Genomic DNA, 212,818 nt, shown 5'->3' with positions numbered 1-212,818 from the left:
TTGCCAGACAGTGGTGGAGATTAATACCAAACATAAAACTTCCCTGAGATACTATTAAATCAGTGTTGACCTCATTTTAATAATGTTATATTTCCATGGATTGCAAGCAAGTAAACAAGCTTAGAAAAATACCTTGCATAAATGGACTTTGAAAAAGAAAAGACTGCTAAAAAGTCAGAAAGGATACAGAGACTATTCTCTGAAGGGGAAAAAAAAAGGAATTTTTTGTAGAACAGCACTTCACCTAGTTAGAAACTTCTTGTATCACTAATGTGCCATTTCTTGTCTTGGACAGCTCTGCCATAAAATGCTGTTGGGAAAGCTTTTTAAAAACATTAGTGTCATACCTTGCTGGGATCCACTAGGAAAAATGTACTTCAAAAATCATGTGAGAAACCTGAAAGGACAGAGGAAAGTTTGTCTGGGGTTTAGTCCTCTTTTGGTTACACGTGTGCCAACAGCTGCTAAAACTGAGATATTCTGTGTTAATCTTTTGATGATTCTTCATGAGAAATACAGGAGGGAAGTGGATTGCCTCTTCAGATAAATTATATTTGAGATAATGTGAACTTCAAAACAATGAAGCTGAAGAGCTAGCAGTAATTCTTCAAGTATATACCTTATAAGTAAATACCTTGCTCCTTTGAGAAGAAGTAGTAATTAGTCTTGAGTCCCGTATTGTTGGTGGTGTGCCTAGAAATTGCTGGTGTGCCAAGGGGGAAGTAACCAACTTTTAATTTTCTGGATTATACTTTATCTCTTTAATGGAAAATCTGACCTTGCTTAGACAGCTACTTACACCCTAGAAAGCAGCCGGTGTGGCAATTACTCCTGACCACATGGCCAGCCCTGGACTGTGATTGTCTGCCCCAGCTTTAGCAAGGCTTTCAGCACTGTCTCTCACAGCATCCACATAGGAAAAATCAAGGAGAGTGGGTTAGATGAGTAGACAGTGAGGTGGATAGAGAACTGAATGACAGATCCCACTCTGATCAGTGGCACAGGGTCTCTCTGGAGGCCTGTCACTAGTGGAGTCCCCCAAGGTTCAACACTGGGCCGAGTATTGTTTAACCTGCTCATCAATTACTTGTATGAAGGGGTAGAGGCCTCCTCAGCAGGTTCACTGATGACACAAAGCTGGGAGGAGTGACTGATACCTCCAAGGGCTGTGCAGCCCTTCAGAAATGCCTCAACAGGTTGGAGAGATGGGCAGAGAAAAGCCATCTGAAATTCAACCCACTGTGGTCACTTCCAACCTTAAACTATGATTCCTGAGAGTGTTTTGGCTCAGTGAAAGTCCAGTGGGGAAATATTGTTGCAGGGCCTTCAGCAGTGCACCTGGATGCAGTGCTTGTCCCTGGAAACGTGCCTGCCATTGTTTCTGCTGCAGTCAGAGATCTGCCCAGTTGCCGCTGTGCTCTATACAGTGCTCTGATGTGAACAGTCTCTGCCTGGTGCACTTGTGATGTTTTGTTGTGGGCAGACTGTGTATCCACTTTAGGCTGCAAAAGAATTGCTCCATGCCCAAGAGCATAGATTATATCTGCATTTCTACCCCTGTGTGTCTGGCCTTTCGTGTATGCTATAGACCACTAGTTTTAAAACAGTGCTGCTGTTCATCAGACTCCTATTGGGACACAGAACTTTTGCTGCTCTTGTTGCAAAGCATGTAGTAGTTCAAAATCAGTGTCTTGCTCATAGCATGTTTTTTTACTTTGTTTTACAAATTCCAGTTCTTGAGTCTATCCTCACCTTACAGCATTCATCGTGAACCAATTGTTTTAAAAGCTTTACAAGTTGTGTGAGCCTTACGCAGTAGCTGGTCTTGTAGGTATATAAATAATGGCTCTTATTTCTTCAATGGATATCTAATGTTTAGGGGATTTAATTTCTTCTTGGCTGCAGCCTGTAAATATTCAGTCTAATATTCCATTCCCAGCACATTTAATAGTTGTCACACTTCAGCATCCTTTTTTTTTTACCTATTTTCGGGTGGGAGTGTCATGATGTTTGAGACAATGAGTCTCTTTGGATCTGGTTCAGTTGACACGGGGTCCCTTGGCAGGCAGCTGAGGTTCTGTCTTCCATTCATAATTGTACCTGGAGATGTGGCAAAGGTTCGAATGTCTGATTTGTATCTTCTGTCACAGTGGAAACTCTCCCTGACATCAAAGAAGCCACAGGTTTTTAAAGTAGGAGGACTTATTTGGCCAGGTTGAATGGCCTCAGTTTTTTATATTACACAGCTCAGTGGCTTTGGGTTTACACCAGCTTTGGAGAAGAGGTTGTGGTGCATTTTCCTTGCAGTTCTGCCTGGCCTTGGCCAGCTTCCATGTCATGAATCCTGTGCTTGGGCAGGCTGGGATGGTCTGGTTGGCAGGCACGGAGGGGACTTCTTCTAAACTCAGTCTACTGTCCTGGAAACTCCTTAAAATTATAGAGGTTCTTTAGAGCGATCCTTTTTGGGACAAAATAGAGACTTCCTGATTACTGTTCTCTTCCCTCTTGTATTTCAAATGAAATCTGGTACTTAATTCATTTTTCAAGCCTATGGCTTGTTCTGCCCTGCTGGTCAGCCATGACTGACATTCTGTACATCAGCCATATGTTCTCAGTGATACACGACTTGCTTTTTCTTGCTTTTATTGGAAACCACACTTGTTGTTTAGCCTCAAAATGAGGCTAATTAATCCGTGTACTTATGTACTCTAATCCCACTGTTTTTCCAGTGAATCTCCCAGTCTCCTGAGATTGAGTGTCAGCTGCAATCAGCTGCCCATTGTTTATTCATCCCTGCTGCAGGAACAGCAGGACACTTCTGCAGCCTGGCTGCTTGTGAACCAACTGTGTCTGCAAGCATTACTCACACTAGGAGCAACGTCCCCTTTCTATCACTGCTTCATAATATGGAGCACTCTTTTTTTTTTCTTGAGGTAGTTGTGGTACAGGCCCCAGAACTGTTGTTTCCCACAGCTCTTACAAAATTGCCTCTCAGCTGCATGTTTATCTTCCTATGAGGCATGATGTTTCCATAGAATATTTCCTGGCCCTTGATACATGCATCCTCTTTTACACTGGATCTCTTTTAGTTTTAGCCTGTGTACCTGTTCCATATCAGTGGTCCTTGCTGGGAAAAAGAGAAGGTACATCACAAATTGCATTTAAACAAGCCCAGGGACAGAAGTTAAATGCTGTAATAACAACAGTAATGGATTTAGCCATATGCTCATCCTTTTTCACCCTACTGGGATTCTGTCTACTGCTGAAGGAAGAGGGAGAGGGGCTAGGGAAATTCCAGCTGTCATTGAAACATACTTCTCTACCGGTATAGTTAATAGAAGTGTACTAGGTGATGTGCAGTACATTGAGCAGATTCATTTTCAAGAGTTCAGCTGAGGCCATCTATTGATTATATAGTAAATCCAACTTTCAAACTTCTAAATTGGAATCTGAGAACTCCTGATTGCATGAAACACAGCATTGATCCAGTGTAAACTCACCCTGAAGATTCAGATTTGTCCAAAAGCAGTAGTATAACAGCCTGCTGGTGTATTAGCATGCTGTCAGATCAAGCATTGTTTATTCTCACAAAACCAGCATAAAAACCTGGGCTGTGTACTCTGGTTAATCTGCCAAAACCACCATGGCCTCATTCAGATCAAAGCAGTACATCTGGGTGATCACACAGTAAGTTATCTCGAGCTCTTGGCAGAGCTCAGGCTCTAGGTGTTACTCTTCAGTCTGCCTGAGCCTTGACTAATGCCACAAAGGGAAGCTGGACATCCACAAAAATCTTTGAGGCTACATAAATTAACATCTTTGTTCTTCAGGCTTTGCCAGCCGACTGTTTGGCTCTAGTCTCTGTGGGAGAGTCTTGCTTGTTCCTTCCTGTTTCTGTAGCTTTAACTGTTTCCAGCACTTGAAGACCAATTCACTCCAAGAATGGCTCCTGTTGCTGAGCTTTCCCCAGGCATCACTCATGAGCATGTGATGTAACATGTGAGGAGCAGACCAAAGTTAAGATGAGATTCTTACATTATGTATAGGCGCTGTTTACAGTGAAGAGAATCTCAAGACAAGACACAGGAGGTAACATTGCTTAGGCAACCCCATTTCTCATCCTCACATCGCGTAGTTCCATTTTAACTCACTGTGTGCTGCTGAATCTGTTCCCCAAAAAAACCCCTCAAACTATATTTTCCCATGGTAAGAATCCCTTGACTATATCCTTTGAGGAAAAGAGATTCATTTTTTACTAGAGCCAAACCTCAGAGTAGCCCTTACTCTGAGCAAATTTTAACAAAAAAAAATTTTAACAAAAAAACCCCCAGCAGAACAAAACAAAACCCTACAATCTATTATGTGTTCAAAGTTTCATTTTTCACAATTTAGCAGTCATTATCAAATGTTAATGACAGGTGTAATTTGAGTGCCACTGCAGAATGAAAATATAAGCACTGTCCTTACTTTGGCTACTCCTCTGTTTTATGTGTTGGGAAGAGATATTTGAATCCACAGGATGTAGCCACCCTGTTTTGTCAATCTTACAAACCCCATAGTTTTGGCTATGCATTATAAAGTATTATCTCTTTGCACACCTGCTGCTAATTTTCTGGAGCAATCAAAGTGATTTTGACTCATTCCAAAGCTGAGAGAGCTTTTTGGTAATGTCTCATGCAGTTCAAATGCAGTGGGGCAGTGTCAAAAGGGTCTGCTGGGTGCGTACCACTGTTTGTAGGAGAAAGGGAGCAACTGAAGGTCAGTAATGGAAAGCCGCCTTAGATCCCGGCTACATATGGAGCTGAGATCTGTAACAGAGCCATGTCCTCCTTTTCCTCTAGGCACTCCAAGGAACAGAAGCCTGTTCAGTGGCTCTCAGGATACATGGCTCAGCGTTTAGAAAGGATGGCCTTTAAGTTTGAAAGCTGCCTTACAGTAAGAAAATAATTGTATCAGCAGTGGATGTGATTCATCTCATTTAGGGTGAACTTGTTTCACTTTCTTCCAGCTTTTATTTTGCCTTTTGTTCTGAAGCCATAATAGCTGTGCCCACCGTGAAGCACAGGATTTTTCTGTGTTGGATCTATCAGTACAAACTGTTATGAAGAACCAATCTGGGATACAAGTGCCTTGTCTCGCAGAAAGAACCCCTGTAAGATGGGCAAAACCTGTATCCCAAGCACAGTGAAGAGGCTGTTTAATTCTCCCCTGAGCTGCTTGCTGGTACCTCACCCATGCTGCATTCTGTGCTGCTGAGAGCACCCAGGTTTCTTCTGGCAACCTCTAAGCCAGAGCAATTTGTTCATTTTTTTCAAATTTTGTTTCAACCATCTAATTTCCACTTGTATGTATAAAGGAGTCACCTGGCTTGTTTACCAGGCCTGGCCAACAGTTAAGGCGGTGAATAAAAAATGTGTAGAAGTGATTCAACTAAAAAGACCAAAATAAGGAAGATTAGAATCTGGGAGATTCTTTAGTTTCCCTTCTCCACCCACCTGCTCTGTGCTTTTTAAGTCAGAGGGGATGTTCAGACAGTCCCCAAGTCTTGATATTCCCCAACATTCTGTCTTGAATGAGGCTGTCCCACACTTTCAATGATCATATCACTTATTAGCCTCCTGGATAGCTCCAGGGGACAATTTGGAGGACATGGATTATATCATATTAAAGTGCATCTGTACTATTAAGATGCCTGTTCCGGGCAACAGGCAAAATCAGAGAGCATAAAAAAATATTGCTCAGAAGTGCTCCACCTAAGCAACTTGTGTCACTAATGGGTTTGTGCAGCTGATCTTCTTATACTGCTGCTGCGGTTTTAAGAGTTCTAGGGTTTTTTTCTGTTAAAGGAATTTCCCCCCCATACTGTTACTAAGACAACAAATCGCTGGGGTATTTAAGGGAGACAAAGAGCTACCCACTGGAGGTGGGGTGGGCCTGGCTACTCCTTTGTTTTCACCTGGGTGTGGGGTCAGTCGCTCTCTGGGTTCGAGAGAGAGAAGCTGCTTGTTCTTTGCGGCCGTTTTCTCTTTCTGCGGAGAAAGACCCCAGGATCCCCGGGGGGCCCACCTTCCCTGCCCCGCTGGTGGCCAGGCTGTGGCCGCCCTGCCCCGTCGCTGCTTCGAGCCTTCGCTGCGTTGTAGCCATGCTCGCCCTGCCTGCCTAGACCTCCGGGGGGTTCCCCGCTTGGATACATCTCGTCTACCACCCAAGATTTGTGCTCATCCCTGCCGCTCCAGCCTGCCGTTCCAGCCTGCCGTTCCAGCCTGCTGTTCCCAAGGGTCCGGCTGGACACCGGGATCAGCTGCCCAGGGGTTTGTGAAGCTCCCAGACCACCAGTGCCGCGTGTTTCCCGAGCTCGCTCCGGAGCGCCCCCTGCAGCCGCGGGGGAACCATCGCACCTGCCCTGCTCACCGGGAGCCGCCAGCGCCCCTGCCGGCTGCGAGCGGAACTGCACCCGAGGGGAAAGGGCCCGACAGCCGAGAAGGCTGGCACTGGGTTTGTGATTGTTTGCTGTTACTGCCATAGTTATTGTTGTTTTGTTTGACTGGTTCTACACATAGAGATATATAGTAGTAAAGAACTGTTATTCCTATTTCCCACATCTTTCCCTAAAAGCCCCTTGATTTCAAAGTTATAATAACTCGGAGGGAAGAGGGTTGCATCTGCCATTCCAAGGGAGGCTACTGCCTTCCTTAGCAGACACCTGTCTTTCAAACCAAGACAACTGCTGTCTGCCTTTTGGTCTTTTGAAGAATTAAATAATACACAGGGGGACAGTGCAGAGGTGTGTTGTATCTTCCTACACTGAAACACTGCCCCAATGGTAGCTGTGTTTTAAAATGGAGCCCTCTCTCCAGCTTATCTTGTTAAAAAAAAAAAAAAAAAAGAAAGAAAAAGACAAACTCTAATTGTGAGAAAGAAATGCCAAGGAATCAAGGAATGTTAGTTGATGCAGTCTTTAAAGGAAACAGGTAAAAGTGGGATTAATTGTCACTGATGCTGAAATCTTCAGTCTGTGTCATGCAGCAGAGGGAATTCTGGCGGTTTTTCCAGGTGACTTGAAAAGATGACAAAAGGTGGTCTTGACCTCCTGAATTTTGTCCCATATATGGTGCCTTATTTTATGTGGAACACTTCAGCAGCACAGCTACAGACTCTGTTATAGTGGGACACAGAGGAGTAAATGTACCTGCTCAGCAGAGCCCAACACACAACGCTTGCCTGAGAACCAAGGGCTGCACCCAGGCACTGCCCCTCAACCTGCCCTGGAAACATAACTGGTTCAAAGTGCAAAGTGATTGCACTGACTGCAGCCCAGGTGTTCAGCCATGTCCTGCCAGGTGCCCAGTCTTTACGGGCATGAAGAGAAGAGTCCACTTTTCCCTAAGAAATTACATGAAATATCCTTTGATAAAGTCTTTTGAAAAATTACATGCAATATTTTGTTGGTTCTTTTGACAGCAAGAGAAAAGAGATCTTCAGAAAATCTAACTAAACATGAAAGGTAAAACTGAGTGGAAAAAGAGGATGGAGGAAAGGAGATTTTCCTAACAAAATCTTTTTCCAAATACTGTGTATTTGTGGTATTTGGGGCAGTTCCAGGAAGTAACATAATACTGTTTTGATTAGTATTTAGATCATTGAAACCAACAGATTTGTGTGAAATGGCAGCTACTGGGTAGATGTTGGTAAAGAGGGAAACTCCTTAGTGGTTTAATATAGATGCTACTGAATTCACTGCTATAGAAGTATGCTTGGAATCCATATTATCTAAGCATGTCACATCATAAGGTCCTTGTGCTTCCTCAGTATTTACACATATAGCCTTGCAATTTTTTTCCTTATCAGCTTTCTCATAGTTACTTTCTCTGTGGCTATTTTCTATTAAACCTTTATTTGTATTATTTACAGGCACCTCTGTGTTATTCCCAAGGATTTTTTCATGTTGACTTCTTTATTTGTAGTAGTTTATATTTTTCTTTCGTGGCTGGCTATAGGTTTTCCTGAAATGACATTCCAATTTTAACATTGTCATATAATGTCAGTGTTAAAATGTTCATAAACAAGAAAGACACGGTGATAATTTAAGCCTCAGAAAATGAAGAGGAGGCTGTTATAAAGGAAGAGGCTTCTCTGAGGTCAGGCAGGATTCAGCATAGAAAGACCTTTCTTCTGCCACCTTCAGTCACCTTGAGCAGCCTGTGATTTCTGAGGCGCTGCACTCTTTCAGATCACTTGGGCTCCTTGCCCAGTGAAAATCTGTCCAGTGAGGACAAGGGGAGATGAATCTAAGAGTTTCCTGCCTAGAAGCTTTCTGAAAAGATTAATTACTCTGTGGAGTCAAGTAATGAGAAATTACATTGCTTTTGTCAAAGGCCCTTGGGTCCCTGGATGGTCATTCCCATTTTCCAGGGTTAATCTCTACAGTAAATAGTTTTCTTTTTGTTGACTGTCAGTGGTGTGTCACTGTGCAGTGACCTGCATGTGCAAGTGCTCTGGACTAAGATCTTGTGGCCTCTGTCAGGTCTGTACAGGCTGTATCTTCTACTCCCCAGTGCTTCCTGTCATCAGCTCCTTTCAGTCTGAAAGGAAGGAGATTGAGCAATTTGTCACTGCTTGTTGAGAAGTGGCCTTTGCTTGTTGATGTCCAAGTCCTTTCTTTCTGGGCTTTCTTCTCTTGCTTTTGAACCTCTTTTTCATTTCTGCAGATGCCTTGCTCCATCCCTCTTCTCCTGTCCTTTTCTGCTATTTTCTGCTCTCTGCTTAACTCTTTCCTTCTTTACAGGTTATGGCTTTACATATTTGTGCATGCACACACACAGAGAACTTAAGTAAATAGAAAAATCTACTTCCAGTAGACAGCTAGAGACCTACTTTTTTCTTGATGATTTCACAATGTTGTGTGGTCTACTGTTGGTCTCTGACTAATTGTAGTGGTTTGGTCCAAAATACTCATTACTGTTTATCTGCTGTGAGATAAGAATTAGGAGAAATGCAAAGCAGGCACCAAACTTGAAAGAATATAAAGAAGTTTATTAACAAATCTAAAAGAGGGGAGGAAAAAAAAATTATACCACCTTCAGAACTCTCCTCCTCCCCCCACCTTCCTCCCTTCTCCCACTGACGATGTGAAAAAACAACCCTTAAGATGTTCAGTCTGTTTACCACTTCCATAATAACCTTGTTTAGTCCATTTAGAAAGAGAAGTCTCTTCTTGCTCATGCTATGAAAACATTATCACAACGAGACAGCCGCCCACTTCCAAATATTGTTCAGTCCATTTAGGAAGAGGAGTCTCTCTGCTCACAATGTGAGTCCCTTCCCCCGACTTGCAGCTTTTCCCGCAACTGCTTTCGAGGGTCCACTCTTGAAGTTTTTTGGGGTACAATTTTAAGGTTGAGCCGTTCAGAAACAAAAGCAGAGGCCCTTCTCCTTCCCTGGGAGCAAAGGGTCTTCATCATCTTCATCGTTAAGACTATCTCTGGGAGCATCTCTAGGGACTGAGGTTTTCTCCTTTCCTGTTTGGAGCAAAAGTCCTCATCTGGTTCATCTCTAGGGACTGAGGTTTTCTCCTTTCCCGTTTGGAGCAAAAGTCCTCATCTGGTTCATCTCTCCCTGTCCAAACTTCTCATGAAATTACAGCTGCGTCAGCATCTGCCTATCTCGGCGCAGGTGCTTTTACTTACGAGTTGAACACTCCACCCCCCATATCTTCATGAAATTACAACAGGATACTCTGATATATCATAGCTTCACAACAGAATTTCAGCTTTAAGCATCTCCTCTCTCTCTTCCCTCAGGTTTTCAGCTCTTCACAGCAGTAAAAGGGTTAATCTCACCTCGGCCTTGCAGCTTTGCAGCTGGAATGTTGAATTTTTCTTATCGCAGTGGAGAGGGCGGAGAGCCGAGCCGCTCCGGCTGCCCACAGCAAGGCAGTGGGGGGGGGGTTCCACGGCTGGAACAGGTCCATGGCTCCAGGATGGCCGTGGCCCGGCCCGGCCTGGCCCAAGCAGGGCCTGGCTGGGCCCACTGGCCCCCACACGGGGCCCGCAGCCACCTGTCCCAGCACCGGAAACGATGGAGAGCTTGGAGGGGGAGTTTGCCTATTCTTAAATGTGGATCACAGAGGTGTTCACAACTTTAAGTGGCTTAGAGAATTGTCCATATTCAAACTGGCCAGCTAATAGGTTCTATCAGTTCCCAGAGGAAACTGTAAGCACCCCTTAGCAAGGACATCCCTTCCGGGACTATGCTTGCTAACCTATGACACTAATTAAAATGATCATGACACCAAAGCAGCATGCACACACTCATCCTATTATTTTTTATTTAGTTGTGTGTATTTGTTATTTCCTTTCCTAAAGATATGAGAGCACCTTCCAAGGGACAGTTTCTTTGAAAACTGTTGATGGCAGGGGATGATGTATGAGTAGTGGTTTGCTGTGCAGCTGCACTGAGCCTCCCACAAATAACAGTGAGAATACTTAAATTAAAAATCTTGACTTTTATTAGGAAATTTGCCTTGGTCACATGAGAATTTTCACCTGGTGACAAATACAATATTTATATCTATATATGTCTACGGGCAACCTTTAATATGCATGCCAAATTGAAAACACTGCAAAGGGAGAAGCTGAAGCTACCCAGAAATTTAGTCCTCTGTACCCCACAAATTGATGTCTTTGTTCCTGCTGTCACACTCCACAGCGCGGCTGTCTTCCTTGGTGAAAAGATTGAGGACTGCAGTTTGGCTTTGGGAAGAAAACCAGGTGCACACACCTGTATTCTGTGTACAGCTATGCAACTGTTTATTTTCCACGTAGTTGCCCTGTGACAATTCTTCCTGAATAAAAAGGTGCATTGAAGACATTGTCACTGTGATGAACCCTGCAGTGCTGCAGCTGATGACAGAAGACAGTCGAAGGGAACCAAACCTTAGACATACCAGCTCAATCAAGTGGATTGTAATGCAGTACTATCATTTTTGGTCCCTGGTCCTTTTAAGTACTTTATTTTTTTTCCTCACAGAATGAGCCAAAGGATATCAAAGAGTGACTGCGTGCAGAAGGCACCACAGTTATCTGTTCCCGCCTCCCCCAGGCAGCTGGCCAGGAAGAATACCACTTTATCCCAGCTGAAGGGGAAAACCAGGGATGTTTTCAAAACTAAATACAGGTTCAGCAGTCTCTGGGACACAGGAGGAAGCTGGATTTCAGCCATGTATGTCCCAGGCTTTACATAAACTGAGATCTTGTGCACACACCTCTGAAAAGCTTAAACTGCTCATCTGGTAATGGAGTGTCTGAAGCTGTAGGAAATAAAGCCCTGCCCCCACCTCACAGATCTTGTAACCTTAGTACGTGATAAGAAAATGAGCAGATGTAAAACCAAAGGTAGCATCCAGCTGAGCTTGAGAGTTTGGGATAAGTGTGAAGGGGGTAACCACAACACAGGGGCAATGAGTCAGCTGTTAGGCTTATGGGAAGTCATGAGTAAGACTTAAGCAGAAATTTGAAGTGACTGTAGATTCTCTTTACAGGAAGCTTCTCATTTCCAAAAGGAATGCGATAAAGGAGGAAGAAGGCAGTAGTGCAGTACCGGAGAGCACCAGCAGCTAGAGAGTGACCTCTTATCTTCTTGGTCAGCTGCAAGCAAGCACTGAGCAGTGTGTGCTTTGATAGAAGAGGTTAATAGCATGGAACAGATTTGATCCAATAGAGGTAGATGAGGGATGTAGAGTATGAAAATGCTGAAGAGGTTCTAAGTCAGCAAGATATGTTTTTATGCAATGTGTTAAAATGTTTTCTAGGGAGAGAAAGTGGATGTGTTGAAACGAGGAAGACGAAGCTTCAGATGTAGAGAGATGAGACAATGAAAACCTGAACCAGAGTTTTACCAAAGGAAAAGGGGTGGATTTTAAGGCAGTTTGCAGGTAGAATGAACATGATTTGTGTTGAACAGGTTGCCTCTTCTCTTTCCAGCTGTGTGCATTAAAGAGAACACTGCTTTTGCCATTCACAGGTTACTCCTCTTACAAAATTACTGAAAATTTCCATGCCTGTCCTAATTTAGAAAGAGCTGCAATTAAGGAAATCCAATTATTTCAGTTCCCTTTGGTTTGGTTCCTCATATTGTTGAAATTAGTTCCTCTGCTAGAATCTGCAACTTCTGTTTTACTCGTTATTCCCGATGTAACCATTATGTCAGCATAAAAATCCTCCCAGCTTGCACAGCGCTTTTCTAGAGTTCTGAAATCCTGTGAGAAGATTTTTGTTCAGGAGACTAAAACTTTAAGACTATGCAAACAGTGTTTCTGAATTTTTATCTTCTTTTTTATGTCACTACTAAAAGCAAAAGCTCACACAACTCTAGGATGTTCTTTAATTAACCCTCATCTAACTCCCACTCATGTTCACAGAAATACTTTCTTTCATGTCAATGAACATGATCTGAGTAAAGCTAAAGCCTAGATAATACCAATATTACTTCAGGAATATTAAGGATTGTTGTAATATGACCAAAGATCAATACTCAGGAAGTTTCCTGGTGATGCAAAACTAGGGGAGTGGCTGATATACATGAAAGCTCTGCTGCTGTTCTGTGGGACCTTGATAAACTGGGGAGTTGCATGGAGAGAAACTTAATGAGGTTCAACAAAGGCAAATGCAAGGTCCTGCATGTGGGGAGGAATAACCTCAAGTCCCAGCATGTGGGGAGGAATAACCCCAAGTCCTAGCACAGTTTGGGGGCTGACCTACTGGAAAGCAGCTCTGCGGAAAAGCACCTGTGAATCTTGGTGGGTGACAAGCTGACCATGAGCCAGCATTGTCCTTCTTGTGGCCAGGAGGGCCAATGGTACCCTGGGGTGCATCAGGAAGAGTGTGGTCAGGGAGGCGATCCTGCCCCTCTACTCAGCCCTGGTGAGGCTCAGCCTGCAGTACTGTGTTTGTTTCTGGGCTCCTCAGGACAAGAAAGACAAGGAGCTACTGAAGAAGGTCCTTAGGAGGGGCACAAATATGATGAGGGGTCTGGAGCATCTCTCTTATGAGGAGAGACTGTGGGAGCTGAGCCTGGTTAGTCTGGAGAAGACTGAGAGGGGATCTCATTAATGCACATAAATATCTCAAAACTGGTGACAAGATGATGCCAGACTCTTTTCAGTAGTCCCCAGCAACAGGACAAGGAGCAAAGGCCATAAACTAAAACACAAGATGTTCCACCTCAATGTGAGGAAGAACTTCTTTACACTGAGGATGGCAGAGCACTGGAACAGGCTGCCCAGGAAGGTTTTGGAGTCTCCCTCTCTGGATACATTCCAACCTGGGTGTGTTCCTGTGTCACCTGCTGTGGGTGTCTTTGCCTTGGCAGGAGGGTTGGACTGGATGATCTCCAGAGGTCCCTTCCAAACCCAACAATTCTGTGATTCTGTGAATGCCTATTTCAATATACTGCACAGAGGTAATGTTTTCCTGTACAGCACACATTACTGAGGATCTCTCTTTAGCATAAACTGTAGATGTGTTAGATTCATGCTTTTGATATGTAACCAATGATGAAAGATATTAACCCCTCTGGATTGAAAGGACAGGAGTGGTGATAGCACATGCCATGCCAGAGGGAGATGATTAGCCAGAGGAATTGTAAGCACCTGGAACCATTTGTTTCTTCTGGAGGAGTCAGTGCTGAGAGGCATCAACACTAAAGTTGGCCTAGGGAAGAAAGGTAAGATGCCTTTGGCTTTTATTTGGTTTAGTTGTTTGTTTCCTTAACAAGATGAAAACAGAAGTCAACTTTAGGCCATGAATGAAAAGAAAAAAAAAAGAGTATTTTGTGTTATTTTTCACTCTCAGGCAGAAAGGAAATTGTCCAGGTTGTGCTGATATTTTTGTTGGCAGAAAGCATAGGTATGGAAACCCAGTGGCTACCAGACTAACCTGGGGAAGGGAAAAGATGGTACAAGACAGCCTTGCTGCTCTTATTGTTATAGGCTCTTGAGACTGAGGATCCAAATTATGATGTTATGATAGTATTAATTAAAATATTCAATATTTTCCATCAATCTGACACGTGGGGCTATGGAGGTGAAGGTGACATAGGAGGGCATGCCTTCAAGCCATGGGCTGAAGTTTCTTTTTTACTCTTCACCAACAATACAAGGGGGAAGGCGAGTAAAGCTGAGGCTGTGACTCTGCAGTCTCTGCACTGACACGAGCACAGGCTGCTGCCAAAGACATGGAGAGGCACATTTTGACAACAGGCTGCCCTTATATTTAGAGTCATGGAATTACAGAATACCCTGAGTTGGAGGGACCCACAATGATCATCAAAGTCCAGCTCCTGGCCCTTCACAGGACACTCCAAGAATCCCACTATGTGCCTGAGAGTGTTGTCCAAACACTCCTTGAACTCTCTGAGGCTGGTGCTGTGACCACTTCCCTGGGGAGCCTGTTTCAGTGCCCCGGCTAAAAAATCTTTTCCTGCTATCCTACCTAAACCTCCTCTGAGACAACTTCAGGCTATTCCCTCAGGTCCTGTAACTATTACCACAAAGAAGAGATCAGTGCCTGCCCCTTCTCTTCCCCTGTTGAGGAAATTGCAGCCTGCAATGAGGTCTCCCCACCTTAGTTAATTCTGTTAGTCCAGGCTTACTCATTGATAGGAAATGGGGTATTACTCTGGCTTGCATGTAAAAAGCAGCAAAAGCTACAAAGGTAATGTATGACTCCCTAAGTACATAGGTTAAATTTCTCTTCTAGGTTTAATTTTTCCCAAAGCACTAGGGTGTTTGAGACAATCTTATCTTACCCACTACACCCAATTTTTGCATAAATTTGATGATAAACATCAGCTATCATAACACCAGAGAGAGTGTTTTGGAGAACACCAAGTGCCTGGACGTGGTGGTGGTACCACATGCCTCCATCCCTGCTGTGCTCTGGCAGTAGGACCCAGTTGAGGGGCAAGTTCCAGCCTTTCTTCCTTTCTTAGTAGGAATGCTCCGTCTGCAGGAAATAGGGATAAAGAACTTCAGCTTTGTTCACTGCTGATGATTCCAAAGTGTCCTGTTACTGTGCTTACTCCAAAGGTCGCATCTTCATGAGCATGATGCCACCAGCTCAGACAGATGCACAGACTTCAGGAGAGGTACAGCAACTAATTATTCTCTAATTAGCATAGGAGAGGTACAAATCCAGAGAAACTATCTGAAATCATTCCAGATTGCTTTTATGTACTGCCTTGCATGAGTTTTTTATTCACTTGTAAGTAATTCAGTAAATTTAAATCAAACTGAGAAAGTATTTGTTCTTCTGATCCCTGCTTGCAGTTTTTTTCTTTCTTGAAACTCAGTCACTTTCAGAGAGTTTCAGACAACTGGTTTCCTTCTAATCTCTACACACCCCTCACCTGCCCTTTCACTTTTTGTGGTGATGTCCAGACCTCTTTGATGTTAGTCCTTTGCCCAGCTTCTTCAGGCAATGCCTGAAGTGATGTCTCCAGCTGATGTGCTTTTTTGGGAACAGCCTCTCAACATACAAAACATCCAGAGACTGCAAAGGACAGATGTAGGAGTGCACCCTATTGCTAACTATCCAGAACTTTTTCCATCTATAAAGGAGAATAAAATGGTTTTGACCCCCTTTAAATATTTTCTTTAGTGATGATGCCTGAAGGAGCACTGATAGCAGGCCACGTTCCATGGTACTGCCCACCTTGCTCATCTCTGCTGCCCCTTGTTCTCACCCTCTGTTGATTTGTGTTTTATAAAAGTTGTGAAGCAGAGATTAAATGTGTGCAGAACCCAACAGAGTACAGCTTTGATCTGTGACCAGCTCTTACTATCAAACTCCTCGGTAATAGCATGGAGTTCCTGGAGCACAGTTTTTTGTTCAATAGTGTCCACAGGGAGAATTAGCACACAATTTCTGCAGTGTCTGAAGAAAGATGATGCTCAGCTGGTGCACAGATAGCATTCCTCTCCCTGCCTACATACTTCCATGAAACATGCAGAAAGATAACATACAAGAGACCTTGTGTGTGAATTGCAGCTGGGCAGAGGTTCAGAATCGTGAAGGCAGGAACTGAGAAATACCAGAGCCATGACTTATGTTTTACTTCCAGATATTCTAAGCTAAAAATGGGCTGGCTGCTTTATTTCCACTTAAGGAAAAACAAAACTGCGATTATACCATTGCAAGTGGTGTGCAAAGTGTAAAACAGACCACAGAGCAAAAGTAAGGCTGTCTTACTAGGCTGTAGACAGTAATACATCATTCTGCTAACAGAGAGCAATGTAGAAAAGCAAACATTTGTACAAAGCCTGTTCTTTCCTAAGTGTGAATTCAAGACATTTTTACTTTGCTTCTTCATGTTAAGTCAGATCCATGTTTCTGGAATTACAGCGCTTCATATAAAATCTGAATGCATCTGTAGCCAAGACTGTGATGAGGATGCCCCAAACAACCATCCTCATAAAAACCTACTTCAGTCTATAATAAGTCACTCTCGTCCTCCCAAGCTTTCTTGGAAGAAAAATCTAGAGGAAGTAAAATGGGATCTTGCTGACTCCAGTTTTTCCCCAGCTTCTCAGAAATAGTTCCATTAGAAGGCAATCATTGAAGCAATTAAACCTACATTTAGAGGATGCTGAAGGATTTGTTTTTCTCCATGAGAATGTGCTTCAGGTTTCACATGCAGAAATGGGAGAAAAGGGTCACTCTGGCTCATAGTCTGCAAGGCTAATCGAGCAAATGCTGGGGAGATAGGCCAGTGTTTTGTGGTTTCTGGCTGCTTAACTGGCAATGGAATAATCAATCAAGTAAATAATAATAGAATCTTTTTATCTTTCTTAGACAGATTTGGGTTTGGTAGGGACTACCCAGGAAACATCTGAGCATAACCTTTCCTTGAATGCGTGGCAGCCATTGATGTACAGGTTCTGTGCTGTGGCTACGAGAAAATTCCCCATTTGTCATCACCCCCACAGCGCTTCTGTGGATAGAGCAGCTGCATCTCTTTCCCCTCTACAGCACTTGCACTGTGTGCAACAACAGCAGCCAGCAGCACTGTAACATAAATGTGTCCAAGATCATACTTCAATTTAATTACCTATAAAACCATATTCAATAAAAGAGGAGGAAGAAAATGCCATTACTTTCCTTAAATAGATCAAATTTCAGTAATAATCCTGAAAATTCCTTTACCTTTGATTTAACGAATGCAGGAAGGGCCTGGGTAGTCACCAAATCAGCTGTGCACTGGTAGGAGGAACTTGGTACCGCAGCAGAGATTCAGTGCTCTAATTAAAAAGTTTCAGGCTATTGGAATTTTCCGTTATAAGAACAGAATGTTTGTCTGCCTCACAATTATGATGCTATCTTGACTTGTCTCATATATCACAGCCATGTGGAAATTAATTCTGGGGGGAATTTAGAATGTGTTCTTTACAGCACTCTCTTTTAGGAAGGTTGGAAAAAATGTGCTGTCCATTTAAAGGTCCTAAAGTGTGCTTCCAGTGCTTTTATATTGCATTCTTATACCTGACCTTTTCTTTTTATTATTTTCACATCAGAAAGAAAAAAAAAAAAAAGAAAAGAAAAAGAAAAAAATCTGGGTTTCTTATCTTCTTAGTGGTGCAATTCTATAGGAGCTTTAAAAACTTTTCTTACGCTACAAATTCTTCCAATTTTCTGGGTGTAGAGCATTGTACCACTGCCTGTAATTTTTCTAACCAACCTACTCCAGGTTAGTTTCCATTTCAAAAGAACCTACTCCATCTGAAAGCACAGTTTCTTTTGCTCCTTTCTAAATACTTCATGGAGGTCATGCTTCTAAATTATGCAGGAAAGACTCCACAAAAAAAAAGAAAAGTAGACTCTATCAGGAATCAAAGCCATGGAAATGGTAGTGTCTGCTAAGTGGTATCTGGGCATGCTCCTATTTAGTAAAAAGGCAAGATGGTAACACAGTCCCAAGTATTCAGGAAGTCCTGTGGAGAGCAACAGCAGAACTGAAGAATACAGAACCACTTTGCTGATTGTGTTTTCAGCTGCAGTCATAGCACAAAACTCTCTTGCTGCATATCTTCTTTTTGGGTCTATTATAGATATATATAGTGTGTATGTATATAGAAATATGCAGGGTTTTGGGCTAGGCAGTAATTGGTACAGGGTGATTGGCAATAATGAACAGTGTGTATGTTGAAACAAACTCTGAAAACAAACACTCCTGAAGCAGACATTGCTTTTTGTAAAGCTTATTTCACAGTTCGCTTTACCTGAAATCACCTTTTTCATATTTGCTGTGTTGCTGTTACAGAATGAGGCTGTCCTCCCTGAATGGCAGCACTTGGCCATCGTCCTGTGCTCACAGGATGTGTGCACATCCAGTCCCACCCCACCTTGTATCAACCTAGAGGATGTGGAGTTACAGTTTAGTTCCTGGTGCAGGATTTCTGGCAAGGTTATGATTTGAGAATAAATCTAATACTTTCAGTCTGAAATAACTTTATCTGTATTTGTAAATTCTCAAAGGAAATAGTAAATATCATTTGAGGTGAAGATTTAATATTAATATCAATATTTCTCTGCATTTTTTTTCTTTTTTGTTAGATATATGCAATTTCTTTTTTATCCATTCTGAATTTTCTGTCTGGAAGAAAGAATTTCCACTTGCTGCCACTGAATTGTCATTGGGCTCATTACCTCCAATGAGATGAGCAGTGGCATGAAATAATTAAACTTACTTTCTGCTGGTAAGCAGGGAATATTTCCACCCTATTCCTTTTGATTTGACCTTTGGCTAAGTATATTTGTCTTTGCTACATGCATGATATTTCTTCCCCTGGATGCAGTGTGTTGCTTATCCTGGATGAGACAGTGATTTCTACAGCATTGTTTTCAAAATTATGTTTGCAAGAAAGAAAATGTGATCTTTTATACTGCTGAATGATGACAAATTTTTGTCTGCAGAAATCCTCATTAAGTGGCAATAAAATCTGATTTTTATGCCTATGAGAATTAATTTCCATAATGAAATTTTATTATTAATATTTTTAATGAAGTTGTGTTTCTCTGTTTATATAATGTAGTGTTTAATCACATAAGAATCTAAATCAGAGCTTTCTGGTGTAACCCACTACATAAGAATACCTCTTGGGAGATTTCACAAAAAATCAGGAGTTAATTCATAATGAAATTAAGATAAATAATGCTTTTATTATAAGTTTTTCCTTAGTTACTAATAAAAAACATCCAAGATCATAAAAAAGAAAAAAAAAATCTAACAATCTCCGAAAGTGAAAAATAAAAAAGCTGCCAGTCAAAGTGAAATGTGCCCTAGTTACAATGTGGCATGGGTTTGATTTACTGGAATCCAGACATTGTCTGTGGGTAAAAGGAATATTTCTAAAGGAATTTTCATTGCTTTTACTTTTAGGTCATTTGAGTGCTTGTGAATATGGGTACCCTATAGACCAAAATATGTGAAAAATGCTGCATGGGAACCAGCAGCACAGGGTTACTCTCACCATCCTCACCCATTGTCCATCTGGATTTGATCAGAAGGAAAAACAAGGGAAATGTTGTTCCTTGTCCTGCCAGAGGTAAATTTCTGGGAACCTCTTGTTCCTTCTCCCTGTTTGATTTTTGCAATTAGTTTTATATTAGTAAAAACAGTCTTAGCATAGTAACTCCCTAACCCCAGGCAAGAAAGTAATTTTCCTTTTCTTGATTTCTCACTCTCACCTCTCTCATTCTATTTAATTTTTCTTGGTTGTCAGTGGAAAAACCTGCCTGTCAGGGATAACAGAACATGTGGGCTCAAGGCCCTTTGTAGCAGAGAACAGAGCATTAAACAAGGGTCTCCCTCACTTTTTCTTTGCCTCTCTGTCCTGTTGATCTCACCAAGGACCATGCAGCTGACAATTTACAGGGTCTAGTCTTCTCACCTACTGGGAAATCACTGTCAGACCACGGTGATAAATGGGGTGTTTAATCTCGAGAGAGTTAATTTTTGCAGCTAGGCTTTGTTACCAATTTCTTTCCCTATTACTGAAGGTCAGAACTAATGTCCTCAAACTTCTTGGAAGTATCTAGAGAAAGGCTGTGCATGTCTCTTGCTTCAGTGTAGATGTGAGAATAGGCAAGAAAACAATCAAGGGTGGAGCTGTGAAAGCTCTAACTCAACAAATAGGATATCATCTGCTGACTTATTTAATCAGAGGCTGGGGCGCATTTTAGTAAAGCAAAGTTTTACTTTGCTTAAAAGAAACCTTAAGTTTCTGCTTTTGCTACCTTCACTCTCCTTGAGCAGTACATGATTTCTCAGAGATTGTGCTATTTCCGATAACTCAGGCTATTCGTAATTTCTGTAATAAATAGATTTTCATATTGAAAATACTGTACTGAAAACCAATTCACACTGGAAACCAATGCTTTCATATTGGTTTTCAGTTCAGAAAAAGGGACTATGCACTCTTTAAATTGGTCTGTGTCTTTTCTTAAGATGAGTGTGAGTGAACAAATAGGAAAACATCTTAGTAAGAAGTGGTTCAAACAGACAGCTCTGGTTCCATGTTGTATCAAATCTGTCTTGTAAAATGACGGCTGCTACAGCTGATAAAAATGTAAAAGTTATGGTACAGAAAAAAGGTCATAAGGTTACCTTATACCTGTATAATAGTTAAGTACTGGCCAAGAACAACTGTCTGCCACAGAGGGGTTTAAGTCCATGGCCAACATGATCATTTGTGCCTTTGTGCAGTCAAAGGAAATAACTCCATTTAATTTTCAGAGAAATAATGCGTAAACTTATGCTTGTTTTAAAATGAATTGTTTTATATTGAAATAAAACCAGCAAATCTCTGGATACAACATCATTTTCCCTCTTAGTACAAGATGAATGCAAAGAAGTGAATGGGACATGTGAGCTGCTAATGCATCACTTACTTTCCCACAGTGCCTTAAATGATAAGGATTTAGTCTTGCAAGACACTGTAAAGCTGGGTGAAAAGTTTCAGTGAAAAGGGGGAAAGAGAGGAATCTGTGACATAAATAATTCCTGTGTTTGGACAAATTCATAATGTGAGGATTCCTTTCAGGCACAATATGACCTAAAGTTACCACACAGGAAATTTAGATGAATCAGGGCCTCATGAGAATACAGTTAGAAACTCTTTTCCAAACCCAAGTAAGGAAAGGCAGAACTACTGGGGTAAGAGAATCCTGCTTGGAATAATACCTCAATAACTCTGCTTGTTGTTGAGCTGTGTATTTATTGGCAATTATTGTTGTTGTGCTGCTTCTCCCCATTCCCAACCTCCCCACACCAGATCTTCTTTGTACTTCCCATTTTTCCTTTAATTAGTTCTCTTCTTTGGTCCCAACATGTAGGAGAACTAAACAAGGCTTTCCAGCCTGCAAGTAAGATCAAAATCTGTAAAATGAAATGGAAGATGGAAACAAAATGCTGTTTGAACAATAAAAAAAGAAAAATAATTTTGATGAAGATCATGATACTGAGTCCTCAATTATTACAGCAGTCTGGCCACAAAACTATAAGAAGCTGGGGAGGGAGGGGGGAGGCGGAATCCACCCTAGCATCTTTCATTTTATTAAAACCCTGTCGTTTTTGAGTGCTGCCATAAATTTAACCACCAGATTTATAAATCCAGACTTTGTGCCCAAGTCTAATTGCAGATCAGGAGGTGATATGTGCACACAGATTTTCATAGATTCACTTCAGAACAACTTTGATGTATGAAGGACCTTTTGTCTCTTGTGTAGACCAAGCCACAATAATACAAAGAAACCAGCAGTAAAAGAAAGCATCTGCAGAACAACAGAGTATGAGTGAGCAAGGATTTTGTGTGCTACAGTTAAACTTTTTCAATTTAATTCACTTTCTTCAGTATGTCTGTGGTGGTGTTTAGTTGGTTTGATAGGAGGAGGTGTGTAGATATGAATAATTTGTGAAGCCCACTGGATCTGGGATGTGTTAGGAGCTCCTGAGCTCTTCTGCCTGGAGCCCAAGAAAAGCTATTTGTAATATAAGACAGGCAATGTTAGGAAAAATATACAGTAAAAATTAATGCAAGTTATCCTGTTGTGATTTTTTCTTCTTTTATTGAAAAAACTTTGAATTTAGAAAGAGAAAAGTTGTCCCCAGGACAGTTAAGATGATAAAGTCATTCCTTCACGTGTTTATGGTGCCTTCTGAGAGAAACATATCCTATTGGTGTCCTTTTTGTAACTTACTGAGTCTTCACAGCACATGGAAAGACTGAGCTGTAGGAAGTCAACTTAGCGCCCCCGATATGCAATAGTCTTTTAAGAGGAGTATGTGACTGCATTGGCAGGTTTCACAGAGGAAACGGAGAAGGGAAGGAGGGAAGGGGTTATATTTCTCCTTTTTCTCTTAGTGGGAACTTCATTGGACTGCTCAGATAATCTCTCTGTATTCCTCCCAGGTTATTTATCCTTGTTTCCACCACCAAACCTTTCTTTGCAATCCTGCTATGGATAGCTATTATTTACAAGAGGATTTTAAAGGTTCTTTTTGCTGTACTTAGGGTGGGGATTTTTAAATTAAAATCACTGCAAATTGAAGATCAGTGAGCCTTGCTTCAATATAAAGGAAGTTAGATAAAATGATAATGGAATTTACTTTTAAATAATGTAGGCCTGCACCAGAATGGGTTTTTTAAAGGAAAGTAAAATTAAAGGAAGCTCAAAAGGTCAGGAGTTAAAATCATAAGAGAAAATAATCATGCAAGGATCACAAAACACACAATTGACCTCTGACAGACATTTGGTATTCAAAAAGAAATGGATTACCTTAATTTACTAAACACTTAAAACGGATTTAAATCCTCACGCTTCAGAGCTAAGTCAAATTTCAAATGAATGTTATGAAGAAGAGCAACTTTCACTGCATAAAGCTATCATTTCTTCATTGTCCATAAGGTAATTTCTTGGGATTTTTCTCCAGGGCTAACTTCTGTCAGGCCCAGGTTGCTGAGGCTGCTTCTGGCTGGTGGGTCAAATTATATTTCTGCAGTGCAAGTGACCACAAGGTGAAGTAGATATGTGTAAAAGACAGTCCGAAAATCCCTCATCTACCTCACAATCATCGCCGAAGACAGAGACTGAACACAGCAGTCCTGGCCCTGCTGAGGTGGGATGTCTGCCAAGTGTTGCCTACGGGTGTGCCCACTGGGAACTGGTACGCATTCCTGAGGAAAATTAGTGCAGGTCGCAATGGACTGTGCCATTCTTGCTGCCCAGGCGGGAAGGACTGCACTGAAGCGGAAAGGAATGACCTGTCCTGTACACCTCTCTGGTACACCTGTCTTGTACGTCTGTCCTGTACCTGTTTCCCAAAGCAACGGACCCCATAACAATGGCTGTAGATTTCCCAACGTCTTGGCCAGTTGCCCCTCGCTTCTGAAAAGGACTATAAAGGGACTTTCTGAAATAACCAGCTGGAGATCTCCCCACGGAAAGAAGATGAATCTATGGGCGGAAGACCACGAGGACTTCGTCTCATCCGTTGGTAGCTATTGCCCCTCTTTTTCCCCCTCTCTACTTTGTTTGTCTCTCTCTCTCTCTCTTACTCTCTTCTATTGCATTACTGTGTTGTGGGAACTTAATAAAGGTGCACTGTTTTGATTAAAACTGAAATCTCTTGTGTCCGTTTACACTCTGAGATCGATAAACGAACCATCACGACCCCCGCTTGCATTAGCGGATCGTGACATTAAACTGGCGTCATGGACAGGATCTGACAGACAGAAGGGGTTGCAAAGTTGTGTGTAGTCTGTAATAGGGGAAGGACATTTCACTCCAGCCGCACCTAGCCCGACACCCCGAAAAGAGTGAGCGGTGTCTAGAAAGCAAGGGGGGTGACTCGAATTTCCCACAAACTGCACACGCCTAGGTGAAAAGCACCCCATACTCAGCTGAGGGCTCTGTCTTCAGATTTTTCGCAAAAGATCTCTTAGTGTAAAAGGGGGAACTGTGTTTTTTGGTGTGTGTGTGAATTTGGACTGCTTGGTGTAGTGAAGAGACAACCATAAGTAACTTAAGGAGTACCTCCCAAGCAGATTTGGTCTCTTCACCCACCCAGGGAAGCGAAGGGAGACACAGTGAAGCTGTGTGTGTTGCAGCATGTAATTAACTTTTACCTCCCTGTGGTGGTTTTGATCCCTTTATAAAATGACTGAAAACCCTAGTGCAAAAGTTAAAGCTGCGTTTTATGCTCTGCTAGCAAAACACAATGCCCGGCCCTCTCCGGGAGGGGAAGAATGGGCTCAAAATAACTGGTTTAATTTGGATAATGTAACTGATAGAGTATGTTCTTTACAACATGAGACTAGATTTAAATTTGGCTGAAATAAAACCATAATCTGCTCTGTTTTAGGGGCATGCCTTGCGGCGGCTATAGATCATCGCTTAAAGCGAGGTACTGAGGAGAAAGCAATCATAGATTCACTTCAAAACCTAGTGGAGATTTTACAGAAGCAATTAGATGAAGAGAAGAATAAAAATCATTTGCTAGAGACTGCTTTAAAAGAGGAATATTTTAAGAATTCACAGAATACTGACTCACCAAAAGAGACAGAGGAAAAGGAAACTCCTCACATTAACCAAGTATACCCCCAGAAAGAACTAATACTAGTAAAAAATTGTGGAGAAAACTGCTGCCCTCGTATAAGACCTCTGATTAAAACAGAATATAATTATATCAATGATGAAGATCTTGAACCGCATATCACCACTAAACAAATACCATACACTGCTGTGGAATTGGCTAGGTTAAAAAAGGAGTATGGGCAGCTCCCCCACGAATCTGAGACGGAATATGTTTTCTGAGTATCCCTCACTGGAGGAGACCAAATTCAATTAACTGAACAGGAGGCCAGTGGATACTGGGGACATGGAGTTTTCTTGACAACAGGAGACCAACATGGCACATGGTCCCTGACTCAGCACGCAGCTTTCTGGGCCGGGGGACTCAATCCTTTAGAAAGGGGAGACCCTTTAGCTATAGTTGGTACCCCCGATCAACTTCTAGAAAGCGTCCACAAAGCCGCCTGTCTGCAAATGATCCACGAAAGGAAATTAACTCCTGAATATGAATCCCCCATGCAATTACCTGTGAAACCTGAACTGATGACCCCTTTAATTCGAGGCCTTCCAGAATCACTCAAACCTACAGCAATTGTCCTTCAAAAAACCATAGCAGCTGTAGGTCCCGTAGAAAGGCTGGATAGATTCCTTGGAAACCCGAGTGACCGAACCGGATCTACCGATCCTGGGTTTACTCCATACTCAACCCCCTGTCAGCTGCCAGGTTCACAATCAAATTCACCTGCCGGTGATCGCAAAGTTTGGACACGGAGTGAGGTTGCAGAAGATTTGATTAATTACAGTAGAAAATATGGACCTATAAAAATCCCAGAGGAAAAATCAGACAAAACAAAAGGTGTCAGGTACATTAGGGCTCCTCATAGTGAAAAACCAGAGAATGTAAAACAGATCCCTAAGCGTCAGCATTGGTGGTTATTAGGCATCAAAAAGGGGGTCCCCAGAGATGTGATGGATGGCTTACCCCCTGATAAATTGAGTAAGGTAGTGTCTAACTGGCACTGCCGAAAACCCATTCTACCGAATCCGTCAATTCAACCCAGTGCACCCCTCCTCCCTCAGAATCTGGGCAGTGAGTCAAAGCAACCTCTCCCTCAAAGTCTGTGTAGTGAGCCAAAATGACCTCTCCCTCAAAACCAGGGAAACTAGACCCTCCGTCTCTTGTCAGTGGGCGAAGAGACGGAGCATGGGTATACCTGAGAATGCTCACTAAAAATAAAACAGGAGATATAATGATCACAGCTATTACAGGCCCTAAACGGGCACCTGTAACTTTTCTGATTGACACTGGAGCACAAATTTCTGCACTGACGAAGAAAGATGCCCAGAGGTGTGGAATTGTTCCAACAAGGAACCGATATTGTGTTTTAAATGCCTTGGGAACGCTCTCACTACAGGGACCAAATGATCCTAAGAATCCTGCACACTACCCTGGACAACCTGTTTTGGTAGACCTTCCTACTCTAAGAGAAGTACCACTAGTGCTAAAAAGCCCTCTGAATAAATATGCATGGGTAGCCTCTGATGCCCTAGGGAGAGAGCATCAGATACATACATGCTGCATAATTCCATCATTCTAATTTTTCTGCCTTTGGTGGCAGACTCTGTTGTGTTTGCTTTTCACAGAAGAACTCCGAGGGACATGAAGAATCCAGCATGGTCCCTCAAACAAGTTAAATTGCTGATGCAAAACAATGTCTCAGAAGTTCAGCCAGCTTGTTCACCTTTTCTGCAAACTTCCTTCGAGGGGTGGACAACCTGGCTGCGAAAGCGGAACCCTTCTAAGAACAAACGCAAAGAGACATAACCGGTGTTATGGGAACAGGATTGGGAATCTTCAATAGTATTGATTCAGAAGTACTAATGAATAAATTGGCGTCCACAACTACAGATTTGACTAAAATACAACAACCACTACAGTCATCCCTATTAGCCTTGGGAAGCCATCAGTGGTTGTTATCAAACATATTACCAAATTGGGAAAAGGTAAATGTGAATGACCACAAATTGATAATTGACGCACTCGATGCTACACAAAACAACGTTTCTTTGGCTCTCAGCTGCATCCAGGCTCAATTATGGATGCAGTCAGTTGCTGCCTCAATTATAAGAGAAGGCGAAGAAGGCACTTTTCCTACTGAAATTCGGAAAATAATCTGGGACAGTGCCGCTGATTTTGAAAGAGAATTCTAATCCTGGTGGAACTTAGTAAATTTTACCTACGATCCCCTCACAAACACAGCCACAGCCTTTGTACTAACCGTACGTAACGCTTCAGTGCATTTGATATTCCCTGTCATTGCATTAGGGCTGAACTATGATGGAGCTGTTCTCTATCCTTTTGAGCATAGAGAATGGGCCCGTCAAATTGGTGAGAAGTGGCAAACTGTTAATTTAGAAACTTGTATTGTCCAAGAACAACAAGGGTTCATCTGTGAAAGTAATGCAATTAGAGCTCAAGACATTTGTTTAGATACAGAACAAAATATCTGTCATTTTGAAATTCATCCTAACGAGATTTCTGAAACAGTGCTTGTCTATACAGGTAATGGATGTGCATGCTTAAGAACTGCTTGTGATAAAATACTTGTAGAAAATTTAGTAATAGATACTAAAAATCATTCAAATTTTTGTGTTTGTAACTTTACTAAAATCATAGGATGTGATTTTTCATATTTAGCCCAGTTACTTCTTATCACCTTTTACAGTCCAATTACACACTGATCCACCAATTATTGACTACCCCTGTAGGTACAAAAATGCTGTTAGTGAGGATCTTCTTGTTATTTTTCTAAGTCCGTGAGAGACTTTTCTCTCTCACAGAAGAGGTAGCAGGGAATGTAAACAACCAAGCCACCTGCAACCTTGAAAAGTCTTGTTTATGGTATAGTAGAAAATATTTTGATAATGGATGTTTTAGGATTTTGGCCAATCACCCCCAAGGGGTGGCTGGTCCTTTGTCCAATTAGACTATGAAGAAAAAACTCTATAAAAACTCTATAAAAGAGTTTGTAAAATAATTAAATAAATCAATCTTGCTGCACAATTCCTGCCTTCTGGATCTTCTCCTCCTCCCTATGGCTGCGGGACACGGTGATATACCGTAGGAACCAGGCCTGCGGTAATATACCCCCATTGGAATGGATCTTACTTTGGTAAAGCAATTGTTGCTTCACCAAGATTTAATTGAAATTTTGGAAAAGATCAAGAAAAATGGACAGAAAACCTTGGTAACTGTTCATCACAATGTGAAAGAAATACATCGTGTTGTAGAAAGGGTAAAGAAAGATGCTGAACACAGGCTGTACTGAACACAGGTGGTTCACAGGTGGTGAACACACCCACTCTTTATGGGTGGTCACCCACTGCTACAGGTGTCCTGAACAAATTGTGTCATCCCATCATTGTTCTCTTGATTTTGATCTTGATTGTTTTTGCTTTATCAGCAGTCTTATACATCATGAATTGGAGAATGATGAAACGGTTAACACAATTGACATCTATGATAGATGTCCACGTCCCATCCACTGTGGACATCCCCAAGGTTGTTGACACGAGATGAACTACACGAGTATTAAAATAAGATGTGATAAGAAATTAGAGGTATTTTGATTAAAAAATTACATGTGTATTCTGATTAAAAAATTATTTACTTCTTTCTTTTCTTTTCTTTTCTTTTCTTTTCTTTTCTTTTCTTTTCTTTTCTTTTCTTTTCTTTCTTTTCTTTTCTTTTCTTTTCCTTTCCTTTCTTTTCTTTTTCCCTTTCCTTTTCTTTCTTTTTCCTTTCCTTTTCTTTTCCTTCCTTTCCTTTCCTTTCCTTTCCTTTCCTTTCCTTTCCTTTCCTTTCCTTTCCTTTCCTTTCCTTTCCTTTCCTTTCCTTTCCTTTCCTTTCCTTTCCTTTCCTTCCTTTCCTTTCCTTTCCTTTCCTTTCCTTTCCTTTCCTTTCCTTTCCTTTCCTTTCCTTTCCTTTCCTTTCCTTTCCTTTCCTTTCCTTTCCTTTCCTCTTTCCTTCCTTTCCTTTCCTTTCCTTTCCTTTCCTCCTTCCTTTCCTTTCCTTTCCTTTCCTTTCCTTTCCTTCCTTTCCTTTCCTTTCCTTTCTTTCCTTTCCTTTCCTTTCCTTTCCTTTCCTTTCCTTTCCTTTCCTTTCCTTTCCTTTCCTTTCCTTTCCTTTCCTTTCCTTTCCTTTCCTTTCCTTCTTTCCTTTCCTTTCCTTTCCTTTCCTTTCCTTTCCTTTCCTTCCTTTCCTTTCCTTTCCTTTCCTTTCCTTTCCTTTCCTTTCCTTTCCTTTCCTTTCCTTTCCTTTTCTTTTCTTTTCTTTTCTTTTCTTTTCCTTCCTTTCTTATGTTCTCTACCCTTTTCCGGGATATGCTACCAACATTGACGAGTCCTGAAGACTTCACAATGACGCTACAAACCGTGCTGATGGAGCTCGCTTGACGACAATCGTGAGTCACGGGGTGGTGTAAAAGACGGTCTGAAATCCCTCATCTGCCTCACAATCATCGCCGAAGACAGAGACTGAACACAGCAGTCCTGGCCCTGCTGAGGTGGGATGTCTGCCGAGAGTTTCCTACGGGTGTGCCCACTGGGAACCAGTACGCATTCCTGAGGAAAATTAGTGCAGGTCACAGTGGACTGCGCTGTTCTTGCTGCCCAGGCGGGAAGGACTGCGTTGAAATGGAAAGGAACGACCTGTCCTGTACACCTCTCCGGTACACCTGTCTTGTACGTCTGTCCTGTACCTGTTTCCCAAAGCAACGGGCCCCATAACAATGGCTGTAGATTTCCCAACGTCTTGGCCAGTTGCCCCTCGCTTCTGAAAAGGACTATAAAGGGACCTTCTAAAATAACCAAGTCAGAGATCTCCCCACAGAAAGAAGACGAATCTATGGGCGGAAGACCACGAGGACTTCGTCTCATCCGTTGGTAGCTATTGCCCCTCTTTTTCCCCCTCTCTACTTTGTTTGTCTCTCTCTCTCTCTCTCTTACTCTCTTCTATTGCATTACTGTGTTGTGGGCACTTAATAAAGGTGCACCGTTTTGATTAAAACTGAAATCTCTTGTGTCCTTTTACACTCTGAGATCGATAAACGAACCATCACGACCCCCGCTTGCGTTAGTGGATCGTGACAATATGGTGTGATTTCCCCCTTCAAGAAATTGGTTACAGCACCAGCACGTCTTGTAGGAAATCTTTGGATCCCTGCTGTCCTCCTAAGATGCCCTAGTTCAGCTACTGGAAAGAAGACACATCCCAGGTGACTCATTAGCAAAGAGAGGAATTGGGAAGCACACACAGAAGAAAATAGGATCCCACAGGCCCTTTTATGATTTATTGTGCTTTGTGTAGGATTCTCATCAAAGGTAGTTTTTCTTTTAAGAGGAGTTTCTTGTTTCAATTCAGTCATCTTTGTGAGAATGCTAATAATCTTTCCATAGCAAGAAAATGGGTCTTTTAAGCTTTGGCCAATGATCCAATTTTTTTTCAGCTCCATTCCAATAAAGTCTTCTGAAGTCCCCTAAGTGCCCAAACAAGACAGACTGTAGTAAACTCTCTAACAACAAATTCTCATTTCAGTGGAGTCACAAGCAATACATTTTTATCCATATACAGGAGCAAAAGGCTCTGATGTGGTAATTTTCACCTCCTTTACTTCCTTTTCTTCTCCTTCCTTCACATTCCCCTCGACATATTTAAATCTAGAGACACATGGCTGTACATCTGCATTCATAACACAGAGCTGGAAGGCCCTGTGCTACACCCACCAGAGAAAACTGGAGTCTAGGGCTGGCTCGGGATATTCTGAGGCTGGTCTGTTTTATCAGGAACAGCAGCTGGCATGGGAGCTGGTCTGGAGAGGATCAGACAGGCTGCTCTCGGCAGGATGTTTTGCTAAATTGGGTTTGCTGTTACTGCTGGTTCTTTAATTGCCTAGCTGCTCTGTAAAAGGCACTCATAGCTATGATGGACCCCTTGTAGTCTGTCGAATAAGTGCAGGTTCTAACATGGCTCCTTTCACAGCTTTCCATTTTCCTGTCAACTCAGAATTGATATTTGGTAATACTTTCACACACTCTCTTCCAGGGGCTCATACCCATTTATTTTTTTCAAAAGATGCTGAGTTATATTAAAATTCTAATAGAACTTTGCTTCCCAGATACCTAAGTTGCTCTTGAAAAGCTTTTCAAGCTTTTTAACCAGTAATTTGTTACATTCCAAAAAAACAAAACAAAAAAACAAACAAGGGCAAAGTTTATATGTGCAATTTTTAACAACAAAAAAAAAGGTATTGAAAATTTTGATATTCATCCTGCTCAAAGAAGCAGGATTAAAACACAAATGGGCCTAATGTCTGTGTAAGCATTGGATTCAGAACAGGGAACTCTTTGTAATTCAATCACAGCTATGGTGCTGAAAATTTCATCACAAGTAAGAATGGGAATATTGAAAAATGTATTTTAGTTTTCTAATACCTCCTGTAATAGAGAAGCAGCCCTGGAGTGCACATTCAAGACTGCATAATCTGGGAATTAGCTAAAGAGACAATGGCAGTAAAGATTCTTTAATTCAAAAAGCTGAGTGCTCAAATGACACAAAACCCACTAAGAAAGTGCTACAAAAGATGATGCGAACAAACTGCCGGCCACATAATTACTCTCCCAGCAGGCTCATCAGACAATTCCCAGCATGCCCTCCTGCCTCTTCTGGGAATGTTTTGACTAAATCTAACAAAATAATGGCTGCAGTCACCTCCTTTTATAGTCACTTGGGATACAAACTGGCAGCAGTGTCAAGTCCTTGCAGGAACAGATAGTTCTCACCAGCAGTATTTGACTGTCAGATGCAAAACACTTGGCAACACACAAGCATGTTGAAAGCCATTAGAAAAAACATCCTTTTTTTTCCTAGACTGAGAAATCCTGAGGGAGAAAGCATGCTGAAATATGGACTTTGGATATGTTTCTTAAGAGAAGAGAGGAGTTTTTTCTATCAGTCTAGGTTATTTAAGGAAAAAGTAAAAATGCTTTTGGAAACTTCACAAGCAAACCATTCCGTTCACTCTTCCTTAGCATAGGCATTATCTGTTCCCTCATTAGGAATGTGCAACTTGAGCAAAACTAATTTCAGAAGCCATTTCATAGCACCATTTTCATAGCACATTCATTACATCTTTCACTCCTATTCATAAATATTTGTTTAAAGAATTTGCTTCCAAAAATAGAACTAGATCTCAAATGCATGTTATGAGCCTGCCCATCTTGGGAGGTTCTACTAATGTTGGATAGGCACCAAAATGCATTTATTCCTCTACAGATGGAGAGGAGCTGAGGCAGTACCTGGGGTGTAAGTCAAAATGGCCCTGTTGAAATTGGTTTCCTCTGGGACTAAAAACCCCCATGTGAGTATTGCTGTGTGTGCTAACATACTTTTGTGGGGGAGGAAAGTTATGAATTTCATTGTGTTTCTGATGGCTTCACAAACTCCTGTTCCTTAAGGTGAGAAATGGCCATTAGCCTCTCTCTCTCTCCTGTCTGTCTCACATGGGCCACAGTATCTCTTTACCCGTGCAGCAAGGCATGTAACTTGCGAGTTACGAAGAAGGACAAAATAAATCAGCCAGAATTAAAGCCCTGAGGTGTTCCTTCTTGTAGGAGCTTGGGTGGGTTGGACGGTCGGGACGGACGGAGACGAGAGATCTCTGAAGTCAGATCTTGGAACATGCGGTTTATTGCAAAGGGCGTGGGTACAGGGGCACTGCTTAGAGCTGCCAGCCGCAGCTCGGAGCAGGCCCAAGAGAGCAAGAGTGTAGAAGTAAGAGCAAGTAGGTAAGAGTGGAGTAAGAGTGAGCGAAGAGGAGGTAAGTAAGAGAGTAAGCGGGTAAGGGAGTAAATAGAGTGGATTGTGAAGTCCTGGTTAAAATACAATAAATGATCTTCTGTACTGAATATTCTAATTTCCACTAACCAATCTAATACAAGATACAAATCCTATAGCATTTACATACAGCCTATAAGAATTGTTATATTACCATAGAGTGTTACATCTTAACTCCTAAAAACTACTCTTTGGACCCCTTCTGCTGAGCTAGTAGGGTCTGCTCTGACCCTTGGACCTGCCTGCAAGCAGAGGGTATTGTTCAATCAAGAGGGGATTACCTTCAATCAGCCATACCATTGTTTTCCAGTTGTTCAGTAACTAAGACTTGGTATCTCAAAGGTGGCCTTCATTTCGATGTCACTTATAGTTTTCATATTCCCAAAATCTTTTGTCAGGCAATCATATTTATAAGGCTTTCCTGTTTCATCTTCCCCAACACTTCTGCTGCATCCTCGGAGGACAAGTAGGAAGTTTATGACTGCCCATTCAGCACTGGCAATGAGCTCATTCCTCTTCCAGCTCAGGCTTGGCCGCCCTGTTTTAGGTAGTCCTAGGAAGGGAGGGTGAGCTGCTTCTAGAAATTTTTGCTTGTGAAATGGTTATGAAGTTGAAAATGTTGTCTTTAAAACCTCTTTAGATCTCTGAATCCTCATAAAGCAGAGTATTAAAATTTTGTTCTGTATTTTTTTACTTGACTCTACATGGTTTACAAGCTTAGGAGAGCTAAAAGATCTTTTCTGCCTTTGGAGAAAGCTGTCTTCATTGGTGACAATTCAAAATGTTAGACTATTTCAAAACATGTTATTTTCATGTCTAAGTGGATAGATCCATTTCAGTGTGAGTGAGAAAGTCCGCTCTCATCTCTCATTGTGTTTATGGAAGTGCATATTCTCGGACCAGGCTCCTCTTTTTTGGGGGGGGTACATACACACAAACTTCACCATCTCAATTTACAGAATCAAAACTGTGTTGAAACAGTTTGTCATGGGTTTTACAGTCTTTAGGGTAATATGTTGGATAATCACAGAATCAAAAAATCACAGAATATTCTCAGTTGGAAGGAACCCACAAGGATCATAAAGTCCAACTCTTCATTGAATGGCCATACAGGGATTATAATGGATGATTTTCTCTGGATCTCATTGTAAATAAAGTTAAGATAATAATCCAGAATATTCTTCCTTTACAATACCTTTAAGAATTGCAAATAGAAATATGATCTCCACTGTTTGTGAAGCTAAACTTCATGTGAGATAGCTGGCAATATCCTGTATCTTCCAGAAAGATTATCTCCTTCAACCCTCAAGGGATCTGTTTCTCCTTTGTCTGGCCTGCTCCACCACTTTTTCCTGGTCACATTTGCTGTGTAAAGGCTCCTCCTGTTGCCTCTCATTCTGGATCTCACAGAGCCAGCCCTGAAAACAAATTAATTAACTTGAACATATGTCTGCAATGCTCCCCAGATCCCCTGCCTTCTGCCCACAGCAGCACAGGTCCTGCAGGACTTGCCTGGATGTCATGGTCAGAGCTACCACAACCGCACCACAGTCCCAGGCTTTTTGCTGTCCCTAAAAAAGGACATTTTACTATTCCCACTGAATTCAGTGGAGCTGAGATTTGGCAGCTGCTCCTTCTGCTCAGTCCCCAGAACCCTGTGTCTGTAGGTATGGGTTCATTCATCATGGATTCAGGCTGGACAATCTCTTCTGCCAAATGGCCGGGAGCACAGGTTACATCGGTGATAAAGGATGCGAGAGGACGAGTCCTCACCACCTTTCTCTTACTTGCAGGGACCCAGCCCCACTCCATCTCTGCTGCCTGCTGCTGAAGGCGGAGCCAATCCCTCCATCTTCCCAGTCTTGCAGTCATTCCCTCAGGTCCCGAAGGCACTGACCCACTGTTTTATCTGAAAACTTCTAGTTGAAGATGTGCTCTGAGAAAAAAGAGCATTCCTTTTCTTTGGGGTATATATTTCCCCCTGCACATCTCATCACAGCCTGATCTGTTTAAACATCAAAAGTACTTAAGTAAATATATACAACAACACTAAGTGATTAGAATAATCTAATGCAAATTTCAAAGACTCTGAGGAGATCTGAGAAATCAACACTGTCATAAGTTTCATTTCCACAGCATGAATGGAAATAATATTAGTAAAATACAGTTTGTACTTCAAATAAAAGAAGTGTTGAAATGCTAATAAGTGAGAGGATTGCTGGAAGGTGGGGAGGGGAACATGGCAGGTGCAGGGTAAGCTCTTTCTCCAGTTGTAGATGCATTTTATTTGTTCATAAATACCTTAAAAATGTAATAACCTCTCTGTGGGCAATGAGGCATTCTTTTCTATTAATTTTTGTCATATACTATTTTCATGCATCCTCATTCGTCTCCTGAGCCTGACTTCAACTTCACGGGCCAGCACTGCCCAGGGCAGGGCACTGGCCTCTCTTGGCAGCACCAGTGACAGCCACCACAAGGGCTGAACATAAGAGCCATGTAAAGACACCCCAGGGAAGGGAAGCCTTCTCAAAGGCAGCATCCAGCCTCAGCCACCCTCTTCCCAGAGGCAGGGATCCCTCTTGGACAAAAGGGAACCAAGCAGGAAAGCAAAACATGGTACACAGATGACTCAAGCAAGAAAATGCAGTGGAGGCATAGCCCCTACAAGTGCCACCAGTCTGATATCTGCGGTTCTTGTTCACAGTCTGAGCATCTGCTCTGTCCCCATCACATCCCGAAGTGGCACTGTGTCAGCCCCGCTGAAGGGTGGCGGAGGAGGGAGTCAAGGTGTGGGGGTATCGTGTCTCCCATCTGATGGGGTCATGAGAGAGTCTCATCTAAACATCCACTTCAGACTCAAACTCTGCCAAGGCTGCACAGCTTTGCCTGCTAGCAGGCACTTCATAAAAAGGTCCGGGTCTCCGGAGCTGCCAGAGCAGGAGCAGCCCCCTCCCTGTGAGAGGAAGTGGCCTATCTGGCCCCTGAGCCAGGGCTGAGTCTTCCACCTCCTTTCCCTCCACTTTATCCGTTGAGTCCCAGTGCAGCTCCACTGCCCAAAGTGCTCATTTCCTCCATCAGCATCACTTGCACTGAAAGTGCAGTGGACAGCTCCTCAGGGAGCTGATGGAGAGGTGGCCCATCAAGGTTAGGAATGTCTTTTTTTTCAGTTCTGAGGACAGGCATTTTCATGAGGAAAAAAAAGGAACATTTTTATATCAATAAGAGGTGAACAGTTCAGAAATAAAAGCCTTTCCTTCAGAAATGCAAATCATTTGGATTGCTGTAACATCTCCAGGGCTCTAATGATCTAAAGTACTGTCTTTTTTGCCGTCTGTAAAGCAGCCATAGCTTGACCTGTGAAGGACAATTTCATTTCAACTGACCTGGGGAAGCAATAAAAATGAAAAGACAAAATGAAAAGAAATATTTATTTGAACATTCATGGCACTATTTTTATTTGCATCATAGAGCTCATCGACCAGTTCTGTGTGATCTTTCCACTCCCTAGAAATTGCGATGTTCCACTATAGCAAATGCGCTGTTTAAGGTCAATCATAAAACAGCTACAAGTACAACTTAAGCTTTTGCTATTATGGGCAAAACAAGAGAAAAGGTACTTTGTACTCCACCTGGAATTCTACTCACTCTGTACACAGTGTTAATAAAATACAGATGCAACTTGGGCCAGTGGTAATCAAGAATCATTAACATCAGAAGCTGTTCAATGGCCTGTATGAGTAGTATTTTGTTGGTCTTAGCTCAGTGCCCATTAGACAGACATCTACATTACAGGCAAAGCCATCACGCCATTGGCAAGGACCACTGTGACACATATTCTCACTGAAGTCCCCTTTCGGAAGTAGGACTGACCACTTTTGGACACTGGTGGGCTCCCTGCGTCCCAGCACCACTCGTGCTCATAACCTCCGTTGTCCCTGAGGGCAGAATGTGCACATACAGGGCTTTTGGGTAAGTAATAAAATGCAAATGGGGCCAACTGAGAAAGCTGTGACTGATGTAAGAGCAGCAAGGAAAACCTATCAGGCTGTCTGTCTTACATGGAGGGAGGTGATACTTCTTCCCCTTCTGAGCATCCAGAACCTGTCCCACATGTGACTACAGCCAAAGGCATTGCTGCAACAAGAGACACTGTGCCTGCAAAACATCTCTCTGAGTGTACAACATCCAGCACAGACAACCAGGGCTTTGCTATCTAACAGATCTATCTGATCAATTAGAAGAAAAAATTGGTAAGCACGTCTCTCCTCTGCCCTGCAACATTTCTCTAACCTGTCTGTGTTTTTTCTCCTGTGAGATTGCTAAATTCAGAGCATAATCCTGAGGCAGCACCTCCCGTACCACCCTTTCTGGTTTGTCCTGCTCTCTCTAAACCAGCACTTCATTTGGCATGGGAGAAACATCATTTTCCATCCCTGTGTTGCAGGATCACCCTTTCTGAGGCACGCAGGGATGCACTGCCAGCAGGGCATGCTGTAGTCCAGCTTTCAAGCCTCAACTGGATCCATACGCTTCCAATGATCAGGGTGATTTTTCCCCTGGTTTCTGCGTGGCTATGACTTGTAGCTGTCTCATCCGTACAACTGTGGCCATATGCTCTTGGGTACCAGCAGGAGCAAGAAAAAATATATTACAATCTTCAGGGAACTCTGTCCATCATTATCCCAGTCGCCACCACAACAGGACAGGGCTGGGGAGCTTCCAGTTCTCCTATGGAGACTTTCTACTCTTCTGTGACATGATGTTTTGCACTCAGATTTGTCACACACCTCCCAGGTTGGAAATCATATTTTGAGCCATTAAATCCCCCAGTCCTGTCTCCAGTAATATGCTTCATAGAAAAATGTCTGGAAGGCCTTTTTTGCTGTGAAAATACAGTAATAAATTTGGGGTTTAAGGCTGTAAGGATCTAGAAATATGTATTCATTCATTGAGATGCTTTAAAAAGAGTACAAAGCTAAGCAAGTGATAATAAAGTAGGTCTGATTTATGCAGTAATACAGTAAAAGGGCTGTGCAGGAAAAAGGCAAACAATCATTTTATGTATGTTTATGCACATTAACTTTCTAAGTGATTATACAGTCTCTAACATCTAGATTTTCAGGGCGTTTTGTAATGCTTCAAAGGACTATAGCTGCAAATAGACAAGTATCAGTTTAATTTCTTTCATTTCAGTAACAGCAAATGCATATTTTTGCTTTCAGATGGTGCCTCTTCTGCCAGTAGTACTTACATTTTTGTTTGCTTTTCTCCTGATAAAATTCCACTGATGTCAACTACAGCAAACCTTCATGCTTGCTAAATGTGTGAACAAGAAGGGAATAAGGGCCACACTAAACAAACAAAAGTCAATCATCAAGGAATAAGTGGGGCTTTTAGCCTGCTCAAAGAAAAGGTAAGTGGAAGGAGCTTTATATGACTCTTCTTCCATGCTCAAAGGTGGATGGTGTTATTTAGATAAAAGCTTATTTTTTGCCTTCTTTTTCCCTTGTGTGCTCTCAGAGGAAATTATATTGAAAAGGCTAAAGCTATAGGAGGAAGTTTCACGAAGGATGTCTGGACTTCAGGCAGCTCTCCTGAAAGCTGTTTATTGCATAGGCGAAGTTACAGCATTTCAGGGAGTGGGTATGCAGAGCCAGCCCTACAGCTGCCAGCTCCAGCTGTAGGCATACCTGAAGCCACCTTCTGTTCAAGTTACAAAGCATTATATACTTTCCTTTGCAGAGTATCTTAACACATAACAACCAATAAGCACCATACACAATACCTTTACATTTGCCTATAGCCTAACATAGCTACTACCATCACCATATTATAGTCATTATTATCCAATCACAAGAGTAAGTAAGTTACAATTTAAGCTTCCAGTGGAAAATTCTTAGACCTTTCTTCTTCTTGCTACATCAACATTTCTTGTTTGCCTGCCATAGCTTTCTTTTTGGTAAAGACATGTTTTCTATTGACTTATGCTCTTTTTGAGACTTATTTACTTGGTGAAAAACATGTCTTTGTTTGTAATCACATACCTTTGTCCTGCTCCTAAAAATCTCCTTCCAACTCATCTCCAACCTTTGCCTTCTCAGTTACTCAGTGATCACTGTTTCAGCAAAACATCTTTTATTCTATATCAAAACTTGCTTTCATTTCTACCTCATCCCCAGCTTCTACATTCACAGACCTTTCTGCCAAACCTACATACCTTACCAAACTTTCATCCTCCCCAACATAAAGCCACTGACATTTTGGTGTTGTGAAAGAGTGAGAATGTAAGCTAGAAATTAATGGTAGTGTATCCCTAAGTATATGATCCATTAAGTTTTGTTGCATCCCTGAGAAATGAAGCATTGAGTATTTTCCTAAAATCAATATCCTACAGGGGTGAAAGCAAGATTAGTATCTTTCAATGCAACAGCCCAGTAAGTACCTAGGTATAAATACAAAATAACTCTGGTTTACTTAAAGGGACTGCCCTGAATAAGTACCAATGCAGCTGAGGACAACCCAGGGCCTCTAATCCCAGCCTGGATGTCTCCAAGCTAGTGTTTCCAATGCTCTGCACCTGCCAGGAGCAGCTCACTGGAGGGGAGGAATACGACCTCCCGTGCCTTGCCTGAAATGGATCTGAACAGATGTTTTCAGGGCTGGTCAGCTGCAGCAGGTTTTCTTTTCAATAGGATGAAATAAAGAAAATAACTCTCCAGGGGGCTTCTTTACACTGCATACCTGAACCTTAAATACAGAGAGAAGCCAGGCATTAAAAGAGTGCCAGCTTCAAAAAGTTGTTGGCACTGACAGACGTGGCTGATCAATGGTGTTTGTTGCTACAAGGAGAGCTTTAACTGAAGCTGCTTCCCCTTGGTCTGCTGCCTGGGACAGCAGCAGAGGTCTCTGAGGAGCTAAGGAAGGAAGGCAAAGGAGCCCGGAGGAAGTCCTTTGTGGCAGTGACTACAGACCAAGAGAAACCTCTCAGCCATATACATCTTTTATAGCCAAAAGCTTTGCAAACATTAAAAGCAGGCAGTAAAACATTAAAAGCAGCAGCTGAAAAGAAAGTCAACTCAATCCTCAAATACACTTTTCATGGTATTCTGTCTTCAGGTTCTGTGAGTGGCAGGTGAGGTGAAACACATTTGAAGTCAGGTGCTTCTCCATCCTTCCTTTTGCATTTGGTATACTGGGATCTAAAAAACAGCAGAATTACGAAGCTGCAGTTGCCCAGCATAAGGGCTCTCTCGGCGGTCAGACCCTTTCCCCTCGGGTGCAGTTCTGCTCGCAGCCAGCAGGGATCGCTGGTAGTTCCTGGTGAGCAGGGCAGGTGCGATGGTTCCCCCGCGGCTGCAGGGGGCGCTCCGGAGCGAGCTCGGGGAGCACGCGGCACTGGTGCCCTGGGATACCGGGGAGGGATGGAACAAAGGCTTCACAAACCCCAGACAGCTGGCCCGGGTGTCCGGCTGGAACTTCGGGAACAGCAGGCTGGAGCGGCAGGCTGGAGCGGCAGGGATGAGCACAAATCCCGGAGGACAGATGAGATGTATCCAAACAGAGAAACCCCCCCCGGAGGTCGGGCAGGCAGGGCGAGCACGGCTACAGCGCAGCGAAGGCTCGAAGCAGCAGCGGGGCAGGGCGGCCACAGCCCAGCCTCCAGCGGGGCAGGGAGGGCGGCCTTGAGATCCCGGCTCTGTTTCCAGCAGAAAGCAAAGTAGCCGAAGCAAGCAGACTCCTCTCTCTCTCTGACTCAGAGTGAACTGACCCCACACCCAGGTGAAACAAAGGAGTAGCCAGGCCCACCCCACCTTCAATGGGCAGCTCTTTTGTCTTCCTTAAGTACAGCCATTTGTCCCCTAGCAACATGTATATGGGAAAAAATTCCTTTAACAGGAAAAACACTAGGACTAAACTAAAACCCCAACACCAGTTGAAAGAACTAACAACAGTATTAATCTGGTTTCAGATCCATCCAACTGATGATAGGATAGCTCAGGTATTAAGCTGCCTTTGTGATTTCAATTACCTACCTTTTATATGCCTGGAAAGAAAAGTTATCAGCAAAAAACTAATAAAGCAGAGAGTTCTGTAAAAGTGGCAAATGAGTTATTGCAATTGCTTTAGGCAGTGTAACCTACTTCTGCATAGTCACAGGTTTACTTGTTGCCTAAATTTTATATGTGCAGACAGAAAAGGAAGACACGAAAGCAGTCCTGTTTCCCCTACAAACTCAGCTTTTCCTTCTCCTCACTGTTGTTCTGCCCCCAACCCCTGCCTCCCCAGCAGCCAAAAAATCAAATCAATTTCCTTTAAAGGCAAGGGATGAAATGGGACCATACTGTAAAGGGAAGGGAAAGGTAAGGTGAAGGAGGAGATCCCTGCTGGCCACGAGCAGAACTGCACCCGAGGGGAAAAGGGTCTGACCGCCGAGAAGGCTGGCACTGGGTTTGTGATTGTTTGCTGTTACTGCCATAGTTATTGTTGTTTTGTTTGACTGGTTATATATATATAGCAAAGAACTGTTATTCCTATTTCCCACATCTTTGCCTAAAGGCCCTTGATTTCAAAATTATAATAACTCGGAGGGGAAGGGGTTACATCTGCCACTTCAAGGGAGGCTTCTGCCTTCCTTAGCAGACACCTGTCTTTCAAAACCAAGACAACTGGTCAGTGACACAGTTTATTTATCATGTAACTGACTGTTCTCTGTGTAAAATGGACGAGTGACAGAAGGACCTTTTTTCCTGACAAGTTCTGTAATATTTAGAAGCACAAATTTAAGACCATCTGGTCAGAAGCTACTTTTCTACTGATAAAGGCACAATGGGATAAACCTGGAATCCAAATATTTGGAATAGTGGCATTAGTAAAAGCAGAGAATTTTACAAACTTTCTGGATCTCCAAAGAGTTATAGAACTCAGATTGAAAAACTAGTGCTTTTGTGGCTTACAGGCACAGATGAAGAAACAGCTTTTACCATTTCAGCCCTGATGGAATATTTCATGGTGGCTAGCAAAATGCAAGAGTGAAATTAAAGACTTCTCTTTCCATGGCAGAAATAAGAATGATGACCACAGATTTCTGGTGCAACTAGATCTCAGGATCAATCTGAAGTGACTGATAGCATGCAATTCCAACACCTCAGAATATATTGCAGTATACAGTAGACCCAGGAATTCCATCTCCTGGAACTTCATCTTCCACACCTTCAAAAGGTATTCAAGCCTTATATTGGTTTTCTCTTCCCTGCAGAGTGTGGCTGTAGCAGCAAACAGTTGATCCAGTGTGCCATAAATTTCCAATTAAGATGGCAACAGAGGTCTCAGGATATGTGAAAGCTGAGTTTGGAAAAACTGTTTCAAACTGGGCTCTTAAAATCAAAATAAGGTGTTTGATTTTTCATGTAGTAACAATTGGTCTACAGCCAGTTGAACGTGAGCCAGCTATGCCCAGGTGGCCAAGAAGGCCAATGGCATCCTGGCCTGGATCAGCAATAGTGTGGCCAGCAGGACTGGATTGTCCCTCTGTACTCAGCACTGATGAGGCCCCACCTCGAGTGCTGTGTCCAGTTCTGCGCCCCTCACGACAAGAAAGACATTGAGGTGCTGGAGCGTGTCCAGAGAAGGGCAATGGAGCTGGGAAGGGTCTGAGGGAGTACAAGTTCTGTGAGTGGCAGCTGAGGGAGCTGGGGATGTTCAGTCTGGAGCAATGGAGGCTCAGGGGGGCCCTTACCACTCCCTAAAACTCCCTGACAGGAGGTTGTGGCCAGATGGGGGTCAGTTTCTTCTTCCAGGCAACAAGCAACAGGACAAGAGGAAATAACTTCAGGCTGCACCAGGAAAGGTTCAAGTTGGACATCAGGAGGAATTTCTTAACAGAAAGAGTTGTTTAACATTGGACCGGGCTGCCCAGGGAGGTGGTGCAATCACCATCCCTGGACGTGTTCACAAAATGACTGGACACGTCACTCAGTGCCACGGTGCGGTTGACAAGGTCAAAGGTTGGACTTGATGATCTCAGAGGTCTTTTCCAACCTAATTAATTCTGTGATTCTGTGATTACAAGTGGATACTTGTTATCTCAGCACATTTCTAACTTTCCCAAGATCAACTGATCAACTCCTGTAATTTAAGTGACAGGAAATTATTGTTTACTGACTTCCTATACTAAACACAGACAATTTGACCTGAGTCTTCAGTGAGGGTTTTTAAACTACAGACACTAATTCTATATATGTATTCATTAATTTTGAATCTCAGAAATTGGAGAGTCCTGTTGTCTGCAGAGAACCAAAGCACACAAACAGCTTTCTGTGCTGGTCTTTTTGTTCAGCTTCAGAATGAAATGTTGTGTGCTGTTAGCTTGGGTTTGCAAGGCTCTGAGCAGAGGCATTGCTCGAGGGAGCATGGGCTCTGCAAGCAGCTGGAGCTTGTGCTCATTGCCTTGGTTCTTGATTAGACATGATTCTTCAGGCAGACATGGCTCCCTGCAAATCAGTGTGTGGTGCTGGGCTAGGATTCCTGAGACAAGAACTGCTGTTCCCAGCTGCCAGTTCTGGGTAAATAGAAGTGAGTTGTGCTTGGGCTCTCCATAACTTACCATATTACAAAAGCAACTTCCAAGGCTTCATGGGCTTGATCTCACACACCAAATGGTCAATATCAGTGACAGAAGGAACTCTAATATTGGGAAAAGGGCAACACAATGGTGCAGACCCTGCCACAGTTGCAAGTGTGTCTGAGCAACTCTGAAAGGACCCAGGCAGTTTCCCCTTAGGTCCTGCAGGCTCAGAACAAGGGGGAGGTTGTCCAAGGACAGTCCACAGTCTGCATTTCACTGGCACACAGCCCATCCTAACACAGTCATGGCTTACTGGACTCCTGCAGTTCAGTTAACCCTAAAGGTGAGTGGGCAACAGTGGGGCTTTGGAAGGAGGGAAAAGGGCTGAAATTATGCTGAGCAAAGGACCACAGCCCACAGAGCACTGTTCAGCACCTGGGGATCTGAAGGGCTACGAGAGACAAGTACAAGAAAAACAACCCTCAGGTTCATTCGTAATATATTTTGGCAATATTCCATGTATTAGAACAAAAAGCAGATGCTAGACTTAGTCCACTAAAGAACATGACAGATCATTTGGCTTTTGTTCTCACCTTAGGGTATTTCACCAAAGGACCTGAGCTTAGTTGCAAACAAAACACCATGTCCTGCAACTTAACAGGTCAGATCACTGCTTGGGCTGACGCTAATTCTCTGTCAGCTGCAGCAATGCCTGTCACCCCAGAGCATGCTCTCCTGCTGGGCTGCAGCTTATGAGAGCAGCTGTGGAGCAAGCGGGAAGACCTCTTAACTTTCTCTGCAAACCTGGAAGCAAGTTATTATCTGAGAACCAAACATCTCCAAAAGGACAAAGACTTTCAGATACTTTTATATCGTACTTTAGGGACTCTGGCTCATTTTCAATGTTAATAATCTGATATAGCTGTAATATTTTTTTAAATACCCAAGAAAAAATTACAGCATATAAAAGACCATGAGGTTATATTTTATTTTTCTAGAAGCTGAGATAGTCATATTAATATATTATGAAGGCACTGTAATAAGGGTGCTAGGATTTTAATGATAAAACATTCAGGGTCAGCAGAAAGTATATATCATCATCTGCAAATTCATTTTAGATATAATAAAATAGCATAGCATAGGAGATCTGTCACATCTTAAATAGGATAAATGTTATTTATACTTTATGCTGCAACATTTTATCTTCTGAAGAAATGGGAAGGTACAGCAGGATTCAGTACTTGATCATGCGGCATCTGCAAATGTGCAGAGCGGCCACAGCAGCTCATCCAACAGCAACAGTCCAGGGCTGCAGGAATTGCCATGTGCGGGAATGCTGGAGGCCATCTGAGGAGAGAAGCCACGCTCACCTGCCCCACACAGAGTCAGATGGGCCCTGCTGAAGGGGTGCAGGTGAGAAAGAGGTTATACCAAGGGGAGCAGGCAGTGAGTGAACTGTGAGGTTTCAAGGAGCTTTGGCCGGCCTGGAGTCACTTGACCTGGGGGTGAGTGACAGCTTGGGTTTCTCTACAAGGGAAATGTGATGGTCAGGCGCAGCTGGTGGCAAGGAGAGGAGGGGGAAAGCTTGTGGCAGTGAGTGGTTTCCTTTGGGAGTGAGTTCTGGTTCTTGCAGGGGTGGCTACACAGGCTGCAGCAGTCCTGACAGAGCCCAGGGAATAGCGGGAATCCATGCTCCCACACCAGCAGGATGTTGGGCACAGGTCTACCCTTGGTTGACTAAAACTAACTGACTTAAACCAAGGTCAGAAATGTTGCTTGCAGAAAAGGTTTCTTAAGCTGTTAATTTGCTGATGACTTTGTGAACTGTTGAGCAACAGAGCAGTGTTTCTCTGAAGGTGTAGATGGAACCTGCTACATTTTATGTTGGCCCTGTCTGCTCAGAAATGCTTTCGACAGTAGATCACAGCAGTGTTCTTGTGCAGTACTAGCAGGTAAATGTCAGGAGGGGATCTTTGAAAAGCATGTAACATCAAGAAAGTGGGGAGAATGTGGAAGGAATGCAATTTATTATCTAACTTCTGGATTATTCTTAATGTTCCAAATCTGGCAGCAGCAGTTGTATGCACTAAATGCCTGGTAAGGAATTGCACGGTGCTCCACAGGAACTGTGAATGCTTTGGCAAACAAAAGCCCCAAGGTTAAGCTCTGCATAATGCTTTCTTGGCCTGCTCTGCCAGACTTAAGAGGAGGGTGCTGAAAAAGGCAACTGTGAGCATATGGTGTTGTCCTCTGCATACCCTTCCTTCAAAGCACCCAGTATAGCTTTGTTGTTCAGCTCTAGATAGGGGAACATCTTTATTGAACTTCCTACATCTTTTTCTCGCTTTAATCTGTACTCAATAGACTATTATTTTTTTAATAAGGTAAAAATGGTAATAATGAGTTCTGTACAAGTTTGTGCACACATTCTGTTATTCCTGAGGAAGAAGCAGAGTGCAAATACCTTCTCAAGGGATGCAGCTTTGCAGTAGTTGTTTTTCCAGGCAGGATGCATTTGGGTTTCTGCAGACTTCCAAAGTAGTCTAGTGAAAGGTCACGTTTCAGTTGTTACCACCTTGAGCTGGCACACCCTGTGAACTGTTGTTGACATCCAGGGTGAGGTCTCTGTACACCTCTCCTGATGGTGGGAAAATCTCAAAGGGCCTCATCCTTGTCTCTGCCATCAAAATAAGGTGCTGAATTTAAATCAGACTGGAGGCATCCCAAGGGTTTATGTGCCTGACTAGCAGGGAATCACTTTCAAAATAATCAACCTCTTTCTCTATGCCAAAAATAAAACAGTAGGAACAGCAACAGGCAACTATAGCAGTAAATACTTGTATTACCTGTTAAAGAAATTGCGGAGGTTTGGCATTCTAACACTAATAATTTTTTTTAAAAAACTTAGTGGTTTTGTAATGTGAAAATCTACAACAGATGTGATGTAACATCAAGATGAAAACAAGCCCTGAGGCACTCAGTATTTCTCATTTCAGAAGGAAACCAAAGTGAATTTCAAATTACAGTTAAGTTTGGGGAACACTGTGAGAGAATCACAGGCTGCAGAAGTGAGGTTTAAAAGAATGCAGCAAACATTTTAGCTTACCTTAGTAGGAGTATGGATAGCTACAACAGGCTTTCTCATGCTTTGCAGTTGTTTCTCAGCAAACCTGCTTATCTGTAGCAGCTTAATTTGGTGAGACACAGAAATGCAATTTATTTTTCCCCCTTCCGTATTGAAGTACAGGCTTGTGAACCTACTGTTTGTTTAGCAAAGGGAAACCAGTGGCTTTTCCATGGATTATTCTTCACATCTGTGATACTGTCTTGCTGGTTTTTGTCTGTCCTGCTCATGGAAGCCAAAAGCTAGGCCCTGCTTCAAATTTCCCATGTGTGGTAGCCAATTACAGCACACTTATCTTAAAAAAGAACTGTCCTTAGTTATAAAATATATTTAGTCTGGAGCTTCATGGGTAGGAGATGGAGAGTCCAAGGTGCAAAGGGCTGCTGCCAACTGGACTATTCAGGCCGTGATTTTGTCAACTACCGGGTTTTCTATTTATGTACCTACAAAGAAGAGACAATAAAATTTGTCTGTGTCCCAAGTGCTTTGAGTTTTTAGCAAATATTTATTAATTACGTGATGACTTTCAGGAGATTACAGTAATTACATTTCTGCATCTTGTAGAATCTTATCTCTTCCTGCTTTAAGCAGCTTCATCTTTCAGTCTTGAGAGCACTTCCCAGTGAAACTGTTGAAATTTAGAACAAATATTTTCATGCTAATGGGTAACATATTAACCTCATGTAAAAGCTTTGCTTCATTTTCCCCTCTTCTGCTTATGCTCATGTTGTGTTCCATAACACCTCCTGATATTTACGATGAACTGTAGATACTGAAGATTATTGAATTGTTCCCACTTGAATAAACGGGAACTTTGCCATTGGCTCCTCTGGAAATACGATCAGGATCTGGACAGATGCATGTAGTATCTTGTAAGACAGGCTAATGTCTTTCTGCCTGAACAAATAGGACTCTGAGCAATTCTAAGTTTGTCCTCTAGCTCTCTGTGACATGCCTGCTACTTTTTTAGCTGCTCAGTACATTATAATGATCTTCCCATTAATTTTCTGGAAAGAAAACCAGCAATACTGGATTGATCAAAAGACTCCCAGTCAGAGGTGCTAAATTACACTTGAGTATAAAGGAAAATGCATTAAATCTACAGGAGCACCAATGAATTCAGCTGGTGCTGTCATCATCATAAACAAATGCAAGAAAAGACCTTACAGAGGTGGCCAGAGCTTTTTTTTTAGGTTCTACATGCACAATAAGTATTGCTGTGATTTTAATTCAAGTCCTACTTAAGCTTTGTTTAAATGGTCATCACAGAGGTTAAAAAACCTAAGGTTAAGATTTTATCAAGGTCTTGGTTTCCTGGAGTACATGTAAATCATGGGTATTCCTGTTTACATGTTAGAACTGTCCCTCTCTCAAATCAGAACTTCTTTTAACCAGGGACAAGGTTTTCAAAGGAAACGTACAGCAATGAAGAAAAATGGAGCCAATATGATTTTGTCCCTGACCTGTTTTTCAATGAAGTCAGAATACATGCTCAATTTTGTTCCATCCTGTTCCTGCAATTTACCTTAAGATAACCACAGTGATGCACTTCCTCTGACAGCAAGCTCTGAAGGCCTATCCCAAACAGAGCACGTGCTTGTAGCTGTACTGAATAAGCAGAGAAAATGCAACACATCGCATTCTATCCGGCCTGTGCTGCCACAGATTGACACATTTGTCTGTTCCAGCCTGAATCCACCAGATTACCTTAAAACAGCTTAAGCTTGCTTGTTTTGACCCCTGGAAGGCCAGGCACTGCAGGGCTAATTTCTGATCCCCATTTCCAGACAGGCTGACAGCACAAGCATTTTCAGTGGTCTGAACAGCAGCACAAAAGAAAAGCAAATCGATGCCCAGTGAGTAGTGACCTTGCTGACTTATGGCAGGTACCTTGAGCATCTGCTGCAGGCACTGCTGTGGCCCTCACTTCCAATGTGCCATAGTAACACACATTAGCTCTGGAGCATTGATCTAGCAAGGATCAGTGCAAGGGCACTTCAATGAGAAAATGAATAATTCTTCACTCTGATTATGATGATTAATTCTTTTATGTCAGCAGCCTTTGGCACAGCCAGTGACAGCTGCAGATTTCAGAGGGGAAAACCTAACTCAAGAGCCAAGAACCTTAAAGAGGGGTTTTGTGTGGTTCAGTAATAATATTAATAAATTATATACAAGCAGTTATAATTTTACATATATGCAGAAACACATGTATTTTCCTCAGTTCTGTACAGGACTTGGTACTGATGTATAAGTGTCCTGCATTTGAAACATCAGCCAGGATTTAAAAACTGGCATTGTTGCTGGAATTGACCAGCCACAGATGGACTCAACATGGAAGTTTTTGGACCACATGAAGCTGAGCAGAAATTCTCTCACAGGCGCCAATTTCACAAATAAATAATCAGTGTCCCCCTTCCACCACTTCAAGTTTGGTTATGCAAAAGACTAATCATGACACCTCTAAGGTACATAATTTGAGATAGGCTTTTGCATGCGATACTGGATGTTTCAATGTTTGAAGGGGATCTGGCTTTCAGACAGTGCATTAATTTGTTTCCTCTCCAGTTCTGAAGGCATGCACTGACCAGTTGTGCGCCTTTCTCCTACAGAGTTTCTCCCTCAGCTGCCATAACCAAATTGTCCTCTTTGGCAGTTTGTTTTTGTCCTGGATGGATTCCAGCTCTTGTCTTTTATGCATTTGGTAGGAGATGAGTTTAGGAGGGAAGTATCAAGACCAGGTTTTCCAATCCTGTTTTGCTAGGACATGTTCAATTGGCAAGCATACCATCATTAAAAATGATTCTCAATAGGGTATGCTCTGAAAGAGGAGTGAAACACTGCAAAAACAAGTAGCAATATAATCAGGTATTTAACAGATAACAAAAAAGGCTCCCTTGCATTAAAGGATGACATTTAGAAAGCTGCAGCAACACTTTAGGTAGCTGCCCTTGTATCATGATTTGTCTGCTGTAAAACATTCCCCTACAGAGGGAAAATAAAGGCCATCACTTAGATCTGTAGATGGATAATTAACATGTTCACTTTCAAATCAGAACCACTGCGAACACTTCTGCAAGTGCCACCTCCTCAGCTCAGATGTGCTGACCACTTGCCCTGTACCAGCAGACTTCCACAGAACAGTATTTGGACCCAGCATTTTGAACCCCCTATGTTTTCTCACCTTCTCAGTTCAGATACAGCATTGTTTCCTATCTAATTTTTTTATATCATATGCAAGGAAAAGAGTTGAAGGCTGGTTTCTTCTGTGCCTAGTCTCCTTTTTATCTAATGGGAAACTGCCTTACAGATTTTTGTGGCAGAGAAGATACCAATATTTTATTTCCATAAAAGTTTTGATTATCTGGGGTGCTCTTATAGTGACTATATATAGCCCCACCAATTAATATCTAATAACAAAAATGCTGAAAAGGTGATGTGCAAATAAACAGAGAACTACATTGATCTGCCATACTGACATAAACAAGGAAGTCATTTCAGTGTCAATTTACACTTTGTATACAACCTGCTTTCCAACTATTCAAGGGAGATCAATATTTATGACAGTTTATTAGAGAATGAAGTTGACTTTCATTGCACAGACAAAAAAAAATGCAGTCACCAACCCAACACTGCCTTAATGTATGAAATCAGTTAACAAAATTACTGTAAAAAATAATTTCTGATGGGCAAATGGAAGCAAGTTCTACAGCTTTCCCACATTCCTGTGTTGATAGGAGAAAACGGCATTGAACCATTATACTCAGTAACTCGGGGACAAAACAATTCTGTTGTTTAGGGGAATAAAAATATCCTGATTTTCTCCCCCAGTCCCAAACCCAACATCAGTTCATCTATAGGAAAAATTACTGCAGAAGTCCCACACTCTTTATTCTCTAACTCTGATATGTAAGTACCTGATAGAGCTATCCTACTGGCATGTAGACAATTCAGTGAAGCATTGCTTGGCTCCTTCCAAATGTTTTTAGCTTGCCAGCATACTAAGCTTAATCTTCTGATTCCTCATAATGTGCATACCCACTAGCATAGGTCCTTCCTAAATTCAAATTGCTGAATATATCCGCGGCCTCAGAATCAGAATCCTTCCCTCGCTCATCATTGTCATCTTCATCATCATCTTCTGCTTCATACTCATCATATTCATCCTCACGGTCACCTGCATCCCCTGTCTTGCTGGAAGAAAGATTTTTCCAGTAGGCATCATAACCAGAAGCTCCATCTGCATCTTCTCCAGTCTGTCGGCCAAACTTCAAAGAGCGAGCTGCAGGCAAAGAAAAATCATCATGTTCCCACCAATCCAACATTTCATTTCTATCTTTCTTTCACTACTTGAAGAGTAGTTTAAATGGCAATTATTTTTCATTTTTTCCACAACTAAAATCTCAAACTAAACAAAAGCTTTCACTCTCTTGGAATCAATTAATGGTTAAGAATGAAACTGCTCAATTCCAGAACTCAGAAACACAAAGTTTTTCTCAAAATAAATGAAGCAAAACTGTGCAAAACAATTGAATGTAACCAGACTTTTCTCAGTGCTCCTAGGCAGAAATTAGTCACTAATAGCACTTGTATGGCTAGTTAGCTAGAGAAACTGGCTTACTTGACATGCTCAGATCCTTTGTCTGCTGAGTTTCATGGCCACATTTAGGGCAAGGAGGCTTTTTTCCTTTTTCCTGCTTGAAAACCTTACTCCGCACATGATCATCACAAAAACAAGCCTGTGTGTTGAAGGGAGAATACAAAGGCCAAATGTTTTAATCATTGAAGCACATTCTTCAGCAGGAAGCAAGCAAAAATGTGTCTAACAGCAGCAGGGTTTTCTGACTGGGATTAAAATTTAATGAGGTCTCTCTTGCAGTGGACTTGAGGTCTGTGTACAGAGAACCACTTGGTATTCAATGTGGTTCCAGGGTTTCTGAGGAAGAGGCTGGATAAAAGTGCCAATAAACAAGCAGAGAAAGTAACATACTCCAGGGCTGGATTGCAGAGCTGCCCACAAGGAGCCTGGCAAACTTGGGTTTGTGTTGACAAGCTTAAATAAACATGATGAGATGTATGCCAGAACATAAGTATGCAGGGCCTGAAGGCAAGAATTAGAGGTGGGAAGTTCACATGCTGAGCACCAGGGTGCAGTGAAAATACCTGGGAAAAGGAAAGATTTGGAACAGGCCATCGATACCACAGGAGAGTGCAGGGAAAACATATGGAGGGTAAAAAGAGTGAGAGCAGGCAATGAACCAGCACCTGGAGAAATCTGGGCAATGCTGACGATGAAGCAGGTGGAACTTTTTATACAAAATTACTTCTGAGTGTGTAAAACCATAAGCCTGATGACAACAAATCAGCCTGTTCATATGTAAAACGATTAGCTGTGGAGATTATTCCTTTGGATACAAAGATTTCTGGTCAGATCATCACCTGACTGTTTAAAAGAACAACTTTTCTAATTGTTGTAGTTCCACATTGGATCAAAGCATATTCCAAAGCCTTAGATTCTGTTCAAGACCAAGGATTTATTTTGTTGTTTTGGTTTTTTTTAAAGCCCCAACATGGTGCAAGCCCAACTTAAACTAAAGGGCTGGGCAAAGATCACCTCACACTGTCTTGTGGTCAACAGGCGAGCACAGATACAAGACCTTTTGTCCCTCACAGGTCTGACCCCAGGCTACAGAAGTATGAATTTCCTTTTAATCATGCAGAGGAAGGCATAACAAGGCCTGATGCCAGATTTAGAGGCCAAGGAGAACGAGCCTAAAATCAGCTCCTCACAACTGTTTTTACTCTTTACCTTACAACGCAGGCAGGAATGCTGCCCCAGTCTGTTACAGGAGACACCTGTTGGAGAAAAGCAGTATGACAAATTCAGAACTTGGAAACTGCAGACCTGTCATGTTTTTAAAACCTTGTAAAAGTATACAATACCATAATTGAGGCACTTCTTTTTAATTCCCTGACACAAGTATAGCAATGTGAATCAGTCATTTTACCTCACAGTACCATTTTACTAGATTTTTTCAACTCTAAACCTCACTTTGACACAAAAAATGAAATTTCAAGAGGGGGAAAATGTTTAACTATTTCTTGAGTTTCCAAACTTTTAAAACCTGAAGTTTCAGAACCAACTTGGTATTAAGGTTTCATCTTGCTTTTCCGTTTCTCACAACATTCAAAAGAGAGTCTACCTGTGTTAAAGAACTGGAGCTGGCACACAAGCTGTAAAGAGCAGAATCAGTGCCCAAAATTTAACTTGTCTTGAGCTTCAAATTGTTTTTATTATTCCACTAGAGGGAGTACAGTAAAGGCAAACACTCAGGAATTGGCAGCAACACAAAGTTTAGTGAATAGCTACTCCTCAAGAAGCTATGTAATATGTACTTAACCAGTTTCTGCGCAAGTACTCATTCCTTTCCTCCTTGCCTAACCCCTGTGACAGCAAAGTTTTTGAATCTGAAGTAATAAATATCATGAGTTCTCCACATGAGCAGGACAGACATGGGATTTAGAGCTCTGACACATGTTTAAAGATGGAACTGGAAATGCTAAGGCATATATATTCATGATTTTTTGAGTATCTGCACTTCAAAAAACCTCTCTCAGATAGTGATAGAAAGTAGCTATCTTTTTCACAGCTAGAATGGATTTAGACTACAATTGCATGACTTCATTTAAAGTCCACGTATTCCGTAAAAGCACAGGTTTTATTACCTTGTTACCTCACACTGACAAAAATCTTGTCTCTACCAAGTCTGCACTGTGCCACAAAACACCAAACACAGTGAAAACCCTGAAAAAAACTCTCTAATTCAGGGTGTGATATCACATCTGTGAATTGAGAGCTTCCAACAATCATTGAAAAAACATTCTTTTGGAACAGCCCTCACTGCTTCAATATTGCCACACAGGAAGATATTCTGGCAGAATACATCAAGGGAAACTAAGCAAGGTGTAAAAAATAGCTGGCTGGGAGATGAAAAGGAGGTAAGAGATGTCTAAAGACACCGATTACAACATTGAAATCACAAATATTCTGGACCAGGAGAAATCTATTAGGACAAGAGATCAGTCAGTTCAAAGGAAAACAGCCTTATGATAAAGAGCACCTCAAATTTCTACAATAAGGACTGAAAATGTTGTAATAGTCAAAATACATAAATACAAGTTTTGGGAAGGACAAACAAATGCTTGTCTTGTGATAACTAAATCGTAGTTAATGGTGGCTAGGCAAGAAATACTGCTACAAAAATTTAGTTATTTCAAATATGCATAGTCTTGGCTTGTTTTGTTTTGTTGTTGGGGTTTTTTTTAACTTCCCTTGAAGTTTCCGTTTTTCAACCAGAGATGAGTAGCAGGTGAGCAAAGTCAGGCACAGGCATCACACCCTCTTACAAATACCAGTTTCAGTTTTGTCCACACAATTAATCAAAGTTCAAAAGGACATAAAATCTTCAGCTACCTGTTCTTTACTTAGAAAGAGTGAGCATTTGATACATTACTTACACACATGTCCACAGTTCACTGGTCAGTGAGGAAATAAACACTGAAATCATGCTCTGGACTATTTTTGTCACTTCCTTCTGTGCTCACCCTATCTCACTGAATCAGATAACGACTGAGTCATGGCTTTCCTCAGGACTTAAGCAGCTGCTAACCTTTCACCAGCATACAGGCCCTTCCACAGCAATCTGGGAAAGTTTAGCCAGACTAAGACAGGTGGCATTGTTTAGGGCAGCTGTTTTCCAGGAGGAACATGTATCTAGAACTAGCTCATCGTTGGGTCAGAAGAATGTACGACAGCTCCTTCTGCCTGCAGAGCTTTGTGGAGTGAAAAAGCAGCATCAGCAATTCCAGTTGTTTTGCTGCAGTCCTGGCCACTGCCAACACTGCAGCTTTGGAGAATGCTGTCTCCTGCAAGGGCAGCTTCCCATGGAAGGCCTGTAGGAGCCTGGCAGGAAAACAACTGCCATGTAAGCTCTGGCATGGAGGAAGGTCCATGAAAGAGAAAGAAGTTCTAGTCTGGGTAACTGGATACCAAAAGCCAGTACACAGGAAACAGGCGCTTCCCTTTAGCAGTGGCAAAATCTACCTGGGAAAGGTGATGGAGAGTATTCTGGAGCACAGAGGAGGCAAGTAGAAAGTCTGCTTGGCTGTGGTGAAAGGGAGTATGAATAACTAACTTACATTTAAATGTCTCTGCTTCCAGAACTTGGCAGCTGGCTTGATGTTCAAACTGATCATCTTCACAGAGGAAATCATGGCAAAAAGAGCAGGCGAATATTCTGCCTCCTGAAAGATTTATCAAGGCAAAATAATCAACAATGGGCACAGACATCAAGTCCTGCTCTGCAAACAATTTAGGCAGTAGTTTTGACTGAAGACCAGCTCTCCCTTCTGTCACAAATGCTTCAAACTCCTAAATTAGACAATGCCATCCATTTTTACACTGAATACCTGCTATCCTACAATAGAAGCATAACTATAAAGCAAGTATTACTTCTAGTACTTTTCTTCATTTTGACTGTAGCCTTAAGTATTTTCTTAAATCAGATCACATTCTCATCCAGTCTTGTCCCCTCACCTCTGATACACACTTGAAATAAACACTTTAAAGGATTCCACAAATGGAGACCAGTATGGTTTCCTAAGCAACTGGGAGTCCAAATACCTGTGCTAGTGCAGAAGAATGGAGTGAGAATGGCAGAAAACTGTGTTAGCAATTTGATGCAGTGCTTAACTATGTGAATAATTAAGCTGATAGAACCATTATAATTTAGATTACAAAATCATCCCTAAATTGAGCACTGTATGTTCTTGAGCAGGTCATTTACTTTCCCACTGCGTAATGTCTGTCTTTAAAACAGGGAGAATCCTTGCTTTGAACAAACATACTGTAAGGACTAATCAGTGAAGACTAAAAAGGCTGTGTTAACAATACAGGTGGCACTAACTTAAGCAATGCAAGGAAAGAAGTGTAATTTTATTTTCTTATTTTTAAATGTGAGCAACCTACCATGGTCCCAGACACTTCTTTCACACTCAATGCATTCTGCGTCTGCCAGAGGGCACATACACGCATGGGTGCTGAGACACTTCCTCCCGTGACACACCCAGGCTTCACAGAAATCACAGATTGCACCCTGCAATCACAGCAAGATACCATCTCAGGACTTCTGCAATAGCGAGAGATTTATCCCATAATCCTCAATGTATCCTAGCATGCATTCTCTCAGTGGGCTCGTTTTGATTGAGTGCGAGAATATTGAACCAAACTTGTGTTCTGACCAAACTCCCCCACAGTTCATGTTTGTTTGCTATACATTTCTGCAGGATTAAGTATGACGCAAAATAATTCAGTTATCTATCTCAATTCTGTTTTTTACATTTCTTATCTCACATTATGCATATGGAAAATTGTGTTCTCCAGTTGAAATCTGAGATCCATAAACAATAACAATGTTCTAACAAAAATGAAATTTCAAAGAAGACCTGAAAAATGCCTCTAGACTCTTACAGCTGAAATCACTCATTTGGATTTTAAACTCTGCTATATTAGAAGACAAGCTCTGCAGAGAGCAAAGATCAAATAACTCATTAGAAGTCAGTTAGACTCTTTAACTTTTACTTTGTTTAAATTACAAGATCTCCATATAAGCTATCCTTAACTGTAGCATTTAAGAAGCCTTCTCAGCCCATAGGTAACTAATTAGCATGAGCATTACATGCACACAAAGCTTAGAAAACAATGATGAATCCTAATTTAACTGTTGATGCATTCACTCTTGCACCAGTGAATGCATGGGATGAGTTTGGGAATGCCAGCGTGTAAAGGCTGGGTGTGTTACTGAGAACAGCTGACAGCCCGCTACAGGCAGAAACAGGACAGAGGTTTAGTCCATTTAATCCAGAGGCTGTGACACATCACACCTTGCTTTCCAGAATGCAGACACTAACTTGTCCTTCTAAGAGCAAAACTTCAAAGGCCTGACGCTATGATTATTTCTAATTAAGAGCCCAAATGGGTTTTGTTCATTAAAATTCTCCCCTAATGGAATAGATTCCTCTCTGTGATGCTGATGATCTCTGAAGTACCTGAGACAACAGCAACAAAAGTCTGCAGCTTTCTGCAGAATAATCCATTTTAATGAAGGCTTATTATCATGAGAATTGTCTATGGGGCATGTAAGGGTCCAGTGCTGTTCATGCATGTGCTTAGGGCCTGCCACCAACACAGATCCATTAGCATCCAGGACATGTGTTGGAGTTTGCAGGAACTGAATGCAAAATCGAAAAACTTGGGGGTTTCAGTATAAGGGAAAAATCAGTTTGTTACAGAAAAACGAGGAAAAAAACAAACTTGGCAATGACATGCTGACATTCCATAAATCTGTTTTATCCTTTTTTCCAGGAAGATTTGCACAGAATATCCTCGTAGTGCAAAAGGCTGTAATTTTCTATACATACCACCATAGCTAGTCCAGTACTGTACACACCAGCATGTTTTATAACACAGTCTGAAGACTTCATCATGCATTTGGTTTTTCCTGTTGAAAATAAAAAGGCAAGCAACCAATAGAATGCATGTTCATGTGAGAACAACACTTCAACTAAATGTCTGTGCTCAGCCATAAATCTAGGTAAAAATAATGCAAACAAAGATGTCTGCATTATTCCTGCATTCTGCAACCCATCTTCACACCTCCCTTAGGTTAAATTAATTATTGTCTGTTTTCAGTCAAATCTCTTGCCCCTGTACTGAGATAGTAAGACAATATGTTGGTCTTGCTCTGTGTTTTGAGGCACTGGCAAAAATTTCAAATGTCAAAACAAAGAACAAAACTAAGGTCAAAGTCCAGCAATGACACCTTAAAGAGTTGTGTTTAAAACTGCTGCTAGTTCTGTCCCACCATAAAAGCAGCTGAGCTGGGCAGTGAGAAGTGGTGGGGGCATTACTGGGTGTGGAGCACAGGAACACAGCTACCTTGCTCCCATCCCTAACAGGCTCCTCTAAGAAAGATGCTGTTGGTTTATAATCCCCAATGCTTGATTAAGCATCAAACAGCTCTAATGGTCTTTGTTTGGAAAACCCTGGGTCTCAATATAGTATGGTTATTGATAGGAATGCTTTTCCTCTAGAAACATACTCCAGATTAAGATAAATTCAGCAGAGATATGAACCATAAGATAGAGAGCATGTTTTTAGTACTTCACTGCATGGTGACAGAAGGGAGACTTATGAAGGGTGACACACTGCCACTGCACACTAACAGCCTGGCTTCCAGAAATGCTCAGTATCTGTGGGTCACAACAAAGGCACTGGAAGCTGCATGTCAGCAGCTCTGAGAGTCAAACTCCAAAACAGCCAAACTGCTTAATGACAAAGTGAAAATCTGCAATGATGTGTTGAAACAGTGGAACAAAATTCACCTCAGTATGAAATGAATATCCTGCAAGCCAGCAGCTGTTTAAAAAAAAGGGCATTTTAGCCTGATTCAGAGAAGTTCTGTCACTAGGAGTCCTTCTCTACTAATTTCAAAGCATCAGCCCTCTAGCTCACATAAATAACAATATTGCAGATTACATTACAACCCCATGCAAGGTGAATAATATATTGTTGCTTTAATTGATATTGATCAGAAATTATATAATCCCTAAAAAAGGAGTGTTTATTAGTGCCTTGCTAGCAGTCAGAGCATTTTTAGTTTTGGTGCTGTTATGAAACAACGCTTCACATGGTCAATCTACGGAAAAAGTCAGATTTCTCAAACCTAAAAGGAAGTGAGACAAAGTTTTCCAAAGAAGACAAGCCATGATCCAGGCTTGCAAACCTCTGGGGGTTAGAGACATATATACTGCTCAAGTAAGATCACTTCTCAAGGAGGATATTCACAGCAGATTCAAAAGAACCTGCTCCACATCACAGAGGTACTTTAAGATAAAGCTATGGTAACATGGGTACTGCGAGTTTAACACCACAAACAGGACTGAGGACAGCTTGTTTTCATTCATTATTTCTACTCACCACATTGTGCACAAATGGGCAATTTCTGAACAGAATTACAGAAGTAACAAAAAGCTCTATTCTTCTGTCGTCTAGGCACATGGAGGGGAAAAAACAAAAAGAAAGTATTAAGCTTAAAAGAAAGTATTAAGAAGAAGACCTATAAAATGTCTGAAACAAATATTAAACTTTTGGTTTTTAGAAGGGTAAAAAAATCTTACCTTTGGCACTTATCACATTCCTAAAGAGAAGAAATAAAACACTGGTAATTATTTTTATTCTAGGTAAAATATATAAAATTCACAGACCTCCACAGGGAGTTACAATTAGGATCCAGACCTTTTAATCAATATTCTGTCTGGTGCAAACATAACCTTAAATATAAAGGAAGGATAGTGGGAAGAATGATATTTTAGTGGCATTAAATGCAGTCAAGGTATTACCACTGGTTTTACATAAATGAAAATTAGGTATTTTAATACAGAATACTTTAGGTTCATTTACCATTGAAGCATTACAAGGATGTTTGGCCAAGTCTATGTTGGCTCTTGAAGCCCTTATCTGCTTCTCACGTTCCCGACGGTTCTCAGCTTTCTTACGAGCACCAGTCTTTTTTTTAGGCATATTTCACTATCTGTGGGGAGAAAAGTAGGTATGGAATGAATGCACACAAAACTGTGTGTAAATACATGGATACACATGACACATCCAGCACTAAACCTGGATCTTACACTAATTGTCCTTCATCTCCATTCATCTCCTTGCCTGAAAGTTTCTTTTGAAATGTAGAATAAGGGACAATCCACGAGGAAGAGCCATGTGATGAACCATAAAGAATCTTGTGATCTGGAAAACTTTGCTGTCCTGAACTTTGTGTTTAACGATCTTTGAAGCGTTTTGCCTTTAAAAAATGAAACCATTACATCTGTAGGTTTATTTGTGATGGACCTCTGGTTTTGGTCTGCCTTGCCTGTTTAATAAGCATCTGTAAGGACAATTGCAGCATCAATTCTAGCAGTCAATTCTAGCAGCTTCAACTTAGAAGAAAAATTAGTATCTTCATTCAAAAGGTCTTAAAAATCAAAGAATCCTAACTTTTCTGAACACAAATATATTGTCCTGACCAGATTTGCTTTTGATAGCACACATAAATCAGTTTTTTTATCCTGCAGCATTTTGCACCGTTTAAATTGTATTAGTGTCATATTTTGTAGTCAAAATTGTATTGCTGTGCTGCCTACTGGTAATGGTCATTATTCTAGAGTGTGACATCTCTGACACTGGGAGTCCAATATGAGGCTCCACACTAATTTTCAAACCACTCAAATGCTGATTTAACAGCAGAATCTAATGATTAGTATTTATACCTTGACTTCTTCACATTCCCTCATAATGGAAAGCACCAAAATGACAAACTGTTTTCAGGAAAAGCACTGCCCCAGTGCCTACTGAGGACACAGATTACGAGTAATTTTAGATGGCAGTTTTCAGAAAGTCACACTAAACTAAGTAACGACAGAACTGCAATGTCAGGTCCTTTTAGCAAAGCTGTTGAGTAACTCCATGCTTTCAAACACCATCCAATAATAACAACATCCTAGAGATCAATATTCTTATCACTCTTTCCCTCTGGGCTTTCATTTAAATTGTTTGTTGTCTCCATCCTCAGTTCAAATTTTTTAAGAAATTTACCATCTTTTTAAACAGTTATGATTCCAGAAATTACGACAGCATAAACCCTGTCTACCTTCAATTCCTTTCAAATCAGAGTATCACCCCTTTTGAAACCACTAATTAGTATTCAAATGCCTCTGCAGTGTGTTCTACCTCCACCTTTGGCACACTGTTACCAAATGCTCAGGCAGGAAAGACCCAGTGGAATCTGCCTGCAGTCCAGCTTGCCTGAAGGGTGTGTGGGAGAGAAAAATGCACCTGGAGGACTTAAAATAAGAGGTTGTAGGTCCATGCCTGGTTCCCTCCTCAGCCCCAGAGGGTACAACTGTGCTGCCCTCCAGAGCACTGGAGCTCCTGAACTGGGACCATTCTGCATGAGGGCTGTTTCTCCATTTGAAGTTTCCTACTCAGGAGTGAAATGCTGCAGCCTGCCTGGGTCACAGCAGCAGGAGAGAGCGCGGCTCTCCAACTTAATGGCTGACGCTGTGGCACAAGGAAGCAGAGTTCAGATATCAGGAGGCTGTGGAGGAATGAGGTGAACAGCAGTTCAAAGGAAAAGCCCTAAAACATGTTATGTGAGTACTGGGTCAGCACCACTGCATTCCATTCTGTAAATTTTCACCTCCTGTTTGTCTCCTGCTGCATTATTTGTTAAGGCAACTATGGGAAAAGACCACAAACTTCCCGCCAGAGCTCCAAAGACTGCTGGTGGATTTTAACTGGTGGTTGTGCTATGTGAAGCGCATTAACAATGCCTGGCATCTAAGTCCTGCTGAAGTCACAGCTTCTTGTCCTTGGTGAGGTCCCAAAGACCCACCCTGACTGCACCAGCAGATTCCTGGATCTTCTGTGCTGAGCAGGACAGTGCCTTGCCTTATTAGCTGGTACACAGCCCACCCTGCTGTCACAGACATCGTCAACAGCTGGAACGAGCTATTCACTGCAGGGCAGGGAACTGTAGGGCTACCCTTGTCAGGCCACAGATACCAACACCCAGAAGAGGCTTTCCATATTTCAAGGTTTCCTGTGCTTGACCATCAAACAGCTTCTACCCTACGTGTATTCAAAATCTGTTTCACCACTCGTACAAAACCACAACTTTAAAAAAAACCCAAAAAACCAAAACCAACCAACTGTATTAACAGTAGTTCATACTTAAAAGGATCATGGACTGAACGCCCTAATAATGCAATAATCAGTTTCCAGGCACTGTGATGCCCATGACTTACTCCATCTTTTGGAAGTAAGGTGGCTAAGAACTGCACTGTGGGCCCGCAGCATCTGGGAGCTGCTGTGCTGTACGTGCCCAGGTGTGCGGGGCTTTCCTCAGGCGCCCCTCTGACCCACTCCCTCCTCAGGAACGGCACCTCGTCCCGCCGGGAGCCGGACGACACCTGCTCCGAGGCTGTGAGGTGAAGCGCCGACAGCAGGACTGCTCTTCGCGTGCACACGCACACTGCCAGTGTTCAGCTTTTAGCGCTTTCCCTCATCTTCAGTATTTTCGCCCCCCAAACCGTGCCGCATCACGCTGCCAACCTGGATCGCCGTGCTCCGCGTTTCCCGGCACTTGGCTATGGGGGAAGCTGGACACCGCTTCGGTTGCTCGGGCACGGAAGCCGCAAGGGACAGGGACAGGGACCCCCAGCGCCCCCAACCCGGCCCCCTTGAGGCACCGCCGCCCCTTCAGCGCCGCGGGCCCGCCCCCGCTCCCCCCCCCCCCCATTCGCCCCCGCTCCCACCTGGCTCGGGCGGCCGTGCGGAAGCCGGAAGCAGCGATGCGCCGCAGTGCGCTGCCCGCCCGGCCCGCGCCGCCCGACGGGAACGTTCCGAGCACAATTCTGCCCCTTTCTCCTCAGGGAGCTGCGGCGTGGGCATCAAGAAAGGTCTTTTACGAGCTGTTTGCATGGGTGCTACTGCTCAGCGGATGGCCCATCCTCAAATTTTGTTTGCTTTCGAGGCAACTGCACCTCAGCTTTCACTTGTCAAGAGACCAAATTTTGGGCAGAGTAATTGCAACAATTAGTTGTGATTGTAATTGGCACCTGAAAAGTTATCTCTGAAATCTTTGCATCTGTGGCTTGAGCTGTTTTTAAAATGAAGTGTTGATTAATCTTAATGGTAGGAATACAATGTAGCTTAAAAAGGGAAATTATACTCGAGCTATTAAAAAACCCTGCACACAGCTCTGTCTCATCTGAGGTTATGCAAGTCACTGTCACAGATGGATATTGCCTAGAAATATCTCTGTGAAACTCTGTGAAAATCATTATAAGATGTATTGTATAGATATACTTAATGGCAGATGAGTGCATGGATCGCATTCCAGTGTATTTCGTAGTCTTTCACCTAGGAAGGGTTTGATACATTATTTCCTATAAGTAAGACCTAGGGCATTGCTTTGTGTGCTTTGATCACCGATTCACTCGAGTGAGGAGGTTGTGTTGCTTCACATTGTACTTGGTCATGTAATTCTTCCTGAAAGTTGGCTGCTGGTTGTGGAATGTGATTTTGGCTTAATGAGAGACACAGGTTTTCATGGGGCCATCATTGCCTCTCCAGGAAGACACACTTAACTTTCGTGAGGCCACTGTTGACTCTCCCACAACAATTTGTTTTCTTGTCACACTTTTCCTTCAAGAAGTGATCTTCACAGCAGGTTAGTGGGATGCACAGAAAACAGCATTATTGTTTAGAGACAAAAAAATCATTGTGGTCACTTAATGGGACACTTCTTCGTGCAAAAGTGTGGGGAGAAGTAATTTTTAATTATTGTCAGTAGCCATGGCCACACACTGTTTAACTAACAACCTAAGTAGAAAATACCATCTTTTCAGAGATGTTAGAAGGGGTTTTGTGTAAGCCTCACTTTTCTTAATGAATGCCACTTATCACCAATATTCTTGTATTCTGCTTGTGACCATCATAGTCTGTTTTAGGCAGTCATGAATGCAAGAAGACAATGAGGATAAATGTTGTAGCATTGGGAAAAAATACGAACAGAAAGTCTTAATCTATTTTATAATCATTAGCCTCATCAGCTAACCTGCTCTCATGAATGAATGGAGTTGTTGAAGGACTAGTATACATACACAGATGTAACTGGGCATTTTTACACAAACTCATGAATGAAAAAGAAGGAGAAATCTGGAAAAACCCCAAGGAGATATGTGGACACTAAGATATTTATCTTAGTTTTATTTTACCCTGTGAAACAGTATCTGCCTCGAATATGTTCCAGGAACCACCCTCTAGATGGCAGGAGTTTGTCACTTCATTCATGAGAAGTAAAACAGTAAAACATCTTATTTTCAGAACCAATAGAGTGGCCTAGGGCTGTAATACAAGTGAATTAAAAAAAAAAAAAAATTAGATGAGAATAGCCAATTTAGAGCTTACGGAATTTCCATTAGCAGTACTGAACTAGTCTCTGGGGAGTTGTTGCAGACTTGTTTCAAAGAAAATGCAGAAAGTTACAAGAGTCAGCCTCATTTTTAGAGGAATTTTCAGTTACCTTTGTGAGAGAAGCAGTGGAAGGACAGTGAGTGTGTCTCTGAACTGTTATCATTCCACATTACCTTACAGAGGACCAGAACTGTCATGTCTTTGCTTAATGCCTACTGTCTGGCTGGCCAAGATAACAGGACAAGACTCTGTGAGTGCCGCCCTTCACTGCCTGAAAACGGTGTTTGTCTAGTCACGAGCTTTCAAGACAGCACATTTATTGGTGACTGTCTTAACTCTAAGCTGAGCTACCTTCAGATGACACTAGAGAGAAAAGTGAAAGTCACTTCTGTAAAGTAAATGATGCAATGACAGCAGAGCTGTTGGTCTTCTGTAGATACAAAAATGCTGCTAGCAAGGATTTTCTTGCTATTTTCTAAGTCCGTGAGAGACTTTTCTCTCTCACAGAAGAGGTAGCAGGGAATGTAAACAACCAAGCCACCTGCAACCTTGAAAAGTCTGGTTTATGGTATAGTAGAAAATATTTTGACAATGGACGTTTTAGGATTTTGGCCAATCACCCCCAAGGGGTGGCTGGTCCTTTGTCCAATTAGACTATGAAGAAAAAACTCTATAAAAGAGTTTGTAAAATAATTAAATAAATCAATCTTGCTGCACAATTCCTGCCTGCTGGATCTTCTCTCCTCCTCCTCCCTATGGCTGCGGGACACGGTGATATACTGTAGGAACCAGGCCTGCGGTAATAGTCTTCCCACGCTAAAGGCATAACCCTGCAGCAGCATGCACTGGTTTTCTCTTCTGTTCCACTCTGCAGTGTCATCATACATCTCATAAAGTTAGTTTTGCCTATACAAAGGGCCAGAGGATACCAATAAATCAGAATCTCTCAAAAATAAATGGATGTCTGGGGTACAGAACAATGAAATTTTGAGCAATATCTTTCTACCTCACTCTCTTTTTTGTTCACCTTTCAGAGTCATGTGGCAAGGCAGAGCAGTGGCACTATGGATTACATACTGGTTGCTGGTCAAACATATGTTTTTAAGGCAGTTAATTCACATATGGGAATAATTCAGCAAAAGAGTGTTGCGAACAGTTGTCTGATGGAAGGTGGGCCTGCTTTTTCCAAAGCTGAGTAGTGCCACTGCAGCACTGTGTACCAGCTCACATGGACACTGACCATCTTCAGAGTTGTTGTGCTCACTTCTTCCTCTGCTCATGTCATAAAAATTCTTCCTTTGCTGCGAGGGGACATTTCAGGAATGGATATTTATTTATTCCTTCAGCTATTCACGTAATAACAAAAGATTCATGCCTTCTCACTTCTACTACTGAAAATTATTGAGATCAGAAAGCAAAATCAGGAAATCAGATGTGTGCACAGCCTCTATCAGAATGGCAATATTCTGGGGCAGATAAGACCTTCATATGCAGTGACACTGGACTATGCTGGATGACAATGAAATATTTTTACTGCCTTTTGCTGTGATGTCTCAGTCCCTTTAAGGATACAAGAAAGCATATTATCTCTCAACTTGAAATAAATACTGACCTGAGTTGTTGTCATTTACTTTCAATTGAATGAACTGAAATTTCTTTTTCTCTAAATAATACGCTTGTTCTGATCTAATTAAGCCTCTATTACCTACCTGCCTTTTACCATAATTATCTTCCTTATTGCAATGTCTCCTTGCAGCATTCAATATGTTTGCCTCCATGGGGATTGCATTGTAAAATAGGTGCAGCATATACCTTTCTAAATGACCTTTGAAACAGCATACATCAAATTTAATTTGTTTTTAAATCCTGGCCTTGCAGCAACTGACCTTAAAAGTCATGTCAATATTTGTTTGATGTAAGATAATTTTGTCTGAAGACATTTATACTTGATGATTTAACTACATAAAGAAATGGGAAGCAAAGAAAATAACTTGAGGCAAAAATCTTTACTGACATCTCCTGAATTGGCACGTTCAAATATAATATTTTAAAGTAGGCCTCCTAGAATTAGATGTTGTAAAGATTTTTTGTGTGTGTGTTTTTGTTTCCCCCTGCTATTATACCTGATACTTGCAGTCATTAATCTTAGCCCTGGAAAGTCATTCCCCAAGAAGTTTCTAGATGGTTATTTTTTCTGGTCAATGTTTATGGAATGTATCAAGAGAGAAAAGAAACATAAGAGATAAAACAAAAAGAGAGATTTTGCTGTTTAGTGATTAGAGTCTTGATTCAGGGAGCTCACTCAGTTGTCATCTTCTTTATTAAAATCTATTAATCTTTCCTATGATATTCAAGTTGCATTTTTTCACATTTCTTCCATGACTTCAACAAAATACTGAAGAGCATTTTTATCATGGTATTTTACTGGGGCTTTTTCATTTTGTTTTTTGAGATGAAAGATATGCAGTAAAGGTAATACTTTATTTATGTGCACAATTAATGTGTCATCATATGTTAATTACCATATATTAATTAAGATTGCTGAGGTGAGGGGATAGTGCAAGACTGATCAGTTACTCATTTTATAACAAAAGGGGGAAGCTATTAATTTTTGTTATGGAGAAAGAACTTTTTGTCTGGTGGCAAGTTACTAGTATTGTTTTTCCATGATGAGATTGTAATATTATAAATTACCTTGTTTCTCATCCCTCTGATCCCATCAAAAGACTGGCACACAGTGATATATTTGCTGCATAGGTGACACTGGGAGGCATCATTTGTGAAGAAGAGGACGGAGATGCCTGACAAATGGCAGCACCTGTGTGACAAAAATGAAAAAGGTAAAAAGAAAAAAAAAACAAGGTCAGACAGAGGTTGACTGATGACAAGAATTTCTCTCTCAGTGCTGGAGGCTTGTCAGGTGGAAGTGGCAGAGGAGAATGAAAAATGTGATTGTTTTAATTGGTCACAGGATATGAGAGTAATTCACATAGGTGATCAGGAGACTGCCAAGGTGATCAGGAAACTGAGGAGCCAGTCCCATAGGAGGAGGCCAAAAGGATGTGCTGCATCTGGCTAAATGAAAGGTTAGAATGGGAGAGTGGGGTTTCTATCAGTGTGCCCAGTTGGGAGGGGGGGGGGGCGGTGAGCAAAATGCCTATTGTGGCACAAGAGCAAATGGGTATGAAACTTTATAGCCTGGGGCCACATGGGGAGAGAGAGAGAACAGTGGGAGAGCTTCAAGGTTCAGGGGACATAGTTTTGTGATGTATGAAGAGAGCTGACACAGATTAATCTGGAGAAGGGAAGGTTGAGAAGATATAATTGCTGTCTTCGAGGACCTAAAGGGAATTTATAGAGAAAACAGAGCCAGGCTCTTCTCAAGGGTACCCAGTGACAACATGACAGGGAACAGTCACAAGCTGCAGCAAGAGGAATTACAGCTGATATACAGAAAAAAGTTATTTGAAGCGAGAGTGGTTAAGCAATGGAAAATCTGTGCTGGAGCCCCAAGCATTGATGTCAAGAAACCCTCTTGTGTATAGAATGGACATTATTAAAATAAGACAATGAATTAGGTAGAAAGGGACCTCTAGAGGTCACCTATCCAAGCGTCCTGAAGAAAGTTTCCACATCAAATAAAGCTGGTCAAGGCCTTGTCTAATCTTAAATGTTGCCATGGATGGGGATTGCGCAACTGCTCTGGACACCCTTTTCCCAGGATTAACAACCCTGCCTGCAAAGATCCTGAAGAGGAGGATCCTACTGATTTCAAAGGCAGCTGGACTGTGTCCTAGATGAGGTAGAAAATTTGTTTGCCATATTTTTCTGAAATAACTGTTCCAACAAATTCAACATTTCAGCTGTTCCATGTTTTTCTTCTGTTATCGAGCTGTGTGACATGTTCCTCTTTGGTGTCACTTCTTATCTAGATAGCAATTTTTCTCCTTTAATTATGGCTTTTCCTTGTTCAGTAGAATTTGTTTGTAGAAATCTTATGCAAATATGAACTGAATGGTTTTCCTGTCTAATTACAGCTCCATTTAGATGACATTAATATCAGTGGCACTGAGCACTGGCTGAATTAAATACTGAATTTATTCAGCTAATGAAAGCTGAAGGACAGATCGTTTGTTTTATGGCATACAACATGGGTGGCTTAGCTGTTGATTCAGAGGACTGAAAGAGAATTTTTGCATCAAGTGTTCTCTTCCCTGACATTGTAAGGAGCTCTCTCTTGTCATCTCTTTCACAAAATTAACAAGCTCCCATCTTATTTGCCCTTACTGTGTTTTTGAAAAGCATTGTGGATAAAGAACAGGATTGCACCCAGTGTAGCATAGCATCGTGCAGCAATTCATCATATACTGAATTTCACAGTGTAGGTGATATAATACCTGTATTATAAATAAGATGTTTGAATGCAGGTAATCGAGTGTCAAATCAGATGCTTATGGCACTATGAAAAATGACACTTAGAACCATTTCTAGGCGTGGGCATCAGTCCTCAATATTGTGATTGATTTAGAAAACCCATTTGTTTATGTTCCACTACTGTTAGTTGATGTTCTGAAAATAGTTTCTATTCATTCTCATCTGTGTTTTATTAGATTTCATTTATAGTGCAAAGTTGTAATAACAGTTCTATTGCTTCTCAAGTACCTGTACATTTAGACTTATTGAAATGTCACTATAAATAGTCATGTGCTCACCATGTTCACTAAACTCCTTATTTTATTTATTGTGGAGTAATGAATCTGTAGTCCTACTCTGAGCTAGAGCTTATCAACTGGTGATGTATTGTGAAATACATTTCCATTTTTATAATAGCTGTTTCAAGCATAGTGCTGTTAAAAAGCTGAGCAAAAGCTTTTTTGATGGAGTATGAGGGGGAATTGAAGAGTTTGTTCCAGTTATTTTACTGTATTTACATGTTATTCAAAACACTAGTGAAAACTGCAACACCATTGTACCTAAGGACAGAAAAAAAGCAAGCAGTTTCTGAAAACAGCATTCTGGGCTGGGAGCTGGTTTCTTTGCTCATTTTTACTAGGCTATATCTCTTTTTGACAAGATAGAGTTCTCTCTAACTCACTGTAGATGTGCAGTCCCTGCATTGAGTGTATGTCTGATGGGTCACTGGAAGTACCAAGGTGTTTGAAGTGTGTTTTATTATGTTTCTTGTTGGTGTCATGTCTCTGGGCAGACTTGCCATCTGCAGCTAGGATGTGCCTATGTATTTTATATGAAGTTAAATATTTGTCTACAAGGGCCTTGAGGCTATGAATTTGCAATTTGCATGATGATGAGTGAAGTTAGAAAGGAATAATTTTTGGTCACTGCCTGCTTCTCTTGGTCTGACCCACTCTGAGCCTGAAGACCTTCCAGGCATCCTACAAAAGCTAGTTGTGTAACAAATTTGGGCTGGAAGATGGATGGGAAGCCCCTGGCAGCCAGTATGTTTCCAGAGCATTTTCATTTGTATCATTACCCAGGTGAAGTAAAATGCTGCTTGCATTTGTTCTTTGCAAGTGGCTGCCTGGTGGAGTTTATTTGCGTAGTGGTATTTTTGTCACTGGTCAGTTAATTTAAAATCTATTTTGTTTTAGAGAGCTCAGACCTTTTAAATGAGCTCACTGTTTTCCTATGTTAAATCCAGCTAAAACAGCCTAGAATGAACTGGAGCACTGGCCTAGAAAGGAAAGGCTTCGCAGCCCATTACTGATCCCCTGAGCCATCTCATCCCCTTTATTGTTGTGTAATGTTTGTTTAATGTAAAATTTCCATATAAAGCCAAACAAAATAAAACCCGAAATGCCGAACAGCAGCTCTTTTCCATTCAGATACTAAAATGTGAAAGTAATGAAAATGAGATTTCCTTTCATAACTGCATTAGTGACCGTAGGGGAACCCTCAGTAGGGAAATGCCACAGTGGTGAGAAAAGGCTTAGCTCAGAGGAGAAGGTGGATGAGCCTCTTTTGACGCCATTGGCTGGAGTCATTGGGGAGTTTTGTTTTCAGCTTCAAGGGAGAGGAGGCCCTTGTGGGAGCCTGCAAGGACCTCTAAAATCAGTGCTCTCAGCCAGGCTGTCACTGTGCATGTTACCAAGTATATCTGGGCAGGAGTGTGTCACTGACTGAGGATTGCTGCGCATATTGAATGCATTGCTGTCATTCCATGAGTCACTGAGGATTTCTATGCATGAGTGACTGTTTCTCTGCTCGAATATGAACAAATAACACTCAGAGCCTCTAGTCATTCTAAAAAGGTTTAATCAAGGCTATTAAATAACTGGATTGTCAAAAAACATCACTTGCTGCATTTATTCATGAGGTTTCAGGGACTAAAGTAAATTCAGCATCCCAGCAGTTTCTCCTGGGTCTTTTAAAGTTCCCAGAAAGATCAAAGGAAGACCTCTAATTAAGATCTTTGAAAATGTGAAGCCCAAATGGGATCACTTGTGTGAAAGGTGGAAGTGATGTGTTCAGAGTGCTGTGCACATTTCCCCTCTTGTGGGACGCTTTCAAGCTCAACAAGTGCCTCTGTGGTCACTGGTGGATCTGTCGAGTTTTGCACAGCAGCAGGTGTTGACTGCAACATTCATCCATTGGTGAGCTGGGGATTGAAGGTACTTGGCAATGAGGAGAGAGTGTATAAAATGGGAAAGACAGCCTGAAAGTACTTGCTGAAGGTGCTGGGAGAAGGGAAGGGACAGAATTTTGGAGCTTCCTCATTGAACATAAGGTAAAGGTACACATTTTCACATGGACCTGCTGAGTCTGGCACTTTCAGCAAGACACTCACCTGGGCTGCCCCTGCGTCCCATTGCCCCCACTGTCACCCTGGCCTCACCCTACCTCTGCTCCATGCTGGCACCCAGGGGAACATTTGTGTCACAGCCTCCCCCACTTGCAGGTCTGTTCTTTCATCTCAATCTCTCAGATGCTGCCACACCCCCGGTGGGGCACAAACGAAGGCAAATGAGGTGAGTGTGTCATTCTCTGAATGAATATAAGGACATTCCAGGAATGCTATGGAGTTACAAGGACTTTTCTAAAAGGCTATTTTTTTCACCACGAAGTTGGTGAGTGAGCCTGAGTTTGACCTTGAGAAGGTGTTGAACAGAATGGGGCAATGGTCCTTGTTAGATAGTGGTACAATTTCTTCATTTCACAGTTGGACAGTCACAACCATAAGGAGTCTCAGGGAATATCTGTGCCCTGCGTCTCTTAAAGAGCAGTGGAAGCACTGGAAAGTTGTTCTGAAAGAAAGCTAGAGAAATTACACATTCTTCCCTCTGATTAACCCAATCTGCCATTACATCAGGCTTCTCTGGATTCAGCTTCAACAGTTGCTCTTCAACCTGGTGCTGATCTCACCCAAACGGGTGGGTATGTAGCAGATAGCATTGTTTGCATCTGAGGTGAAGTGGATGTAAAGTTTGGAGTGATTTTTAATTGCTGATATTTTATCCTTGCTGTGTAGCAATGCCCACCAGAGGCTCACAACAAATGCAGTGTGATACAGCCCATCTAAGAACAGAGCTGGAGCCGAGGTGCTAAAATAAAAGCAGTTATTGAAAGCTAGTCAAATATTATCCTCAGAGAGTTTGTTTCCCTATCTCTGTTGTGCAGCTACCCCTCTTGTGTAGCAATTGCAGCTCATAAATAGGGAGTGGGAGTACTACAGAAATCCTTGGGAAAGAAGGATGAGGAGATAAATGCAGGCAAACATAAAGTACAATTATCCAGCTTGAAAATAGGTTGCTACACAGCTCTTACTGTCTTTCCTTTGAGGAATTTTGCAGACACAGACTTTCCACTTTCATCCTGTGATAGAAGGTGGCACCTTCCATAGTCTCATACACATTAGGAGCCCTCACAAGTTTTCGTTCATTATGAACTGAAAGACAGCATCCTTGCTGCCCATTCGATCACTGACGGGCAAGGCTGCAAGGTTTGCCCTGGTGGAGGCTTGTTGGCAACTGATGGATAAGAAAAGCCTCTTGGCCAGCCCTAGCTAATCCTGGAGTGTCCCCCCTGTGTCTGGCTCTTACAGGGCAGGCTGTAGGGATGTCCTGGCTGGGCAGCTGCTGGAGCTGGTGGTGGCTGTGACATATCTCTTGGCTCACATTCTGGTGTCTGTCCTGAGCTTGTGGGAGTTGACTGTTACCTTGTTTCTGGTCCTCAGAGATACATCCTTGCTCCAGCCCTTGGCCCTAACAAGTGGACAAGTGGACAAGGACCTTGAGATGAGCCGAGATGGTTGCACAGCTTAAGGTCAGCTCTTCAATCCCCTCTCAGCCCACATATCACAGGGTTGTAGTCCCTGGTCCCTTGTTGGTCAGAATTGTTGGCCTGCACACCTAATCTTTTTTCTGTGTTTTTGGCACTTGCCTTTCCTCTTGTAGTTTTTCATACCTTTCATGCTGTTTCGGAGCTGCTTCCTATATAAACTGGAGAAAAAGTAAAATTGCAGTCCTTATTATGCCAGAAATTCAAATTGCTAAATATCTCCTATTAGTATTATTTTGCTTTGAAATAGGATCTCGTTCAACAAAAGTGAGCAAAATAAAACTGTGAGAGGAGGAGGAGCAGGAGGGGAGAGAAGGAAGTCCTAAGAATATTCTAGGTGGTTTAGTGCAGTATGGCTGTAACACATTCCCCGGTGTGGTTATGCCTGTAAAACTGTATAGTGCAGGAAAAGCTTGTGTAGCTTAAAGAGAGAACCCCAGCTATGCTTTTTGGCTCTTTACCTGGCTATCTGTGGGGAATCAGCAGTCAGAACAGATAAGCTGAGAGAAGATATCACAAAGAATTACTACACACAGTTACAGGAAAGGCAGTGACTTTGGGTAGGGCTGAAATGCTGGGTTGAAACCATGAGCAGAGAAATTTGGGGAAAGGAGATTCCCATGAACACAGACGGAATCAAGGTTTTTGTGGATACAATATTGCTGTTAGCAAGAATTTCTCTTGCTTCTTTCCAGTCCCTTGAGATATTTTTCTCTCTCACGAAGATAATAGCAGAGTTCTATAAACTATGAACACCGGCAACCTTGCAAACCTTTGTCTATGGTACAGTAGGAAAATATTTTGACAGTGGATGTTTTAGGATTTTAGCCAATCATCCCAAGGGGTGGCTGATCCTTTGACCAATTAGATGATGAAGAAAAAAGTCTATAAAAGAGTTTGTAAAATAATTAAATAACTCAATCTTGCTGCACAATTCCTGCCTGTTGGATCTCTCCTCTCCTCCCTACAGCTGCGGGATACCGTAATAGGTTTTGTACAAAGTTTGTGGATAAAAAGGAGTGAAAATTCTTTCATCAATTTTTCCTAATTTATGAAAGTTACAGGGTATGTTGAACTTTGAGCTTCCTAAAAGGGCCTGGATTTGCTACTGATTGCCCAGTTATGCTGGATTCATCTGTCTGGTTATAAAATAACTGATTCAGCAGACGAATGAAAGCTGGCATGCTGGTGTAACCTGTGGGCATTAATTAATAGAATATCTGTGCATATGCATAATATTATTTAGCAGACGAAGTTCATTTGATGGAAGATATGAAATCTTACATTAAGGCTAATATTTGGTATAAGAATTAAGAGAACTTTGCCTGCATAAAGTATGCTGCAATTTTCATGGGAAATACAATAGAAATGTAAAACAATCAGAGTTGGTTTTTTTACTCTACACAAAGTAGCCATAATAAGTTCAAAAATTTTATATGGTATATTTTTATCACTTTCCTCTAGATACAACATAAAAATGGATTTTGTCAGGCCTAGTAATCTAGTTAGAATATTCAGAGTAGTTGAAAATTGGACTATGATTCATGTAGTATAAAAAAATAACTTTCTACATGAGCAGAAAGTCATCTGTTTGGTAGAGATACTTAGTGTATTGCAGTGTCCAAGTGTAAGCCACAGTACAGTGATTTCCTTATACAGTACTTGTGTGCAATTATTAAGAATATTTAACATATTTTGTCTTTATTCCCCCAACATAATTCTTTTTTCAGTTTGACAGTCTGCTTCTCTAATGTTAATTAACATCAATGCTGCTAACAAAAAGTGAGATGAGGACAGCTGTGGATAAAACATGAAGTAAATATTAATTGTGGAATTCTTTATTTTAAAATTAATTTAAAGTACAGTGGCATATAAACTCTATAGCTAGAAGATTGGCATGTAATATATCCATGAAGTAATTGAATTGGGTTTCTTTCCTTTTGCAGTATTTGTCCTGCAAGCTTCTAGTATTTCAATAAACTGTAGCTGCTTATGAGGATAGCCTGCAACTGGTGCTAATTGAATGTTCCTGGATTGTTAGGTTTGATCTGTGATGAAGTTTCCATGGTGATATCTGCAGATGATACTATGGCCACTACAATTTATTTGTGCTGATGTGATTCTGAAGTGCCCACCTAGCTGAGGATGAAATCCCAGCTCTGCTGAATCAGTGTGAGTTTGCTGTTGACTTCAGCGAATTTTGTGTTGTCTCTATCGTGACTGGGTCTGGAAACCACTCTGGAATCATACAGGTCACAAGTGAAGGCAGTCTGTAGTCAAGATAATACTTCTGGTTTCAACTGTTCACTGTGTTGCTTGAAACCAGATGGGATTTGCTGCCATTCAAACCCACTCCCAGACTGACCATCCCTCCACATTAAATAAGCTATGCAAGCCACTTCCCTCACAACTTAAGCCCTCTGGGATAATTTGATTCAGTTGCATGGAAGCCCTCTGAATGGAGTGGGACAATATGGTGTAAGGGATCATGAAAGTACAGAAGATGGTTCTCTTTTCAAAGAGCTTGCATCTTGATATGGATGGGCTTCTGAGAAAGACTGGGAAAGAAGAGGGAAAGGAGAATTGGCAGCGATCAAAGCAAATCGGTTGCCTGGCTACATTGAGGTTGATATGTTGCCAGTTGAATAATTGACACTGGTTTTAAGGAGGCTTTTGAAGGAAGACAAAAGGATTTGCTCTTCTGTGTGAAGCAGGTGGAAGAAAGCGTAGCAGTGCTTTTTGGGAATTGAGCAGGCAGAGGGTGGCACGGTGGGTGAGGATGCAGCAGTGGCAAACTTGAGAGGGACTGCAGTGCTCATTTTAAGGGGAAGTTGGAGGCAAAAGTATGGCATGAACAATAAGGAAGAGCTAGTGGATGAATATAAAGAAACGGAGGAAAGGGGCCAAGATAAAATGATGATCTCATTTTAACAGTACTCTGAATTGGCCTAAACATGGCAAGTGCTAGGACAAGACAAAAGGAAGCTGATGAGATGGGTGAAGGAAGCTATATGACATGGGTGAAGCTCCTGTTAGGACATGAGATGGGTTCCTAGGTAAGACTTTTAATGTGCAAGTGTGGTTAAGAAAGTCTATCATTTTCAAGACATTATGTGAAAAGAAATAGCAAGTTTTGGAAGTAATCAGGGTAAGAGAATCTTTGAAGTAAAAAACAGTTTTCAAACTTTTCTACCTTCTTATTCCAGTGAGACAGTCTTGGATCAGATAACAGTAGATAAGAAGCATTTTTGTAATATTTCAACAGTCTTTTGAAGTTGAGAACAAGACAAGGGACAAGATTGATTGTTGAAGGTCAAAAGATCTCTTAAGGAAGGATGCGAGCTGTGATTTGTACTATCTCTTTTTTTGGACTGATAAGTAGCTGTTTCTCCTAGCAAGAAAAATGTCCCAAACAATATCCCCTTCCTTGATCCCTGTGTTAAAGCTGAACTATGAGCGTGTAGAAAGGTTCAAGAAAGACATTTAAGGAAAGTGAGAAAAGATGTATTAAAGGTACATATTTTTTTAAATTGCTTTGAATTTACTTGATTTTTTTTTTTTTTTTAATAAAGAAAGCAAACTATCTCAGTTGTGTCAGTTTTATGCTCAGTTCTATAACTCCTGAAAATATTGGGTAAATCCAGTACATAAGTGAAGACAGTTTTTCTCCTAGACTGCAGAGAAAGGGTTCTCATGGAGCAAGGATGACCTCTTGTGGTTAGTTCCCTGGTAAGGATTCAGACTTGGCCCATGCCTAAAGGAGTTTGGATTCTATTGAATGAGGGAGAGTTACAACATACACTAACTATTCCTATAGCAATCTTTTATTTAAATGGGGAGTATGAACATACTGTCAGAGAGGGTGGTTTTGCCTCTTTGCTGGAATTTCAGTCATGTTGAGGTTAATGTTCCAAGCTGAAATGGCTTTTTTTTTTTTAAATAATCCATAAAAATGAAACAAAAAAGTAAATAAACTTTGTGTAATTAAAGCCTTCCAGGTAAATGTTCCTGTCAGTCTAAATGGGTACAACACAGAAGTTGTGGCACTGTAGTGGTATACAGGAAAGTACCATATTTTCACTGTTTATGCTGAGGGAGAGACTAAATATTCTGCATCAGCTGGAGAAAAATTTATTTCTAAAATGTCTTGCTTATAAGTAATCTAATTTGCTTTCACACTGGCTAGTGTTTTCAATGATACTGCATGCTGAAAAGGTTCTTCTAAAGTTACCACTATCTCTAGTCATGTAAAAACTTAAAGATTGTATTGTTTATGTTTAACCATAGTCTGGAAATTCAAAATCTATTGACTGACCTGCTTGTGCATTTGAGAGAGGGAACAATTTGTCTTTTGTAGAACATCAAAATCTTTGCTAGACCTCCTTTTTGCTTCTGCTAGGTAGTGCAGAATGCTGTGAAATGTGATGTGCAAGAAGTCCTCAGTGCCTGTGGACAAACCTGTGGTTTGTTGTTCTCTTTGGGTATGTGTTGCCAATGTTACTGTAAAATCTGTATCTTGAAGATTGGGAAGTCAGTACAAAACAAATTTCTAAACTCACTATTATCAGTGAAGGAGCACATCTAAACTTCTCAATAACCTTGGGAAGGCTTGATTAAAAACAGAGAGACTTCATTACCATGAGATGTCATTGTAACTGAGAGTCTTGGAAAACTCAGAGACTGCAGTGTGAGGTGTTTCAAGCTGCGTTCATCTGATGGTTGATGCTAGCACAAAGCAAAGATCTTATGCTTTGGTATCTAAGCCAGTCATTTCTGGCAGGCAGTGTAGTATGAGCTGGAGGCAGTAATGGGAGGAAAAATCAAGTGCTTCCTTGTGCTGAGGGATTGGCTAGTGTTGTGGTTTGACACTGGCCAAATGCCAGGCACCCACGAATGCTGCTCACTCACCCTCCCCTGCCACAGCTGGGCAGAGGAGAGAAAAAAAATAACAAAGAGTCCATGAGTTGAGATAAGGACCAGGAGAAAACACTCCAAGGGCAAAACAGGCTCAGCTTAGAGGTACAAAGTGAATTTATTACTAACAGAGTCAGAGGAGGATAATGAGAAGTAAAATAAGCCCTTAAGAAAACACCTTTTTTCCCCAAACCTCTCCCTCCTTCCCCCCAACAGTGCAGGGAGATGGGGTGTGGGTGTTTGGTCAGTTCATCACCTGAGTTCTTCCGCTGCTGCTGAGGGAGAGGAGTCCTTCCCCTGTGAGACCGTGAGGTGCCTCCCACGGGACACAGTTCTCTGTGAACTTTTCCAGCGTGGGTCCACTCTCACGAGCAGCAGTCCTCCCAAAACTGCTGCAATGTGAATTCCCCCCCATGGGCAAACAGTCCTCCCAAAACTGTTGCGCCATGGGTCTCTCTTTCCACAGGGTGCAGTGCTCCAAGGACAGGCTGCTCCAGCCTGGAAGCAGGGCCCTCTCTCTCCACTGGGACTCCCACTGGATCACAGGCTCCTCCAGGCATCCACCCGCTCCGGCATGGGCACCTCCCCCACGGGCTGCGGGTGGATCTCTGCATCCCCCATGGATCCCCATGGGCTGCAGGGGCACAGCTGCTGCACCATGGGCTGCACCACGGCCTGCAGGGAAATCTCAGCTCCAGTGTCTGGAGCACCTCCTCCCCCTCCTTCTCCACTGACCTTGGTGTCTCCATGTTGTTTCCCTCACATGTTCTCACCTCCTCCTCTTCTCTGACTAGAAAAAAAACTGTGCCCCACTTCATTTTGATTTTCTTCTTAAATATGTCATCACAGAGGCGTTACCAACCTCTCTCATTGGCTCAGTTCTGGCCAGCAGCATGTCCATCTTTCAGAGCCATCAGAGACTGACTCTGCTGGACATGGTGGAAGCTTCCAGGAGCTTCTGACAGAAGCCACCTCTGTGGCCCCACCTCTACCAAAAACCAGACCATGCAAAACCAATACAGCTACCTACCAAGTACCACAGACTGTCCTAAAAGTTTTAAATATAAATAATTAAGTAAATAACTAAATAAATAAATAAAGTAAGTTTTTCATATGCTTACAGAGGAAATAGAGCATTTTCTTTTTGGTATGTTTTCCCTTTCTGCTTTAAAAAAGAGAAGGAAGATGCAGGTGATACCTGCTCCAAGAGAGGCCACTTACCCAGAAGACCTTTCAGCAACATGAGAGGTGCCCAATTAATCTCCTGTTCCTCAACGATGATGATGATGATAAAAATAAGAATAGCTATTATTATTATTAAAAACAGAACATTAGCAGAAAAACACAAGTATATCTATCTATCTCTGTAAAAATTGCATGCAAACATACGGATTTCCAATCACAGGATCTTCCACCACTCTCAAGAGTGGAAAGTAATGTTTCTCAGCCACAGCCTTCCTTCCCTTCTGTAGTGCAGAGCCCTGACTTGTCCCCACGTGGTGAGGAGAGGAGGCTGGAGGCTTCTCCTGCCTCAAGATGGAGAGGAAGTCCCTGTGCTTTCTCTGACTTCTCTGGATGTCCTAACAAGATAAAGGGGTGAGGGCTTCATGAAAAATAATTTCAGCCTTTTGTCTTCAAAAACTTGCCTAAAGGCTGCTTTTCAAAAACCTAGAAGGCTTGACGGTAAAATATTTCTCTTAGAACTCTCTGGACTATTTGGAAGCAAGAAGGCATTTGGGGAGAAAACTTCTTGTTGGCTAACATGCAGCAGGACAGGTAGCTGCCACTAGTACTAAACCAAGCACTCTGTTTAGAACTGAAGTATTTAAGGTAGAGAAACCAGAACAAGGCTATGCTGTGCCTAGAGAAAAGAACAACAGTTTTTTACTAAATGCATGTTTTGCATGCATGTCTACTTCTTGTAATCACAGTACAGGTGGGGCAGCTTTGCCACCTACTGAAATATCTTTCTAGTTTTTATTGATGGTGCGGATAGCAGGAGGAAAGTGATTTATAGTGGAAGTAAATTTTTCTATGTTCGTGGGTAGCTTAGGAGTCAACTAATGAATTTCTACAAACTTACTTTGAAGATCAAAAATTAGTTTGCAAAATTTAAGAAGCATAGTGAAATATAAACCTCTATATACATTCTTGAGATGCAAACATGTTGAAAATTTACCTTTTTTTTCCCTAATGCCTCATAAAACATGGAGCTAGGAATGACACCTGATATTAAAAACAATGTTAACAATTTAAATGTTAATAACATCATTAGCATTGTAGGAAATCAGAGTAGGTGATCATAATGGACTCTCTTACAGGAACCCTAATTAGTCTTTGCTATCTGTAGCAAAAACAAACAAACCCTTACTGACTCCAAAAAAACCTTTTCTTCTCCCAAGGCGATGTTATAATGAACCATTACATTGACTCATATGACAACAAAACTTTCAGTCTCTTCACAAAAAGCAGCTTTTAGACAAGATATTGACTAAGGCATATGCCAAATAAAGGTGTAATGTAAAAAAGGGATTTGAGTAATTTAACTCTGTCAGACAAACAGCAATGTTACTGCAAACTGCTGTGCTCAATCCTTTATTTAAAAAAAGGTCCACATCAGAGATTAGAACTAGAACTTGAATAGCAAACTTCCTTGAATGACTTATTTGCTAAAAGTGTACTTATAAATCATTCATCAGTTCTTCCCCTGCATGGGCCATTTCTCTGTCACTCCTGCATGGACCATTTCGCTGGCACTGTAATTGTTGCACTAAACAGTTTATAAATGTATGAGGTAAGAGGAGGCAATACAAAGTATAAGGCTATTATCTAAACCCAGTGTCTGAAGTATCTGAGTGATGAGTTCAGAACACTTACTTTTGAAAACTAGCCTTACAGGAGGACAGAAATCTAAAGCACAAAGAGGATGAGAAGCGGCAATAGCCCAAAATCAAAAATCTGAGCTCTATCAATTTTTAAGTAAACACTCTGCACGCTTTTTCGTTTAACTCAGTTCAAAGTCTCCGTAGGCTGTAGTCTGAGCCACAGTCCAGGTAAAAAAATACCCTTCCACATAATTTAAAGAAAGATCCAAGGAAGGAAATAAGAAAATGAGACAGCAAAATCCTAGGCTCTCATTTTTTTCATGGGCTTGGCATCCCTAGGATTCAGAGCCATTTTCATTCAAACTGGTGGTAAAAATACCATTTGAAGAGGAATTTTAATATCTACATATGAAAGTGCTTCCCTTGAGCAGTAGCACTGCTTCTAAGAACCTGTTCAGTCATAGCTCTGACCAGCAAACAATCTTTAGTAGCATATGTGGGAACATCATAAATTATGCTTAATGTGCCACAGCATTTTGGCCATAACCTACAGATGTGAAAGTCTGGAAGTACAGAGCTTGTAAAACTCTCTGTGACAGCACCGTCTGGTGTCTTCCAATAATGCTATTTATGCTGTTTTTAGGGGAAGGAAAGAAATATCCTTACAACCTTTAAAGCTAAATTTGGATATAGAAAAAGGCGATTTTGTGGATCATCTAGTCCAAACCTTGCTATTGCATGCAATCATTTAATAATTCTTTCACATCAGTTTATCACATCATCTTTAATTCCAGTTAGGTAATGAGAAAATTTCACAGCTTTCCTCTTTTTCTTTTCTTCTGTATCCATTTATATATGATTAACTTGCAGTCTTTTTCTTAAGGGCCAAGTCCTAAACTGGTGTTTTCCTTCCACTGCATTTAGTCTTCCTGATATACCAACAGAGAGTATCAAATCCTGTTCAGTTTTCCCCTTGTTGTCAAGATTTTAACTTTCTCATAAATAATTCTTTACTCCCTCAGTCTCCTAGCTGCCCTTTTTTGCATCTTCTACAAGGGTAGCTCCAGGTGGGTTTTCTTGAGACCTCACGTGAAAAGGTTTGCATGCCTCCCATCACTGCTGATCCTGTCTGCTAATGCATTTTAAGGCCACATTTGAAGGGGGAGGGGGTGTTAATGGGATCTTTGTGACATTGTTGTCTTCATGAACCAGTATCCCAACCAAGAAGCTTCCAGTTAAGAGCAGAAATATGTGTTTTCAGTCTGTAAATTTATGACCTGGCATTATGCGCTATTGAATTTCATCACATCTCTCTCGGCTGGATCAATAAGGTTTTCCTGTATTCCATACACACCTTTCTATTGCCAATGGCACCTTATTTTATGTTGTCAATTAATTTTCCATTTTGTTTGTAGGCACAGTGGTCATTTACGATCATGTCAACGGTGATCACTCCCAGGAATCTCTCTTGGGAAAATCTGTTAGTAACCTCACACATCTGTTTTCAGGAGAACGTATTACTGTCTTCCACTTGGCCAAGTGTCTGTGACACTGTTTAAATCCTCTGTTTAAGGTCATAAGCAAGGTGTATTAGTACAGAATGCCCAATTAATTCAGGTATATGCTTCCTGTTTCTCAAGCAAGACCAGGAATGTCTGCATATATTTGAACTGCCCCATAAAATCCTTCCCACCATTATCCTGGATACACCTATTTTTCATTTTTGCATTCAGAGGCTTGTTGGTGATTGCTTAAGGGGCAAGATGCGGGATGTCTGTTGAGCAAGTAGCTTTGTCTGTGTGACTAGTGTCCTACAGCATATTCACTGATATGTTTCAACAAAAATAGTGCAAAGCACGATTCTGCCACTAATTTGAAAACTGCAGTAATATTTAATATATATTGTCCACAATAGACAGTGTGGTTTTTCTGCACAGAGACTCAGTTCTGTGTTTGTTTTAGGCATTAGAGAATTGCATGAAGCTGGCAACCTCTGTTTCCAAGATTTATCATTGTACTACCACCTAATGAGCACTTAGCATGACCCTCTTCTTTTCAGATCCCATGAACTTCCAGCATGATCATCTCTAATCACACATTTCTCTGCAGCTTCTGCAGCAGGTTCTACTCATTACACAGTCTTGATTAATACATTTCCAATTTGTCTGTTTTTTACAAAAGAATCTCTTTTATTGGTTACATTTTGGTTTAGGTTCTTCACAATATTTCCCCTGGAAGATGATTAAAACACTAGAAACCGACACCATTTTGGAGCTGTGTGTTAAGATATTCTGCCTCAGCAGGACTGTGCTTCACTCTCTTTGTGTCTGTCAGCACCAGAGCAGTGAGCATAGATTCAGAAATATAAATTTGAGCACCATTCCACACTTAAGCTAAGCGTTGTCTTCAGATGGTCAGAGTGACTGTTTAAGGGAGATGCTCATCACAGTAGTTCCCTCATTTTCTTTCATGCTGTGGACTGTGGAAGATGTTAAACTTAATAACAGAAGCTTGGGGGGTCCTGGTCAACCTTTGATATTTTTGATTACACATGCTCTGCCTTAGAGGGAGACAAGTAGGAAAGGAGCAGTACGTAAGGTGAGAACTTATAATCAAGTTCCTTGTGTCCTGCAGGAGAAACCACCTGGCCGGGATGGCAGGAAGTGCCACCTTGGCTGCCCTGCAGACCTGGGTCTGTTCACCTTTTCTGTGAGACATTTAAATACCTCTCTTTATAGGAGAGCAAGGGAAATAATCTAATAACAGGAGAAAACTAACATTTTGATATTTTTACATTGCAAAGGAAAAGACAATATTTTGACTAAGGGCTGAATAAGCCTCTAGATGAGATTAATGAGAAATGTGGAAAATGCTGAAAATTTAAGGGAGCTGAATGAGCTATCACAAAGAGAAACAAATTGCAGAAAGGTGACTGTTTCTTTCAAATGCTGTATATTTTTAGGAAGCTACAATAGTATAAGGAACAGGCAGAAAAGTGTTCATCAGTAGCCATCTCCTGGGGTGTTGTACTTCACCAAAAAAGTCTCTAATGAAAGCAAGACACTAAACAAATATGATGAGACATGGCAGGTTTTGCCTTTGGAACACAGGGAGCACTATCTCACTATGAAAACCTAATAGAGATCAAAGAAGTTAAGGCTCCTTTAAACTCTTTTCATAGTTTCTAAATGAAAATATCACTTTCCCTATAAATTCTATTGAAGTTTTCCTATAGCTCCAGTGAGCAGTTTATTTTGGCTGTAACACAGATCTTTTTTTTCTGGGACTTTACTTGGAAACTTTGTTTAGAGTGTCAATGCATTCTCAAGAACACTTCAAATTTACCTAAGTAAATGAAACCAGAACTACAGTGGCAACTGTAGTAATTCAGAGAATATTACAGTAGAATGAAGCAGAATCCCAATCTAAGGCAAGATTCTGGAATAAAGTGACAGGTAATACAGCTATTAGCATATGAATAGGAAGATGGATGGAGTATTATCAATGTCAGTTAGGACAAGAAAAGATATACTGCTCAATTAACTCTCTAAATGAACTGGCACAGTGGGGTTTGTAACTCAGAGCACAGTATTGGCAGCAAATGGGTGAGGGGATGGTATTGCTTTATCCTTTGCATGGTCTCCCAATGTTAACATCTACTCTTCTCCAGTAAAAAAAGAATCAATTTCAGTCTCATAGCCAGGGAAGGCAAAAGAACTTCTTTTCCTGAGCACCTGCAGAGAGATCATATTTCAGTCAGCTTTCCTGCTGTCCATCAGCATCAAGAAACCTTCAGGCTGCACTGAAGTTAGCACTAACCCCAAGCCTCTCCCAGTCACACCTGCTAGGCCCCTAACCCCGTGGGGACTGTCACACCCAAGACAGAGGGAACTGACCAGAACCTCCTGAGAGGAGGGACTTCTCACCTACCCTGTGGTGTGTATTTTCCATAAATTTTGCTATGCCCAGTTCAACACAGAATCACTGACTCTATTTTGGGACTATCTAGGTCCTATATACAATAAGGCATCAAGTTTGCACGCTCTGTATTGCTGCATGGATTATCTTCCCTCTAGTGATAGAGAGCCAACACACCTAATACAGGCTTTTTCAATATCCTGCAATGCCACCTTCAGTATTCTTCCGGATAAAGAATCCTAAATTCCAGGTAAACCGCTACTTCACCGGAATTTAGGCAGCCTAGTCTTTTAATGCCTACTTTTTAAACCTTTTGCCGTTTTACCTCTTGGTGATGACTGTGCCAAGAAGCTCAGATAGAGGTCCACAAAACACTATGGGATTCCATAACAGAGGGGCTTAGTAACCTGGTGGAGATTCCTCACTTTAACTGAAGAAATTTCTACTATTTCCTTTGAGATCATTTGGGATTTGGTACAGGCACACAATCCAGCACAAGGTAAGCATAGAAAAAAGAGTATAAACTAAAAAGGGGATAAACTAACAAATTTTACATTGTGAAAGGGCAAACTGTTGTGGCATATGCTAGAGGTAGTCATGCAGTGAATTTCAATGTGTCCTTTGCTCATTATCAGCTGTTGCCTAAATCCAGCTTCTGAGTTTCTATATATCAAGAATCTGGAGCTGGAGTTCCCCATGTGCCACTTCTGTTCTACTTATTAACCCTATTTCACACACTCAAGTTTGAATATGATGGTCTTGTAGCTTTCTGCAAGGTATAGTTCAGCTGGAGTTATTGTCACTTCAGAAACATGGAAAATGGGGAGGAGAATTTGTAATATTTTGTTAAAGTCATAGATAACATTCCAAATCCAGAAACACACCCCTCATACCAATGCTACTGATACTGTAAAATTATTTTCAGTAGCACATAAAAGTAGAGATTGTGCTTTTCTCTGTGTTCAGGCAACGAGATTTGTGACAATGCCTTGTATGCTTCTATGGGTTTGGGTTTTTTTGAAGGAGAGAACATAGGGTAGAGTGGTGGCAAATGTCTGGCTGGCCTGATGTCCTGGGTTGCAGTGTATTCTATTACCATCCTCATGAGCTGTTGAAACCAGGTGGGGCAGTGTTTCCTTGCCTCCTCCCCCCAGACTATCTTTCTGTTAATGGCCCATCATTGTCCTGCCTCATGACTCAGAGATAACTCCCTCCGGACTATCTTCTGTTAATGAGCCTAATCAACACTTGGCCTCATGACTCATTACCCCATTGTGAGATGCTCCACCCAGAGGGAGGAACCGAGCATCCCATCGTGGATATAATCTGAGACTCTGAACACCAGAGATAACCCTTTCCACTGGATTTCCAGAGGACAGGAGCTACATAGCCACCACTGGACCTTCTGAGGAAGAGCAGACCCTTTTTCTACAGGATCACTGCTTCAGGAGGACTGCAGCCACCATTCTACCCGACTGCTACCACCACTCTAACAGGGTGCCAGGTTGTATCTTGACTCTCAGTTTAACCCAGTGTTATCCACCTTTATTTTTTTTCCCCCCTCTTTTTATTTCCCTATTAAATTGTTATTCTGATTTGGTGTCTCCCACTAGTTTGTTTTCAAACTAGTACACCTGAGAAGAAACATTTACAGCTGTTCTTGAAAGCATAGTTTTCTTGTGCCAGGACCAGAACAGAACTCTGGGGAACCTCAGGTATTTCCATGAACAGAAACAACATGGGAAGAACCACCATCAACTATGACACCACACTGGGTGATTTTAAGGCAAAGCACTGACCTAGTTAATTGTAGTTCAGCTTTCAGCAACAAAAGTAATCAAGTATTCTTGGGTTTTTTATTCAGAAGTATTTTCAAGGTGAGAAGTGATCACTAGATTGATTGTGAGGAATTTCACATCTTGCACATGAAGCATGCTTTCGATCGGTGTTAGTTTGTTTAATTTGAATATAAGAGCAGTTTGTCTTTCACTTCCCAGGACCATCTCACTTCTGAATTTTCTCCCGTAGGCAAGTACTGTTTAATCAGCTACTTTTTCTCTGAGCTACACTGTCTAGTTTAAACTTTGTTTCCTGTTATGTTTTATCCACTAGCTTAAAGAGCCTATTAGTACCTGCTGTTACATGCCTGTGATGGTACTTACACAACATAATCACATCACCTCTTTTCTTGAAAAGCTGAATAGATTGGGCACCTGAAATCTCTCCCCAGAGAGGAACTACTTCAAATTATTTCTAGGTTTCCTTTCTTAACCTTCTCAAGAATTTCAATATCTTTTTTTTAAAATGCAGATACCAAAACTGGACAGCTTTCAATATTTGTTTCACTTCTGTTTCAGGGAGAGCAAAAATCTACTACTTCCTACTTGTTGCTCCTCTGAAACATCCAAGGATAGCTGTATCCTCTTTAGGCCCCTTTTCCCTAGGAATATAGGACATTTCTTTCCTACTCTGACTCCCAAACCCTTCCCTGTGTGCAGAGTAAACCACGCACTCTCCAGTACTGCTCCAAAGTGGCTGGCACTTTGTCACCTGGAGATGTGTTTTTACATTAAGCTCTATTAAAGCACATTCTGTTTCAACTAAGTTAATCTTATCTGGTCCCCAATAGGTTACAGTGTAATGAGAACATATCATTTAATAGCACACTTTTCAAAAACTTGTTATGGACATGGCTGTGTAACTTTACTAACCTCACTGATAACTTCCTCACAAAAACATGAATCATGTTTGCTTGGCAGGCCACTTCCCATAAAAACACTTTGTCCATACATTGGATTTTTTTCTCTCTTGTTTTTCTTGGGGTTGGTTCATGTCAGCCTAATCAGCCTGCAACTAACTGGTCGCCATAATTAGTTTTTCTGGATCTTATCAGGAAACTGAACACTAAATCTTTCAAGATTTTCCTGTTATGCCAATATTTACTTAAAGTAGTGTCAGAAAGATAGCTACTCTCTAAGTCTTCCTGCTGATGCCTTTTCCTGGTCTTAAAATCAAGAATCAAACATGGCTAGAAGGGAGAATGGGGTTTTACCTCTATTTATTCTAAGGATCCTCAGGTGTGCCACGTCCAGGTGGAATGTGCCAAAATGCGCACTCACAACAGATCGGGTATAACATTATAGGTCTTACTAATTAGCATATGTCTCAAAGATTCCCCAGTGAGAGGTCTGAATGACAACCCCCCCCCCCAAGGAACCTTCCCCTGGATGGTTCTATCTTAGTTTAGAAAAAGTGTTCTGGAGAGGACCTTTGTGTCTGGGGCTTTCTGATCCCTAACTACAAGATGTTTAGTCTCCTAGCTTGACAAATAAGTCTAAGAATGTAGGCTAAAAAACACTAAGAATACAAAGAGTTATAAAAAGGCATATAAAAGGGGTATAAAAGAAAAGGCAAAAAATCATCATGGCCCATTCTTTTGGTATTGTATTGGTACATGTGTGCCATTTTTCTGGGTCTGCTGTTTTTCATATGTCCCTAGGAGATGCTTCTTCTGAGTCCATTATCTAGCAAACATGTCCTCCCTTTCTTTCCAAATACAATCCTGAAGCATTTATTAAAAATATGTACTTTTGTCCTGGGTTGCAGTGTATTCTGTTACCATCCCCATGAGCCGTTGAAATCAGGTGGGGCAGTGTTTCCTTGCCTCCTGCCCCCAGACTATCTTTCTGCTAATGGCCCATCATTGTCCTGCTGCATGACTCAGAGATAACTCCCTCCGGACTATCTTCTGTTAATGAGCCTAATCAACACTTGGCCTCATGACTCATTACCCCATTGTGAGATGCTCCACCCAGAAGAGGGAGGAATCAAGCATTCCATCCTGGATATAATCTGAGATTCTGAACACCAGAGATAACCCTTTCCACTGGATTTCCAGAGGACAGGAGCTACACAGCCACCACCGGACCTGAGGAAGAGCAGACCCTTTTCCTACAGGATCGCCACTTCAGAAGACTCCAGCCACCATTCTATTGGACTGCTACCACCACCCTGATTAACAGGGAGTCAGGTTGTATCTTGACTCTGTCAGTTTGAACCAGTGTTTTCTGCCTTTATTTTTGTTTTCCTATTAAATTGTTATTCTGACTTGGTGTCTCCCACTAGCTTGTTTTCAAACTAGTACAACTTTTTTTAGCCTTCTCTTCTAATAATACTCCTTACACTTCTAAGTATACAAATGCTTTATTGCCCATAGCCCTTCCAGGCATGGATTTTCCCCTTAGGGTTTTTGCTTCCCAGATGAAATCTCAACACTTTCTAATAAGTGTTGATTGCAATCTACTTTTGCCTTTCAATGTTAGTTCTACATGGTAATATTTTCTTCTCATTTGCTGACTTTGCTTTTTCAAGAATGGGCTTTCAAGGAAAGTTTTCCTCTTGCTTGATGTAAAATTACCATATTTCCCTGTAAACTTCTCTCTTTTATTCCCCTATTCACATTTTTCTCCCAAATGCACTTTTTTTCAGCTTTGGGGAATTAACTTTTTCAAAGCAGCAGGTGTGTGTGTAAAACATGGTTAAGGCTGGTTTGCTTGGATCATGGGCAGCTATGAACATAAACTGGAAAGAGGCAAATATTGACGCCAGTGAGATACTCAGGTACAATTGAATGAAAGTGAATGGCATTTCCAGCGGCAGGTTTTACTCACGGGCTAAAATAGGCACTACCTATAAATCTTGTAAGAAATTCTTCTGTTACTGAACAGACGTGATAGAAACATAGTGATAGGAAAGTGGAATTTTGGCCATCATTTGCACTAGCATGGACAGACATAGAGTCCAGCTGTGTTTTGATCCTTCTGAAAGGTGTCAAGTCATGGCCAAAATTCTTTTGGGATGTTTCATACACTAAAAATCCCCAAGTCTGGGCTTTCACCGAACCAAAATTAAGCACATAGTTTAACTGCCTCCAGGGAGCAGCTCCATCGTTCTTTGAGGCTTTCTGTGCTCCTGTCAGTCACACCTGATTTTATTAAACGCGCCTGTCCTTTCCATTCCGGAAAGTACAGCCGGAAACGCACTGGGTGTGTATTTAAAAACCTCTGTACAAGCGAGCACCCCTCTGAGCCGCGCGCCATCGTTACACTCTAACACTGACATTTGCAAATTCCTTAGCGTCGCCTGCAGCAGTCAGGAAAAGTGGGAAAACCAGAGCAAAACAGTTGAAGCGGGCGCTCACAGGTGCCAGGCTGCGCTCCCGGGAGATACCGGAATCCCGGCACGGGCGGCCCTGGGACCGGCCCCCGTGCTCCCGCCAGGTGGCGCCGCCGCGCCGCTCCCGCCGCCGGCGCTTCCCCCTCCGCGGGGCCGGGCAGCGCAGCCCCTCCGCCACGATCCCCCTCCGCCAAGAACACCCCCCGCCGGGACCACCTCCGCCGGGAGCCCCTTCTGCCAGGAACCCTCACCGCCGGCAGCCCCTCCACAAGGCCGGGGAGGGCAGCCCCTTCCGCCGGGAGCCCTCTCCGCCGGCAGCGCGTCTGTCCGTGGGGCCGGGCCGGGACCGAGTCCGTATTGGGAACCGCGCCACCGTGTGCGCGTCTGAAACTCCCCCCCCGCACCGCGCCGCCCCCTCCGCGCCGTCCCCGGCCGCGCTGCCAGCAGCGGGGGAGGCAGCTGTGCGAGCAGGGCGAGGGAGGGGACGAAGGGGCAGGAGGGAGGAGGGAGAGGGGAGGGCGGAGACGGGGCCAGCCCGAGGAAATCAAACGGCCCCGACATGAATTAGGCAGCGGCTGCAGAGGGGAGGGCCCCCTCCCCCCTCGTTCGCTGGTCCCCGCACGGTGCCGGCGGGAGCAGCGCCGCCCCGCTCAGAGCGGCGGCTCGGGGCGCGCACGCACACACGGACCGGCGGCGGCCGGGCGGGGGGGCCGGCAGATGAAGATGGCAATGTCTGTGATCCAAGCGTGCCGCAGCCTGGCGCTCTCAACATGGCTGCTGTCCTTTTGTTTCGTGCATCTGCTGTGCCTGGACTTCACTGTGGCCGAGAAGGAAGAGTGGTACACGGCCTTCGTCAACATCACCTACGCCGACCCGGCGGCCGGCAGCGCCGAGCTCCGCAGCGAGAAGAGCGAGTGCGGGCGCTACGGCGAACAGTCGCCCAAGCAGGACGCCCGCGGGCAGGTGGCCCTCTCCGCCTCGCCCGCAGATCGCTACGCCTGCGACCCCGGCACCCGCTTCAACGCCCCGGCGCCGGGCAAGAGCTGGGTGGCCCTAATCCCGCGGGGAAACTGCACCTACAAGGACAAGATCCGCCACGCCGCCGCCCAGAACGCCTCCGCCGTCGTCATCTATAACTTGGGCTCCAGCAACGCCAACGAGACCATCACCATGCCTCACGCAGGTGAGCCGCGCCACCCCCAAGGGTGTGCTGAGGGGCAGACAGATGGACCCTGTTTTCCAGCCCGCTCTGCCGTCCCCACATTCTTGGGGTGGGAGCTACTGCGGGAAACTGTCCTCGCACCTCCTGACAGGGAGCGGGATGGGCTGTAGGCGTCACTGAGTGGTGGGTGCCCATTGTGGAGGGCATGGAGCTCCTCTCCATGCTGCTGTGGCAAAGGATGGATGTGCTAGCAGCACATCCATAGCAATGCACGCCGGTGCTCCAGGGGTGAAAAGTTTGGAATATGTAAAGTTTGGGTCTAGAATGGGATGCTGATCCCACTGTGAAGCACCGGTGTTTCATTGTGTCCTGAGAGTCCTCTGGCAGGTGCCGTGTGGGATCGAGTGTGATTGAGGGCTTCGGAAGAGGAGAAGTTGTAATGTTGTGGTGCAGGCTTATCAGGAGGTGCAGTAAAGTAGAGAACACGGTGTCCAGAGTCTTGGCTGCGATAGTGTAAAAGCTGTGAGATCAAGTAGGAATGTCGAGTATCTGATTTGGTGAGAACATGAGATATGTCGTACAGGACTGGGATGGGGACAGTGTTTCACTCTCCCAGGTGAATGTTCTGGTGGAGTTTGTGCTTGCAGTATCAGCACATGGGTGGTCGGGTCCCAATACTGCTTGTCAACTAGGACCCAGTCAAAATCCAGTCATTTGAAACAGCCTAAACCTTGGCTTATGACCACAAAAAAAACCCCCACTGCTTTTGTACCAGTGCTTGATCTGAAAAAATGTCTTAAAAACAGTTCGCCAGATTTATATTTAGGGACAGTGTTTTTTGCCAGGGGTCACTTGTCTTTTATACCAGCTCTCTATGCCATGAAGATAAAATGCCACCTATTGTGAAATCTCAGTTTGGTTTCCCTCCAGAAACTAATCATGCCCAGCTGTTTCATGCCAGTAGAATCTTAGTAGAGTTGGAGTAAACTGAAACACAGAAATGCTGCAAAACAGGATGTTATTCTAATGACATGTAAAATTTCCACAGTAAACTAGCTGGCTTGGATGTGCTGAGAAGCAATTTGTTGCCTAACTGTAATGCTAAAATACTGCTGATGCAAAAGCAGGACTTTTGGAAGCTCTTATGTCCAGCCTGTTTCAGAGTTTAACCATTTGTATTGAGCAAATTAGTGTTTCTTTGGTAGGGTTGGTGGAAGCTGGGGTTTTTTGTATTGTTTTCCTTTGGTTTTGTGAGACAAGCAACTCATAAGCTCTTGAGCTTCTTAAAACTGTGCTTTATTATCTGCCCATGGTTTAGCAGTATTCAGATTACACTTCTTCCTACTTTAGGTATCACAGATTATATTCTGAACAGTATAAAGCAGGAGGAGCTTGGCATACTTATGCACCCTCAAAGTAAAGCTCAGGCTGTTTTAAAACTTAAGATGCAGCATAGTTTATTCTTCTCTAGTAAGTTTCTCTAAAACTGCCAACATGTTGGATCAATTAATGGTTTGGCTGTTTTTAAAGTATGCACTAAGCTGTTTTCCCACACAAATGATGTTTTATTAAGAAACAGTGGGAGTAAAAAATGTGTCTAACCTTTTCAAATGTTAGAGTTTTAGTTTGTTTTAAAGTCTAAGATGAAGTAGGGAAGGCAACTTTCTTACTAAAGTGGCCTCCGATTTAAAAAATATACCATCAGTTGTCCTGGGAGCAGCTTCTTTTATGTGGTATGACTCCAGAGGATATGTTCTGAGAATCCTTTCTGAGTACTGAATTGATACCTAGCAGTGGGTTTGTACAGCACCGGAGGCTGAAATGAAAGGAAACTTGCAGAAATTAATCTGTACTTGTGGAACATGATCAGTGAAACTGACGGACTTTGCTCATTGATTTGAGGAGGTTGTCCTCATTCTAAGGATTTTTGTTCAGCGAAGTTGAATAATGGTTGTTGGGCTTACCTTAGAGAAGACCTGTCCTCTGCACATAGTCAAAACTGAGAGGAGTTCTAGAGCACAAGTCTGATGGAACAGAAGGAAAAATAATTATTCTTAGATATTTAGCAATCTAGCAGGGTTTCAGAACTTTACTCTCCCTCTGGTACGACTCTTACTCTGGGACAAAGCAAATGTTCAAGCTGTGTAAAATTGTGGCTGCAAATTTCTAACTTGCAGCCTTTGACATTTGCTTGTTCCTAGTCTAAATGATAGCACAAGATTCAAGGAAAAAATGAATCAGTTTCTTGGTTTCTGAGTTCAGCAGCATCTGCAGTGCTCTGCCCACGCCAAATCCTGGAGTGGGAAGAAGAAAATTCCATCCTGGAAAATACTTGGAGGTTGAGAGAGGAGGGTGAAATATGACCAAAAAAGCAATTTAAAAGTCAAAAGAAATATGGCGTTTTTCAGTTTTTTATTTTCCTCCCACAGATTTTTTTGAGGTTTCATAGACGCTTAAACAAACTCTTCCTATACAGAAAAGTGTATCCTGTTGCATAACAATGTGGCTTCTGCCCTTACTAAATAACTGTTACTGCTAAGAGTAATACTACCCCTAAGACAGTTTTTTTTCCCTTACATATGTTCTTCTCTTCTGTATGCTTTGCCTTCTTTCTCTTATTGTCACTTTACCGCTTTGTGCTGCTTTTTCTGCTCCTCTCACCCTTGTTTCTTCATCTCTACCCCTGTGCTTCATTCCCTGCCTTAATCACGTTACTTTGCCATTTCATAGTGCTTTGCCCTTGCCACTTTCTTCCCAATGGTGTCTTTCTCCTGCCAAAGAACTTACCTCATGGCTCTGTGTTTAATTATATTTCCTGTTTTCTGCTACAGTGCATGCCAATGACCCTTTGCTCATGTGGTGCCTCCTGATTTTAAAATCTATAGGCAACTCTAGCAAGATACTGTGCATGAAGTTGAAGGAGGGTCCACAGATCTCCCTCCCACCACCCCCAGATCAAAACCAGGGTAGTATTATATCAAGGCTTGTTGCGGAAATCTTAAAATATGACTCTGCAGGATTTATTTATAGAACCCCATACAACACAAAGTGTGCAATTTGAACCAGTTCCATCACCCCATGGAAAGCCTTTGCTTTCAGGGAGCTTGTACTGAGGTCGCTGCTTGCACACCCCGAAGGGTGAGGTGGAGTTCTGACATCCGCATTCACAGGGAATGCAGAGCTCTGGGATTCCCCTGCTGGGATGTCCCTAGCTTGTATATCATTTGCTACAGCCTGTGCAAACTGGCATCTTTATTTCTATTGGCTTGAAGGATGGTGTAGGAGCTGTGAGTATGACTTCGTTTGCTTTTTGACTAAGTAGGATCCAACCAGAGAAGGAACAAAAGCATCTAGTATTTCTATTCCATGTGCTTTGCATTTCTACAATATCAACTTCCCTAGCAGAAAAGTACTCTAATAATATAGAGGATGTTCTTTTTTCTTCAGAAGAATAATCCATGGTGTTGGCTGGAGTTTCTCATTGAAATTTTTTCTTATTCAGACCAAATTAGCTATTATCTAGGTTTGAAAAGGCCCTAGTCACTGTGTCTACATTTATTAATTTAGTATTAATTTGAAGTAGTCTTACTACCTGTTGTAGCATGTCCTAACATTTCCTCTGAGCTCTGAATAGAGACAGTAAGAGAGCCTTCCAGAAAGTGATTCAAGGTGAGAACTTCCTTCTCTACAGTTCATATTTGAGGGAACCTACATGGACCACTTCTAGCCTGGGAACCTGTCAGGTGCTTGGCGTGAGGGAAGAATGTTAACTGTGATGGTACATGATTCATATATGGGTAAAAATCAAATCTATAATATTCTACGTAGTTTGTAACATTCAGTTGGAATTCTGAGGTGCATCAGATTATCTCACAGAATGGATACTGTTAATATGTGAAGTAAATTGCATCCTATGTATTTTGCACCAGGAACATGTGTTAGTCAGGCAGTTTTGCATTCTCCGTATTCTGCTTCTCCAGTGCATCCCATGAAAAATTTTAAGTCACGTGCCTCACCTATGACAGCCCCTTAAGGGCAGATGCCTCATTTTTTTGTAATGGCTCATACACACAGCAGCAAGTAGCAGCTGTACCTTTGAGACATGAATCTCGTAAGTGGTCTAAGATGATTCTGACTTCTCCCCTCCCTCTCTGGCCCTCAGGTGCAGTGTGTGTGTCCTAGACTGCATGAGGAAGGCATGGCCATCCCACTGCAAATTCAGATGTGTCCTTCCACATGTGCTGTGAAGGGGCCAGCCTCAACCTGGGAGCATTCAGCTCAATAAGAGTTTCTTCCTTTGTACTCAGATTTTTGTTCCTTGATCAGTGACTAGTCTTACCTTTTACATATTTTAAGATGGTAATAGTTTGGGCTTTGGGCTACCCTGTAGATTTGTAGTGATGTGCAAATTAAACACCAGAGTTGAAGATTTCTCTCTTTACAAACTTGATTCAGTACTGTAGCTACATTACATTTGTTTCCTTATTAAAACAATTGTTTTCCTAAACTTCTGTGGAATTCTAATGAGGAAAATGTGCTGAGAGCATTCACACTGAATTTACATATGGATAACTGTGAATTAATTGAGGGCTGGAGATTTCAGCCTTCCAGAGTCTGCCATAATTTTTTTCTGTTCCAGGCACCCAAGATTGATTCCTAATAGAAACTCAGTGAGGGAGGGAGATGGAGATTAGTGCATCTCTGAGCCCTATCCATTGAGGCATTGCTGGGATGTGCTGCCATCCTCAGGAACTAGAAGGGCTCCTGGATCCATCATGTAGGCCTGGCTTTCTGCAGTTTTTGAAAACCTAGTTCTCTGTGTTTATCAAAATTCAGGATTTATAGCTGACCGGCTGTCCCACTGCATTCCCTAGTGAGCCACACTTCTGCTTGCTAGTTCTGCTCTGGTGAGGTTCTAGACTGCTTTACTGCCCGTGTGTTCAGGTATGCCAGGTGGAGGGGGCACTTGCTGTTAGGTAACTAGTTTAGCTTAAACTGAATTGAAAGGAATGAATTTGACCTTCACGGACTAGAACAACAAAATACCATTAGTCCCTGGTACTACTTGGGACAGCCACTTCAGCTGGGGCACTGAGTTTTGTCATTAGATGAGATGCTTTTTTGTCATGTTGAGTCTACCATCTTTCACCCTCATGGCTGGGTCATGTACCTCCTTCGGAGCCCACTGCAGACAGTGGGAAGAAAGATAGTGGAAGGACACAGAATCCACTGAGCTTTGGATCAAGTCATAAAGTACAGCTTTCCCTACAAAGAGGTGAAGTATTGATTCATTGAAGATTTCATTGATCCTCCAAGCTTATTGATTGCAAAAGCAGTTAGATTTCTGCTTTGGTTATCTGCAACATTTGTATACAGTGGCATTCATACAAATGCTGTCCTTAGATCTCTGCAGTAAGAAGTGACACAGCAAGAAGAAAATCTTCCTCAGGAACAAAACTGTGTCCATATCCACACTAACTGCTGACTGGTGATCTGGAGCACCTCCTTTTGATATATAGTCCTTAGGAGAATGGCTTGCTTTTGAGAAAGCAGTGGTTTGTCCTAGTTCCATTGGTATTTTGTCTTTAAAATGGTAATGTTAGCTTGGGTTATTAGAATATTGTGGCAGTCTGTGGCTTAGTGTAGCACATTAATTGATGCAAATATATTTCTGTGCTACCTCCCTTCACTCCACATCACAGAGGACAGGAACATTTTCAGCAAAAAGGGAGAGAAAACTAACTAGTTCAGTGTTGGCCCTCCTAAGAGTCTTTTCCTGGTGAGAGAGGAGGACACTTTCTACTTTTCTCATGTAAGCAAAGGCCTAAAAGAACCCATTATTGTGCAGCACTTGTTTGATGGAGCTCATGGTGCTTTGTCATGTGAGATGACTGAGTTTCAAGTGACGTCTGCCTCCATACACCACGAGCCAGGCTGGTGAAGAGTTAGGCATTTATGAAGGGATAGGCCAACAACTTCTCCACTTCCCAATAATTTCTACATAGCTAACCTGCACAGAAACAGCATTCATTTCAAGAGAAGCCCCACTTCTGCCCTTTCAGCTACATTTGAGTAACAGTCACTTGATGACTCCTTTGGTGCAGAAGGGAGTGAACAATACAATCATTGACTCACAGAAATCAGATATGGAAAAGATTGAGTAGTCCATGTAATCTGCCACCTTACTAATGCAGGGCTGCTTCCTATAGTGTTACCATCCAGTATCATCACAGTGCTTTTTGCTTAGCATCTTGCAAAGGAAAGAATTTCCGGGTGCTTCAGAAACAAATGCAGTCTGTGTAAGGAGAATGGTTCTGAGGCAAGCGATACAAAACGTAGGAAAATGTTAATGAGTAATTCTATACCTTGCAGTAATATTAAATTCTCATACCTTCTACAAAGGCATAGCTGCTAAAGGATAAATAAGGTTTAAAGCCAACTGTATCCATTGTGCCGCACAGTCTAGGGGAGTTATATGGCAATTGTAAGAAGAAGGAAGTGGCAAAATATTTTGCAACTGGTTGTGTCCAAACAGGCTTTACAGTGCTATGTCTTGATTCCTCAGTGGGATGTGATCCTGGACTTTGTTCATGACCAGCGCTCTCCTCGTTCCACTGTGTAGTGTTTTGGTTTCTCTGGAAAAGAAATCTGGATGGTTCAGCGTCTGGTCAGGCACTGCACAGTTTGACCAGGTCCTCGATGTGGATGAGCAGGGATCAAGGACCCCTCAGAGTATCCTGCTTTTCATGAGTGCATTTGGATGTAGTATCTCAGAATGTAATTCTCTTGAGAACTACAATTTCTGTTACCTGGAGAAGAAAACCCAAACCTGTTAGGTGAAACCTTAACTTAAAAAATTCACCATATTAAATCTACCAGCTCTGTATCTACTATCTGATGCACTGGCCATATTAGTGTAATCAGAAGTAATTCTTCAGCCAGGCTAGGCTGAAAATTACTGAGTTAGATTCTTACCACCTGCTGGAAACAATGGTTTTTAGTTTAAAAACGGATGGGAGGGAAACACCTCTTCTTTTACCAGTTCTAATAGATAGGTTATAAATATTGTTTGCATATGAAACAACAATACTATGCAGCTGTGTTTTACAGGAGAGGCCTAACAAGGGCATTCTTTACTTTCTGTCTCCTATAGATTATTTGAAATAACCCTTAGAAAACTGAACTCAGTAGAAATGAAGGAGACAATGAAAAAATTAAACTGTTTTATTGCTATTCCACACTGAAATATGAAAAACTTTATTTTGTGTTACTCAAAGATAATAGCTTTAAGAAATAATTGTTCATTTCTTTTCCCTCTCAAGAGTGGCCAATAAATAATGTCAATGAATTGAAGTGCCTGTTTGTTTGCCTCTGACAGTATAATCATAGCGATATTCAATTATACTGCTAGACCTGAGCGTCTCGTCAGAACTTTGGTCTTGAATTTGATGTGTTTAACTGTGTTTATGTACATAAATTTCTGTAAATTGGAGAGGTACTTTCAGCTTGAGACAAAATTAAAAGGAAAAAAAATGTATATCTTTTTAGTTCCCAAACCCCAGAAACGAAAATTACAGCCATGTAACTCCATAGAGTCCTGGATTGAGTATGTCTTGCATACTTCTTAAACCCAGATAGAAGCAACATAGATACATCTGCACAGGAATGCAGTTCCTCCAGGGATACATGGAAGAGGGTGGGTTGGCAAGTGCTCTCCTGTGCTACACACTTAGTGAGACATAGCTTTTTAAAATTAATTTGTATTCCATAGTGTTGTGAGCTTTTATCCTGAGAGAGGACCTCAGCAGTGGGATGCTCCATAACAAAGCAGTTCTTGTTGTATAGTTTTCTGCCAAGACAACCCCTTACTACTGACATATTTGTCTACAAACCATCATCGTTTGTCACTGAAATGGACTTAATGATACAGGATTTTACTCTTCCTCGTAATTTGTTCTGTATCTTGGGCTTCCTCCCTTCTTATATGCTCTTTGGTTTGCTTCTCACTGTTCCAGACTCTGCTTACAAGCCATCTTTTTCCTGAAAGTCATTGTAAGAATATCTCACCAGATAATATATGTATTTTAAAGGGAATTATACATCACATTAATCTCTGGCTTCCAGCTTTATAAATCACACATCATTAAACTGTGCTCCTCTATTTGTTGTTTTCATCTTGCAGTCCATGTCAAAAAATTCTTATTTTTTTTAGCATGGCCACTGTTACATTACACTGAATGTGCCTGACATTACACAGCCGTGTTCAGAATGGACTCCAGACCCTAGTGGGTAGTTTAATCTTTGATTAACGTATATGCCTAATCTTAAGATTGCTGTAAAATGTGTCAGCATTAGCTGAATATGTGTTGTGGGTTGCCTGGTTTCAGACCCAGCACGATAAGCTCTATGGTTTTATTGTTTTGGTTAAATTGATTTTGGAGCACTTCAGAAGCTTTTGCACCTAATTGTTATTCTCATAGCAGCAGAGCATTTCCAGGTCCTCAGGATCGAAGCTCTGGGTGTCTAACAAGTTTCACTATGAAAGATTTCTTGCATTTTCTAATTAGGCAGGAGTTCTCTATCAGTATCTGATAAAGATCTCTCTGGTGTTACGTCCTGTGATGCTAGCTAAAATGTTCCTATTCTTTTTCCTTTTCCATTTCAGTAGTTTCTGTTAGAAGACAGAAATTGTTTCTGCTTTTCCTTTGCCCTTTTGAAAATCTCTGTGTTAGAGAATCTTAAATCTTCGGCCATATTTCTAGTACATGTCGCTGTTTGTACTCAAAAATAAATCAGTCTTTAAAACAGGACAGTCTGATGCTGCAGTCACATTCATGATTGCTTTTTACACTTGCACGGAGTATGCTTTCCCCTCTTGTGCCTTTTTAAGCTTTTGCTATATGCTCGCTGTCTCCTAGTTTTACCTGCCACTATCATGCTCCTTGACAGAGGCAGCTTTTGCAAGATTACACAATCTCTGTGCCTGGTCTCTTATTGTTCTTCATGTGTCCATGTGTTTGGAAGTACCATCTGGTTGTCCATCAAATTCATACCTTTACTAAACACTTCATCAAAATTTCTCATGCTGGAAAATGAGGAGCTGTCTGAGTAAAATACATTATGTCTTTTTATAGTGCTGCCTTTGATACATTTGCCTTGCCTTATCTTTCCTTCAATCCTATACTCTCTTTATTTTCTGCCTAATTTTTTCTCTCCTTTGGTTTGTTGGGTTTTTTTGTTTATTATCCCTGCTTCCTGTAAATCTTTTCCTTGGACTTCTCACCCTTTTTTTTTTTTCTTGCCTTCTTCCCTTTCCCTTTATGTGCTCTGCACCTGTTTTTCATCTCTTCTATTTTGAATTTTTTTTTTCCTTTCTGCCTACTCCTTACCAGGTTGACAAAAGGAGTGAAATGCTATTTGCTTTGCAAAAACCTTGACTGTAAGAGGAAGCAGTGCAGGATTATGCTCTATGGGTGGTTTTTCCTTTGCAGCTGACTCTGGTTTTAAAGAGCGTCTGCTGTCTGCTGCTCAGGGTGGGCTCAGAGGAGTGGGACACCAGCAACTGGGAAGTCATCAGAAGAGGGACAGGCATAGCACATTTGTTGTGCATGGAAGCATTTGTGCTGAGCACTCCTAAGTCTTTTTCATGAATTCTTAATGGACTAAATTATGGTCTCCTCTCTTTCATGCTTTTATGGAAGAAGATTAAGTTCCCCCTCTCTGGATGCTAGAAAAATTGATGGGATTTTTTTCTATCAGAACTGTTTTTCTTAGGTAGTGAAATGGATTTTCAACAGAAAACTGTTTTGGAAAGTTTTTGTTCTCTGGAAAAGATCTTACAGGTCTGGTTTGAATAAAAATTTTATTTTAGTAAATATTTTATGTTTCTGAATTTCAGTTTCAGAAGCAGATTGATTTCCCTTTTCCTTTTTTTGATGATACATTACATTTTAGTCAGCTTCTACCAGCTTTAGATACTAGTTCCAATCCAGAGCACAGACCTGACTTTTTCCCAACTCACTTTTCTCCAGGAATCAATGCATGCATCTGATCATCATCAGTTTTATTTAAAGATACTGACCTCAGGTTTGCAGTGCTGAATTTCTTTTCCCTGTGACTGTGTGGCAGCAGCTTTCTGTCTTCTCACAGTGCAGTCCCTAAGCTGTGTAGAGTCTTTAGCCCTTGCTTTGTGTCTTTACTAGCAGATTTCATCACTGTGTCTAGATGCACACGGGAACAACACTCAGTGTGAGATAAAGATTGCTCTCACAAAGGCATAACAGGGATCAGTAGCTGTCAATGGAAGTGAGATAAATTCAGGCTTGTAGTATGATGCAATTTCCTAAATGGTTGCCCATACCTTAATGTTATTTGCATGGAACTGGATAGTTCTCTAAATGTCAAATCCTGGGAAAAATACCCCATTCTCTGGGAAAATTATGGTGGCATCTGTACAAGGAAGGTTAGAGAAGGTGTTTATAGTAGTTCTTATGGTTTTAGGATACTTCTCTGGAACTATGACCCAGCTCTCTTCCATGCTTGGAGACTCAAAACTGCTCTGGCAGAAGCTCTGCACTGTGGGCAAAGATAAACCCTCTGGAGTGAAACATCAGCTTTTCACAACAGGATCTCTGCAAAGCCCTTAGCTGGGTGACAGTGATGAACCAAAGTCAGCTTGATATTTCTTTGTGACTGTTGCTCGTAGAGGAGGAAACTGCAAGAAAAGGCACTTGCAATAAAAACAGTCCGAGCCACTTCTATTTTTTGTCTGAAGATAGCTAACAAATGCAGAGAGGTGTCCATAAGCCTCCACCAACCGACCAAGCTTGTCTTGCAGCATGAGAGATGTGAAAGCCTTTATATTCTAAAACTTTTATTTAACTGTTTAATGCCAGCACAAGGAAATATTGTGATGGAATGCAACCTAGAGCAGCAAAACTATCACAGGTGAGGATGAAATAGTTCAAAAGACAGTAGTACCATCATTTGCTTTGCCAGAGAAACAGCTGAAATAGCCATTAGATAAAAGTCATGTGGATGAACCTGAATCCTGGAGAGGTGAATTCATGTTGATAAGAAAAGACATTAAAATAGGTGGTGACCCCTGTGGTCTCCCCATCATGTGGGAAGTTTTCCTCTCAGAGACTGTGAAATGTCTTTGACTAACCCATATATCTTAAACCTCATTTCAGTTCTGCACTGATTCCCATTTCTCACTGGCACCCACTGTCATGATCTTTGACATTTTCTTGTCTGCTGCCTCACTGCTATTTGTTCCAGTCCTTCCTTGCTGGCTTCACAGGTGGTGGGATCATTCCTTGAGATGACAAGGTTCTTGGTCAGCTCTGGTTTGAGCTTGTATGTTTTTCTCTCGTTGCCATTAGCAGTTTGGGAATGGCGGGTTGCATTGCTCCCAGAGTGCTGCCCAGTTGGATCCACAGGTGAATTAGATACGGAAAGCTACCAAACAGCTGAAGTGCAGGTGAAAGCCATGAGCTCTATCTAAGGCAGCTGGGATCATCTAGTGCACATTGATTCTTCAGGGAGCTCATCTGTCATCTTTACTCCCCTGACCTACTGACCCCTGCTTAAGAAGATACATAGGAACATTTCTTTGTTCAGTGTTAGTGGGGTTTGGGGTTGGTGGTTTTTTTCACCTAGAAACATTCTCTTTTCTTTGTTGAATACCCAGACAGCCTTTTTTCTCCCCCCTTTTTTTTTTCCTGTCCTGGTCTACTAACCAGAACTTATCGAGATGCAAGTTATGAGAGTCCACAGACAATTTTTAAAACAAAAATATGACTGCATAACTATTTATTTCCAAAATTATGCTTTCTAATGGTTGTTAGTTCGAAGAAATTTTTGGTGCCAGAGAGTTTATGTTATCTGGTTTCTAAATATGCATGACATCACTTCTTTCTGCAATATTTAAGGGCTTCATTCCCATTAACTAATTTATGTAGCCATCTTTCTTCTGTTAGACTTGCAGAAAACAACAAAGCAAGCACTGAACTTATAGCGTAGAACATCTCCTGTTGAGTACCTTGGACATTTGAAGTGTAGAATCTGTTCTTAGTTCTTAACCAATGTTGTGTTGAATTAGCACAATGATTACTGTTGTCTTTTCATTTTCTAGCCGCAAGACCAGGAGTATTTCTTGCCAGTGCAAAGACAGCTCTATAAATTCTATCACAAAGCTGCTGTCTTTGGCTCTGACTAGCCAAATCTGTTGTGGGTTAGCCCACAAAACAGGAGCTACTGTGCGTATGTAAAGCAATAGACTCCTTGGTAGTAATAGCAGGGAGGCAATTTTAATGGGGTCTCACCTGGACTGATACAGCAACTCCTAAAATGTCTTCCTTGCAAATGAGACCAATACTTAAAAACCACTTCTCACTTTGCTAAGGTAGTGATTTGGCTGTCTTAAAACTCAGTAGTAGGTATTTTTAAATTACTTCTTATGTATACATTACATTAAATTAATTCGGAGAACAGTTCATGTCCCAGTTGAGGAAAATGTTTGCACAAATGGTTATAGTTAAGCTCACATTTAGTTCTTGCTGAGAATGGACTAGAAGTTGAGCACCTTGACTAAATGTCACTGAAAATGGTTCTGGGAGGAAATGTCATCTGTGAAAGATGTAGAAGTGTCTGACATAGCCCAGAGGCTTTTTACTAAGAATGTTACTGTGGTCACTTCAGGTGCAGCTTATGCCCTCCTATAGCACTGTGAATACTCAAGATCCTTACAATAAGCACTTCTATTTGGAATTGTAAAAATAAGATACACACACTTTATATATTTAATAAAAGAGATGCTTAATAAATACCTATTAAAAGAGATTATTTAATTATTTTTCCTTTTTCCACATAGTTTGGCTAAGAAGCAAAGGTGCCTCTTAACTTCCAGTGAACACTGTGCCCCTTCCATCTGTGGAAAAGCTGGGCACCCAAACCCTTTAAAACCCAGCTGCTCTCTGTTCTCCACTGTGTTTTACTTGATGTGTGTCACCATTGCATGCAGAGGAACAATCACAGCTGTGGGAAGCGTGGACAGCTGTTTAGATATTTAAAGATGGCTTAAAGATGTGTATCAACCAGTCATTTGTACTTGCTAGGTGAGCTAGGGGAGTTTATGTAATTTAGAATAGCCACACAGCATTTCTTTGCCAATCAGGGAGTTGCCTAATTTGGAAATACACATATATCTAAGGCCAATCTAATACACAGCAGCTCCTTACCTTACACCCATTCCAGTTTGGGAATAATAATGGTAATGTTTTTCAGATTTGGTGCCAGGAGATAAAATTTTGCATCCTCCCTTGTGGCCTTATCAGTCTGTCAGCTTCATTTTGTTTTGAGAAATTCAGGAGAGGTTTCCTTAATGTTCCCAGTGGTACATATCAATTTTGGATAGGAGTTTTAGCCATTTAGACAGTTGTTTGGGTTATGTTGAGATGATGGGAAACTGTAACCAAGAAGGAGGGAAGTGTAATATTAACAGATGTTCCTCCTTTAGACATTCCTAAAAAGCTAACTGCCTGGAAATAATGCAATTATTACTTTTAATAACCTTTAAGTACATACGGGTGCCCCACAACAACTGTGTTAATGTCACAGAAAGACTTGCTAGACCAGGCAAATATTAATGTAGGATACACAAGTACTAATGAATACCTGAGGTGACTCAGTAGTGTCTTGAGTGCTTTGCAAATCTGTATTTATCACCACAAACCTCAAAGATGTTTCATAATCCATAAAGTGAATGGCCTGCATTGTGAGTGGAGGTGATTAGTATCTGTTTGTGAGTGCTGTGCTCTTCACGGGCCTGGGCCCTACTTTGCCTTCTCCTGTGTCTCCTTGTTTAATAAAACAGAATTGGAATCCATCCGTCAGTGAATTACTGCAGGTTTGATTAATTTGTAAATAAACCTGATGTTCATGCTGTTACCCAACAGTTGTCTCCACTTGTTGGCAAGAGTTTCAGGATCTGAGAAAATGCATTAAGTCTTTATTCATAAAGTTCATGATATTAAGTCAACTTAAAAAAAAAAAAAAATTACATTTTTATTTTTGTTTCCATCTTTAATAATGAGAATGTCCCTGTCACTGAAATGGATAATATTCACAGCCTGCAAGCACCTCCAGACTCTAGCACTGAAGAGATTGTACCTTGTTTTGGGAAAGGGTGCTGCTCTGTACAGCCTTGGTAGCATGAAAACTGAAAGAATTTATGAAATTTTAAATAGGTTGGTGAATTTTAGGTCCACTTTCCTCGATACTTTGAAGAAGCACATAAATGACTCAGCTGGAAAAGTCACAAGAAGTTCATAGGAAGGAAAAATTTCTCCACCCACGATATTCTGATCTCAGTAGTTCATACATGGAGAATTGGGATTAGACCGGGCTCTAAGCTGACTTTTCACAGGCCATACTTTCCATATGCAGACGGCTTTCAGACAAGCTCAGGTGCTGATTTCTGAACTTTGAGGTTAGTCACTATTTAAGGGTCTCCAAAGTTCCCATTTAATTTAATTATATTTTTGCATGTTATGAAAAGAATTCCAATAACTGTCCTGTAAATTCCAACTCCCTAATCTTTCCCTTAGAAAAAGCATTCTGAGATTCTGGCTGATTTCCAGAAATGCACTTACCTATGCCACTAATTTGTAGCCTCACTTCTGAAATCCTAACCATGCTGAAGTCAATGCCAAAACTTCCTAAGGATTTCATCGCCAAATAGTTAAATCAGGAAAATAAATACCTGAACTCATTGTAATGTCTTCTGCTGCCCTCATAGTATTTAACACTTTGTCAAGTACAGAAGAGCCACCAACAAACATAATACCAGGCTTTCACCAGCATTGCCAGTGAAGTATCAACAGCCAGCATTTCATATGAATTGTACATATCTGTTGGATTCCATCCAGGCAAAACAGTAGACAACACCAGGGCTTCATTAAGATTATTTTGTAATTGAGTAAAATGATGGGTCAGCCTTGAACCTGTAAATATTAAGTGGCAGTAGTTCTCCAGCACATTTTGAAAAGGGTCCACCTGGCCTCAAGTGAATGTATAAAATAGGTAGTCATTGTTATATTTATTATATAGGTAGAAGTTAATTTTCTTACATTTTTAAGAGCTTGAGAATAGTAGGTCATGTCTTCTGTGTATTTCTGACAGTGGGCTTCAAAACATTTTTTTCTGAAATCTACTGACAGCTAAAATTTGGTACCTACAAGGCTTATGGCTTTCGTATGAAGTGAAAGGAATTGGGTGGTGTGGTACTGTTAGAGCTGTGTTTGGAAGAGGCTGAGAAGCTTGGTGTGCAAGATGCACATCCCTGCTAGCTTGTCTCCAAGGGCAGGGAGAGAGGGTGCTGCCTGACAAAAGTCGTAGTCAAGGTAAAATCTCCTGAATCTCAAGCAGGTACTGGCTGGAAGCACTGCAAAAATACCTGCTCTAAATTTGGAGAGAGAGAACAGTATGGTTTTCACACCTTTCTTCACTAACTGGTATACTAAGAAGGAATGGCAATGATGACAGCCTCATCACGAGGGGAGTGCTTCCGTGCTGGTTGTTAGGAGAGTGCTCAAAATTAGCATTCACAGTCTCCGGTGAAGGAGTGGAATCTGCGTTTTATGCCATCCATCTATATACCAAATAAATGTGGACAGTTGTCATAGAAATAGTTACAGAGACAATGTCTCTCCACAATGAGCCTAGCAGAGGTCATTTCTAAACTGTTTCCTGCCTGACCAAGTTGAAATGGCATTCAATATGGGCTGAATTTGTTCCAGACAGAGGATTAGTTATTAGATCTTCAAATACATGGCTGGTTGGTAATCTTTTTTTTTTTTCTTTTTTTCCTTAAGTTTTCTGGAAATACCATTCAGCTGAAGACACCACGATGTAGGCAATACCACATGGTGATTTCAGTGCCTTCATTCTGGCACACATACTGTGTTTTGAGTGATGCCGATCTGTTTTGAGAGCTTGTGGGATTTTCAAAACCACTGCTATGTTAATCTCATTTGGGTTCTCTAACATGCTTCAGATCACCCTCTCTTTTTCAGGGTCTGATTACAAGATACTGAAGGATGTTTTGTACTGAAAATAAGTTGTTTTCAGTTTTCACTACACCTTCATTTTGGAAATCTGTAACTGTTTAACCTCTCTGTAAGTCTTCAGCATGCCATATTACAGTGAAATTCTCTGCTAATCAAGGTGGTTGCTAATGAGAGACTCTCTCTCTCGCTCTGTAGAGGCACTGCTGTATCCTAAAGACATCTTGCCTTTTGATCTTCTTGATCCAGATTAATTGTAGGAGGCTGAATTCAGACAGAAATATCAAATGCACAGCAATGCTTAACAGAAATGTTACAATTACATAAAACTATGAGAAATCAAAGGAGGGTTTCAGATAGGTGATTGAGCATGGAAATAACAGGGTAGCTAGGTTCATTATTTCAGCTTGTAGTTCTGATCTGCTCGTATGTAGACACTGAGTCATCCAAGACAGAAAAGTAAATGAGGAGAGAGAACATAAGCCATCATACAAGAACCAAGGTAAAGAGAATTACCTGCCTTTTATGTCCTCTCACGTACAGGCTGAATTCATCTCTGATGCAATCCAAACACAGAAATACATGAGCAGCACTAATACTACCAGCAGAGAAAAATTTTCAATAGTTATGACTAGCATTCCTCCCTGGGAGCCAGCATGTGTTTTGTTTGTTGTTGGGCTTTATTGGGTGTTTTTGGTTTGGTGGTTTTGTTTTTTCGGTTGGTTTGGTTCGGTTTGTTTTTTTAACGCGAGAGGAAACAGGCATGTGAAATAGCATGTAAGTATCTGAAACTGCATGATACTACATCTGATACATCAGGGAATAACTAGAAGCTACCGTTGAAGATTGGCTTAAAACAAACCTTGCTTTGGAATCAACTGTGCAACTTAAAAATATGCCTTGATATCTTCAGCTCTGTCTTGTATACTAAAACTTGCTAAATTTGGGGCAAGATGTAGTTTCTGAACATCTTAGATCTGAAATGTTTCATATAAAATTCTTGTTTCAAGTCATTTAAAGAGTTATGAAATTCACATTCAAACTCTGAACCTTCTGGCTCTGGTACATGTTCAGATAATGAGATTTCAGTAGGGAAATACAGCCTTTGCCTTATCTATTGCAGATAGATCCAGCATGGAAAACTCTTATAATCAGTAGGTACTGTAAAAAGATCTGCATGGGTATTCATTTGAGGATTAAAAAGCAAGAATCTATTAGCAATGTACTATGGTATCAGCATTATGTTAAGTGCTTTTGTTTTCATCATCCTCAAAGCATGCCTAAATCTCGGAGAGAAATGAGGAAAACGATATAATCAGCCATAAAATCAGTAACAGCTGTACAGAATGTAGTGTGGGCAAAAATGTACTCTTTGGTGAAGCCTGAAAACACTGACAGGTAACTCTGACAAAAGCTTTGTTGTAGAAATGTGAGCACGTGCAACACACGCTGAAGAGATTGTTTCAGCAGAGTATCGTGAATTTGCCTGAGAAGTATGTGCTAAGAGGAATGTATTTCTGACTGAAGAGGAATTTATTTCTGAATTTATTTCTGCATTGCCATGTTCTTGTAAAAGTACAGAGGAAGGACTCTGCCTGTTTAAAGCAGATTTGGACTCATTGATGCATATGACTCCCATGCAGGCATCTAAATACCTTTACTTAGGGGTAGATAGCATGAATCCTTTGCCTGTGGGTACAGATGTTTGTCTGTGTGTCCTTATTCACATACATTTATCTAAAAAAATGGTAACTTCCTCCAGGGAGATCAGCTACAGCAAGTAACCCACACCTGGTATTGAGCTCACAGAAGAGCCAAGGGTGTAGAGATCCCATGTCATTATTTGGCCAATGAATGATCTACATAGACATAAACAGCCCTATTTTTGAGTGCACATGGCATGGTGGTAGTACTTTTGCCGGTTTGCTTTGGGGTTCATTTCAGTTGCAGTTCTGGAGGACATGAAAAAAAAAAAAAGAAAGAAAAAGAGCTTTTAAAAATGTCTAGACAGTTCTAAGAAACCCCTCTTCTGTGCACTTCTCTGATTTGGGGGCACTCAGGAGAGAGGGAGGAAAAAAAATTATGTCTCAGCCAACTCGAGTCCTTAACCTTTTAGGTATTATAATGCAAATAAAATGCGTTGTCCTGAAATGTAAATAAAATATTTGATACAGACAAGTCATAATGCAATCCTGCAGCTTGTATATGCACAGGTGTAACAGATTGAGGACAGGAACTTGTCTTCTATTCATTAGCTTTTCAGAATACTAAAAGCAAGAGATTCCATCTGGAGAAGAGTTTCTCAGTTTCTGAGAAGAAAAATGAAATAAATGTTGTTCCCATTTTGTTCCAACTGCTTGAATAGAAATGAGTCAGAGAGCAATCTCTGTTCTTCTTCGTCTGGACATGTGTACTCCCTAGTAAACTCAGATATGAAATTTAAAAATTCTGTTAGACGTGTTTAGATCCTTAGCTAAAATCCTCATCTAAAAGGACAAGGTTCCTTGTAGGAAAACAAGAGAGTAGTTTTACAGTTGTAGGCCGTCATGCTGAAAATACTTACACGGGCAAGTACCATGGATGTAATGAACTTGCTTGATCTATTTATAGCTTTACTCAGTGTATGTTTTTACCCAGGTGGTGCTCCTTAAATTTCACTGGACTGTGTGTTTGAGCAGCAGTTCACACTAAAGATCACAGTGCAGGACAAGAGTCCAGGTAGCAAACAAATATATTTAATTAAGTAGACATTTCACAATTAATACAATACTTATGACCTTTTTATGGTGTCTCTCTGCAAGAAGGATTTGTAACTTTCAAAACTGCTAGTAATAGCTATTTTGTTTTTGTTTTGAATAGTTTTCTTTACAAGGATAAATAAATAACATTCAATTTTGAGAACGGAGAAACATGCAAAAAGGGTGGAGTAGCCAAACCTTACTGTGTGCCAGGAATGGATTCCAACCTACCAGCGTCTTCTTCACTCCGTAGGAATAGATCCTTCCCATCCCTACAGCACGCTGCTCCTCCAGGCTTCCTATTTGCTAGTTTCGGTTCCATATGTTTACTCATTTCATATGCTTGAACTCCCACCAAGACTGGTTTGGTTTGGTTTTCTTTTCTAATAAGACTGAAATTTTCCTCCATTTTCAACTGAAGTCCATTTGTATTCACTTCTTTCATGAGCTATTCTTGTAATTTAATTTTTTAAATGTTACCATTTTCATATACATTCTGAAATTCTGCTTTAATCTACCAATTCATAGTTTTGTAAATCTCAAAAAAAAAAAAGGAAAACATACCTCTGAAGGGGGAGAATAATCCAGGCAATTACATTAAACATGCTTATATCAAACTGTAGTTGGACCAAATGTTGTTCCCCGTGCCCCTTCCCTCCTAGTGAAATAATAGATTTCATGTTAAATACAATATTTTAATAAAACTTTTTTTTTTTTTTTTTTTTTTACATCCCCAGCCACTGAATGGTGTTTCACCTGCTGATATCCTGATACTTGTGCAATTTATCTGGTACACATGAACTCATGTAGGATGGCTAATTTTAAGGCCGGCTGGGACAGAGATCATGACTGAGTGTGAGGATGCCTCCAGGTCTCTTTGGGAGGGTTATAAATGAAAGCTCAATGAGTCCAGGTTAAAAGTACAGGGGTTTTTTGGTTTGGTTTGGTTTGGTTTTCCTCTGCAGCAAGTGTTAGGAAGCTCGCTTCCCATGTGCAGTTTGTTACTTTAAAAGCATTTGAAAATACAAATGCAATGATTTAATTGGGCTCAATGATTGCAAAGTATTTTCTGTGACTTGTAACAGCTTCAATTACTAGATTGGGATCACATCAAAGGAACTGCAGGATTATTAGCATTACAAATCTGCTTCCTGATCAGAACTACTCAGCCCATTGAGTTTAAGGAGGGGAGATTAATATATTTCTGTAATGTGAATGAAACCACCTCAGGTGCCTCTCGTGCACTCCATAAAACTTCCCTCTATAAGGAGCCAGGTGCTGTGAGGTGCTGATTGTCAGTTTTAAGCTAATGGTTCTAACTTTGGAGGCTCTACAGAGAAGCAGTGAAGATGCCCCATTCTCTCTTGTTCTCTTCCTTCCTTGTCTTTCTTCAAGCTACTTGTTTCCCACTCCCATCTTGCTGTTTTCTTCCCTTTTAGCTCTTCCAAAATGAGTTGGGCTTCAAAAAGACTCTTTTAAAATTAAAAAAGAAACTAGTCTTGTTTGTTTTATAGACCCTATCAGACCTGATTCACCTTGCAGTTCCATAGTTCCATGCTGGCCTAGCTGAAGGCTTGATGAGTGGCAGTGCTGTGGCAGAAATGGCATCCCTTGGTGAGGAGGGCCAAAACTCTGTAAAATGGCCTTGTTCCCAAAAAAAGCGGAGGGTGGAACTGCATATGGATTAAGTCTTATGTTGAGCATCAAGTGCAGCTGTTTTTATTACACCATCTGCAAAATAGAGCAAGCAGTGTGCAGGCAAAGCTCAAAAGCCCCTTAGCAGCTTCCTAATCTGAGGTCAGATGAGAAAGGATTCCCATTCCTGGGTTCAGCTTCCAGTTTAGAGGAAGGGCCTGTACCTAAATCCTCTGTACACTGAAATGTTGTTTGAAATGGTTTGGGCTAAAGAAAACCATCTGATATCTTTGCTAGAGGACCAAGGGCCTGGAATTAATGTAAATAACTTACATGTGGGAGCGGGATTGTCATTGTAATGTGTGTGCCCCAGCTTTCCAGCCTCAGACTGTTGACACAGTCCTTTCCTGCCATACATCCTTAGGCTGTTTATACTGGTTTTTGACAGTACTTCTGTCACATCAGCTGCAGCTTCCCACTCTCCAGGTCTTGGCATGCCCTGTGGGTTGGCTGGCCCAATGATATTCCCTGTTCCCACAGAGCCATTTCTTCCTGTAGAATAGCTATCATATCCTTGATGACTTCCTGTCCTGTTAGCAGTTCACCCTCACTTTGTCTCTTTCCTCTCTCTTCTGACTGTGATTTCAAGTCATGTCACAGCCACACTGTTCCAGGGCATGCATTTTCTCTTTCTTAGCTATGTGCTTGCCTGATCATGTTTAATTAGTGGTTTTCCTAAGGGTGGTCTCTGGTCTTCTTGCACAGTTTCAGTAGCTGCATCTTCTTGAAACTGCTGTAGTATTCTGACATACGGTGGAACTAAATGTAGAATGTCCGTCTCTCTATCCAAAATGTTTTAAGGGGCAGGGGAGGATTCTCAAAGAAAGGCAGCTGAGGTCAGGGAAGAACAGTTACTTACACTGGGAAATCTGTGAACACATGTTGGGTAAATCTGCCTGTGGCTTCTTTGTGGTGGTGAGGATGTTCATAATTCTCAGGAGCACATACAAAGTTCATGCTCATTCTTCATGCGACAGCTGCATGACTGGTCATCTCCTGTCAGATGTGAAGGAGCTAGATGTGCAAGTCTTCTCAAGGAAGCTTTTCTCATCAAGGCTAAAAGCTGCATCTTTCTCTCTATGCATCTTCCTTCTGTACTTTATGACTTCAATGAAAAATCAGAAACAGGCTTTTTCGACATTTCTTTTGTGTACATAATTACCTACTTCACCATTGTAGCTTCAAAGAACCATTATGCTTTTCTGCTCCACCCTCCTATAGTCACAAGGCTTTCAGATCATCAGATGCTCTTCAGACCTAATCACAGAAACTGAACATTGCAAATCATGTCCAAATTGTGAAGAGCTTGAAACTCAAAGTCCAGGTTAGTACTAACCTGGAATTGTTAGCTTTCTCTTCTGCAAAGACCCAAGCAGGTATAGTTCAGTCTTTAAGATAAAGGTAGACCTTGTTTTATGGAGTTCTATCTGATAAGTCTAGTTTATGAGTACCCAACTGCACATCTCTCAATGACAATGAATTATCTAATTAGGTTTCCATCTGTTTCACACTGTCTAGGCTGTGGACAGCATCTTCTTACCATTTTTCACATCTCTGTGTATTTTCTTGTACCTTAATGGAACTGATATTAAATCATTGCAAACAAATAGGAACTCAAACCTAAAGTAGTTACCCAACTTTGAATATGACTTCTTTGAATAAGACTTGGTGAATAAACCTGTCTGTGGTTAGGATTCTGGACATTTTTAATCCTGTGTTGTCTCCCTGTCACAGATGTATTGTAATTCATTAATAGTTAATTATTTGTAGCAGACTTGGCAAAGGTGAAGATTGTAGCAGTTGGGAGATAAAATGAGAAGGTATTCACTGATTGCAGTAAGAATGGGAAAGCATTTTTCTCAGCAAATGAAAAGGTTTTTATTCTATTTTGTAGACGGGAGATGGAATATGCTAAAAATGGAACTTAATATGCTTCCACATCTCATTTGAATAGTCATCAAGCAAAACAGAAGATCTGTGTGGCATCAGAGTACTTGGTCTTAGTATTGCATAAACATGGATTGTTATTTCTTTGGCTGTTTGGGTCTCTCACAGAATCCAGTACATATTTCAGATTTAAAATATGTGCTCATATTGCATTTAAGAAGGGACCTTTTTGTACTCAGAAAACTTACACAAAGGTCTGTAATGGACAATGGAGAACAGCAAACATCTTCATTAAATATTGCTTTTAATACATCAGATGTTACAGAGTGGGATGAGATGCCTTTTAGGTCAGTGAAGATGGATGAGGAGTTAAAAAGCTGCTAATACAGTCTAATATCAGTATAGGCTTATTGTGAGGCTCTCCATCACCAGCTGGAAAGCAGTGTTAGTAAAAAAAAAGGCATAGTGTACAGCTCAGGTATCTACTTGTCAGAGAACAATTTATGGCTCAGTTTATGACAGTTGTTTATTTTGTTTGTTTAAACTTAATGAGGAGTGCAGTTTACTGTCCAATACACATACCTTGGCTTGGGATGGCTCCCTCTGGAACGGGATTGAAATGGTCCTGCCTCAAGTCAAAGACAACTTGTTTCTAAGGCTGGGCATAAGACAAGTCAAGCTGGTCACTGATCAAGTGCACTACTGTGTGAGGGCCTTTGACAAGAAGCCTTCAGAAGGAGGCTAATAACAAGTTTCCAGGTTTCCTCATTGTGTAGCACATTGTCTCAGAATTACATGTGCTGTGCCATCATTTCACACAGTTTCATTGACTCATCAGAGGCTGGTTGCCAACATTGTGCTTCGTCTGTTAATGCCAGGAGAACAATCTCTTGGAAAGGCAGGCATGCATGTTCTGGAGCTATTCAGAGCTCCGAACAGGATGAGTGCTGCAGAAGAGGAAATAGAAATGACAAAAAGCTACAGATGTTTGGAAAGCCAGAAGACTAGTGCAGGAGCTGCAAAAGAAAGAACACATAACAGGAAAAAGAAGTGGATGAGAAATACAGGAGTGTGAGATGTGGGAGAAAACATTATGAAGGGAAAAAACTTGCAATATTTGTCAATACAGGAATCATCACCAGACCATGAGTAGATTATGGTATTTCTTGAGGTCTTTTCTGTTTCACCACGATTTGATTATTTGATTTTATTTGATAGGGTAATTTTACTTCTGTTCATTCTTATTTTCCCACTGAATGCTTGTGATCTAGCAAAAATATCATAGGTTTATAGCCTCATATAGGTCTATCTCACTGTAATGTTTGATAATGTTCAGTAGAAAAGGAAAGCTGATGGTCTAGAGTAGCTGAAATATAATTTGTGGTAAGTATTTGCTACAAGTATTTTGAGTGGTATTTTTATCAATATTTTTAGAAGAAGTACCTGTTCATTCCTTAGACCTGTGGAATGAAGTTCTGCTCTGTGGGTACAGATGTTAACATTGTATAATCAATATGAAGTGACAAATCAGGGCCAAGCTTCCTCCCACAAGTCAGCTTAAGGAGCGCTTAGCTAGAAAAGAGAGGTGTGCTTTTAACACAAGTAATGCAACTCTGCATTGTTGTGGATCCTGTCTATGGTGTTTTTCCTTCTGCATTGTCAGTTCTCTCCATGCCGCAGGAGAATCTTGTCTAGCTCCCACTGAAGTCTTCACTGAGGACTGTGGTGCAGTCAGGTCCTCACAAAAAAACCTTTGGAAGACAGGCGTTGTCCTCAATGAGGGAAAAAATGGTTCAAGTTGCATTTCCATGAAGTGAAAGCAGAATCCTAAATAGCAGCTTCTCTATGTAAAATACCAGAGTAGGGCAATGTCAAACTCCTCATTTTCTGCAGTGCTTGTAAATACAACATCACACACTTGTTAGTAAGATGAAAATGAGATTGGATTTCCCTGTGAAATACAAAATGAAGGTAATAACACAATAGCGCAGAGGCGGAGGGCTCTGAGATGTGTTCTAATGTTACAGCTGTCAGCATCTCTGTACATGCAGATGTCATACTGTCAGAATTTAACAGGGTGAAATAGGTTTTCATTTTAGATGAACAAGAACTCCAATTATAACCTCTTACAATTCCAATTAGTGTACTCTGGGTGAGTGTGTTTAACATCAATTCAGCCTGTGGCACAAAACTCCTTTGCACGTTGCCTGGAATGACAGTGTTAGTTGCAACACTGTGCTATCTGTGCAATAGGGTGGACAAGAGACTTCCATAAATCCCCCTGTATTTGGTTTTTGTAACTTTTTAAAATGTGTCTTTTAAGCTTCAAGTTGTCACTGTCAGTCCAGAACTCAATTTCTCTTGATGATGGGTGAAGGTCCCACCTAGCTAATTTAGAGCTCTATGATTGTTTAGAAACGATGGTTTATGATTAGCTAAAGAAAAATAGTCTTGTTCCATGTATTAACTTTTCTGAAATACATGAGATCAGAGTAGTGAGTATCATGGAAGAATTGTGGTAGCTCTAATTGTAGGAATAAAATTTCAGTTGGCATTTTTCTTGTGTTTCTGAAGGCAGTTATTTGCTGAAAAAATTATGTAGCTGGTGGCAAAGTCAGTAAACTTTTCTACATTGTATATGTGACCCTGAAAAAATCTGTTTTGCAAATAGGTCCTCACAAGAGAATGTTCATGCACTGAAGTTTAAAAAAACGCTGCCAGGTCTTATGTATCTGTTTTAGTATTGAGATAAAAACACAATTAAAATATTTTAAACAATATAGTTTCTAAAAAGGAAGTGTTTCCATTATAATTCCCTGTTGTAATAATTTGGAATCACAATTGAATTCCATTATCTTTTTATATTTATGGCCTCATGCAACTTCCTGTATTATTGTGCAAAAACTTTGCTTTTTTAGCCAGATGTGCTAATTTGTTACATTCAAATCTATGCAATTTAAAAATACAAAGTTTTTATCTTGAAATCTGTGCATTTGAATATATTTTCTATCTCCATTTGATCATAGTCCTGAGCTTTACAAACTGTGGCTCAGTCCCAGGAACACACTGGTGCCTGGAGTGCAGGGTTCGCTGTCAGATAGGCAGAGGAAGTATTTAATTTCCTTTTCAGAGGAAATCTCTGTTGTGTGAAGCTGCTTTGCTGCAATATCTTTTATTAATGACATCTTCCCTGTATACAGTCAAATTAAGTCATGCCTATTGTGGTTTTCTGCAAGGATCTGGAAAGCTAACACAGAGGTATTAATTGTCTGTTAGTACTAAGCTCCCTTGTGGCTGCCTGTGTGCTTAAGTCCATGTCTATTATAGTGGTAGTGAGCAGTTGTCCTTTGAAGCCTCATGTAAAGATGAAAGAATACTGAAGGTGCACCAAGACTTAACAGCTAGAGCAGTGCTCACCTCATTCTTTGGCTTATTTGCTAAATGTGACATCACAGAATTTTTCTTACAGATTAAGAATATTTGATATGCAAGTTATTGAAAAGAACTAGTTAAAGCTTCATCTGTCTCTCCTCTCTGAAAGGGCCTTGCAGAATAAAGCTGTCTGTAAAAAAAAGTCAGTCACTGCAGTTGGAAATGTTAGTATTAGCATTAGGATATATTTCTGTTGTAATAACCAAAAAAAAGCAATTTGTTTTGCAATCTCATCTGCCTACTATGGCATATACATGTCTATAGCCTTGCAGTCTTTTGTTCATGCAAGTGTATGGTTTGCTGAGCATTTTCTATTAAAAAAAAATTTAAATATGTGTAGATTAAATCAACACAGTTTATTGCATTTATCTCCATCTTCTGATCTACTTTTTGAAAAATACATGAGATGTAATACCTACAAAATAATACATAGCTCTAATAGATTAAAGTATGTAAGAGTATTATTTATCAGACATTTCGTCAAATCCAGACCTGAAAAAATAATCCATATCTGGGCTCTGTGATAAAAATAACAGTCGGATATATTTTGATCATGAACTAAAATGAAATTCAGCTGTCTGACAGCACTGTTGATCTTTTCCTGTGTGCCATTTAATCTGGTAATGAAAGATGCGCTATCTCCCTCCCCCATATGTTTAACTGGAACAATTTTTTCAGGTGCTAAGCACCTGTGGCTCCAAATCAAACTAAGTGCTTTGTGTAGCATAAATTGAGAATTCTGTTTCAACGCAAAATGCTCTTCAACAAGTCCTTTTTATTGCTGAGATGACCGTCTGCCCTTGTAAGCTCTTGACAGTGCTATTTTGGGATAGTTTCACTAGTTAGCTCTGGAATGATCAGAACACAACAGCAGCAAAAAATCTGATGCAAAACAAGTGCACTTAACTCTAGCTCTGACATGCTGGTAGATGATTCAAAATCGTATTATATTTGCTTCAGGGGAAAAACCTTTAGAGAAAATAATGTGAATGAGCAGTGGAAGTGGCATTTAAGGCACGCTCGCGGAGTTTAATTCCAGATTAAGCTTCGCTGTCTGAATGCCAGTGCACTCACTCCCTTGCCATAAAAAGATCCTGTCTATCTCTTCACTTTAGTTGATTGCTAGAATGTAAAGAAAATGCTCACTGAAGGAGTGAGATACAAAATTCAGTGCTTCAGATTAGTGCAGTCAGAATTTGAAGTGCATCGTGACTTCTGTCTCTGAGAAATGGTCCTTTCGGGCATTTAAAACAGAGCTTGGGGCAGAGAAACTGCTTTTTCATTTTGTTTACTTAATGACAAATAGTATTTTATTGATAGAGAAGTATATTTGAGAGCAGGATATGTTTTTCACAAAATGAGTTTTTGCCGTGTCCCATAGTAATCAGTGCTTGGCTTGACTGTGTTGTCTCTCTAAAATTACTGGGAAAAATGCAAGTGAAGTTGAGGGCAGAACCTGCTGAAGATTTACAATCCTTCTTACACCCCCAACTGGGGCTCTCAAGAAATGAATATACTAGAAGAATTTGAACAAAAAATAGTAAAGAAAGAGCCAGTGAAATGTAGAATGTGTCACAGAAAGTTACTGGCGATGTCTTTTAAGAATAGCTAAAATAACAGTGAGTTATGTTCAGCACAGAGAGCTTCAGGAGGAAAAAAAAAACCTCCCAAAGCTGTATCATATACTTAATGACATAAATTTGTGTTTTCTAGTTATACTGAAGGTTCTTGTAAGTGCTGTTCCTCACCAAAACCCATGGAAGCAAGAATTTATTCTTGAATCTCCTAGAGAATGGGGATAGTTTGACAGGGCATACTGTTCCCAATGCAGTGCTCCTTGGTTATCCCTTAGAAGGGGAAGTAAGATGCATGCAGCACACATTATCACCACAGGTGACGGAATGGTACATTTTGGGGGCTGAACCTGCTTATGCTAATAATAAGTGTTATTTTTGTTCAGTGCTGAACTGAATCATCATGAACACCCTCTTTGCTTAACTGCTCTGTCCTATGGAACTGCAGTCAAGTAATGACGTGTTTGAATTACCTTGGTTTTGGTGTGGCCAAGTTCAGCTAAAAGTTTGGTAGTTCTCTCTGTTCAATGCTGGTTTAAAAGAAAAAAATAAATGCAACAAACTTTACACTTTAATGACACGTCCTTTTGCATAGGTGGCAATCTTTATTTGCTTGCTTTAACCTTGTAAATTTGTTTGGTTGCATATCACTGCTGCAGATTGTGTCCCTTTTGGTGACAAGATTTACTTCATTATGCAAACTCCAATTTGATATGAAAAGTTGCAAATAGTTAATGGCTATGGCCTTCAGGGATTTAACTTTGGTCTTTTTTGCGGAATGCTAAGCACCTGCAACTCTTCCATTAGCAGTAACAGTGGCTACTCAGGACCTCTGAAAGGCACATCAAAAATCTGTCTGAGAATAGCCCTGATCCTCAGAAGCCCATATCTTGGTGTATTTCAGAGCTATTAACAAAGGTTATCTCTGGGCAAATTAAGTGTATAATTTAGGCCATAGTTTTGAGTGTTTCAACAGTCAGAATGATTTTGACCCTGAAATATGCTATAGCATATCCCCAGGCTGCCTTCTCCTGGAAAGCATCACATGAAGTTTATTAAAATCAAACCTTGAGCAACAAAAGCATTTTAAATTTGAAGTTTTTCTAGCAGGTCCTTTGTGCTGTTTGGATTGAACGTCACCTTTTCCCCATCCCTGTTCGTGTTTTTCCTTAGCACTACTTACCTACTATACTATAACACTACTGTAGTGATGTACTCACTGATTCAGGCCTATTAAGCAGGTTATTACAGCAATGGAATCATTTTCACTTGAACCTACTGTCTTGGTTTGAAAGACAGGTGCCTGCCAAGGAAGGTGGGAACTTCCTTTGAAATGGAAAATATGACCCTCTCCCCTAAAAATTATTATAACTTTGAAATTACAGAGCTTTCAGGCAAAGATATGGGAAAAGGAATAACAGTTCTTTACTAAAATATACATACTTACATACATACATATACATATACATATACATATACTAAAATATACATACTTACATACATACATATACATATATATATATATATATAAAACAAGGCAAACAAAAACAGCAGCAGCAGCAGCAGCAGCAAGCAGAACCAGAAGCCAGTGCCAGCCTCTCTCGGCCGCGGGCCCTTTCCCCTCGGGTGCAGTTCCGCTCACAGCCGGCAGGGGCGCTGGTGGCTCCCGGCCGGGCAGGGCGGCTGCGATGATTCCCCCGCGCCTGCAGGGGGCGCTGTGGCGCGAGTTTCGGCCGTCTCTCTCCACATGGCAATGGCGGCTCCGCCGGTGGGAGGGGAGAGACAGAGAGAGAGAGAAGGGGCTTTCCTTTGCAAACTCACAGGAAGCAGCCAGTCTCAGTGCCCTTCTGGGTCATGAAATGGACTGTAGCAGGAACTTCAGAGCAGCAGGCTGGAATGGCAGAGGCAAGAACAGCCAGGGTGGCAAACACAGTGTAGGGAAAACACCAAAGCCATGTCAGGAGCCACAGGGGTCAGGGGGACATGGGATGTCAGGTTAAAGTGTAGCAAAAAGCCCAAAGCAGCAGCAGAAACAGCAGGGCTGGGCAGCTGCAGCCAGGCTCCTGCAAGCGACCAGGAGACATTCCCTCTGCAGGGGGTCGGGGTCCTGGATTTTCCCCTGAGGCACCCAAGCAGATGGTGAGGGTCCTTCCCAGTGAGGTCAGGTGTTGAAAAGGTCCCAGTACAGTGGCTGTTCTTACGAGCAAACAGCCTTTCCCAAGAGAAAGCCTCCCATCTAAGAGACTGCAGCCAGGTGCACCACCTCCTCCCATCTTGGCCACATCATTTGTCTCTCTTAAATATTCGTTGTTCCGGTCTCTTAGGCAACAAATGGGAGAAAAATTCTCTAAGAGAAAGAAAATTTAAAAAAGGAACAAATCCTAACCTCCAATACCTACTCAGAGGTGAATGCAGATACCTATAAATAAGCGAAACTCACTTTCTTCCTCTGTCATTGCAGAAGCGTCTAAAAACATATATCAACAAGAGTTGATGATAGCAGATAAACGATGGTTATGTTTACTTAAGTTAAAAAAAAAAAAAAAGAAGAGAGTGCAGTTAACAGTAGACCAGAATGGGGATAGAAAGCTGGAAAATGAACTTGACTAGGTGCATGTCATTATTGGAAAAGTTTCTGTAATCACCAAGTCATGGATTGTTTGAGTCCTTGGGTTGTCCCTTCTCTTTAATATTGACCAAATATGCTTTAGCAGGTCCATGGAATGTGCAGTGCCTATTCTGTCTGTGAGAGCCGTTATTTAAGATGCAGCAAAGCTTGTTCGTATGGAGGCCTGGGTACCAAGAGCACTTGTCAGATCATAGCAGTCGTAATGAATTGACCTGCATTCCCTTCCCAGTGGAGCGAATACCAAGAGCTTCCCAATACTTACTGATCTCTTTTTGGAGAGTTTCCAGTGGAATAACTTCGTTCCGTTTTCAGAGTACTTTCTGTTGCATACTGAGGATTTGAGTAACATGTAAAGTGCCTGAGTTATCGCAAGCCCCCAGAGGGATAAAAATAAGACTGAGCTTCCTCGTGAGATATACTTCGTAATATTAAGGATGAATATGGAAAAGATTATCAGCAGGACAAGACACAGATGAGATGAGAACTTGGACAAGAGATGTACTGATGGTCAGGAATAATTGGTTTTGGTGTATTAATAATCTGGTTTTGTAACACCCTTTAAACATTATTAAACTGGATATATAGAAGTAAATGATCTAGCCTGTTCCATGTAAACATGGAAGGCATGCTGTCAGGTTTTAACTGGTGGGTAATTTGTCTGATGGCAGTGTTGGATCCTCAATATGCTCAATGGGTTAATTTTGCACTTTGATAATTTCTCTGAAGAGTTTCAGTAGTACAGCAGCAACCTGTAATCAGAAGCTCACGAGGCAACAAAAATCAAGGAGATTGTTCTCAGGATAGCCAGTATTCCTCACTTGGAGTTGTACTCTACACGCTCCCCAGCTGCAAGTAGGGAGTGTACAGTTGCCAGTGGTGATAACTGGGTGGAAAATCAGACACATACTTTTATTTATTAACACTCAAGTTTAAAAAAAAAAAAAGTCACTCCATTATCTCTATTAGTGGGAAATGTGCTGCATGTGGATCCGTTGGAAGTCCTGAGTGCTGCATAGCTCATGGGAACTTAGTACTTCAGGAGGATGCGCAGAGAACAAGACATTTCAGGCTGTAGTTCTGGTAAGTACCCAGATTTTGAGTCCAAAAATACAATTTAGATTATGTTGGTGAAGTGGTATCTCTCATCCTGGACCTCTGTTTTCATGTCACAGCTCACAGACTTCCATAGAGCTTCTGGTGCAATCAGGAGGCTTTCCTGGCAGACTGTGATGTGCAACTGCGACAATAGACTCAGATGCTGGCTGTGGTTTGTCTCTGTGTTTGTGCTGTTGGGAAATGTTTGAATTTCATTGTCTATTCAGCAGTTCAATAGTAGGGTTACTGGAATGTTTCAGTAGGTATCCTTTGACAATCTTTTTTTTGGGTTTTACTTTTCTACTGTTCTGAAAGTAGATAAAGTGTTTCTAACCAAGTCTGAATTCTAAATTCTGATGAAGATGACTGTGGTCAAAAAAGATGTTACATATTTCTTGGAAGGCATTTACGTTGAGTGAGGGTTTAATCTGAGTTGAAGGAATTAAAGAGAGATTATTTGGTACTGCTTAACAAGCAAAGATTGATTGGTCAGGTATAACAATACTCTTCCTTTCTCTGAAAGCCTGTTTCAGATTGAATTCCTATTTCAGTGTCAAAGATAACTTGATCAGCTTGTAGTGAGCTGTAGCTGAATTGTACATAATGAGACAGAGATTTGTGTGATGGGAGCATCTGTATGTGTATGAGCAAGAGGGGAAGAGGGGAGGGATTTTAGCTTGTTTAGAAAATAAAATGCATCAGTAATCTAAATATGACAGTAGCATAAGCTGTGAGGACTGTCTTCCAAACAGCATGCCATAAGCCTGCTTTTTCTGCTGCTCTGCCAGCTGCACTCACGTTTTTGCCTAACTGCTGGTTCGTTTTCCTGGCGCTTGGATGAAATGACCACTGCCTCTGCCAGAAAAAAGCATCATGGGGAAACACTGCCTGAAAAACAGCAACTGAAAGAATGATCTGCTCAGATGCAGTGTAGTGGGAATGAAGGGGCAGAGAAGAAAGATGCCGGTTCATCACTGTTCCCTAAATCTGAACACCAGGGAGAGGCTTCGTGTCCTGTGCCTGGAGTCTTTGAGATGTGCATGTTCAGGAGTGATGTGTCAAAGCTAATGGAAGAAAAGGACTTGATGAGAAAAATCTGTCTGCAAAAGCTGGGTTTGTTTCATTTTTATTCCTTGTTAGGAGTGATCACCTTTCTGTTTTGCTTCCCTCCTTCAAAAGCTAAATGCAAAGGGAGTTACAGGACAGAATATGAATACTTAATCATTTCATGTATTTGTCACCACACTGCTTTGCATATGTGGTAGTTTTCTCTCTTCCTTGAATAGATGTTTCTCCTTTAAACACTCTGCAAGTGTTTCTTTTTGTGGGATTTGTTGTTTGTTGTTTATTTTAAATAACAAAAAGGTCAAGGGCAAGTGAGTGCAGGAGCTAACAAACGTAAAGCAAACAGCAATTATGAATAAGAAATGCATTGAAAAATAAGCAATATGTGTGCAGAAAGTTTTTACATAAACTGAATATAAATGCAGTAGAAGCAGAAGAGGCTGAACTGGTGCCAGCAGGATAATTATATAATTGATGCGCTTGTCTATGAAACTGCTTTTTCTGTGCTTTGATATATAGCTCCACTAATGAGGTGAGTCTCAGTCCCAGAATTTGGTCTCTGTTCCTTGTGTAATGTTGTTCACATATATAGCTCTATGAGGAGCATGCCTGCAGCCTTTTGGAAATAAAACACAGCCCTTCTAGGTAACACTCCTTGTGTCTGACTGGTTTCTGGGCCATGCTTTTTGCGTTCGCATCTAGGGGAACATGGTGGTGGGAGTTGGTACAAACGGAAGATTAGAGTCATGTAGTGCACACAACAATTCACCTCTCCCACAGCAGTCACATTTATTTAGATGTATTTTCCTGATTGCTTTTGTGACTGAGTTCTCTTTGACCCTACCTTTGCTTATTAATCATACTCTTGTGCTTAAGCAGAAAGTGATCTGGTGCGCAGATTGATGTGCTGATGAATCCCGTGAAGGTCAGGAAAAAGGATGAGGCTGATGGGGGTGTGACTGGAAGAATCAGGTTGTCTTGCTGTTCACACCAAAGTACTGCTGTTTTGAAAAATAACTGAGTCTAAGCTGAATATTGCATTACCTGGGACCAGGGAGATGACTCGGGGTGAAAATTGATTTTACTGCTTTGTTTCATTTGAAGATTATCAGATTTTTTTTTCCTTGCTCTCTTTTAATTTTCTGTCTGAATTCTTCTCATGTCTTTGAGCTGTCCTTGTAACTTTGCTCCCTCCTCATGCGTGCACACACATATTGAGAAATCTCCAAGTTCCAGAGCTCCATGGTTTTCTTTTAGAGGGGCATAAAGATGAGAGATTCTGAGGCTTTCTGTCTCCTCCTTTGCCGCTATTTCCATCTTTCCATTTCTTGTCCCCTAAAAAGAATCCCACAGAGCAGTATTTCTTTTCTTGGAGTTGCTGCTTTTGCTGAAGACACTGGTGTTGCAGGAGCCTACTGATGAGTGCCTGTCTCTGACCCCCATTCCACATCTCCACCACAGTCCCAGGGCTTAACACTGACGGGCACATTTTGATGAGTTTTTTTCTGTACTCCTTAAGAGAATAATAATTAATAGCAAGACTCCAACATACTGCTGTTTCCTTGCATTCTGTCTCTTTAATCCCTGTATATTTGTGTGGTAATACGTTCTCGAGTAGAAATGAGGAGGCTTCAAATCTGGAAATGCTGCATTTTAATAGGTAAGTTTAGAATAATTGAAAGTGTTTTGCTATTGGTATGCTTTAGATAAAAGCATGAAGGAGACAAAAGATACAGACCAGAAGTTCCAGATGCATATCCCAGAGTTACACATGATTGTGCAATATGTACCCGCAAAAGAGATCCCAATGAGATGAGACAGCATCTGTTCACTGAACCAAAAGGATCCGCTCTTCTGCTCTGCCTGGCTTGGCTTTGCTATTTATGCATCAAAGCTGGCATTTAAACCTTTACTGGAGGTATGGTTCCATAGCTTTGAAAAGGCACCTTGAAAAAACAGTTGACAAACCATTTAAAGGACATGATATTGCCAGAAAACATGTGATTTATGCACACAACCTCAAATGGGAAGCATGCCACCAGGGTGTCATACGTGTCTGCTGTCCAGAGCAAAAAAAACCTGACTTTGGGAGCGGGATTCAGTCACTTTAACAGAGATTTCCAGTACCCTTGTAGGCATTGTAGCATACCCTGGGCTCCCAGAGGTCCTGCGTTGTATCTGCAGGATACAACCTGAGCAGGTTCCTCACGTACTCTGAGGAGCAGAAAGTGGCACAGCACACCTCTCTTCAGGCCATTGAATTTGGTGGCAGGAGGAAGTGTCTTGGGAGACTATTGGAAAAAATGCTAGGAACATTGGACACCAGAAGAACAGCCAGAGCACATGATAAGGGAGATGTGAATGAGGCATATAATGAGTGTAGGTCCTTTGAGCAGGCAGATAATTAAAGAAACTTAAAATATAAGAACCTGTTTTTTATACACTGGCATGTGCTTCTTGACAGAAAATCACATTAGCAACTTCCTCCTGCTGTAGCAGAAAAGTAGTTCAGGCTGGATTTGTCTTTCCATAGATCTTTTAATGTATAAAATACATTGATGTTCTGTAGGTTAGACTTGACAAAATTCCTCTCCAAAGGGTTCACAGTCTGCAAACTCACTTATTTGTCAATACTGCAGGTGACTAATATGAACCAAATTGATGGTTCGCAATTGTTTTGAAGTAGATTGGTCTTGGCATGAGGAGATATTTTCGAGGAAGTAGGAAGCCCAAAAATAAGGGTAAAGAAAATATATGCAGCAGAACCATGACTGGAGAGTCATTAGCAATGATATCACTAACTAGGCCAGACTTAAAACCAAACGGGAAGAAATGTGACCTTTGTGTGCTGCAGCGGGAAGCAGTATCCGAATAAGCCACGGAGGAATGCCAGTTTTATGAATTTAAACAAAAAGTTCATGCATTTAGAAATCTGGCTGTAGACAGACTGACTTGGGAGTGAGTCAGCCTGGTGGCCAGGAGCTGGCTGGGAATGCTGCTCAGGATAGAGCTGAGCCAAGCACCACTGCTGGGCAAACCTGCACTCTGTGGCAGACTAGCCTGGGCACGGGTCCTCCAAAGAAGGCGGCAAGGAGGGAGCAGAGGAAAACCAAAAGATGGGGAGCCTGGAGAGAATGGTTTGCAGGACTGTGTCTCTACAGTGGCTGCAGAGCTACGTGCTCCGAGTCCTGGCACTGCACCAGCAGCTGGCTGGGCTCTGTCCTGCCCTGACCTAAAGCTGTCTCAGGCATCTGCCTGATCTGTCTAAGCTTGGAGCTGGCTCCAAGTTACGCAGTGAAGTACTCACTATTATTCTTAATGAGTTATCAAGAGCTCAGATCTTAGCCAGCAACATGTGGTCAGTACATTTGGATTGTTATTTTTAACTTGGTAAAGAAAGATAACAGTTGATTATATTGTTTAAGCTGTGTTTCTTCTAAACAGGAATTTCCTTTTTAGCACTGCCATATCCCTTAGCGTCTCCTTTACCTCTTTCATAGTTTTTAGTTGCAGCATCAACTACAAAATAATGTCTTCAAGTAAAAAATATCAGACATTTTAGCTGACAGTGCAGTATATGCCTGTACAAGGTCCAGGGGTCGTTGTCTTTCTTTTCTTAGCTCTGAATGGCAAAGTTGACAGGACACAATTACATACCTGGAACAGGTGTGATAAAGACTGTTATTAGCAAAGTACCATGGCTGAAGGATAATTAAGACTTTGCCATAAGAAAGGTGGATTAAAACTTCTGCAGTTAATAAGATTGATTGCTTAACACATTAAATCTGCATGCAGTCATGGTCCATAAATAGCTGTATCACAAAACTTACTGAGATCACAGGAAAAATATAATATTGGGAATACTGTCTGGGAATATAAAGGCACTATGACTGACTTTTAAATCTTCCTTTCAAGGATAGCTTTGATATTGTTGAGTACTGTTATTTCTTGACAAAAAGGTATATTAGATGGTGTCTAATATTTGTGTGTCAGTGACACATATGTGATATAAAAATCTCAATCTACTTAATGTAATAACTTTTGAAAAAGAAAACTATTTCCTTAAATTTGTTATAATGTTATTCTTTCATTTATCAACGTATCCTATATGCTAAGAGTTTTTTCACGTGAATCTTTACCAACATTGTCCTGAGCTGGAAGGAAGAGGGAGAGATCCACCTGCTAGCAGAAAGACATGCCTGGTTCATGTTGTAATTAACCATAGGAAAGAAAACAAACAAACAAACAAACAATGAATACAAATGATAGGCAGGTATGAAAGCAGGTTAATTAAATATTGAGCTCTCCATTTTCACTGCCAGTGGCATAAATTTTCGTTCTGCTTTCCTTTTTTCTTTTTTTTTCCTAGTTAATATGTTGGGGGCTTTGCTCAGTTTTTAAAAATATGCTGTTTTCTTATTGTTTTGAACTTTCATTTCAGTGCTTTACAGAAGCCCTTTTTCACCATCAGCACTGCTAAGGGAAGCTGCTAGTAGGGGACTTTTTAAGAAACTACTATCAGTGTTACAGAGGCCAAAATTTGCAGTTGTCCTCTGAATTTTTGTGTTGAATAATCTCCCAAAATGGAAGAAGTAGTGATGTTAATTAATCCTCCTTATAATATATTGAGAGCTCTGGTTTCTGTGTAGTTAAATTTCTTTAAATAAAGAAAAAAATGTAAGAGATAAAATTTTAATTAAATATGAGTAAGACTGCTGTTCTTAATGACTCTTCTTATGTAGCATTGCTTATGCCCGGAGAATGACTGCAACTGTGTCAGAAAGTAAAAGGAGAAAAGTTGAAAACCATATTTTTAATGTTCCTCTCCCTTACCCACCATGAGTACTGCATTCCCCTGCTATGAATTTTGTTGTATTTCAAAGTACTCTTTTTACCTACACTGATGTAGTTCATCCTCACATATTTCATTGCAGGCCTCCAACCCTCATCATTCAAATTTCCATCAGTTAAGTTCTTCTTTCTAACCTGTTTTTCCAACCTGTCAGTTTTTCCAAATGAGACCATAAAGTGCTGTAGGTTTCCTCTTTGTCACTTTTCTGTGTGAAACTTGGAAGTGTAATCATTTTAAGTTCCCACTTTTTATTTGTTAAGGCTTTTTTTGCTTTTTATTCCCCAAAAAAGCTATGAGGTCTAGAAACAAGGAAATGTGAGGTTCATGCAGAGTTACTTACTTTTCCTTCCTCCTCTCTTTCCCTTAGTACTTCTGCTTGATATTCAGATCATTTTTATATGAGGACTTGTTTCTGGAAAAAAAGAGGGATAGCTTCTCCTCAGTCTCGTCGCTGCCTTTGGACAAGCCTAGCACCCCCACTCTTTTAAGACGTTGCTGGAGCATGCCACACTAGGAACATCCCACAGTTGTTGAGTGCTTTGTGGCTACCCAGAGCTTCAGCAAGGCGTGAGGATGTGCAGCTTCTGCAGCAGGATCCCGAACAGGTGGGGTTTTGTTTCAGGAAACACTTGGAGAGCTGTGTGTTTTCCAGTCTGCTTTGTAGTGACATTTGCGGGTGGGAGGGACAGGCACATAGCAAAGTCAGTAGGGAGAGGCAAAGCTACCAACTTTCTAAGTGCTTCTGTGAGGTTTCCAGCCCAAATCAGAGCCCCCATCACAGTCAGGTTTTTCAGTTATGTTTATGAGAAGTTAATCGAGCCCAATACATTAATTTCTGGGTACATTTAAGATTTTCATTATATTTCCACAGTATGATTCAAGGTCTTAAGATTAGCTATGCTTGTTACAGAATTCCCACAGAAATATAAGATACCAGCTGTACTGTTCATTGTCTTTTCCCTCTGTGCTGTTATGAATATGCATGTACTTAGAGGAGCAGGTTTTATTCTGAAAACTTAGTCTTTTACACTTTGTACATGATAGGAGAAAGCTCTTGTACCTTTTCCCTCTTTTCTTTCACTCACCCATTAATGAATTATTCATCCAAAAGTCTCAGAAGACAAAGCATGGAAGAGTACCTGAATTCCCTGAGATTTTCATTTTGTGCTGCTTTTCAGTAAAAAAGTGCTGAAGTGATACCTACATCTGGGTCTCTGAAAAGGCACTGTGGAATATATAATATGTTGTTGGGGTTTTAGGAGCTCTCCTGGTTTGTTTTTTTTTCTCTTAAAGGAATTTTCCCCATACATGTTGCTAGGGGGACAAATTGCTGGGTACTTAAGAAAAACAAAAGAGGTGGCTATGGGGTGGGATGCATCTGGCTATTCTTTTTTTTCACCTGGGTGTGCGGACAGTCAGTCCCCGAACGCCGGAGAGGGAGGCTGTTTTTCATCAGCTGCTTTTCCTTCTGCCGGAGAAACCCAAGGATCCCCAGCCCGCCTTCCCTGCCCCGCTGGGAGCCGGGCCATGGCCGGGCCCCCATTGTTGCTTCGAGCCTTCGCTACGCTGTAGCCGTGCTCACCCTGCCTGCCCAGACCTCCGGGGGGTTCCCCGTTTGGATACATCTCGTCTGCCACCCGGGATTTGTGCTCGTCCCTGCCGTTCTAGCCTGCCGTTCCAACCTGCCGTTCCAGCCTGCTGTTCCAGTCTGCTGTTCCAGTGTGCTGTTCCAGTCTGCTGTTCCTGAGGGTCCGGCTGGATACTGGGATCAGCTGCCCAGGGGTTTGTGAAGCCTTTGTTCCATCCCTCCCCGGGATCCCAGGCCGCCAGTGCCGCGTGCTCCCCGAGCTCGCTCCGGAGCGCCCCCTGCAGCCGCGGGGGAACCATCGCACCTGCCCTGCTCACCGGGAGCCGCCAGCGCCCCTGCCGGCTGCGAGCGGAACTGCACCCGAGGGGAAAGGGCCTGACAGCCGAGAAGGCTGGGACTGGGTTTGTGATTGTTTGCTGTTACTGCCATAGTTGTTGTTGTTTGTTTGACTGGTTATACACATATAGATATATAATAGTAAAGAACTGTTATTCCTATTTCCCACATCTTTGCCTAAAAGCCCCCTTGATTTCAAAATTATAATAAATCGGAGGGAAAGGGGGTCGCATCTGCCATTCCAAAGGAGGCTCCTGCCTTCCTTAGTAGACACCTGTCTTTCAAACCGAGACATATTTGATCCTTGGAAGATCCAGATGTGTTTAAGTGAAGGATCCACTGGCTTCAAAAACACAGCTACTTGTAATAAGTATTCCATCTTAACCCTCATGTTTTGAACTGAAAAGGGACGATTCTGTGAACAGAAGCTGGGTTTTTCACCTTTGCCAACTTACAGTTTTCTTTTCCCTTGATTTATTCCCTTGTCTTTTTTTTTTTTTTTTATTCCTTGCTTTGTGATGCTTGCTTGTAGAAACCTGTAATAGTTAATGATGTAATGGATAGCGAGTAATAGAAAGACAATAACTCTGCATACTTAAAATCTCTGTGGTCCTCCTGGTACAACACTTCTCATACAGCATTAATTTCAGAAGAGCTTGCTTGATGATGGAGAAGTCTTTTACAGTGTTTAATTTGAGACTTCATGCTTGGTTGTGTCACAGATTATACTAATGGTTCTAAGACCTTGTTAAAACTGGGAAGTCAGGAAATATGGAGGGAAAAAAAAAGATTTAAAAGAGTTTAAAGATTTGCTCTCTCTTGTTTTAAAATATGTGTGATGGTAGCATGACTTCTTTAAGTATATAGAGCTATTGTGGAAGAAAATTCCTAAATAAAAATAAAATAAATAGTAAGGTTTTTGTCTTGATGCAAGATTCACATGTGATATTTAGGCAATTGTCAACTTTTACCACCCTGCTTTCTTTGTTTTTTTCTTTAATGTGCTTCAGAAATTAAAATAAAGGCATGGAGAAATTTATTTCTAACAGAGAAAAAAACCCTGTGAAATCCTCTCAGCTCATAAATGATACATTTGGCCTCTTCAATTTTATGGCTCTTAACTATTATTCAAGGTGATCATGAAGAAAATTTTTAGTATCTGAGAGGGAGTCCTGTTGCTCTTGAATTCCACTGCAAATGACCATGCCTGGCTGCTTTCTTTTTTTCCTGCTGAAAAAATGCACTGCAGTAGGTGTAAAATTATTGGCACAGGACTTGGTTCTAGACAGTGCAGAAAGTTATTTCTTTCTTCATGTAATTTTACAATAAAAACCTTCTCTTTCTCATCTTATGAGTTCTGTTTGCTCCATCTTTTCTGAGTATTTCAGTTACTACACTCAAGATTCAGGAGAGATCTTCTGTCATTAGAGCATAATGTGATGAACCATTAGAATATTACTTCGTATATTTAGTATTGTTCACAATAAGTGTTCATTGTGATTAGTGATCTTTGTCATTAGAATCAGTTGTACAGTTCCCATAGTGGTTTTCTTTGGATCCACTCCTTGTTTGTGTGTTGTGCACTCTGAAAAGCCCCATCTGAGCTGATGTTAAAAGGCCATGTTCTGCTGCATCTTATACTGAAGGCTAAATGATTGAGAAGAGGTGAACGAATGTTCTGTTAATCTAGAAATGGAAAAGATTTTGATTTCAGGCTTTTTTTATATGAAAAAGCAGTATACATCAAATTTGGAAAGGAAGATGTATGGAAATGGAAAAACATTTCATAAAAATTTTTGCGGAAAACTTAATTTTTACATTTTCCACCAATATTATATTAATATTTTTTATAGAAATTAAATGTTGATTTTTTTTTTCATTCTGTACTTACATGGATAACTCATTCTACAGGGAGTAACTTTTCAGTTGTATGATCTGTCATGAGGTCCATGAATCCTCACACCAGTTGTTTCTGCTCCTATATTTTAGCTGCTTTTTAGTTAGAGAAGAAATAATACTGTTCTCAGAAAAAACACTACAATGATGATGATGATAAAAGTTCTAAACAATTTTATGAGATGAGCCGTAACACAGTTACTCACGTCTAAATGCAGAATGAGAATACACATCAAAGAGAAGTAAATACACTAATACTTGAAATCTGCTTAGGAGAAAAAAAATGTTGGTTTTACTAAAATATACCTATATTTTACATTACTATAGAATGTGATTCTAATATAATGTAAACTGATCTAAGGTAACTGGCTGCATGTATACCATGTGTACCAGTAGCTGGATTAGAGGTTGCTTCCTGTCACTGTAATAATGCCCACAAAATGATGCTTTTCTTTCTTCTGTATTCCTTTATGGATGCAGTAAGACTTGGTTTATAAATGAACTACAGAAAAAAATCCTGGATGGTACAGAATGTTTGGTTTGTGCTTTGTCCCAAGAGGGAGAACTGGCTTTTTAAGTCCATCTTACTAATAACAGGATGGTGAGATGAAAGTAGGCAGAGAAATGAGAATTAAAAGTTTTCTTTGTTCATTGTTTACTGGACATTAGAAAGCTGATTTCTGTTGTTCAGTAAATCTGGGATAATAAATGTGTACAGAACTATCTTCCATTACTCAGTAATAGCATAGCAGAGAAACACAAAGGTAGGACGAATTCATTCTTGTTAGTCATAAAAAAAATCATATTTTACTGCCTCATTCTCAGTAGTTATTCATTCAGTCAGGTTTCTCCTGGAGCATAGAATACAGGGCACAAAATTTGAATGACACCCTTATGCTTTCTTTAGCTGCAACATTATGGTTTAAATGGAAGATGATCCATCTGGTATTTTCATCCTACATCCAAGGCTCTTTCTTGAAAACTGTTTGTTATGAGAAAGAATAATTAGACTGTCTAGTTTAGTACAGGCTATTCAAATTGAAAACTTCACCAAATACCAATGTAGTTATGGGAAACAGGTCTGCTGACAGCCTTCCATTTCCTGATTTTACCATAACTTCATTTATTGATGTCAAACTTCTGTGTGGTAGTCGTGGGCACAGAAGGAACAACTTCTGGGGTTTCTTTGTCCTGCTTCATGCATTTGCTTTCTTGAAATGCATTACAAAGTGATTCACAAAAGACGAAAACCTAAAGCATTTTGTACAAGGTGCGGTCCCAATCCTTTGTCAGTCCAGCTGCTTGCAGTCTAATTACCTCCTTTGTCCTACTAGAGTGTTCAGGCAGGAGAAGCAATCTGAAGGGTTAGGTTGAGAAGCTGAATAGATGGCCCCCAATTTTCTGTTCTGTCGAACCAAGGCCCTGAGAGTGAGGAACTTAAACACTTTGCCTAAATATTCATTAACTGGGACATGGTTCTTTCATATTAGGTTTTGAATCTCCCTTTGTCTGTTACCTACAAGGAGTCTCAGTGCTGAAAAGGTTAAGGAAAGGTAACTTTTATATAGAATCATAGAGCCATAGAATGGTTTAGGTTGGAAGGGACCTTCAGAGATCATTGAGTTCCAACCCCTCTGCCATGGGCAGGTACACCTTCCACTAGACCAGGTTTCTCAAAGCCCCATTGAACCTGGCCTTGAACAATTCCAGGGATGGGACATCCACAGCTTCTCTGGGCAACCTCTTCCATTGCCTCACCACTCTCATAAATCTCTAGCTTAGAAGAGAGAAGGATGGCAGGTTTTCTATCTATGGTGGTCCTGATTTCAGTGTGGGTGCTTTGGCTGGTTAATCACTTTATAAATAGTTTATATGTAGTTTAACCAGATTTGACGTATCTGAGAAGGTGCATGCTGATGTTTTGAAGAAAAACTACTCTAGAATGTGATGACCACACACACACACACATTGGCAACTTGAGCTTTTTGGCAATGGCAATGGATCCTCAAATGCAGAATGTCTGAGGCCTTGTGCCTGAGGCATGGTATGTGCCATGGCAGCAGTTTGCAAAGGATTTCTCCCAGCTTAGACTGAAATTAGCATAAAAATGTTTCTTGAGTGAGAAGAGGCTGGACTACAGCCCCAGCTAAAATTTTGGAGGTCTACAGATTTGTCTAAAATTATGTAAGAACATCTTGACTACAGAAGACATTTAATCATAATAATGACTCTTTTGGACTAGCTTTTAAAATCATTTTAGAGGAATCTCTGGAAATTTGTCCTTGTAGGTGGTATCTCCCCTTCCTGCTTAGATAAAGACTTAATCCTCAGAGGCTGATTGTGTTAAGACTCAAGCATTTGGCTCAGAATCCATATTGGTGCAAAAGTGCAGGAACCATGGAGGTATTTTGCAGCCATGAACTAAGCTATAAGTTTATGAAGAACTCAGCTAGGCTCCTGCTAGTTAAACAGCAGTGGAAGAAAAGTTCACGCATGGAACTTGACTGTTTCCATTGAAGTTAAGGCATTTTCCTTCCAAGAAGAATAGGATCTGGTTTGTTTTTCTTTCGACACTGGAAGTGAGTCTCTCCAATTTTTGAACTCTGAGAAGCATTATTAGAGATTTTTTTTCATTTAGTATAATCATTGCTTCCACTTCTGAATCTCTTTCTTTGGTTGGTCAAAATTGTTAGTGGCATCGTTAGAAAAAACATATGTGCTACTCTGGGTAGGGTGGTGTTAATTTTTAAAGAGTTATTTAGTAGCCGGACATAATTGCAAGTGTACATTTCTATATCACTAAAAGCATTGCACAGAAAGTCATTTACCCAAGTTAAGCTAGAACTCAAGAAAATGTTTTTGTGATTTCAGAGTTGGTTTTATGACAGGATAAATTTCATTACTTCCCTACTAAAAAAAAATCTGAAACTGTACTGTTTCATTGTATGTTGCCTGTAGTCTGTGTGTGGCAAAGAACCAAAACATCCAGAGAAGCTGTATGTTTGGTTTTTTATTAACAAGCTGTTGGCTAAATAAATTTCCATTGTTAAGTGACTAAGGCAGTCAAATATTTATGATACAGACATAGGGCAGTTTCTTTTAAAGGCTGTGTAAGAAACATCTGGCCAAATGACTGAACATCTTTCACAAATGGAAATTTCTGGGATTAATGGTCAAGGATCCTGATTGCAGGCACTAACTCTTAATGAGTGCCAAATGTGCACCTGTTCTCCCCTCTCCACAAATGTGTTGCATGGACAACATTGTGATGGGTGCTTGTTTGTACTATAACTTGAAGATCACTTTTCCTGCAGCTCCGTTTTATTTGACACATCTGGGCACATCATGCACACAACAGGATGTCAGTGCTGTTATTCAGCTGTGATCCAGTTGCCCTATACATATGCACTAAATCAGTCCCTTAGGCTGCACTTAAAAATTCTTCTTGTAACTATTGCTCTGTATTAAACAACATAGTTGTTTAATTCTTTTTGTCAGAATTTGTCAGTTCTTCATAATTTCAGCAATTCTGAGATGCATCCATGCCCTCCAGCATAACATTGCAGCCTAAACAAAGGCAGCAGAGTGCACTGGCAATGTAGTGTCTGGATTGCTACTTTTTTAGCTTTGGATGGATTTAATGCCTCTGCAGGGAAGTGAGCTCAGGAAGGAGGTGCTTTACAAATCAGTCTGTGTCTGGCAAAGAAATTTGCAGAATATAGGCCTCAGATAACCCTTCCCAGGCCAGCCATCGCATTGCTCCTCTAATCTGCCATGGTGCAGTGATTGGTGAGGTACCTGTGCTAAGCCATGCCTTTGCCCTCAAGGTACTAAACAGGCTTACAGAGTGAAAATCCCTTGTCTGCACAGTCCCTAAGGACCAGGTTCGTCCAAGGCTGTCCTAGATGTTTGGGAAAGTTCCAGCAAGTATTAAGGCTGGGTTGTGACTTTCAGAACCAGGTATCTCATAGTACGTATGTGCACATCTCCTTTCCTCTTTGCAGTGAGCAATGTACTTTACTTACCTTACTGTAGTGTATAATACTTGCAAAATACTTAAAGTCGCACAGAATAATGGTTCAGTTTTGAAGCCCAGACAAAGTAAATTCTTAGAACCTGTGTAAATGTGAAAAAATTATACAGAGGATACACAGGTCCTGATTTTGAAAAATTCCCAAATATTGCTGTGATGTTGTCAGCTTGTTCCTGTCCAGCTGCTCAAAAAAGCAGCAGCTGCTGTTTCTCACTGCCTGCTTCTTTCCTGGTTAAGTGCTTTATGATTTAAATCAGTTCTTTGGGTGGAGAAAAGTGGATCTCTCTAATTCAGCAACAGCCATTTACATTGACTTGACAGCAAGAAATAAAACCATTTGAAAAGGATCACTGCCAGGATAGAGGAGAATAGGCCTGACTAATTAAAAGCTGCTGGAAGCAAAAGAAAAAGAAGACATACTACAGGGGTTTAACTCTCTGCTTTGGAACATAAAAAACATACATGAAATTTTATGCATTTAAAAGTAAAGTGTTGTTAGATTATGTTTATTTGGCATTTTAAAGGCAGGTTTTCATAATATGCATTGCTTATAGTTCTAGAATAGTATCTTATCTCAGCAGCTTCAATGCTCTGTGTGGGCATTTTAAGCAGAGAGTAGGCTGTCACCACATGAAATCCTTTGCCTTTTTTGACTGGAGAAGAAATGCTTCCAAACTCTGTGCAAAGACAAAAGAAAGACCAGACTGTGCTATTAATATTTGTGACTCTTTATACCCTGTGCTTTTAGGAGAGTGTGGCTTGGCTAGTGGGGAGCTTCCCCCCTCAAATCAGATTATCTAACAGTTAATCTGTTTTGTCGATGTGCTGAACAACAGCAGCTTGTTCAGGAGCAGACTCGGGGCAGGAGGGGGAAGCTCTTCTGAGAGCAAGCTGTTTCAACCAAACATTTTCCTTTTAGTGATTCGTAGGATTAAATTTCAGGCTGTTGCCTATGGAACTTGGCATTAACAGCCAACATATTCATCACATTAGATTTCTCCTCAACTTCCCTTATGGAAAAAAAGTAGAGCCATAGTTTCTCCATCAGTCTCCCTTGACCAGCTTCTGTGGTGTGATTACAAAATGTGATTACATTTTTCATCACTTTTTAATCCTGACCAGACCCTGGGTGGTTAAGCTCACAGTCCCATCACCTATTTTCTTTTCAGAACGTACAGAAGAGTCCTGAAATGAGCTGAAATCAATCTATGCTACTGTTAGCCTCCTTTGTTTATAGACAGATTATTATTATTTCTCAGTGTATGTGTGGGAACCATCCATATGTAGCAAGACTGTTTCCTTTTCACCTAGAGGACAGATGGGGATGGGGGTGCATTTATTGCACTGTCTTTTCTTGTTTTGGTTAAGTCCAGTAGATCTTGCTATGGCTCCTGAGTTCCAGTTTATATAGTACTTGGTAGGTTGCAGGTCTGAGTGGTGAAGCCTCTTGTGTCCATCTTCCTCACTTTTCCTGACATACAGGGGGGCAGGGAAGACATAAGTCTAATTAGAGTGAATGAATCTGTGTCTTGCACGTGCTGCTCAGAGGCTTTGCTGTCTCTTATCCACATTACTGCCACAGCCAAAGAGCACATCCCAAGGGCACCCTGGTGCAGACCCCGAGTGCTTTATTTGTATAGATTACTGCAGTGTGTTCGTGTAGGGTGAATCCAGACTCTGCAGCTCCAGCTTTCACAAAGCCTCTTCGCAGGGGAAAGCAAATTACGCTGGCTAGCACGCTGCATTTGCTAGGAGGTGAAAGCCTAATGAAATAAAGAAAATGTTCTCACAAGTTGCAGTGAGTGCGATGGGGGTGCTGAGAAACAGTCAAAGGCTTGTAACAGGCACTAAAACTACAGATAATCTTGCCTTTTCAGGACTGCATTTTGCTTTACTCTGTGAAAATGATGTAAGAACATATTTTGACATCACAGATACGAGATTTCACCCAGTACAGACAGGGCTGAACTAGTAATAGAGTATGGGACAAGACAAGAACTAGACAACCCTGTGCCTTCAGCTCAAAGCTCCTCCACAGCTTGCTTCCAAACAGGTTGGATGATGTAGGGAAACTCACTTTTCAATTCTGTGTCTTGATGCAATATGGGGTTTTTACCTGTTCCTGTAAGCTCAGATGTGAGTGTCTCTGGTATATGTCTAGCTGTCATGCAATGAGGGTAGGAGTAAGAGATTTTAAAATCTGTGTATTCTCCCTGGAGGTATTCAGACGATGTGTAGATGTGGCACTTAGAGCCATGGTTTAGTCTTGGACTTGGTAGTGCTGGTTAAATGGTTGGACTCAAAAGTCTTTTCCAACCTAAATAATTCTATGATAACAAGAAACCTCAGTGTGAAGTCACAGGGTCATAGTTTGTGTATATCTTTTGGGAATGTTGTGTTTGCTTAGCTGGACTTGCTAGACTTGAACTAAAAACTGTGGGGAAGCATCCTGTCTCATTATATACCCATGTTATTGCTACCTGGATATTTCTGTCCATGGAGAGTGTATAAATGGCATGGCAGGGCTGTGTGTAATCTGGAAGATGCCATAGTCAGAAGAGAGTCTCTTTGGGCTACTGCATCAATACAGGTGGATTTTTAGCTTCTAGACAAATAGCTAGAAGGGTCGTGGATAAACCTCAGAGTGTCATCATAGGTGGTGGTCCTCTCCATTCCATTTCCAAAGGATGGCAAGCAACCATGTCTGGGGCAGCCCGGGTTCTTGAATCATCTGTTCGTCTGTTTGCTCTGAGTTTGCTCTTTTCCAATGTTATTCTTTGGGTCTGCCCTATGTACAGCTAGACTCCTGTCCCTTAGTCCTGTTGTAACTGTAACGTTTTTAGTCTTCTTTGATTATCATGGTCAGTCAGTCTGTTTCTAAGTCAGCATCCCATTCCTCCCTCATCCCATTCTGGGGGATTTGATGTGGAGAGACATCTTGTCCTGTGCCACAGGGTGTTCAATCCCAGCCCTCCTATTCAGCAAGCACCTCTGAAGCACCACCAAAACAAAGCACCCCTTGGACTCCATGTGGTTCAGGCACCAATTTTATTTAATTTTGTAGCCCAGGGTCAGTCTGCCTTGGCCCAAGACACATGATACAAAAGTCATTACAGTTCCAGGTTTCTGCCTCTTTTGGGTCAGTTTCTGACTCCTTTGGGCCAGTACCTTCTAAGTAGGCTTGTGAAACTCCAATAAAACCAGCAAGGTTTTGCCTTCAGAGCATTTGACTAATACTGTATGCCAAGCAAAGACATTTTGAAGATTAGCTGCGTGCCTGTCATGAGTATGAAAATACATACTATTTGCTTATGTAACAGGTTTGTTTAAGTGGTGACTTTTGACAGCTACAGTTTAATTTTACCAACTCTTTCTTTCTAAAAATGAGGAAACAATTGTATTTGATGATCTCAGAGGTTTTTTCCAACCTTGATAATTCTGTCATTCTATGAAAATATAGAATAGCAAGAGCAGAAATTAATTTTGTGAAAATACAAGATAGCAAGAGCAGAAATTATACTTTTTAATGTAAACAACTTGGTTGCAGGGAGTTAATGAATGAAGCAACTACTGAAAAATGAAAAGCATTGTATTATTGACTAGAAATGTGAAGTGTCATGTATAATTCAAAACTAAGTCCCCCAGGAAGAGTTCACGTAATGTACATGAACTGCTGAGCAGTTTAATAAACAAGGAGACCAAAAAGGGCAGCATTTGCTGTAATCCAGACATCTATTTAATGCATACAGATATTTGCAGCCAAATAAAAAACATGGGTTTTAACACTGAAATGTTTCTTGGTGAGAGGAGTTGATAATACCACTGTGGTTAAGCAGATGAGAGCAATACAGTTGTCTTTTTCTCTTAAAATGCACGAAAATTTTATCAAACCTTTGAAACTTTTGGGGATTTGCTTTCCCAGTCAGGGGTAGTGATACAGGAATTTCTAAACTGAACATCTCTGCTTGCTACTTTCCAGCAGTATTATGGGTTGGTAACTACTGAAGCCATTACCAATTGTCTTAGGTTACAATGTAAGATGTAACCAAAAGTATGTAGTCTGTCACCATCTGTTAAAACCAGGTGGGGCAGTGTTCTCTGTCTTTTCCATGACACATCCCTGATAACTCCCTCCTGAGTGACATCTTCTGTTAATGGGCTATCAAGCCTCACTGCCTGACCCATAAAATTACATCATTCCATTCCGCCCAGGGGGAGCAACCAAGCATTCCTACCTGGATATCATCTGAAGTTTGAAACACCACAGGCAGCTCTTATCTACTGGATTCCCAGAGGACAAGAGCTACGTAACCACCACTGGACCCTCAGAGGAAGACCAGATCCTTCTACAGGATCACCACTTCAACAGAACCACATCCACCACTTCAGGAGGACTGCAGCCACCATTTAATCAGACTGCTACCATCACCCTGACCAACAGGGTGTCAGGTTGTACTCTGACTCTGTCAGGGTTTCTGTACTATTGCATTTATTTTAATTTTCCTATTAAATTTTAATTCTGACTTGGGATCTCTCACTGGTTTGCTTTCAAACTAGTATACCAGTTTATACAACCTGGCAGCATTTGCCTCATTTTCAGCCAGCGTTGTAGATAACTCAGTGATATGAGAGCTTTAGTTCCTTCTGTGGTAATCTTTTTCATGAGGTCTTGACACTATGGTGATCTCTAAAAACTTGACGTTGTAATGAAAGCTTGGGTGAACTAAACTTTGCTCAAAGTTGAAGAAGAGTGTTGCCATTGATCCATGGCAGTCACTTTGCATCACTTAGCCCGGATGCTACTTTCTTTTTTTGGGAAATCTGAAATGGGAATTGCCATCCCAGCAAAAGCCACTGATGTCTATCTTCAGTGGGGTAGCTGAACTGCTCACTTTCCCTGAAGGGCCCTACTGCCCTTTAGCATTTTGAGTAGCACTCTTGGTCAAACTAGCACCAGCTTGCATAGGCTGCATGTTCCTGTCAGCAGCAGGACTCTCTGCCTTGGAATGACAATGACTGCAGTTTCTCTGAGGCTAGATGGAAGCCAGCTTTTGTTTGTCTTTGTGTGCTCTGTTTTGTATTGTTTAATCTGCCTGACATGGGAGAACTGATGCGAAAGCTGCAAACAGTATTTCCTACTAAAATGAAGTCTGAAGAAATCAGACTGAAGAGAACCTTTTATTTTTGCATGCTGTTTTTTTCCGTGTTTCTGGATGGCTAATCCCTCACACATGGGGAATGAGAATATCATGGAGTGACAGATTTCAAACCTCTAGGTCAGTGCAGCCCACTGTAGTAATTGCCTAGTGACCTCCCTTTTCGATCCTTGGCAAAGCCTGTCTTTTTAACAATGTGTGCTTCTGCTATGATCTCTGATTATGGACAGTAAAAAAAGTATTCCATTCTTGACTTTTCTCTCGCTTCTTGTAAACAAATAGGTGTTGGTTTGTGTGGCCATTATTCCCCTGCGGGCTTTCTCCAACCACTTTTCAACTGAGATTAAACTGAGATGAACAGCTTTGTGGTTTGGGGCAGCCTTCAGAGTGTGGAATAGAGTTCTTTGGTCTCCCACAGATTTGTCCAATGGCAGTGGGTGGATTGCTTTGGAAGGCATTCATCCTGGCTTTTTTTAACACAAGTTACCTGAAAATGAGACTACTAGTCTGAAGGAGGTGGGTAAGCTCCATCTATTGTTGTAGAGAGCAAGGCATCTGCACAGGATGAATTTCTCATCCTTTTTTGACTGTAGGAAGAGCCTGAGGCATCCCATGTTCAAAGTGTTAGGTTTAATTTTTCTGTGGGTTTTTTCTTATCTTTCTTACAACATTTAGATTGCCATATTTTGAGATGAAGCTCAGAAACAACTGATCCACAGCAGTGTCTCAAGCGTTATTTCAATGGGGCTTTTCAGAACCTTTTTTTCTTCTTCTTTTGCATGTAAATTTCTACTAAATATTTTTAGGAACCACCATGATGTAGCATGTAAGTGCTACAAACTAGTAACTGAGAGAATCGTGTCAAAATAGCATTAGAAGGGACCTTAAAAAGGCCAGTGCTCTACTCTTCACAGTAAAGCAACTTTTGTTACGGGGCACAAAGGTTTGGTTTGCATCTTTATAAACCTGAATGCTCTTACTCTGCCTTTTCTGTACTGACTTAAATGTTTTCCACAATGCTGCAGGATTCTTTAAAAGGCCCACCTTTTATTAAGCTAGGTGCATTTTGTTTGTAGATGGGATAAATAGTGTCTGAAATGGCTGTGCTGTATGCATGGGACTGAACCTTGCATTGTTGGTAACCAGACAGAACTTTATAGATCAAAGTGCTTGTCCTCTGCAGGAGGGAAAAAATACCTAAAGGAATGCACTAACAAACCTGAAATCTTTCTTGATAGATACTTTGTCTGTATCTTTGCAGAAAAAGCATTAAAAAAATCACCACCAAAATCCTGGATAAGAGAAGAATTTCATTCAATTTTGGGTCCTTTTTTTGTTCTTTCTCATTTGCCTTCTGGAAGTGACTGTCCAGGTTTAAGTGTCAGAAAGAATATTTTTGGCATATGTGTTGACTTTTAATGTGCCAGTCTTTGAGACTGCCAGCCTCACCTTCCAGGGAAATGTTACTTAATTGAACTGTCACATAAAGTGTGTTGCTTTTTGACTAAATTCCTCTAAAGTCTTTGGTATTTCCCTCTTTTATTTCTGAAGTTCCTTCATTTAATGTCTTAAATAACACTGACCTTGCTGAACCCTTGCCTATGAATTGCTTCAAGACTGGATGAACACAAACACAAAGAGAAGTGAAAAATTTATTCAAACTTTACATTAATGCAAGCAAGTGGCACTTAGAGGTTTTGCCCGTAATAGCAGGAGCCCCAAAACATCTGTAAGAATCAGGAAACTGATGTTTAACTGCTTTAAAGCCAGAATCAGAAAAATTAGCAGGGAAGACCAAAGGTCATGACACAGAGATATAAACACCCAAGCATGCAGACAGCAGCATTATTGTTAAAAGTGTACATAATGCAGTAACTTTGCATTAAAAACAAAATCCGTATCATTGTCCTGGTTTGAAAGACAGGTGCCTGCCAAGGAAGGTGGGAACTTCCCTTGAAATGGAAAATATGACCCTCTTACCTCCAAATTATTACAACTTTGAAATTATGGGACTTTCAGGCACAGATATGGAAAAAGGAGTAACAGTTTTTTACTAGTTTGTACATGTATAACAAGACAAACAACAACAGCAGCAGCAGCAGCAGCAGCAAGCAGAACCAGAATCCAGTGCCGGCCTCTCTCGGCCGCGGGCCCTTTCCCCTCGGGTGCAGTTCCGCTCACAGCCGGCAGGGGCGCTGGTGGCTCCCGGCCGGGCAGGGCGGCTGCGATGATTCCCCCGCGCCTGCAGGGGGCGCTGTGGCGCGAGTTTCGGCCGTCTCTCTCCACATGGCAATGGCGGCTCCGCCGGTGGGAGAAAGAGAGAGAGAAGGGGCTTTCCTTTGCAAACTCATGGTGGGGCAGCCGATCCCAGTGCCCCTCCGGATGGCAGAATGGACTACAGCAGGAAGTTCGGAGTAATGGGTGGACCGGCAGAGGGGAGCACACCCAGGGTGGCAAACAAAGTATAGTGAAAACTCCGAAGCCATAGCAAGAGCTATGGGGGTCCAGGCAGGCACGGGGTGTCAGCTTAAAGTGTAGCAAAAAAGCCCTGAAGCAGCAGCAGAAAACAGTGGGGCTGGGCAGTGGCAGATGGGCTGCCACAGGCAGCTGCCGCAGGCATCCAGTAGACACTCCCTCCAGGAAGGGGGAGGGTGCCAGAGTCCCCTTTCCAGTGAGGTCAGGTGTTGGAAATACCCCAGTTCAACAGCTGCTCTTCTGAGCAAAGGCTCACCCACGGCACGAGAAGCAGTGAGAGGACAAAAGCTCCGTAGTGGCAGCGAATCCTCTGGGCAGCAACAGTCCGGCACCAAATCCCACCTGTCTCCACTCTGATCCTGGGAGAGAGAGATCGAGGGCCCCAGCCTGTCACGCCCCAGCTAAAATCTTGTGGTATCTCTGCACTTCCAAAGAGAAAGCCCCCCAGCTAAGAGACTGCACCCAGCTGCACCCCTCCCTCATCAAGGCCACATCTTTTGTCTCTCTTAAGTATCCTCATTACCATCTCTTAGGCAACAAATTGCAGAAAATTCTCTGAGAGAAAGGAAAAAAAAAGGAAAAATCCTAACCTCCAACAAACCTTATATTCTCAGATTTGTCAGCCTTTAGGAATGTGTGCTCTCAGGAAATCCGTGAGTTTCGACTCTTTGCACAGGCACAGCTTTTACGGAAAGTGACCACACACTCCAGGGTTGCTGCTGCCCTTGCCTTGAGCCACCACTTGAGTACCCACTGAGTCCTGCTTCTTGGCAGAACTGTGCTCCCATGCCTTCTGCAGGTGCAGAATGATGCCAGAGAAGCCACAGAACCCTATTTTTGAGCCTTTTGCATTAATTGCCAGAATAATGTCATGTCTTTTTGCAGTGCACTATTGCAAACTTTATTTTACATTTCCAGCTGAAGTATAGGCAAAACAGCTGCATTCTTGGAGGATCTTGTATCTCTTCAAGCTCTGCAGGAGGACTCTGTGTGGTAGTGACTGTTCCCATGAAACCTGGCTAATCCCTGGGTAATAGATAGGAGTGATGCAGTAACTGCTCATTAGAGCAGAGAACCTCCCACGGGGCAGGTAACACTGTCTTAGTTCTTGATTTCATTTGCAGCCTTTGCTTAGTAAATGTCTTGAGAGCTTGTGAATAAAGGTAATTCCAGGAGAAATGGACTGGAAATGTTTGCAATGAAAAACACCTGAAATAAAAATTTTGGCTGATATTTTCACTGAAGATCAGTCTTACCTGCCCTGGTGTTCTAAAAGAGTGGTTTTAAGAAACCCAAGATTTTCTTTGTCCAATGTAGCATATATCAACAGAAATATGGAATGGTGTGTATATCTTGCATATTCTGCATATTCTAATGTGGTCAGAGATATCTCAACTTGATTTGAATTGTGTCTTTTCTTAAGTCATTTCCCATGCGAATACTTGAAAGGCTGAGAAGCATTAACAATAAGAATAAAGATTTATTTCCCTGTATCATTCAATTATGAAGCATACAGCTCTGTAGAATTTGGTAATAGTGACATAAAAATAATGGCAGCTTTAAAGAAGTACAGACCTTACATCTGAAAGGCACATCAGAGCTACAACCCTTCCTGCATATTCAAAACATTTCCAGGCTCAATGTGTAGTTTTTCAGGCTCCCTGTGTTTAGCTTAGGCTGGGTGTATCTTGCAGAGCTTGAGGTTTGGTGAGCACTGCCAGCTGTTTCTGGGTTCACACAGTTCAGTCATCTCATAGAAGCCTGAAAAAACACTTCTGTGTTTCACTTGTGGAGTTTTTCTTTTCCTTTTTTTTTCCCCAGTATGTTTTTGTTTGGTTTCTTGTTTTGAATTAGGCTTTCTGCTCTTGAGCTCAAGTTGGAACATCACCTTATGAAAGATCATTTGTGTTTGGTAATGTGCAGCTTGTGGTGCCTCTCCAGTCTCTCTCCTGGAGCGAAGGATGACCAGCTCAATAGTAAACATTAAGGAATTCATTAGTGAGACTCATGTGTGAACAGCAGCCTCTGGTGATCTGAAACATCCTGTCAGATAATCTCATTTCATCACTCGGGTTCCTGCTACAGTGGGGATGCTGTACAACGATGTATCAAACAACAGGCCCGTGGAAGAGAAATATATATGGACAGGCAGATTCTTGATAGCTGTTTCAGAGATGTTTATTTCTCCAGCCGCATGGCCGGGATCTGCCGATGAACTGATACAGTCACGGGACCCGAGGGTCCTTGCCCACGCAGGGGAACATAAAACAACCAATGGGGAACGAGGCTGACCAGGGACAGGGAAACCCCATGTCTCCCGCCTGGGGCCCCTCTCCCAGGGCTACATGGCGGGGGGGAGGGACCCTGACAGGTTCCTTTAAGCCCAAATGCAAGTGGGAGTTGCAGTTGCAAAGATTAGTTTTGGTGACTCTACTTAAGTAAACACACACACGTATGCATCCTTGCTGAACCCTTGTTTGGCCTTCTGTCCGTGTGAAAGAGACACAGAAAAGTTCATATTTTGTAAAATTCTCAGCTGAATGTGCTTGACATAAGACCACGGAAGTTTACCATCTCTGTTTCAAAGCTTCTGAGGAGCTGGGGTGCACATCTAAAAAATCACAGAAGGATTTTTGCATTTTTCTAATCTGATCAGTTTACAAAGTATAATCCAAGTTTCAGTCAGCATGCTCCTCCCAAAAAATAACCTTTCCCTGTCTAATCACTCTCACAGTTTAAAACTCCATTGTTCATTTGTGGTTTAGTTCTGATTTGAAAAGGCTACCTTAAGACTTTAGCTAAGCATTTTCCAGTGTAGACAAAGACCCTTTCATTCAGAACATATGTGCGTATATGTAGATGTAGATACAGATATATATCTATATACGCATTATATGTGTATACATATAATCAAGTCATCTCCTGGTTCTGTTTTCAATAAAGCTCCTGAAATCCTTCAGATCTCTCCAAAACACCTTCTCCACAGCCACGATCATTTGCATTATTGTTTTTTTCAGTTCTTTTCTGCTTGTGCTCATTGTTTCCTGTTTACAAATCTCAGGATTGTACTTTTCTTTGGCACTAGGTTACCTCTGAACTGTACTCTGATATGGCAGATTTTATTTTGGTTTGCTATTCTGCCAGCCTTTCCAGTTTTCTGTCTCTTTTTTCCCCATTTCTGTTTGGTTGGGGGTTTTTTTGGTTGGTTTTTGTTGGTGGGGGGGGGGGCAGACAGCTTGGTCTTTTCTTTTTAGCCCCTTATTTGTTTGACTAGTTTGACTTCCTTGTTCCTAGAAACACCACCTTGTTTGTAGGAGTGTATTAGGAAATGTGCTGGTGTGCAGATGATCCCTGGCATCCCTCCTCTGCCACTCATTCTGCTTTATTGCACTATTTTTGTAAGAAGCAGGCTCTGTTGTGGGAAATGGCTGGGCTGAGTTTTCCTCAGGAACATTACTAGGTATGTGTTGGGAGTTAACGAAAGCAAATGTAAGAACTGAAGTGTGAGAAAATATTCCTTACATTCCTCAACTCTCTTGAGTCCTCAGAGAGTTGGATTATTCTCTCCTGTGTTTTAATGGAGCCAAAAAGTTGGACTTGTAGACATGGATGAGTTGGGGAAACCAGAGCTGTGTTTTCCTTGCTTTTTCTCTGTGACTTGGACATTTTGCCTCACTCTCAACTGATAATATTTACCCACCATTACAGCCACTTGAGAGAGATGATGGTGGTGTTGCAGCAGCAGAGAATAATATCCAGCCTTTTGGTGGGATTGGCCTTGAAAATTTCCAGGGATGGGGTATCCACAGCTTGCCTGGGCAGCCTGTGCTGGCTCAGCACAATCCATGGTGCCAGCCAGGTTAGTTCAGCTTGCTGGTGCTGCTAGAGTGGCATAGAGAGAGCTCAGGGGCTGTGATGGTGAAGAGAGAATTTTAGCTGCTTCCGCCATTCTTTTTCTGTAGAAGTCAGGGCTTAGGTTGGTTATTTAGTTAGACTAAGGAGCAGCAGACAAAGTTAAATCTAATTACACTTACTACAGAGCTGATAGTTGAATCAGTCCGTCAGAGGAATATTATCTAACACCAAGATAGTTCATTTGGATAAAAGAAACCCCAAGAAAACCAAAAATCTAATTAAGAAAACCCTCCACCACCCCAAACCAATGTTTTTTGGTGGCTTGTTCTAAATTTTGTCTCGACTCTTCTTAATTATATCTCTATTCATATTATTCTGTGTTGTTTTTATCACATTAACCAACAAGTTGCTGAATTTTGTGTGTAGATAACCCTGACATGATAGTTAAAAAGGAGTTTATTACCCCCCAGACCTTTTTCCATTGTGTACAGAGAGACCTGTAATGTACTAAGAGTTATATTTTACTCTAAAAGCTCTCATAGTCTCTGAAGTTGAGGCTCTTAAAAATTATTCTGATCTGTTTGCACTGGTACAGGTAATTAACTATGTCAGTGTGTTCATCGTATAGGAAAAGCCTACTATTTATCTCCTGCTTGATTTTCTTTCTTTTTTATTAGACATTTTAAGTATTGCTTACTCTAAGGTATTGTAGGGACAGCTAGAAAATTGCAAAGCTGACAGTCCAAGAGACTAGTAAAATAAAACTTGATTTCTTGACGAAGGAGATGAGTTTTATTACCCGCACAATATATTTTTGCCCTGATTTTTGTCTGATTTATGCTGATTCTGTTCTTTTTTATTTCAGTGTATGGAATAGGTCCCCAGTTTTAAGCAGCTTTTAACCATAATGCCTGAAAATGAAGGCCAAAGATTGAGCAGCCCTGCCCCATCCTCAAAATGGAAGGTTTCCCCAACAAGGTTCTTGAGCAAACAAGATTTCTCCAACAAAAACCAAGAGAGACTTTGTTATTCATGTTTATGTCTGAGGTGAAACGAACTAAGGTAGGGTCCCTGTTGCTTAACCCATACGAGTGTGTGTTTTTCCAAGAGCTGGGAAGATATCAATAAAAGGGTTGCTTGAACTGAAAAATAATTTCAGCATTTCTTTGTAGTTTTCAGAATGATTTTGTTATCACTGATTAAAGCAAATGAGGGCTAACTACTACGTGAAAACTTGACTGCTGCTTTTCCAGAAGGTGCAAAGACTTGTGGCATCAGTCATCCCTGTGACACCAACAGGAGGTGACAAAGAAGGTAGATCAGGCCTGTGGCTTGTGGCCACAACTTATGCTGAGCATGAACAACTGAGCCCTTTTTTCTTCCTGGAGAAGTCTTTCAGGTGGCAGCAACTACAAAAAAATGTTGGCAAACGAGCCACTGTTAATCAAACCTATCTGACCCCTATATGGAAAAGTATGTTCTAAGGTACGGAATGGCTTCCATATGAGGAATATCTGAGTAAGACAGGGATTACTCAGCTTGGGAAAGAGAGAGCTAATGGCACATATTGTAGAAGTCTAGAAAACTCTCATAGAAATCTAATGGCACTGAGGGATGTTCAGTGATGTTGGAGGGTTTGGAAGTGTGTTGGTGATATGCTGCCTCATCTTTGGATTATTTCACTCTGCTGATGTGTTCCTCACCTTCTGCCTGAGATGTGACTTACTTATGCTTCTGTTTTGCTTTTTACTATTTATTTTCCCTCTTTTCTTTCTTTTGCTCCATTTTAATTCATTGTTCTTATCACAGGCTGATAAAAGCAGTTTTTGCACCTCTGGGGAAGTTTTCCCAAGTGAGGAAAGAGGAAATTCCCTGAAGTAATTTTACAGAATTTCTGGATTATTGCTCTGGGTCTGTTTCTTGTCCAGCTAATTCAGGGTCAGTTGAACTGGAGTATGCCCAGCGATGTTGCCTAAAGCCACAGCAGATGCGCCATGCTCTTTTCTAGCTCTTTACTCTTTCAGTCTGTGCTTTTTCTGAACCAGAAACCACTCCAGCCCACGCAGAGCTGCCAGAGCTGTGTGTGGCTTCAACCAGAGTTGTCTTAGTCTCTTGGTCTGGGGATTTTCGTTCATCTTATCTGGAAGAGAAAAACAGATGCCCTGCAAGGCTGCTGTGAGGGGCAAGTTTGATGGTGCAGGAGGAAGATGTGCATAGTCCTGCCTCTCCAAGCAGGAGACAGCATCCCTTATTCCCTTATCTCCAGTCTGCAGCCTGTGGTGTCCCATCCTTGAGTCACTGTGGAAGTGAGGATCTCAGGAAAGCCAGGGTAGACTTGAGCTGTTCCTGGACAATAACTGGAGTGCTGAGGTGGCAGATCTCTGCTAACTGGTGCGCTGACCTGCTGTGCCTAGGAGGTGCTGGGAGAGCCCTCACCAGCCTGCAGGTGCCACAGCACCTTTGAAACTTGTTGGACTTGCACTGGGAACTGATACAGTTCCAGTCTTTGGACCAGTGATGAGAACCAGTGATTGGAACACAGGCATTTTTGTTGAAATTATGTTTTTGCATACATGCCGCCTTCTCTTTTTTCTTGTTTTAATGGCTTGGAAATTTCCTAATGATTCTCTGCTCTCCAGGGGCAAATGTTTATTTTGCATACGTCACTAATATTTTTTTCACACTTGCTCTTGTGTTATGAGTAAGTGAGCAGGATTGGTCATTACATGAAAAAAAATCACCAATTCTGTGTCTTAAGTTTAGAGTAAAAGCTTCATAATAATGCATGTAGAAATAATGATCAATCTCCATAATAATGGCAGCATTTTTTCTGTGTAGAGAATATATATTTACACCTTTCTAAGAGCATCAGGTGTGTTAACTGGTTTGTGTTTGCATTGTACTCTACCCTGACTACATAAGATGCTATTTAAGGCATATTTTCTTTTGGCACAATTCCACTGAAGATAAGAAAGCAGCTTCTGCTTTAGACAGTGGGTGTATTTTGCCACAACTCTGAAAAGGTTGTATTTTACTAATAAATTATCCCTGTAGCATATTTTGCTCTGAGTTGGAGCATAGCTGAGCTGTAAGGCCTGCATGAAGGAGTTTTTCTGGCCCCCTGGTACATGAAAAAAAAAGTCATAAAGCACCCCAGTGCAAATTCCAAAACAGAGTACAAGAGGCATATGCTATTAGCAGTGTATATATGGTTTAGAAACCAAGGAAAAATTCTAGGGAGGTCTTCAGTACAAAGGATTAGCAATTGTAATGAAGTTCTATCCTGGTTAAGATAACAGTGTCTCAACAATTTGTGCCTTAGGTTGGGTTGGGATCTAAGAAAACCTCTTGAAGAACAGCCTGTTTTCTGTAATTAAGTATGAGTAAGTATCACTACATTGGTTCATTAGTATTGGTTAGTTCAGCAGACTGATGAGCTGACACTGTGGGAAAGAAGCCAAGGAAAAATGCAGCTATCATGCTGAATTTGATTTTGTGAGCTTTGTAGCTGTTTACTTCTTTTTCCTTTGCTGCAGTTGCTGCATAAAATTTAGAGAAAGTCAATATATTCTGAGCTCTTACAGCCTTGGCAAGATCAGCACTGATTACAAAAACACAATCAGAAATTTCTTTGTCCCTAAGCAGCAATAAAGTGTTTGAAGGTGCTTTTCACAGGAAAGATCACAGTCAGAGGCATCTTGCCTCTCCTGGATTTAGGATCAAAAGAAATGAACCAAGAACAGCTCTGCTGGAGGTTGTTGTTGTCCATTTCAGGACAGAATAGCAAACTTTTATATCTCTTTCTTAAATACTGTAGTCAGTCATTTACATCAGTACCTCCTTTTTCTCTATGTGTCACTTAATTATCCTAGTAGATACTTATCCTTCTGCAATGATAGGTGTTTCATAGCAATAAGATTGTCTAAGGAAAAAAAATAAGTTTGCCTAAAAGAATTTCCTTCTTTTGCAAGTGCTGTAGGGAAAAGGTGTCGCTCCTCTCTCCATGGTTGCTGCATTTGCCTTTTAAAGGAAACCTGATTTATAGTTAAATGTTTTGGAAGATGGGCAAAGGACCAAGGTGAGTGCTAGCAGTGCCAAGGAGAAGCGGGAAATGAGTGAGAGGGTAAGTTGAAGGAAATATCTCTCTGCTTTATAACAGAGAAGGAAAAAAAATCAGAAATGTGGGTGAGAGGAGATCAAAGCACCTACATCATCGCAAAGCAAGGGCTCTAGAGTAAAAAAAGAAAAAAATATTGTATGGTGAAGTCTTGTGTTCTGATAACTTCAGTAGTTGTATCTTCAGTAGTTTTTGATATCCACAAAAACAAGGCTTCGTGCTGCGAGGCTGTCTTTGCTTCTGGCCTTCCCCTGCATTTTTTTCTTCACAGGCTGGACACCCTGCAAGGGCATTAACTCTGCCTGCCTGGTGTGTCTCAGTTTTAGCAGTGGGAACAGAGAACAGCAGCATTCCTGCTTTGCTGTTCTGCTGGCATCTCTCCTCCTCCACCCAACAGGGTGTGAGGGCAGAGTGGCAGCTGCGTGGGGGTACCTAGGCGATGGTAGTGCCTGTGGGTCCCAGAAATGGGTGGACAAAGACTTCTGCATCCTGCTCTGCAGCTTTCCCACACCATAGGCTGAAGTCCTGCCTAAAACCTCCTCAGTCCCTTGCCCTTGGTGATAGTAACACCTTTCTGGGATGGGCACTGAGAGGGGAGGTGTCCAGGCCCATCTGCAGGACCCAAGTGTGATGTTCTGCATTAAGGGTTGATGGAGAATGCAGTCACCTCAGGTGTTGCTGCTGCTTTCCTCTGCTTTATGCTGTGTTCATACCTCTGTGGGGGAAGCGGACACTTGGTGTTCACATATGTGGTGCAGAGCTCAGAGCCACCAGCCCACCCTCCTGCCAATGCATCAGAAATGCACCCTTCTGCCTTTAGTCAGTCCCTCACTGGGGCTTTGAGAAGCAAGAGGCACTGACTGCCTCAGTCCCAGTCCTTCCTTGTTCATCACTGGTCTCAGAAACATGTATGGTTTCCCTATTTCAGCTTATAGAGAGACTGCCGGGTATAATCAGACTTCTGACTTTGGCCCTGTTGTTTTGGTGTCACGACTTGAATTAATCTTTCTTCTCTCCAGGGAGTTAAAACTTTCAGTTCCCAGTTAGTGTCAAAACAAAACTATGGTTTGAGACCAAAGGTCCATCTGTCTCAGATGGTGTTTCTCATAATGGTGAACAGCAGCTGCTTGGGGAAGAGAATAAGCACAGGATGAACATTGAATCCTGCCTCTCCAGAATGGCTCTCCCAGCCTCCAACAGTTTGTGGTCCGTGGGAGGTTTTTTTTCCTAGTTGCTCTTGGATGTTTTGAACACCTAGATCCTGTGTTTTAACCCTGTATGTGGTCATGTGAGGCCCTTCCTATTTTATTCAGAACCTCCTTTTTGGCTTAAGAGTCTTAGGTGAGGAACCTCACTGAATTCCTTTGGACAAGCTGATCTGTAGCTGCCCATATCTGTTATGAAACCTCATTAGAAATTTGGTGTCCTTTCTAGTCCCCTGGCATTGAGACAGTTTATGCAAGACATTATAGATGACAGTTCGTAGTCATTCACGTGTGACATATGATGTGTTGACTATGTATTACTGCCACTTACTGTATATCGCTCTTCTGCCAATTTTTTTCCTATAGTACCATTTATTAATAGTTTAGTTTGAGACCAATGCCTCGAATGCCCAGTAGGAAAAGGTTCCTTCCGGGAACAATCCTTTTACCGAGTTTGAATTCTTACCAGTAATGTAATGCTTCCCCTACATAAGTGTCTAGAACGTTGTTTAAACAATCTTATGCTTCTTCTGCCACAAATTGGGTGAAACTCAGAAATCAGATTTTTTTAAAATACTGCTTTGATTTTCAAATGTTATTTTTGAGTTCACAAAAACATAATGTAAGGCTATGTTGTTGGGTTTTTCTAAGGAGAAAAACACATAGCAGCTGTTATTCTGATCAACTTATAATTGCACCATACAGGATAGAAGAACTGAGATTGATCTCTCAGTGGATGGTCTTAAAGACTTGGAACCCTTGTTACAATTATGAAGATAGTAGTTCAAGGGCACGTTTTGCAACTAAGATAGTAGTTCAAGGCCAGGTTGGATGGGGTCCTGAGCAACCTGATCTAATGAATGGCATCCCTACCCATGGCAGCGGGGTTGGAACTAGGTGATCTTTAAGATCCTTTTCAACCCAGACTTTTCTGTGATTCTGTGATATTAGGACAACTTACATGGCATTCTCATTAGCCTGTATACCATGTCTCATGTAACTTCTTTGGAAAGAAACTAAACACAAATATAAAGCAATACTCTTTAAAGAGAGCAAGGTCTGCAAGAGAAGGTAGTATCTTCTGATGGCCATGGCTATAGCTTAGACAATCACTACAGCACATCACCATGGAGTCCTCTTCATTCTCTTCAGCAGTAATTTTTCAGCTGAGTTGCTGTTCTAGAGAGAAGAAAAGAGTATTTTTAAACAAATGTCTGTTCTTTGCTCCGAATTTGCTTTAAAATGTTACCCATCATCCAGACCATAGTGTAAAATCCATTCACAGGGATGCAGGCAGCAGCACGAGCTGTGGTAGGAGAGCTCTGGCGTGGTTGGCAGCACAGTGAGTCCCTGTGCAGGAGCACTGCTGAGCTCCCAGGAAGTATCACCACCACCACTGAATTCCCTGACACTGCCTGGGGCTGGCATGGACTGCAGGCTGAGCCTGGATGGAATGTGGAATCGGTTAGATTTGCGGCTGTTTTACTTCCTTACAATAGCTGCTGGTTAGTGAAATGGATTCCTAAAAATGAAATAGTTTCTTCAAGAAGTAAGGAAGAGTTGCTTAGGCTCTTGCATCTTCATGTAAGGTTTCTGCTCCTGGGCTCTGAGCTGGACTGAACACTTGTCAGGGCAATTTCTGCTCTCAAAATAGTGTTTGGCTTTTCACTGACAAAATCTGTAAAAGTAAGCACTTTAGTACTTGATTTTGATCTACAATATAAGACAAATCTTCATTTATATCTTGATAGGATATCTCAGAGAGAAGACTCTGTATGCCTCTCAAATTGAAATTCTATTCATATAGTTCAATTAACTTCTCTGACTGACTTCTAGCTGTTGCCAAGCATGAAGAATTAAACTGCCTATTCTAAAATGTGTCAGAAAGACCACATTTTAGAACCTCCATCAAAAACTGACAAAGCATTAAAGGAGCAGCCCACCAGTGCTGGGCCTGACTGCTAATGAGGAGAAGAGAGGACTGTGCTCAGTGCCACCTCTGAAGCTCCCAGAGCAAAATCAAGGAGTATCACAGGTTTGTAAGCGCAGCCTGCAGCCAAGGTGTAGAATTTATGTACATCTTCTGGATTTAAAACCTGTTCATTTCTTCTACAAAAGCCACTGTTACGGCACTGAAGTCTTTCATTTCCTCTGTCACTAGTGAATAGATGGTTACCCTTGAAGTTTGCAGGTTTTGCATAAAAGCATACCTGCTGAAATGTATTTCCATAGCCAAGTACTGCAGAAGGGGTGGGTTTGGAGAGGGTCTTCTGGATCTTTTCCAAAGCATGCATTTTCTCCACCCAGAAATACTCGATTAGGCAGATATATTTCAGCAAGTTAAAATGACTTAAATCATCCCAAATGCCTCTACTTTCTACCTTACTTGTTTGGTTATTGGCTCATTAGGAGAGAACACTGATATGTTAAATGTTTCCTTAGCCAAAAAAAAAAAGAAGAAAAATAAAATCCATTCACTGCAGCCTGAATACCTTTGATTTATGAATCTCTGATTCATCCTGACAGATACTTAAAAATTCATGTCAAACTCTGCATTAATGTTGGCCAGAAAAGGAAAATAAATGTGTTAGGGAACAAGAGTGCCACAAAACGCAGTCCCCACTGTGGGTATGTTTAATGAAAGGCAATGGTAGCATTTAACTTGCCAGGGAAGCATCAGTCCATGTTACTAGATACTTTTCTCTTTTATAATTCTGTTGAACAAATATGTACTTGGGCATAAAAATGCACCTCTAATACTGATGTCTCATTATGTTATTTCCCTTCTTTAATTAGCATACCTTTTCTGTATGTTGGAGCTTATGTGAAGCTGAGATAATACATTTTGTTTAAAAAGGGAGAAAATACAAGTAAATTACTTTCTTTTTCTTTTATTTTCTTCCTAATATTGAACATATTTGAGATTAAAAACATATCTTAATAAAATGATTGATAAATAGCATTCTCTATAGTGTCTTGGAGAAATTATCATAAACTCAGTAAAACATTATAAAAAAATCTGATTATTATTTGTCACTGCTTGGGTTATTTTTCCCAACAGTGCTTCATTACAAGCGGTAATGTTTTCCAAGAAAATAACCAGGTAGCCTGAAATTTTAATATATTAAGGGTTTGAGTAAATAAAAGCAGCTGCTTTCCTCTTGGAATAATTGTGTGTTCTACTTTGCATTTTGAAACAAGAGTTTTATTTAGTATATATGCATGGTAATTTGCTTAGCGTCCTGTGTCCAGAAATATTAAAGCTATATTAGACATAATTAACCATAATTTAATTAAACATAATTAAACACATTGTTAAAGTTTTTATAGACATGCAAGATTCAAGATAATTAAATAGTTAAGATACTACCTGTATTTTCTACTGGAAATGGGTTTGTGTCTATCTTCATTTCTGTAGGCTTTCAGGTGATATCCATGCAGTGTCCTAGGTTGTATTGATGATGATGTTAAAGGTCAGTACTGGATAAGTCAGTGGGACAGAGTGGTGGCTTCTGAGGGCAGTTGATTAAATTCAGTGGTTTTGGCTGTGGGAATTTTCACCCTGGGTTCTTTTTGGCTATGCGTGAAATTGGTGCTTTGGTTTTCCTGTAGAATGAATTTTAAATTTTTATTTTTTTTAAAGACAGGGAAAAGAACAGAGGAAGCCATGTGGACAGCTAAGCCCTGCTCCAGATAATTTTTCTTATTGACTGCAGGAAAATTACTGGCATGACACCAGTGCCCTTCTCAGCCACTTTGAGACTTGGCAAATTCTCCCTAGGCCATTAGGGTAATGTTTGCATTAGCATTTTATAAGAAACAGGTATCAGAACAATTGCAAGGCTAGATTCATCTTGACTGCTGATGGTGGACTCTTGGTAGAAAAAAGAAAGGGAAATAGCTGAAAAATAGTAATGCTTTATAGAAGAGTATCAGCAGGAAGGTTACATTTCCAATCATGGATATCTAAAACTCCTGACTCGTCCAAACTCTTGATCCCCTCTATTCATTGAGTGGCCTGTTCATAATCAGGGAAGTGTTATGATGGAAAGTCTCATGAGAGGAAGAGGGGTAGTGTTTGCACTTCTGCTCTGAGACTTGAGAGAAGGTTCAGTTCCCAGCTTCATAGCAGATTTTTGTGAGTAGCAGCAGTCTGCCACAGCTGTTTCAATACCTCCAGATGATCCAGGCACCCAGCAGAATTTTCTAAAGTTTCCACCACAGTTAGTGTTTTCTGCTGAACACCACACCCCTGCGTATATCCAATGTCCTGCCAAACACCTCATGGTCTTCAGCGTCCAGATCCATTTGAAAACCTGGTTTATACCTCCCAGGGTCTTTTAGCGAAGAAGTGTCTGAACTGGACTATGAAGACCAGGATACAGTGCTGCACTGGTGAAGCTCACTTTGGATACCAGCTTGGGGGGAGAGGGATGCTGTTGAAAATGCAAGTCACCCTCCCATGCCTCCATTTGCGGCCGAGTGATCCCTTCCCATTTCCACGAATGTCCCAGCCACAGTGAAAATACAGATAGCCATGGGATTAACAACATATCAGCCAACTTCCTGGGATTTCTTTTGAAATTCTGAGGCCCCACCCCAGCCTTGCTCTTTGAGTTCAGGCACCCCCAGTTTGTACCTTTCTAAATGCCAATTTGCGATTGTTTCATTTGCTGTTGTTTCTAGCCCATTTTTATATTGCAATACACCCTGTCTGTCCTTAGCTACTTAGAACAATTGACTATTGCAAAACATAGTTTAGGCGTAAAAATAGTCTACATGCTTGTTTCATGAAATGAAAGAGAACAGAATATCCCTAATATTAAACCATAAAGCAGTGATAGTTTATTTGTGAGGCCATAAAAGGCATTTAACAACCTGGCGAATCCCAGATAATTTTAGACCATATATTTCATATACACAGGGGACGTAAAATTGAAAAGAAGGGAAAATAGTTTCAGCAATGTGTATTGCAAGGAACATCAAACAGTGCTGTACAGAAAGGAAAACTGGTGCAGAGTTGAGGATAGCTAGATTGTGGTGGAGGGCCCAGTCCACAGGATCATGGCAGAAGGCTTGGCAGGACTGTAGGAAGTCCCTGCTTCATCCCATTAGTGGGATTTTGCTGCCTCAGCTGTGCTGACTTGCATCCTTGTGGAGCCATGCTGCAAACTGTGTCAGGGGCTGCAGAGGCAATTTTTTGTGGAATTAAACAGTGCTCCTGACTTCAAACTTGTATCAGTTGGAGCATCAAGCTGCCAGCAGAGAGTCCCAAATGTGTGGGCTTAGGCTGTGGGGAGCCACTGGGAACATGTTGAGCTGCTCTTTGGTTGCTAGCCTGGTGCGAGAGCAGTGATACTTTGGCACATTCTGGTTGTGAAACCATGTGGAAATCTGTGACTGAAAGTGTTTCTGATCTGAATGCAGAATTTGGAGGGGCTTCTCTGACAGACTCATGACCCTGTAAAACAGACTGTGATGAATGTATATGGAGTGTTAAATGCAGTGTGCCTCCCTTTCTGCAGTGTTTACAGCAATATCATCCAGATAAGTCTCAGTAGTGCTGGAAATCTGTGTTTATGTCAACCCATGGAACACATTTTACATATCTCTCCAAGATTAGTATATAGAAACACACCGTGTAACTAGTTTCAGTTGAAACCTTCATCAGATCCATCTGACTTCTCTCTTGGTAAGCAGGAGGGAAGAGCAGAAGAAAGCACAGCTTTCTTGTTACTGTTTTGCCAAAGCTGGACAAATCAGAGGGCTGGGCAATCACCTGCCATATGAAGTTCAGCAAGGGCAAGTGCCAGATTCTGTACCTGGGATGGGGCAACCCTGGATGTACGGACAGACTGGGGAATGAGAGGCTGGAGAGCAGTGCTGTGCAAAGGGACCTGGGGGTCCTGGCTGATGGAAAGTTGAATGTGAGTCAGCGGTGCCCTGGCAGCCAAGAGGGCCAGCTGTGTCCTGGGGGCATCAGGCACGGCATCGCCAGCTGGGCAAGAGAGGGGATTGTCCCGCTCTGCTCTGCACTGGGGCGGCCTCACCTCCAGTGCTGGGAGCAGTTTTGGGTGCCACAATATAAAAAAGGTACTAAGCCATTAGAGAGGGTCCAAAGGAGGGGTCTGGAGGGAAAGCCATATGAGGAATGGCTGAGGTCACTTGGTCTGTTCAGCCTGAGAAGAGGAGACTGAGGAGTGACCTCATCACAGTTACAACTTCGTCAGGAAGGGAAGCAAAGCGGCAAGCACTTATCTCTCCAGTGGGCAGAGACAGGACCTGAAGAAATGGCATGAAGCTGTGTCAGGGGAGATTTAGGTTGGATATTAAGAAAAGATTCTTCACCCAAGGGGTGGTTGAGCAGGTTGAACAGGCTCCCCGGGAAAGTGATCACAGAACCAAGCCTGACAGAGTTCAAGAACCATTTGGACAAAGTTCTCAGGCACGTGGTGGAATTTTTGGGATGTCCTGTGCAGGGCCAGGAGTTGGACTTCAGTGATCTTTGTGAGTCCCTTCCAACTCAGGATACTCTGATTCTGATTGCCTTTTGAGATCACTTGCTTTACTTAAGGTTCATTTTCTCTCTCTGTCTGATAGGCTTAGAAGATGTTGTAGCAATAATGATTCCTGAACCCAAAGGAAAAGAAATAGTGAGCCTCCTGGAAAGGAACATTACTGTGATGATGTACATAACCATTGGAACACGCAACCTGCAGAAGTACGTCAGCCGGACCTCAGTGGTGTTTGTCTCCATCTCCTTCATTGTGCTGATGATCATCTCCCTGGCATGGCTGGTCTTCTACTACATCCAGAGATTCCGCTATGCAAATGCCAGAGACAGAAATCAGGTGAGTAAGGCTGGAGTAACAGTTTGTGTTTCCAAAAAATCACCAGGGATTTAGCATAGAAGTAAAAGAAATTGTCAATGTGTAGTAAAATCAGAAAACCAGAAGAAAACCCAAGCAAGTGAAAAGAATGGGAATATAAAAATGACTGTGTTTGGGAAAAGCCAAGACTTCTGTCAATATAGATGAGATCCAAGAGAAAAAAGAAATTAATAGTGTATATATATTATGGGGGTTTTTTTCCTTATGCAAAACACACAAAAAATAGACAGAAAGTTGATGTTTATTTGTGAAAAGATTGTTTTGGTATATATAGCCAAGTGTCATAGCAAGGTATATAGCTAAGGACCCATGAGATCAAAATGCTGACTAAAACACTGTGAGGTATGTGTGTGTGAAGCAATGGTTCATGATAACTGAAGAAAGAAAAAAAAAAAAGTATTCTCATTTTAATGCTTCCTTAGAAGGGTCTTGGGTTTGAAAGACAAACATGTCCCTCTTCATTTGACAATGATCACTGAACAGGACTGTAATGGTAGCCACCAATGTTATTAAACCATTGCTATTGGTTTTGGCATCTTGTCCAAACCCCTTGAAAGAGCTGAAGAGAAGTCAGCAGCAGTGGATTTATAAAGCATTGTCCATCTTTATGGTAGTTCAGCAGTGAATAATAATAACAACAATAATAATAAATTTAATATTTTCTTGTCTGGATGCAACTATCTCAGCAGAACTAGGAAGCTGAGGCTTCTACATTTCATTCTAATGGTACAGGTAGAAAATGTTATCAATGTATGAAATCTGAGGAGATAACCATTTTACTGCAGGAAAAAAAATGCACTGTAATTCAGAGAGATTTCTGAACCCTCAATAAATTACTGTCAGGGCCAGGAAGGTTGCCTTGCTTATTCTGCAGAAAAGGTAAATTTGAGAGTATGAATAATCATCTTGTAGAGAAAAGTGCTGCTACACACTCTGTAACAAATACTTGATGTGTAGGAATCCCTTGCCTTCCCCCACTGAAATTCAGGCGTCCTCTGAAATAGAGAGCAGCTGCTCTGTATTTACAGACAGAAAGAATATATTTTCCTTTTAAATATACAGTCTGAAATTTTGGATAGCAAGAATGAGAGTATCCCAGCTGGAATTTGAACATCATTGGCAGCAGATTCACTGTGACTGCAACGGCTGTGATAATTTTTAGATGCTTTGTCTGCAAAAGCACATGCATGGCTAATTTGGGTGTGTAAGTGTGCTTTCAATCAAGTAATTATACAGGCAGATTAGCAGTGTAAATAGACATACCTAAACATGAAACTCAGCAAAATAAGAAGCTCATTCAGGTAATATGTTATAGTTTGAAACTGATGTGTTTATATGTTTAAACATATTTTCTTCTCAGTATTTTCTTTCCGAAGTCTGAATGAGACCAACATGTACACAGGCAGTTGTCCTATGGAGAGGTTTTGATAACTTGGTTATGATACTAGTTCTGTTCTTCAGAAGAATTAGAAAGCGTGCCTCCTAAGCAATTACATATTATTATTTTGAGGGGGCAAAACTGAGCAGTAATAAGGGGGAAACTAGAAAGTCTTCATGCACTTTTCTTCATACAGTTTTGTCTGACATCTAATCTCTTTATTAGCTCTTTTCACATGATAAATGGTAGCAGTATACAGACAAAACTCTATGATTTGTGTTAATGGGTTGCTGTGGCTGTTTAGTTGTGTTCCTTTTAGTCCAGGCTATGGAATATAATGATGTAGGTCATTCAGAAGAGCTCAGCTTGCTCTTACCCTTCTCATGAGTGTTCCTCTCCATTTTCCATAAAGTTCTGGGTTTTTTTTTTCTTTGACACATTTTCTTGTAGCTCAAGGATGGGATCACAAATTTCTGGTTAAAATCATAGTGTCCTTTTGTCAAGCCTCATAAACACTTTTGTCTAGTCCTTCTGTATATGGTGACTCTCCTTTCCAGGTCTGCTTCCCTTCTTTCAGTCAACAAAGTTTCCGAGCAAGCAGCAAATCCAAAAAGAACTGATTCAGTTATTCATCAAGAAAGCAATGAATCCAGCTATTGAGAGAGGCAGCTAGAAAGACCTCCTGGAATCATTTCCTATGACTCCACAGTGAGATGAAACCCGGACATAGTCCGTCTACATCTTCAGCCACCACTCTTCCTCACCATATGTGCAAAATCCAAGTTCACATGCCAGAAAGAAGATACAGCTTACTCGAATTAGGTGCCTGATTTTGATGAGTGGAGAATCAGGATTTCAAAGATTCTCACTGAATGCCAGGGCCTATTCACCCCAACTTGGCTGGGCATTAATGTAGTAGAGCACAGAATCGTCTTCCACTATGGGCTTGTGCACCTACAGCCAGGGTGTCAACTACAAACATGATGAGGTATCCATTTTTATTTTAATACATTTAATTTTTAAGAATACCTCTATGTCAGGGTATCCCGCAGTGGTAGAGAGGAGAAGAGAGATCCAGCAGGCAGGATTTGTGCAGCAAGATTGATTTATTTAATTATTTTACAACTCTTTTATAGACTTTTTTCTTCATAGTCTAATTGGTCAAAGGATCAGCCACTTGTTGGGGTGATTGGCTAAAATCCTAAAACCTGCATTGTCAAAATATTTTCCTACTGTACTATAAACAAAGGTTTGCAAGGTTCATAGTTTATAGAACTCAGTAATATCTTCCGTGAGAGAGAAAAATATCTCACGGGACTGGAAAGAAGCAAGAGAAGTTCTTGCTAGCTGCATATTTGTATCCACACCTCTAACACCAACAACTGTACACTACATATGGAAGTAGAAGTTAGGTAGTAATATTCACATGATTGAACCTTTTTTTCCCACCTAACAAGATGACCAGAAAGTAGGTGGTTGCCCTGATGATAAATACTTTTGATATGAAGAGGATAAATTTGTGTAAGAAAATCTGTTTTCTCAGCAACTTGTTCCTGGAGTGCTCCTGACAATGAGAGATTTGAGAGAGTTTGTAAAAGGCTGTGGGAATTGTTTGCATCAAGAAACATCACATTGCAGAGCTAATTAGAAGCAATTTGGAATTACATGACAAGTTAAGTTCCAGAGAATAATACAGCAAAGTGGGACCTGATGTCACAGCCCTGTAATAGCCAGGACACAGACTTAAAAGCAGCAACAAACCAACCCTGTCAGTGTGTCAGATTTCATATTTCACCAGTAATAGTAGAGTTCCCTTTTTATTGTTTGTGAGATGGGAAAATGATGAGGGGATGATGTTTCAGCTCCAGACTTATTTACCACATTTCTTCCATGTCCCTTCTTTCCATTGGCTTCTTGTTCAGAGGAAGTTTTCTACAAAGTCATTTTGAAACTGCGTGGGCTCCTTCAGTTTTGCAGGATAGCGAAAGCCAAAGCAGGTAGTGATCGCACTAGAGTTGAGGAGGATCTTGCGTGTCCTGGGTTAATCTTCAGTATGTGACTCTCAGCATGTGGAGCATTTATCTGAGGAGGAGGACTGGTGGCTGTGGCTTGGAATGAGAGTTTTGGACCACTGAATAGAGATGTCAATCTCTAAAGCAGTTTGGGAAGATGCTTGCCTGTAGCGGGGGGGTCCCAGGAGCAGGGGAATCCAGCCAGAGTCACGATACGAACACCGATACGATTTGAGCATCGTGCTCCAGTTTTTTTATTCGGTTACCCCAAGTTATACTTTTGCCAAAGTTCACGCCCCTTTCCCATCAGAAAGCCTCTAAGCAGCGGGGGAGCTGACCAGTGTATACCTTTTCCCAAGGCTGTTCAAGGCTGCCAGCTAGCAGGTGCCTTGCAAGCCTGCTTTCAGCCTGAGGCCCCATCAGGGTTACTTCTGCAACAGCCCTGGAATGCCCAAGCCCTCCTGGGGTATCCTATATTCCACAAGGAATCCCTCTACACTTGCCATGATAGAGTCTGCAAACTTTGTGGATAGATGTGTCCAATACCTCATCCTGATGATGTGTCTCATTCTGCGCAAGGCACAAGGTGATCTCCCTGCAAAGGTGGTAGTTTAGTAAGGCCATTAAGGGAGAATCACTTACTGTAACTTCTCTTCCACAGCATTTATGGTCATTTACTTTCTCAGAAACACGTAAGTGGTGCTTTCCATGCAACTGTCCTTCCTTTTTAATGAGCACTGCCATCTCCTCAAGACCACTGCATCTGATATGCTTAACTCCTTCCAGTCCAGTACTGAATGTTGCAGCCTTGCTAATGAGATTATGAGATTTGTGACTGTAAATCTCTAAGCCTCACTTTAAAGCCTTAAACTGCTGTAATACTTCTTAACTTTAGGAAAAATCATTGGTTATTGATAGCATGCCTTGCATTCAAATGGGAGAATTCTTTGAAAGTTTGACTTTAGTCCAAGAAATTCCTGTTCTTTCAAAAACTGAATTACTCTCATTTGCATGTAAGTTATGAACTTATCTGTCTTTGATAGATGAGAGAAAGCAAACATGGAAGCAGGCAGATCAAAGATGTACATGAGTTTTTAATCTTGTCCTTCACCTTCAAGAACATGCAAAAAAGAACTGAGACATTGCATTCATTAAAGTAATAATAGTGATAAAAAGGGATCACAAGCACTTTCTGAAGCAGGACATAATGGCTCTTGTCTTGCTGTATGTTGCCAGTCTGTCTTTGATTTACATTAAAGAACCAAATAGTTGACAAGAAATGTTTCCAACTCTCATTCGATTCTTTTATTTAAGGGAGACTGTGAGAAAAATGGACCACAGAAAGAGATGTGTAACTACAAGATACTCCTTCACATTCAATAATTAAGTTGCTGGAAAGCTCCTATGTAAATCTCCTGATACCCAAGATTGTTTTCATGTCTTTAGCCAGATCTGAAATTGCACTTTGCTTTCAGTATTGCGTGTGTTTTGTCAGCCTTTCCAATCCAGTAAGCTTACTCTCTAAATTTAACCCAGTGATTTTAATTGAATCTGAAGACCAAAGTGGTAATTTACTGGTCATATCTGTGTGGTGATTAGGTCTCAACTTATAAACTACCTCGAGCTTCCTTCCATTTTTGGCCTCATGCTCTCATCCCATCCAGCTGGAAACCCTTCCTGCTGACAGGCCCCTCTGAACTCTGGCACAGGAGTTTCCCAGCTCACAAAGTTGAATGTCTTCTGAGTCACCAAAAGCTCTAAGTCTCTCTCCTCTCTAACGCATGGCTGGAAATGTGGTTTGGGAGGGGAGGTGAAGGGAAGAGTTCATGTCATTTATTGGTGGCAAATTCGAACACACTCTATCATGAACTGTTATAAAGCAGACAAGAAGACACTGGAGTGGGTGTTGCTGCATGAAACCATGTGAGAGAGGCGTGGAAAAAATGGGAAGTGCCCAAAGGAGGGTCACCAGTATGGTCTGGGGGTAGAAGCACATGGCATCTTAGGAAGGGTGAAGGGAGCTTGCTAAGCTGGGTGGGGAGCAGAGGAGGAGGAAGGGCTCTGCTTCCAGCTGTAAAAAGGGTGGTCTGAGAGGAGTCAGAATCAGCCTCTTCCTGGAAGTGCACAGGGTATGGTCACAAATTACCAGCAAGGGAAATTCCATTAGTATGTTTAGAGAAGAAAAAAGACTGAGATTGGTTAAGCATTGGAACAAATTATCCACAGAGGTTGTGAAATTTCCTTTCCTGGAGATACTCAAAACTTGACTACAGCTCTGACTTTGAAGTTGACCCAGCCTTGAGCAGGGGGTGGGAGTACATGACCTCCCAAAGACTTTCCAGCCTGTGAGTCTGTCTACAGACCGACTGCCTTGTTGCTGGATTAGCACAAGTGAGCAGCCAAGTCCTTGGAGCACTGATACAGGAACAAGCTCCATAGCACAGGGTGCTGAGCAGCGTTTGTGTGAACTACCCCGCAATGTTTGCAGGCTCTTGCAAGGGGCAGATATGTCCGTCTCCAGTGTCTGAGGACAGGGTGTTTTGCGTCAGGCTGTTATTACATACTTTAATCCTGGTGGCTGTGACCCTGCCAGCACAGTAACAGTGTTTTGGAAATATGGGAGAACAGTCAGAAACATCACGTGGTAATTACTTTATGGTCCACTGGAGGGAAACATAGAAAGGCAAAGAATGAGCAAATGGTTATGTATGGACAGGATGTTACTGCAGGACTATGTAGTGCTTTACCTGTAAGAAACTGCAGGTGCTTCCACCTCATTTTTTTAAGGTAGACAACTCTGTATTGCAGGAAAAAAGACAGGAGAGATATTCAGAGTTTTCATGGTTAAAAAATTAACAGCTCACTTTCAGAAGTTGTATCCTGCTGAAGATCATGAACTAGTTATGGAACAAAGTAAGAATAAAGTTCAGTGTTCACTTTGATAACTTCCCAGTATATTTTTTTAACAAGTGTCATTAAAAAAAGAGAGGGAAGAAGTAGGATACCCAAATAGTGGACTTGTTACCTACATTGGTACTCGCTGCTGCAGTGTAGTGTACCTACTGTGCCCTTATTATGAATTATTATGTTTATATTTATACACTACCCTGTTCCATGTGCTTAAAATTATTAAGAAGCCTAGGGAGAAAAAGTTTTGATTTCTGCATGAAGAGTTACTGTTTGCTTAAGAGCAAATTTTGTATTGCAGCGCCGGCTTGGAGATGCCGCGAAGAAAGCAATTAGCAAGCTGCAAGTCAGGACGATCCGGAAAGGTGACAAGGTAATTTTTCAAAATGCTTGTTACTAAATGAAACTTTGTGCCGAGGATTCCTTCAGACCTCTGGGACAATGAGGCAGAGCAGAAATGCCAATTGCTTATTTAGCTACTGTGTCCTTCAGGAGGGGGAGGAGTGCTGGTAAGTGAGTTGCGGATGGAGTGAAGTGGGCAGAGAGAGTGATTCAGTTAAAGATGCAGAAAATCCTGAAAGTTAAAACATCTTAAATAAATCTGCATGCTTCCCAGTGCAAGTTTCCAACTGGAAACATGTCAGAAAACCTGACTTGCTGGTTTTGAAATGCGTTACTGGATTTGCAGTCTTCTTCAGTGACTGTTTTACTTTGTCATGTAGGCTCTTAAATGAAGAGATTAGCTAACAAAATAAAAAAATTAATATAATGAATATTCTCTTTCCTGTAGGAGACTGAGCCAGACTTTGATAACTGTGCTGTTTGTATCGAAGGCTACAAGCCCAATGATGTTGTCAGGATATTGCCTTGCAGGTAAATTGAAGGTGCTTTTAGCTCTAATAATCTCTACTTCAAGACAGTCTCTGCTCTCAGTTTCATGCTGATGAGATTACCTGAGAACTTGGGGAGGGAAGGGTGAGTTTATTATTTTGGCCTGTTTAAAATCTCTTGGTAGAGATATCTGAAATGCCTCTTTATTCAATGTGAAGTGAAACTAGTGTTGATGGTGGTGAGACCCTGAGGGTTTAGTATGGTCGTCAGAAATTTTGTCTGACCTGTTCCTACAACAAAGTCTTCAGTGGGATTTTTAAACTAAAGTTTTGATTCATCTGTTTTCCTCACTGTTTTTTTTAATCAGCCCAGAATAAATGCCTTAGGAGAATTTACCTCTGACTTGAAGGTGAGCCCTGGCCACAGCAGCCTGGGATAGAGCAGGCTCCTGCTCCCAATGGAGCTACTTCTTTCGCTGTCCTGGGCCTGAGAAAAGGATGACTTTTGTCAAAAAAGATCCCCAGCCATAGAAAGAGATGCACTGAGTAAAACATGCCTCATGAGAAGATGCCCTGTGCAGCAAGTCCACCCGCAGTGATGTGACACAGGAGTGCAGCCTCTTGCCATCTCTAACAGCTGTATTCATCTTTGTGCTATTGTATTGTCATTTGTGAATTGTTACCTAATGGAGGATTTCTCTGAGGAAATCAATTTCTTAGGAAATTTCCTAGGATCAGTTGCCCCTAGGAGAGGAACAGCAAGTGTTTGATTTCCCTAGAAATACCAATCTGAACTGCTGCACATACAGAGCAGAGATTTTATTTTTTTCAATAGAACTTCTTTCATCTCCTGAGTAATACTCACTGGCTTGAGAAACCAAAATACTTGATTATTTTCCAGCTATGTTGTACCCTAGAACATATTTGAATGTTACAAGCTGTCCATTTCTGTTAGTTCATGTGATTCATTAAATCTGTTTACTGCCATCACTAAATGGCTAACACAAAGCAACAGATTAATCATAAATTAATCATAAATTTGACCTACTGTAAATCTCCCACAAATTGCATGTGAACTCTTTTTTTTTTTTTTTTCTACAAGCAGACACAAACACATCACTTCATGAAGCAGAAATACAGAAAAATGAGAAATTACCAGAAAATGTGGACCTTGGTTTGGCATCAATCCTGTTTGCACAGAAGCAGAATAAAGCTTGGAAAATTTGCATGACAGAGACAGGCAGTGTTTGGAAGTAGATCTACAACAGCTTAAATATATGTTTAAGCTTTAGCTTCCACTTGTGTCTCACCTCATAATTCAGTGAGCCTTTGTCATCCACGGCGTTGGGTCAAGCACAGTGAATAGGAAACACAGAGTTAACAGGTGGTATTTAGTTCTTGGCTGACTTGAAAGGTCGCCCAGAAAATGACTCATGCTAAAAGGGTAGGAGTAGCAGAACTGTCTTGTAAAATACCCAAAGACTGAGCCTCAGCAATCTGGAATTATAAAAACCCAAAGATCTTTCTCAAGTAGCTATTTCACCAGCCCTGGCTGTCCTGCTACACAAACTGTGAGGGGAGTGTTTTACGTACTCACATGGGTTTGAATTTCTGAAACATGAAATGGTACTCATGATTCTTTCTGCTGTTTTCAGTCTCATCTCCTCATCTAAAACAAAAAAGAAAGTGGATTAATTTCTGTTTCTGTGAAGTGAGTAGGAGTGTGTTTTATCTTGATAAGGACCTACAGACTGTAGTTTTCCCACTCTGGCATCCTCAGTTAAGCCATGTGCAGTTTCTAACATGGGAACCTCATTAAGCCGCCAGTATAGCAGTAGATGAGCTCAGAAGTCAAATAGATACATGTTTACTAGGATTTGGCTGTTTTCCCAAATGTCCTTTCTTTTCTGCTGGCTCTGGGATAGCTGTTTTTATGTACCCCACTCTGGAAAGCTCAGAGGAGAATTCCAAATGAACTTGTTCTTCTTCCTCTCTGTCTTCATCAGGCAGTTCCCACAACTGACTGTATTAATAAATTTTAGTCTACAGAGTGTATTAAATGAATAAGGAATGACACTTGGTAAAAGTAAAAAGCGTTGACTTGCAGCCGGTTTTATATTTAATGGTAGCAAACATCTCTGAAGTTTGAAGGCACTGACACAAGATCAAATGAAACCAAGTTCGTCATTCCCAGAGTGACATCTCTTGTCACAGCCCTACTTCATTCTGCTTGTCTTCCATCTCCAGCTTCAAACACCATTGTCTTTTCTGCTCTAGCTTTGGAGAAGGTACTGGTGCTGCTGTTCCCGGTGTGTGCCCTTAACTAAACTTTTACTAACTTTACTAAACTTCTACAGAGAGGCAAGACATTTCTTTCAACCTTATCTCTGCTGAGTGCCTCATAAGTTCTTTTTTTTGCCATTTCATTTCTTTCTCCAATAAACACATTCTCTTACTTTGTTCCACCTCATTCTTTTCCCCTGAACCTTCACTCTATGAACAACTGTGAGTTCAGAGAGTTTTCACTCCTGCTTTTTCTTTTTATTAGCTTCCTTTGAAAATTATTTCATCACACACATTCTTCCCTTTGTTTCCTCCTCTCACCCTCAATGTCATCTTCTTGTGTCCTCCTCAGAAGTAAATGATACTGTACAGGCACCCCCTAAAATCTCAAACCTTCTTGTTGGATACTACAGTGCTACAGTCTCTCACAAAAATTCTTAGTCCTTTACTTCAGCCCTATGTCTAATCCAGGCAACTGATGCTCTTACTTAGGGTTATCAGGGATGTGCCTCTCTTTTTGCATAGGTGAGACTAGGAATGGAAGGTGGGAGAAGAACAGTTTCCCTTAATCTTGAAAAAAAGCCTCTCAAAATTGTTGGCAAGCTGAAAGCTTTACAATAGTTGTAGTACAGTCATATTTTTATTATTATTATAATTTTGGCTGAGTGTGACATGATTTTTTTTCCTTGTATGATTAAAATTGCAGCTTTAAAGAAAACAAGTATGTTACAAACAAAAGCAATCTCTAGTTAAAAAATGTGAAGTGCTATTTAGATAATAGTAAATGGAATGTTCTGGGACTCTGACGTTCTTTTGCTTTGTGTTTTGTGAGCTTTGCACAGCCACGTGCAGTCACAGGAGAGTGCGGGAGGGATCTCAGGAGGCCACCACCTCTGGAACAGCACAGGGGCACTGGCACGCACGTGTCGTTTTTGGCAGCTTTTTCCAACACAATCTGCAGTCTCCCAGGATGAAGACTGCAAATTCCCCTGATAATTTATTGCAGTGCTTCGTTACCTTGACTGTGGCGAAGCCTTTCTTATTGTGTAACCTGGATCTCGCTTGCTGCAGTTTAAACAACACCATTGTGCCTCTTATCCCTGGGAGAGGTGGAGAACAGTTGTTTCCTTCCCCTTATGAAAACCTTTTTTTATGAGGTTGTGACATCTCGCCTTCCTCTCTGTCAACTAATCAGTTGCAGTTCTTTTGAGAAACTTTCCAACCCATCCAAATCAACATGGTTTTGCAATGAATGTGGTTGCACACAACAGGGAAAAAAACCTGTATTTTTTTTTTCTAGCTTTGACTTTGATTGTGAAAGCCATGTCCTGAGCCTGAGCTTGAAACATCTCTTACTGTCTCCCTGTATGGGTCATTACTTCTGAAATCATCCATGATGGCTCTATCCTCTCCTTCAGTTTAAAATTTGCATCATTCAGAACTTCAAAGGGAGGGATTTTTGTTGCAGTTGATCTTTTTACATCTTTGTCTTACCATGTGACAGTGAAATACTGCAGTTGCTCTCTCATCTTACTTTGTGCTGACCCTTCTTTTGCGTGAATTTGGAACATGAAACAATTGGCAATTTGTTGAATGCCATAAGCATGTACACAGTGCTATACCTAATAAACTTTAATACCTAATAAATTTTAAAAGGCAAATCTTTATCTGATTTTCAGTACCATTCCATTATTCTGTGTATTTCTGTCAAATAATCAAGTTCCTTCTGTAGTGTATATTAAATCTGAAATTAATGGAGTCATAATACACTGTGCTAAATTAGTATTGAGAAGTGCAAAGTGACAGGATCTGTCATGTATTTAAATTACTTGGCATTGTTAGGATTTATTTTAGAATATTGTTTTTGAACCCAACTTTAGGAACACTGAATTTCAGATTTTAAGGTCTTTAAGGCATGAAAGTGTTCCAAGCTTTTGATGATGAGGAAACATCATGAAATTCTCTAATATGAATCCCAGTTTGACTGAGGCTTTCAAAGCTGGAAATTGAAAACAAAAGGGGATTTTCTGGTCTATGGTAAAATGTCTTGGTGGAAACTATGTATTTTTTATTCAAAACAGATTTTGGAAATCTGTTTTGTTTTCTGAGAGATTAATAAATATCTCCGGTTTTGTAAATGGACAGATTATTTTGGCACAAACGTGTTTGCCAATAAGCATATTTGTTTATGAATTTGATTATATAATTAAAGAAAACCAAACGCTGACAAGAATTTCATCGTTATTTCATGTAGCTGAAAGGCAAGACATAGACTTTCAGTATCCTCCATGAATTAACAAACTCAAGAAAATCTGTTTGTTAGAATTTTAGATGTAAAATTACACATGCCTAAGAACTGTATCTTTATGCTTTCACCAATTCAGAATGCTTGTCTGATGATGTGCTGAATATTCCCCTCCTAAGACAGAAGGAAGGAAGGAAATGTTAAGCAGGACAGAGACCAAAATCTGGTTCATTTGTTGTTATAATTTTGACTTAGGTCAGGTCTTCTTTGAAAGGCCAGCTGTGAACTTTAGTAGCCTTAGTAAAGTAGTGGCTCAAACTTTAAATATCACAATGCTTCATTTGATTAGTCACGTTGACATGCAGGATCAAATGAGGTTTGATACCCCAGCCAACTGATATAATTAGACTAGATCAAACTTCCAAGAACATTTGCTCTTTCCCATAGTTGTATGAAGTGATACAAAGCACAGGAATGCAATAATTTGCCATGTGGTGACACAGTACGTCTGCTGACCCATTCGGCTGAATAAGTAGCTGTTAAATATCTAGAGTTACTTTGGTACATTGAGTGATTCTGGCGCTCTCAGAGATTGCATTTCCTCATAGAGGCTGGTATGGGCCATGCTCCAGGCAGAGCCTTAGGATCATACAGGTATTTAGATGTTTCAAGTCCAACAACAGACCCAGCACTGCCAAGCCCACCACTAAGGCAAGTCCCCAAATGCCACATCCACACGTCTTTTAAGTGCTTTCAGATACCACTTCCCTGGGCAGCATGTTCCAATGCCTGACCACCCTTTGGGTGAAGAAATGTTTCATAGTATTCCAAGTAACAGAATATGCTCTCAAGAGAGAGTACAGTCAGTCAGGTACACGCACTAAAGATCTCTACAGTCATTATCAGTTTGCATCAGGCAAAGCTAAACAAGAAACTTTCAGTTCCTCCACCTGATTAATGTCTAGGAAAAGTGCTGCCCAGCAGCTATGGAGCTCAGGTAGTTGCTTAGTGGTCGCTTCAGACTCAGAACGATTAGCAACAATTCCTTCAGGGAATTGTGTAGGAGCTCTCTCTGATGGGCAGCTTCTAAAGAGCAGGGAAGTCAGAGAGAATATTTTAAAAAGCATTGTACTGTTTTTTCTGTTTAAATGAAAAGTATATATTTTTTTTTCTAATTCATTTTATTTCTTTATGCCTCTATCCCGAAAAATACTAGACCCTCAATGGCTTCACATTTAAATTATGTGTAATCAGGTTTGTATGTAGAACCATTAAGAAAAACTAACATGATTTTTACCTTTACCAGCAAGCAGCTTTTGTTTACTGACAGCCTTTAACATTTAAAGAATATGGGGTTTGCTAATGCATTTTGTATATTTTCCCTAAGTCTCTAATTATGTACATCTTCTATTCCAAACACACTGAAATGTGCACATGTGCTTGAGTTGCTGCAGGAATCATTTTAGCCTTGTGTGCATAGGACCTAGTTTTGCAGTCCTTGCAGAGGTCACAAACTGCACGAGTTGAAATACTCTCACTTAACTGAATTCAGTATCATCTGGTACTAAGTGGTAAATTGTGCTGTGGTGCATTTGAACTAAGATATCCTGGTTTTCATTGCAGGCATCTTTTCCACAAGTCCTGTGTTGACCCCTGGCTGCTAGACCATCGTACCTGCCCCATGTGTAAAATGAATATTCTAAAAGCTCTAGGGATTCCGGTAAGCACTTTGCACAGCAGCCCATTGGGGCAGAAGGGAAACACCAGCCACCTGGGTATATCCCTAGCCTTTGCCTGTCTGTTCCCATCTTACTCTTTTTGCCATGTTATTGAATAATTAATTGATTTATAAAGGGAAGTACAATTGGAAATGTCTGACTCTACCTCTCTCCTGCACCCCACTTGTATTAGCAAGGAAGACTGTGTGTATGAGGGTTGGTTGGGTGTTGTGATGTGCATGTCTTGTTGCCTGCTTGGTGGAGCAGAAGATTGTTCACTGGTGTTATGGTGGTTTTATAGAACCTTTCACATAGCTTTCAGAACTGGATTTATTTTTTTAATCATGCGCTCGGTTCAAATATGAAAGCAGGAAGTCTGGAAATAAAATTTTCTCTGCTATAGTTGTCAAGGACAACTGATTGCTTGTTCTGGGGAAGGAAGTCCTTTTCTGTCAGGTTTCTCCTAAAGTCTATCTGGAGCAAGATCTGCACTCCTAACTCCAGTTAAGGGCCATTTCTCCCAGTTACTAAGCATGTGGTGGAGCACATGACATACAAGAAATTGTTAAGCTCTTCATTATTTGGAACATTCAAATGTGGTTAGAAACTGCCAAAGTAATTGATCTTTCTAAGTCACATGTTTGCATTCAGATAGTGTTTGTCCAGTCTGCCATACAGTTTCCCAACTAGAACTATCACAAAGCTCAGGGGCTTCACCAGGAAGGAGTGAGTCACTCTCCCCCACTATGCAAGGCTTGTGAAGTTCAATAATGAAACATCTCCAGCTGATGCATTAACAGGTGCTGTAAATACCCCGCCCCGAGCTTCAGTCAGTGATGCACCAGTTCACATTTGAAAGAGCTATATAAAGTAAAACAGCTCACATGAGCATACTGGGGAGCTGGTATAGCCAGTCCCAGAGAACTCCGTTTCATGGAGACTAGGAAGCAGGTTGCAGGCAGATATGTTAATAAACCTAATATAATCCAAACGAAAAACATGCAAAGGGGAAAAAGAAGCAGGGCATTGTAGCTAGGGTAACACATCGAAACGCAACTGTTAAAATCAGCATTTGAGATGAAAAACCAGAATGAAGGCTATCTCTGTCATTCAGCATCTCTGCACCTCGACTTAAATATGGAAATATTTCCCCGGGTTCCATGTCTTAGCTCACAGGCCTGCCACAAGCAGTTACACAGGGTTCTGACAGCTCTTCTCCCTGCCCAGTGTATTGTTCCATGGCTTCCTTGTGCATCTGACAGCACCATACCATTTTTGCTCTCACACTGGCCCATTCAGATTTTTGTCCAAGCACTTCATTAACTTGCTCTTTATCCAGCTTCATAATCAGGAGATACAGACAAACCAGACCAATGCTTTCTGGAGAGCTGCAGTGAGATATTAAAGGCGTCCCAGAAAGTTTAGTGCTGTTAGAATTTACATCCAGAACACAGTTCTCACTGGCTTCACTGGCTGCTGCTGAATGCTAAGCATGTCCACAGGCTGTTTGAGGCTGGGCACAGTTAGTGGAACAAAAAACATGCCCAGAGGCCATGTGTAGAAGTTTTGGTTTACATGGCTGGATTTCACTGCATATTAACAGCTCTGTAGTGGCAGGTGTAGAAGTACCTAATTGCCAGGAACAATTGAAGCACCATTCACTTTCCACAGCCATTGTTTCCCTTCTTGTAGCTCCCCGTCTTCTCTGTACTGCACAGCAGAATGGGCATCCATCCTGCTCTCCTCACTGAGAGCTTTCTGCATGGAGCTTCTGTGGAAATAATTGCACTGGGCATGTAATTAAAGATGCTGCTGTAACCTACATGAACAACTGCTTCAAGTTAAGATTTCCGAATCAGCTTTAGTGTTGGTCTGTCTTAACACTAAAAATAAAGCACTTGGATGTTAATGTTCCGCTAGCAAAGTTTTTTTAGGGGATTTTATTGTATGAATTTCCGTAAAAATTTCCTTCAGGTTGTTCTAAGACAATCTGAAAACAGCCCTCTCTTGGAGGAGGCATACTGGCATACATGGATCATTGGATAGGTTCATGAAGGGAGAGCCTTATCCCTCAAAGTGACTTACAGTAAGAGCTGCTGTCCATGGGAAATTGGAGTAGATGGTAGCCTTTGTGTCAGGCCTCCTCTGGCTGACAGCAAAGGAAGTGGAGGTCTAAGAGCATCTGGTAGCTTGACAGTTAAAAATTCCTATACTGCTATCAGTTGCTCCTCTTCCTCTCTTTTTTCTACCTTCTCTTTCTAAAATACACCTCAGCTCATGCTTATCGCTTTCCTACCTTATGCTCTCTCCTGCTTCTCCTCTGCATAACCCCTCCTGCCCAACCTGTGTCCTTCTGATCTCCTGCTCATCTCACAGGACCTGTTTTCCATCTGCATAGAAATCATGTTGTCCTCACCCTTCTCACTGCCCAGCACCAGCTGAGGGCAGCCTAGGGTGGACATCATTTCCTAAGGTGTGCTTTCTGGTGCTCCCATGAGCCAAAAAAGCCACCAGCACACATGAACTGGTGTTTTTAGAGACTCATCACTTAGCCAGTTGTCCATAGGCTGCTGTGGGAAAAGATGTTGCCCTAAAAGAACCTGTAAAGTTCTAGGGCTTCTCAGTGAGAGGTGGCAAACATTTCTGTAGAGTGGATGAAGCAAAATGTCATTCCTTACCCACATTCTTGGGTCTTGCTGAGCCCTCTTAGCTGAAATTTCCACACACAAAAGAAGGAAAAAGCCTTAGGCAGGCATCAGCCTCTGATGGAAATGAGGAAATCTTACCATGACAGGCTATGGGGGTTTTTTCCTGCCACATGCATGTTTGTCCTATGATTGTTATTAAAGATCTGGCTTGCGTGTCTGTGGATATATTGTGCTTCATTTAGCTGGAAGACTTGGGATTTTCCAGGAAAGGATTGGTTAAACCCCGAATATCTAAATGTTTCAATTCAATTCACAAGTAAACTCTGCATTTACTTTGTAATAGAGACTTCAAATATTATCTACCCTAAGCTCAGATTTCCCAGGCAGCCATGAGGCACCAAAACTCCTGCTGCACTCATTTTCACAGTAGCTGGGCACCCCAACACCTCCACTTTTCTCCGTGGCACTCTGTAGCTCCATAGGATTATTAACTAACTACCTATCAGCAAATGGTTGGCCTGACCTTTTCCACTGTCTCTTTGCTGGCAAATCCAGCTCAGACTACACCTGCAATATTTGAAATGGATTACCAGTGGAAGTGTCTTTCACTTTCAAAGAACTACATTGCTATTGGGACAATCATATCACATAAAATATTTTCCCTCTGCTTCTCTCCTTTTTCTGCAAACATCTGTTGGATATGCAGTCACATGCATTTTTGGCAGCGGATTGTATGACTTGAAGCTATTCACTAAGAGCCTTAGCCAAGCCCTCAGATGTCAGTACAAAGCCTTCCCTTGACTTTAGTGGAATTGTGCTCTGAAAGCACTTACATGCAGGGCAGGAGTGAAACCAATATAATTAAATGTAACAAATGTATCTGGGTCACTCTGGCAGCCAAAGAAATAATGGTTTGGGGTTTTTTTCTGATCAAGAATATTTTTTTAAATTTTTATTACATAATAATAATTATATAAGATATTATTATAGCTATTATATCAATATAATTGTTATTATTATTATGTTTCATATAATTTGTTTTATAGCATGCTGCTTAGTTTGGGGCATTTTTTCCAACTAAAAAATTATTCAGGAGTAAAGGGATTAATAATATCAAGCAATACTATTTTTGCATCTTTAATGTTTGGTTTGGCTTTCAATTATAATCCCCCTCTTTAAAAGGTTTAAAAGTTTGTGATAAAACCCCATTCTAGGAATAACTGGAATCAGAACAAAGGATAGACAACTGATCCCCTGAAAAATTGAAATAGTTTTTACTATAGGAGAAAAGAAAAATAGACCTTTTGTTTTTAATATATGCTGCCATCAAATGTAAATTAAATTAAAAATGAAATTATGAAAAAATTGTTTTATAATAGCTAAGAGTGAGGGAAAGAGTGATAGATCTAAGGGATAATTTTGGATCCCTGTCCTACAGATAAGTGATTGGTACTTCACTTGGAAAAGTACAAATTCAATGAGTTTCCTCATGCTATAGTTGAATGTTCCTTTTTTATCCCAATTCTGAGGCATTCTTGCTGCTTGTGGATTAGACTGGAGCCAGACAACAACAATTCTAGTTTTCATTCCAAACTTCAGTTTGTGGATACAAGACTACTCAAATTGCCTGTCTTTTCCATTAGGAGCATTTGTGAAAAAAATATTTAAGAGGTGACAGCAATCAGACAGGAAATGTGTGAAAAAAGAGAAAACGTGCTAAGTTCCTGAGTCTGAAAAAAAAAAAGAGTAAACATATGGTAACCTTCTGTGCTTGAATTCAAGGGGATTTCTCTTGTGTTTAAAGTTAAATCTCTATTTAAGCCTTTGCTGTATCATATTTTGCTTGGTGCCTCCTGTTGGAGATAGGCAGGTAGTGAGATTTTCTGAAGTGTCTTGGCAACTAAGCATAGAATAAAAATCAGATCCACCAAACAGAGTACACCTCCTCTGACAATGGCCATCTGGATGTTGGGTTTCCAGTCTAGCAACTTAAGCCCTGTCTCTGGTTAGTGCTGAGCAGAAGGAAGGCAGAGGGAGCAATTCATACCTAGGGGTAGGGGATGAATCACACAGCAAAAAAATGTCTCAAACCACTGAAGTTAGAGGAAACCTAAGTGACTGATCCAGACTAGCTGTCTGGTTCCTGGAGAATAAAGATAAATGGAAACAAATCAATATTTCCTAACTTAACAAGGTGTCCACATATTGCAGCTCAGTCTTGCTATGTCTCTCTGTCACTGGTCTTGCTTCACATAGCAAGAAAGGCTGTGAATCAAATAATGCTCTTCAGTTTCCCGTTATAGTGTGTTTGTTTCTTTCCTCATAATTGTATTTTGTAGCAAATACAGTATTAGCAAAGGAAATGATCTTTTGATGTTTAGAAACTTGTCTTATAAACAGCTTTAGCTTCTAGTTTTGTACCACACACATAGATGCACCCACAGGCAGGTCCCTTGAATTCTTATTCCTGTAAGCTCAGATATTGGCTCTGTAAAATGTATAGTTCAGGAAAGGATAATCATTCCCCTTCAGCTCCTGCCTCTGTTTACATTTGTGATCTGATTCAGCAATATCCCTATGTTGAGCAGATCATACCAATAAGTGAGTTATTTTTTTAATGTGCACATTCCCAAACTCTCTTAGAAGTATAAATAAGAATGTTTAGCAATTGTAGGTGATACAGTTTAATACTCAATGTTTCCATGGCATACTTTGGGTCTATCTTCCAACAGACTGTATTAAGTTTTAAGTACATGAAGGCAAACTCTGTGTGTTTATTCATTATATGTTGCCATTTTCAATACTGAAATCTGAAGAAGAAGAAAGAAGTAAATGTAATGTTTTTAGCAGGTAGGAGCTCGATTTTTTTCCTTTTTTTTTCCCATTAGCCAAATGCAGATTGCATGGATGATATACCTCCAGACTTGGAAGCATCCATAGGAGGACCACCAACCAACCAGATCACAGGAGCCAGCGACATAACCGTGAATGAGAGCTCAGTGGCCCTGGATCCCCCAGCCCAGACTGTGGGAGTGCTACAAGTCATCCAAGACGTAGACTCCTTTCCCCAGGCTGGCGAGGGTAACTTCACAACAAGCAGTAAGTTCCAATTTCTGGCAGGATTTGCACTGAAATAAATGTCTAGAAACCCCAACCACAAATCCATCTCTAGTGCATGGCCTTTGAGGGCTTTTCTCTGGAGCAATGGCCTTATTTTAAGACCAGCAGGAATCTACAGGGTAAGTAGTTTCATTATCATGTGTTCTGCTGTTCTGGACTGATGGTCGGAGTTCCTGTCCTTGAAAGCTTGAGTGCAGTGAAACAACACTGATGATTTGTACAAAAACAAAAGGAGAATTTTACAAGTTTTCAGTGTCTTTAGTTTTCACTTGTGTAAGGGGTGTAAGCGGTACCATTTGAATAAGTAATTCTCAAAATGTCTGCATGTCTCTCTGTTCCTAAAAATTATGTTCTCTGTTGAAAATCTGCTTCTGAGAGTTTAAAAGGAATGTTGTCAGCCGTTTTGAGTGAGGACTGTGCTAGTCTAAAATTCTCACTTGTAGGTAAAATAGCAGATCAGTAGAAAATACCTGTGGGTTTTTGATACTAGTTGGTGTATTGACAAGACTATTTTAGAAAATCATCAGATATACTTGAAGGTAGGTAGAAGAATGTGCCAAAATACAGGTTTGTGTGTAGAGTTTGTGTAGACTCTGGAAAAAAATATACATTTTCAATGATTTCTAGGTACTGCTATGGGACTGGGAATGAAAAAGAAGACAAGTAATAATATGATTTGTAAAAGGTAGGAGAGACATGATGGAGCTAGGCTGAAATGATTTTACATTACTCTTCTTATCTGTGGAGAGACTTGATATCCCATTTTCTCTCATATTGCAGCCAGTGTCATGGCAGTGAACATAACTTCTAGAAACACTGGACTTGTGACCTTAGATACAGGTGACCCAGAAATGGATTTTTACATTCTGTTTTGTGGATTAAGTTCTGGTTTCAGGTTTGGTCCTTTTATGATCGAAGTTCTGGATCCAGCAAGGGGTGAGCAGCAAGGTTATAATCCCAGCCATCTTCCATGGCCAGCCCGTCAGCTGGGGGCATTCAGCTTTCTCAAGTCTCCTTGAGTGCTGGCAAGAGCTGTTCAGAACAAGATGGCATTTTGTTCCTTCCAGTAATTGTTTTTAAATGCATTTGAGGCTGATTTAAAAAACAAAGGAAAGATGGTACCACAGTGTAATAAAGACTGGGCTAAGTGCTGGTCTCTGCTCTGCCCTTTAGCACTCCAGAAGCAAGTAATTCCTCTCACAGATAATGATCCTTTCCCCACAGTTCTCTGGAAGATCCACACTGTTAAGGCTGGGAAGGAGGGATGTGGGGTGGCCCTTAGGCACAGAGCTGCATGACACATGCTGGGAAAAGCCTGCAGCCTGGTCCAAAGCCCAGCATGAGGGGCAGTCTGTGCTCTTCATCACAGGATCTTGTCAGGCTGAGAAACAGCTCTTCTGCTTTCTCACCAGGGGTAACAATGGTGTTGAGGCTGCCAGGGAGCACAAGAGCTCAGTAACTCTCCAGGCACTCTCTTCCCTCCAGATTTGTTTCAAAAGTCTGCAGAAGGAACGAACACATTTTTAATTCATTTTCCAAGTTGCCAGCTAAGTTAAGTAACTGGGTGAAAAGCTTGCTCAGAGCCAGCAGGATACTGCAAGGCCTACAAAGATGCTTTATTTTGCCTTGGTGCCCTTTGTTTTCCACCTTATCCTCCATTTTTCCCCTTACCCTTGATAATATTGGACAGTAGACCTGAAGACTGGACAATCCTGAGGGCTGACAGCAGAGCCCATGGACAAGGAATTTGCACCAAGACCAGGCACACAGACAGCAAACTACGGAGCATCAGGAGATCTTCATCACCTGAAGAGACTGGCCATGCCTAGGGAAGGACTGTGAGATGGGTTTTGCCCTGGTTATGTGAGAGAGAGCAGGAGAAGAGAGCAGAGAGAGAAAACTGGCAGATGGCCTGAGCTCTGTGAAGGTTGTGAACCTCACACTGTCAGAGGGGTGGGCGGGGTAGCAGGCCTTTCCAGTTGTTTTGAGAGGAAAGAAGTCCTGAGGGAGGCTCGAAGCACCTTGGGACCTTCCAAATGCAGATATATGCCTGCCTGTGCTGTGGTTGTCATATGGTCACTCAGGGAAATCTGGTTTAACGTTTAGTTAGCTGCTGTCATTCATTCATCATTGACATGTAGGCATGACTCTTCATCTGGATTTCTCATCTAGAGGGCAATGCAATACTTGAATGTTTGTCAGTGATGGATGTGCGAGTTTCCCTGCTGTCATCACCACATCCAGGGTGGTCCATTTTGTAGTAGTTTGTACTACTATGTAGTGGTCTATTTGTAGTAGAAAAGCCGCTTAATCCCTTTTTGCAGCAGAGCTGCAGCAAAGAAGAGTCCTTTGGTTGGGAGTTAGGGGCTGAGTTCCAGCCGTTACGGGAATTTGAGTCTCTAGTTGCCTCGTGAATTTGGAGGGTTCAGGCAGTCTGAAAGGTAGAACTTGGCATTGTGGGCAACCTGAACTCTTAAGTCAGTGAAAGGGGAACATCCAGGACCTTATATGTAGTTGTGCTATGAATCCACATGCTAACTAAATCAGAGGGCAGCTGTAGGCTAAATTACTGGGTCATAGCTGTCAGAGTAGATGGAACTTTATAGGCATTGTGTCTGTTTATCGTATTTCTCATATCCAGAATGCTCAGTTACACAACTGCAGAGCTTGCTGAGCGTGCCCTTTCTGTGAACTAGTCTGCCTGGGAATTTGTAAGTGACGATGCTGATTGCTCCTAGAAATCTTTGCTGAAGTTGCTAGGTTCTGGCCTCTTTATATAGTATTAGTGACAGGAGCCTACTCCAAGGCTGAATCTGCACTACAACTTTTTTCTCCCCTGTTATTGAATCTGTTCAGATTCTGAGACTCCAATGCAGACTTGACGTGGCCTCTTGCACCCAGCACAAGTCCTTGCATCCTTCCTTGTTCCTCACAAAGTTCAGTGGTCCAGGAGGTAAAGGACTTGCCACCTTCTTTCCACCCGCTTCTGCAACACTTTTCACTTCATTGTTGTTACATTCTTTTTTGTCTGTTGATTAATCATTCTGGTATTGTCTTGGTTTGGGCTTAATTTCTGTTCCTGTGGTTTTAGTGATTATTCAGAGCCAGAAGACCTCCCACAGTGTGTCTGGAGGGAGGGTATTCCCAGAATACTGTTCACATTGGGTAAAATTCTCTCTCCGTGGTGGCAAAGCTCCTGCTTACTTCGGTGGGGTCAGATATTAATATCTGGGACTCAGTCAGTGCATTTCTTCTTATTTCTGTCTGTATGCTCAGCAGACATCTAGCCTTCTCTCCCTCTCTTTTGCTCCCCATGCTCCTGATATCTGTAGGACCCTCAGAAATCTAGTGTACTATGAACATCTGGATGGGAGTAAGCCCTAGGATTCCTTGCTAAACGAAGCATCTCCTGTTTAGTAGCACTGAGCACTTAAAAATGGACCATCAGTTTCTCTCAGCTGCCTTTTACCAAGAGCCAAGCCTTCATCAGGTCACTTGGGCATATCCACAGCCCAAAGTCTGTTTGGTGTTTAGTCTTAGTGACTGTTTTCTCTCTGTGGTGGGATATTGTGTAGGATCCTGGAATAGCATCTTGTACTATATTTCTGTAACTGGTTGCTGAAAAGGTATTGATGGAAAAAGTGAAAAACTGGAGTTTTGAAAAAAATAAAGAAAGAGTGAGTGGAGGGGGAAAAATAGTGTGAAACAGATAGGAGTTCATGTCAGCTGAGTTTACCACTCTGCCTTTTTCAGCTCTCCAGAGCATATGAAAGAAGACAACCTAAGGATCTTTTTCCACATAATGCATAATAACAATCTGTGGTGCCTAATTTTTAGAAATGAGTTATGCAAAATGTTAACATTTTTGGAAATCTCAGTGCAGGTGGAATTTCCTGCTCTACATATGATATGAGTGTGAGCTGGACTTGGCTAAGATCTGAACTTGAGGGAGCTCTGAGCTACACCAGCTTCAGAGGGTGGGTTTAGGATTTGAGGAGGCCATCGCAATATTCTTTGGGTCAGGCTCAGCTGGGATTGAATGATACGGGTTAAAAAGGTAGTTTTCTGGGAAAGTGGCAGCTAGATATTCTAAACATATGGTGACACTTTTATTCTTTTATAGCACCCATGGTCATTTATGTCCCACAAGCACTTACTAATTTCTGCAGTAAATAATGTGCTGTCTTTGCCCTCCCTTCATAAATACTTCCAGTTTTTCAATTTAGACAAGCTTTTATATTCCGTTCAGTGGGATGTCTCATCCCACTGCATAGGGCCTCTAGTACTATCTCTGTAGTTGGAGGAAGATCCATAAGTAATTCTACTGCACACATGGGCAGGACTTTCAGTGTGAAAAACCACAAACCTTCCCCCAAGGTGTCATATCACCTGCAAAGTCCACAGAGTTCGGCACACTGTAAACAGTGTGGGCAGTCTAGACAATAGCAGTTCCTTTTCTGCCTCTCATTTTGTTCTTTCCATAAAACCCTGCCAACATACAGCTCATCATGACTGTTAGGACCCTTTCAAATCTCTCTGATAGCTCTTCATTAAATCTATTAATATAACTTTTCAGGTAATTATTTTGAGCTGTGTATTTCTAAAATGTCTTTGTGAAGAATAGTCAGCCTTTGGAAGTGGATGAAAGTGCATGATAAGAATCTGATCCACTGTTGTCTTGTAACCATTTGACTGTTCCTCCTTGCTATTAATAGTGGGGGGTTTTAGGCAGAATATAAATGGGGAGGAGAAGGTGGGAAAACTCCCTAGATACTAATTAGTACAGAAAGTTATTAACACTTGCATTAACAAGTCCTAATACTGTCCCAGAGAGAGAATACGGATGGCACCTAGTTAAAGACTGAGCAGATTGGCTCCCATGTGCCTGGCATGTGACATAAGTCCTGGTGGCCCTATTAAAATCTTGTGTGGATGTTGCACTAAGTAATAATCATGGACTGAAGCTTCCAATGAGCTGAGTTCCTGGATTGTTTGGGACAAATACTGACACCAACATAGCATTGGTGGTTTGAAAGAGTCACCAAGTGAAACATAGCTGGCACTAAAAATGTGCTCTGGATTATTGCATACACCTACCAGACTCCTGCCAGACTCTGAATGGACAGGGAAGTTTTTCTGTTATAAATCTGTTCCTCCTTTCCATACATTGAGAAGTGAAATACAATGTGTTTCTACACAGCAAATTGCAAAAAGTGATGTACAAAACTTCTGTGAATCGAGGAGGAAATTTAAATCTCATTTGTTTGTTTGTTTTCTGTTTCACATCTTCTGTGTCCATTGACACTGTGTACAGAGCAAGAATGAGGACATCAGATCAGTAATGCCCCTTGTCCCCAATGAGCTGTGATATGGCTCAGTCAAAGGGCATGGTAAGCACCCACAGCAGTCTGGACTAACCTAGGGTCCCAAAAAGGCAGCAGATGCCATGAAGGTTGCTTAATATTTGAGTCTAGGAAGAGATATAGAAGAAAGTGTTCACCTTCATTAGTGGAAGCTCCATTTATAAGTCCGCCTGTACATCTGAGGTCTGCGACAGTCTTTAGCTTGCCTCTGTCTGTCCCAAATTACATTCCTGCCTCCATGTTGCTTTTATGTTGTGTAGCTGCCTTGGAAGCCCAGTCCAGAAGCCAACCAATTTCTTCCTGGTGGTTTTGTTTCATTTGGATCAGTTCCCTGATCCAGAAGTTGTTGTGCCAGTACAATAGGAGGAAAGAAATGTGGAGCACAAGAGAAGAGAGGGATATAGAAGCCAGCTTTCACAACACTATTCCCAGAAGCAAGCACACTATCTCCATCACAACTGGACCCTACACAGCTGTCTGTTTTGCTCAGAAATCAGAATAAACAACTAGGCAAAGGAAGGATGAAGCTTCAAATCTCATTTGAATGCTCATATCTGAGTATATACACATTTTATTAATATTCAGTGAATGCAAGAGACATAAGGGATTTATTGTCTATGACAATGAAACTAAGGAAGGAAAAGTGCTCCCGTAAAAACTGTAGGTCTTTGGTTTGATTGGGAAGGTTTTGGTAGCAGGGTGGCTACATGGGTGGCTTTTGTGAGAAGATGCCAGAGGCTTCTCATTTGTCCATTGGAGCCAATGCCAGCCAGCTCCAAGACACTGGAGCAGCCTGTACTTTCAGGACTGCACTCCATGGAAGCAACCCATGCTGGAGCAGTTAGTGAAAAACTGTGCCTGTGGAAAGGACATACATTAGAGAAGTTTGGAGGCCTGTGTCCCATGGGAGTGGTCCCATGTCCCAGGGGAAGAGTATGAGGAGTCCTCCCCCTGACAAGGAAGGAGCGACAGGAAATGTGGTGAACTGACCCCAACCCCCACCCCCCTATGATGCTAGGGGGAAAAAAGGAGAGCATTTGGGAGTGAAGTTAAGCCCAGGAAGAAGGGAGGGGTGGAGAGAAGGTGGTTTTAAGATTTATTTCTCCCTACCCTACTCTGTTTTGATTGGTAATAAATTAAATTAATTATTTCTCCCCCAAGTCGAGTCCCTTTTGTGCCTGATGGTAATTGGTGAGTGATCTCTCCCTGTCCTTAGCTCGATCCACTTGTCTTTTGTTGTATTTTCTCTGCCCTGCCCAGGAGAGGAGGAGAGGGATAGAGCGACTTTGGTGGGCTCCTGGTGTGCAATCAGGGTCCAGCCACCACACTGTGTTGGCACAACAGTGTGTCCTTAGATGTGTCATTCCCAACTTCTCTGAATGTGTATTGCATATGTGCAGGGAAAAAGGGGACCTGAGGACTGGCGCCAGTGATAACATAGCTTGTATCTTTCTCTGTATTCCTCTGTCTTTAGCAGATAGCTGGATAAAACACTGAACAAAAAAGCTTTTAAAGCAAAATTGACAGCATAGAGTAAAATACAAATCTGAACTGCAGAGAGACCAGATGACTTCATACTAGCTGATCCCTTTGATTTACACTTGACAACAAAAGCCTTGCCTTGCAAGAGATGTTCAGTATCTTGCGTACAACTGACTTGATTATTTAGGACTCGTGTTTACATCTGTATTGTCTGTGGAGATTTTATTCTCATCAGTTTTTACACAAAGGCCTCCACTGAAATGATCAGGAAGTTGCTGTTTAAGATACAGTGTGCTACTCTGATTCTGAATCTTTTTCTTATCAATTCAGGAACAAAACCAAATGGGAGGTACAAGGATCCAGCTTGGATCATCACCTGAAAATAAGAAGTATGGCAGAGCAGTGGTTCTGTAGTAAGGCAGGCAGTGGAAGGGGAGGATTCCAGGGTCAGTGCCTCTGGTTGCTGCTGTCATTTCAGATAGGCAAGGCAAAAGTAGTGCTTACCTGTACTGTGCAGACCCCAGAGACCCCTGCCAGGGTTAGGCTCTGCTGAATCAGTCAGTACATACACAGAGATGGACCCACTCCAGAAACCTCACAGGTAAGAGCAGATCACAGCAAGCAAACAGATCTCATAAATTTAGTGGGAAAGGAAAGACAATGAAAAGGCAGCTGTGCCTGTTAGAGAGTGAAAACAAGAGGCTCAGGCACTTAGAAAGTAGTGGCATTTCTGCAGCAGTCACTCTTGATTCTGCTTGCATGTATTTTGTTTTGGCTGCATTGCTTCATAATGAGTGTGTGTTTGCTATAGTGCTCCATAGTGAAGGTAACTCAGATGAAAGAAGTCAGGCAAGAGCTCTGCTGATAAAATGTTTCCAGTCATTGGTACATAATGTTTTCTCCTTATTTATCCAGGCTGTGAGACTGTGAACATGCAAGAGAATCATTTGCACAAAGAAGCTGACTGGTTTCTCACAAGAATTTAAAGGATTATGTGCATGCTTACACTTGTAGTTTTTGTGTTGTAACCAGCAGTTCTGATTTCTCAAAAAACATGAGAGAGTTGCATTTAGAAGAGATTAAGTAGAAGGGAGGGGGGAGTGTGCACATAACTGTGACAGTTTTTTCTGTGGTAGAAAAACAGTCTTGCGGGAGATGTTTGGACTGGAAGAAGCATACAGAACTGCTCTGCTCTAAGTTTTCTCCAGACTCCTCTAGGGGCAATAGCTCAAACTTTCATATACAGTCTCTAAAACTCTATGGTTTCAGACAAAAAAAAAATCAGTGGTATTTGCTCATAAAATACTAGTGAAGTCCTACTCATTTTTTCTATCACTGTCCTCCAACCCCTGCAGAAATAAGGGTGCTTCGGGGATCCTCCAGGGTTGCCACAGTAACCAGGTCACTTCACCTAGAAGCGAGAGTTCTCATTAAATTCTTAGTACCTGAACCTTCTGTTGTTCTGGATGTGGGCAATTTGAATTGAAGATAGTGCCTGAAACTGATGCTTTGAGACTGATAGGCCAGATGGAGAAACTGGCTTATGAGTGTTTATAGAAAATGGGAATGATTGGAAGAGAAGGAGTTAAGAGGTCAAGCCCAATATCCAAGAGGAAATATCCAACTTTTGGCACGCATGTTAGAGGATTTTCTCCTGCTTGAGAGCCTGGGAACAGGAGAGATGCATAAACCCTCACATTTAGGGATGCTGAAAATAGGACCCACGTGGAAATATTCTTGCCCAGTTAGATGCCATCTCTGCCACTCTAGTGGCAAGGCTGATATCCTGGGGAATATACTCAGGCTGTACTCAGCACAGTGCACACTAGCATCAGAGTTAATTTTAGTAATTTTAGTAATTGACCTTTTATTGTGACTGTCTTTTGCAAGTGCCAATACATTTGACTGTTCTTTTCATTGTAACTCGTGTTAATATATCTGAGGCACTCAGGGAGTAGGCAAGAACATATGGTCTGTTGTGTGGCAATAATTAAGCCATTTATTAATATACACAATGTGCAAAACAACTTACCTGGAGATCTCTGTGAATTTTTGCTCTATTTTCCACTCTCTAGGTAGCATAGCATTCATAAGACAATGAAAAAACATACTCCTATAGAAAAAGTGCATAGAAAATATATAGAATAAGGGTGCCACTGGCAAAGTCAGAATATCAAAACCACTCAGCTGAAATAGCTTTATTAAATTTATTAAATTGTAGCATCTCAGTGTGGGGGAAAAAATCACACAAAGAGGGTTTAAAATCTGTCAGTTCCTCACACAGATAATTAAATAACACAACGTTTTCAGCTTCTAAGGTTTCTTTGGGAGACAGACACCAAATGTGATGTGTCACATATGCATGAGAAACCTGACTTCAGATTTTGCCCCCGCGTGCACAGGATATTGAATTCAACTGAGGTGTTGCTAAACTTCATTACTTCCCTGTAACTGCATTTTGAAAAGGTAGTGGCACCAGCAAATTGTCTTTCTGCGCATGAATAGCTGTCAGTCTGTAAGACCAAAATAGTCTTAAAGAAGGAAATTTTAGAAAAGTGACCCTCTGCCAACCTGCTCTGGGAGATGGAACATGCTTTCAGCTGTGGAGAAACTTGCAGCCTAAAAGTGCACTTCCAAGGAAACAGTTTTGGAGAAAAGCTTTGGCAGAAAAGTTGTGGTTTTAATTGTTCACCCTCAAAAGTGCATTGTTAAACTACTATAATGGCTGCATATTCCACAGGGCAGAAACAATTACATTTGTTTGCAGTAATTTATTCCTTCTGTCTCTTTTTTTTTCCTAAATTAATCCTTCAGTTTTTGTTTGATTGTGACTGAAAGATGCAAGACTGCTTCCCTTGTAAAAACTGAAAATTCACTATAAATTTTTACTCAGCTTCTAAAAGCCCTTTTTCGAGAGTAGATATAAAATACACCAATATTTTAATATTTTGTTTTCTAAAGGCTCCTGGAGTCTAACTTGTTCTGGAACTGCTTGGGAACCTTCTGGAAACTACCACTTTTCAATGAGAGGAGTGGAAAGTGAAGAAACTTGAATAAAAAGGAATGACAAATGGGGTTAACACTGAACTTAATGTCACAGAGTTTTGACTCTAACTTTACCGTAGTGTATCTAAAGGAAACAATAATGAACAGTGCAGAGACATTTACATTTTTTTAAGTTACATGATTGGTTTCCAGGTTTTTAGAGTGGTTTTGTTACTTTTATCTTTCTAGGGAGGTATCGGTATATAGGGTAATGACTATTTCTTCTGCCTCTCCAAGGAGTGTGAATGCTCAGAACACAAAAGAAGGTGGAACTGGAGTATATATTAACTTAAAAAATTGAAACAGAGACAAAAGGTTTTCATGCAGAGAAGCAGTGTTTTAAAGTTACTCTGTTTCAACTTGAGTTTCACATGTAGAGTGTTAGTGAGATCTTGATGCTAGTGGTGGTGGCCAAGTGACCTAATGAACATATTTTCTAGTAAAATTCCAGCTGCAGTTTGTTGAAACTTAAATTGACCTTTCCCATCCACTGCTCTAAGAAACTCTGAAAATGGATGTCCTGGGTTTGGCCTTTCTCATGTTCCCATGAGTGTTTCAGCAAGCATCCCTGGTAAAAGCTGGGGTTTGGAGGGGATTTTCTGATGCCAGAAGTTGTTCAGCTGGAAGTACATTGTGACTGGAGGCTTACTTGAAAGGAAATGCTAAACGGCCCTAGATTTATATAGCCTAAAACCAGTTTCTGTTGATGTCCCTGCAGGATTTCCTACCAGCCAGACCCAGGCCTCCAAGGGCTCTTGGCAAGTGAGAAGTTATCCTCAGGTGTCCTTTAGGCAGCTTTAGTGGCCTCTACGTGAGATTGAGTTCCCTCTTCAGTGTTAGTTTTGCTGCTTGTTGTCCTGGGCCCCTCTCTGGGTTTTGGCACACCCAGCATTTTGCAATCCAGTAAATGAAACTCACGTTTTTTTGTCATGTTACTTGTGTGAACCATGAGCAAGGAAGCAAAAGAAGGTAGGTAAATGAAGAGGGAGTGTGTGTGCACTCTTGCTTGAGGCTGGAGAAACAAAAATCTTGGTTTCAGATCTTAGGTCAAGAAAAACTGCTGTTCTTTTTAGTACGGGCTCATTTTGGACAGAAAGGGAGGCAGGCAGGAAGGAGACACAGGATCAGAAGAAGACTCACATTAAATTAGTTTAAACTCTTTAAATTGAATTTTTCAGTTTGGTTTCAGTTGTTGTAAAGGCTGATTGTCTTTTTTTTCTTCTTTACATAAAGCTATTTTCATAAATTTGAATGTAGCAGGCCTGGCCTGGCACATCAGTTTTATTTTTAATGGGAAAAAAAATGTTGAGCTATTGCAGGATTGTCAAAAGAGTGTTCCAGTTAAAAGGTGATTGGCATCAACTGATTTAAGTTTTTGAAAATGAACATACAAGATAAACAGTTGACCTCTTCCTTTATGAGAGCTTTTTTTGATGTTCTGTACTCATGTGTTCTCTGTGAGTGTGCATTAATGTACACAGACAAGCTTGTTAGAGTTTCATCTGGTGCACTAGCCCTGCCACAAGACACAAGTAATGTTTTGTACATCTCCGTTCCAAACAAACAGTGGTTCTGTACACCTCCTAGTCATATTTTAATCCTCATTTCATGTGCTAGTGATGGGTTTTAAATATGCTTATTTTTCTTGCCTGTGGAATGCTTTTGATTAGGTAAAAAATATTGCTTAATCCTCTAAGTAAACTGTGGAAGCAATCTAAAGAAGATGCAAAGGACATTAGAAAGGTTTACTTTTCCAAAAGGAAAGGTTTTGCTATAATCTCCGAGTTTGGGGGGGGTTTATTATTTCTAAACTAATGAAAAGAGACATGTTTCTCATAAAAACAACTACACCTGGACCAATTAAACCAGGGGGTTTTGCTTAAGTTTTCAGGAAGCCCTTGCAGCAATGTTTCTGATGGAAACTATGGGCTGTTTTGGACTGCAGAAATCTACTTTTCCTGCTAGTACTCCATCCCAGTTATATGAGATTTATAGATTATATCAGCTGACAATGTCATCCCCTACCTGCCAATCCATAAATGCCAGCAGCAGTCTGAGTAATTTGCACCTCCTGCAAAAGGCTGACCCACAGACCTAGTGGCACACAAAGACCTTCTCAGTACACAGACTATCCAAATAGTGAGAAGTTACAAACTTCTAGGTATAAAAGTTAACATTTTGCTGTTGGGGATCTTAGTTGGATTTGCTTCTCTGTGGGGTATGCCCAGCTACTGCCCTGGAGGGATGTCTGCTGAGATAAGGAGATTGAGCAATCTCCCAGCAGGACTCCCTGGAAAGGCAACTACTTTTGGACCATGGCGAGGAAAGGTAGACCCCCAATCCTTTGGGAGACACTATGCAGATCATTCTGTAACCCATTGGTCTGTCCCACATCCTCTGTAATCCATTGGTCCCCCACTGATCCCCTGTATCCCTATAAAAGCAAGCTCTCTGGGGCCCCTGAGGAAGAGGGTTCTCGTCCCTGGCTCCCCCCTTTGCCAGAGAGGACCCACAATAAAGCTACCTTCGTGCAGAACCAGCCACACGAGCCTTCTCGTCTCTCTCTCTGGTCTGGTCTGGCCTGGAGGCTGCCCTGCAGAGCTGAGCTGGAATCACGAGCTGATAATCACTAAAGAGCTGACAGCCTCTGCAAGGGCTCCTCTGCCAGCAGCTGAGAGGAAGACACCGGACCTCGGGAAGGCGATTCCTTTCGGGACCATCTCCCCAGACCGGTCATCTCTTCCTGGGTCGCAGCCTCGGACCCCATTACCAGCTGTAATACTTCTCAATCAGAGAGCTGGTCACAGCTGTAGGTATATTACTGATAGTGAAACTATTGAGTAGGCTGCAGGGAAGATCAGATCTGGAATAAAGCTGTTCAAAAGCTGCATAGTTACACTGGAATATAAAACGTGTTGCAAGGTTTGATAGCCTTGTGAGGTTTAAGAGAAAGCAGAGTTAGCAACTGAACTCATCTGTCACTGTAGGATGTTGGAAAAAAAAAAAATTAAATCTCTGTGGTTCAGTGTTGCATGAAGGGCTCTTGAAAACCACGTATTAGGGCTTTTAGCTGCCACCCATCTGCAGTTCTGCACTGGCACAGAAGTAGCTGGTGTAATGAATGTTGCTGGTGTGATGAATGTTGCTAATTACTAGCAAATCTGAAAGGGATTGTGTCATGCAGCCATTACAATTGTGGAGTGTAGACTCAACTACCCAGGACATCCCTTCCAGAGCAGGTCTACAGCCTTCACTCTAAGTACAGAGTAATACTCCCTGTGTTAAAGGTACTGTTACACTGAAGCTGTGTCAAAGCCTGGTCTCTACACTTGTCTACCCTTTTTCCTGCTGTTGTTTTAAAACATCATCACATAAGGCTCCAGAGAAGAAAATCTGAGAATAGTGAAGTATTTGAGATTAATTATTTTAAATGAAAGGTTTTTGATAGCTTTAGAAGTTGGTAGTACCTCATCTTAAGTGCTGTCAGTGGTCAGTAAAGGTCAGAGCTGTCCTTTCTGTGTGTGTATGAGGGAGGATCATATACAAGTACCTACCAAGAGTACACCTGAACAGGGGGCACTAGAAATTAAGTGTACACTGTTTTCAGTTAGGATTAAAACTTCCTTCTCTAAGGATTCTGTGAAACTGGATGTTAAAGAAAGCTTCCTTGCAGAATTTTTAATTAGGGGCTTCAAAAGAGGAAGTGTATGGATACTGTAAGAACCCCATAGGGAGGAGATTTAAATCAGTGGAATGCTTTGAAAGCACCTACAATTTATTTTTAAAAACAACTGCAATTCTAATGAAATTAAGGGGTGACACTTCACCTTGTCACGTTATTTTCCTTCATTGCTAACAGACATATAAACAGCAGAAATTATTTCTGCTGTATGGAAAACTGGATGTTCTTATTTAATTGATCAATCTATAATCTGTTTGCCTATGTGCCCATCTTGAAAGAGAGGAAATAGTAAAGCTATAGGGTATGTCTGTAGTGATGTGTTCAGGTTCTTACTTTGTTTTGATATATGCATCAGCCCTGTCCGCAGAATATTGTACTATTGCTGATGCCACACCATCAAGAAAGACTACATCTACAACCTGATGGAGTCTGGGAGACTGAAAAGCATGTTCTTTGCTTTTAAACTAGGATTTTTTAGAGAGTCATTGAGAAATTGCTGAGGCACCATGATTCTGGGGGTTTTTTTTCTGTTGTTACAAATTTGTCTACAGCTGAATAATACTTATCTCAATCTTTGTCTCTTGAGCTACAGCAAGTAGATAAGCCATGTCCTGTGACAAAATATATAACTAAGCTGTCCAAATCAAATCAGGTTAGACAGTCTTGTAAGGTTGAAGAACATATTTTCTCTTAAGTTGTTGTGCTGTTTCTGTCAAGTATTCTCTGTTTTTATGGACTTGCAAGAATTAATCTTTAGTCTAAGCAGTGTACTTTGGTCCAATGTCTCCCAGGTTTTTGGGGACATGTACCTGACAGCCCTGTGAGCATGAGGCAGGAGACTATAAATGGTCAAATTCTGCAAGTCCACATGTGTGAGCTGGTGGGAGGGACACTGATTTCATTGTGAGGTGTCAGAGGGTAAAAAAAAAAGGTGTGATATACAATGTTAGGGTCTCTGCACATGAAACAACATGTCTGGTGTTTGTGGGCAGTGCTTGGGTAGTGTGGAGGATACTGAAGGGTGTGTGGATGGAATGCTGTCCTAATCTGCTCTGATTTGTCAGGCACAGTGGCCCTACAGCTGTGCCCTGCTTCAGGCAATGGAGCTGCTGCTGCAAGAGTCAAACCCATTCTCAGGCATGTTGTTTCCTTATACTGAACAAAAATGAAAGACTGTTCTTTCCTTAAAGTAAAAGTTAAACTTGAAAGTTGGTAACTGTTAAAACTTGCATTTTGCTAGTGACGACAGTAAAAATTATTTATCTGATGTGCAGGTTCTTCCACCACCCCTGTGAGGTTTTTCTCTTTTGGCTTCATGACTGCATGTATTTTTTTTAATATCTAATGAGAAGACATCCTCAAGTGAAATTTTTATTATGGACTTTTCTAATGGAATTGGATTTCAGCGAAGGATCACTGTCCCCAATGTGCATCATGAGGATGGAATTCCTACCAACATGCACAGAATTAAAGCCCACAAAGTTCTGGGTTAATGACTTGCCCCTTTATCCTTCTTGGCATCTCAGGTGGAGCTCAGTGTTAGCAGCATTGGATAGGAAGTCATGATCATGTGTGAGAGAGAGGGAGAGGAGATGCACACACACTTCATTCAAGTAATTCCACCACTGCTGAGCTCTTCAGCCACCTCCTTGTGTATTTGCTCATTAAATCCTCTAATATATGCACAGGTATTTTTGTGACATCTTTGCTGAAGGATGTTTGGTGTAACTGCTCTTGGGAGTTCAGTATCTGATTCCTCAGTACTGTGCTTTTCTGGTGACCTGGGGTTTTTGAGAGCTTATGCAGTAGGAGGTATTTAAAGAGACAGATTGGAAAATCACGCACATGCTGCTATGACAGACAAACTCAGGCAGACTTATGTGAGCTTTTCCAACCCCCTCATTCAAAAATAAACAGGAGTTGTCTTTGAGGCAAGCTGTTCCCTGTTATAGCTGTGTGCATACTTGTAATTGAGGAAGCAGTTCATAGTGATTAGGCAGAAATATGGGGGGGTTGTTTGTCACAGCAGTCTTATGTTTTACATCAAGTTCTCAGAATTAATTGCTCCTGTGTGGATTTTTACTGTCTAGTAGCCACCTTGTACATGACTTGAAGGAGTGAGAAGTTTCTATCATCCTATAAAAAGCTGCATGTCTACTTCCATGTCCTAGTCTCATTCTATGTCCATGATAGGTTGCTCTTCCGGGCACCAAATGCTTTCTTGCATTTTCCTGCAGTCCTGAGGAGGAGAAATCTCAGCTGGCTTTGTGCAGCTGCTTTCTGCCATGGAGCTCCCCAAGGAGAGGTCACAGCTCTGCAGCATGATCAGACCAGAGAAAAAGGTTTTGGAAACCACTGTCTTACATTGAGTCTTCTGGTTTGATATTGTATCCAGCTGGGGAGTCTTGCGATACCTCTGCAGCATGATTGCTCTGAGGGACTTGCTTGGTGTTGGCCAGTTCATCTCTAAATCACCCCTTCAAAGGATGTTCTTCCTGATGTTCCTTCGTTAGTAAACAGTAATGAGTATTTTGGACCAAACCACTACACTAAGGAAGACGAGAACTGAAATTTCTCTCACCATTACACTCTTGCTCATTCAATCCAGTATCTGAGTGAGGCTGTTATTTCCTTTTTTCAGGCTTGCTAGAAGCAGAGCACTCTCCTGACACAGGTTTTTAAAATATAGATAAGAAGGTTCAGTCACAGTAGCAGTCCCCAGGATAGCCCATGGAAGCTGAGATGCACAGGATTAAATCTTGGGATTATACTGTTTGGATGTAAAAGTCTCTTTATTCTGCCAGCCTACCAATAGGCCATGTGTTGTACAACACACACTAGTAGATACAGCATTTAGCTCTGCTTTTGTCTCACACCTGCTGTCCCCTCAGAGTTTTGAATGGCTGGCAATGTGACTAAAGGTGTTTGCTCACTGCTCAAAGGGTGTTTATCTCTCCACGTCTCACCTTGGCTACTGGGATAGTCCTTGCAAAATCCCGTACACACCATTAACATGACAAAGCATGATTTTTCTGTAACTTTATCACTTCATGCTCATTGTTTTGCAGTAACACCAAGGAGCCCTGGTCATTCAGCATCGGCTAAGAAAACCAAGTAAATAGTCCCCGTACCACACCTGATGTTTTAGACGTATAACAGCATGGTTACAGCAGGGACAGCTTGCAGGTGTTGAATGCAATAATATATTACCAAAGGCAGCTAAGGAACTTGAGAATCAAAACTGTCATGTACTTGCAGCCCTGTGCTTCAGTGGTTTTTAATCTTTTCCCTTCTTATTGGAGATGTCACTTTCTGATTTTCAGTCAAGTACATGAATAATTTTGCATGTTCTAAATAATAATAATTTGCACCAGTTGGTACATTGAATGAAATACTTTCACATTTATTTATGAAAATTCCTGTGGGATCAGGAGAACATGATGTCCTGACCAGAGGTGCACCTGGTGCAGTATTTGGGCACTGAGGATGGCCAGTGGTGAACAGTAAAGGAGGGTGTGCAGCAGCATCCCACTGTCCCTCTCTCCTAGACAATGGGAAGGCCTGGAGGGAGAAAGGATAGGCAGCTTTGCAAAGCTTTAAGAGGCTGGATGCCCCGTTTTGAAGGAAGTAGAGTGGTTCTTGTCTGTTGGTGAAATGAGGAGAGTGTGGGACTGAGGAATGGGGTCAAAGATGGAATAAAACACTTTGTAGTGAATAAAATCTGTTAGGTGGCATCCCTGCTTACAGCATGGGGCTGGAACTAGATGATCTTTAAGGTCCCTTCCAACCCAAGCCTCTCTATGATTCTGTGAAGACCAGATGTGCAGATAAACTGTGAAGGACCTTGAATATGGGGATGAGCTGATCCAAGAGCATGAAGTGCAAGAGATAGTGTGATGACTCCACTGACTGTTCTGGTAATCTTTGTGACCAAATTTTGACTGAGTTTAGAGTGGGAAAGAGGAAAGACTAGTCATGTAAAGAGAAAATTATGTTGCAGGATCTAGGCCACAGAAGGAGTTTCCCTGCTGGTCCCAGGGCAGTAGTATGATGAGCCTGTTACACGTGAGAGTAAGGACAAAGAGGAAATTATACTGAAAGCAAAAATACTAGATTTTCTTGTGTCATACCTGGCAGAGGCATGTTTGTTGTATCACAGACAGGGTTGGCAGCTCCCCACTAAGACAGCTGATCAAAAGTTCCCGAAATGTCAGCCAGTCTCTCACAGCGAGGAGACTGATCTCCAAAGTGTTGATTTCTACAATAATGTTAATATGTGCTGTGAATTTCAAAGGCTGAGTGTTCTGATTCCTGGGTAAAATCCCAAGGATTTAGTATATGCTCATTAAAGATAGACATTTATATATATACACAATGGAAAAAAAAAGTTTTACTTTTCCAGCCAGTTGGGCCCAACTGCTTCCATACAGTAACATCTGGTATGTGTTCTTCCCTTATTTTGCTCAGCTTTCTGCAAATGTGTTTGCTGTCTGCTCCCTGTGTTATATATCCTTATTTGGAGGGATTTTTTTCTTTCTTTTGGAGAAAGCATTTGGGTGCTGATATTTTCTGCGCTCTCTCTGAAAATGAGTTTATTGGTCTTGCCAAAGCACAAGGTGTCTTCTCAGGTAACTGGTGTTAAAGTTTATTGCTTAAGTACAACATGCTCCAAATTTACACTTCAGAAAATTAGTTGTATTACAAATAAATTCTCCATTTTGATGCTTGGCTTGAGATACTGGGGTGTGATTTCCAGATGATGATGATGATGTTAGCCCTTCATACTGCAGGATGTTTGAAGACAAGGAACTATGTCTATTTTCCATTAAGAGATGCTGTATGTTCTCCCAAACCACATATCCTAGTAAAAGATTAAAGGAAGAAATTCTGTTGCCTTTTTATTCAGTAGTAAGAAAAAAAAGACAAGTTTACTTTGGGAGAGTCTCTAGTGTTTTATGTCATATCCAGACCCATCTACCACATCTCTCAACCACTTAGGGGTTTGGTGCAGGTAAACATATTTTTGAAGTGTCCTCTTGAATTTATCGTGCCAGGTCATGGCATGTGGTTCTTTCCCTGTGTGCTGGTGTCTGGGTATTCTTTGCAAAATGTTTCAGACATCATCTGCTTTACCTCCTGGAAGAAGCTCTGTTGTCATTAGTACATTCAAAGAGCTCTGGCTTGTTATTTACAAAAAAGACTCTAACCTTTCCTTCCAAAAGCAGTTACCACACTCAAGTACTTGTTCCCTTTGCTGCTCAGATAAATCTCCCTCTGATGCTAGGGAACAGCAATAAAATATTCCCCAGTGCTCTGTTCTCAATTGTAGCCAGCCAAACTTAGTCATCCATTTTATTAGCCTCTGTGTACAGAAGGACTGCATTAGTAAGAAGGGGTTTTATAACCCTTTCTCCTCAGATATATCACCACTGTTTCTTTTGCATTAGAGATTTTATAGGCATTTTTAACATGTATTTTACTTTATGTTATGTTAGTGCAGTTTTTACCCATTCTAAAGTGTTACAATTCTCAAGATTATATGGAAGGAATTTGAGACTTGTAAAATGATCCAAGGAGAAGTATGGGATGATTAATTTGAGAATTATTTTAACAATCAGTAATGTTTTTAAAAGAAGGGGTCTTAGTGATAAATTTAACTGGTATTGTTGTGGAAAGAGTTGCCATTTGAGGTAGTAATTTCATAAGATGCTCTTCCTCTTAGACCATGAACAGCAAAGTGATGCAGTGGCAAGGCTGCATTAGGAGGTAACAGTAAACTCTGTCATGATGAAGTGCATTCTTAGGCAGACAAAAAAAAATAGAGGCCTCTAGATATGTCTTTCTCTTTCTCATGAATCAAATGTGATTAATTGTGTCCTGGTTGTTCTGATATTGGAAACAAAATCTGAATAGCACTGCTTGCATTGATATTCTTCTGTGGTTTCAAGCTGAGCAGATTGTGCTTTGATAAAGATCCCATATCAATGCTTCTAATGACTTTGGATATATTTTCTGATCAGGTCCTCAAAGCTGTAGGAGATGGTCACATTTCTGGTTTCTTACGAAGCAAAATCCTTTTAGACACATCTGAATGTTTTCTTAGAAGAAGTGAGCCCCAGACTGGAATGAGGTTTATGGTAATGCCTGCATTTTAGATACTTGTCTAGATCTGGGAGCATAACTAACACCGGGAGGTTCATATCTTTGTTTAAATCTGTCTTCACAAACTGAAGAGTTCTGAAAGAAGGTGTATTTCACCACAGTGAGGATGTGAAATGAGTAACAGTACTTCTCTGCTTATTCTCAAACGGGTGTAATAGCAGAGAGTTACCCAAAGGTCCAGAGAAGGAAAAAAGTGCCATCATAGACAAACTTTATATATATTTAATGCTGAGAAGCTTTTGTTGTTAACATTTTAGTGTGGTCTCATTTTTCTGCTGATTTCCTTGATGCAAATTGCTTATGGATGTTTTAGCCCAGTGTCGCGGGTTCGGTTTGTAACCGGGCAGAAACACCAATTTAGTGTAGTGGTTTGGTCCAAAATACTCATTACTGTTTATCTGCTGAGAGATAAGAATTAGGAGAAATGCAAAGCAGGCACCAAACTTGAAAGAATATAAAGAAGTTTATTAACAGACCTAAAAGAAGGAAAAGAAAAAAAAATTATACCACCTTCAGAACTCTCCTCCTCCCCCCACCTTCCTCCCTTCTCCCACTGACAATGTGAAAAGACAACCCTTAAGATGTTCAGTCTGTTTACCACTTCCATAATAACCTTGTTTAGTCCATTTAGAAAGAGAAGTCTCTTCTTGCTCATGCTATGAAAACATTATCACAACGAGACAGCCGCCCACTTCCAAATATTGTTCAGTCCATTTAGGAAGAGGAGTCTCTCTGCCTGCGTGTGAGTCCTTTCCCCCGACTTGCAGCTTTTCCCGCAACTGCTTTCGAGGGTCCACTCTTGAAGTTTTTGGGGTACAATTTTAAGGTTGAGCCGTTCAGAAACAAAAACAGAGGCCGTTCTCCTTCCCTGGGAGCAAAGGGTCTTCCTCATCTTCATTGTTAGGACTATCTCTGGGAGCATCTCTAGGAACCGAAGTTTCTCCTTTCCCATTTGGAGCAAAAGTCCTCATCTGGTTCATCTCTAGGGACTGAGGTTTTCTCCTTTCCCGTTTGGAGCAAAAGTCCTCATCTGGTTCATCTCTCCCTGTCCAAACTTCTCATGAAATTACAGCTGCGTCAGCATCTGCCTATCTCAGCGCAGGTGCTTTTGCTTACGAGCTGAGCACTCCACCCCCCATATCTTCATGGAATTACAACAGGATACTCTGATATATCATAGCTTCACAACAGAATTTCAGCTTTAAGCATCTCCTCTCTCTCTTCCCTCAGGTTTTCAGCTCTTCACAGCAGTAAAAGGGTTAATCTCACCTCAGCCTTGCAGCTTTGCAGCTGGAATGTTGAATTTTTCTTATCGCAGTGGAGAGGGGGGAGAGCCGAGCCGCTCCGGCTGCCCACGGCAAGGCAGTGGGGGGGGTTCCATGGCTGGAACAGGTCCATGGCTTCAGGATGGCCGTGGCCCAGCCCGGCCTGGCCCAAGCAGGGCCTGGCCGGGCCCGCTGGCCCCCACATGGGACCTGCAGCCACCTGTCCCAGCGCCGGAAACGAGAGAGAGCTTGGGGGGGAGTTTGCCTATTCTTAAATGTGGATCACAGAGGTGGTCACAACTTTAAGTGGCTTAGAGAATTGTCCATATTCAAACTGGCCAGCTGATAGGTTCTATCAGGTCCCAGAGGAAACTGTAAGCACCCCTTAGCAAGGACATCCCTTCCGGGACTATGCTTGCTAACCTATGACACCCAGTTACAGGGTTTTACAGCCTTTACAGCTTGGTGAGCTTGGGGGAAATCTCAGCCTCTGAGGCAAGCCAGAGCAATTTTAGGAGAGCCCCATGGCATTGTCTGTGTCCTAGGGACATCAAAGGACAGTATGGGATATGGCCTCCTTGGAAGGAGCACAGTGGTGAGCAGGAGTGAGGCCCCCATGAGTGCAAAGTCCACCAGAGTTTCATCAGCTTGTTTCTCACGCTTGAGTGGGTCATTGCAAGTATATCTCAGCTGGTGCCCATGCCTGTATGACTGGCAGAGGAATGGGTTTGTAAATGCACTTTTCACTCACTGTTAAATGCTTAGGTCCCTCCCAAGCCTCTTGCAAACAGTATCAAATTCTTAGGAATGTCTTTCAGAATATTTATTAGTGTATAACAGCTACAGACTTACACCAATGGTTACGAATAGCAGCAGCAGTAGATAACTATTACTAGTGTGCAATCTTACTGTTTTACAAAGCATCAGTGTACTTAGCTATTTTCATCCTTGTTTGATTGCAGTAATATTCAAATGTAAGCATCACTTGATGCAGTTTTCAAGAAGTAAGGGCTGTACCACCTTTATGTAGGCTACTTCCAAATCTACGTGGTGATACTCTTCCAGTGCTAGTGTAATTGACTTAAAATAATAATGGCTAGAGAAGGAGTTTGGTTAATTTCACCTCTCAAACAAATGTGTGTCAGGAAATACGAGTGGAAAAAGTCTTTCTGGACAGTCAGTGTGCTGTGGTGTATTATGTTTCACTGACATGAGAGGAATGTGGGAAGGGAGGTCTACAGTTCCCTGCTGTAGGCACTAACACTCTGGCTGGAAAGCAGCTTGGGATGTGCCTTTCGCTTCATTAAGAAAAAGGCTTTCTGCCTGTGGCAGGAAGTGCTGTAAAACACAGTGGAAGTATTATAGTGTGTGTGGTTAGACAGGGTTGCCAGTCTCAAGTATCTAAAATCACAAGCCAGATATTCCAGCATAAAATCTGTCTAGAAATTAGAGATTTAATTTTTAAAATTCTTTTTCCTTTTTGCCTCTTAAGCTTCATTTATTTTTAAGTGAAAGCTGAGATCTTCACTGAAAGTTGAGATCCTCGTCTGACTTCAGGGCTTTAAAAACAGCAAAAAATTACAAAAAATTTGCAAAAGTCTCATAAAGGTTGTTAACAATGAGTCAGGCATCTTCTGTAGAAGCTGTGTGATTGTAAAAGCTTTGTCATTGTAAATAGGATCTAAAAGGCAGGGATGCAAAACGCAGGCTAAGCTCCTGGCATTTGCAACATAGTTGAGGTTTGCTTACCTTTAACAAATAGCAGTAACTGTGCTGGCTTGTGTTACTGAGCAGCCAGCCGAAGAAAAACCCAACAAAACAAACCAGCACAGTCTGGCAAGCCTGTGTTGTGTGGGGGAGCCACAGTGAGGCAGTTTGTAGACCTTGCAGCCAGTTACCTACAGCTGATCCGTGTCTGGTGTAACTTCTGCAGCCTCCCAGAGTTTCATTCTCTGTGTTTTGGGGTCAGCAGTAGGACTCCTGTTTACAGGAGCCAGCAGGTAATGCTGAGGGATGCATTAATTTCTTTATGTTGCCTACAGCTTCCAAGGAAATGTCAGTGCTTCTCTGAAAGGGAAGGTGTAAAGGATGGTGATGTCCGAGTTGTTCTCCCGACTCTGCCAAAGCTGTAACTTTAGGATTTTGAACAGCTGCACTGGTAGCAGGCAAGGAAGGTGGAGTGCTCCTGTTTCTAGGCATTATCACAGTGCTGGAAAAGCAATGCCAGAGTGTAGGCATGGGTGTTTTTAGGATCTTTCCTTTGTTCCTTGTTCCTGCTGACCTGCACTTCAGTTCCAAAGAAGACAAACAACAAAGCCCACACTTTGCAAAGACTAAAATCCAAGAATTTGAATAATTTTATAGGATTAGTAATGTAAAACTCGAGTTTGCTGGTTTGGAGAGTGGGTGCTGCTGTACCTCCATCAGACATTAGGTAGGTGAGCTGCAAATCTGGTCTTGTTCTGTCTGCCTGTCTTGAACTCAGCTGAGATTTTTTTCTGCTGTGCAACCCTGTAAGAAACAACAATTCTTGAAATAACATTTCAGCACTATTAAACACTGCTTGTTTGATGCTCTGACATTTGGTGTTGGCAGCTTTGCCTGCCTCTTCAGCATGCATCTGGCTGTCACCATTCAGCCAGTCCTTTTCTTCTGCACAGCTAGGTCAGATGGAAAACACTTCTGCTCTCAAGAGTGCTCCAAGTGGCTGTTCAACATGGCTAAGCCTTAGGAACTCTGTCTTGCAAAAATAAACTTGCTGTTAAGCATAATTTTCATTGTTCTTAAGAATTCTATTAATTATAGAGGAAGATAAATAATCCAGTGGTCTGAAACCACATTATTCTGGCTCAGGGAGCTGTTAGCACTAAAGATGATGCTTTAGGTATTGGAGGTATATGAGATGTTCTGATGTGCTCTAGGATCTAGCAGTTCACCTAAAGGTTCAATGTCATTGAAGCCCACTGAAGTCTGCAGAGGTTGTATCATTCAGCTTGTAAATACTTCCTCCACCTCCAGTGGAAACATTTATAGTCAGAAGCAAAGCCTTGAAATGTTTACTAATGTCATATTGAAAGGGCAAGAAAAGAAAGAGATGTAAAGATGTGTGCATTAATTATTGCAATAATCTTGCAATCAAGGAAGTATAAAAATAATCCAGGGTGAAAACTGGGAAGAATTGCAAAGGAAAACACTGACTCTTTCAGTTGAAATAATGCAGACCTCATTCAAGCTTTCTCCACAGAACATGAGGTCTAATCCCAGCACAAGTAAACACATGTGGGGGTGTTTTCTATAAAAGATTTAAAAATCATGATGCTCTTGAGAGGTGACTAATTGTGCTCACTTAGCTTCAAGTGAATAATTAAACTGTGAGGAGTTATTTTCTTGGCTCTTCTGTCATGTTTCTTACTTACTAATTCTTAGATATTCAACTTCTAGACTTTTTAGCATCAATCAGGCTCTGCTTCTATTGTCTGAAAAATATGTAAAGAAAAAACTGCCACAGATTTAAATACATTGTATTGTTACAGTATAAATACCATCATTGTAATTAAACCACTTGAAAATATGAACCGTCTAATTTTTCTCTCAGGACTCAGCCTCCTGTGAGGGTTTTGTGCCTTTGAAAATCTCCCTAGTGTGCTTTGCTTCTCCTGATTGTTCTTGGAAGAAAATTAGCTTTTAGTCCTTTAAAATCTGTTGGCTTTATTTGCTGCTAAATACACACATGGTAAGTGCTGTGGGATCAAAACAAAAACAAGTTGCTCTTCCTATGCTTGTAGTTTTGATGTGATTTGCAGTTTGGCAGAAGTCAGTAACACAACTCTTAGTGTATTTGGGGTCATGGTGCATTAAGGTAGATCCCTTTGGCCTGAATCAAGAACCTGCAAAATATCTTCAAATCAGAGTAAGGAGTAAATTTAAAGAGACTAGAAGAGGATGAGAGAAGCCACTTGAGAAGGCAGGTAGCCTGGTCCAAAGTCCTGGATTTGTTTTGTCCTGGTCCAATTCCCACGTTGCTACTTCCAGACATTAGACTACTGCCCTCTTAAAAATGTCCTCCGAGATTCTGTCACTTAATGAGGGTTTGGGCAGATTTTTTCCTGTTAGGAATGTTTTCCTGATGACTGAGTTGCTCCACCAGGTGCCTGTGGCTTTGTCCTTAACTTGCCGTCTTTGTGGGGAGAGTAGGATGATGCCAGGTTGATGAAGTAAAAAGGGAGGGAATTTCTCAGGTGGTGGGAAGAAGTTCATGAAGGACGTGAATGAAAAGCCCTGGGAGGATTAAGATAAGAAATCGTTACCCATCCAGGATCCTTTTCATCCTGTTTTTCACTATGAATGGCTTGAATTTTGTGATATTTTTGAGGTGTTTTAGACAGATACTGAGTAAGAGCACGGTTTGGAATCTAATCACAACCTCAGAGGTAGAGAGACCTGTGGGTTCCACCTGCAGAACTAAAACTTAGTAATACGTTAACAGAAAGACATGACCTTTTCCTGTCTTTTCTACCCTCACAGATGAACAGGAGCCAGCAGTCAGCAGTGATTCAGATATTTCATTGATTATGGCAATGGAGGTTGGACTGTCCGATGTGGAGCTTTCCACTGATCAAGACTGTGAAGAGGTGAAATCTTGAAAAAGAAACAGAGATCCAACACTAAATGACAGGGGAAGGTCACAGGTAGGGACCGAGTCAGCTTTCTAGGATTTGGACCAGTCATGCACATGCCTCCAGAGCACTGTCACTCCTGCACACTCCATACTGAGATGGTCATGAAAAGCAATAGCAACAGTTGTGTCTGCCTGGATGCGGTTTCTTCATCTACACACCTTCGTTTGGTTCACATGAGATATGCACACTTCCGGTTTACCCACATGCTTGAGAGCAGTCATGGAACTCTTCAGGGGCTCATAAACATGCAACTGAAATGACAGCTTGAGTGTTTTCTACACTTGTTCAATCAAATGTTTGTTGAGTTCTTTTGAAAAGGCATATGTTTATTTTATTTGTTTGTTTGTTTACAGTGTGTTATGGATGAACACTCTGTTTTTATTGACTGACCCCAGCTTTTTCAAGAGTTCAATCCAGAAATCTGAATTCCCGTTCACTGGTCACTTCATGATCTTACCAGGATTTATCATTGCCTTGTTATTTCTGCATGAAGTAAATGTGGCTGGCTTCAGAAGGATGATGCACCAGCACCCTGCATTAATATTAAGCCTGCTTTCATTAATTGCAAGGCTTGGAAATGGTATATTCTGAAGGCCTTTACTTGTAAGAGAGCTCTGAGTTAGCAGAAATTTGGGTTAAAACTGCATTAGTTTGTCTTTTACTTAGGGCTCTGTTCTAGACAAGTATTGTACGTGTGAAGGAGAGAAAGAAAAGCTTAAAGCGTCACTCCATCCATGTAGTCCTGTCCTGTATTTTATGCTATTAGCAGGTGTCAGTACATTAGTGGCCTTCTTTCAAATGACAATTCACTAGCTGGAAAAAAGATCTAGTATAACGTCAGGTTTTTTCTTAATTTTACAGACCAAAACCAGATCAGTGGGCTAAAGGAGCATCTGAGAGGTTTCCAGAGGCTGCTTATTAACAGTTCTGCGTTAAGTGGGTGACAGTATTCTTACAAAGGATCTGGAGATGCTGCTATCAGTGTCAGAAATTGCTAATGGAGCAAGAGGCAGCCGTTTGAAATGTTTAATTCCTGGTTTGCTTTGGGTCTTTTTCCCTTAGTGTGTTTCATTTCTTACATTTTGACAGCAGTTTCTGTCTGCTTGTTACCTAACAGAAGAGTTCAGGTGGTTTGCTGCCCTCCAGAGTCCCTGTCAACGTTGACAGAAAAATAACAGAATATTTGCAATTTGTATACAGATACGTACACCAAAATATATTGGGGAGGGAATTTGGGGAGGGAATTTGAAAATAAAAGAACTAACATAAATCAAAACACCTAAGTAATAAAGACCTGACATAATAATTTAGTTTATCCTGAGCTCTGCTTTCCAGGTGAGAGCTCATTGTTAGTTGTTCAGTGCATGATTTGGTTTTTCAGTCAAAATACTGAACTGTGAAGTAGCTTACTGTTACACAAGAGTACATGGTTTCTGTTGAGAGTCAGATGATTTGAATCACATTACTGCCTCCTGAGTCAATCCAGAGAATCAACAATTCATCTTACATTGAAATTTCATGCAGAGGTCAAACATTTTGACTTGGCAGTGTCATGGCAGCATCTAAAAATGCAACTGTTGGGGCTCTTGCTGCATTTAATCTCCTTGTGGATTTACTTGTTAAATGTGAAAACCAGCTTCCAGCAAAAATTTGTGTTTGTTAGATTTTATTCAGGAACAAATGTGTTCAGAACAATCCCTAACATTTTGGCTGACTTGCTTCTTTAGTACAGAAGGAAGGAAAAAATATTCTCCATGCTCTTTTGTCCATTTAGAACTAATTAAACATTTAGTTTAATTTTGTTTTATGTTCTTAGTCCCTAAATTGCAGGGTAGCCTTGAGGTAAAGGTTTTAAACTGAAAGAGGGCAGATTTCGATTAGATATTAGAAATAAATTATTACTGTGAGGGTGGTGAGGCACTGGCACAGGTTGCCCAGAGAAGCTGTGGATGCCCCGTCCCGGGAAGTGTTCAAGGCCAGGTTGGAAGGAGCTCTGAGCAACCTGGTCTAGGGAAAGATGTCCCTGCCCATGGCAGAGGATTTGGAACTAGATGATCTTTAAGGTCCCTTCTAACCCAAGCCATTCTGTTATTCTATGAAAATGACCCATACATGTGCTGTTACATCTTTAGAAGCCATTGGAATGAAAATCTTTTTTGAATTAATGAGATAGAGGCAGCTGGAAGTCTTGGTTAAAAAAGAAAGTTACGGGCTATTCCAGAGGTTACACTAGGCCAGTTTTGACAATATTTGTGGTTCTGTAATCTTGTTTTCCTTATTCTTTTATGTCTTCTCTATTCCTTGCTGCTATGGGAAATGTCTGACACATTAATGTTAAAATTGACTCCTACACAAGAGAGTTTGCACAAGGTACTGCATCAGCTCCACTTAAGCTCTGTAAATAATGCAGATTTAAGTGGTGCTTACACCAATTTTGACCCAGGAATGAAATTCATTTCAGACGACTGCAGGGGAAGAAGTGAAGCTGGTTATATACAGTCAGGGCTCCTTATAGAAAGTCCACACACTGGTATAATTACTTCTCCAGCACTGGAGCCTGGGTGCTACATATCACAGGAACATCACGAACACAATGTCTGAGTTGTCAGTGATCCTTCACATATGCCCACTGGAGCTCAGCACACAGGCAGAGAACTCCTGGCCAAACTGCTTGGGTTTCTGAGGAGCTGTCACAAAGTGTTTTATGTCATGAACGGAATTAAGTTGATCTCAATGGTTAGATTGACCAATTAGCTGTTTCCATAGCAGAGCCACCCACGGCACAGCAGAACAAGCAAAGTCTGGAAAAGCAAGGCAGGAGGGGAAGCTCCCAACTGATAATGAGCTGGGTCCTTTGCCCAGCAAAATCATTAAAGGGAGCTGTTCTCAAAAAGGCATCACAGATTTGATAATTGAGACCCTGCACATATTTGAGAGTTAATGAAGAACTTTTTGAGGTCTCGCACTGTGCACACACTTTTCCTAAATATCCCATATTAGATCTGGTCCCTTAGGGTCCACAGGTGGCCACTGGCAGAGTGTCAGTCTGGGTGAGTGGTTTGACATACCACCAATTAGTGCTATGCCTTTTAGAAGAGGCATCCTAGCAAATCTAGGTCAGGAGTCTTTCTGCTTCTGTTTTCCCAGTTCTACTTGCAGGTTCACTCAGGGAAGATGATGTTCCATCCCTGTCCTCAGGTGTTCTGCAGCTCTGAGCACTGTTAAGTGATGATGAGGGCAAAGCCAGGTTACACATCACTGAAGCCTGAACTTAGGAAAGCACTTAAGTAAATGTTTTATTCCGTCCTTCTTCAAAAAAACACTTATGACTAATTTTGGACTTGTACCAAAATCACGTTATTTTCAAGGTCTTCTATGAGCATAATTAAGCCCCTGTGTCAAAAGGAAATGTTTTCCTAAAGCTTGACCTGACTGACAGTATTCTTTGCGTATATAACCTGTGAACTGCCTTGAGAATTTGAGGTGCTTTATGAACATTAAGACCCCCTGATGTGTGTTTGTAACATGTATGAAAGCCTTAATTCTGCAGATCTGCATGTCCATGCACACCTTGGTACTGCTGCCCACTGAGCTTGGGCATTAAGTACGTGGGGTTCAGCTGCTGGGGACACAGTACTGGCTGTTGAGAAGGGAGAGCAGCCTTTAGCTTGCAGCCAGGAAAGAACAAAATCCTCTAGAGCCCTCTGACAAGCAAGTGCTCATGGATACAATTCTGCAGGCTGACGCCATGACTGGGCGGGGGGGCACCTCCTGCATGGGGCCAGTGGCCAGGGGATTGTGTGGCTCCCAGGAAAAGGCACTCTTGTTATTAAGCTGATCCTGTGCCTCTCCCAGCAATTCCTGTCTTGTCATCTGAAGCGCTTGTCTCTTTTTTTCCATGAGCAAGTAGTAGGTGGGAGAAGCATTTGCCTTAGTGAGGCTCATCATCACTCCGGCTGGGTTGCAGGATAAAACTTGGTCAGACAGAAACTGCGCTCAGAGTATACTTGGATTTTCTTGGGTTTCACTAAGCTGCCTTCCCAAAGGTCTGTTCAATAGGTAGGATGCATAGAAGGTTACGCACGCAGAATTTTGCACTCACAACCAACCTGATGTGTGCATGCAGATGTGCGAGGCACCAGGTCTAAATTCCCTCCCCACAGCTCACCTGTTCTGGTGGGGATACAGATCTGGCACTTACTGAGGGTTTGGGGTTTTTTATTTTCTGACTGCTTTAGAGCCTCAAAATCAGGATCAGGACTATCATAGCACTGCAGTTCATTCTTTAAGTACTCTATAGAATTAAATTGACAGGTATGCATATAAAAGTGTGTTGATGTGAGTATGGAAACTGTACTGTAGTGAAATCAGAAGCACTTGTCGGTTTTAGGCCTTTTATTTGAGGGAGATTGTGGCACTAAAGAAAAAGGCTTTATAGAGGCAGTTTGGAAAAATAAATTATCGAAATTGCATATGATAAGTGATCCCTTGGATCTCACTAATGACCCCTGGATCAAATCCCAAGGAGGTCATTGCAAGAAGGGCATTGACGTTGGGGCGCATCCATTTCACAGAACTAAAATGGCAGAGAAATCCAGCTTGTTCCTTCCCGGCCCATCTCACAAGTGTTTGCCCAAGTGTGAGCCTTTGTTGCAGGGGAAGGAGATCATGGGATCAAACTTGCACAGTGTTGATTCCTCCCCTGTTTTTTATGCTGCCACTACCTCTTGGAGCAGGTCAGAGAAGGGAAAGGAGCTGGCCTTCAATTCCAGGGCTTGGTGAAAATCAGGCCATGGGCTTTCAGCAGGTTCGGGACAGCCAAGCTTCTTCATGGCCAGTGCTGACCCTGGGACTGGAACTTTGTTGATGAACATTGAGCCCATATGGACTCATTTGTTTTGTAGATGCAAAATGTGTATCTGGGGCAGGCAGCATGACGACAGTGAATTGGCTTGGTTAGCACGAGTGGGAAACGCAATGTGGTATATTACAGGGCTGAGGGAAAACAAGGCTGGAGGTGTTGCTTTCACAGGCTTCTTAAATAGGGGTAATTGATCCAAAATAAGCACTTCTTTCATTTTACCAAGCTGTTACCTGAACTAATTGATAGTTTCAGAGAATGAGGAATGCCAGATGGACTGTTCAGGGAGGGTTTGTTTGTGAAGCAGATGGCAGCTGCGGGTTGGGACGGAGAGTGAAGGGCAAGGGTGAGGGCTGTCCCTCTGCTGTGCTGCTTACCCTGCTGGGCTGGACACCCACTTGGCCCCTTTATCTGCCCATTTCTTTTTCAAGGAAACACCCTTCTAAGCAGGAGCTGTATTTCAAAGGGAGAAATAAAGAAATGAAAGATGTGGATTTTGAATGAAAAGCCAACATGATTTTTCCATCTGAATATAATCTTGTCTCTCTCGAGTATTTTAATTGTGAATTGGTGGAAGTTACTTCCTTCTGTAGTGAATGGAAAAAGAAATGAGAGGAAAAAAAAGGAGAAATAGTGTTTTCTCTTTCTTCTTTATTTCTTGATTCTTCAGTCCTGTGTAACACTAATCACAATAGCCAGATCAAGATGTGTGTTTGCTCTGAATGTATACAGTTATTTCAGATGTCAAATACCTTAATGTTTTGTATATGTATGTAATACCATCCTCAATTCTTGTTTTATGTTAGGAACCTGAAATGACTGTACCATTTTATAATTAGATATGTAAAGAGGGGACAGTGGGTGGGTCTGTTATTTTTATACCAAGATGTTCCTTGTATTTAGTGAACATTTAAAACAATTTTGTACTTGTCAAAATATACATTCCATCCATTTCCAGAAGAGAATTATTTCTATGTAGAGTAGTTTATAAGCAGACCAAAAAAAAAAAGTGGCATCCCACTTGTATGCAGTTCCTGAACAGAGCAGCAGTATCCTGGTTTTCAGTGATGGCTACAAAGCTTTTTCCAGCCGTGTCTCTTCTCACATGCAGCAGAGCCATACCAGCAAATGCCAATGTTATAAAGAAAATTAAAATCCCAAATGAAATAAATACCACATGGATCAGTGCACAGCTTAACAAAATAATTTCCAGTTCAGAGACAATGGTCTGTCCCAGTGAAATTCTCCAAGGTAATCAGTCCTGCTCTGGACAGCAGGAGCAGATTTGCTGGGAGGCTTCAGCCCTCTGTCCCTGCCTGGCAGAGCCACCAGCTTCAGCAAGCTGGGGGGATGCAGGGTTGTTATACTCCTGCACTGTGGCTCTGGCTATGCTGCAGCTTTGGTTTAGAAAACACCTACCAAAAGGCCATGGCAAAGTCACACTGTGGCATTTGCATGGGCCATCATTTTTCTGGTAGTTGCCTTTTTCATTCCCTCCCTTTCCCCACTACCTGTGACGTGCTGCCAAAACTGTGCAGTAGCAGTTTGTGAAGATTTTTTTGCCTTTTTTTCCTTCCTGTACAGTCTTGCGAATAAACTTTTAACTCTTTGCTGACATTTTATAATGTATACATCTTCGTCTGCAATGCACTTTATCTCTCTTGAAAAATGTGGGAGTCGGAGAACTACCATCTTAAAGGGATTTGCCTGAAATCATGAGACACATACTTTTTATTATTTTGTGTCCTTTTTGCTTTGTTAGATACTGTAAATGCTAAAGAGCATAGACAGTGACTCAGCTGGGGGAAATACTGAAATGTTGAGGCTAATACTTGGAAGCATTATTCAGTAGTACAACATGGCTATTTTTGTTATATAGAGGATTATAATGTAAATATGTGAGACTGTGTTTTATGTACTAGTAAAATATTGCAACTCTCAAAGTTAAGATGGTGAATTCAAAGGAATTTTATTGCGAGTTTTTTAATAAAACAAATCTGATTATTGTGTTGTATGTATTTTCTAACAGCCTGTGTAAACCTGGAATTTCCTGATGTGTGAAACTTGTGAGTAGTTTCTTCCTGAACTCAGCCACTGCAAACTTTGGCATTCATAGGAGGCAGAAGGTACAGTGGAAAGGGGCCCAAGTGACAGCCTGGCCTTCGTGACACCTCTCCAGCTCATTACTGCTCTGGTCCCCTCTGCCCTTCAGTTGCTTCTAATCAGAAGGCAGCAGCTGTGTGAGAGGTAAATGCTTCTGCTACCTCAAGGGAGAGCTGCAGCCTCAGCCCAGACACTAGGCATGATGTGTTAAAACAGCTTTAAAAGATGACTGCTGTGCATTCAGCTGCTCTTCCCTTGTCTTATCAGACATCACTGTGTATCCCTGGGAGCAGGGCGAGGGGGAGAGCCCGGGGTTGTTTTGTCATCCAGCATAGGTATGCTGCTTGCAATAGGTTTGAGGTACAGTAAAAATCCTGCCTAAATGTAATTTAAGAGACTTACAGAAAAGTTTTCCAGTAGATGCAAAAGAAGGCAGAGAGAAATCCCTGAAGGAGCCAACTCCTGGCTCAAGCTACAGCCCTGCCACGGGTCCCAGCCTGCCCCCATCCTGGCCCACCCTTTTTTGCTTTCTGTCTGGTGCCACCAGCACACACACCTCTCTTTTCCAGCCACAGCGCCACGTTCGAGGTGACAACATGCCAGAGAGGCTGGAGCCCTAAGCTGGATTCCACCCAGGAACCAGGAAGGCAGCAGCTGTGGGCCAATTCACGCTCAGCTCCCCAGGCCCTGCTGCCTCCTTGCTCCTATGCACCCACCCCCACCCCGTTCGTCTTTGCTCTGTCCACGACAGAGGGGCAGCAGCTGGCTCAGAGCAGGAAAATCGCGTGCGATTTAACGTGGCTTTATCAGCAACGCCGGGAATTACTTTTCTCCTCCCAACTCCAGTCAGCAGCACAGCCTGAGGCTCCCATCCCACCAGCCCTGCTCCAAGGGCAGAAGCCCTCCACACCAAAACAAACCCTAGGTTGTCTTTGGAAAGAGGATTTATGTCTTGCTAGCCAAGAAATCCGGTCTCGCTCTTCCCCACGCATCTCCCTGACTGCCAGCTGCTTTGTTCCTTGCCTGCATTTCCTAGCTGTCTCGGGGGGAGCGGGGCCGGTTTTCCTTGGCAGGCAGCTGTGTGCAGTTGCCGTGTGAGCTGCACACAACACAGCTGGCGGGAGGCAGGGGCGACGAGGGAGTAGTGCAGCAGAAGTAGCGCCACGCGGAGCTGCCGGCAACGCCACCAGGACTATAAATAACGAAGAGCGTCAGGCAATTCATTGCAGGATGCAAGCACATACTTGGGGCTCGTGCTACATCACTCTCTGCTCTATATGGAATTAATTTCTGGTCAAAATTTGGAATTAAATCTGTGCTGCTCTGTGCTCTGTTGTTTTGTGGCTTTTTTTCCAGAAGGAATAAGGCAAATTGTACTCGCTCCTCCTATTCAAGGAGGTGACACTCAGACGCATCACAGTCAATGGAGAGGATGTGGGATTCAGAGGGAATTTATCCAGGTTTGCACTGCACAGCAGTATGCGCAACTCTGGGTCCCATGATATCCAAACCACGCTAAGAAAGAAAATGCACCTTTAGGGTGTCCAAAAAGGACGTGCATTCACTTGTGCTGGGTCTCGGGAAGCTGCTCTGGAAAAAAACACTGAGAGGGCAATTCTCTAACATGGGGAGATCAAGGTTTGGGGTATCCCTGAGCACTTCATGGCCCAAAAGAATGAGCTAGTGCATTTATCAGAATTCAGCTGTAAGAAATCAGTGCTTAATAGGTGAGGCTATAATTTTGCAAAATGCTCATTCCTCAGCTTTGACCTCTGTGCAAACAAGTTGCTGGCAAATCCTGGCAGCAGTGGAAGTGGGCAAAGTGTCACCACCCTCAGGTGCCTGGGCCACTCCCTGTTGCAGGCTGGATTGCTCCTCTGGACATCCTCCTGGGCATCTGCATCTGCAGCTTGGCTTTACGGTCCACCCTCTCACCTGAGAGCAAAGGCAAGCTTGCACAAGGAGGCCAGCAGCAACTCCTGGTGGCTGAAGCCTAGGCAGACGTCCCTCCTCCTGCTCCAGCTAGGAAGCATGTCCCTCCTGGCAGAGGGACAGAGCAGCCATCTGGGAGCGGTAATGCCTTAGATGTGTTGGCAGAGCCCCAGCACTCATCTGTGAGAGCCCAGAGCTCAGATGAAGTTTTTCCTCTCTCCCTGCTTGGGGCAGCCGTGCTGGCTCCAACCAGCAGCCCACTTAGTCTGACTCAACCAGGGCTGGGAGCCGACACCTACAAAGGAGCAACACCAGGACAAGTCGACTCCCTTCACGCCACACCTCATTTTAAAAAGGTCTACTATATTATGGAGTCGTAGAACACCTCTGAGATCATCAAATTCAACTGCTAAAACAGGTGTCAGTGCTGCCTGGCTGCAGGGCCTGAGCTCACTGAGTCTTATTTTGTGAGATGCTGTTCCATGCCTTAGCATGTGTTCAGTCTTGGGCTCCTCACTATAGGAAAGACATAAATGTGCTGGAGCATTACCAGAGAAGGGCAACAAAGCTGGGGAAGGGTCCGGAGCACAAGTCCTATGAGGAGCAGCTGAGGGAGCTGGGGGGTTTTATACTGGAAAAAAGGAGGCCCAGGGAAGACCTTACCACTCTACAACTCCCTGAAAGACCTTACCACTCTACAACTCCCTGAAAGGAGGGTGTAGCCAGGTGGGATTCAGTCTTTTCTCCCAAGCAACAAGTGACAGGACAGAGGAAATGGCCTCAAGTTGCAGCAGGGGAGGTTTAGATTGGATGTTAGGAGACATTTCTTTGCTGAAGGGGTGGTCAGGAATTGGAATAGGCTGCCCAGGGAAGTTCCAGGAATTATCATCCCTGGAAGGGTTCAAAAAGATGTAGATGTGGCACTC

At 41.5% G+C, this 212,818-nt stretch overlaps 2 protein-coding genes across 4 annotated transcripts; one reads left to right on the top strand and one right to left on the bottom strand.

Annotated features, from left to right (window-relative positions):
• Positions 1 to 49,762: 49,762 nt before the first annotated feature.
• On the bottom strand, positions 49,763 to 61,678 carry ZNF330 (zinc finger protein 330). Of its 3 annotated transcripts, none has more exons than XM_082281296.1 (10): positions 61,641 to 61,678; positions 58,732 to 58,861; positions 58,449 to 58,468; positions 58,249 to 58,319; positions 56,691 to 56,770; positions 55,240 to 55,366; positions 54,411 to 54,515; positions 52,021 to 52,067; positions 50,833 to 50,950; positions 49,763 to 50,493 (listed from the first exon to the last, which is right to left on the bottom strand). In XM_082281296.1, exons 2-10 carry the CDS (start codon positions 58,849 to 58,851, stop codon positions 50,219 to 50,221), a joined length of 963 nt encoding a protein of 320 aa, XP_082137422.1. In that variant the 5' UTR covers positions 58,852 to 58,861; positions 61,641 to 61,678; the 3' UTR covers positions 49,763 to 50,218. The 3 variants fall into 3 exon arrangements, with proteins under 3 accessions (XP_082137422.1, XP_082137421.1, XP_082137423.1); XM_082281295.1 differs by lacking the exon at positions 61,641 to 61,678 and adding an exon at positions 61,438 to 61,564; XM_082281297.1 differs by lacking the exon at positions 61,641 to 61,678 and adding an exon at positions 61,131 to 61,211.
• Positions 61,679 to 88,994: 27,316 nt separating this feature from the next.
• Positions 88,995 to 211,147, top strand: RNF150 (ring finger protein 150). The gene is made up of 8 exons (XM_082281874.1): positions 88,995 to 89,613; positions 157,888 to 158,138; positions 164,776 to 164,847; positions 165,265 to 165,347; positions 171,456 to 171,552; positions 177,087 to 177,297; positions 202,842 to 203,005; positions 209,887 to 211,147. The coding sequence occupies exons 1-7, from the start codon at positions 89,148 to 89,150 to the stop codon at positions 202,958 to 202,960; spliced, it is 1,299 nt and encodes a 432-aa protein (XP_082138000.1). The 5' UTR covers positions 88,995 to 89,147; the 3' UTR covers positions 202,961 to 203,005; positions 209,887 to 211,147.
• The last annotated feature ends 1,671 nt before the right edge of the window (positions 211,148 to 212,818 follow it).

This window comes from Coloeus monedula, assembly GCF_965178545.1.
Source record: "Coloeus monedula genome assembly, chromosome: 5".
Taxonomy (NCBI): domain Eukaryota; kingdom Metazoa; phylum Chordata; class Aves; order Passeriformes; family Corvidae; genus Coloeus; species Coloeus monedula.
Note: the sequence above shows the minus strand (reverse complement) of the source record. Positions and strands in the feature narration are given on the sequence as shown.

What these genes read in the sequence shown, in the direction of transcription:
- ZNF330 (XM_082281296.1), bottom strand. Translation starts at nt 58,851, where the DNA reads ATGCCTAAAAAAAAGACTGGTGCTCGTAAGAAAGCTGAGAACCGTCGG. An exon ending in GCCCATTTGTGCACAATGTG is followed by an intron (nt 56,771 to 58,248) that starts GTGAGTAGAAAT and finishes TATTTTCAACAG; the next exon opens with GAAAAACCAAATGCATGATG. An exon ending in GTACTGGACTAGCTATGGTG is followed by an intron (nt 55,367 to 56,690) that starts GTATGTATAGAA and finishes CTGTGATTGCAG; the next exon opens with GGTGCAATCTGTGATTTCTG.
- RNF150 (XM_082281874.1), top strand. Translation starts at nt 89,148, where the DNA reads ATGAAGATGGCAATGTCTGTGATCCAAGCGTGCCGCAGCCTGGCGCTC. An exon ending in GTCAGGATATTGCCTTGCAG is followed by an intron (nt 165,348 to 171,455) that starts GTAAATTGAAGG and finishes TTTTCATTGCAG; the next exon opens with GCATCTTTTCCACAAGTCCT. An exon ending in TAAAAGCTCTAGGGATTCCG is followed by an intron (nt 171,553 to 177,086) that starts GTAAGCACTTTG and finishes TTTTCCCATTAG; the next exon opens with CCAAATGCAGATTGCATGGA.